General features: G+C 41.8%; 12 protein-coding genes and 1 long non-coding RNA gene across 18 annotated transcripts in view; 9 read left to right on the top strand and 4 right to left on the bottom strand.

Moving 5' to 3' along the window:
- Positions 1–10,094, bottom strand: part of LOC120481230 (uncharacterized) — a 17,880-nt gene extending 7,786 nt beyond the window's left edge. Inside the window, exon 1 of the long non-coding RNA XR_005623284.2 lies at positions 9,847–10,094. This is a non-coding gene — a long non-coding RNA (uncharacterized LOC120481230). The remainder of the gene's footprint in view (positions 1–9,846) is intronic.
- Positions 10,095–20,225: 10,131 nt separating this feature from the next.
- Positions 20,226–29,740, top strand: slc22a5 (solute carrier family 22 member 5). Its single transcript, XM_089123746.1, has 10 exons — positions 20,226–21,010; positions 23,547–23,650; positions 24,344–24,498; positions 24,579–24,750; positions 25,385–25,505; positions 25,581–25,678; positions 25,789–26,003; positions 28,194–28,376; positions 29,041–29,152; positions 29,225–29,740. The coding sequence occupies exons 1-10, from the start codon at positions 20,624–20,626 to the stop codon at positions 29,304–29,306; spliced, it is 1,629 nt and encodes a 542-aa protein (XP_088979872.1). The 5' UTR covers positions 20,226–20,623; the 3' UTR covers positions 29,307–29,740.
- A 27,988-nt stretch (positions 29,741–57,728) lies between these two features.
- LOC120481362 (uncharacterized) lies at positions 57,729–60,028 on the top strand. The gene is made up of 2 exons (XM_039674986.2): positions 57,729–58,058; positions 58,339–60,028. Exons 1-2 carry the CDS (start codon positions 57,729–57,731, stop codon positions 59,779–59,781), a joined length of 1,773 nt encoding a protein of 590 aa, XP_039530920.2. The 3' UTR covers positions 59,782–60,028.
- Positions 60,029–68,047: 8,019 nt separating this feature from the next.
- sar1b (secretion associated, Ras related GTPase 1B) lies at positions 68,048–96,315 on the bottom strand. Its single transcript, XM_039674532.2, has 7 exons — positions 96,155–96,315; positions 74,538–74,612; positions 72,324–72,443; positions 71,848–71,913; positions 71,655–71,758; positions 69,672–69,803; positions 68,048–69,031 (listed from the first exon to the last, which is right to left on the bottom strand). The coding sequence occupies exons 2-7, from the start codon at positions 74,593–74,595 to the stop codon at positions 68,915–68,917; spliced, it is 597 nt and encodes a 198-aa protein (XP_039530466.2). The 5' UTR covers positions 74,596–74,612; positions 96,155–96,315; the 3' UTR covers positions 68,048–68,914.
- On the bottom strand, positions 75,322–89,252 carry LOC120463193 (uncharacterized). Of its 2 annotated transcripts, XM_089124044.1 has the most exons (16): positions 88,791–89,252; positions 87,875–87,983; positions 87,488–87,650; positions 87,181–87,373; positions 86,888–86,995; positions 86,272–86,379; positions 85,656–85,763; positions 85,041–85,148; positions 84,424–84,531; positions 83,808–83,915; positions 83,191–83,298; positions 82,624–82,692; positions 79,111–81,100; positions 78,932–79,000; positions 77,794–77,922; positions 75,322–75,968 (listed from the first exon to the last, which is right to left on the bottom strand). In XM_089124044.1, the coding sequence occupies exons 2-16, from the start codon at positions 87,975–87,977 to the stop codon at positions 75,748–75,750; spliced, it is 3,693 nt and encodes a 1,230-aa protein (XP_088980170.1). In that variant the 5' UTR covers positions 87,978–87,983; positions 88,791–89,252; the 3' UTR covers positions 75,322–75,747. The 2 variants fall into 2 exon arrangements, with proteins under 2 accessions (XP_088980170.1, XP_088980169.1); XM_089124043.1 differs by having other exon boundaries at positions 87,875–89,252.
- A 494-nt stretch (positions 96,316–96,809) lies between the features above and the next one.
- Positions 96,810–120,781, top strand: sec24a (SEC24 homolog A, COPII coat complex component). The gene is made up of 21 exons (XM_039674533.2): positions 96,810–97,041; positions 98,490–99,392; positions 100,399–100,475; positions 100,612–100,799; positions 100,892–100,994; positions 101,363–101,489; positions 101,569–101,678; positions 102,320–102,432; positions 105,137–105,255; positions 105,335–105,390; positions 106,291–106,497; positions 108,354–108,477; positions 113,917–114,075; positions 114,269–114,442; positions 114,677–114,787; positions 114,999–115,174; positions 115,260–115,397; positions 116,519–116,623; positions 116,967–117,059; positions 118,188–118,291; positions 119,794–120,781. The coding sequence occupies exons 1-21, from the start codon at positions 96,987–96,989 to the stop codon at positions 119,906–119,908; spliced, it is 3,357 nt and encodes a 1,118-aa protein (XP_039530467.2). The 5' UTR covers positions 96,810–96,986; the 3' UTR covers positions 119,909–120,781.
- Positions 120,782–122,287: 1,506 nt separating this feature from the next.
- Positions 122,288–126,050, top strand: camlg (calcium modulating ligand). Of its 4 annotated transcripts, none has more exons than XM_039675010.2 (4): positions 122,288–122,572; positions 123,398–123,750; positions 125,043–125,135; positions 125,620–126,050. In XM_039675010.2, the coding sequence occupies exons 1-4, from the start codon at positions 122,425–122,427 to the stop codon at positions 125,809–125,811; spliced, it is 786 nt and encodes a 261-aa protein (XP_039530944.2). In that variant the 5' UTR covers positions 122,288–122,424; the 3' UTR covers positions 125,812–126,050. The 4 variants fall into 4 exon arrangements, with proteins under 4 accessions (XP_039530944.2, XP_039530943.2, XP_039530946.2 ...); XM_039675009.2 differs by having other exon boundaries at positions 122,290–122,572; positions 123,395–123,750; XM_039675012.2 differs by having other exon boundaries at positions 122,290–122,572; positions 125,043–125,108.
- Positions 126,051–128,822: 2,772 nt separating this feature from the next.
- ddx46 (DEAD-box helicase 46) lies at positions 128,823–147,362 on the top strand. 2 transcript variants are annotated; one of them, XM_039674640.2, is made up of 23 exons: positions 128,823–128,961; positions 130,445–130,624; positions 130,696–130,776; positions 131,038–131,119; positions 131,195–131,363; positions 132,482–132,681; positions 132,959–133,072; positions 133,944–134,109; positions 135,076–135,196; positions 135,360–135,535; positions 135,741–135,862; positions 135,941–136,019; positions 137,029–137,111; positions 138,451–138,615; positions 139,219–139,381; positions 142,516–142,709; positions 142,789–142,926; positions 143,086–143,235; positions 143,309–143,527; positions 144,133–144,351; positions 144,733–144,877; positions 144,953–145,026; positions 147,164–147,362. In XM_039674640.2, the coding sequence occupies exons 1-23, from the start codon at positions 128,945–128,947 to the stop codon at positions 147,209–147,211; spliced, it is 3,105 nt and encodes a 1,034-aa protein (XP_039530574.2). In that variant the 5' UTR covers positions 128,823–128,944; the 3' UTR covers positions 147,212–147,362. The 2 variants fall into 2 exon arrangements, with proteins under 2 accessions (XP_039530574.2, XP_039530575.2); XM_039674641.2 differs by having other exon boundaries at positions 132,962–133,072.
- A 788-nt stretch (positions 147,363–148,150) lies between these two features.
- Positions 148,151–151,081, top strand: c19h5orf24 (chromosome 19 C5orf24 homolog). Its single transcript, XM_039674642.2, has 3 exons — positions 148,151–148,381; positions 149,449–150,020; positions 150,726–151,081. Exons 2-3 carry the CDS (start codon positions 149,452–149,454, stop codon positions 150,877–150,879), a joined length of 723 nt encoding a protein of 240 aa, XP_039530576.1. The 5' UTR covers positions 148,151–148,381; positions 149,449–149,451; the 3' UTR covers positions 150,880–151,081.
- A 1,416-nt stretch (positions 151,082–152,497) lies between these two features.
- Positions 152,498–156,559, top strand: txndc15 (thioredoxin domain containing 15). Its single transcript, XM_039674560.2, has 5 exons — positions 152,498–152,657; positions 152,762–153,066; positions 154,772–154,935; positions 155,042–155,172; positions 156,294–156,559. The coding sequence occupies exons 1-5, from the start codon at positions 152,603–152,605 to the stop codon at positions 156,488–156,490; spliced, it is 852 nt and encodes a 283-aa protein (XP_039530494.2). The 5' UTR covers positions 152,498–152,602; the 3' UTR covers positions 156,491–156,559.
- A 1,102-nt stretch (positions 156,560–157,661) lies between these two features.
- Positions 157,662–169,870, top strand: LOC120481348 (pterin-4-alpha-carbinolamine dehydratase 2). Its single transcript, XM_039674969.2, has 4 exons — positions 157,662–157,851; positions 159,029–159,154; positions 168,371–168,451; positions 169,648–169,870. The coding sequence occupies exons 1-4, from the start codon at positions 157,747–157,749 to the stop codon at positions 169,741–169,743; spliced, it is 408 nt and encodes a 135-aa protein (XP_039530903.1). The 5' UTR covers positions 157,662–157,746; the 3' UTR covers positions 169,744–169,870.
- A 4,934-nt stretch (positions 169,871–174,804) lies between these two features.
- Positions 174,805–180,700, bottom strand: pitx1 (paired-like homeodomain 1). The gene is made up of 4 exons (XM_039674570.2): positions 180,557–180,700; positions 177,525–177,632; positions 176,605–176,807; positions 174,805–175,951 (listed from the first exon to the last, which is right to left on the bottom strand). Exons 2-4 carry the CDS (start codon positions 177,613–177,615, stop codon positions 175,415–175,417), a joined length of 831 nt encoding a protein of 276 aa, XP_039530504.1. The 5' UTR covers positions 177,616–177,632; positions 180,557–180,700; the 3' UTR covers positions 174,805–175,414.
- Positions 180,701–192,206: 11,506 nt separating this feature from the next.
- Positions 192,207–213,432, top strand: LOC148970695 (uncharacterized). The gene is made up of 4 exons (XM_089123783.1): positions 192,207–192,271; positions 196,410–196,504; positions 198,041–198,270; positions 213,212–213,432. Exons 2-4 carry the CDS (start codon positions 196,471–196,473, stop codon positions 213,365–213,367), a joined length of 420 nt encoding a protein of 139 aa, XP_088979909.1. The 5' UTR covers positions 192,207–192,271; positions 196,410–196,470; the 3' UTR covers positions 213,368–213,432.
- Positions 213,433–287,576: the final 74,144 nt, after the last annotated feature.

A 287,576-nucleotide genomic window follows, 5' to 3' on the forward strand; every position in this document is an offset into this window, starting at 1 on the left:
TTAATGGAAGGACGGAGACGTGGCGTGTCATCCAAGCATTAATGGCTGGGAAAGACACAGAGTTCCTGGTGTTTCTCCCTTATTTCTGCTTCGATGTCTTGATTGTGGCATTTCTTTGAGGTTTAGAGAGGCTATTCCTGTAATTGTTGTTTCTTTGTTTAAAAATGAATTTAATAAAGAACTCTATTTGGTATTATGTCCAAACGCTCGTTGCAAAACAAAAAATGAACGTTGTTGTATTTTTAAAACGCAAAGTTGAACACCAACATTTTAGTTTGACCACACCAATGCAGTGTTATATACATCTCAACGAAATTTTCAGATATTTGTTTGTGACTTTTTACCCCCTTTAAAACATTTAAAATATTCACAAATTAATATGGAAAAAAATATAGATTTTACTGGTGTTCTAAGGCCAAATTAGAACCTGTATATTTATGATATTTGCGCCGCAGTGCTTTAGGTGATTTATTATAAATGCGTCTGAAAAAATAACAAGCTAAAAACATAATCTCCGGATGCACCTTTAGAGAGAACTGCACCTTTCATACAGATTACATAATCAAAAGGTATTAGTTTACGATTCGAATTTGTTCTTTTTAAAGTGGACATTTAAAAGTGGTCTATATAAAGGCAATCAGTTTTCGTGCTTCAGTTCATCATAAAGCGCGCCTGATTGTTTTATGTTATTTTACAAAAGCACAACGTTTTCTTGTTATTGTGACGTTACGCAAATAAAAGTAGTTGCGAATAATGTATTATTATTTTCTGTCTAACCAGAAATGCTAGAGTTTTTTAAGTTGTTTCCACTGTTGATGGGAAAATGAAAGTGTTGACGGCGCGCCCGCGTCTGTCTGCCATCCAGTGCTCCGCAGATCAACACATCTCCTTTACAGTTGATCAGGTTGATTGTGGCCTGTGTGATGTTGGTCCGCTCCTCTTCAATGGTTGTGCGAAGTTATGCTGGATATTGGCCGGAGCTGGAACACGCTGTCGTATTCGCCGATCCCAAACGGGGACATGTCCGGTGAGTATGCTGGCCGTGCAAGAACTGGGATGTTTTCAGCTTCCGGGAGTCGTGTACTGATCCTCCAGCATGGGCCGTGTGTCGTATGTTTGCATAGAATTCATTTTGAACGCTATATTATATGCTTTTACAATCTGAGGTAAATTATCCATTATCTTGTGGCACAGTGAGCTGTTTTTAACTAAAAATAAATAATGTGTACTCATAACCAGTGTCATTTCTTCATTCTGTCAGCCGCGACATCGCAGAAATAGGAACTGTTTCTAAATTAGAAACTTCGTGTGTCGCCGTCACGTCTGGTTAGGACAAAAACTCTGATTAACATGGAAAAGATACCTTTTATCGCGTGTCGTGGCGTCGCGTGTAGTTAGGAGACGGTGTAAGGCACACCTGTGCAATAATCCTGCTGTCACGAGGTCACACTTACAGATACGTCACATAGAGTAAATGTGTGTTTGGTGTGCCGTCTGAGGAGAGGGCTCCAGGCTCGATCACTAGTGACTGATTTGGCAAATATTTACTTTCTGAATATTAAAATGTCGACATGATGTAGCGCACTAGCTGTGGATGAAGAGAAGTGCTCTCATTGAAAACAATTGTAAAATATGCGAGTCCAGGCAAAATGTTTTGGTGGACACAGGCTAAATTAGTTTGTTTTATTTAGTTTAAAAGCATTGGCGCTGTTCTTTCTATTGATATCTTGCATGTTCAGATATTCATACAAAATATTCTGAAAGTTTTGTGAAAATGATCATATATTCTGGCGATGGCTAGCAACTTTTTTATGCTGGAGGGGAAAGAGTTAAAATAGGTTTAGTTAATGTGTTTAAGAATCCTGAAACTGTCACATGTCGGTCCTGTCTTGTATTGCACATGGGTGTTGTTGTGCTTCTGTGATAGTTTGATCCCTCCCCCTCGTTACCTGATTAGTGTTGAGTTGTTCCACCTGTTCCACTCTTGATTTGTTCTCCTCATGTTTGCAGTCTTGGTCAGTTCGTCATTGTCAGATGTTTCTCTGTTCCTGGTTGGCGTTGCCTGTATTCTTGACCCAGTGTTTGTTTCATGTTCATTTATTCTGTTTTCCCCCTCGTGGGTTTTTGTTTTTGTAGCCATTTTTCATTGTAAATAAACCTTCCTTGTTTTGCACTTGAGTTCTCCTTTTCATAAGCGTGAACATGACAGAAACATCCAACATCTATCAAATAGACATGTTGATATATTAAAGAAAAACTGACGTTTAATTATTTCTGCAGTATTATTATTTCTACAGTATTATTTCTGCAGTATTATTATTTCTACAGTATTATTATTTCTACAGTATTATTATTTCTGCAGTATTATTATTTCTGCAGTATTATTATTTCTGCAGTATTATTATTTCTGCAGTATTATTATTTCTGCAGTATTATTATTTCTGCAGTATTATTATTTCTACAGTATTATTATTTCTGCAGTATTATTATTTCTACAGTATTATTATTTCTACAGTATTGTTATTTCTACAGTATTATTATTTCTGCAGTATTATTATTTCTACAGTATTATTATTTCTGCAGTATTATTATTTCTACAGTATTATTATTTCTACAGTATTATTTCTACAGTATTATTATTTCTACAGTATTATTATTTCTACAGTATTATTATTTCTACAGTATTATTATTTCTACAGTATTATTATTTCTACAGTATTGTTATTTCTGCAGTATTATTATTTCTGCAGTATTATTATTTCTACAGTATTATTATTTCTGCAGTATTATTATTTCTACAGTATTATTATTTCTGCAGTATTATTATTTCTACAGTATTATTATTTCTGCAGTATTATTATTTCTACAGTATTATTATTTCTACAGTATTATTATTTCTACAGTATTATTATTTCTGCAGTATTATTATTTCTGCTGTATTATTATTTCTACAGTATTATTATTTCTGCAGTATTATTATTTCTGCAGTATTATTATTTCTACAGTATTATTATTTCTGCAGTATTATTATTTCTACAGTATTATTATTTCTGCAGTATTATTATTTCTACAGTATTATTATTTCTACAGTATTGTTATTTCTACAGTATTATTATTTCTGCAGTATTATTATTTCTACAGTATTATTATTTCTGCAGTATTATTATTTCTACAGTATTATTATTTCTACAGTATTATTTCTACAGTATTATTATTTCTACAGTATTATTATTTCTACAGTATTATTATTTCTACAGTATTATTATTTCTACAGTATTGTTATTTCTGCAGTATTATTATTTCTGCAGTATTATTATTTCTACAGTATTATTATTTCTGCAGTATTATTATTTCTACAGTATTATTATTTCTACAGTATTATTATTTCTGCAGTATTATTATTTCTACAGTATTGTTATTTCTACAGTATTGTTATTTCTGCTGTATTATTATTTCTGCTGTATTATTATTTCTGCTGTATTATTATTTCTGCTGTATTATTATTTCTACAGTATAATTATTTCTACAGTATTATTATTTCTGCAGTATTATTATTTCTGCTGTATTATTATTTCTACAGTATTATTATTTCTACAGTATTATTATTTCTACAGTATTATTATTTCTGCAGTATTATTATTTCTGCAGTATTATTATTTCTGCAGTATTATTATTTCTACAGTATTATTATTTCTGCAGTATTATTATTTCTACAGTATTATTATTTCTACAGTATTATTATTTCTGCAGTATTATTATTTCTGCAGTATTATTATTTCTACAGTATTATTATTTCTGCAGTATTATTATTTCTGCAGTATTATTATTTCTGCAGTATTATTATTTCTACAGTATTATTATTTCTACAGTATTGTTATTTCTACAGTATTGTTATTTCTACAGTATTATTATTTCTACAGTATTATTATTTCTGCAGTATTATTATTTCTGCTGTATTATTATTTCTACAGTATTATTTCTACAGTATTGTTATTTCTACAGTATTATTATTTCTGCACCTCAGTGTGATTCTGAACGCATGCTTGTGGTCGATGGGTTGCTGATTTTCAAGATGACATTCGAGGCGTTTCAGGATTTAGTTTTCCTGTCATTTGCGTGTGTTTTAAGGAGTGGTGATCGGCTCAGGAATGTGTTTCCTGGTGTTTAGAGCTGTGGTTTAACATGTTCTCTTAATCGCTTATACAAAATTAACTGCAAACTCCACTCCTGCTGCCACAATCTGAGTTTATGAATAACTATACGAGTGCAGGTTACTCGACGCACATGTAAGGTTCTCTGTTTCTCCAGCGCTGGAACGAGTCCAAGACTGTCGACATCGTGTGTGTGTGCGTGTGTGTGTGTGTGTGTGTGTGTTTTGACCATGGACGGCCGAATCAAAAAACAGCAACTCAGTGTGAACAAGTGCCTGTTTAGAGGATATATTGTCGTCTACAGCCGACTGCATCAGGACAGAAGCTGCCGCTGTTGAGTGTGGGAAAGGCCTCGAGCGCGACAGGGACGTTGTGTTTCGCTCCACCACAGTAGGAAGTGTCAGTCTGCGAGCGAGAGAGAGTTATGTCTCGGTCTCGGCGGACTAGAGGAATGGCTCTTATCTCTGAACTCCTCCTGGTCGAGGACTTTGAATCGCGTGTGAATCTCTGAATCAGGTCAAGAGACTCGTACTGTACTCCTGACACGACTGCACTCGCTATCTCACATGACCTACACACTCGTGATGATTTATGAACTACTATTCTCTGCTGTAAGAAACGCTCAATCTTCTGCGTACGTGATCAGAACAACACTGAGGTTATTGACTCAAACACTGAACCCTGAACCCTAAACCCTAAACCCTGAACCCTGAACACTGAACCATGAACCCTAAACCCTAAACACTAAACACTGAACACTAAACCCTGAACCCTAAACCCTAAACCCTAAACACTGAACACTAAACACTGAACACTGAACACTAAACACTAAACACTGAACACTAAACCCTGAACCCTAAACCCTAAACCCTAAACACTGAACACTAAACACTGAACACTGAACACTAAACACTGAACACTAAACACTGAACCCTAAACCCTAAACACTAAACACTGAACACTAAACCCTGAACCCTAAACCCTAAACCCTAAACACTGAACCCTAAACACTGAACACTGAACCCTGAACCCTGAACCCTAAACCCTAAACACTGAACCCTAAACACTAAACCCTAAACCCTAAACCCTAAACACTGAACCCTAAACACTAAACACTGAACACTGAACCCTGAACCCTAAACCCTAAACCCTAAACCCTGAACACTGAACCCTGAACACTGAACACTGAACACTGAACCCTGAACCCTGAACCCTGAACCCTAAACCCTGAACACTAAACCCTAAACCCTAAACCCTGAACCCTAAACACTGAACCCTAAACACTAAACACTGAACCCTAAACCCTGAACACTGAACCCTAAACACTGAACACTGAACACTGAACCCTAAACACTGAACACTAAACACTGAACCCTAAACCCTAAACACTGAACCCTAAACACTAAACACTGAACCCTGAACCCTAAACCCTGAAACTGAAGCCCGGGTGAACACATGCACGGCTGCGACAGCAGGTCCAGATCAGGGTTATACTGCTCTGACAACATCTGTGAGACCTGAGAAGAAACCACAAACCTCAAACAGACTCTTGACATTTTAATAATACACTTCTCAGACCAAAATAAAGAAGACACTGTTTGGATTTAAATAGACACATACTTAAAGAGTTAATTGTTATACAGTATACAGTTATTTTCTATCATGTTATAACAGTCTTCTAACCCTAACTGATGGAGTGTGTGGATTTCATTTCAACACACACGTAGGAGAACACATCATGGCCATGTTCCAGCATGATAATGTGTAGAGTGTTGAACTCAGAGTGCATGTGCGTGTGTGTGTGTGTGTGTGTGTGTGTGTGTGTGTGTGTGTTTGGAGGCTTTACTGAGTGCATGCTCATGCTCACACACACTCCTCACACACTCAAATTCACTCAGCATCATCTCTACACACACTGATCTCTACACACACTGATCAGCATCAGCATCTCTACACACAATGACCCCAAAAATGACATTATCAAATGGTTATAATAAATTAACTGTGGGGTACTTTGAGCTGAAACTTCACAAATGTAAAAATCTTGTAAAAAGGGGCATAATAGGTGCCCTTTAAAATGAAAAATCTTCAAAATCAAATTGACTGACCCAGCACAGTCAAAAAAACAACCCAGCAAACGAGTTAATGTATAAAACCCAACAAGCTCGGTAAACATATCCCAGCATGTGTTGTGTCCAGTATTACCCAGTGTTGGGTTAAAGGAAAGGGTTGTTTTTAACCCAGCATGTTGAGCAGAGTTTAAACGAATGAATGAGGAACCCTGATCTAGCCTATGTGTATTTATTTAAAGAAAACTATGCTGTGTTATTTTGAATTTGATTAGGCCAATTTTAGATTTCTTAAATTTGAACAGTTGTATTTAGTTGTATTTTTGTATTGTATTTATTTCTTATGTATTCTTATTTTATTACCGACTGTTAACTTGTCTTTAACAATGTTTGAAATATATATTCAGTACAGTTGTTTTGCTGCTATTTTTGTTAAAGCAAGTTCCTCGTATAACTGTTCTGCTGATTTCTGTTCAGCGGTAACAACATATTTAGCAAAAAGACACAGTAGCCTATGTTTAAGATCTAAATGTTTGAATTTTTCAAGACTTTTGCTCCAGCTAAACCGAATGTGTGTGTTGACTGAAGCTAAGGGAGACACTAGGCCTGTGTTTATAAGCTGAAAGCTGAACTCTGGATATGTTTTAAAGTCAGATTAATCAGTGTTTATGTTCACTTAAAGAAAATGTTTACTTAAAAAATTAAACTTCTGTTATTAATTCCTCACTCTCGAGTGCTTCCAAACCTGATGAGTTTCTCTCTCTTGTGCTGAACACAGAAGAAGATGATCTGACGGATGTGTAAACACAGTTGATGAACCCAGTGACTTCCTTCCTAACTGGAAAACAAAATCTTCCTCTGTGTTCAGCAGAAGATATACAGGTTTGGAACAACTTCATTAAATAATAACATAATTTTCATTTTTCAAGCGAACTTTTCCTCAATATTACAGTTGTGCAATCAAATACAAAGGTGGGATGTTCACACCTGCAGCACTTCAGTTAACGCACGGAGAAAAAAATAAATATAGGCTATATATTTTAATGTTTTCTTTTGTTTTGTTAATCTGTATTTAATTTATATATATATATATATATATATATATATATATATATATATATATATATATATCCGCTGATAAGCAACTGACAGCACTAATATTAGACTAAACCTCATCTTGTTAAACAGATGCATTGATTATGGCAGTGTTTCCTCGTGAACACAGGCGCGGGCGAGCGCGGAGAGAGACTGATGATCATCGCTTCCTCGGTGCACGCGCCTCGGGACAGCGCAAGCGCCAGCAGGATCCAGCCCGGCTTCTTGTAAAGCACGTGACTTTATCTCACCAGTGACGCTGCGATCCTGCGCGTGACCAGCCGGCGGCGCCAGTGAGCGGAAACACGGGCATTTACCGGAAATCCCGGAGTTCGCTGGAATTCACCTCGATTACCTGATGACATAACCATCATAACCCTGTCTGTCATAAATCAATAACGACTCCGAGACCAACGTGTGTTGCTGTAGAAGTGTGTCACTGCTGTACGAAGCTCACACACATCTGAGCTGGGAAATAACACTGGTTTCCAAGAGGAAGCTTCGGACTGTGGATTCCACATCACATGCATTCTGCACACACACACACACACACACACACACACCACATGTGGAAGTGTGTATGCGGAAGTTTCGAGTGCTTTGACAAACATCATACCAGAGTTTGAGCAACTCAATGCTCTTTCATCCCATCAACCTCTTTATTACACAACATAATCTCTGTGTGTGCGTGTGTGTGTGCGTGTGTGTGTGAGTTTGTGGATGTTTTCCAAGAAACAAATATTTTATGTTTTGATTGATTCGGTGAAGCTGCTTTGATGCAATATATAGCCTATTGTGGAAATGCTATATAAATGTACTTGACTTGACTTTGTGTGTGTGTGTGTGTGTGTGTGTGTGTGTGTGTGTGTGTAGTGGAGCTGCCGGGACAGATCATCAGTCTGCGATAATGAGCACACACACACACACACACACACACTCCTGTCATAAAGACACACAGATATGAAGGTTTGATGTGACAGCATTAAAGACACTGATCTGGAGTCAGTGTGTGCGTGTGTGTGTGTGTGTGTGTGTGTGTGTGGGTGTGCGTGTGTGTGTGTGCGGCTTCTGGCCGTAAAGGTCATGCTTTGTAAAGGCTTTGTAATACAGGTATCATTCTGATCAAAATCACACACAAGATTGAAACAAACAACAGCTAGTTCCTATCATCATCAGTCGTGCTGAGATAAGACGACTGGTATGAACACACACACACACACACACACACAGAGTGTGTCATTCCAGATCCCGTACGGCCTGTGTGTGTGTGTGTGTGCTGTTACTGTTGTGGAGAAATGCCTTCTCTGTCTGGCAAATGGAGGTCAAAGGTCAGAGTTCCAGAAGACTTTATTGAGCAGAGCAACGAAGCGAGAATCTGCAGAACTCCTGCATCTGTCTTTGGCCAGGACACAATTATTACCTGTCCTTATCTCTCATTTACTTCACAATAACCAAGTAACAACGTAACGTCTGACCATTCACCCCTCAGTTTTCCATCCTCCAGCTCTCCATCCTCCCTCTTTCATAGCTAAATGTGTAATTCTCCACAGACGACCGCGGGACGCCTCCAGTAATCCTCAACACTGGCCTGGTGTTCACTGGCAGATCCCTGACTGGGCAACTGCTCATCTTCAGCTTTATTTACAGTCACAAAAACACATCTGGCTTTTATAGCATTCAAACTAATTCTACAATTATTTTCTATAGAATAGATCAAATATTTCCACATTACTGTAATACAGTTGTAAAGAACAGGTTTGCATTAGAAAACCCGCCCACTCACTCTCTGTTTACTAGTTTAGCAGCTGTTCTCGAGTTACTTGTAGATGTTTGAGCTCAGACTGCCCCCTTCTGGACACAGACACACACACACACACACACACACACACACACACACACACACACACACACACAGCGAGTCACTTCAAATGTGCTTATAGAGATTGACAACGCATTTGCATCTTTGCTGCTTACAAAGAAAATAGCACAAAAAGACCCATATATTTAAAAAAACAAAACAAAAAAAGACCGAATATAATACACAGTAAACATGATCCCAGAGCGGATGAGAAAACCCCAGCGGTGGCATCGGGAACTGCACCAGTGACGTCATCGCGACCGTTACACGCCTGTCATCTACTGTAAACTGTTCCAGAACTGTAACGCTAAAGTTGTTACAACGCAAACAACGACTAACGTGACGGTCCACATCTGTGCCGATCTGCGCCGATCCTCAAATACAAGAGAAAAAACGGTGTCGCAAAGTTGTTTTGTTTGGCCGAATCACTTTCTCTTTCACAATCGCCAACACACTGATCTGATCGGCATAAAACATGAAATTATCAATTCTACACTCATCAATTCTCATCCCAGCAAACGCAGTGCAAAAGAAGACATTTATAAACCATGACATTTAAAAAAGCAGAGGTTTTGATGCGAGGTATTAGTTTGTAATGTAAACACAACTGCGGCCATAAAGAACCATCATCCTCTAGTGTTGTTAATCTGACAGGTTAGAAACACACGCTTACCGGAGACTCGGTTATGTCGAAATATTCCCAGATGAAGGCGTTTGTCCGAGGTCGTGATGGACGAGAACAAAAGCACTGCGTTTAAATCCTCTGCGGTTTCACTTTCGCTTTACGGTGAGAAGTGCTGGAGGAGGGCTGATGCTGTAAATCTGTCCATCACACACACACACACACACACTGGAACCCGAGCTGTCAATAACAGGCATCTGTGTGTTTCACTGGGATCTTCTCGCATTCTTCATCACGAGCGCGCGCCATTCTCCATTATAGAGAATACTGCTCTAAAATATTCATTATTATCTCACAACTGGGAAAAATATATTTGAAATTATTCTTTCTGAATGTGATTTAGTCTAAATCCACGTCCAGAAAACAAACATGCCAATGATAAAATAACGCTTTACTCGAAATCAATTGTTAGACTATTTTATTATTATTATTATTATTATTATTATTTTGCCATATTCTAATAGCACTAAGTGCAATTAGCGATATATACTGTATTTACAGTGAAAACTTTCGAGTCGCAGCAGTTTTTCTTTGCACCACACAGATCAGAATCAGAAAGCACTTTCTTGCCAAGTGAACTTTTGTTGGTACTGAAGCTTCCAGTGCATACACACAAATACAACAAGATACACATTAGCTCTAATAAACAATTACATATTACAAACATACACTCAGCTAAAGGATTACAGGAACATCTGTTCAGTTTCTCATTAATGCAATTATCTAATCAACCAATCACATGGCAGTTCAGTGCATTTAGGGGTGTGGTCCTGGTCAAGACAATCTCCTGAACTCCAAACTGAATGTCAGAATGGGAAAGAAAGGAGATTTAAGCAGTTTTGAGCGTGGCATGGTTGTTGGTGTCTGAGTATTTCACAATCTGCTCAGTTACTGGGATTTTCACACACAACCGTTTCTAGGGTTTACAAAGAATGGAGTGACAAGGAAAACAACTTCCAGTATGGGTCAGTCCTGTGGGAGAAAATGCCTTGTTGATGCGAGAGGTCAGAGGTCGACTGATTCAAGCTGATAGAAGAGCAACTTTGACTGAAATAACCACTCGTTACAACCGAGGTATGCAGACAACACACACAACCTTGAACAGCAGAAGACCCCACCGGGTACCACTCATCTCCACTACAGATAGGAGAAAGAGGCCACAGTCTGCAAGAGCTCACCAAAACTGGACAGTTGAAGACTGGAGAAATGTTGCCTGGTCTGATGAGTCTCGATTTCTGTTGAGACATTCAGATGATTTGACGTAAACAGAACGAGAACATGGATCATCATGCCTTGTTCCCACTGTTGGGCTGGTGGTGGTGGTGTAATGGATGTGGGGATGTTTTCTTGGCACACTTTAGGCCCCTTAGTGCCAATTGGGCATCGTTTAAATGCCACGGCCTACCTGAGCATTGTTTCTGACCATGTCCATCCCTTTATGGCCACCATGTCCCCATCCTCTGATGGCTACTTCCAGCAGGATAATGCACCATGTCACAAAGCTGGAATCATTTCAGATTGGTTTCTTGAACAAGTCAATGAGTTGACTGTACTAAAATGGCCGATAGAGCATCTTTGGGATGTGGTGGAACGGGAGCTTCATCCCACAAATCTCCATCAACTGCAAGATGCTGTCCTATCAATATGGGCCAACATTTCTAAAGAATGCTTTCAGCACCTTGTTGAATCAATGCCACACAGAATTAAGGCAGTTCTGAAGGCAAACACAGTATTAGTGTGTGTTCCTAATAATCCTTTAGGTGAGTGTATATGTGTGTGTGTGTGTGTGTGTGTGTGTGTGTATAGTGGCAATAACTGATGTACGGTAGTCTAATTGCAGTTATTTAGGCCACACCACCTACAAGTTACTTTGTTTGGGGTACTCAAAGACAGTGTCATAAAAACATTGAAGCATGGGAGTGCAGACTTAAGGGGTAACTAAACCCCTGGTCAGAGCCGGACTCCACCCACTGGCAATATTAGAAAATACAGACCCCAGCGGAAGTAGAGGGGACGAAATAGATGCTAAAACACTCCTGATCGTTTCCAATACTCACAATTCCAACTCCTGAGTGACTCGCTACAGTGGTTTAACGACACAAGCTGGTTTTTATACTGCCAAGGGTGTAGCTCGCGTGGTGAGATGAAACCTGCGTACGTCACGAAGTGTGCAACATCCAATAGGAAAATTCAACTGCAGTAGCCACTGTTCAACCTGAAGAGGGCAGCACTAAGACGTTTTTACACCATATATTGTAGAAATAAAACATTTTATACACAAATGTCAAAAAAGTTACTCGAATCAATGACAATGACTGGTATTAATAAAGATCCATTCTTACAGATCATTAACTAAAAGTTGGTTTAGTGTTACTCTTTAAGTTTTGTCTCATTTTAAAGATGACAATTGGCAGATTATTTAAAAAGTGAACCAAAAAAAAAAACCTATATAGGTTTAAGTTTATGAGAATTATTTATGAGCACTATTGTATATAAATCATATATTTTATGAAACCCGTTGAACTCAAAAAGTGCAAGAAAATGCTATAAATCTAAATAAGTTAATAAGAATATTAAGTTGCATAATAAGAATAATAAGTTGAATAATAAGTTCCAAATTTGAGGTTGATATGTCAAATGCACGCACAGAAGTATTTATAAACTGTACATAAGGGATGTCGTTTTGTCGTAGCCTACAACACAATTTAGTTGTTTTATTTTGTGACCGCAATATTTTGTCTTGTTTGCATTAGTTGACAGAGCAACAGAAATAACATTTGTCTATCTGGCAGTCTTCATTGGTGACGTGGAGGCAAAATATAACACACACTTTGATTCTTTCTTTCTATGTGTTTTAGAGACTGAATTGAAATAAAATATTGACATTACTGCCCTAACTTTCTGAATAAGATGTGTACTTCATAAATATTTGGAATAATATGGAAATGCAAGGTTCAGATCACTAAAATCATATGTGGAACTCGAAGAGTCATCGGTGGAGTCTGGATGTCATCTAGTGCAAAAGTTTGAAAGAGTTGAAAATGTTTTGTAAATACATATACAATACAACAATATTACATTTCTCTATCTATTCATCCACGACCATCGCCTCATGTTGCAGCATGATAACACACGGCCCATGCTGGAGGATCAGTACACGACTCCCGGAAGCTGAAAACATCCCAGTTCTTGCACGGCCAGCATACTCACCGGACATGTCCCCGCTTGGGATCGGCGAATACGACAGCGTGTTCCAGCTCCGGCCAATATCCAGCATAACTTCGCACAGCCATTGAAGAGGGTGCGTGAGGCAAATGGTGGTCACAGCAGATACTGACTGGGTTTCGGACCCCCCCCCCGCCCTAAAACAGTAAAACTGCACATGTTAGAGTGGCCTTTTAGCCAGCCTAAGGCACACCTGTGCAATAATCCTGGTGGTGTCCGCATCTCGATACGCCACACCTGTGAGGAGGACGGATGATCTCGGCAAAGGAGAAGTGCTCACTAACACAGATTTGAGAACAATATTTGAGAGAAATAGGCCTTTTGTGGACATAGAAAAAAACTGAGATTTTTGAGTTCAGCTCGTGAAAAATGGGGGCAAAAACCAAAGTGTTGCGTTCATAATTTTGTTCAGTGTAATATGATATCACTTGCTTCTGTTGCTTCTCCTGTGTTTTGATCAGGAGATTCTGTACTCTTTCATAGATGTGTAACGGCGCCCCCTACCGTATAACTGTGGAAACATGGATAGATGGAAAATTCTGTCAGTGGCAGGGAAAGTGTTTACGTGTTTGTCCAAATCAATTGACCATTTGCAAAAGCCACGCCCCCTAGTTATTGTTACTACGCTCGTCACACAAATGGTCAAACACAACCACAGATCGGCCTGACGGGATGAGGTGTTCCCGTGCGCGTCAGTGACCTTTTTTGGAGCAATACCTCCGCGATATCCGCAGATATCGTTACAGTATGCGGAGGGATATATTCAAAATATGAAAATACGCAATGAAGGAGTAACGACTACTATTGAGGCGAATGCGTACCGGTCTCAAGTGAAATCTGAGAAACCCCATGACCTGAACCTCAGATGCAGCAGCACAGCGTTGAAGAGGATTTTATCAGCTGGTCCAGTGGCTGATTGGAGTTAGAAATGTATAACTCACGCTGCATAATTAGTAATTTTGCCTCTGATACAGGATTATACATTCGCTTTAACGAGCAGGATGTTCATTTTCACGGCAACCGTCTTGCTGAATGCGATTTTTTTTTTTGTTTAAAGAGATGGAAAGATGCAGATAACCATACACTAAGTAAGGTTATTTCTATTCGTTGCGATATTGATATGAACTGATGTTGTGAAGTCAGCTTCGTGTTTTCCCCGTTGCGAGCGCGCGCTCCTCTAAACTGTAGTCTACGGCGCTGCTAGTGATGATGCCCCGAGAATATCCTGCTAACAACCCTTTAGAGAAGCTCATTCCTCTGTGGATCCTCTAGATCTGCGTTCTCCATGTTTCTTTGACTAATCTCAGTGTCACGCTGCTCGCGAGTTGGCCATGTTGGACACCTGTATCTGGGAGTGGGCCGTCCACACTGTTTGACCCTGTCGGCGCCGCTCACGGTGTGTTTTCAGACGGACAGAACACAACTCCTGCAGGCCATCTCTCGCGGACCTAGTGTCCGCTTTACAGACGCCGCCGGCGCACCCATTGGAGTCCATGTTTGGCGGATCTGGCAAAGACAATGGCCGTTTTGGGGGAGGGGCCGGCGAATCTGAATTGACAAAATTGGAAAAAAAAAAAAAAAAACTTTTGGGAGTAAATAAAACTAAACTAAAAAGCCATGCAGAAAAGGAACAAACCATAACACGTTGAGATGTGATGTTTTTAAGTGCAGTAGACGCTAGATTATTCGTCAGATCATTTGCCCAATGGGAGATTATTACTCAAAGTTCAGTAGATTATGAGGCACCTTTTTATTTAAAATGTTTCTTTGTACTTTTTTGTGAAGTTAATGTATGAGTGAAAATGGTTTGAAATTAAATCCTACAGAAACTCTTCAGTGTATCCGTCAGTTTAGATTTGATTTGCACTTGAAAACTGCAGAAATAAATGTTGTGTTTTCCACACGCTTATAGAGTCCCGCGCTTTGCATTGTGTTTTCGTAATAACTAGAGAAATTTCCCCTTTACATAAGCTCCTTCATGTAAATAAATCTTTGCACTGGTTTGAGAAACACAGAGGTTTCACTCCATTCTTTGTAAACCCTAGAAATGGTTGTGTGTGAAAATCCCAGTAACTGAGCAGATTGGGAAATACTCAGACCCCAACATCCATGCCACGCTCAAAACTGCTTAAAGGAGTAGTTCACTTTAAAAAGAACTTTTGCTGATAATTTACTCACCCCCATGTCATCCAAGATGTTGTAACCGTCTACCTATTCACTCCTAGTGAGACAAGCTACAAGATACTTTTGAGGGGGGAACCCACAGGCCAAACTTTATGAGATATATAAAGAGTGAAGAAACAGTGAAAGATAAACCATAAACCTCAATACTCCAATGGAAATCCTTTCACTTTATATTCGATGACACACACAAAAGTATTTACTTGTAGATCACCCAGCCAACACTGAAAATACAATGACATACCCCATGGTTTCACACTAATGCAACACTGTTTGATGAGTAGCAGTACAAATAAACCTTAGATTTTCATTGCCCTGCAATCCATAGAGTCCATCCAATGTTTGGTATCATAGAGTCAATGGTTCCATTAACAGTGAGGCGAGCAGAGCAATAATCTCCAGTGATAGAGGTTACTAAGAGTAATCCACGATGATCTCAAAACCCATATGACCACAGTCAAGCTTTGAAAACACTATCCTTAGAGTATAGAATTCACATGTTCAAGTCGAATTGCAGCCTTGAGACTAATCGAACATGACAAACAGATGATATTCAAAAAGTCCTTCTACAAATAAAACAAATACATACTTGAATTAGATGTTGTTTTTAAACCAAACAATAGCCAGAACCCCTTCCCCCAAAACAAACAAAATACAGAAATAACCTCAGTTTACAGTTTTTCTCGATTGTTTACACACATTTTCTGGTACTTGAGACACAATGACCACAACATGTAACTCATTGACCAACCCCCTGAACCAATTCTGCTGAACTACAAGCACAATTCCTGCTTTACACTCGAATTGCAGTTCTAAAACACACGTTTTTCAAAACACTACACACAATTCTCTGCATTTGGCACAATTTTCATGCAGAAAATCTCTTGTTTTCACGAGGAACACACTGCCATTCAAATATTCACACTGACTCGTCACATGGGCAAACACCCGTCACACAGTTTTACAATTAGCAATCAGAGCTTTAGCATAAAATACCAAAACCAAAGAGAGAATGCAGCATAGATATTTTTTTATTTCTTTTTTTACTGTAACATAACATAAAAAATTCTGTTGTTTTGTATGTAGGCCACTGTATGTGCAACTTTGTGTTGGTTGGGGTGTACAAAATGTGGGATCTATCTCCCATTGATTTTGTGGGAAAAATAAAATATATTTGTTACCGTGTATTTGTATGTTCTGGGTATAAAAACAATATTCTCAAATATTTTACAACACACTTATGTATGTAATGTCTGTAGTAAGTGTAACACTGAACAAAAAAAGGCCCAAGTCATTATGATGAATGGAGAAGAAGTGTTTTCCATTGATCATAGTGTTTTACATTGAGCACATCAGTGTTCAACTGGTTCTTATAAATGTCTATTCATATGATGGTTTGTGTGTGTCATTTGAAAACAAAATACCATTTTGAGAAGAAATAACATTTTTTTGAATGTAAAGTTTCATTTTGCAGGAGAATTGAGGGGTTTTGCCAAGTGTGTGAGTGTTTTTAGATTTGTGTGTAGAGTTCTGAGAATATGAGGGATTCTTTCAGAAAATGTGTGTAAACAATCGAGAAAAACTGTAAATAACAAAATCATAGAAAGAAAAACACTTACTTGATTGAGCTTGAAACCCTAGTTTCTCAATCTGGACTCTAAACAAATTGTGTGAGAATAAAGAGAAGAACCATGCTTCTCTCTCCACACCCTTGTCCTAACTTCTTCTCCTACATAGCTATATACAACGGAGCATGACCTTAGAGCCCCCTCCTGCATAGTAGTGGAATTACAGACTAAGAAAGAAAACCAGGAACCAAACTCTGGGTGGTTACAACATTAGAATGTCATTCTCTCTTCAGTCGAAAACAAAGTGTGTTTTAAATAGCAGATCGCGCGTCGAGGAAGTGCGTTTTGATGCCAAAACTGGTGTGCGTTTTCCGTGAGCACAAAGCGCACTTTAAGAACGCGCGATTTACCATAAAAGCCTGTTTGCCTGTGGAAACGCACGCTTCTGACGTGTCAGTGTGCAATCAGACGCCTGACCAGGCGTTTATGAATACTTTGGCTTGCCATACTGTACGTTTACACGTTAGTTCACCGCTCAGTTTGCTTAGCGATCGCCAAAAAGTGTATTTTATCCGCGGATGCGGATCTGTGTGAGATTTGCACTGTCTCTCCAGTATTTGAATGTTCTTGAACAACGAGGGATAGAAACACAAATGATTTTACCCCTGAATCACTGAACCAAGTCATATTTGATTTTCTTTTACATTTTCCCCTCTTCTTCCTATTTTTTAACTTTGCTGCCAGCAGTTAGTCATTTTGTAACATAGTGATGATGTGTAATCCAAACGGTTTGCCATTATGAGAGCCGGTCCAGTCATGTGTCAAATCAAGTGTCCTGAGTTTGGTGAACAGCCACAAGGTGGCGCAGTAATAAGTCACCTTGTATTTTGCTAATAACTCTACGGGAATGCATAATATAATCCAAATTGTTTCCTTTGAATCCTTGCGGTAGCCTAAACATCAACAAGGTTATATTTCATTTTAGTGTTTATCAGTTATTGTTCTCCGTAAAGCCAAATCTTTATGAAGTCATCCTTTTCACACATAATTCACACATAATTTGGCATATATATATAATCCACAAAATAAATAAATAATAATAATAGCCCAATATTGTGAAGATTTGAATTGTCCAAATGATTTGTTCATTTTCTTATTTATCTTGTTTTTATTTGTCTGGTCTGGTCATTCTTTAACAAAATGCCTATCTGAGAACTAGTCAAACTTCTCATGATACACAAGCCACATTGTCACGTCACACGGTAAACGGTAAGATCCAATTGCAGTATTTTATTAGGGTAATAATACACTCACAAAACCAGTCCAGACTCCAGGCAAGGCCAACTCCAAACACCAAAAACAAGAAACCAGCAAACCAGAACTAGGACTCACACAGTCACCAACACTGAACAAACAGGGTATACACACACACACACACACACACACACACTCTCTAACACACTAACACACACACACACACACACACACACACACACACACACACACACACACACACACACAGACTTTGATCAATGCTTGAAGACATTACTTATGGTAATTCATTGATATCTTCAGCGATGTGTGTTCTTATCATGGGCTGAAAGATCATCAGTTAATTCATCAAGCTGACGGTCAGCAAAGCAGCATTACAGATGACATCATCATATCATCATCATCATCATCACTTTATCTCAGCTTTGCGCATATAGACCATTTCACAAGATGTAAACAACACTGGTCCAGAAGCACTTCCTGTTTCAGTTTTTTAACACTACATAAAAGCTGGGATAAAATACAACCAACAGAACATTTAAAACTGAATCAAAAACTTAAACAAACATCTTTACAGTTTTTTTCGATTGCTAAACCACAGTGGAGCACAACTGGAGCTACATGTGCAAAACTCCAACTCCAGTCTGCACAGCAGCAGTTCATGTGGACCAAACTCTAGATCGACTTTCAGTGCTTGAACACAGTTTTCAAAACTCTACACACTTATCCCATGACTTTAACCACAACCTGCACAACACTGTGGATTCACAGCACTTTGTTCAAATGCTGCTAACACACTGCTGTCAAAACTGTGGACCACTCGTTCAAAACAGGATAGATTTCAGCCTTGTGCCTTTCACACACTGCTGATGTTCAAACAACTTCAGCTGAAAGGATGAAAACTTGTGGCCTAATGCTTGAGAGACCCAGATAGCAAACTGACATTGAATCAACGTGGAAATATGACATCGAAACAACGTTGATCTGACATTGTTTTGCTCATCAAATTACAGTAACGTTGAACCAACGTCAGACGCATCATTCTTTCAAAACTAACAGAAAATCAACTTGAAATCAACGTTGTTTCAACGTTATGAAAGCAAACCAATTTTCGATTTTCATTTAGCTTTGAAGAATGCCGCGTCTGACGTTGGTTCAACGTTATTGTAATTCAATGAGCAAAATCAACGTTGTTTCGATGTCATGAGAGACGTCGTTCAATGTCAGTTTGCTGTCTGGGGAGGCAGGGTTACAGTATCACAGTATGTACTTTTAGTTTCTACCTTTTTTTCTCATTACCGTAATTCTGAAAATTACTACAGACTATTGAAGCAAACTGCTAATTTTCAATTGTTATGTTCTAAAAATGTAAATATATCAAATGAAAGAATGTCTCTCTTTTCTTTGATGAAAATATTACTTTGTATGAAGTGTGAAATTGTTGAAACTGTAAAGATGAAAAGTTTGTATTTTCTGCATTGGTGTTTGATGCTACTGTTTTTCCTCTCAGTGTGTTCTGAGTGACAGTGTGTGTTATCTCAGTGAGGGTTGTGCATTGCAATTCATATTTCGTTGCTATGACAACATGTCCAGTGTTTTATTGAGCTCAACATTTGATTGAGAAAATGTTTGATAGTTTTGTCTGTTGTTTGACTTCCAGCAGCTTTAGGAAACACAGTGTTCATGAATATCTTCCTGTAATATTGAGCTGCTCAGTGGAAAGGTTTATGAATCAGGTCGAACAGATTTAAGAGTGAAATTTTCCAACACTTTCAAGCTGTTCATAATATAAATGTATAATTATCATACATAAAAAAAGTTTTCAAAAAAACATTTTTTTGTAATTGGTCAGACGTTTAAAAGCTCAAATAAATGACGGGCTTTAGCTCATAATGCAGAGACATGGCTGTATTACAGCTCTCGACCATCATATTATGTTCAATTATATGTGTAAATGTCCTTCCTCAGTTTCCCCTTTTGTTCAGATGATGAAACTGAAGTCTAACACTGGTGTCGGTGTTTAATTACATCTAATTGCTTTGATAGTTTTAGATTCAGAATGTTTTTCAATCTGATATTGCTATAGAAATGTTGCAGATATCTTCATTTCTCAGTTCTGTTCTATATTTGGTTTTGAAAGTTTTGAAAAGAGTCTGTAAAAGTGTGAGTTGTCCAGTGGGTTGATAGTTTTGCTGGAGTGTGTGAGTGTGTGCATCAGTTCAGATCATGAAGTAGAGTTAGATAAGGGTCCTGGAGGAACTAAACTCACACACTTCAAAGCTTGAACACAGAAAGGTCAGTCCAGTCACTCGCCGCTCCGCTGGAGATTATCCCGCCCCAGTACAGCTAATCAGATTGTAATTCTTTTGGCCTCTTTTAGTGGAAAAATGTGCCTTGGATTAGTTGTCATGGACATTATGTCTGAAGTCAAGCCGCGGTGCCAAACTCTCGGTGTTCTCTGGTGTGTGCAGGCGCTGGTCCGCGATCTTCTCCTGCGCTAGCGTCCTCTGGTCTCCGGCAGAATGGGGAGCTATGATGAAGACACCGCGTTCCTGGGGCAGAAGGGGCCGTTCTTCACGCTCCTCTTCTTCCTCCTGAATGCCGTGTACATCTCCACCGGCCTCCACGGCCTGTACATCGTGTTCGTCGCGGCCTCGCCGTCTCATCGCTGCCGCGTGGCGGAGGGCGCTCTGAGCGAGGAGTGGATGAGAGCGGTTATCCCGGAGGAGACGGTGAACGGGAAACTGCAGGCGAGTCCGTGTTGGAGATACCGCCTGGAGACGCTGAGAAACCTGTCGGCACACGGAGTCTCCCCGCGGGACCTGAACCTCACCGACATCCCGCGGGAGAAGTGTGTGGACGGATGGAGCTACAGCACGGAGATCTTCAGCTCCACCATCGTCTCGGAGGTGAGAGAGCTCACACACACACACACACACTCACACACTCATTACAGTTTGTGCCCATTGCTTGAACACTATAGACCCATGCTTAGACTAAAGTAACACAACTTGAAGCTTTTGTTACCATGCCTCAAACACATGTACCCATACTTTAAACAAAAGCGTTGCTTTGCACTCTAGTTGCAACACACTTACTCCTTTATACTACACTCTATTTCATACATAAGACACTTTGTTCAAAAGTGAAATCTCAGGGTGTAATTTGGAAAACACTTGTATTCAAAATACAAAACACATTGGGTTATTGCAACCACTCAAATACACACCCGAAGGCACTTTATTGCAAAACTGAACACCAATCAGCCAGCTACAAAAAGCCCTCAGTTTAGCCATTTGAAGAACTTTGCAAGCATGGATAGAGGGAGGAAGAGCAAGAGGAAGAGGAGGAGGAGGAGGAGGTCAAGGTCGAAGAGGCCATGCACGGACTCTGGTGATATACTGTAAGATCAACTTTGGTGGACCATGTAATCAACCATGGCCTGACGATGAGTGTGTTAGCAGTGTGTTAGCAGCATTTGAACAAAGTGCTGTGAATCCACAGTGTTGTGCAGGTTGTGGTTAAAGTCATGGGATAAGTGTGTAGAGTTTTGAAAAGTGTGTTCAAACACTGAAGAACGAACGAGAGTTTGGTCCACATGAACGGCTGCTAGTCTCCGGGTGTGTCACTGTCATTTAGCAATCCAAAAAAACTGTCATAACTAATGATCTCTGCAACTGAAGTGAATCAATCTAAATCTGGACAATAACTTTATTCTAGACTGACTGTAATCTCCTGTTATCTCTGTAAAGCTGCTGTGAAACTCTATACAGTTAAAGCGCTGTCGAGATGAATGCATCTTCAGTGAAATGAGCCAGGAATCGGAGCGATGGCCTTCAGTGATATTCCTGGGTTTGCTGCTTGGGATCCTTCTCCAGTTGGTCAAGCATGATGTTCTCTCGCAGTCCTTCAGTGATCATCTCGGAGGAGCATCAGGAGCTCCACACGCTCAACTAAACACTGAGTTCTCATCAGCTGACACACCGCTGATCCTGAGGGACTGCGCCTAATTATGTATTCCTCGTTACGTACAGAAGAAGCCGGTGAAAGAGCGCCTCTATTTTGTGCTGAAGATTCTCCGCTTCTTAACCTTATGTGCAGTTGGGGATGTTTTCATCCACTATGGGGTATTTTTGAGTCTTAATTTGGTCAACTTTCAGCAAATCGAATGATTTTTGGTGACAAATTTTATTTTGACACATATTTTGGGAAATTTTTTACATTTTTCAAAAACTCAACAGTACACTCTGGGCAAATCCACTACCCTGAAAACAGACACTACTTTAAACTGCTGTAAAAATCTATCAAATAAATATTTTTTTCAAATATTTTTGCATAAATTTATTAATCAACCTCAGTCCTGATAAACTACTAAATGTTTAAAGGGACAATGTGTAGGAATTTCTCCCATCTAGTGTTGAAATTGTATTTTGCATTCAAACGAATTGAGCTCTCCAGCGCCTCGCTTCTTCACATGCGTGTTGCTTCTACGGTAGCGCTTATGGACCAAAAATCTCTGACAGGATATCTTCTAATAGCACTTCGTCGATTGTTCCCTCGGGTGAACAGGTTTGCTATTTCAAACAAACTGCAACAAACAGATATTTGATAGAATATCTATCCTATCTATCTTAGTTTCCTAAGGCAGAAAAGCGACTAGAAATAAAAAAAGCTTGTAATTTATAGCGTAACATTGATTTACCTGTTGGTAAGAAAGCAGTTCAGCGTCTCTTTTGAATGAAACTCTTTCCACCTGTAAAAAGTGACTTTTTAAAACCTTGTACAATAAACCTTGTTTTTTGCAAATTCCGGCCCTGTGGCTCCACATAAGTGCGGTCCTCCATAATAAACTTGCCGAGGCATTTACAAGTTATTATTATATAATTATAATAATTTTTTTAAAACTACAGAAGTCATTAAAAGTTGGATTTTCATTTAAATTTGTGGAAACCACTTGTTTTGCTGTGTTGAGCGATTTCAATTACTTTTGTTTGATTTGTTCATTGCAAAGAGCTGAAAGTCTGTACATTTTGCCAATAAACCTAATTTGCAATGGGGGTTGAATCATTTTGATTGCAACTGTATGTTTGTCATCAATAGATCCGATTGATTAGGCAATAGGAAATCTCATAACAAACTGAATTTAGCTTGTTCGGCAACTATCCACATTTAATCCGTGTTTTAAACTGAATAAATAGAAGAGTTTAAAAGTTGTATGGTGATTTTTTTGGAATTTGAGTTTAAATACATGCAAATCCTTAATAACAAACCATTCCGCCGTGATTTTAATTATTCGTTTGTAAACTCAAGACTTCAACGTTGCATTGAAATGGTCTGTCGCATTCTTCTCAATAGCTATATATGTCTTACATTGGACCAATAATATAATGATAATAACACAACCTTTGATGGTAAGCTGCCATGTTATTGTGTTTTCTCCCGCAGTGGGATTTGGTGTGTGACGGCGAGTGGAGAGTCCCGTTCGCAACCTCAACTTTATACATGGGCTACCTGCTGGGCTCTCTGGTTTCTGGACAACTTTCTGACAGGTAATGCGTTTCCACATTTCACAGCTAGAGCGGACAGACATTCAATCTCTCATTTGAAAGTCATGTGTCACACACACACATATTCACACACACACTCTCCAGATCTGATGAAGGACCTGCGTCTGGACACACACACACACACACTCTCCAGATCTGCCTGGCCGCGATGACAACACAGTCCGGAAGTGTCACTAGTCTATTTCCTGTGAAGGCCTCCTTCCCTTTACCTCTGTACAGATAATCGATGTCGGGATAATGCCGGTTCACGTGGCTACGCCGAAGCGATTAAAATTCTGTATTATATATTTTAATGCGACAAGTAGTTTGTTGAGGGTTGTTTTTTTCGGGAAGGACTTCATGCCTGCGCACATGTTCAAACGCACATCCCTATAGAATGAACTCTTAATGCGCATGTGCAGGACATCAGCATTCTCACAGGTTTGAGTTTTTAAAGCTTAAGAGTTTTTTGTGAAAACACTGTCGTGTTAGCGGCCCCTAAGTTAATAACTAATGATCGTTACCACGGAAGTGAATCAATTAAAACTAACTTTATTCTAGAGCTGTCATGAAGCCAAAACAATCTCTTTTACTTTAATTTCCTATTATCACTGTAAAGCAGCTTTGGAACAATCTACATAGTTAAAAGTCCCATATAAATGAAGATGACGTGACGTCTGCTGTCTCGTGTCTCAGGTTCGGCAGGAAGAAGGTTCTCTTCGCATCTCTGGCGGCTGAATCGCTGCTGATGTTCGCTCAGTCCTTCTCTCACTCCTGGCTGCTCTTCTGCCTGCTGTACTTCTTTGTTGGCACTTTCCAGATATCCCTGTACCTCACAGCATTTGTCCTTGGTAAGCATGTGATAAGATCAGATGTTATTGAAGGAAACAGAAGTGAATATAATCATGTTTTTGTGTATATATGTCCACAGGTAGTGAAGCCTTGAGTAAGTCCTTGCGAGTTCTGTTCACCACACTGGGAGCGTTTCTGCATTACTGCATCGGTTACATGGTTCTGCCGTGGATTGCGTTCGCGGTGCGCGACTGGAGGATTCTGCTCCGGGTTCTGTCGGGGGTGACGGTGCTGTACGTCCCGCTGTGGTGGTGAGTCTCCACAAACACCAGCAACTCACAGATGAAGAAACGCCAAGGAAATATATGTTTAAAAGGGGACCTTTTCTGCAAAATTCACTTTTATGAATTGACCAAGCCATACATAGCTATAGCAAGTTCGGTGAAATCATCTCATTCTGTTCAAGAGTTATAGCAAGTTTTAGTAAAAGTGGACACGGCCCCTCCGAACGTTTTGCCGTCCAGTCTCCAACACTTATTGAAAATTCCACTTCAATAATTATTGACAATCAGAGTCCAGAGAATCTTGCTGCACTGATTTGGTTCTGATTGAAAAACCTAAAAGAAGAAGTTCTCAAAAGTTTTGTAGGCTGGATGGGCAACACCAGTGCTCAAAGACTCAAGCCTCTACGACACACTCCTCCCGATCACTTTTAGGGAGGAATGATGATGCTCAGAAATTCTGACAAAGACTCGTACTTGAACCCCTAATAATTACTTGACTAAGAGTGAAAAAGTATTCAATGACAAAACTAGTCAAGTTACTAAGTTAATAGTTCTGAGTCAGAACAAGCAAGATGATGATGATGATGATGATGAAGCATGTCTTACAACAGGGATGTTTTTTCCCTTTATGTCCATGTGTGTCGAACCGTGCTGTGCCCAGGCTGATCCCGGAGTCTCCGCGCTGGCTTCTCTCTCAGGGACGAGTGCTGGAGTCGGAGGCCATCGTGAGGGAGGCGGCGAGGAAGAACAAGGTCTCTGCACCGGAGGTCATCTTCAACCAGGTAGCCCTAACCCTAACCCTTGACATTAGTGGGATGATGCCAAAGACAAATCTGTGTTTCTACATCCATCGCTAGGTTAAAGAGGCGGGATCCCAGAGCAACCAGTACAGCGTCCTCGACGTCCTGAGGACCAGCGAGATCCGCAAGACCACCTTCATGTGTTTACAGCTGTGGTGAGAGATCATGCATCTCATACACAACATACATGTAAACATTCCCAGAATACATTTTTGTCGGCTGGCTCCGTTCGTGTCATGTGACTGTGATTGTCCTTTTCTGATAGGATGGCCATCAACATTGGATATTTCGGCTTGTCCTTGAACACGGCTAACCTCAGCGGCGACCCGTTCCTCAACTGCTTCCTGTCCGCGGTGACGGAGGTGCCGGCGTATATCGTGTCCACGTTCCTCCTGAAGAGCTGTCCTCGCAGACCCGTGCTCTCCGCTTTCCTCATCACTGGAGGAGGATTCCTGCTCCTGCTGCAGATGATCCCCGACAGTAAGAGCTCACAACACAACTCAACATTAGGGTTGGGTATCGAGAATCGATTGGAACCGGGACTAAGTTTTCATTTTTCCCGGAATCGTTCAAAACTTAAAATTTCGATTCCTAGCTTCGATATTCACAGTCCGCCGAGCGGAAGCAGAAACGAAGAAGCGTCTACCGGAAGTGTTGGCATAACCGCGCGAGTCGAACATGAGTAGCTTACGTCGGCGGTCCAAAGTGTGGCTTCACTTTTCTAAAAATAACGAAATCTCGGCAAAATGCAAAATTTGTGACACAAGGAGTATTTCCTTCAGAAAGACCGTTGGTTAGCAAGGTTAGCTAAACTTTTTGACCCTGCCTCTTAAAAGAATCGGAATCGAGAATCGTTAGGAACCGGAATCGAAACAAGGAATCGGAATCAGAATCGTTCAAATTCAAACGATACCCAACCCTACTCAACACACACAACACAGCAGACCCGTGCTCTCCGCTTTCCTCCTTTCCTGCTCCAGCTGCAGATGATCCCCGACAGTAAGAGCTCACAATAGCACACAGATCACATCAAACTCACAGTAAAACCCAGCTCAAATAAAGGCCGACTTACCCCAGATCTCCACCAACTGCGGAAAGGCTCTGCATCCGCTCTGGAGTCAATATGTTTCCATTAAAGTCAATGTGTGTATTTACACTGACTGTGGAACGGATGCTTTCCGACTCCGTCCCGGCTCCGGTGATCCGCAGTCCTCCAGAGCACATACGCAGAGCTTCTATATTTACCGGATGTTGGAGATCTCCTGCCCTGTGCTGTTATATCGCAATCATACGTGAATTTGCGAGATCTCGTGGGTCCTCGTGACTTCAGCCGTCAGTCATGGCCGCAGCCGTTCCGCAACAGATCCGGACCTGGTGAGTTTTGAAGGACAGCGGAGCAAAGAGCCGATCCGCAGTTGGTGGAAATCCGGGGTAAGATTCAGGCTTCGAAAATGACCCTTCGAGCTGTGAACCCATACAGTATAAACAGTAAGAACTTGACCTTACAGAGAGGATAGTGTTGGAAACTTGGTGGTGTTATACGAGTCATTTACTCATTTAGCAGAGGATCTATCCAGAGCAACTTACAAATGAGGAATGTCACAAGGCCTTAAAGCCATTAAAGAGCAGTAAGCAAGAGTAGAAAAGCAGAATCTGAAGAGTTGAGTGCAGGTTTAGTGCACTTTGAAGAAAAAGCATTAGCTCTCGGTTTATAGACTCAATCCTATGAACACATGTGAGTTTACTACGGGTCGAGGATTAGCTTGTGCAAGTAAAACTGGGCTTGGACATTTCAAAGAAAAGAGGTTAATCCTATTAGTCACATATTTATCAGGAAAGCTGGACTGGACATTCGCAAGAAACATTCACGTTTTTGCAGATTCTTCTATAGGAACACACAAGTCTCGGGAGAGTGCGTGAAAAGTTATCAAACTTTACATAAAGCCTGAATGAGTCTGTTTACCACTTCTGAAATATTTCTGAAAGAACAGCATTTGATCAAAGTGCCGGTTGATTATGATTTCACTTTACTAACTCGAGTGAGTGTTTAATGTCTGCACAGTTACGACTCAAAGCTCAAAGCAAACGGAGAGATTTGCTTTTACAGAAATCACATTTTAAGGATTACAACAAACAGCTGATAGGAACTACACAAGCTTCTTCACAGGTTAGTGACATCACCAACCCCAGTATTTACATAAGCCCCGCCCCCGGAACACGATTTATAGATTATCATGACAGATGCTAATCAATGACTAGAAGATTACTCCACATCGGCTGCATAAACTCTTCAACTAACCGTTCAGAAATGTCCTGTTTCTTCTACATGTCGTCACTTCTTCTTCAGTCTCTCCGTCACTGTCCGACTCCGGTTTGAACTGTTCAGTGCGTACACACACACACACACACACACACACAGAGAAGCATTTGAAGCTCCGCCCCCTGTGCCGGGAGCAGCAGCTCATTTGCATTTAAAGGAACACGCACAAACGGCACATATTTGTTGACACTCCCTCTCAACAAGTGACAATTCTAACATGCTATATAAAAATATCCGTGGGGTGTTTTGAGCTAAAACTTCACACACACACACTCATGGGACATCAGAGACTTCTTTAACATCTTGTGAAAGGGCATTATAAGATGAGCGTAACGTGCGCTGATCCGCAGATCTTCCCTCTCTGGCTCTGGCTCTGGAGATGGCTGGGAAGTTCGGCTTCACCATGTCCTTCACGGTGGTGTACATCTACACGGCGGAGCTCTACCCCACCGTCCTGAGGAACCTGGGCCTCGGCATGTGCTCCTCCGCCGCTCGCATCGGCAGCATCACCGCGCCATACATCATATTCCTGGGTAAATACTGACTTCATTCCAGTTTCCAAAAGTTGATGAATTATTTAGGTCGCTTGATGTTTGTATAAAAGAAATGTTTAGCTTTAGCTTTTGCTGAATGCAACCGTACATGTGCCTGAAATAAGATAATCTGAATATAGATCTGTTCTCCTTTTGCCCATGCCAGGTTACGCTCATGCATATATTGGATAAGACAGGAGTAAAGCATGCATTATTCCGACCCTTCTCTCTGTACCTTTTAAAGTGGGCATGTTCATTGACTAAGTGCATAAAAGAATTCTTAGGCTATTTCAAGATCAGGAATTCAATAGATTTTTTCCATCTCAAAATTGTTGGAATCGTTGTTCAGGGAAATGTTGTTATGATGCATGGTTTGGTTTCAGGAAATCTTGTGTTTCTAACTGTGCGATGACACCGATGATTTTTCCAGACATTTTGAATTCAGTCTATATTAGATCTATTTCTGATTCCCTTCCTGAATTCACGTCTATTCTTTTGAAGTTTCCATCATTTAAGCAAACAAATCTCGGGAGGATTCATAAAAAGTGATCCAAACTGAGTACAATTCTGAAATATTTCTGAAAGAACATCAGCATTGTCCTGTGTAAATGAAGAGCAGATGTTCAGTGGGGGAACTGTTGTGTCCTCCTCTTGACTCCTGAAGGCACGTTCAGCAAGTGTCTGCCCTACCTCCTGATGGGAAGCCTGACCGTGGCGTCCGCAGTCACCAACCTGTTTCTGCCCGAGACCCTGGAGCAGATGCAGACGTGCAGGAGGTACGTCTTCATCACCGCAGACACACGGCTCTCGTCTGTCGCTCCTCATTAATGTGAGCTGTGTTTGATCAGTTTCATCAGAAGAGATAAACCCAGCCTGGAGGACGGGAGAGGAGCGGTCGTCACGAACCAGCACACACGAACCCACGAGTGATCCTACAGTCCAGGGAACTCGGTGGAGTCACATTATTTATCTGAATAAAATATTAATATTTACATTGTTCGACTTTATTTTGTATTATATTAACGCTGTATTTGTTTCTTTTTCTCTCACTGGAATTATTGTATTTTTATTTGAAAGGCAATAACGGTTGTTATGATAATAAAATCACATGGAGATCGAGCTCAGAAATGGTAGTTGATGTACATGTATATTGAAAGTGGATGTGAATGCATAAATAAAATCAGTGTTCAATGGATGGTTCCAGGCCTTGACAGTGATTGCCCGAGCTGCTTTTGAAGCCATTGTAAAATACTCTATAAACACACATCTGTCTGTCGCCTCACTACATTTCCCATCATCCTCCCTGGCCCTCACCTGCATGCACTGGCCAATCACAGAGATCGCTGTTGCCTGCACCTGCACCTCATCTCCCCGTCACAGGCAGCGTATAAGCACACACCTCACACGGTCACATTGTTCTGGTCTCGTTTTTAGTAGGACTCACTTACCCGTTTACACTTACCTTCAACAAGTGTGTGTTACGTGTCTTTGTCTTCAATCCTGTTCCCACCTCCTAGTCCTAGTCTTCGTCTCCCTCCTTGTGTTCCAACGGCTCAACACTCTGCTAACCATCCGGTCATCCACGACACCATAGATCATAATATTATTCTAAAAAATGACAGGAGTGTGTTGTTGGAGTCGAGGGCCATTTTCGCTTTGGCAAATTTGTTTACACGGCAAGTGTTTGTGGGTTAGAGTTAACCCTTCCTGAAAACAAACTTTTGTGCAAGTTGTACAAAATGCAACTCCTCAGCTCAATGGCAGACCACAAAACACACCATACAGAAACACTTTACATCCCAACAGAAAATTAAACACTAACAGATGTTGCAGAAATGTTTGCTTTAGTTGGGCTCTTGACCCCAGATTACTTTCTCTGGCTGCTTTAACTTTGTGTTTCTGATATAGTATTGATCATATATACAGTATCTGATATGTGTAGTAACTCTTTGTTATAGTAAGAATCCAAGAGAACCTCAGATCAGATGATGTTGGTCACTTTCAGTGATGATAGTCATCATGTAAAGGCCTAATTTATTGATACCACCTGAAGTCTAATATTTGGTTGAGTTGTTAAATATTAGTTGTTAATATTGCATGTCAATCCTGCAGTGCTGAAGCCATTTTACAGAAAATGTTTTGACAGGATCATATAGACTCACTCCGCATATCGCATATAGAATCAGCGTAAGAGTTGCAACCAGGGGCGGCTCGCCCATAGAGGGCGCTGGGGCGCCGCCCTCCCTCCGACCTGTCTGCCTGTTTTTTTAATATATATTATAATTTATCATTTTGAAAAATAATCAATGTTAATTATATGCTAATAATGGTTTTACTTTGAAAAGTGTTTTGAACTCACCAGAATGATATTTGCATTCACTTTCATTACTTTTATCATGTTCAGGGCGCCTGTTCGCTCAGCCCCACAGTGCTGGAATTTAAGCCAATAGTTCCCCGGTTGCTATGCAAAAAAGTTTATATTTCGCCAATCAGCGTCGTCAAATTTTAAGTGTTTGGGGGCGCTGAAAATATCGCCCACAGTATCAGACTAGGGGAGTGCACCGTGCACGCGCACCACGGGACATTTTTTTACCTCAGATGAGAGCAGAATGGCAGCGTCAGTGACGTCGAGTGGAAATAATAGGCTTGTTTGAGATGAGCAAATTCTGCGCAGAATCGATCACCGGTGATCAGCGCGAGATGCATGCCGGTTAGAAATGTGTCCGAGAACGGTCCGCCTGGCTCTGAAGTCATGCCGACGTATGTCAAAAAACTCTCGCGAGCGCAAGGCGGAAGGGTCGGATTCTGCAGTCGCGCGCAGTTGCTCTCCACCGACTGCGCTGATCAAAAGCATGATGGGAAACGACTTGCTGACGACACAGCTTAATGCTCATTGGTTTAAACAACAGTGATGAAGGTAAATTCCATATTCATTAAGCAAAATTCTCCAAATCAAGGCCATGTTTTATTTATTTATTTATTTTTTCAAATTGAAACTGATATATATTGTGAATCTCTTAAACGGGTTAAAAATAAGAAAGCTATAGTCAGTAACTCAAATATACTAGGCCTACTCTAAAATGTTCAAGTGAAAAATAGCTCTCATTTTATAGATGATGAAGTTTGTAAGTCTGTCTATTTAAGCTAAGCTTATTTTGATTTATTTATTTTTTTTATTATTAATTTTATTCTGATGTTTATTTATTTGTCGCTGTATAATAGGCCTATTTGTTTCACGAATTGTGGTGCTTGTAGGTAGGCTATGTTTGTAACTTGCATTCTAATAAAAAAGTAAAATAAATAAAAATAAAAATAAAAGAACAACAGATGAATTGTTCTCTTTTAAAATTTTGATTTTAAAACTGATATCATGTTTTATGTGTATACATATGGGTGAATAAACTCTCTGACAGTGCCATATGGGTTATATTTCATTTTTGTTAAAACAATAGGCTATATAAAAACACGTCTTAAAGAAAAAAAAAGATTGATAAACACATATTTGGAATGTAATTAAATAACAAGTACTTTGGGTGTCTTGTTCATTATATTTATTTTTATATAAAAGCAACAGAACTTAAATCACATCCAGTTTATTAGCAACACGTGCACGAGCGTGAATCCCGTTAATCCCGCGATATCCGCCTTTGATCTCACAGGTGTCTGATTCACTGCGAGAACCCTAGATCTGTCCGGCTTGATTGCGCTTTTTTCACTCCTCCCCTCACTGCAGCCGCCTACTCTCGACTACATTGCAGGCGAGGCGAGGCGCATCTCAAACAAGCCTATTGTAAAGTAAGTCGTGGGAATTGACCTGTCTGTCTCTGTCACTCACTCACTCACACACACATAAACACTGTTTCACACACATTTGATATTAAAATAGTTATAGGAATATTAATACCTGTGTGTTTGCTTTGTTTTTGATGTTTTTAAGTTCTGAGCTAGATTACTGTGTTTCATACTAGATAAAATCAACTTTCTTCTCATACTTGGGTGTTACCCGCAAGAATGTTGTCCCACCCTCTCTTTCAGAGCCTTTTCTCTCTCTCTTTCTCTAGTATCAACACATTGTTATCCATTATCCAATTGTCAATTTGTCAAAAATATGTACAGCTGGGGATTGATTAAACTAGATTGTTGTATTATCTATTATTTTTTGTATTACCTATATTATAATTTATCAATATTATGCGTTTGCACTTTTTTTGTCAGCACACAGAGCATAATAAACAACTTGTTCATTATCATTAACTGTCAAACTGTTATTATTATTATTGTATTATTTGACCATTGGTATTGACTGGTTTAAGTTATTTTATTGGTATAGGTAAGGGCATGGCCTAAGGCCTAAAATGCACCAGAATGCAGGAAATCACATCTACTAAATTCAAAATGTTGAACTCAACTCTCTATAAATATATATATTTTTATTTCAGAATATCAGATTGTTATAATACTGATGCCACAATATTACAAGGGTCATGTGAAAAAGTAGGACTTTAATCATACACTGTATAAAACTAAAGACTCTCTGTATTATGTAACCTCAGCTAAAATATTCAGAGATTTGACATGAGGTCATATCAGTGAAAATAAGATCATCAATGACCAACATCATCTGATAAGATTTCCTCCTGCATTTATTGCAATAACAAAAGTGTATCAAAAACACAGTTAAAGGGACCGTCAATCAGGTCAAACCATTCTTGTCTGTCAGTCATAATGCAGGTCTATGGTCACCACCTCAAAGAGAAGTCCAGATTAAACATGATTCAATGACTCGTAAATGTAAGTACACACTGATGGCCTAAAACACGAAACGAGCGGTTTGTGTGAGAAAACCAACAGTACTCATATCATTTTTACCTCTTGTAATCACAGCCACGTCCAACTGATCTGACAGCACGGGCGCTTTGGTCTGCGTAAGCACAGAAAGTGATCTCTCACACGTGTACGTCACAAAACGCACGTCACAAAACATGAAACAGCGTGATCACATGATTCACTGATAGTAAACGGATGTCTGTTGTTCTTCTGAAGCCTCGGCTGCACGGGGGACGCATCATTTGCACCTTTGCTTTGTCCAGTGTAGACAGACTCGCACGGGCTAGACACGATGTAAGAACTGACAAAATGATTTTGTCTTTTAAAGTACAATCGTGGTGACAAATAGCTAGCTGTAGTACATAACTGTTACGCAGCAGCAGGAAAGGAGGAAGCAGGATCCAAAAGCAAGTACAATTTAATTTAACAAAACAGGTAATACTCAGGAACTCAGGACAGGGACAAGGCTACAAGCAACATAACATGTACAACAACTCACAAAGACTGGACTAAAACACAGGGCTTAAATACAAGGACAAACGATCTAGATGGGATAACAAGGGGGCGTGGTTAATGGGAAACACCTGTGAAGACTAATAGACAGACAGGGAACCACTAAACATGACAAGACAAACCCACACCGTGACACATAACTATTATGTTGAATACCAAATATCAGCCCAAATGACCATCATTGAAGATGTAACAGCATGTAGACTACTGGGGTTTAGAGTGGATCATGAAAAAATACATTTTTGCATTCATTTTGGATGCTGTAAGTAACTTTTCCAATAAAATATTGATAACACTTTACAATACGGGATAATGTATGACTCATGAATAACCAGGAGCGGGCTGTGCATTTCACACCTAGGCCTTCTGTCCTACCTGAATTAATAACTTTTAATAGTGTATCAGCGCAAAGACTCTCTATAATTGTTGTTTTTATTTTGCACTGGCAGTTATTGGATTAAAGCGGTGAGTTCGGGAGGCTGGTAGAGAGAAACGAGCGCGTGAGTTCGGCTGGTGCGTTTGTACAGTGGTTCTTGCGTTACGAATCCGATTATAAATTCAGAAACGGAGCCTCCCTTATCTTGTCGTTCAAGGGTTACAGACACAGTCCCTTTTCAGACGTTACAATAGTATGAATGTTTGAAAAAAAATTAGTTTAGATCATAAATTTATAAGAAAAATGAAGAAGAAAATCATATTCAACACGGGGGAAAAAAGCATTATACTCACCAAAAATACAGATTATTTTTTACAGAAAATACATCCTTATTTCTTTCCTCAAGAAGACTTCAATTACTGTTGTACAGGTTCTAACTGCGTTTCAGTTCCAACAATGTCGTGTCGTGTCATCTCATGTCTCGTCATATTTCTAGCATAAGTTTTAATTCGCTTATGGCTGAGAGTGCCTGCTCGACAGAAGCACACAGTCACCGCAAAACGTGACGATGTGTACAGCTGTGCCCCATGCTCTCATACAGTTTTGAACGAAATCAATGAGATCAGCGGGACTTTTGCCTTCAAAATCATTCGTTTCTTAAATTATTCAGTTCTGTTGTTTCCCGGAGAGATCGAATAGAGTTCCGCTACTCTGCGTTTAGCTCAGGCTGAATAAGGGATTTATTTCTGCTGGGGGTCGAGGAGGGAAAGAAACATTAATTTGAATTAATTAATTAATTAAATTAATTTTAATCCTTCTGAAGAGGAGGGACCTTCTGTCCCCGGTGGACCGCACAATATTCCATCCCAGGCCTGACCTGTGGATCCTTCATGTTTGGCCCCTGATGAGTACCAACTGAGGGACACTGGGCTTTCGCCTGCCGTTAGTGGTGTGTGTGTTGTATAATGCAGATCCGGTCAACTGCCAGATTGCTTCAGTACTGGTTTTCCTGCAGGAGAAATTATTAACAGATACATGCCCCACCACTCTCAGGTTTCTGTGGCTGCTCTTTCGGCTTGCCACACCTTGGTTGACGGGGTGCCACTCGGGAGACATCTTCTGCTCGCTCGCTTTATTCGTGGGGCCAGACGACTGAGGCCTCCGTAAGAACCAAGATCCCTTCATGGGACTTAGCTATAGTCCTCGAGGGTCTGGTTGAACCCCATTTGAACCTCTAGAGTCAGCGTGTGACAAACTTCTGACCCTAAAGATGTTTTTTCTTATGGCTATAACCTCTCTAAAAAGATCTGGGGACATTCAGGCTCTGTCAATATTGCCATCCTGTTTAGACTTTGCCCCAGGAATGGTGAAAGTGATTTTGCATCCTCATCCTGATTGACAGTCTAAGGTACCTTTCTCGGCTGTACAGCTGGTCACTCTAGAGCAGTGTTTACCCAACCCTGTTCCTGGAGGCACACCAACACTACACATTTTCCAACTCTTCCTAATCGATCACACCTGAATCAACTGATCAGCTCGTTAGTAGAGACTCCAAGACCAGAAATATGGGTCAGAAAAGGGAGACATCCAAAATGTGCACCGTTGGGAAACACTGCTCTAGAGGACTTCTGCCCTCCACTGTTCACCATGCCGGAGCAGGAGAGATCTCACAGGCTGTGTCCAGTCTGTGCTCTTCAGACTGACATTCACCGCACCAGCCAGTGCCGTAAATCAGAGCAACTATTCGTTTGTAATGGGGGCAGAAACAGGGGTGCTGCCGCCACTAAACAGACCATGTCATATTGGGTCAGGGATGCTATTGCTCTTGCCTATGAGGCGCATGGCCAAGCTTCGCTAAGGGGTCTAAGGGCTCACTCCACCTCATCTGCTGCCTTGGCAAGAGTTGCCCCCTTGCAGTTTGTTTGTGATGCGGCAGGCTGGTCCTCTCCGCACACATTCATACGATTTTATAGTTTGGATGTTCATGCTACTCCGGGCTCTTACGTCCTTGAGTCGACATCACAAGCCGATGTCTAGGGCTTTCTTGCGTTCTTGTGAGCACACCTACACAACCATAAGGAGTCCAGACATCTTCAAGCATGGCGGCGTGGGCATTCTTGTTCCCAATGCACTAAGCAGTGCAGCATCGATTTTAGCTTTTTCCGGGTTACTTGACTGTAACCCTGTTCCCTGAAAAAGCGGAAAAAGATGCTGCACTACTTTGCCGTGCTGATGATGTCCCAGGACTGCTCTTAAGACAAAATATCCTGACGTCCCATCCTTTGGCTCATTTGGCTATATTACCTCCGGGTCGATTCTATCGACGTGTTTACACACTATATTCACAGCAGGTCACGATTAAAGAAGTTCCCAATGCGCAGCATCTCGTTCCGCTTTTTCAGGGAACAGGGTTACAGTCAAGTAACCCGGAACGTTATATGTATGTATGTGTTATGTATCTATGTTATTTATACTATATATACACTATATTTACGTTATTGTTACTTTCTGTCAGACCTACAATGATCCAAATAAAAAAAAAAATAGAAATAAATAAAATAGTAATAAATAAATAACAATTATATGAAAACTCAATTTTTATGTATGCTATTAGAAAATAAACACAAAGACTTAATCTTATAAAAGCCTTTAAACGCTGCATTTCCTTTATCAAGATCCTATAACTGGAGAGTGATGTAAGGATAAAAGCTGCTTTTCCACCGAAATTACCCAGAACTCCCCCCTAACCCCCCAAACTCCCTAGTTCCTGAGAAAAGCTCCTGCGGAGGAAGGTTTTTGCACTTCCAGCATTACCCAATGTTGCTTTTGGCTAATGTGATGTTCATTTTGTGAGTGGCTTCATTTATATGGTTTCACTGGTCATTCATTACATTTCCACCATCCTCTGAGCAGCTCTTGTGAGTGTACACAACATATTCATAAACCTCACAAAGACGCTGTTTAGTTTCACATTTCTAATTCACCTCTGTTCCTTGATAATGATCCTACATCAACAAACCCAGAGCTCTTTGCAGGAACCAGTTCTTGAATCAGGAGGGACGGTCAGACAGCTATTAATTTGAGTAGTATTACCATACACCTTATGTCAAGATGACAAGATTGACAGGTGGGCAGAGATAACCTTTGCCCTTCTGGGGGGTCCCTTTGATCTAGGGATTAACCTTTGACCTGTTGACCGGACATGATATATCAAGTTGACAGTTGGTTTTGCCCTGTTGACCTGGAAATAATCGGTCATTTAGACAGTTGGTTTTGATCCGGCGTATGATATATCAAGTTGACATTTTGTTTAGACCTGTTCACCAGGAAATGATATGTAATTTTGTCAGTTGTTTTGATCCAGGATTATATGTTATAGTTTTGTGTGAGGATGTGTGTCAAGGGTTATATAGGATGTGTGTGTCACGCGACCCCTCCCTCTCACCCTCACCCTCCGCATTTCTGAGCACAGTATATAAATGGGTAGTGTGTGTTCTACAAAAAGCAGACACCCCACAATGTCTAGGTTACATATGGTAACCCTCGTTCCCTGAGGGAGGGAACGGAGACAGAGAGAGAATGAAGGGCGGCAAGTGTCACTTTGAGTGATTTATTGCCCCCCATAAAAATAAGCCCCGCCCCTTTTTTACCCCTCCCGCTCACTTCCGGTCTGACCGCGTGACCGTGGGAAATTCCCACGGTCTCCCCTCCTCTTACCACCCACCAACACCCCTCACCACCACCTCCACTTCTGGACTGGTCATGTGATCGTGGGGAAATTTTCCCACGATACGGAACCCCATCCGACCCAGTACCGAACTGGACACCTGTTGTACACCTGTTACACCTGTCTTGTTCAATGTAATAATGTTCAAAATGATGGAAAAACAATACATTTTCAAACTTTAATGATGACAGAAAACAGATATAGGTTATGTTTTTTAGTTTTTATTAAACAATGGTCCTTTTACACACATTGTTTAAAACCATTTAGTCAATTTATATCATTAAAACGCAGTACAGGTCTTTCCCTTTACACATTATTTAGTAAATTACTCCATTTTTAAATAAAACATCTGTTTTAAAAAAGTTTTCATTCACAAAAATAACATTTTGGATCAAAAGTTGTACTTTTACACAATTACACACCGTTTAAAAGTATTAAATAATATTGATTATAATAATAATTATCGATATTCAAACACTAAAATGTTAAATTGTTTAGACGTAAAATAAATAATTAATAAACGTTATCAAAATGTGTATTAAAACAGTGTGTATTTACATTACATCAAACAATTATTAAAGGATATCAAAACTTAAAAACATAAAAACTGACTTACCTTCTGTTTTGTTGGTGAAAGAAGAACAAAATTATCCCGTTTAAAGATTAATCAGCTCCAAAGATTTATCCGACAGCAGCGGTTATCCAAAAGGTATATCCAACAGCAAGGATTATCCCAAAGGTATATATCCAAAACTTTAGAGATATTCCAAAAGTCCTCCGATTCAAACTTGTGTAAATGTAATTCCGGGGAGCCCAACGAAACACGTCCGAACACTCCTGAAGCAACCCAAGAATGACATCTCGAACCTCTGTACTGTGACCAGACTCAAGCTCCGCCTCTTTGATCCCTCCCACAACACGTGATGAAGATGGGCGTGGAAATAGAAAGTTCCCACGCCTCTTCACGCAGGATTAGAGGAGGAGCGTCCTTGTAGCTCCTCCCAATTCTACAACCATTAATACCAAAAAATGTACAAAATGGTGGAAAAACAATACATTTTCAATCTTTAAGGACGACATAAAACAAATAGGTTTAGTGATTTTTATTAAAAGAAAAATCTTTTACACAGACTTGAAGTTGTACAAACAATATTTAAAACTATAACAAATATTACAAGTTTCAAATACAATAACGTTGTAATATCTTTTAGTATTCTATTAAAAAAAGTTTTCTAAAATACATTTGTTATATTAGTAATATCTTTTAGTGTGTCATTAAAAATACACGGCTTCATATATATTTTATGTTAAAAACCTTTAAAACAGTTAAAAATGCATTAAAAAGTCAAAGATCGGACATTTTACAGAAAAAAGTCAAACAAGTGGGTTTTTCATTAAAGAAAACTGTTTTTCTAAACCATTTTTAAAAAGACTTACGTTTTACAAAACAATATTTAAAACTATAACAAATATTACAAGTTTCAAATACAATAACATTGTAATATCTTTTAGTGTTCTATTAAACAAAGTTTTCTAAAATACATTTGTTATATTAGTAATATCTTTTAGTGTTTCATTAAAATTCACTGCTTCGTATATATTTTATGTTAAAAACCTTTAAAACAGTTTAAAAATGCATTAAAAAGTCAAAGATCGGCCATTTTACAGAAAAAGTCAAACAAGCGGGTTTTTTCATTAAAGAAAACTGTTTTCCTAAACCATTATTTTTTAAAAGACTTACGTTTTACAAAACAGTGTTTAAAACTATAACAAATATTACAAGTTTCAAATACAATAACGTTGTAATATCTTTTAGTGTTCTATTAAAAAAGTTTTCTAAAATACATTTGTTATATTAGTAATATCTTTTACTGTTTCATTAAAAATACACGGCTTCATATATATTTTATGTTAAAAAACCTTTAAAACAGTTTAAAGATCGGACATTTTACAGAAAAAAGTCAAACAAATGGGTTTTTCATTAAAGAAAACTGTTTTTCTAAACCATTTTTTAAAAGACGTACGTTTTACAAAACAGTGTTTAAAACTATAACAAATATTACAAGTTTCAAATACAATAAGGTTGTAATATCTTTTAGTGTTCTATTAAAAAAGTTTTCTAAAATACATTTGTTATAATATCTTTCAGTGTTTCATTAAAAATACACTGTTTCATGTAAATGTTAAAACCTTTAAACAGTTTTTAAAAATGCATTCATATGTGAAAAAAGTCAAAGACCGGTCATTTTACAGAAAAAGTCAAACAAGACAGTTTTTCATTACAGACTTACGTTTACAAAAATTAGAGATATTCCAAAAGGCCTCATGAGGAGCCCCACGAAACACGTCCATTCATCTCGACCGGGAGAAGCCATAGTGACTGTTTGCATGTGTGCATGGAGCCACACGCAGACTCCTCCCACGACACTCCCACATCACGTGACCCCAGTGCATGCGGTATCCATACGTACAACACGTCCACCCCCAACGTCATACGGCGGACTGTTTTAAAAAACGTCCGTTCAGGACAGAGTATGAACTTAAATGAGAGAATTAATGCCTTGCAATGAGGCGCGCTAACCACGCCTCCTCACACGCCCCCGTAGAAGACGCACGCACGACGCATTGGTCCGCGCTCTATTCACGCCCCTGAACGTGCGACAGATTGGTCCACACACACACACACACACACACACACACACACGCGTAAACTCCTCCCATACCTCGGCAGCGGCCGTTCAAACCAGAGCCGTTCAAACTAACCACAAACGCGACGTGCCCTCACTTGGATTTTACGTTACCCAAAGACTCTCGAGAGATGTATTGATGAAGCTGATGGATTTAACTTTTTAGCTCCGAAAAATGACGAGGATCGTGATTAGTGTGTTTTCTCCACGAACCGGAACATATGGATTATATTTTTCATTTGATTGATCATTGTGGATATAAGATTTAACTGTTAAGTTACATGGAATACGACGGAGCACCCACGATTTGGTTTTCACAGAGCTTCTCTTTTCTTAAAGGAGACTTGGATTAACGAGTGGATTAACAAACGGGAAATATATTTTTCATTTGACTGATCGCAGTGGATATAAGATTTAACGTTACATGGAATATACGGCGGAGCACCCACGATTTACACACCAACCTATTTATTTAGTCACTCTAGTGATTTCAATGTTCTATCTACACTCTTGTAAAGCCATTGGATTAACTTTAAAACATAATCTTTATACAGAAATCACTAAGAAAAGCATTGTTTATAAGAAATACACGAAAGTTTGCAAACAGTCATCTTGCTCAGATAGCAGATGGCGCCGTTCACATCCTGTTTTCTCAGATTGTACGTGTTTTAGGTGAAGACTTACAACAACAATACAAATTGTTTAAGTTGACATAAACAAAACACCCCTCTGATCATCCCATAAGTTATAGTAAACATTTACAATGTGTATTTCTGTTTGAGAATCTTCTATGATGCTGAATCACACAAAGTATTAACACAAAAAGTAAGTGTTTTCATTACCACAGAATCACTCCTGACTATTGCACTGTGAGATGTACCCATTTAAAGCTTGAGTTAAAACTAAACGCATCTTCATACCTGTTGTGCAAACATAATCTCTGATTTTTATCCATATCCTTTACAAGGACAGATAAAATGCTTAAACCCATTTTAAACGAATTTCGGCACGGATATACGCATAATTCTAATCATCCCCGCAGGTCTCCTATTTATAATGGGGGATATCCCCACAATCGTAATGCACACAGATTACAAAATCAAATCATTAATTTAATAACTATCTGCCATACGCGATTTCACCACAGCATGAGTGTTCACCAACTCTTCTCTTAAATGGCGTTGTGTAAGGCAAGCATAAAGCACCGTGGCGATAATACACTCTCGCGTTCAGGAATAGGGACATGACGGAATATTCACTTGCACAATCGGGCCAGCATTGCATTGAATGAAGTTTACCATTTGTTGTACGTATTTTTAGTATTACCAGTTTAACATTCAAGCGATTTTAAACTAACCAGCGCTCGCGCGCTCTCTGGGATGCGCACATTCAAAATCGCCCCATAAACAGATGGCCAGTAACAAAAGTTATTTTTCACGGATTATATTGCTTTAACACACGAAACTATGTCAATTTCGGTCTTCGTGAGTATAATAATCTAAACATAGTCGGTTTTGTCTTTAATAACCATAAAATGCATGACAGTAGCCTATATAATGAACAGAGTATACCTGCACTGACTCTTAAAGTGACAGCAACCATATGTGTCGTTCATTAATTTTGTCGTCAAAACAACAAAAGAGACCTTTAAGTTAAAGGAATCAGTAATAGCCTACGTGTTTAATTTATTCAGGACTAATATACTATCCACTGTTAATTTCCATCTGATTACTTTATTCAGTTTCTGGAATAGACCTATTCAAAACGTTTCTCTTTATTTGTCTTTATTTGTATCTTTATTCTATTGTATTTATTTGCACAACTTTTTTCAATTTAATTGAACAATTTAAACCAAGCTTCGTGTTGTGTAAATTCTTAACAACATTACAATTGTAAAATGCAATGAGCGTAAACAGTCAGACAAGATAAGTATGAATTTTGTTTGACAAAAATTAAGGTGTTTTTTAAGTCACAGTAGTTAAATCTGTATCTGTATTGCGTGTTCAAACTTTAAAATCATTCATATTAACTGCTTAGTAGATTTTTTCTCTGAAAGTACGTTTGGAAATTTTAGAGAAATTATAAATTAATGCATTACAGCTTAACTAAACCCATTATATTTTAGCCATCTGAGTTGTTTTAGTTAACTATCAGCTATGGATGATAATAACAAAGTACATTTTTATTTTGGGACGGTTGACATTCACTTTAGGACAGTTCAAATTGTTTTTAAGGGCAGTTGCAGGACGGAGGTGAACAAGTTAGTCTGGTGCCCTGGATAAAACACAGCGCAGACTTGTACGATGATTTATCGTAAAATTACTTTTGTCACATTGTTTGAAGAATATTTGTTTGAAGAAGTTATAAAACAACACAGAATTCGGTAATGGTGTGTTTTATGCGATATTTATATCTTGTTTTACAGCATGATATTTGGTTAAAGTTAACTTATGCACAAAATTAAATATATCTACTTTCTTAATACTCGTTACAACCCACCCACATATGTTTTTTATCTTGTAATGTTTAATCAAATCTTGTAATTGATCACTAAGTCACTAAACATCAGTTACACCCACTGTTTATGACGTCATGACGGTTACACCCACCTATACACGCCCCTCCAACGGTCTTATATACCAGACCTCAAGATCTCACACAGAGACACAGAGCTGCTGACCTCCTGACAGAGCTGACCTAACAGGACAGTACGAGTTCCGGCGTAGGCGCCTACTACAACATCTCAGCGATCAAAGGTTGAAGGAACATTGTCTGATTGTTACATGGACAGCCAAAGAACACTTCAACATTCTTGTATATCTGAACATGACACTCATTGTGTTTCTTCGACTGACATCACTATGGAGGATCTGACCCATTACCCAAAACTTCAGAGTGTTAATGCACAAGACTTGGAGGAACGTGCAGCAAGGACTCAATCACATGACATTCCAGCTGAACATGACACGCATTGTGTTTCTTCGACTGACATCACTATGGAGGATCTGACCCATACCTCCAAACTTCAGAGTGTTAACGCACAAGACCTGGAGGATCATGCTGCAAGGACTCAATCACATGACATTCCAGGAACGATCAGAATCTTTCAGCATAGGATAGGGGGAAAAGTTTACAACATCCACGAAGTTTTGTTCTGAAAAACTTCTAACAAAAACTTTTAACTAAAAGCATGATGGAGCATGACTCCTGTTGAGTTCTGAAGATGCTACGCACAAACCTACGGTGTTCAACTGTGCCATGAGCAAAGAGTGCTGTTTAAGAGCTACCATAGACTCTATGTTTGAAGATTATTTTAGAGGTCAGATGGCTGTCTTGATGCATAAGATCATCGATGCTGTGTGTGATCCGAATAACGACTCGGGAGATACCAGACGTGTAACAAATCTCAAAAATTAAATGATTGTAAGAGACCTAACAAATTCATGGAGTGATGTTACGATCGTGTATCTTAATGCCAGCGAGCCGATCTGTGTAATCCTCAGAAAAGTTCTGGGGGTGGAGTTCTCTGTATGTGTACGTTTGTAACGGATCTATGTGCTTCACTGTTTTCAAAAATGAGAAATTCTGTGACGTAGGCTACGCATAATGATTTATACTCTCGTCAGTTACATCCTAGAGCAAAACAACGCAAGCTGCAAAATAATTATTTGCTGGTTAGACAACTTTAGTGTCATTACTATCGTTTTACTTTTACCTATTGTTTAACGCTCGCTTCAATGTACTGTATATCAATATATTGTTTAAATAAATTGTTTTTTAAAAATGTTGCAGTCATGTCTGAGATCATAAAACCTATACAACATGCAATCCTAATCCAGTCCATTAGGATGTATTAAATAATAATAATTAAATGATCGTCATTCTTTTGTTTCTTTTATTTAACATCAGAAAACAATAATCATCTTAAAACACATAATTATGATAGGCCTATAGATAAATTTACATTTGTAAAACAGATAAACAATCTCAATTATATCGATACAAACAATTGTTAAATAATGTAACGATTGATTTGTATCTCTCGGTGAATTAAATACGTCGTCTTCAGGAATGATAGCAAGGGGTGATGATGATGTGTTCTGATACTAGTGTTTCAGGGTTTTATGTTCTCATAGAGGGTGAGTCAAAACTATCCGAGTCTGTTTTTCTTGTAAGTGAATCAATTCATTTATCACTCTTTTAATTTTCCTTAGTGTTTTAAACATTTGTGAAATGTTAAAACGTTAAAAGAACGTTCAGTCATTTACAGAACTGTTACATTTACTTAATTAATTTTACTTTAATTAATTTTATAAACATATCGTAAACTTATCTCTCTATTTTATTTTCCTTACACCTATGGGATTTGCACATGGTTTACAGCTAAAATCTCCACCATTTTAACATTTAAAATTTAAAAAACTGCACAAGAAATTATTAATTAGAATGGAATAATGATTTATTTGGCATGGTTCGCTATAACTTTTACTGTCATGTTAACCATGTTTAACATATTTATAAATATTGTAGATTATATTCCATTATCTGTTTTATTTGGGGGTTAGAGAAGATTCTTAGCTCATGTTTCTTTAATTTGTGTAGGATGTTGAAGTGTTAGTTAAAAAATAAAATGTATTAGTTAAAAACAAACAGAAACTTTAAAGCTACATGGATCAATATGAATATATAATTGTATAGTTACGTGTCAAAGCATATACTCGTAGCTAGAAAATTACTTCCATAAAGTTTATTTTAGTAAATCTATGCCTGGGGTCATCCCTACACAGAGTTTAACGTTTGTGGGTGAGATTAGCTTACACCAACGTGAGCTTTGCTCGAACATTGCATATCTGAAACGTACTTTTTCATTTTCTCTTTATTTGAAAGGGGTAGTGTTACATTAATCAACATAAGTGTAAATGTACCACAAGTGTAAGTATAAGTGTAAGTTAGCTTAAAAGTGCTAATTTTCATCGCCAGTCCCTCAACCGAGTATAATAAAAAAGGCAACCTTAAGGTATAAAATCACAAAATTAAAAGAATGATAGCAAGGGGTGATGATGATGTGTTCTGATACTAGTGTTTCAAGGGTTTATGTTCTCATAGAGGGTGAGTCAAAACTATCCGAGTCTGTTTTTCTTTTAAGTGAATCAATTCATTTATCACTCTTTTAATTTTCCTTAGTGTTTTAAACATTTGTGAAATGTTAAAACGTTAAAAGAACAACGTTCAGTCATTTACAGAACTGTTACATTTACATAAAAACATCTTTTCTGTAAGATCGTGTTAAGTAAAATGAATAGTTTAGCCTATAGCTCTATATATCAGATTTGTAAGGCTTTAATTAATTTACTTTAATTAATTTTATAAATATATCGTAAACTTATCTCTCTATTTTATTTTCCCTACACCTATGGGATTTGCACATGGTTTACAGCTAAAATTTCCACCATTTTAATATTTAAAATTTAAAAAACTGCACAAGAAATTATTAATTAGAATGGAATAATGATTTATTTGGCATGGTTCGCTATAACTTTTACTGTCATGTTAACCATGTTTAACATATTTATAAATATTGTAGATTGCAAATATTCCATTATCTGTTTATTTGGGGGTTAGAGAAGATTCTTAGCTCATGTTTCTTTAATTGGTGTAGGATGTTGAAGTGTTAGTTAAAAATAAAATGTATTAGTTAAAAACAAACAAACAAACAGAAACTTTAAAGCTACATGGATCAATATGAATATATAATTGTATAGTTACGTGTCAAAGCATATACTCGTAGCTAGAAAATTACTTCCATAAAGTTTATTTTAGTAAATCTATGCCTGGGGTCATCCCTACACAGAGTTTAACGTTTGTGGGTGAGATTAGCTTACACCAACGTGAGCTTTGCTCGAACATTGCATATCTGAAACGTACTTTTTTCATTTTCTCTTTATTTGAAAGGGGTAGTGTTACATTAATCAACATAAGTGTAAATGTACCACAAGTGTAAGTAACATAAGTGTAAGTTAGCTTAAAAGTGCTAATTTTCATCGCTAGTCCTCAACCGGGTATAATAAAAAAGGCAACCTTAAGGTATAAAATCACAAAATTAATGAACGACACATATGGTTGCTGTCACTTTAAGAGTCAGTGCAGGTATACTCTGTTCATTATATAGGCTACTGTCATGCATTTTATGGTTATTAAAGACAAAACCGACTATGTTTAGATTATTATACTCACGAAGACCGAAATTGACATAGTTTCGTGTGTTAAAGCAATATAATCCGTGAAAAATAACTTTTGTTACTGGCCATCTGTTTATGGGGCGATTTTGAATGTGCGCATCCCAGAGAGCGCGCGAGCGCTGGTTAGTTTAAAATCGCTTGAATGTTAAACTGGTAATACTAAAAATACGTACAACAAATGGTAAACTTCATTCAATGCAATGCTGGCCCGATTGTGCAAGTGAATATTCCGTCATGTCCCTATTCCTGAACGCGAGAGTGTATTATCGCCACGGTGCTTTATGCTTGCCTTACACAACGCCATTTAAGAGAAGAGTTGGTGAACACTCATGCTGTGGTGAAATCGCGTATGGCAGATAGTTATTAAATTAATGATTTGATTTTGTAATCTGTGTGCATTACGATTGTGGGGATATCCCCCATTATAAATAGGAGACCTGCGGGGATGATTAGAATTATGCGTATATCCGTGCCGAAATTCGTTTAAAATGGGTTTAAGCATTTTATCTGTCCTTGTAAAGGATATGGATAAAAATCAGAGATTATGTTTGCACAACAGGTATGAAGATGCGTTTAGTTTTAACTCAAGCTTTAAATGGGTACATCTCACAGTGCAATAGTCAGGAGTGATTCTGTGGTAATGAAAACACTTACTTTTTGTGTTAATACTTTGTGTGATTCAGCATCATAGAAGATTCTCAAACAGAAATACACATTGTAAATGTTTACTATAACTTATGGGATGATCAGAGGGGTGTTTTGTTTATGTCAACTTAAACAATTTGTATTGTTGTTGTAAGTCTTCACCTAAAACACGTACAATCTGAGAAAACAGGATGTGAACGGCGCCATCTGCTATCTGAGCAAGATGACTGTTTGCAAACTTTCGTGTATTTCTTATAAACAATGCTTTTCTTAGTGATTTCTGTATAAAGATTATGTTTTAAAGTTAATCCAATGGCTTTACAAGAGTGTAGATAGAACATTGAAATCACTAGAGTGACTAAATAAATAGGTTGGTGTGTAAATCGTGGGTGCTCCGCCGTATATTCCATGTAACGTTAAATCTTATATCCACTGCGATCAGTCAAATGAAAAATATATTTCCCGTTTGTTAATCCACTCGTTAATCCAAGTCTCCTTTAAGAAAAGAGAAGCTCTGTGAAAACCAAATCGTGGGTGCTCCGTCGTATTCCATGTAACTTAACAGTTAAATCTTATATCCACAATGATCAATCAAATGAAAAATATAATCCATATGTTCCGGTTCGTGGAGAAAACACACTAATCACGATCCTCGTCATTTTTCGGAGCTAAAAAGTTAAATCCATCAGCTTCATCAATACATCTCTCGAGAGTCTTTGGGTAACGTAAAATCCAAGTGAGGGCACGTCGCGTTTGTGGTTAGTTTGAACGGCTCTGGTTTGAACGGCCGCTGCCGAGGTATGGGAGGAGTTTACGCGTGTGTGTGTGTGTGTGTGTGTGTGTGTGTGTGGACCAATCTGTCGCACGTTCAGGGGCGTGAATAGAGCGCGGACCAATGCGTCGTGCGTGCGTCTTCTACGGGGGCGTGTGAGGAGGCGTGGTTAGCGCGCCTCATTGCAAGGCATTAATTCTCTCATTTAAGTTCATACTCTGTCCTGAACGGACGTTTTTTAAAACAGTCCGCCGTATGACGTTGGGGGTGGACGTGTTGTACGTATGGATACCGCATGCACTGGGGTCACGTGATGTGGGAGTGTCGTGGGAGGAGTCTGCGTGTGGCTCCATGCACACATGCAAACAGTCACTATGGCTTCTCCCGGTCGAGATGAATGGACGTGTTTCGTGGGGCTCCTCATGAGGCCTTTTGGAATATCTCTAATTTTTGTAAACGTAAGTCTGTAATGAAAAACTGTCTTGTTTGACTTTTTCTGTAAAATGACCGGTCTTTGACTTTTTTCACATATGAATGCATTTTTAAAAACTGTTTAAAGGTTTTAACATTTACATGAAACAGTGTATTTTTAATGAAACACTGAAAGATATTATAACAAATGTATTTTAGAAAACTTTTTTAATAGAACACTAAAAGATATTACAACCTTATTGTATTTGAAACTTGTAATATTTGTTATAGTTTTAAACACTGTTTTGTAAAACGTACGTCTTTTAAAAAATGGTTTAGAAAAACAGTTTTCTTTAATGAAAAACCCATTTGTTTGACTTTTTTCTGTAAAATGTCCGATCTTTAAACTGTTTTAAAGGTTTTTTAACATAAAATATATATGAAGCCGTGTATTTTTAATGAAACAGTAAAAGATATTACTAATATAACAAATGTATTTTAGAAAACTTTTTTAATAGAACACTAAAAGATATTACAACGTTATTGTATTTGAAACTTGTAATATTTGTTATAGTTTTAAACACTGTTTTGTAAAACGTAAGTCTTTTAAAAAATAATGGTTTAGGAAAACAGTTTTCTTTAATGAAAAAACCCGCTTGTTTGACTTTTTCTGTAAAATGGCCGATCTTTGACTTTTTAATGCATTTTTAAACTGTTTTAAAGGTTTTTAACATAAAATATATACGAAGCAGTGAATTTTAATGAAACACTAAAAGATATTACTAATATAACAAATGTATTTTAGAAAACTTTGTTTAATAGAACACTAAAAGATATTACAATGTTATTGTATTTGAAACTTGTAATATTTGTTATAGTTTTAAATATTGTTTTGTAAAACGTAAGTCTTTTTAAAAATGGTTTAGAAAAACAGTTTTCTTTAATGAAAAACCCACTTGTTTGACTTTTTTCTGTAAAATGTCCGATCTTTGACTTTTTAATGCATTTTTAACTGTTTTAAAGGTTTTTAACATAAAATATATATGAAGCCGTGTATTTTTAATGACACACTAAAAGATATTACTAATATAACAAATGTATTTTAGAAAACTTTTTTTAATAGAATACTAAAAGATATTACAACGTTATTGTATTTGAAACTTGTAATATTTGTTATAGTTTTAAATATTGTTTGTACAACTTCAAGTCTGTGTAAAAGATTTTTCTTTTAATAAAAATCACTAAACCTATTTGTTTTATGTCGTCCTTAAAGATTGAAAATGTATTGTTTTTCCACCATTTTGTACATTTTTTGGTATTAATGGTTGTAGAATTGGGAGGAGCTACAAGGACGCTCCTCCTCTAATCCTGCGTGAAGAGGCGTGGGAACTTTCTATTTCCACGCCCATCTTCATCACGTGTTGTGGGAGGGATCAAAGAGGCGGAGCTTGAGTCTGGTCACAGTACAGAGGTTCGAGATGTCATTCTTGGGTTGCTTCAGGAGTGTTCGGACGTGTTTCGTTGGGCTCCCCGGAATTACATTTACACAAGTTTGAATCGGAGGACTTTTGGAATATCTCTAAAGTTTTGGATATATACCTTTGGGATAATCCTTGCTGTTGGATATACCTTTTGGATAACCGCTGCTGTCGGATAAATCTTTGGAGCTGATTAATCTTTAAACGGGATAATTTTGTTCTTCTTTCACCAACAAAACAGAAGGTAAGTCAGTTTTTATGTTTTTAAGTTTTGATATCCTTTAATAATTGTTTGATGTAATGTAAATACACACTGTTTTAATACACATTTTGATAACGTTTATTAATTATTTATTTTACGTCTAAACAATTTAACATTTTAGTGTTTGAATATCGATAATTATTATTATAATCAATATTATTTAATACTTTTAAACGGTGTGTAATTGTGTAAAAGTACAACTTTTGATCCAAAATGTTATTTTTGTGAATGAAAACTTTTTTAAAACAGATGTTTTATTTAAAAATGGAGTAATTTACTAAATAATGTGTAAAGGGAAAGACCTGTACTGCGTTTTAATGATATAAATTGACTAAATGGTTTTAAACAATGTGTGTAAAAGGACCATTGTTTAATAAAAACTAAAAAACATAACCTATATCTGTTTTCTGTCATCATTAAAGTTTGAAAATGTATTGTTTTTCCATCATTTTGAACATTATTACATTGAACAAGACAGGTGTAACAGGTGTACAACAGGTGTCCAGTTCGGTACTGGGTCGGATGGGGTTCCGTATCGTGGGAAAATTTCCCCACGATCACATGACCAGTCCAGAAGTGGAGGTGGTGGTGAGGGGTGTTGGTGGGTGGTAAGAGGAGGGGAGACCGTGGGAATTTCCCACGGTCACGCGGTCAGACCGGAAGTGAGCGGGAGGGGTAAAAAAGGGGCGGGGCTTATTTTTATGGGGGGCAATAAATCACTCAAAGTGACACTTGCCGCCCTTCATTCTCTCTGGAGACGTAGGTCATGACTGACCAATAGGAATCTCGCTAGAGAGCTAATTTACTTCGAGTGAAACTAAAAAAAGCCAATGCACATTGGCGTGCAATCATTTGCATCAGATTCACGGCCTCGCCAGCGTGGGTATATAAGCTGTTGTGATTGCACTTCAGGTTTTTGCTGAGGAGCCAAGCCTGAGAAGCTGGCCCCCCGGCGGGTGGCAGCAGATGTGGCGACGGGACCTACGTCTCCGTTCCCTCGCTCAGGGAACGAGGGTTACCGTATGTAACCGAGACGTTCCCTATCGGTCAGTCACTACAACGTAGGTCATGACTGACCAATAGGAATCCCTGCCAAAGCGCCACAGTCGCTGCACCCCATCCAGCGCCCAATGCAAGCCTCTGCACCTTCTTGCCTGGAAGGACGATAGGAGGAGGGTTACACAGGGAGTGTCTGACACTGTCATTCCTTGATAACCCATACAGTGAGACCTTGGATAACACTGGGAAAGTGTGCCCTTTTCTGAGGGAGGGGAACGCTGCGGAGCCTTCAAAGAGTTATGTGGAAATACATATGGACTAACCCGAAGGTTGTACTGCATATGCCATAATGGGTGACTTGGCCCAAGGGAAATACACAGGCTTCCGTCTTAGAAGCAGCCGTGGAATATACACATATGGGATCCACTTAGGGTCACACATGTGGAAGCCAGCCCAGATCCGGTTGTCAAGGATACAGAGGACAAGGACCTGGCACCGGACGCTCCGCCATGTCCGGGCTGAGGGGTTTTGGAGGACTCGACAGGTTTTTCACTCTGGAGCAGTAGGGTTGCACAGTAGGGTGCAGCAAGCCGACAGAGCCGGGCCTCTCAGTGCTTCTACCCGTTTAGGGTGAGAACACAGGAGGAGACCGGCTCTACATGTAGGCTATAGTATCTAGCAAACGTGTTGGGTGTCACCCAGCCCGCAGCTCTACAGATATCTGTTAGAGAGGCGCCAGAAGGATGCGACACTTCTCATCGAGTGTGCATGCAACCTGAACAGGCAGGGCACGCCTTGAGCTTGGTAAGCCAAGGCATCCACTATCCAGTGGGCCATCCTCTGCTTGGAGACAGCCTTTCCCTTCTGCTGGCCTCTGTAACAGACAAAGAGCTGGTCTGAGGTCCTAATGCTTTGAGTTCTGTCCACGTACATACGCAGAGCGCGAACGGGACAGAGCAAAGCCAGGGCTGGGTCTGCCTCCTCCAAGGGCAGCGCTTGCAGGTTCACTACCAGGTCTTTGAAGAGAGTGGTAGGAACCTTGGGCACATAGTCAGGCCGGGGTCTTAATACCACATGGTTGTCACCCGGCCCGAACTCTCGGCACGATTCGTCGACTGAAAATGCGTGCAGGTCTCCTACCCTTTTGACAGAGGCCAATGCAACCAGCAGCAAAGTCTTCATGGAGATAAGCTTTAAATCTACTGATTGCAGAGGCTCAAAGGGAACATCCTGAAGTGCTCGGAGCACCAGGGAAAGATCCCAATAGGGTATGGAGGGGGGTCGAGGAGGATTTAATCGTCTCGCCCCCCTAAGAAACCTGACGACCAGGTCGTGCTTTCCAACTGTTTTGCCATCTATGTTGTCGTGATAAGCTGAAATAGCGGCAGCATGAACTTTGAGGGTGAAAGGAGACCGTCTTCGCTCCAACACTTGCTGCAAGAAGGAAAACACAGACCCTATCGACATCTTCGGGACTCTAGGCGAGAAGAACACCACTTGACGAACAGGTTCCACTTCAGGGCGTATGCACACGTCTCATGGACGGCGCCCGTGCTGAAGTGATGGTGTTAAGTACCTCTGGGGGTAAGTCACCTAGAACCTCCACGTCCCGTCCAGGGACCTGACATGGAGTTTCCAGAGGTCTGGACGCGGGTGCCATAGGGTGCCCCGTCTCTGAGTCAAAAGATCCCTCCTCAGAGGAATGGGCCAGGGAGGGACTGTCAAAAGGAGCATGAGTTCTGGGAACCAAGTCCAGGTGGGCCAATAGAGACGAACATACATGGTTCGAAGCGGCCTCAGATGCTTCTGACTCCAGAGGAGGAGATGGCAGACGAGTTTCGACATGCGACGGGAGCGTAGACCACCTTGTTGGTTGATGTACGCAACGGTCGCAGTGTTGTCCGTGCGGACCAGTACGTTTCAAAGGGACTCCTGCCCGAAGGAACGAGGGATCTGGCCACGGGCTGAAGGTCTGACGGCAGGCCGGTGTGATTGCCACCCGGTGAGTGCCGTGATGCCACGCCCATCTCGGGACTTGGCCGTGAAGCCAGTGCCGATCGGGGTTACTGCTGCTGCCATATGCCCCAGGAGCCTCTGAGAAAATTTTAGTGGGACCGCCGTCCTGCCTTTGAACGTGTTCAAGCAGTTCAGCACCGACTGAGCGCGCTGCTCTGTGAGGCCGAATCCAACTCCATACCGAGAAAAGAGATCCTCTGCACGGGGCGAGCTTGCTCTTTTCCCACTTGACCTGAAGACCCAACTGGCTGAGGTGCCTGAGCACAAGGTCCCTGTAGTCACATAACTGATCTCGAGAGTGTGCTAGTATGAGCCAGTCGAGATAGTTGAGGATGCGAACGCCCTGTTCTCTCATGGTAACAAGGGCCCCCTCCGTGACTTTCGGAACCAAAATAAACTACCCGCTGAAAACATTGTTAGAGTACTGACATGTATCAAGATCTTTCAACAGTTGTTTTAAGATAGAGACATTCCAGGATGGTTGTAGCTAGGGCTATATACTCTGCCTCACAGGTGGACAGTGCGACAGTTGGCTGTTTTTTTTTGTTTTCCATGAAATCAAAGCACCACCTTTAGTTAAACTTACACAATAGCCAGTTGTACTACGTCTGTCATTACTAGCTGCCCAGTCTGCATCACTGTATGCTCTTATTCCCAGTGTCTCATTACATTTTCTGTAACACAGTTCTTTGTCAATTGTACCTTTAAGATACTTTAGTACCTGTTTAACTGTGGACCATTGCTCAACAGTTGGTTCTGTGAAATATTGTGACAGTTTGCTTACAACAAAACTTAGATCAGCTGTAGTACAGATGGTCAAATAGATGAGGCTTCCCACTATGACTCTATATTTTTTCACACCAATCATCTTTTCGGCATCATTATTATAGTCAAGTTTTTGTTCACAAGGAGTCGATCTAGGTTTGCAATCCTGCATGTTAAACCTTTGCAATATTTTTGTCACATATTTTGATTGTGACATTCTCACACAGTTGTCGCTCTGGTCAAAATCAACTCCTCAATTTGCCCAAGTCTTTCATTTGGAATCTTTCAGTAAGCATGTCTGTTAAAGTTTGTAATGTGTGCCCTCATACTGCTCACGTGTGTCACGTGTATGTGATCTGTTATCCATAAATGGGTATATGTTAATAAAGATGATTAGCCTGGATGCCAGCCCGAACTCCGCCCACAACATTTTTTGGTGGGGAAGTTCGGTCTGGACTCGATCCATTGAGGAGTAATCATGATCAGGTAAGAAATGAACGGGCCAATCAAATTGCCAGGGCGGGCTTTATACGATGATGGACAGGTGATCTGCAGGGACGTAATCATCACGTTATCAAAGAGCGCTTGTCAGAGACGACTGCAGCTGGAGAATTGAGATGTATAGATTCTGCTGTCGCGTCTGTTGTGAAATAAATCGACAGCGCATTCATTTTAATAGAAAAACAGAGAACTGCAATCAAGGCATTTGTCGATCGGAAAGATATTGCCGTCCTTTCTACATGATTCGGGAAAAGTGTAACTTACCAACTGGCTCTGACGGTCGTTAAGAAGATGGGACGTAATGAAAAGCCTGTGGTCGTTGTGGTTTCTCCTTTGGTGGCACTCATGGAGGAGTAAGTAAAAGAAGCAACACTCGTTATTTAACTTCTGAAATAAATAAAGTTAGGCTGCGTTCTGTATTTGAAAACTGCGCTATGCAAAGGATTTGACTTACTGCGTTGCTCTGATTGGTTGTAGGTCTACCGACTATCCAATTGAGCGCAGAGGGGTTTTTTTCCTGGTTCGGTTACGACACGCCTCATAATCAAAGCCTAATAGAGCGGTTTCAGACTCATTTTCTCTCTTGAATATGAGTATGACGAAGTCAGGCTAAAAGATGATTGTTCCGGTCTAACAGAAAGCCGAGTGATGTCCATGTGTTTTTTCCTCCGTATAATTTACTAAGATAACCGGTTATAATTTACGAAAATGGCTGCGCCAACAGGTTATGGGCCCAGAAGAGAAGCAGGTAACCGATGGAGATTGTATTTCGATGGAGATGAAAAAAGTTACGAACTTTGGGAGACAAAATTTCTAGGCCACCTGCGTTTGCTAGGCCTAAAGGACACCATTTTATCAGAGCCTCCCGCACGTGGTGAAGAAGAGGATGATGCCGATAAAAACGAGGAAGCATATGCTGAGCTTATTTAATACTTGGATGACAAAAGTTTGTCTCTTGTAATGAGAGATGCAGCGGACGACGGTAGGAAAGCTCTACAGATTTTGAGGGGTTATTATGCTGGCAAAGGAAAACCGTGAATAATCAGCTTGTACACACAGTTAACGTCGCTGCAGAAAATGGCAAATGAGAGCGTCACGGATTATATTATTCGAGCAGAAACCGCAATCACAGCTCTGACAAGTGCTGATGAGACTCTCAGTGATGGACTGCTAATTGCGATGATTTTGAAAGGTTTGCCAGACTCGTTTAAACCGTTCGCTATCCATATCACCCAAAGTGATGAAGACATAACGTTTGAAGAGTTCAAAACCAAGCTGAGAAGTTTTGAGAATACAGAAAAGTTTCACACCAGCGCGAGTGATGATAATGTGATGAGAGCGAGTGCCTCAGCTCCGCAACAGAGGGGACGAGAACGACTAACGTCAGCAGACTCGGACTTTACGTGCTATAACTGCGGTCAAAAGGGGCACAAAGCCTGTGCTTGCCCGAACCAAAATCACAAAAGACTGTGGTGCAGTTACTGTAAAAGCTCGACGCACAAAGATGAAAATTGCAGACGCAAAAAGAGAGACAATGTTAAACAAGCCGCTGATAAAGAGGACAATGACGAACACACATCTGTCTTCAGAGCGAGTGACAGCCAATTCTACAGTGTGCAACGAAAGGGACTAATGGTTGACACTGGTGCGACATCGCACATTATTACAGACATTGAAAAATTCAAAAAGTTTAATGACAAATTCCAGCCGGAGAAACACTACATCGAGTTGGCTGACGGGACCAGAGCGAGCGGAGTGGCGTTAAAAAGAGGAGCTGCGGAGGTGTGTCTGATTGACAACGAGGGACAACAGGTGAAGACGACGCTGAGGAGCACGTTGTATATCCCATCGTACCCGCAGGACATCTTCTCTGTTAAAGCTGCAATGACGAATGGAGCCTCAATCAACTTTCAACAAGGACAAAGATAGTTGTAGCGGATGTTATGACATTCCAACCTGGCATCAGATTCTCGGCCACTGCAATTGTGGCGAATTTTCCAAATTGCAAGATGTAGAGGGAATGAAAATCAAGGGGAAGAGTAAGATTGATAAATCTAACCTAAACTGTGAGGTTTGCACACAAGGTAAATTTGTTCAGGGTAGAAACAGGGAACCTGACACACGTGCTAAATCTGCACTTGAACTAATGCCAGAGGAAAAGTGTTCAAAAGCAATGCATCCACAACAAATAGCTCTATTTCTATTTATTGAATAAACATTTTTTTTGGTAACTTCTCAGTAATGATGTCATGTAGTTTAAGTGTTTAGCTCCATTAATGAGAAAGGTATATTTAATCTAAATGTTTATATCAGAAGTAAAACATAGTTTAAATCACTCATTTATGTATTTAAATTGTTATTGTGAACATGCACTGTATTTATGATGACTCATGATGAAGATTTACGGTTTTACTCCATCTGCCGTTAGATAGGCTGAGCGTCAGTTTCACTAAACGGCCTAACGCGTGTGCTGGCGCGGATATTTAAGAAGGGATGGATGTTTGCTTCAAGGTTTGTGAAATTATATTTGTATTATCTCTCTGTACATCATGTATAACTTTCTTTAGATTCTCTGTCTAATAGTGGCCAAAAAGACATTTAACTCGAACTCACCATCGGTGTCGTCAAACTGCTCCTTCTCCAAAACGTTTGTACGCATGGGTCAGAGTTTGCGTGCAGGTGCGCAAATTTTCCCGTCAAGTTTGTTTTTATAAATCACAACTTATGCGTCGGAAGTGGCGTACGCCTCTTTCAGGGCCTGTTTTGTGCGTACGCAACGGTTATAAATGAGGCCCCAGGTTTTTTTTTTTTGTGTGCGTAAGCAAGTCTTTGTGCATGAAGCCCCAGCTCCTCGCTCCAGATGCAGAGTGAAACAACATTATAAAACTGAAGTGGAAATCACAAGCACTGCACTTCTAATACTGAGCAGCATTTGTAAGTTCTCTGCTTTACAGTAAATCAGTGTTTCTGTTCATGCTCTAAAATTATTCCCATAAACATGATGACGTGAAGGTCTCGTCATGTTCCTCATTTCTTCTCATTTGTTCATTTCAGTCACACCCATAACCACATCTCTGAGTGTGTGTACTTAAGCAGCTTCTGTCGTCGGTACGGCATGAGACCAGCATTACACCATGTTTGCTCTGGATCTGCTCATCTGTGTTGTGCTACTGAGAGCATTCACTGCTCAGGCAGAAGTGGTCCAGGACTTTAATGAGTGTAGAGTGTTTTTCTACAAAGACACAGAACCACAAGGAATGGATCCGACTGCCAGTAAAATCTGTCAGATGTATGGAGAAGAACAACACAGGGAAAAAGACGTCATATATAAATACAATCCCTATTTTAAGTACGCTACGCTGTACTCAACACACCACAGGATCCCCCTCTACAGTGCCTACAGGTTTAATCCTGAATGCGGTAATGACAGCAGAAGGAAAGACGACTGGCACGTCGAGCCACAGGTGACTATGTGCTTCTGTTCTCTAAATACTTTTATTAGCAGTTTAAACTGTGCAACCCACAAGAAGCAGTTCTGGTAATTTAATTATTGATCTTCATTCTGTTTTGCCATTGCAAATAGAGTAATTGTACAGTAAACATTATAAATGTCCAATAAAAGAGACAAAGCACACAGAAAGAACAGAACTTTTTTCTACTATAGAAGTTTGAAAACAAAATTAGGAATTTTCTCAAAAGCGGTCAACATTAAACTAACCATCTAACATATTATTTATTCTGTAGCTTTCAGGTTACCCAACTAGATATATGGTCCGTGAGACAGACTTGAGAAACCTTGCGCTAGATGAAGACGTCATTAAAAGAAGTCAAGCCGTGAGCAGTGACTACAGTTTCTCCGGATATGATCGTGGACACCTGAACCCCAACAGCTTCAACTGCGGTGATGGCCGTAAGGCAACATTCACTCTGACCAACGCCGCACCGATGGACCCGGATTTCAACCGTGTCCACTGGGAACAGTGGGAGAGAAATTTGAAGAGTTTTTTACTAAACCAGCGTAAGAGTGATGAGGGTTTAGCAACAGCCTACATTGTGACAGGTACGGTACCTAACGCGAATCTACGGATACCACAGAAGGAAAACCCTGAAGAACTCTCTGGCTATGAAGAATTCTCTGGCTCTGAAGAACTCTCTGACAGCTATGAAAGGGTGTCGGTGCCCTCTCACGTCTGGACGGCTGTCTGTTATAAACACCACAGTGATGACAGTAAGTCTTTCTCCTTCGGTTATATGGGGGAAAACCAGCCAGAAGAGCCTGACATAAACCTGATGAGAGTCTCAGACCTGAATGATCAGCTCAGCAGACTCTACAGTGAGCTCTCAGGAACTCCACAGACAGTTAACATTTTTGTGGATGGTTGTTTTGAAGATGATGATGATGATGATGAAATAAACAAGGTTAAGAATGAGTTTAAAAAGTTAACAAATCTTCCAGGGAGACAGGGACTCCACATGAGCACAGATGTGCAGACCACGTTTAGTGCAGTGAAAAGGGCCATTTGCAGTGAGAGCCAATCCTCTGAAAAGAAAGTCAAGGTGAAAGAGATGACTGTAAAATTACTCTTTGACAGCATGAAGACTTACTATACTATGGCTGAGGATCTGAAGGTTTCTGCTGGAAGTGCTTGTCTTATAACTAACACCAAACCAGTAGTATTTGGTCAACTTGATCTCAGGAAGAGGGATGTATCCGAGTGGCCGGACGCTGTTGAGTGCCTGCTGGTCCCAGAGAAGCAGAAGACTGCAGCGGATGGATCGAAGTGCTCAAGCGTCTCAGAGTCTCCTGACAGCTGTTGGTGCTCCTCAGGAGGTCAAACCAAACCCTGCTGCTCCTCTCCCTGCCTGTACGTGCACCATCTCGAGGACTACAGGTGTAGCTCAGGCCAGACGCAGATAAAGTGCTCACCGCGGTACTCACTCGTCACAGCTAATAGAGAGAGGTGCAAGGATGATCACCCCTGCGGCACATACGGCTACGACTACTACTGGTGTTACAAGGCCTCTGGCAGCTGGGATTACTGCAGTCCTCCGGTGTGGAGCAGTAAAGCCAAAAACGGGAAGTTCTGCCGCAGTGATCATGCCTGTGCCAAATATGGCAAAAGTTACCTGTGGTGCTACACGGATAACAGAAATAACTGGGATTACTGTTGCAAAAATTGTGCCTAGATGGTTTACAATGTGTAGTATACTGTAAGAAATATATCCATAGAATAACAGAAAAGTCCTAGCATCTCAGTACCAGGACATTATCCATTAATTTACGTACATTTCTGTTTGTCACATTAATACAGTAAATTGTGCCCTATGATTATGACTAAACTAAGTTGATTATGATTGTACTTGGAGCTCTTACAAACCTACAAGCTTTCTAACATAAAAAATAAAGACTCTTATCTGTGCTTCTGAAATGAACAGCTGCTTAAAATTGTATACATTTTCATTTCATTTGTAGGCAAAAACAAAAAGCTCAATAAAAATATGCTTCAATCTATCATACAGTATATGTGCAAATTCTTACACACAGGAGTACACTTTGTTTTCAGTAACAACTAATCTGTGAGATTTGAGTGTAGACTCTCTCAAACACACACACACAGAACAGTGATGCGATCTTCATGAAGAGTAAGTCCAACTGTGTCCATGCTCACAGATATAAACACCCTGTGTCTGCTCACCCCACACACCTTCATCCCATCACACTCCTCAGCTGATGCCGTAGCCAAGCTGTCTGCTGAACATCTCTTGCTGTGAACTTTAAACGTCTCCGTGTTTGCCCACGAAACAAGAGATGAACACAAAATTGAAAAAACATCTTCCAAATTATATTCTGGTAAACAGAGAGTTGTAAACTAGAGCCTACATTTTTAAAAGCAGAAACTGCCTTCCCCTTCCATCCTAGGAAAAAAATATCGCTCCCCCGATGTAGATCTACATTTTGCTTCATTTCACTCGGACATTTAACGGCGTGCACACCTTTTACAGTCTATGGTACATACACGCATACACACAGATAGCTCAAAATGCGTCTAGATAACACAACACTTGACTTCAAAGTGGCGTGTATGTTTGAGCAAAAGTCATGATGTCATGTTACCCTTTGCAACAAAATAGCTGCACTTTTATGAAAATGAGCAAACAGGATAAGAACAATAATAATAATCATTCAGTCTGTATAAACAATTGGAAAATGAAAAAGCATGTCAAGTTGATGCATCTGTATATGAAAGGCAAGTTGGGCAGAGCATATATGATGGCGACACAACAGAGCTTCTAAGCAAGCTTCAGTTAAGCCAATAATTACACAGTTATTGAGGACTTACACGGCAAAGCACAACTCCACTTGACTGCAATTAAACAAAAGGTGATAAACTTAAAATCTGAAACTGATAAGAATGCTGAATGATGAAGTTTCTTCATGACCAAGAGAGACTCGTAGCACGGATGCTTTCTCTCCCTGTTCCATGGGAGATATTTAGATAAATACTAACACAAATTGTAAGACAGCCAGAAATGCTATTGTGACAATATCTTATTTCAGATTTTTCACTCCTTATGTTAATTACATGAATATACTTTGAAAATCTAAAACAATGTTTGCCATCAACTCAAAAACTTTTCCTATTCAAATATATTGAAATGAGAATCTGCAATCTGTGACATTTTAGCTAAAAAACTAAACATTTGTGTGGGCATTATCCACTCCCCTGCTGAAAAATCCAGCTAAAACCAGCCTAGGCTGGTTGGCTGGTCTTAGCTGGTTTAAGCTGGAAGTAGCTGGTTTTAGTTGGTCACCCAGCCTGGCTTAGCTGGTCAAGCTGGTCTCCCAGCCTGGCTACCAACTTGACCAGCTAAGACCAGCCTGACCAGCTGAAAAAGTGTTCAAAACCCCTCTAAAACCAGCCTGATAAACCAACTAACCAGGCTGGGAGACCAGCCAAAACCAGCCAACCAGCCTTGGCTGGTTTTAGCTGGATTTTTCAGCAGGGTCAGCACGCACTCAACAACAACAGTCCCTTTATTGGCGTTAAAGGACATCTATTATGCTGAATTCCCTTTGGCATGGTGTTTGTCTTTGAACATAAATGTGTGTTAGCAGTGGAAGTTTGTGCTTGACACTAAAACCCTACAGTCACACTATAGACGGATCGGACACAAGGAATACGGTTAACAGACTTCATTTACATTGATGATTTTGCCATAAGCCTACAGCTCATGAAAATCCAAAATTCCTATCTCAAAAAATTAGCATATCATGAAAAGGTTCTCTAAACGAGCGAACCATGTGGTGCCGAACAGGTATCGTTATGGCAGCTCGGGTGGAACCTTTCTTTTACTGTCTATGGGTGGAACGGGCCCTGGACATCCGTGTTTATTCTGTGGGGATAAAGTTTGTGTCGTCTTGTTATTCAACGTCGATTAGCTCCAGCTGACAGCTGCAACAACATTTGCTGTGTCCCAATGTGAAGGCTGCATCCTCCGAAGGCCGTATTTGAAGGCCGATTGCGTCACAGCCACGTGACGAAGGCTGTCCCAATTCAAAGGCTGCAACCCTTCGAAGGGCACATTTGAAGGCCGATTGCATCACCGCAGCGCGATGAAGGCTGTACCAATTCAGTTATGCATCCTCCGAAGGCCGTATTCGAAGGCTGGTTGCGTCATCGCGGTTCGACAAAGGATACCCTGATTCAAAAGCGACGGCCAAATGCACCCTTCATTTCGTCGAGAAAGAGAGGATACATAAATGCATCCTACCCGATCCTACGCGGCCTATCCTACCTAAGTCATTGCGCTGGTGACGACACGACAGCATATATTCAACTGGTTTTAAATATTTAAATATGGTTGACAAGCTGATATATTCACCATGGTCCATTTCTGTACGCAATAAAAAGCACTAGCCTATGAAATCACATCAAGGTAGCCTGTGAATTAGGCTACATTGTGCAAACCACAGTAATACTAGCCTACGGTATCCACCAGATGAAGAAGGGTTAGCTCTCAGTCTCCACAGTAAATAAAATATTTATTTTATTTTATTGTATTCGCATTGAGGAAAAAAAACAATGGACTTGAGAGCTCTGAAAGCGGCACTAAAAGATAGGCCTACTTAAAAACTTTCACACAGACATCAAACAGAAAGCTTTCAATAAATAAGAGGTAAATAGGCTATAGCTATAAATGAACGAAACTCAGCATAAAAGGTAAGCCTACTCACCTCACATGTGTCTGGTTTTAAAAAGAAAAATTCAAAACGAAAGAAATAAGACTCTGCTTATGTAATTTGTAATATATTATATATATTGCCCCAATATACAATTCTGGCTATAATAGGATATATATATATATATATATATATATATATATATATATATATATATATATATATATATATATATATATATACAGTCGTGCTCAGAATTAATGGGACCCCTGGTAAATATGATAAAAACTGGCTGTAAAAAATAATTCTGCATTGTTTATGCTTTTGATCTTCCATTCAAAAATTTGGCAAAATTCTAACCTTTCATTGAAGCAAAAGAATTGAAAGTGGGGGTAAATCACGCTATGAAATAAATGTTTTTCTCCAAAACACTCTGGCCATAATTGTTAGCACCCTGTTATTAAAAACTTTTTGCAACCTCAGATCTGTAAACTTTTACCAAGATAACAGATGGCAGAAGCTTCATTTTGTGCTCCGTAACTAATTTTTGTGTTGATTTTTGTTTTGGATCGTTGTCCTGGAAGATCCAACCACGGCCCATTATAAGATTTCTAGCAGAAGGCGTCGGGTTTTTATTTTTTATCTTTTTGTATTTGATAGAATCCATAATACCATGTATCTGAACAAGATGTCCAGGACCTCCAGCAAATAAATAGGCCCACAACATACAAGATCCAGCAGTATATTTAACCGTAGGCATGGGGTACTCTTCATCCCTGTTTGCACCAAACACATCTGCTGGGTTTGCTACCAAAAAGCCCCTTTTTTAGTTTCATCTGCCCACAGAAGCCTGTGCCGTTTGAAGATCCAGTCGTGTCTGACACCTGAATATTCTGGAGTTTGTTTTTGGAGGAGCGAGGAGCATTTTTCTTGAAACCCTCTCAAACAACATGTGGGGATGAAGGGGTTGTCTGATTTTTTTTTTTTTTAGGTTTTTTGACCCCAAGATTCAACTAATCTCTGCAATTCTCCATCTGTGATCCTTGAAGAGTCTTTGGACACTCAATCTTTCATCCTCACCGTCCATTAAGGCAAAATAGACACACGTCCTCTTCCTGGCAGAATCATAACATCTTTAGTTGATTATGACTTCTTAATTATTGTCCTGATGGTCAAAATGGGGATTTTCAATTCTTTAGCTATTTTCTTACATCCACTTTCTATTCTGTGAAGCTCAACAATCTTTTGCTGCACATCAGAACCATGTTCTTTGGTTTTATTCATTGTTATGGATGATTCAGGGAATTTGACCTTTGTGCTTCCTCATATTTAAACTCCTTGAAACAAGAAGTCATAGCTGGACAATTTCATGTTCCTAGTCACCCTGATGTGCTTAAAAAAAATAAATATTAATGGGAATGTACTTCAGAGATATTTTTCTCATAAAAAATTCTAGGGGTGCCAACAATTATGGCCAGAGTGTTTTGGAGAAAAACATTTATTTCATAGTGTGATTTACCCCCACTTTCAATTCTTTTGCTTCAATGAAAGGTTAGAATTTTGCCAATTTTTCGAATGGAAGATCAAAAGGATAAACAATGCAGAATTATTTTTTTACAGCCACTTTTCATCATATTTACCATATTAATTCTGAGCACGACTGTATATATATATATATTTTTTAACCATATTTGACAGAAAATAAGTCGCATGTAGCCTACCAGAGTGTAGTCAGACCGGGCCACGAGAGAGAAACACGCGCGCGCAGTTGTAAATAACGCCTTCTTTGAATGCATTATATTGGCCTAAGTCACTTAGGAATAAATCACAGCGTGTTTCATTAGCCTATAAAAAAACGTGACTTTAGTCCGGAAAATGCAGTAGCCTAGCCTAGATATGACTTATCAAATTATTTTGCGCACCCCCCTACACTTGAAAACTGCTGGTCTACACCAGTGGTCTCAACACAGAAGAAATTCCCTGTCTACTCATCCCCGGTGCGGATTGTGTCTGGTTGTTTGATGAGAAAAAGATGAAATGAAGTTGCAATAAACGTGCGAAGAACCGTACAAATGCAGCAGCGGATGACTTTTATTCTGCTGTGCGGAACTGATGAAGGAACAATTTAATCTTCGATAAATCAGAGTAAAGGATAGTGTCTAAATAGGTACTGGTATCTATTGAATAAGAACTAGTAGCTAAGCAATAGTTACTAGCATCTAATGAAAATTTACTAGTATCTAATGAGTAAGGACTAGTATCTAATGAGTAAGGACTAGTATCTAATGAATAAGTACTAGTATCTAATGAATAAGGACTAGTATCTAATGAGTAAGGACTAGTATCTAATGAGTAAGTACTAGTATCTAATGAGTAAGGACTAGTATCTAATGAGTAAGGACTAGTATCTAATGAGTAAGGACTAGTATCTAATGAGTAAGGACTAGTATCTAATGAATAAGGACTAGTATCTAATGAGTAAGGACTATCTAATGAATAAGTACTAGTATCTAATGAATAAGGACTAGTATCTAATGAATAAGGACTAGTATCTAATGAGTAAGTACTAGTATCTAATGAGTAAGTACTAGTATCTAATGATTAAGTACTAGTATCTAATGAATAAGGACTAGTATCTAATGATTAAGTACTAGTATCTAATGATTAAGTACTACTAGCTAATGAATAAGGACTAGTAGCATGAAAATAGAGACTAGTTGGTTAAAATGATTAAATGTTAAAACGGCTTGCCATACATAATTGTCATTTCAGATATCCACAAAGCCATTCTTCCTAGGACAAATGAAATCACTTTTTCCAGTTCATTTTTTATGGGGTTTATCATTACAGATAGGCTATCTACAATTCAGTTGGAGATATCCATTATGTGAATTACGGATATCTGCAACTCAATTGTAGATATCTGTATTTCCAGTTTGAGATATCTACAATTTGATTCTGGCTAGTCATAACTCTGGTTCAAGAAACCTTTAATTAACCTTATATCTGTTTCCTTCACCTCACAAAAGAATTAGTTATAAATCTGTGTTTATAGGGTGGGTTTCACTAACTATATGTTATTTGAGGTACACAAAAAAAGCTTTTTACCAATCTGTGACATGCAAAACAATAATAAAGATACTTCTCATTCTTTGCTCTTTTTTTTTCTTTTGTAACCTTCTTATGGACACACAAAACTTCTTACAGGTTTTTTTTTTACTCAATAACCAGTTACATATAAATGAAAGTAGCCTATTATCTGTTTTTGAATGATGGTAATGACAAAGGAGACGATGCCAAAGATAATGAAGCTGAAAGTTCATTGATCTATATCTCAAACTCAATGAAAATCTCAGAACAAAAAAAGACAAATTCCACATCTTCCCAGTGTCCATCTTATTGTTGATCCAAAATCACATAGATGATGTAATACTGCTTCATAATCCACAACTGTGCAGGTATAATCCAATTTCAGGATCAACAGAAGTAGGACACATGACTTTCCAAACTCACTTCATGTAGTTTCAAACACACTCAGTCAGGCATAAGCAACAGAAGGACAAAACCCCCAGAACTTGAAGTCCTTCCACAAAACAAAATCATTAAATTAGGCAAATAAATTCATATACATCCACCAGTCAACATAAGGAAAAGAAAACACTGCTTACTTCCAATTGAGCATAAAACACTTAGTTTCCCAAACAGGACCATTGATCATTTGAATTCATAAGACACGCTTACTCCTCCATTACCCATCTGCTTCTTCTACTCTCTCCACCTGTTTTATGCCTGATAGTATTAGCTCTTGGTGCCCCCTCAAGGTGTGTAGTACAATTACAACCCCAAAAAAAAAAAAAAAAAAAAAAAAAAACATGTACACAGATTTGACTGTTACAACCTCAATTCAAGAAATCTAGGCCTACATGTTCCATTTCAGATATCTTAAATTAAGTTTTGACGAGGCGAAATGACTTTGTAGAGATCTGTAACTGGAATTATGACTAGTCAAAATGGCGTTGTAGATATCTCAAACTGGAGTTAGGGATAGTCATAATTTAATTGTAGATACTGTATCTATTATCAAGTTAGAAATCTGGAAATGAATTTTGATTAGAGATGTCTGAAATTTGAGATCTCTGTAACTTTTATTCTGCCTAGTCAAAATGTAATTAGCCTACAGATATCTTGAATTACAGTTTTGACTTTGTCTGTATGCAAATTAGGCCCGCATCACTTTAGGCAGGAGCAGAGCATGTTTTTAATGCTGTTAGCTAGTTTTAACCTCAAATCAATACCAACAGGTTATCATGTATTTTTACTGTAAATAAAAAAAAAAAAAAACTAAAAAAAGAAAACTAATCTGAACTAGGAACTTTTTTTCTCATCTAAAGAAATTAATGTTATTGCACTGCCATGGCAAGAAAAGCATGCATAAGCATCTTTATTAAAGTGAATCTCTCTCATGCGTAAATCCTACATCAACAATAACCTAGGGTAATTTTAAGCATGATCATAAATACATGGCAAACATTGCATGTTACCAATATTTTTGAGAAACCTACAGGCAAATGCTAATGAATACACTTTGTTTAATGCTGGAAATATGGAAACATTTTCTGGTGGTTTTTTTTATTATTATTTCGATTATGACAGATCTTTCTTCTTCCATTCATAGAAATAAGGAAATTAAGCCACTTCTTCTTTGATTATGGAGGGGAAATTACAAAATGTCATGCACAATAATTTGCACTAGTTATAATGATGTTTGAGATATTTTTAACTTTCATTCTAGTCAAAACTGAATTACAGATATCAGCAATTGTCATATAAGATGTGTGACGAGTTAAATGTCGTTTTTAATGATGTCATTGCTGATATCTCTAATTGAGTTTTTCCTAGTCAAAACTCAATAACAGATATCTTTATCTGTAGTTTTGACTAATCACAATTACGTTACAGATATCTTGAATGACAATTCCAACGATCCAAAATGTAATTACGACTAGTCAGAAAGACGTTGTTGATATCTACAATATTAAATCCGGATAGTCAGACTTGGGGTTTAAATGCTAAAATGGCTTGCCATAGCACTGAGGTCATGTGCTCATCTCACAGCAGGAGGACGGGCTAATGTTCACTCGTGTTTGAGTTGTAGTGGTGTTGCTGCAGGTGAGCCCCTCTCTCTCTCTCTCTCTCTCTCTCTCTCTCTCTCTCTCTCTCTCTCTCTCTCTCTCTCTCTCTCCATGTGTGTGTGTAAAGACGACCAAAAACTGACATCCAAAATATTTATTTCATTCAGCAAAAGAAGTGAACTGAACATGGCTTGCTTTAATTGCAAACATTTATTACAGGTTCTGATGGACACAGCTGACCCGTCACAGATGGAGCGGGGAACGGCAGTGATGCATGCTGGGACAGCTCAGAGTGACGCATGTGCCGTTCCACCGCGACGCCACACACACACAGGCCGGGCATCTGGATGCTTTACACTACGTTATTTGTGTTTCCTTAAAAAAAAACACTAACAAAAATGATTAATAATAATCATGAACAAGGCATGCATAATGATGTCATCATCCCTCTCGCTCAAATGAAGAGCTACTCGAGGACAGCTTTAAAAAATCCATATACGCATTTACATAAATTACATTTGTCCATGTCACCGATTAATAGCTGTCCCGATGCTTCTGATCAAGGCAAGCTCTGTTAAACGTGTGTGTGTTACTCGACATTAGCATATAATCAGTGATGTCACTGCTTCACCGGCTCCAATTACGCCTCATTAAAACACGACATGGATTGGTCAGGACCGGCGGCAGCCAATGGGAATGAGCTTCAGGAAGTGGCAGTGTGAGTTTGGGCAAACCATAGACAGATATGAAGATGGACATCAGCAGCCAGCGCTTCATCTCAGAGCCTCGTCCCACAGGAAGTGACACGCAGCGGAGGTCAGAGCACTTCCTGTGTGCAGGAACGAGGCGGCGTGAGGAATCATTAACTGATGAACATCCAATTACAGAGTTTATAAACCTGACGTGTGCAGAATCACTGCGGGCTTCTGATCTGGGGGAGAAGTAATGTGAGAAAGCGGTTGAAGAGTGTGTGTGTGTGTGTGTGTGTGTGTGTGTGTGTGGTCCTCTAGTCGATGTACTGTGAGAGCCAGCGAAAGCCCTCTCCGTAACCCTGTCTCTTCAACACACTGCACATGAAGACCTCGAGCGGCCGCGTGTTCAGATCCTTCACTGCGATGGTGCCCTGCACACACACACACACACACACACACACACACACACACCAGGACCTTCATCAGCAAAACTCATCTTGCCATCGGGTCAATATCACCTGAAGCCTGAAAATTATACACTATTTTATTTTATTTTGCTAATATTTTATAATGAGATCTCCAGTGAGTTAGGGACCGCTAGCGGCGCTGTCGGACTGACGCGAGGCTAACACCCTCAGCGGAGATGGTCCTCACTGCAGAACATGAAGTCCACGGGGAGGAGTCAGATCCAAACCCTCCCACCTTACATGTACCTAAACCACCCAGCTCCACCCCCTGATCACTAACCCCACCCCTAAACCACCCAGCTCCACCCCCTGATCCCTAACCCCACCCCTAAACCACCCAACTCCGCCCCTCAGATCTGGATCCGACTCCGCCCCCTGGATCTCGTGTACTGCAGTGAGGTGCTACTGTGGGCTATTGCTTTTACAAAACGGTTACTCCCCAGAAATATTCTTTTGAATATTTATATCATTGATATTAATAATTGAATAATTATTAATATTAACACCAGAAACAAAAAATATGTTATGACATTTATTCTTCCGTCAAGCAATGTAGTAACACTAATGTGCTCACACAGGAGTGTGTGTGTGTGTGTGACTGTACCTTGCCTGTGGTCTGCCCGTAGAGGCCGAAGATCTCGCGCAGCTTCTCCTCGCTGATGGCCTCGGGCTTGTCGATCTTGTTGCCGAGGATCAGGATAGGCACGTTCCCGATGGTCTCGTCTGTCATGAGTGCCTGTTATTGAGGCGCACACACACACACAAACACACACACACACACACACACACACGGGTGCATTAGTGTTAGGGTTCGCCCTGCACTGAACACATCACAGCGCTCTCCTCAGCATATATACACTCATATATCACACTTGTCTTATATTCTTGTGTAAATGTTAGAAAGGAATATATTAGTTTTTCCATTTCACGGTCAGACTCATCCTGACAGGAAGTGAGTGTTAAACTCAGACTTCAGTGAACGAGCGCAGCACAGTTTACATTTAAAGCCTTATTTCTATATTTTGTGACGACCCCTGCTGTTGGTCTTGAGCATTGCAGTTGGTACCTGAGCCCACTGATTGCATTAAATTGCCTAATAATTGCCTCAATACTGGAAACACCTGTGACCTTAGACGCTTAAGAGGTCACCATCTGAGCCAAGGGAGAGGGCTTTTGGTTTTGGATTTTGCTTTAGTGGTATTTTGTTGCTTTTTGCGTTCCCATTTCAAACCTCAACATTGTCTTACACTTTCAACCATGCCCCGTGCTCTACACACTGATTTAGCTGATAACTACAGAAACACTTTTATTTCCTTTAACTGTTTTCATTTCATTATTTTGTTTTTGTCTTATCATTTATAGTTAAATAAACATTATTTTTGAGCCTACAGGGGTCCAGACTAACTTTTTTTACTAGGAGCGCTGTTGCCCCTGACTGAAAATTTTAGGAGCGCAAGCAGAAAATTTAGGGGCACAGCTTAAATCAGCTCGCAATGCAATTATTCAAATTTCCCCCAAAATAACTGTAATACTGACAAGTTCTTTAATAATAAATAGACTTAACATTATGATATGCTGTTTTATTTTAAGTTCACAGGGCTCCAGACTCAAATATGAGGGCAGCACCACCTCAAATCAGAACTCACACGAGTTATACAAAAACAAAACAAAACAAAAAACTGGTAGCACTGGGGCTGACAATAAATCACTCAGATTAATTTAGGCTGTAGATGAAGTTAACTTTAGTTATTATCACTTATAATGTCTTAATATTAATTAAAAACAAAAGGAGAGAAGACATGTATGTATAAGGACTTGGAGTGAAAATAGCCAATAAACATCCTACTGTTTACAATGTTTTTTGTTTTTAAATAGTAATAATTTTAATGTTTAAATAAGAGTTTTCCAACATCTTAAAATTTTTCGTTTTAGGACAATCTTTGAAGGATGAACAAAAAATGTGTTGATCATCACAAAAAAATACAAAAAAATAAAACATTTAACTTAATATGATATTATAGTTTTGAAGAGCAGGACAAAGATGTGTTGTAAGTGTTTGACTACCGTATTTCTGTCACATCATATTTATGGTTAGAGTTAACTTACTATTTGCCATGCTGATAAGTTTCTGATTTGTGGACTGAAAGCCTTCTGTAATAGAGTGTTTCTCACTGGATCTCGTAGTGATGATGTTATTAATTCTGAGGCGAAGTCAATGGATTTCTTCACTGGATCTGCTAGTAACAGTGTCGTGTGATCGAGATCGGCCCGCGACTGGCAAGTTCGGGGCTTTATTACTGTCGGTGGTTCGGGGGGCTCCACTATGCGCTGCTCTGTCTATTATTGGTCCAACCTAATAAAAACGCCAACGGTCCGTGAAGCATAGCCTATATGAGTTGCGTATTTTAGTTCCACTTTCAGTTTGTTTGTATTCGCTGCTAGGTCACGTGTCGATAGATTGTTTATTGCTCAGACGCACAGCAGGTTGTGATATTTGTGACACACTGTGTGTGTGTGTGAAAGGATAAAGCGGTGTTGGCGGCACACAGCGAGTGTGTGTGTGTGTGTGTGACAGGATGAAGCTCACGTCTAGCTCTGTCTTGGACTCCGCCAGTCTGTTGTGGTCTATACAGTCCACCAGGAACACGATGCCATTAATGGCGGGGAGGTAGTTCTTCCACACACGCCGAGCTGTAGAGAACACACACACACACACTTCTGAGCTCAGAGGGTCTGACACACACACACACACATCAGTGAGGCGTGGATCATCTACTCACCCTGAGCGTGGCCACCCAGGTCAAAGGTAGTGAAGGTCATGCCAGCGATCGTCAGCTCCTCTGAGGCTGAGGGACACGGACACACACACACACACACACACATCAGATCTGACTGAAATCACTTCAATAAACATTCATATTCATTTTGGCCTGCCTAAGAAAGTACACAGAAATATTTCAGTATACAGTCAGAGCAAATATGATTCAGACACCATATACATATATATATTTAATATATTTTTCCACTAGTGTGTGCAGGACACTACTCTACCCAGAAGGCCCAGCTACTGCCTACAGTTTTATTAGTTCATTAGTAGTTGTTCATTTAAGCCATTAGTCTAATCGCATATGTATATTACTTAAATGTATACTGGAGAGAGAATACTAAACCATAATGAGCATTTACGGAATATACAGGCCTGTAGGGTCGTGTGTGTGTGTGTGTGTGTGTGTGTGTGTGTGTGGTGTTCACTCACTGGGGTGTAGGGTTGGCACGTGCTGGCCCAGCCGGTCATCTTTGAGCATGTGCAGTAGTGTGGTCTTGCCAGCATTGTCCAGGCCGAGGAATACCAACTTCCCAGATTTCTTGTACAGCCCTGAAACACAGTCCTTCAGTTCAGCTGATCTGCACACACACACTGATCCACAGCGAGGACACACACACACACACACAGACACGCCCGCGCTGAAGCTAATCTCCGGCTCATACATTCAAACACTTCCTCCCGGCAATGAGTAGCAGTTGTGGGCTGCGGTGGGTCACGTCACCTGTGCGTCGTTGCTATGGGTTACCCTGCACTTCGTTGTTATGGGTTACTACGCAAGTTGTTGCTATGGGTTACGTCACCTCCACCTCGTTGCCATTGCCGTTCTACACATCAACGACAACTTCAATTGGGAAACTGACTGTAGTAGCCGTGTAAAACAGGCTCAGCAAAGGCTGTATTTTCTGAGGAGACTCAAACGAGCTGGTCTGGAACTACAGTACCCACATCCCTCCACAGGAGCGCGTTCTCACCTGCTGTATCAGTGTGGTTAGATACAGTCTCCCGGCAATCTGATGCGGGTCGGGGTTCCTCTCGTCATTAAGAAATCAGAAAAATCTGATCTGCCTGTTTACACGGGTCGCACTGGCACATATCGGATCATATCTGATTTATTTCCACATATGAACGAGGCCTGAAACTGATCTGGAAATATCCGCATGCATTTGTGTCCTGTTTACACTGTCATAGAACGCATCCGATCTGTGTCGCATATCAGTAAAAAAAATCAGAATTGGGTCACATTTCACTGACAGTGTAAACTGAGCCCGGATACACCGACCAATCGGCATCTGGCAGCACCAGAAGACACGGATCTGGCCCGGATCCACAACAGAACCGGACGGCAATACAATGCTGAAAAAGTCGTAGTTTTTGTTATTTTTGGACCAAAATGTATTTTCGATGTTTCAAAACATCCTAGCTAACCCACTGAGGCCACATGGACTACTTTGATGATGTCTTTATCTATACCGTACACACATGTTCAATGGAAGGACAGGAAGATCTCAGACTAAATCTGAAATATCTTAAACTGTCCCGTAGATGAGCAAAGGTCTGACGGTCTTGGAACGACACGAGGGAGAGTCATTAATGACATCAATTTCATTTTTGGGTGAACAAACCCTTTAAATAGAAAATCACTATTTTAAATCACGCTCGCAACGGGGAAAGCATGAGTCTGTCTTCACAACATCAGTTCATATCGATATCGTAACGAATAGAAATAACCTTACTTAGTGTATGGTTATCTGCATCTTTCCATCTCTTTAAACAAACAAACAAAAAAAAATCGCATTCAGCAAGACACGCAAACGGTTGCCGTGGAAATGAACATCCTGCTCGTTAAAGCGAATCCTGTATCGGAGGCAAAATTACTAATTACGCAGCGCGAGTTATACATTTCTAACTCCAATCAGCCACTGAACCAGCTGATAAAATCCTCTTCAAGGCTGTGCGGGTTAAATCTGTAACTAACAATATCTAGGGGGCGTGGCTTTTGCGAACGGTCAATTTGTTACAGTAACGTCAAAAAACATAATCATATTAGTTTGCATTTTGATAAAAGGGGAATACTTTCAGGATGACAATGGCTTCATTTAAAACTAAATAAATCTGCATTTTGGCATGATAACAGTATTAAGCGCTGCTTGATTATACAACAGTTCCTGGTTCTGTCGGCAGTCATGACTCGCGTGCGCTAATAGCAGCGTCTACAATCTCCTCAGGCACAGACCGGTTCAGTTAGATAACGGTTACTTACAGCTCTATCACATGCTCTTACATAGGCCATCTTCTGCAAATATTGTACACTGGACTAAATACTTAAATAAATAAAAAGTAAAAGTAAAAATAAATAAATAAAATTACATATGTTTTTCTTATTGTGTGACTATTTATATATTTGACTTTAAGGTAATCCAAAAGTAATCAGATTACATTTCTTTCATATTGTGGTAGTTGGATAATGTTAGTGAATACTTTTAAGTAATTTGTAACTGTAAAGGAATACATTTTTAAAGTAACCCTCCCAAGCCTGCGCACGCACGCACACACGCGCACACACACACGCACACACACACACACACACACACACACACACACACGAGCGCGCACGCACGCACACACACACAGAGATGAACTCACCGAGGAACTGCAGAACGCTACTGAAACCACTATAGATCCAGTCGAATATGAAGGACATGTCCGGGCCGGGGAGATCTGGAAGAGAGGAGCACACACACGGCATTAATCTCTCCAGCTGAAGAGCACGCACACACACACACACACACACACACACACACACACACACATACTGGTTTCCATGTTGGATGGGGACCAACTTTATGACCATCACCTGTGGGGACCACCCTTTCTAAAGGGTTTAGAAGTATAAAAAAAATTAGGGATACTTACCATAACTTTGACAACTTATACACGCCTTCAAATATCTGAATTGATGAAGTAATGATTTGATCATGCACAATGGGGACATTTGAAAAATCGAGTGGACATGTCTCATAGGGACCCACTTTGCATAATTCACACCTCCCTTTCGATTTGTGGGGACCCAATTTGCATAATTCACACAACCTCCCAGTTGATTTGTGGGGACCTAGATAGAAAAATAATAGGCATTTACACTAGCAAATCTTCAGATTTCATTTATCCAGTTGCCCTTAAAAATGGGTTTAATCTACAAGCAAGGAGAATTAAAATATGCAGTAGAACAACTTTGATTACTTAATGTGGAGATATAGTAAGGCCCGCATATGGTGCTAGTGACCCATTTCATACCCACAAATTATCCTTTCTATTATTGTAATTTTTCAGTCAACCTCCTCCAAGCATCAGCTGCTTCTCATTCACCTGACACTTATTTGAGACACATACTACTAATTGAGCTTCAATACATTAATTCACATTACGATTGCGGAATTCAACTTTTATTGAACTCAGCTTCACAAAACTCAAAATGAAGTCATACCTAAAAACAAGGTCCTGATATTAAAAGTATATAAAATAAAATAACTTTCACACATGCTTCCTTTCACATACATGTGAATTTAAACAAACTACGACTTTAAATTAACTTTGTCCAACCAATGCTTTCCGACTGGTGGTCATCACGGTCATCATAAACATACTGTACTGCAAACATGACACTCTATTTGAAATGTTGTTTGATCAATGTTTTCCGACTGGTGGCCATCACAGTCATCATAAAACATATGGCAAACAAAAGTATTCTATAGCCTACAAGTGTTTCTGTAGTTTTAAAGGGATAGTAAACCTTAAAACATCTTTAACCCTTTAAAATCTTTGAACAAAACCTGCCATGATGTTCACATTATTATTATTTGCACTGGAATTTCTTTTTGTAAGCTGTAATACGATTATAAATGTAAAATTTTACATTCTTCCAATCACGGTTCTTCAGTGCTCCTGGTTCAGCTTTCAAGCACTTTTCACAGTCGCTCTTTGCTGGTACAGTGAGCGATGTGATGAATCGCTGCATGTGCCTTTCCACCGCCTGCACCTCTGTCTGCTGCCAGGGTGTCTTCTGGGTACTTTTACCTAAGTGGACAGAAAAAAAACTATTGAAATGATAAAAGTGTGTGTGCTGCAATTACAATCTGTAGTTCTAAATCCTATAATCAGTATTTATTAGGTCTGCCCTCTAATAATCAACTACGATTTTATTAGTTAGTCGCAGGAAGAAAAAAAAAGCTTGCAGGTTATCACGCAGGCTTTGACAGACAAATCAATAACGGCAGTCTGAATGAAATCCAAACATTCGCCTATCAGTCAATGACCTTAAATATGGCTCATCACTTGAAACATGCAAGTAGTAGTAACTTTACAAGTCACTCACTCTAATAAGACATTTATCAGATTAACATTAGACTCATATCTGTGTGCGTGTGTGGAGACACTTTACTGCAGGACATACAGGCACCAGCACAATCATTTTACTTACAATACTCTTGTCATTTTATTCATACACATCCTGATTGTTTTCATTATGTCTCGGTACACAACAGAAATGAGCCGAAACTCAGCATATACTCAACTCACACACACGATAATTCACTATAGAAAGCTCGGGGGGGAGGAAAAAAAAAATATCGCTCTGGCCGTCAGGCCAGCGAGGCCGTGGAAAGATTCGTGGACACTCTGACATAAATCGAATGCTTGGTCTTTTTTTAAACCATTTAAAGGGGCCGCAAAAGCAAACAAGCATGTCAATTAGTTATTTTTGCAGAACATTGATCAAAGGAAATAACTTTATTATAGTGACATGTTTGCGAATGAAATAAACCAATTAAAAGCCATTTATGTGGTGTGGCTTTTGTGTTAATGGTTAAGTGCTATTCAACTTTACATTCCCACTGATAAACAAGTGTTCTAGCACGAAAATCAAGCCTATAGACAGTGTTGCGCGCCTTCTTATCAAATTCAAATGATCAATCTCTCCTATTGTGCTTGGGAAATAATGTGGACGGAACCAAAGTTACTTGACTGCATTCTCTGGAATCCTCTAAAGCAGAGCACTTCTACATTACAATTGGGTGCCGCAGAACCACGTCATAGCTCATTACCATAAAAGTTGACCTGATTTCAACTTCTCACCGCCCAAGACAACTAAACTACAGAAGGGTTCCTGAGCATTATGATATTGAAATTCATGTGCAAGGCAAGTTTTTTTATATAGCACCTTTCATACACAATGGTAACTCAAAGTGCTTTGCATAGAAGAAATACAAATAATCAAAATAAATCAGAATAATTAAAACAATTTAGAATAAAAAATAAAATACAGTAAATAATTAAAACAGTTTAGAATAAGAACATTAAATAAAATACAGTAACAGTCGTACGAACAGTGGCACAGTGCTTATTCAGTAAATGCACAGCTAAACAGATGTGTTTTGAGTCTGGATTTGAATGTGACAACTGTAGGAGCACACCTGATCTCCTCTGGAAGCTGGTTCCAGCATAATAGCTAAAGCAGACTCTCCATGCTTAGAGTGAACCCTTGGTATTTCTAGCTGATGTGATCCTAGTGATCTAAGTGATCTGTTGGGTTTATATTCAGTGAGCATATCTACAATATATTGAGGTCCTAACCCATTAAATGATTTATATAACAGTGATAATACTTTAAAATCAATCCTAAATGTAACTGGGAGCCAGTGTAAAGACCTAAGGACTGGTGTAGAGGAACAATTAAGTTGCAAGTTTTCAAATCACTAAAGATTTGGCGGAAACGTCTCAAAATGGCAGAAAACAGGAAATGGCAAAAAAACAAAATCAGCATTTAGTGATCTGGTCTGAAATCTGGGTATCAAAGTGCTCCTAAATTGTCTAATTTAGTTTTAGAAACGTGTAAAGATTTCACCTTTGGAAGAAGGCCTCACAGCACTGGCTTCTGTAGGCATCTCTTCATCTGCTGGTAGTCTGCGTCTCTTGGGTGGTGGCGGCATGTCACTCCTCTCGGTAGGAGGAAGTGCCACCTCTGAAGATGGTTCTATGGAAAATAATCAAAGTTCAATGTTTTCAGAAAGATATACATTTTAAAATTTACTATAAAATGCTGACAATTGAGTTTCCTCAAGAGTTTCCAGCCAAAGATTCCTGCCAGTCCTGTTTCTCTATTGTAGGTTAAACAAGTCAAATTACTCTTTAAATGGCTCTAGGAGCCCGTTCCAGTCGTTGAATAGTCAGGCTGAATGGATTATCACCCATGTATCTGAATGACACTGTTATGCTAATGAGATCAGGGATGGGGAATTTCTAGTAATGAACTGACTTCCGTACTTCGTTTACATGCTTTGTTTCAGAGTGTCTCCACCTCTATGTAAATCCCTCCCCCTTGAAAGGTATATAAACAGGACAGTGAGTTCTCAGTAAAGAATCCTGCTTGAAAGATATCCCAATGTCTGTTGGTTCGAAGGAAAATTTTCCAACAGACAATACACAATGTGTTTAGTCACACTTATGCACTGATTATTTTAAATCATTAAAGTACAATTAACTCTTAAACCTGTGTAATTTTTCATTATTGCAAGTATAATTGAACTGCATCTTTCCAGCAGACATTTAATCAAACATAAGCTCAAGCAAACTAAGACATGAAATAAAATGGTTAATTACTTGATAATCTGACATGGTTCATTTAGTGCCATAACACAACAAACACGAGAAGAGAACGGGTCAGCTAGCATTTTACGAAAAATGTGCACGTTTCTCTTATGAAACATAATTTTTATGGTAGTAAAGTCCACAAAAAATATTCACTCCAAAATAAATGTTTAGTGCAAGACATTTTGAAGAATAGCTTGGAGGCATTTGATTCATTACACAATGAGCAGTTTCGTTAATAAAAAAAGCTTTTGTTCAGCATACTGAAGAATCTTCTTTAATGTTGGCTTTGATGTTAGAACATTGTTTTTGCATGTCAGGTCTTCACAAGTAAAGTGACTGAAACCTATGAATAACTGCAAAATCTAGTAGTGTATTTTGAAAGTAATACAAACCGTCAACAGTAGATGAACAGAGTCCCTCTGTTATGCTCTCGTCTTCCTCATCAGAGTTAAGAACTTTTTCTGTGGAAGTTCAAAGTAAAGCTTAATGGCATATAATAGATCGTAAACATATGGTATTTGAATAGATGGTAAACAGAAAAATCAAACAAACGTCAAATAAAATACCACACCATCAGGATCTATCCCAATTTCATCCAAGTTCTTGCCATGGAACTCAGCTAATCTTCCTTGTTCAAGTGCCATTAGAACTTTGCTGATCTTGGCAAGTTGCAAGGTCTTCTCAGGGAGTCGATAGAACTCACGATGGATTCTTATGTCGTGTCCAAGGAAGTTTGCCAGCTGGTCCATCTCGGTGTCAGTCATATTCAGCACTGTTGAAAGCGTTGCGGCATGCTTTCGCAGTCTTGTAGATGTCAGTGACTTGGGACACTTTGCGCCACACACCTTAGCAAAGCCACGGAGGCAGTCTGACCCTCGAAAATGTGTCATGGCTTCTGGTCTTGCAAACATATAGGGATTGTCTTTCAGAACCCCACAAACCTCTCTCTGCTTAACAAGGAGTTCTAAGGCACATAGCATTTTTGGAGTCAGAAGAATTGGAACTGGTCGACCACGCTTTCCTCTTGTGATAACCCTTGTGAAGTGTCTGCAGAGTTTTTTTTCCACTTCAGAAAGTGCCCAGTCCACATCCTCATGTGGATGAGAAGTGTCTCTTGAAAGAAATGCAGACAAAGGCATACTCGAAACCTCTCCTTCCCTGCGGCGGTTAAAGAGAATCATCTGGGCTAGACACACCTTTGCCAGCTCCATCCAGGTTTTAGTAGAGGGACTTCCAGAGAGTGTTTTGAACCACTTCTCTTGCACTTCACTGAGATGTGTGTGCATTTTCTGGACGTCTTCAGTAAAGGGCATGATAGTGGGCACATTCCACTTTGCTTCACTGATGTTCCTCAATGCTGTAGCCGAGATCAACTCGTTCCACTTGTTCTGATGGACTTCTAGAAACTCACTGGCATTCTTAACAAGCTGTTTGTCATTTGAGATTAATCCCTGAGCTTTTAAGAGTTTGCTCACTTTAACCAGGGAATTCCCAAGCTTATTTGCAAGCGATGGAATCATGAACTTGTCTGTTTCACTGTCATACCCACACGTATACTTCACAGCTTTGACAGTCTCCATGTACTTCTTTGGATTTACACAATCTTCCATCGTTTTTAACGAGGTGACTCTCCTCGCCTTGTGAATCAACCGTCCCAATTCTCGCATCTTCTCCCGCACATACTGTTGATTTTTGGCTGATATCCCTCCTTTGTTCAACAAGTGCTGCCCAATTTCAGTAATTACTTTGTCATTTTTTATAATATCTGTGATTGGGTCAGGATTCATGGCACTGATTACTCCCCACAGTTGTTTGGTCATGTTTGAAGGCACAGGCCCCGTGTATGTACACATGGACTGAACACGGTTTTTTCCTGGTTTGGGGGGGACTGACTGAGGTTTAAGTCTGCAAGAACGCATATGTCGCCAAAGGACCTTTCTCGTAAAAAGTCCTTGACAGTATGCACAATGCATGAAATCCTCTCCCAGTGCTTTTTTAGGTGGTCGTTTAAATGGCACCAGTTCCCCCTTTCCTGATTCCATAACCGCAGCATTGTGGGCATAGTTCCCTTTGTTGCGAATATAATCCAACTGTTTTTTTCTCTCCTTTGAACATTTTGGAAAGCTTAGAGCTCTAGCCACATCAGATGTATTTGCATGTGAACTTTCTAGATGCCTTGCCATCTTAGCGTAAGGTTTGGAGCAATACAAGCAGTAATGTCTCTTGTTATACACTCTACCACCATCTCTTTTATGGTATGCATTAACAACTACGCAGTCTATTGTGTTCTGACTTGAACTGGGCTCTTCTACTGTTCCAGATGCTTTAGACGTAACGCTGTGCATATTGTCTGACGTTGTTGAGTCACAGTCAGGGGAGCTTACAGAGGCAGATTCATTCATATCCAGTTGATCAAGAAGCTGACGTTTTGTTGGGTTCAGTGTAAGGCTAACATCACTGTCACAGTCACTGTCGGAAGTGGTATCTGGAACATAATTATCTGAACTCTCTGGTGTAGAATCAAAGAGCTCACCAGAATCTTGAAGATCAATGTCTTTTATCTTAAAAAAGTAAACAAGAAACATCAAAAAGTTCATTAGAAATAGGTAGAACTGCTGCATTTAATTGATCATTAAAAGATATAAATTGGCAACTATTTAAAAAAAAAAAGTACTGTTCAAGTATTTTTAAATTTACAAGTTACATGTGATTTGCAGCTTCTTACTGCTTGTTACACTAAAGTTCTTAAGTGTAATAAAACATTTTGGGCAGTTGATCTGACAAATAAGGACATCTGATTTCAAATAAAGGGGATGCAATTTTTTTGATTCACTGATATTTTGCAGTCAAAATGATTTATCACATAATTTATTAATTACATAGCCTAAATTATATTTCACTGAGTGATTGATGAGAATAAAATGTTGATGGCAGCTCTAAGCAAAATAACTTATCAATAACAAATGACAATAGTTACGTTTACATGCAACCAAATAATCCATTAGAAATCAGACTGACGGCTTAAAGGAGAACTCCGGCGAACAATGAACCTTTGGTCTAATAAAACATCGGTACCTAGTCAATCGTTCTCTTTGATGAGATTTGAGATCATGAGATTTATTTTCATGATAATCGAATGTAAAGAGTTTTATCTCTAAAAACTGTTTAGCGTATAATGCTAGTAATGGGGGCATTGACCAAGTAAAAAGAAATCGCTAGTTTATACCACTAACAAGGCTCAAAATAGCCCCACTCTAACACAGTAACATAATGAGGCTCCATACATGCAAAACGAAGCATTGAGAACTTTGTAAGTGTACAGACCGTTTAATAAGAAGATACTTTATGAAGACGGTTCACTTTGTGTATACAGACAGGAGCCATCTTAAAAAAGTCTCGATAAGTCGATCCCCGAACGACGTTCATACAGTTCAGAAGTTCAAAGAACTTCATACAGTTCAGATCACTCAGCACGACGTTCGTGGTTTGACTTATCGAGACTTATTTTCTAAGATGGCTTCTGTCTGTATACATTAACAGTGAACTGTCTTCATAAAGTATCTTCTTATTAAACGGTCTGTACACTTACAAAGTTCTCAATGCTTCGTTTTGCATGTATGGAGCCTCATTATGTTACTGCGTTAGTGTGGGGCTATTTTGAGCCTTGTTAGTGGTATAAACTAGCAATTTCTTTTTACTTAGTCAATGCCCCCATTACTAGCATTATACGCTAAACAGTTTTTAGAGATAACTCTTTATATTCGATTATCATGAAAACAAATCTCAGAGAACGATTGACTATGTACCGATGTATTATTAGACCAAAGGTTCATTGTTCGCCAGAGTTCTCCTTTAATCAGACTGAAAAGCCTTCATATGCAAACACCTTTATCCTATGTAAAAAGCGAGCAGAGCAAGCTTCCATAAGAATGGACTCAAATTATGAATGCCCTTTACATTTAACTTTCGCTTTCAAATTATCGACGATTTTAAAATTTAAAAGAGAGGAGCAAAAGAGGGAAAAACTCCAACGTGTGCATGTAAACATAGCAATTGAGTCTCTTGTTGCAACTTGAGAACTTACCACAATACTTTTAGTCCGTCTCAGTCTTGGTACAAAAATGTCATTTTCATTTCGGTGCTGTATCACAATCTGTAAAAAGAAAAGAAAACAGTGTAAACAACATTTTAGTATTTGACATGTAAAAATAAAAAGCGCAAGAAAACAAAAATTATATATATATATATATATATATATATTCCTGTCCAGCAAAGCTTGATCATCTGGATTACATCTTGATCTACATCTGGTTTAAAACCAGCCTCATGGGGACTTTACACACACAACGTTATAGTTCCTTATGGGGACCAGTTTCATCAAATTCAAAACACGGGTGTGAACTCAAATACTGACCAAAAGTGTGTTGTGGGGACGTCGTGAGTGTCCATTTCAATGCAACAATTAACCCAGAAAAAAAATCCCAGTGAAGGATAAAAGTGGCCCTAAATACTGCACTACAATTGATCTACTGGGCACATGTCGTAAAACAGTTTAATGTACTAGTTTACACCAGATACTCATCAAAATATGCTTACAAATCACTAAACCGTGACAAAAAACCTAAATCTTTACTAATGAATGTGAACTCACCTGTTGAGGAGAGTTGATTTGAGCAGATTCTTCATCCATCTGAGTCACTGACTGGAGAGAAGGATCAGAGTCATTCACTGTGCTGGTTTTAACAGCAACTCTGGTCATCTGTAAGAGACAACATTCACAATGACAAGATTTTAGAAAATGGAAAAAGATGAGAGAAATCTGAAGCAGATACCACATGATTTGAGAATGTAAAACGAAATCAACTACATCTATAACATATTTCCTGTCCAGTCTAACTCTAGTGCGCGCTCACACACACAAATATCTAGATTAAAACCAGCCTCATGGGGACTTTACACACACAACGTTATAGTTCCTTATGGGGACCAGTTTCATCAAATTCAAAACACGGGTGTGAACTCAAATACTGACCAAAAGTGTGTTGTGGGGACGTCGTAAGTGTCCATTTCAATGCAACAATTAACCCAGAAAAAAATCCCAGTGAAGGATAAAAGTGGCCCTAAATACTGCACTACAATTGATCTACTGGGCACATGTCGTAAAACAGTTTAATGTACTAGTTTACACCAGATACTCATCAAAATATGCTTACAAATCACTAAACCGTGACAAAAAACCTAAATCTTTACTAATGAATGTGAACTCACCTGTTGAGGAGAGTTGATTTGAGCAGATTCTTCATCCATCTGAGTCACTGACTGGAGAGAAGGATCAGAGTCATTCACTGTGCTGGTATTAACAGCAACTCTGGTCATCTGTAAGACAACATTCACAATGACAAGATTTTAGAAAATGGAAAAGGACAAGAGAAATCTGAACCAGATACCACATGATTGGAGAATGTAAAACGAAATCAACTACATCTATAACATATTTCCTGTCCAGTCTAACTCTAGTGCGCGCTCACACACACACACATCTGGATTAAAACCAGCCTCATGGAGACTTTACACACACAACGTTATAGTTCCTTATGGGGACCAGTTTCATCAAATTCAAAACACGGGTGTGAACTCAAATACTGACCAAAAGTGTGTTGTGGGGACGTCGTAAGTGTCCATTTCAATGCAACAATTAACCCAGAAAAAAAATCCCAGTGAAGGATAAAAGTGGCCCTAAATACTGCACTACAACTGATCTACTGGGCACATGTCGTAAAACAGTTTAATGTACTAGTTTACACCAGATACTCATCAAAATATGCTTACAAATCACTAAACCGTGACAAAAAACCTAAATCTTTACTAATGAATGTGAACTCACCTGTTGAGGAGAGTTGATTTGAGCAGATTCTTCATCCATCTGAGTCACTGACTGGAGAGAAGGATCAGAGTCATTCACTGTGCTGGTATTAACAGCAACTCTGGTCATCTGTAAGAGACAACATTCACAATGACAAGATTTTAGAAAATGGAAAAAGATGAGAGAAATCTGAAGCAGATACCACATGATTTGAGAATGTAAAACGAAATCAACTACATCTATAACATATTTCCTGTCCAGTCTAACTCTAGTGCGCGCTCACACACACAAATATCTAGATTAAAACCAGCCTCATGGGGACTTTACACACACAACGTTATAGTTCCTTATGGGGACCAGTTTCATCAAATTCAAAACACGGGTGTGAACTCAAATACTGACCAAAAGTGTGTTGTGGGGACGTCGTAAGTGTCCATTTCAATGCAACAATTAACCCAGAAAAAAATCCCAGTGAAGGATAAAAGTGGCCCTAAATACTGCACTACAACTGATCTACTGGGCACATGTCGTAAAACAGTTTAATGTACTAGTTTACACCAGATACTCATCAAAATATGCTTACAAATCACTAAACCATGACAAAAAACCTAAATCTTTACTAATGAATGTGAACTCACCTGTTGAGGAGAGTTGATTTGAGCAGATTCTTCATCCATCTGAGTCACTGACTGGAGAGAAGGATCAGAGGCATTCACTGTGCTGGTATTAACAGCAACTCTGGTCATCTGTAAGACAACATTCACAATGACAAGATTTTAGAAAATGGAAAAAGATGAGAGAAATCTGAAGCAGATACCACATGATTTGAGAATGTAAAACGAAATCAACTACATCTATAACATATTTCCTGTCCAGTCTAACTCTAGTGCGCGCTCACACACACAAATATCTAGATTAAAACCAGCCTCATGGGGACTTTACACACACAACGTTATAGTTCCTTATGGGGACCAGTTTCATCAAATTCAAAACACGGGTGTGAACTCAAATACTGACCAAAAGTGTGTTGTGGGGACGTCGTAAGTGTCCATTTCAATGCAACAATTAACCCAGAAAAAAAATCCCGTGAAGGATAAAAGTGGCCCTAAATACTGCACTACAATTGATCTACTGGGCACATGTCGTAAAACAGTTTAATGTACTAGTTTACACCAGATACTCATCAAAATATGCTTACAAATCACTAAACCGTGACAAAAAACCTAAATCTTTACTAATGAATGTGAACTCACCTGTTGAGGAGAGTTGATTTGAGCAGATTCTTCATCCATCTGAGTCACTGACTGGAGAGAAGGATCAGAGTCATTCACTGTGCTGGTATTAACAGCAACTCTGGTCATCTGTAAGAGACAACATTCACAATGACAAGATTTTAGAAAATGGAAAAGGACAAGAGAAATCTGAAGCAGATACCACATGATTTGAGAATGTAAAACGAAATCAACTACATCTATAACATATTTCCTGTCCAGTCTAACTCTGTGCGCGCTCACACACACAAATATCTAGATTAAAACCAGCCTCATGGGGACTTTACACACACAACGTTATAGTTCCTTATGGGGACCAGTTTCATCAAATTCAAAACACGGGTGTGAACTCAAATACTGACCAAAAGTGTGTTGTGGGGACGTCGTAAGTGTCCATTTCAATGCAACAATTAACCCAGAAAAAAATCCCAGTGAAGGATAAAAGTGGCCCTAAATACTGCACTACAACTGATCTACTGGGCACATGTCGTAAAACAGTTTAATGTACTAGTTTACACCAGATACTCATCAAAATATGCTTACAAATCACTAAACCATGACAAAAAACCTAAATCTTTACTAATGAATGTGAACTCACCTGTTGAGGAGAGTTGATTTGAGCAGATTCTTCATCCATCTGAGTCACTGACTGGAGAGAAGGATCAGAGGCATTCACTGTGCTGGTATTAACAGCAACTCTGGTCATCTGTAAGACAACATTCACAATGACAAGATTTTAGAAAATGGAAAAAGATGAGAGAAATCTGAAGCAGATACCACATGATTTGAGAATGTAAAACGAAATCAACTACATCTATAACATATTTCCTGTCCAGTCTAACTCTAGTGCGCGCTCACACACACAAATATCTAGATTAAAACCAGCCTCATGGGGACTTTACACACACAACGTTATAGTTCCTTATGGGGACCAGTTTCATCAAATTCAAAACACGGGTGTGAACTCAAATACTGACCAAAAGTGTGTTGTGGGGACGTCGTAAGTGTCCATTTCAATGCAACAATTAACCCAGAAAAAAAATCCCAGTGAAGGATAAAAGTGGCCCTAAATACTGCACTACAACTGATCTACTGGGCACATGTCGTAAAACAGTTTAATGTACTAGTTTACACCAGATACTCATCAAAATATGCTTACAAATCACTAAACCATGACAAAAAACCTAAATCTTTACTAATGAATGTGAACTCACCTGTTGAGGAGAGTTGATTTGAGCAGATTCTTCATCCATCTGAGTCACTGACTGGAGAGAAGGATCAGAGGCATTCACTGTGCTGGTATTAACAGCAACTCTGGTCATCTGTAAGAGACAACATTCACAATGATTCACCTAAACTCACCTGTTGAGGAGAGTTGATTTGGGGATTTGGATATAATTTATTGGAACAGACAAATTTGATTCATAGATTTCTAATCAACCAACAAATTTGTTGACATGTTGCAAAAATATGACCTATTTTGTACACAGTGTGCTTAACAACATACTTGTGTTCTCCATGGGTAGTCTTCTCCCCCATAATCATAGGCAATTTCTTCTCCTTCTTTAATGTCATTCAGGGCAAACAGACAAAGGTGAGGCTTTCCATTGACGTCAATTTTTTTCATCTTACAATTTGGATGATTGTGGCAATCATTAGCGATACGCCCATACGATCCATCTTCCCTTGACGCGTCAATACTTAAATATGAAACCATGAGAAAAGGATGATTACAAGTAATACAATTAAACCACCACAAATCAATGTATTTTTACTATCTTTTTATATAGCTTTGGTACAACTTGACTTCTTACCACCATGTTTTCCCTCGCCACTTGAAATCAAACATAAATGCAGCACAGGATGCGTGGTAACGTTTTCTTCTCCTCTGAAGTTCTGCTTCATTTATCATATCTCCCCTGTACTCAACAACAAAATCACCTTTGCAAAAGGCAGCCTTTGCAAATAGACCACGTCCTGCAAAATACAGAAAAAAACATTTTAAATTAATAAAATCTTATAGATAAAGGATACCAAATACACTAAAAAAGTCATCAATAGTTGGCAGCTGATTTAAAATAAGCTGCAACCAGGGGTCTGATTAAATATACCCAGGAGTTTTGCATTACATGCTCATAAGATAATGGTTAGGAAATGCATATCTTGGTAAATATTTCATGATAAAAATCACACCACCTTACCTTTCACTGCATTGATATACTTCACATCTAATTTGAATGTTTTGTCAGTTTTTGAAACAACATGATGCATGGCATCCTTAAGGGGGCTGATTCGTGGTGGCATTTCAAACTGATGAAAAATAAAAACATGTGAAATTAATTACACTGAAAATGAAGACACGCAGAATTCAACTAATATGTTCAAGAAGTAGATAAAAATGGTATTGTAATGTTACAGCATTACAATGATATTGTATGCATCAGTGTAAGACAAGACATATGAACTCTATAAAATAATATTAGATTTATTGACTGGCACAACAATGCTAGCCTTGAGAGCATCAACTCACCATCTTCTATTTTATTTCAGGTAACATTAGCCTTGGCAATTATTTAACTATTCATTTGGTCCTTAACCTAACCAAGTTACTCTTTTGAACGAGCTCACCATACAAACCCCAGTTTATTTTAACTACCGTCATAATTAAAATTAAGTTTATTCTTAAAGCTACTTTCTATTTTAGTTTTTGTTTTATTTTAGCCAACCTAATTTCTCTGTTAAGCACTTTGGTCAAGATCTGTGGCTTGTATATGCTGCCTATGGAGTTAATTTAAATGTAAAAACAATTATTGATCAGTCAAACGTGTTAACGTTACATGTAAGATATCTTCAATTTAAAATATAAAATAAGCCACCGTCCAGCACTAGCGCAAACTAGACAAAAACAACCTTAAAAACCGAATCCATTAGCAATCAGTCAGACTACACAACACTTTTCAGTTAAAATTAAGTCCTTAACATTAAATTGCATGATTATGTGATCGCTAATTGGAAAAACAGAGAAACATGTAACTGCGTTAGCCTCAACAATTAGCACTAACTAGCTAGCCCGCAGACTAATCTAATTAACCTAATTGATTTATTATGTGTGCTTACCTTAAGCTTCACTTTTATCCTCGGCAGAAGTTCAGATCGTTGGCATCTTCAGTAAATAACGTTAATCTTCTTCTTTGTTCTCCGTGTGAAGTAACGTTGTCAATTTAATACTTGTATTTTCAAGTTGCTGTCGAACTCCTTCCTAACGAGGACCCGGAAGTGGGCGGTACCCACCCATAATTGGAAAATGTGTGTGTGGAGAAGTGAGTGCATTACCAGACAAAAATGTTTGGGGGCGCAGCAGAGCTCCCGCTACACACACGCACAATACCTGATAATCATGTGTTATGGGCCAATGCTAAAACTCCGCCCAGAACCTTCAGAATAGTTCCTCTATCCAATTAAATGGGTTAACCTTATGGGGACCTGATTTTTGGTCCCCACAACGCAAGAGGTCCCCATTACGTGACTGTGTAAACAGATTCTTGTCCCCACAAAGTGATGATTACCAGAACACACACACACACACTGCTTCGATGTGTGTGATCATGATCTCTGTCAGTCGTGAGGCGAGTCTTATTGTGAAATAATGTACATGTTCTGACTGTGTTTTTATTCGCCTGAACAGAGTTTTGGCTCATACACACACACACACACACACACACACACACACACACACACACACATCCTGCTGCTCTCCAAGAGCGGGTCATGGTTCACGTGTTTATGATCATATCTCTCACGTTGCCCCTCTTCTCCTCTGGAGTCTTCAGGTGAACACAACACGTCACCGTGTGTGTGTGTGTGTGAGAGTGTGTGTGAGAGTGTGTGTGTGTGTGTTTGATTCTTGTTAATTGCAGTTATTCTTTATTGAAATGTTTATTTGTTCTTGGTTGTATTGCATCTGTACTGATAAAGATATATATATTGCTTTAATATCTAATATGTGTGTGTCACTCACTCACCGACGCTCGTCACACACACACACACACACACACACACCTGTGACTGTATGATTTATGCTCGTATTTCATAAAGCATCATGACAGAAATGTGTGGAGATGACAGATGTTGTTGGAACGGTTAAAGAAAGACGTTAGGAGAGTAGATGCTCACACACACACTGAGGAAGATGAATCAGTGTGTGTGACGTGTGTGTGTTTGTGTGTGTAAACTAGAGTAAAGAACAGCAGCGGTAAAGGTGAAGGACACGCCTGATACACACGTCAGCAATCTCACACACACACACACAAGTACAGATTAGTGTTGTCAAAATGTTCGGTACTTCGGTACAAAGTCGGTACTAAAAACTGTTAAGCGTCACGATACCCGAGACATGGCGACCGGTGGCGCTGCTGATGTGTGTGTGTGTGTGTGTGTGTGTGTATTAAACTGTAAAAAGACTATTTAAATGTGAACCCTGCACTTTCTGCTTGTGTGAATGAACGGCGCAGATGAGCACTTCATTTAACGTAACCACACACACACACACACACACACACACACACACACACACACACACACACTGAAGCAGGAGTGACGCTCGTGCTGTTTCAGGCTCTGCTGCCTCATCATATGACGACATGATTCATGAGTCCATCTAGTGTTCGACCGATATATCGCCACGGTCACGATATTTGGCATTTTAAAAATATCGGCATCGGTCAATAAGTTTTTCTGATTGGCCGATGTGTTGGAAGCGGGACTTTTATTTTGACGGGCGGCGCAGAGACGAGAACGCAGCGCCTGATGATCACACACATCTCCATCACCTGAACTTGACCTACAGAACACCTGTACCTGACCTTTAACCCTGACCTACAGAACACCTGTACCTGACCCTTGACCCTGACCTACAGAACACCTGTACCTGACCCTTGACCCTGACCTACAGAACACCTGTACCTGACCCCAGACCCACAGAACCCCTGACCCTACCATCAGGTTCAGCTTTGTATATGTGATATAGCTTTGTAAATGTACATGTGACATAAAAAGGTTTTTCATTATTTTGGCCGGTGGATTTTCCATCTACCAGTCCCCGTGGCAGGCGAGTCAAAGTTCATTTCGGACCCTGTCCACAACGCATGATCACATAAGCCGCTTTCCGACCGGAGGGACTTCTGCAGTTCCTATAACCCTTTTTTTCTCGTGTTCCCACCATACTAAATTGGGTATTTTGTAGTTCCTCAGACTGTAGTTCCTATAACTCTTTCAGTACCTAGTCTACAGCGAGGACTTCTTTAGTTCCCTTTCCCGAGGTCTACGCTGATTGGTTCAACTTAAGTCATGCCCACTGTCAACACAGAGCTAGCGCGCTGTCGGCCATATGCTGTGTTCTTGCAAAACATTACAACGAGGATTAAGACAAACAAAACGCATTCAACCAGCTGATTGCTAATAATAGCTAAACTGTTTGCCTCCTGCGCTCGGCTCTTTTATCTTCTTCCATCATATTACTTCATATCATATACCGCTGGAGCCTTCGTCTGTGTTTCTCCGTACAGAACTCAAGCATAATCTTTAAACGCTGCCGTTCGTTCTCCGTTATTAAGGTCACGGCAAGGCAGGTTTGTTTTTGTTGTTGTATGTGGCCGCGCTACGTCTAGTGATTGCGCTATAAAGCCCGTCGCCGTGCTTGCGTTACCCCTCCTACCAGTTCATATGTACCATCAGACCAGGGCTGCCTATGTACGGGAAGCCAAAAGGTTAAAAGGATTGTATTTTCTTCCGAAATATAAGCGTTTTTTTATTTTTATTTTTATTAGAAGTGAGTTTTTTCCCATCTGTCAATTCAATACAGATTATTTCTTACCAATTTAAAAAATAAATAAATACTAATAATTAAAAAAACAATGAACAATAATATGAGGAACTCTTTTTCTCATGTGTATTTTGGTGGCATTTAAGTTGTGACTTGATAGGATACTGATTGGGACATTAATGTAGTGATTTTCATGTTTTTCTGTGTTAATATTAGTAGTAGTTAAGGTTGAGTACTGTATTTCAGTTTTTTACTTCTTTGTGTGCATATATTTAAATAAAGACCCTGTTGTTCTCAGTCCTTCATTTAGCCCATGAGTTTTTTTTTTTTTCGGGGGCTAAAAAATCCTGTGCACGTCCCTGCTTAATGTCATTTTTTTATCAATGTAAGCCAGTATCACTAATAATAGCTACTGATTTGAATGTGACCAAATATAAAAAAATATAAAAAAAACTTTAATTTAAGTGAACTTCTCACTTCTCAATTATACCCATAATAAATGTCATTTACCTGTACCGTACGGAAATTGCATAAGATTATAAAACAGTCCAGTAAAACAGTATAATAATAAATTATAAATGAAATATACATTAATCCTCATCAAAGCTAAAGGCGTTCTTTAGTCAAGTGCAGTTAGTACTGTTCTCTGTTCATTAGGTTAACCGCACTGACAGACTCCTGTCTCTTTAAGATCTGCCGCTGCTGACAGGATCTCATCCTCTCACGGCTATTCACTTCCATTTAAGATTTTATTGAACTCATTTAAGACTGTTCTTGAGAGGATGCTCGACAAAACTGAGTGCGTGTTATTGTTCGTTCACGCGTAGAAGAGAACTCGATACCGTAGCACGTCTTTTTGTGCGTGCGTGCGTGTGTGTTTTGTCTTGCCGTGCATGAGTGGTTAAAGCATTGGCGTGGTCATAACCCTAGCTCAAAGATGACAAAGAGAACAGATGCTGCGTTTGCATTTAATATTTTAACACGTTAAAGTTGGACAAAAAAGAATCGTGAAAATAATAATTTTTCCCTCACGGCAGCACGCCGGAGATCGGGCACGGAGCCAGAATACTTTAAGCCCCGTATCTATCTATAATTTTCAAAAGCACAACAAATGAGTGTAGAAACAGGCTCATCAATCAGAAGGCCTGAGGGACAACTGATCCTGGAACACACACACCCGAACGCACTATTACACAGTAACTAAAGGCTCTGACACATGTTAATTGCTGCAGTCTATTTTAATTGTTTAATTGATTTAATTTTATAACAATAAGTGTTATAATCAGTGTGAATGATTCAATGACTCACTCCGTCCGACAGTCTCGAGTCTCCCCCTGCTGGTGTAATGTGTAATACAACATCTTTATTAGAAGCGTAAAGTTACTGTACACACACACACACTCTCTGAGTGTTCACCGACACAGGGTCATACACAACACAACATGACGACACACACCGGCTCCACCTGAGCGTTCACCGTCACGTCACACACCCGAATGGCTGGCGTTCAGGACTGAGATCTCGAGACCGTCTCTTAACCACTCACTGCTTACCAACATCAACAACTTTTCTACGGCAAATTAGTCGTGTGGCGTAACATGCTGGACCAATCAGAGACCAGTCAGCTGACGATGATGTCACATCGAGCCTCAGACTGAAAGATAAAGGGTTAAAGAGTACACCACTAACACTAAACCCGATCACTGGGCGAGTTCAGGAACACACTGATCTATAGGAGCTAGATTAACCCGGGGTTAGGCCTTACTGAATCAGGACACTTATAGACAGCTCCTGGGGTCACTACACTCAGTGGCGTCATGCCCATTCAAAGTGAGGGGGCACGTGCCCCCTCAGATTTTTCCTCCCTGATAATTTTTTTTTAATTCTTTTAAAACTTCTTTTCATTTTTTCCCTGATTCCTTTATTCCTATTATGCTCCATAATTACCAGAGCCTATAACGACTCAAATATATTCTTTTTCTTGATGTGTAATAATAAATCGGTCAGCATTAGCCCGCCCGTTTTTCCTAATATGGTGTCTGTGTATCAAATCTACGCGCGTAGAATCTTTGCTGTGTATGTTCCGGCAGTACAAGCAGCTCGCACGTTGAACTGGCAATGTTTTACGAGTGGTAAGTTGGAAATGCAACAAATCGGCATTGAATTAGTAATCGGATGATATTAAAAGGTAGTGGGATTATTTATGGTTGACCTGGACATTTTAACTTGATCAAAAGTTATGCAATTGATATTAGCTGCGAATTCAGAGAATCAACAATGTTATGCAGTGTAACGTTATCAATAGCTAGCCTAGTCTAACCGTAAACTAGTTGGCTAACGTTACTGCCTGCCATACAAAACTCTTGCAAATTGCTCTCTCCCACCCTCGCACATATTAATCAAAATAAATCGACACGGTGGTAAAAGGTCGGAAGATGAAAGTTTAATGTGGAGCATTCTGTGTTTTTCCCCCTTATTTACCGCTGGGTGTGAATTGTGCTAAATAAGTTGCCTTATCTTCTCTGAGAAGCGTTCTGGACATTCAGCTGACATAAACATGACATCCATGTCCTTACAGCTATAATCACACAACGCGCATAACACGTCCAATTCGCGAACTAATGACTCCTTTGAACCGATTCATTTTAATGAATGGTTAAAACAACTGATCTTTCCAACAGTGAACTCGGGAGACGTCTGAATCGGTGTATAACTAATCAGTAACACTTTACAATAATGTTCTATTTATTACTTGAATTACATAAAAAGTACAGTTTGCTTAGGCTACTTAAGATTTAAAAAAAAAAAAAAAAGCACATGACTACATTTTTCCACACATTGCTATCAAGAATCAATAAGAGAATCGTTAAAGAATCTGATTCTGATTCTAAAGAATCGGATCGATAAACAGAACGTCATTGGCATTATTATTGTTAAAATCTTATCAATTCCATCCATATGGTAAGACAGTAAAATTATAATCTAATTTTAAAGAACATACATGTTTTTTAATAGTTTTTTTGAGAGTTAAAAGATTAAAACATTTTGCTGACATGAGGTCTTTGTGTCACTGTCAGTCTTTTTACATCAGTGCAAAACTAGGGTACGCAGATTAAGACCACTATTCATCAGCATGCACTGATTTATCCCATGGCATGTAGAAAAGAAAAAAAAAGGTGCGACAAAATCATATGCTCAAATAAACGGGGTAGTGTTAACCTTATTCAGCACTGAAATCTGTCAAACTTCTTTCAAAGTCCTTCCTCACATATTGATATTAAAATAACTTAATTTCAGAGAACCACAAAGTCAGACCTTAGCCCCTTTATATACCTTTAATGTAAGATCGTTCTTAGGTCACATACCTATTTAAAATCATAACATAAAAACTGCAATGGTACTGTTTTTTTAAAAACATGTGTAGAAGGCCTAAGTGTACAGTAAGTGTGTGTGTGTAAATATGCCTTAATGAAGTAGACTTCAAAAGCTTTTGAATTTGAGCTTACAGTTCTTTCATCAACCTGTCTTTTACATAAACTTACAAAAAAGATACTTTAACTTAGTCCTCAGATAGAGGAGGGTTGCTGCTAGCTCCGTTAAGGTATTTCTGTCCCTCCCAAACTGCATTGAAATGGTATGTTTAGCAGCCAGAATTTAAAAAATTTTCAGGGGGAGAAACCCCCTGACCCCCCCTTACATGATCACTCATCAGGAAACAATTGCAACATCTCAGATTGTGCCCCCCCAGAATTTTGGCTTGCATGACGCCCCTGACTACACTGGGGTCACCGCACTGGGGTCACTACACTGGGGTCATCACACTGGCTCAGGCTATCTCAGCTCAGTCTGCCATAGTGGAGGCCTGGCTGTTATAAACACACACGCTTTTATAAACACACACTGAAGCCCGGCCTACATCTCCAACATATATTCAAATGATATTAAAATGTGTTCAAGATTTTGCAATCACATTACACAGTTGTGTTTGTTTTATTCGTGATGATAACGCAATGAAACACGACAGATAGCGCCAACAGAAAAGAACATGCTAAAAACAAGAGAAACAATTAAATAATAATGACAGATTATGTTGAACAACTTGAAGTCAATTGCTTTTTCCTGTCAGCCGCTTTTGATAAACTAAATGCATACGGTTGAGGAAAATAACCATGTCCATATGTGTATTATGAATTAAGACTGTTTATGTGACGTTAAACCAAGCGCTGTTGCCCAAGACGTTCCTTTAAAACGGCATTAAAGGTTTAACACACACATTATTTCTGATGAAACGTGTTTTAATCTCCTGTTTGTTTTCTTCAGCCCAGCCGACAGCAGCGCGATGTGAGTGAGATATAATTATGAATATGATCTGGAGTCGCTATCGGAGTTTGATGTACGTGTCACTGTTGATGCTAACCGGGCTAACGCTGTCAACACCCGAACCGCGAAACCGTCTCCACGACACGGCAAACTGACCGAACAGAACTCAGGACCGACGCTGTGGTGATGGCACGATATGATTCGAGTTTAATAAGCGCAGTTCGGCGTTACACAACTACAGTCTGCCGTTAGCCTGAGCGCCAGCGCCCGGCAACACGGAACCCGCGCGGAAACACACCGATGAGCACACGGAGAAACACCTGGGCAGGTGAACACTCACCTCGAGTGTGTGTACAGGTGAGTGTGGCTCTTCCGAATGCAGATGAACGAGAGAATACAGGAGTCCAGTCGAGTGAACACACTCCGCTCACAGCTCACAGCCACGACACACAGCAATGGCGGCACTTCCGGCGTGTGTCACAACCGAAACCGCCCGGGGCGGAAACAACCACTTAAACATCAGGTAAACAACCGCGACGCGACGGGTTATTCACGAAACAATTCATTAAAGTACATATGCAGAGACCTTCAGACCAATATAGATTACATTTAAAGATTATACTTTATAGACTTATATAGATTATATTTTATATACACACGTATATGTTTATATATTTAGTATAAGTAGCTTTTGTTTTTTTATTTAGTTTTGAGGTGTGTTGACATCGATTATAAATTGTTCTTAAGGCTTAACCTTTCACGATCCACGAAAACATATTGATCAAGATACAACACTGTCTTTTGAAAACGTGTGTGTGCAGGAATTGAAAGATATATGGATTCTCCGCTTTAGCTTGATGATGTTAAATGTTTGGAATGTTTTTAATAATGCAGGAAAATGTCCCATTTAAACAAACCCTCTGCTTTGACTAATGGGACGTGTTTCTAGTACGGACGAAATCGGATTTCCACAGGAAATGCCACGTGTACCAAGTGCGCATGCGCGTGCTCAGAGCTAGCTTACGCTTGACTTCCGGTGAGAGGAAGGCGCTGGTTTATATCTTCAGGAGCGCAACGCTATCCAGCGCGTCGAGAGAATGGCCGGAGCCGCGGGCCTGTGATCGCACACTCACACACGCTTGTCAACTCGAGGAACGCGAGCGTCTGTCAGCATGTCCAGCGGCGGCTTCGCGGCACAGAACGGCGCCGGAGGCTCGTACACCAACGGTGAGTGAACTCGCTATTGCTCGCGCTGCTGTCGCGTCTGAACGCGTCGTAGTGAACGCTTGTGTTGTCGGGGTAGTGAACGCTTGTGTTGAACGCGTCAGGTGCTCGTAGGCCGCGGTCTTCAGAGTTTGGTCACTTCACTGACGCGACGAGCCGGAGCGTTCCAGTGCGTCGCGTCGCTCGATGAAGGCCAAAACCTGTTATCATCAACCGAGTAAAGTTCATAACTTCAGAACGACCCGTCAGAGCTGATCCGAACACACGGCTGAACCGACTCAGCAGAACGGCTCGGTCTTCAGTGCTGGTTCGGTCTGATCCACCGCTGTCAGAGTCACGAGAGATTCAGAGTTTCACTCCGGGCTTGACACTGATTTATCGATTCGTTTCTATTTCGATTCACAAGAGTGGGAGTCGGTTCAGTTCTGATCTTGTTTGGTTATAGTTCAGCTTTAAAGTACATGATATTTCCTTTCAAGTAAATAATCTTCATGAATTAATGATGTAAACTATACAGGGAACCTGTCAATCACTATATTTCTATAATATTACAGGTTAAAACCAACAACAACTGATCTCCATATATTCAGACAGTTAAATTGCACGTTAGGCAGCTTTTATTACAGTAATAACATTATATGTATTTAATGGAATAATTATGTTCCTTCTCCAATTTAATATTGAATTTTAGACATTTAAATGGTGGCTGTCATAATTGTTTTAATGACAAAATTATTGAAAAATGGATTGAATATTGTAGAACTGGTTCAACTGAGATGATACAGTGATCTGACACACAAATGAAAAAGCTCAAACTTTGTTTCATATGTAAGTATCAAATCGCAAAGATTAATGCGATTATTGGATGACAGGAGCTACGAATAATGTTCAGTGAAGTTTTGTTCACACATCAACTGAAAACAGGAATTGATGTCTCAATATCATTATGAAGATGACAATCGATTAATTTCAAGAAAGAACTCTAGTCTTTCTGGCCGTAGTGCTTTAGAGCAGATCAGGCCATGAGGTCTGATCTCCTGAAGAGGGGCGGGAACTCTAGAAGTGGGCAGAGTCTCCGTAAGAGGCGGAAACTCCAGAAGGGGGCAGAACCTCCGTAAGAGGCGGGGAACTCCAGAAGGGGGCAGAACCTCCGTAAGAGGGGCGGGAACTCCAGAAGTGGGCAGAACCTCCGTAAGAGGCGGGGAACTCCAGAAGGGGGCAGAACCTCCGTAAGAGGCGGGGAACTCCAGAAGGGGGCAGAACCTCCGTAAGAGGGGCGGGAACTCCAGAAGTGGGCAGAGCCTCCGTAAGAGGGGCGGGAACTCCAGAAGGGGGCAGAGCCTCCGTAAGAGGATCAGAGTTAAAGACTAGTAACTGATGACCTGTTAATTCCCTGAAATTATTTGCTGTTTTAATCATTCATCACCGTGTAATGTTTGTTTGTGCTGCAGGTCCGTCTCAGAATCCCGTGGGTGTTTACTCCTCTAACCAGGGCCTGATGGCTCCACCACTGACGGGCTTCATGAACAGCCTGACCACCAAAGCCCCGCCTCCAGCCGGCCCGAACACGTACAGCACTGGCCGGCACCAGCCCTCACCTGTGGCTCCGCCCCCCAGCAGTTGGAGTGGGGTGGCTCCGCCCCCAAACTCCTACTCCCTGCATCATCAACATCCCGGGGTCACGCCGCCCCCTGTGGCTCCGCCTCCAAGCAGCTACTCCCAGCATCCTCAGCAGCCTGGGGTCACGCCGCCCCCTGTGGCTCCGCCCCCAAGCAGATACTCCCAGCATCCTCAGCAGCCTGGGGTCACGCCACCCCCTGTGGGTCCGCCCCCAAGCAGCTACTCCCAGCATCCTCCGCAGCCTGGGGTCACGCCACCCCCTGTGGCTCCGCCTCCAAGCAGCTACTCCCAGCATCCTCTGCAGCCTGGGGTCACGCCGCCCCCTGTGGCTGCCCCTCCAAACAGATACTCCCAGCATCCTCAGCATCCCGGGGTCACGCCGCCCCCTGTGGGTCCGCCCCCAAGCAGCTACTCCCAGCATCCTCCGCAGCCTGGGGTCACGCCGCCCCCTGTGGCTCCGCCCCCAAGCAGCTACTCCCAGCATCCTCCGCAGCCTGGGGTCACGCCGCCCCCTGTGGCTCCGCCCCCAAGCACCTACTCCCAGCATCCTCAGCTGCCTGTGGTCACACCGACCCCTTTGGCTCCGCCCACCAGCAGCTGGAGTGGGGGCACCCCAGCCCCTGTAGCTCCGCCTCCTGTGGGGAACCACACTGGCCCAGGCCCGTCCAGCACTGGCACCAGAACACCTCCTGTCTTCCAGAACACCATGCAGCCTCCGACAGCCCTGCAGCACGGTACGGACTCACACACACACACACACACACACACACACACACACACACACACACACACACACACACTAGCCCCTGTTGAGCCAGTGCGAGCAGGCTTTAAATGGCGTGTGGGGCTAATAGACTCGGGTCGGGAACACGGGGGGTAATCGATACAGCATAGTATCGCGATATTTTCTGTGGAAATACTGTATCGATATACGGGCACCAAGTATCAATCCTTTTTTGCATATTTAATTATAAAATGATTTACTTTAATGATTAGAATGTTTTACTTTCCGGTTTTCTTCATTGGTTTCTCTATTTTTCTCTGCTTGAGAACATAGGTTGAATCCGAAATCGCCCCCTAAACCCTCATTCCCTAAGTTAGTCCACTAATACTGTTCACTTGAAGGAGTGAATGACAACGAGTGAGCGGATTGAGCATAAGCTGTATGCTACACGCTAATGCAGTGCAATGTGGGACAGAGACGCGATCTGACACGCGTCACATTTTCTCACAAATGTTCATTTAAAACTTCATTTAAATAATTTTAGACAGCTCTTATGAGGACATTTGACAAAACGGACATTTTGCCATAATTTGTGTGTAATGATTTGTTCAAGCCCGAACGAGAACGCGATACTGATGCACGTCTGTTCTGTGGGTTGTGTGTGTGTGTGTGTGCTGTAATCCGGCACTTCTACCGACACAGATAACATGAGAAGTGAAACCCAGTAAATAAGCCGATCAGATTTCCTCCTCTTCTGACTTATGAAGGTCTTATTATAAAGTTAATCTGCACATTTACAAGCGCCGACAGAGCCCAGTTCTAACGGATGGAGAAGATCCAGCTGAGCCTGAAACTGTTCTGTGGTCAGCACAGACGACACTGAACACTATTGAGCAGAACATGTGACCGCTGTCTTATAAACACTTGTGGAAGAGTTCAACATGATGATGAGATGATCAGTGTGACTCTACACAAACGTCTCCGCTAACATTCAGAAACGTGTGTTGCTCCCGCAGGACTCTATCAGGCTCAGCCCGCGCAGATGACCCGACCAGCGGCCTCCTCGTACCCGTCTCCGCAGCTCTACACACAGGTACCACACACACAACATTTTACTGTTATTGATCACTAAAGTATCTAATTATGTTACATAGGCGGAGAACTGGGAACACCAGAGATTTACATCTAATGAATCGGGGTGAGATCTGTCCTGTCCTGTTGTCCGTCAGGTCCAGCCGGCGGGCGGCGCGGCTCAGCTCAGTCCGTCTCTGGCAGCGATGAGTCTGCAGTCCCAGACGCCAGAAGCCCTTCGGGTGGTGAACCTCCTTCAGGAGCGCAACATCCTCCCCCCGGGAGCCGTGACTCCGCCCACTCCCTGCCTCCAACAGGACCTGCAGAAGATCAACTGCAGCCCAGAGTCAGTGTGTGTGTGTGTGTGTGTGTGTGTGTGTGTGTGTGTGTGTGTGTGTGTGTGTTCTGCCCTCCGCTCACTACATGTGTCGTCCTCAGGGTCTTCCGCTGTACTCTGACCAGCATCCCTCAGACACAGGCTCTGCTGAACAAAGCCAAGCTTCCCCTCGGCCTCCTGCTGCACCCCTTCAAGGATCTCTCCGTGAGTGACCTGACCTCTGACCCTGTCTAGACCAGACCTCTGACCCTGTCCACACCTAACCTCCAACCCTGAACTCCAGACCTGACCTTTGACCCCGCCCTGACCTCTCACCCTCCTGACCTGACCTCCGACCCTGTCAACACCTGACCTCTGTCCCTCCGACCCTGTCCAGAACTGACCTCTGACCCTCCACACGTGACCTCTGACCCCAATTATTAATTTATCTGATCATTCATGTCCCCTCATGTCGAATTCCAGACACTCTGTTTACATTCAGTGATGATGAACAGGAGTGTTTAGGGCTCCAGAAATACCGCAGCTGTTTTGTGTGTGTTGGGCTTCTCATGACACGTCTGTTCTGTCCGCAGCAACTCCCCGTGGTGACCTCCAGTAACATTGTGCGCTGTCGCTCCTGTCGGACGTACATCAACCCGTTCGTGACCTTCGTGGACGCCAGAAGATGGAAGTGTAATCTGTGTCACCGAGTCAACGATGGTGAGCGGCGTACACACTCTTCTTCAGTCACGAGTCGCTGTACACTGACGAGAGCGTTTCTGAATGTGTGTTTCATCAGTTCCAGAGGAGTTCATGTATAATCCGGTCAGCAGGTCGTACGGAGCGCCTCACAAGAGACCCGAGGTCCAGAACGCCACCATCGAGTTCATCGCCCCGTCAGAATACATGGTACGGCCCAATGACCTGATGCTGTGATGATGTCATGTCTGAATCAGAAACGTCCTATACGGCTAAACCCTGACCGTCAACAGCTGGAGCATTGCATTATAATACACAGATTGTCACTAACAGACAGAAGTTCTGCATCGATACAATTTTTGTTTTAAAAAGCAGTCCCTTCTGCTCACCAAGGCTAGTAAAGGCTAGTAATATCTAGTAAAGTTTAATTTATACCTGTGATCAAAGCTGAGTTTTCAGCATAATTACTCCAGTCTTCAGTGTCACATGACCCTTCTAATATGATGATTTAATGCTCAAACTCCAATTTCTCATTATGTTAAACAGTCATTTACATTATTTCAGGATTCTTTGATGAATAGAAAGTTCAAAAGAACAGCATTTATTTGAAATAGAACATTTTTTTAACATTTTTAACCCCCCCAAAAAAATCTTACTGATCTCAAAATTTTGAACAGTAGTGTTTAATGTTACAAAAGACTATATTTCAGATAAATGCTGAAGAGATGAGAAAGAAGATACTTGAAAGAACCTTGGAAGAAACTTTTGACTGGTAGTGTATATATATATATGCAGATGTCTCCCTGAACATGTATATGATGTGTGTGTGTGTGTGTGTGTTGTGTCCTCAGCTCAGGCCGCCTCAGCCCGCTGTCTACCTGTTCGTCCTCGACGTGTCCCACAATGCCGTGGAGACTGGGTATCTGGATGTCGTCTGTCAGTCGCTGCTAGAGAACCTTGACTCGTAAGTGAGCGTCATCGAGCCACTGTCCACTTGGGCTGTCAAAATGGCTGAAAAGTTCATGCAAATTTCTTCATTTAATATTAGCAAAATTCAAAATTATATTCAAATTCTAAAGGCGATCCTTAATGTTCTCCTATGCCCACAAGAGGGTGCAAGCGAGGGCAATGAGCAAAATTAAACCAACTCCCTAACCCTAACCCTACAGGCGTGTGTAACCCGCTGTCCGGTGCGTCACGCGTGTGTAACCCGCTGTTCGCCGCGTCAGGCGTGTGTAACCCGCTGTTCGGTGCATCACGCGCGTGTAACCCGCTGTTCGGTGCGTCAGGCGTGTGTAACCCGCTGTTAGGTGTGTCAGGCGTGTGTAACCCGCTGTTTGTTGCGTCAGGCGTGTGTAACCCGCTGTTAGGTGCGTCAGGCGTGTGTAACCCGCTGTTTGTTGCGTCAGGCGTGTGTAACCCGCTGTTCGGCGTGTGTAACCCGCTGTTCGGTGCGTCACGCGTGTGTAACCCGCTGTTCGGTGCGTCACGCGTGTGTAACCCGCTGTTCGGTGCGTCACGCGTGTGTAACCCGCTGTTCGGTGCGTCACGCGTGTGTAACCCGCTGTTCGGTGCGTCACGCGTGTGTAACCCGCTGTTCGGTGCGTCACGCGTGTGTAACCCGCTGTTCGGTGCGTCACGCGTGTGTAACCCGCTGTTCGGTGCGTCACGCGTGTGTAACCCGCTGTTCGGTGCGTCACGCGTGTGTAACCCGCTGTTCGGTGCGTCACGCGTGTGTAACCCGCTGTTCGGTGCGTCACGCGTGTGTAACCCGCTGTTCGGTGCGTCACGCGTGTGTAACCCGCTGTTCGGTGCGTCACGCGTGTGTAACCCGCTGTTCGGTGCGTCACGCGTGTGTAACCCGCTGTTCGGTGCGTCACGCGTGTGTAACCCGCTGTTCGGTGCGTCACGCGTGTGTAACCCGCTGTTCGGTGCGTCACGCGTGTGTAACCCGCTGTTCGGTGCGTCACGCGTGTGTAACCCGCTGTTCGGTGCGTCACGCGTGTGTAACCCGCTGTTCGGTGCGCCAGGCGTGTGTAACCCGCTGTTCGGCGCGTCAGGCGTGTGTAACCCGCTGTTCGGCGCGTCAGGCGTGTGTAACCCGCTGTTCGGCGCGTCAGGCGTGTGTAACCCGCTGTTCGGCGCGTCAGGCGTGTGTAACCCGCTGTTCGGCGCGTCAGGCGTGTGTAACCCGCTGTTCGGCGTGTCAGGCGTGTGTAACCCACTGTTCGGCGTGTCACGCGTGTGTAACCCGCTGTTCGGCGTGTCAGGCGTGTGTAACCCGCTGTTCGGCGTGTCAGGCGTGTGTAACCCGCTGTTCGGCGTGTCAGGCGTGTGTAACCCGCTGTTCGGCGTGTCAGGCGTGTGTAACCCGCTGTTCGGTGTGTCAGGCGTGTGTAACCCGCTGTTCGGCGTGTCAGGCGTGTGTAACCCGCTGTTCGGCGTGTCAGGCGTGTGTAACCCGCTGTTCGGCGTGTCAGGCGTGTGTAACCCACTGTTCGGCGTGTCACGCGTGTGTAACCCGCTGTTCGGCGTGTCACGCGTGTGTAACCCGCTGTTCGGCGTGTCAGGCGTGTGTAACCCGCTGTTCGGCGTGTCAGGCGTGTGTAACCCGCTGTTCGGCGTGTCAGGCGTGTGTAACCCGCTGTTCGGAGTGTCAGGCGTGTGTAACCCGCTGTTCGGTGTGTCAGGCGTGTGTAACCCGCTGTTCGGCGTGTCAGGCGTGTGTAACCCGCTGTTCGGCGTGTCAGGCGTGTGTAACCCGCTGTTCGGCGTGTCAGGCGTGTGTAACCCGCTGTTCGGCGTGTCAGGCGTGTGTAACCCGCTGTTCGGCGTGTCAGGCGTGTGTAACCCGCTGTTCGGCGTGTCAGGCGTGTGTAACCCGCTGTTCGGCGTGTCAGGCGTGTGTAACCCGCTGTTCGGCGTGTCAGGCGTGTGTAACCCGCTGTTCGGCGTGTCAGGCGTGTGTAACCCGCTGTTCGGCGTGTCAGGCGTGTGTAACCCGCTGTTCGGTGTGTCAGGCGTGTGTAACCCACTGTTCGGCGTGTCACGCGTGTGTAACCCGCTGTTCGGTGTGTCAGGCGTGTGTAACCCGCTGTTCGGCGTGTCAGGCGTGTGTAACCCGCTGTTCGGCGTGTCAGGCGTGTGTAACCCGCTGTTCGGCGTGTCACGCGTGTGTAACCCACTGTTCGGCGTGTCACGCGTGTGTAACCCACTGTTCGGCGTGTCACGCGTGTGTAACCCACTGTTCGGTGTGTCAGGCGTGTGTAACCCGCTGTTCGGTGTGTCAGGCGTGTGTAACCTGCTGTTCGGTGCTTCAGGCGTGTGTAACCCGCTGTTCGGTGCGTCACGCGTGTGTAACCCGCTGTTCGGTGCGTCACGCGTGTGTAACCCGCTGTTCGGTGCGTCACGCGTGTGTAACCCGCTGTTCGGTGCTTCAGGCGTGTGTAACCCACTGTTCGGTGCGTCACGCGTGTGTAACCCGCTGTTCGGTGCGTCACGCGTGTGTAACCCGCTGTTCGGTGCGTCACGCGTGTGTAACCCGCTGTTCGGTGCGCCAGGCGTGTGTAACCCGCTGTTCGGTGCGTCAGGCGTGTGTAACCCACTGTTCGGTGTGTCAGGCGTGTGTAACCCGCTGATGAGTGTCACGTGTTTGTTTCGTAATAAAGGCTCCCTGGAGATTCCCGCACGAAGATCGGCTTCATCACGTTTGACAGCACCATCCACTTCTACAATCTGCAGGAAGGGCTGTCGCAGCCGCAGATGCTCGTCGTGTCAGACATCGACGGTAAGATGCTGTTTCCCATCAATAAACGCAGATGATGTTCAGTGATGTTCAGAAGTGACACGGTTCTGTTCCTCCTCAGATGTGTTCCTGCCGACTCCAGACAGCCTGTTAGTGAACCTGAGCGAGTGCAAGGAGGTGAGCGAGTGCTCGAGTTCATCCTATTCAATTCACATTATTTCCCGTCCTTGATTCTGACTGGTCAATAACTGTTTTATTCACAATAAACCGCTTCACCTAATGGTTCTCTGTATCACGACACAACACCCCTAGCAACCACTCTTATAACCGCAAGCAAATGTTCTCATTGATGTTGTTCATTGAAGCTTTTTAAATGAGTGAGTGTTGTGAGAGATTGTGTGTACCTGCATTTGCAGTAGATATAGCATTTCCTTCAGGTCAGTCCTATATTCATAATAAAATATCCGTTAAAATATCCTCTGCGATATCTTGTTCTTTTTACAGTTAAGGGTTTTTTTCCCCGACACGCTAGTCATTTGTCAGTTGTGTCTTGCTTCTTGCTTCAGGAGCTATTTTTTTTCCTGTGAAAAAAAGCATTTTAGGGAGTTTACTTTATAAAAATCGCATTGATGTATAAATTTTTGCCTTTAATATTTGTATTGTGGGGTAACCGTGTTATAATATTAATATTACCGTTTTTTACGTATAGCGCTTTTCACAATACACATCGTTTCAAAGCAGCTTTATAGAAAATGCATGAGTCCGCATTACAGTTTAGAGTGATCTGTAATCAGAGGAGATTGAGATTTCTGGATTTCAGAAATGTACATATACAAATCACAAATCATACAAATCGAGTTACCTAAAAATGTATTAATTTAAACCGTAATAATTCAAGGCAGAATCAATGAGCTTATTGAAATAATGACTACATGTTTGTTAACAAACGACGTGTCCCAGCTATTGAATGGAGTGAAGCGTGTGTGTGTGTGTGTGTGTGTGTGTGTGTTGCAACTGGTCCAGGACCTACTGATGGGTTTGCTTCAGATGTTCAGTGTGTGTGTGTCTGTGTTGCAGCTGGTCCAGGACCTGCTGACGGGTCTGCCGCAGATGTTCAGCAGGACGATGGAGACTCAGTCTGGTTTGGGTCCGGCGCTCCAGGCCGGGTTTAAGCTTTTGTCTCCCACCGGCGGGCGCATTTCAGTCTTCCAGACACAACTGCCAACCGTGGGCATCGGTGCCCTCAAACCCCGAGAGGAGCCCGGCCAGAAGGCACACGCCAAGGTCACACACACACACACACACCCCTGTCAGACTTAGTCATTGATGGATTGGCTAAATTGGCTAAACTGTTTTAGCAACTCTTCAATTTTACAACACTTTATTACTGGTAGCACTTTATTTTACGGTCCTGTTCCCCCGCACTTATAGTATGGGGTAACTTTCATTTTTTGGGTGAACCATCCCTTTACATTTACATTTATTCACTTAACAGATGCATTTATCCAAAGCGACTTACAAATGATAACAATAGAAGCTGTTAAACTAACAGTAGGACAACAATACGTAAGTGCTATGACCCCTCTCAGTTTAATTTATTGCATTTTTTTTTTAAGAATAGAATAGACGAGAAAAGAGAAAGTGTTAGTGTTACTGGATCAAGTGCTGTCAAAAAAGATACATCTTCAGCAGTTTATTGAAAGTGGCGACTGACTCCGTAGCTCTGGTTGAGTTAGGCAGATCATTCCACCAGCAGGGAACAGCCATGGTGAAGGTCTGAGAAAGAGATTTCTGCCTCTTTTATGATGGTACCACAAGATGACATTCGCTAGCAGAGCACAAGTTTCTGTATGGCACATAAGTCTGAAGTAATGAGTTTAGGTAAGAGGGAGCAGCAATGGTTGTTCTGTAGGCAAAAGTCAGTGACTTGAATTTAATGCAAGCGGCAACTGGCAGCCAGTGCAATCCTGTGAGGAGAGGAGTGATGTGTGCTCTCTTCGGCTCATTAAAGACCACTCCGGCTGCAGCATCTGGATCAGTTGTAGAGGTTTGACAGAGCAAGCTGGAAGACCAGCCAGGAGAGCATTACAATAGTCCAGTCTCGATAAAACAAGCACTTGGACAAGGAGTTGTGTAGCATGCTCTGCTAGGAAGGGCCTGATCCTTCTAATGTTGTGCAAGGCAAATCTGCAGGACCAGGCAGTTCTAGCAATGTGGTCTGTGAAGTTCAATTGATCATTAATTATAACCCTAGCTGACCTTGAAGGAGTTATGGATTATGAGCCTAGCTGAATAAAGAAGTTGTGATGAAGTGTTGGGTTGGCCGGGATCACAAGTAGGTCTGTCTTCGCAAGGTTTAGTTGAAGGTGGTAGTCCTTCATGCAGCCAGAGATGTCCGTCAGACAGGCCGAGATATGAGCAGAGACTGTCGGATCATCAGGCTTGAATGAGAGGTAGAGTTGTGTCTCATCGGCGTAGCAATGATAGGAAAAGCCATGTTTCTGAATCACAGATCTTAGTGATGCCATGTAGGTGGAGAAGAGGAGTGGTCCAAGCACTGAGCCCTGAGGCACCCCCGTAGCTAGATGTTGGGTCTTAGATGCCACACCTCTCCACAACACCCTAAAGACCTACCTGAGAGGTAAGACTCGAACCATTGGAGTGCAGTTCCCGAGATGCCCTTCATCTTCAGGATTGACAGGAGGATCTAGTGGTTAACTGTGTCAAGGGCAGCAGATCCAGCAGGATGGGAACTGAGGATTCGGAAGCTGCTCTTGCCAGTCTCAGAGCCTCAATTACTGAGAGCAGGGCAGTCTCGGTTGAGTGTCCGCTTTTGAAACCAGACTGAATGTTGTCCAATAGGTTGTTCTGTGTAAGAAAGGAGGTCTGGTTGAAAACAACTCGTTCAAGTGTTTTTGCGACGAATGGAGCTTCTTTAACCCCAGTGTAGTCAGCTTATAGTACTTAGTATTTCTTAGGCAAGTACACTCTAAATGCACATGCTATATAAACTGCAACCATTACTTGTATAAAAGTTTTATCATGTCCAATACTATATGCTAATGTAACTCCGTTTTGGACACTGAACAAGAAGTTTGAGTCCTCGAAGGAAAAGTTAAAGCTGTTGTTGGTCACTGCAGGAGGTCCAGCATCTTAACCCGGCGACGGACTTCTACAAGAAGTTGGCTCTGGACTGCTCCGGCCATCATGTGGCGGTGGACCTGTTCCTGCTCAGCACGCAGTACTGTGACCTGTCCTCTCTAGGTCAGTCTCACCTCTGTGACCTGTCCTCTCTGGGTCGGTCTAGCCTCTGCGACCTGTCCTCTCTATGTCAGTCTAGCCTCTGTGACCTGTCTTCTCTAGGTCAGTTTAGCCTCTGCGACCTGTCCTCTCTAGGTCAGTCTAGCCTCTGTGACCTGTCCTCTCTAGGTCAGTCTAGCCTCTGTGACCTGTCCTCTCTAGGTCAGTCTAGTCTCTCCGACCTGTCCTCTCTAGTTCAGTCTAGTCTCTGCAATCTGTCCTCTCTAGGTCAGTCTAGCCTCTGTGACCTGTCTTCTCTAGGTCAGTTTAGCCTCTGCCACCTGTCGTCTCTAGGTCAGTCTAGCCTCTGTGACCTGTCGTCTCTAGGTCAGTTTAGCCTCTGTGACCTGTCCTCTCTAGGTCAGTCTAGTCTCTCCGACCTGTCCTCTCTAGTTCAGTCTAGCCTCTCCGACCTGTCTTCTCTGGGTCAGTTTAGCCTCTGCGACCTGTCCTCTCTAGGTCAGTCTAGCCTCCGTGACCTGTCCTCTCTATGTCAGTCTAGCCTCTGTGACCTGTCGTCTCTAGGTCAGTTTAGCCTCTGCAACCTGTCCTCTCTAGGTCAGTCTAGTTTCTGCGATCTGTCTTCTCTGGGTCAGTTTAGCCTCTGCGACCTGTCCTCTCTAGGTCAGTCTAGCCTCCGTGACCTGTCCTCTCTATGTCAGTCTAGCCTCTGTGACCTGTCGTCTCTAGGTCAGTTTAGCCTCTGCGACCTGTCCTCTCTAGGTCAGTCTAGCCTCTGTGACCTATCCTCTCTAGGTCAGTCTAGCCTCTGTGACCTGTCCTCTCTATGTCAGTCTAGCCTCTCTGACCTGTCCTCTCTAGGTCAGTCTAGCCTCTGTGACCTGTCCTCTCTATGTCAGTCTAGCCTCTGTGACCTGTCGTCTCTAGGTCAGTTTAGCCTCTGCGACCTGTCCTCTCTAGGTCAGTCTAGCCTCTGTGACCTGTCCTCTCTAGGTCAGTCTAGCCTCTGTGACCTGTCCTCTCTAGGTCAGTCTAGCCTCTGTGACCTGTCCTCTCTAGGTCAGTCTAGCCTCTGTGACCTGTCGTCTCTAGGTCAGTCTAGTCTCTGCAATCTGTCCTCTCTAGGTCAGTCTAGTCTCTGCAATCTGTCCTCTCTAGGTCAGTCTAGCCTCTGTGACCTGTCCTCTCTAGGTCAGTCTAGTCTCTGCAATCTGTCCTCTCTAGGTCAGTCTAGTCTCTGCAATCTGTCCTCTCTAGGTCAGTCTAGTCTCTGCAATCTGTCCTCTCTAGGTCAGTCTAGTCTCTGCAACCTGTCCTCTCTAGGTCAGTCTAGTCTCTGCAATCTGTCCTCTCTAGGTCAGTCTAGTCTCTGCAACCTGTCCTCTCTAGGTCAGTCTAGTCTCTGCGACCTGTCCTCTCTGGGTCAGTCTAGCCTCTATGACCTGTCCTCTCTATATCAGTCTAGTCTCTGCAATCTGTCCTCTCTAGGTCAGTCTAGTTTCTGCAACCTGTCCTCTCTGGGTCAGTCTAGCCTCTATGACCTGTCCTCTCTAGGTCAGTCTAGCCTCTGCGACCTGTCGTCTCTAGGTCAGTCTAGCCTCTGCGACCTGTCGTCTCTAGGTCAGTCTAGCCTCTGCGACCTGTCCTCTCTGGGTCAGTCTAGCCTCTGCGACCTGTCGTCTCTAGTTCAGTCTAGCCTCTGCGACCTGTTCTCTCTAGGTCAGTCTAGTTTCTGCGACCTGTCCTCTCTGGGTCAGTCTAGCCTCTATGACCTGTCCTCTCTATGTCAGTCTAGTCTCTGCAATCTGTCCTCTCTAGGTCGGTCTAGTCTCTGCAATCTGTCCTCTCTAGGTCAGTCTAGTCTCTGCGACCTGTCCTCTCTGGGTCAGTCTAGCCTCTGCGACCTGTCGTCTCTAGGTCAGTCTAGCCTCTGCGACCTGTCGTCTCTAGGTCAGTCTAGCCTCTGCGACCTGTCGTCTCTAGGTCAGTCTAGCCTCTGCGACCTGTCCTCTCTGGGTCAGTCTAGCCTCTGCGACCTGTCCTCTCTGGGTCAGTCTAGCCTCTGCGACCTGTCCTCTCTGGGTCAGTCTAGCCTCTGCGACCTGTCCTCTCTGGGTCAGTCTAGCCTCTGCGACCTGTCGTCTCTAGGTCAGTCTAGTTTCTGCGACCTGTCCTCTCTGGGTCAGTCTAGTCTCTATGACCTGTCCTCTCTATGTCAGTCTAGTCTCTGCAATCTGTCCTCTCTAGGTCAGTCTAGTCTCTGCAATCTGTCCTCTCTAGGTCGGTCTAGTCTCTGCAATCTGTCCTCTCTGGGTCAGTCTAGTCTCTGTGACCTGTCCTCTCTAGGTCAGTCTAGTCTCTGTGACCTGTCCTCTCTAGGTCAGTCTAGTCTCTGCGACCTGTCCTCTCTAGGTCAGTCTAGTCTCTGCGACCTGTCCTCTCTAGGTCAGTCTAGTCTCTGCGACCTGTCCTCTCTAGGTCAGTCTAGTCTCTGCAACCTGTCCTCTCTAGGTCAGACTAGTCTCTGCGACCTGTCCTCTCTAGGTCAGTCTAGTCTCTGCGACCTGTCCTCTCTAGGTCAGTCTAGTCTCTGCGACCTGTCCTCTCTAGGTCAGTCTAGTCTCTGCGACCTGTCCTCTCTAGGTCAGTCTAGTCTCTGCAACCTGTCCTCTCTAGGTCAGACTAGTCTCTGCGACCTGTCTTCTCTAGGTCAGACTAGTCTCTGCAATCTGTCCTCTCTGGGTCAGTCTAGTCTCTGCGACCTGTCCTCTCTAGGTCAGACTAGTCTCTGCAATCTGTCCTCTCTGGGTCAGTCTAGTCTCTGCGACCTGTCCTCTCTAGGTCAGTCTAGCCTCTGCGACCTGTCCTCTCTAGGTCAGTCTAGCCTCTGCGACCTGTCCTCTCTGGGTCAGTCTAGTCTCTGCGATCTGTCCTCTCTGGGTCAGTCTAGTCTCTGCGACCTGTCCTCTCTGGGTCAGTCTAGTCTCTGCAATCTGTCCTCTCTGGGTCAGTCTAGCCTCTGCGACCTGTCCTCTCTAGGTCAGTCTAGCCTCTGCGACCTGTCCTCTCTAGGTCAGTCTAGTCTCTGCGACCTGTCCTCTCTGGGTCAGTCTAGCCTCTGCGACCTGTCCTCTCTAGGTCAGTCTAGCCTCTGCGACCTGTCCTCTCTAGGTCAGTCTAGTCTCTGCGACCTGTCCTCTCTGGGTCAGTCTAGTCTCTGCGACCTGTCCTCTCTGGGTCAGTCTAGCCTCTGCGACCTGTCCTCTCTGGGTCAGTCTAGCCTCTGCGACCTGTCCTCTCTAGGCCAGTCTAGTCTCTGCGACCTGTCCTCTCTAGGTCAGTCTAGTCTCTGCGACCTGTCCTCTCTAGGTCAGTCTAGTCTCTGTGACCTGTCCTCTCTAGGTCAGTCTAGTCTCTGTGACCTGTCCTCTCTAGGCCAGTCTAGTCTCTGCGACCTGTCCTCTCTAGGTCAGTCTAGTCTCTGCGACCTGTCCTCTCTAGGTCAGTCTAGTCTCTGCGACCTGTCCTCTCTAGGTCAGTCTAGTCTCTGTGACCTGTCCTCTCTAGGTCAGTCTAGTCTCTGCGACCTGTCCTCTCTAGGTCAGTCTAGTCTCTGTGACCTGTCCTCTCTAGGTCAGACTAGTCTCTGCGACCTGTCCTCTCTAGGTCAGTCTAGTCTCTGCGACCTGTCCTCTCTAGGTCAGTCTAGTCTCTGCGACCTGTCCTCTCTAGGTCAGTCTAGTCTCTGCAACCTGTCCTCTCTAGGTCAGACTAGTCTCTGCGACCTGTCCTCTCTAGGTCAGTCTAGTCTCTGCGACCTGTCCTCTCTAGGTCAGTCTAGTCTCTGCGACCTGTCCTCTCTAGGTCAGTCTAGTCTCTGCGACCTGTCCTCTCTAGGTCAGTCTAGTCTCTGCAACCTGTCCTCTCTAGGTCAGACTAGTCTCTGCGACCTGTCTTCTCTAGGTCAGACTAGTCTCTGCAATCTGTCCTCTCTAGGTCAGTCTAGTCTCTGTGACCTGTCCTCTCTAGGTCAGTCTAGTCTCTGCGACCTGTCCTCTCTAGGTCAGTCTAGTCTCTGTGACCTGTCCTCTCTAGGTCAGACTAGTCTCTGCGACCTGTCCTCTCTAGGTCAGTCTAGTCTCTGCGACCTGTCCTCTCTAGGTCAGTCTAGTCTCTGCGACCTGTCCTCTCTAGGTCAGTCTAGTCTCTGCAACCTGTCCTCTCTAGGTCAGACTAGTCTCTGCGACCTGTCCTCTCTAGGTCAGTCTAGTCTCTGCGACCTGTCCTCTCTAGGTCAGTCTAGTCTCTGCGACCTGTCCTCTCTAGGTCAGTCTAGTCTCTGCGACCTGTCCTCTCTAGGTCAGTCTAGTCTCTGCAACCTGTCCTCTCTAGGTCAGACTAGTCTCTGCGACCTGTCTTCTCTAGGTCAGACTAGTCTCTGCAATCTGTCCTCTCTGGGTCAGTCTAGTCTCTGCGACCTGTCCTCTCTAGGTCAGACTAGTCTCTGCAATCTGTCCTCTCTGGGTCAGTCTAGTCTCTGCGACCTGTCCTCTCTAGGTCAGTCTAGCCTCTGCGACCTGTCCTCTCTAGGTCAGTCTAGCCTCTGCGACCTGTCCTCTCTGGGTCAGTCTAGTCTCTGCAATCTGTCCTCTCTGGGTCAGTCTAGTCTCTGCGACCTGTCCTCTCTGGGTCAGTCTAGTCTCTGCAATCTGTCCTCTCTGGGTCAGTCTAGCCTCTGCGACCTGTCCTCTCTAGGTCAGTCTAGCCTCTGCGACCTGTCCTCTCTAGGTCAGTCTAGTCTCTGCGACCTGTCCTCTCTGGGTCAGTCTAGCCTCTGCGACCTGTCCTCTCTAGGTCAGTCTAGCCTCTGCGACCTGTCCTCTCTAGGTCAGTCTAGTCTCTGCGACCTGTCCTCTCTGGGTCAGTCTAGTCTCTGCGACCTGTCCTCTCTGGGTCAGTCTAGCCTCTGCGACCTGTCCTCTCTGGGTCAGTCTAGCCTCTGCGACCTGTCCTCTCTAGGCCAGTCTAGTCTCTGCGACCTGTCCTCTCTAGGTCAGTCTAGTCTCTGCGACCTGTCCTCTCTAGGTCAGTCTAGTCTCTGCGACCTGTCCTCTCTGGGTCAGTCTAGTCTCTGCGACCTGTCCTCTCTGGGTCAGTCTAGCCTCTGCGACCTGTCGTCTCTAGGTCAGTCTAGTTTCTGCGACCTGTCCTTTCTGGGTCCAGCATTTTTGGGTCCACATCCAGCATTCCTGACTCGAGGAGCTGCTGTCACTGGGAGAGTGTAAGCGATCAGGGTTAGAGAGTGTGTAGGGTCAGGTGTGAGCCTGAGGGATCTATAGAGGTAAACTGTGCCGAGAGCAGACATCACACGGTCCGGTGAGATCTCTTATGATGTGTACAAGAGCTTTCCTGCAAGTGATGTTGATGTGTGTGTTCCTGCAGGCTGCATATCCAGGTACTCTGCAGGAAGTGTGTATTATTACCCGTCGTACCACCGTAAGCACAGCCCGGCCCAGACCGAGCGCTTTCAGCGCGACCTGAAGAGGTACCTGACCCGCAAGATCGGCTTCGAGGCTGTCATGAGGATACGCTGCACCAAAGGTGTGTGTGTGTGTGTGTGTGTATGTGTGAGAGAGAGAGTGTGTGCATGCGTGTGCAACTGTGAGAGTCCGTATGCGACTGTGTGTTTGTGTGCGCACGTCGCATCAAACCTGACGAAACACACCTTCCCCGTCTGTGCACACACACCTCCGCAGTGTCCTGGTTGCTGACGCTGTGTCATCTGTGTCCTCAGGCCTGTCCATACACACGTTCCATGGGAACTTCTTCGTGCGCTCCACGGACCTGCTGTCCCTGGCGAACGTGAACCCGGACGCGGGCTTCGCTGTGCAGATGAGCATCGAGGAGAACCTGCTGGACCTGCAGGCCGTGTCCTTCCAGGCCGCGCTGCTATACACCTCCAGCAAAGGTCAGGGCTCATGTGTCTGAGGTCATGTGATTACCCGTGGTCATGTGGTCTTGTTCAAGTGTCTGCTGTGGTCATGTGTCTAAAGTCATAAAATGATCACCTGTGGTCTGAGGTCATGTGATCACCCACAGTCATGTGTCTGAGGTCATGTGATCACTCGTGGTCTGAGGTTATGTGGTCTGCTGCCATGTGATCACCAGGTCATGTGACTTGTGTGTCTCTGTGCTCTTGCAGGCGAGCGCAGGATCCGAGTGCACACACTGTGTCTGCCGGTGGTCAACTCTCTGAGCGACATCTTCGCTGGAGCCGATGTTCAGGCCATCACTGCTCTCCTGGCTAGCATGGGTACACACTCACTCACTCACATACACACACTCACTCACTCACTCACTCACTCACTCACTCACTCACACACTCACACACACACACACACACTCACTCACTCACTCACTCACTCACTCACTCACACACACACTCACTCACTCACTTACTCACACACTCACACACACACACACACACAGTGTTCTGCAGTGATGTGTGTTCTGCTGTCGTCCAGCTGTGGACCGCTCTGTGACGGCTAGCCTGGGGGACGCGCGGGACGCCCTGATCAACGCAGCGATCGACTCGCTGTCCTCGTTCCGCTCCTCCGTGCTGAGCGTCCAGCAGCCGGGTCTGCTAGCTCCCGCGTGCCTGCGGCTGCTCCCGCTCTACATCCTGGCCCTGCTGAAGCATGTATGTCACACACACACACACACACCCCGGCCCCCGGCGCTCAGCTCCGTCACACACTCACTGACGCCCCTCTCTCCTCTTGCAGAGAGCGTTCCGCACCAGCGCTAGCACGCGGCTGGACGAGCGCGTTTTCTCCATGTTCCAGCTGAAGAGCCAGCCGCTGCCGTTCCTCATGCTCATGGTGCACCCGGGCCTGTACCGCGTGGACCAGCTCAGCGACGAGGTCAGTGGGTCACCAGCAGAGAACACACTCCCTCACACTCCCTTCACAGGAGAAACTGCAGGAACACCTGTAAAACAAACGATTATCAGTTTAAACTAAAGCTTGGACTTGATATAGTGATCCTTACAACTCACACAGATCCAGAGATCCAGTGGATACTGACATGCGGCAGGAATAGTGTTTCTTCACACTTATATGAGCCTGATTTCACCAATAGGCAATTAAAGCAAATTAGCCTGTGAACGCTTTATATAAATACAACATAGGTCTAACTCCATGTGATCACTCGTATCAGTGATGTATACAGTATATCGTCATATTATCCAGCCATAACACTTGTGTATTTTTTTGTCAGTGTTTATTTAAAAACATCCAATTATGTATAATATACAATGGTAAATATTTAATTGATGAGTTTTCAATACACTTTATAACATTACTTTTGAAACCTGTTGAACTTGAGTCAGTGTGTGGGACAGTGGCGAGTTCACAGACGCCGGTGAGACACGAGGAGTGATGTTACAGCTTCAATAGGCTCTATACACCATCGCTTCCGGGTTTGTCTCAGCACGCCCAGTTACATCCGGTGCTGCGTCAGAAGCCGGTTTTGCGTTAGGTGGAGATAGTGTCAAATTACACTTGCTGTTTACAAAAATTTTCAGCGGTTAGCGTGAGTGATGTTGACAACACTGAGGCCGTTAGCTGTCACACATTAGAGTAAAAGAGAGAAGGGCTTTAAATTATATATTTCGAGCTACATCAACAACTGAGGGGGAGTATTCTCTCATATCGTGTGAAATCCGACTAGCGAATCAGTTTCTAAAATCGTTGTCTTCGTTTCTGAGAAAATTAATTTTATTAAAGTTTTGCCGCTATACACTGTGCCTGCAGAACGTGCTCGCGGAAGTAAAGAAGCTGGCTGAGATTCTTTCGGACAGACGTCAGCAGGGTTCGTACATAGAGCGTATAAAGGTTCAGCACATAGCTTCTGTGTGTGTTCAGGTGTTTCTTGTATGATGATGATGGTGTGTGTGTTTGTTCAGATGTGTCCTGTATGATGATGGTGTGTGTGTGTTCATATGTGTCCTGAATGATGATGTGATGCGTGTTCTCACACACAGGGGGCGCTGAACATCAGTGAGCGCACAATCCCTCAGCCCAGAGCGCTCCAGCTGTCTGTGGAGAAGCTGAGCAGAGACGCTGCCTTCCTCATGGACTGTGGCACAGTGAGTACACACACACACACACACATACAGAAACACTGCCTTCCTACACTATCCACGATACATATTGTTGCATTTTTGTTTTGCAATATAGCAATTTTCATTATGATTAAGTGCTGTGAAGAAAGAGTTCCAGTGAGCGGCTGCTAGCCTCGATGTCCATCACATAAATAATGAAATCTTGATTTGAAAAGAGAGTGCTAAAAAATATATCCTGTTTAATTGTTTTATAATCCATTACAGTGTACAAAACAATCGTTCTACCAGCAAGACGAAGACTTAAACAATATGAGTCAGTTCAGCATCTGTTAATGCGGCTCTCACACTCTCCGCTTGTCTCTTTCAGGTCCTGTATCTCTGGATTGGAAGGAACTGTAACCCAGTTTTCCTCACGCAAGTGTTGGGAGTGGAGAGCTACGCTGCTGTTCCTCTCAACATGGTACAAGACACTCGCACCGCCTGACACTCACACCACCTGACGCTCGCACCACCTGACGCTCGCACCGCCTGACGTTCCCACCGCCTGACGTTCCCACCGCCTGACGTTCTCACCGCCTGACGCTCCCACCGCCTGACGCTCCCACCGCCTGACGCTCGCACCGCCTGACGCTCGCACCGCCTGACGCTCTCTCTGCGCTCGCACCGCCTGACGCTCGCACCGCCTGACGCTCGCACCGCCTGACGCTCGCACCGCCTGACGCTCGCACCGCCTGACGCTCCCACCGTCTGACGCTCGCACCGCCTGACGCTCGCACCGCCTGACGCTCTCTATACCTGACGCTCCCACCGTCTGACGCTCGCACCGCCTGACGCTCGCACCGTCTGACGCTCTCTCTGCCTGACGCTCGCACCGCCTGACGCTCGCACCACCTGACGCTCCCACCGTCTGACGCTCGCACCGCCTGACGCTCCCACCGCCTGACGCTCGCACCGCCTGACGCTCCTGACGCTCGCACCGCCTGACGCTCGCACCGCCTGACGCTCTCTCTACCTGACGCTCCCACCGTCTGACGCTCGCACCGCCTGACGCTCGCACCGTCTGACGCTCTCTCTGCCTGACGCTCGCACCGCCTGATGCTCGCACCGCCTGACGCTCGCACCACCTGACGCTCCCACCGTCTGACGCTCGCACCGCCTGACGCTCGCACCGTCTGACGCTCTCTCTGCCTGACGCTCGCACCGCCTGATGCTCGCACCGCCTGACGCTCGCACCGCCTGACGCTCCCACCGCCTGATGCTCCCTCCGCCTGAAGCTCGCACGGCCTGACGCTCCCACCGCCTGACGCTCGCACCGCCTGACGCTCGCACCGCCTGACGCTCCCACCGCCTGACGCTCGCACCGCCTGACGCTCCTGACGCTCGCACCGCCTGACGCTCCCACCGCCTGACGCTCCCACCGCCTGACGCTCGCACCGCCTGACGCTCGCACCGCCTGACGCTCCCACCGCCTGACGCTCGCACCGCCTGACACTCCTGACGCTCGCACCGCCTGACGCTCCCACCGCCTGACGCTCGCACCTGGCCTGTAACTCTGAGGTCATGTGACTGACACTGTTGTGTTTTTTAGGATCAGCTGCCAGAGTTGGACACTGCAGAATCGTCCCGACTCCGAGCTCTGATCGACTGGCTGAGAGAACGCCGGCCGTTCCACCCCGTCCTGCACATCATCAGGTCAGACACACACACACACACACACAAATGCATCATAAGTGTGTATATAATGTTACGTGGCATTTGCACAGTAATTTGCACACTGATTACCATTTGATGAGTCCCATTTCTAATGACTAAAGAGATTACTAGTATGAAACGAGTCAAGATTTGATGACCATAACATTCATAGCAGTAGGAACTGATGTTTGTTTATATTCTTGATTAAAGTGGTATCGCTCACTTTTATTGAGGTCTGTAAATACTGCAAGTCAAGGCTGCTGATGAATATTGATTGACAGACATTAGCCGCATTTCCACTGCCGGGCAGGGCTGGGCCAGAGCTAACGGAGCCGAGCCGAGCCAGTGGCCTTGTGCCTCAAGCCGGGCCAGTAGCCCCGCAACGCTGCCCTAAACCCCGCCCCTAACACGCCTTTCTAGATCAAACGTCATACAACCCAGCGGGTATTATGAATAATTTATTTTTTAAGTTAGGAAGATAACATGTATATTACCTCACCGGCCGTGGCTGCAATAGTGTCCTGATTGTCTCGCGAGTCGCCACTAACAGAGCACACCGTCCATCAAGTCGAACCATGGAAAAATCCGTCTCTGAACTCCGCTTTGTCCATTGTGCATTTTGTTACGGCCAGTTCGTTTCGGCCGTACATAAAGTAAACAAGTACACCAAAATGACCTCAAAAATCATCATAATCAACTGAAATAACAAAGTCTAGGGTTTCAAATCAAAAGGGGAAAATCATAATCCGGTTGGGGAGTAAAAGAAGGCTGGTATGGGCTGTAAATCAAAAGGTTCAAATGACTTCGCCAGAGGCTGTCAGTCCAATGGATGAAGTGAAGAGGAGATGTTTAATGTTTAGCTTAGAAAGTTCAGCATCGATGTATTTTGTAACATCCTCGTTTCTTCACACGCCGTGACGTCGTACCCATAGGTCGTAACCTTTCTTCTGCCCAAATGCTCAGAAGGGCTTTGGTATCCTCGACAGACCAGTACAAGCGATTCTCCATTTCAACCAGCGATTTATTTATTTATTTGTTTATTTTATTTTTTTCGCGATATTGCTTCAGATCATAATGTTCCATAACACAGATAAACTCCGCCTTTCACTTTGGGCACGCCTCTAGCACGAGCTGGCCCGCTCCGGCACAAGGTATTCGCCGGGCCAGAAATCAAGCCCGGATGAAGCCCCGGAAGTGACCGTGGAAACGCGACTAGCCCTGTCACGCACTAGCACGGCCCGGCAGTGGAACCGTGGCTACTGATTCTGCACTTGGCGATTAAATATATGAATGGAACGGCTTATAAAGTCAGAAGTAAAGGATGATATTTTGCTTCTGCATCTAAATTAGTGTCTTAAAGCCTTTGTGTTATAATGCGTCATAAAGCTGTTCATACTGTACATCATGCCAATCTTTGAGTAATCCGAGTTAAACTGCATGACCCGTCTCACACACACACACACACACACACCGCGACGCTGACCCGTGTGTTTCTCTTTCAGAGACGAGAGTCCGCGCAAGGCTGAGTTCCTACAGTACCTGATTGAAGACCTCAGCGAGTCTGCGCTGTCCTACTACGAGTTCCTCCTGCACCTGCAGCAGCAGATCAGCAAGTGACGTGTGTGTGTGTGTGTGTGTGACACTACAGCGGGTCCGGCGCGCGTGTGTGTGTGTGTGTGTCTGCTCACAGGCGTCCCAGCGCTCAGCCTTTTCTAATTCATTGCCTTTTACTACAAAAATAAGTGAAAATGTAGGAAAAAAAATTCTTATGACTTTCTTACAACCTTTATAATGAGTGCGATTCAGATGTAGAGCTTCATCACTCATCCTCACACACTCATCTGTCCAGGTCCAGGTGTGTGTGTGTCGTCCTCAGTCATGTTTTAATTTATGAAGGCAATAGTTGAGCGTGTGCTGTCAGCGGGGCCGGCGCAAGCGTGTGTTACACGGGCCACTCCATCTTCAAACATGTATATTGATACACCTATATTATAGTCAGAGATTGTTAATTTTAGTGAAAAACTTTATTCAGATGATGATGATGATGATGAAGGTGAGGAATAAACTGGGACTTTATTATTTTCCCCATGAAGAGATTTTTATGAATGTTTAAATCTGAACGCTTTGGGCAGAATGACAGGAATGTGATCTACAGCTTGACATATAATCCAGAGATTGATCATATCTCCACAGCGGATCAGTGTGTGTGTGTGTAATGACACAGCGGATCAGTGTGTGTGATGATGAGGAGACGAGGACGGACGGGTGGCTGCTCTTCATCATGTGTGCTTGTCATCATTCAGAGGGATATTTTTTTAATGGATAAAGAAATCCTCTGGTTTCCTCAGTCGTTCAGCTCACGTCAGCACTCATGACGATAACTGTGTGTGTGTGAGCGATGATTTGTAAATTCTCTGTAATTTTGTACATGTGATCTCTGAAGGAATGAGCCGATCATTAAAGACGAGGCCTCGCATGAGCTCTACTGAACACGGCTGGCTTTCTTTACGGGTTATGCTTCAACTCTTTTTTTTTTAGTCGTGTAAAGTCAACATAAAATTAACAATCCTTATTTTAATACATATATAGTATATTGTTGTTTATCATAAGTGGTTTATGGGTGCAGATCTGCAGTGATGTTGAATCAGGGGTTTGATCACACAGTTTGTGTCCAGTGGGCGGAGCAACCTGTCAATCACATCAAAGCAGCCAATAGCAAACCACGACCATCCAATCAAATCAAGTGATGCTCATAATCCTAATTATAAGTTTTGATAAGTTTTTATTTATTTCTTTTTTAAATGCATGTATTTTTCTGTCTGTAACACGAAAGTCCTTTGGTAAAACCCTTATGTACTCTTTTCTGTAAAGACCTGAAATATTATTTGGATCATTTGTATCTCCAGTCCATTATGCATTCGTGAAAACGTCACCTTCCTCAAATAATTGCCCAAATCATTTTCATTTTCAAATGACTTGCAATGATGGCAATTATTTTAGGGTGGTGAAGAAATGCAAATTTGAATCTATGTTGCAAAAAGAGACATGAGGATAATTCATAACAGCTGTAACTGAGAACATACACATACACTATTGTTAAAATCAAGGACATTAAAATTTACTGACCTGGTTCATGTTCAAACAGCATAAATAATGTATAAGGTAAAAAAAACAACTTACTTCCTGGCAATATTTAAAACCTGTTTTTGAATAGAGAAGGGAGGAATAATTTTAGGATTTATATATATATATATATATATATATATATATATTAGGGCTGTGCAAAAATTAATTGCGATTAATCGCATCCAAAATAAAAGTCTGTTTACATAATATATTTGTGTGTGCTGTATATAATTATTTTGTATATAAAAATACACACACATGCATGTATATATTTAAGAATTATTTGCGATTAAATTATATATATATTATTTTAGGAGTGAGCCTTGTGTCCGTACGACATTAAAACTTTTTTGTATTTCTATTTGTGGAGTGGAGTTGTGGACCAGGCTAAGTTCAGTGCTCAATGTCCAAGCATAACTTAAGTTCAAAAATATAGTTTTGACAAAGTATAATAATGATGAAGGTCGTTGAATATGTGATCTTGGTTAATTTATAAATATATATATATATATATATATATATATATATTGCATTATTTAATAATTATGTAGATACAAATATAGGTAAATATGTTTGTCATTTATGTATTCTCGGTGTGTATGGAGAAAAATAGATTAAGATGAAGTTGTGAGAAGGGAGGAAAGAAAGAAGATAATCTTCACAAATAAACACTACTTTGGTTTTGTGAAGTGTGAATAGAAATGTAAAGACCAGTATATTTGTAACATTAAATAATTACTTTCCACTACTAAACCATAATGTTTAGGTGAATTTTGTAGTTTTGAAGACAAAAAAAAACATGATTTGAGCAGAAGTTTAGTGAGCTCTGGCTTTTATTTTGAAACGGGTTCGTCATTCACCAGAGACGTGTTGTGCGTGACGTCATGATGCTGCGCGAGACTCCGCCCCGTCAGTAATAACACACTCACTCTCACACAGACAGAGAGAGGGTCTGCTGGCGGATTATTATCAGTAATAATTGCGGTAATATCGCCGATATCTGCGTGATGGAGATGTGTGAGGAGAGCGAGGGCGCGCGCACGGCCGCTCAGAGGCGCGCGGAGATCCGGAGGCGGAAGTTGATGCAGAACTCCGAGGATCGCATGAAGAAGATCGTGGGCTTCAGCCAGTCTGAGGACAGCAGTGCGGACAGACGTGGGTTCTGCTATAACACACACAACACGTCCCCATATGAGTCATTGTCCAGCAGGGGTTAACTTAACGAGCTGCACCTGATGATCGTCCACAGCATCACATGATCAATCCGACGTGAGGCGCAGAATAGGGCAGGATCTCAAACAGTTCTTCTGAATTTTACATTTAGCAATACTTCAAATATATAAATATCAGGTAAAGTTAATGGTCTCTCAAGTAAGAAATCTGAGAACTGAAAAACTAAACTATCACTTGGTGACTGACACAACAACTACACAAATGTTAACGCTAACATTCAGAAAGTGATGCTGCTGCTGGTGTTTTCTAAATCTCTGAAACTCCGCCCTCTTCTGAACTGCAGCTCATTTGCATTTAAAGGGACACACACAAAACTGTGTTTTTGCTCACACCCAAAAAGCAGCAAATTTGACAATCTATAATAAATGATCTGAGGGGATTTTGAGCTTAAATTTCACAGACACATTCTGAGGACACCAGAGATTTAAATTACATCTAATGAAAAGGAGGCATAATATGTCACCTTTAAAGTAGCCAGAGCCAGTGTTGTTGAGACACCGTCCTGAAGGAGTTAACTAGATCCGCTTTATGCTGTGCGACTTACAATTGCTATATATGTCAGAGGTCGCACACATCTCTGGAGCAGCTAGGGGTTAAGGGTCTTGACAGGGACACATTGGTGTCTCACAGTGGAGTCGAACTCGAGTCTCTCACACCAAAGGCATGTGTCTCATCCACTGCGCCATCACCACCCCATGATATGATGAAATGAATATAAATGAATCTGGTCTTGTGTTTGTAAAGCAGCCCGAAGCGTCCTGGAGCCGCGGTTCCACCTGGACCTGGAGCGGCACGAGCCCTGTTCCGGCTCCGCTAAGAGGCCGTCTCCGCACCCGACCGAGTCCGACAGGAGCGCCAGCGAGGCGGCGGGAGAAGAGGACTCGTCCCGAGAGCTGCCGTCCTCTCCTCGCAGGGGTCTGAGGAAGTACCTGTCCCGGCTCGACGACGCCATGAAGCTGCGCGGGCATCTGGCCGGAGAGAAGCCGGCTCCGGACCGCAGCGGCACCGAGCCTGAGGAGCTGGACCCGTTCGGCCTGTTCCGCCTCGCCGCCAGCGTCGCTCTCGCAGTGTTCGTGCGCATCTTCGTCTGCCAGTATCTGGTGAGTGTCGCGGAGCAAAGGCAAGTCGGCTGCTTTTGTCAATTTTAAGTTTTAATTTAAATTATTTGTGATTTTAATATAGTAAATATTTGACCACTTGCTTGAGCAACTTATAAGTAATACATGGATTAATAGCCCTAACTTACGTTGTTTAAATTGTGTTTAAACGTGCATAACATACACGGCGCGTGAACGGCAGAGAGGGAGAGAGCGAGAGACCTTGCGAGTGTGCTGCGCGAAAGCTAGGCTTTTGCATCTGAACTCTTCATATGTACTAATATTGTAAATGTATTTTTCATATACAGTATATATACTTGATGATGTCATTTTTCGATTTGATCAAGAATATATAGTATGTATATAGTAGCCAGTTAGTTCAGTGCTATTTTGTGTAAAACAAACATGTATAAAGTAAAAAAAAAAATGGTAGGCTGTAATCCAGCAAACTTCAGCACTGTTATCAGTGTACAGGATGGGTTTAACACAGCTGTCAGAAAGGCTACACCTAAATAAAACCACACACTGACTTTTGTGAATAGATGAACGGTTGTTCATTATATTGATAAAACAATAACATTTATTCAGTTATATTAAATGTTTAATCAGGAGAACACCATATATCAAAAGCTAACAAGCAGCAGTAGTATTTTCAAGTAACAATTGAAATTCTAATATAATAATAGAATAGAATAGAATAATAATAATTTAAAACAAAAATGTACCATTCAGAAGCATTTAGTAAGAGGCGTGTGTGGTGAGGTTCTGCTCGACTCGTTCTGGGTCTGATTCTGGCCACACCATTATGTACATCTGACTACCAGTAAAGGTAGTGGGCGTTAACTTTCTGTACAACTGAGCTACAGTTTAGCCAATCACAACACACCCGCCCAAACGAACCAATCGGAGCCCACTGCCTGTTTCTGAGGGAGTGGTTTCATAGACTCAGGAAGTGAACCGCTCGTTCGAGGACAGAGGAGAGCGCGGCTGACAATAAAGGTGAAGTTTATGAAAAATAAGACTTTTTAAAAACGAAAAACCACAAACACATGTTATATTGCACCCTATAAACACAATCATGCAAAGAAAAAAAGCAGCCAACCCCCCCTTTAATAACTAATGATCTTTGCAGTGGACGTGTATCAATCTAAACTAACTTTATCTGGACAGGAACTTTATTCTAGATCTGCTGTAAAGCCCAATCAGTCTCTGTGACTGTAATGTCCTGTTCTCACTGTGAAACTCTGTGCTGGTAAAAGTGAAGGAGACGTGACCTGTGTCTTCTGTCTCCACAGTCCATATTCGCTCCGTTCCTCACTCTGGAGCTGGGCTTCATGGGATTGCACAAATACTTCCCAAAGGTTTGTCTCTGCTTTGGAACTGATAATGTAAGTTGAATGATAAGTTGTGTGATGATAATAACATGTGGAATAAAATTAGGTTAATTATGCTATTAAACTACGATATATTAGACTGAACATTACGGATCGCAGTTGATGTACGGATCAGCAGCCCTACGGTTCGGCACACAAGTGATTCGCTGATTGATTGATTTTATTTGACCCTTTTGTTTAAATTATGACACATCTTTGCACCATACACTAAAAGAAACGAAACAAAGTCAGGATAACACAATAAAGCCCTAGGGTTTATTTCCATTGTGGTCCCGGATTAACTGCTAAACTGAACCCTCATAGAGTGAAAGATGATCATTTGGATAATTTGTTTTGTCTTGCCAATTCATACATTCAAATAATATTTAATAATAGTTGAGGTTTCCCCGGTCTGACCCCCAGGTGGGTTACTATAGTTGAGGTTAATCCCTAACCCTAACCCTAACTATAGTTGATGTTTCCCGGGTCTGACCCCCAGGTGGAGAAGAAGAGCCAGGCGACGGTGTTGACCGCTGCTCTCCTGCTGTCGGGGATTCCCTCGGAGCTCATCAGCCGCTCTATGGACACCTACAGGAAGATGAGCCTCGTGTTCTCGGACCTGTGTGTGTACTTCTTCAGCTTCGTCATGTGTCACGAGCTGCTGCTGCTGTGCGGCTCTGACGGCTCCTGAGACACACACACACACACACACTCCTCTTTCTCTCCTGTGGCCATCACAGCTGTGAAACACACATTTTCTGCAAGCCTGAGCTCCATCCGTCACGTGTCCTGCCCGTCCTCTTCATCTCCTGTAGTTTTCCTCAGTTCGTGGAGAGTTATGTTGACCGCTGCGAGACTAGTGAAGAGTTTAGAGCAGAGTTTAACAGATTCATCGTTAAAGGGTTAGTTCACCCCAAAAATGAAAATTCTGTCAGTATTTACTCACCCTCATGTTGTTAAACCCCGTAAGACCTTCGTTCATCTTCGGGACACAAATTAAGATATTTAAGATATTAAGATCGCTCCTGCATACTAGTCCATAGGCTTCTTGAGGGAATGACTCGAAAAGTCATTAAAGACATCGTTAAAATAGTCCAAGTGACTACAGGGGCTCAATCTTAACTTTATCAAACGACGAGAACACAAAACAACGACAAAAATAACGACTTTATTTCAACTATTGGTTTATTTCTCCCTCTGCTCGAGTCAGGTTACTAGTTTAATAGCGTAAGCTTCTGTTATTGTACGTCAATATAAGTATAGCTTTACGCAATCACACTACGTTAACTGACTACAGGCCCATGGAGAAGGAAGTGAATAGTTGAAATAAAGTCGTTATTTTTGTTGTTTTTTGCGCACAAAAGTGTTCTCGTCGTTTGATAAAGTTAAGATTGAGCCACTGTAGTCACTTGGACTATTTTAACGATGTCTTTAATGACTTTTTGATGCCAGCAAGAGCCAGTCCCTCAAGAAGCCTATGGAGCGATCTTAATATCTTAAATATCTTAATTTGTGTTGCGAAGATGAACGAAGGTCTTACGGGGTTGAACAACATCAGGGGGAGTAAATACTGACAGAATTTTCATTTTTGGGGGAACTAACCCTTTAACGCTAAAACCATGAGAACTTGAAGCCTGTTTTCTTAGCATCCTCTTATATCATCGCTGTTTCAGTTGAATGTGATGTTGAACCAGCAGGTTTATGTCAGATTTCTGTTTTCTAAGTGTTTCTGAAGAGAAGCACATTCTCTGATTTGCCGTTGTTCAGCGTTGCTGATGTGTTTTATGATTTCGAGAGACTTTAGTATTATTATGCTGCTCATAAACATGAGTTTACCATAGATCTGCATGATCTATTGATTAACTGTAAATAATGTTCTTTCATCATGGCACAGATGATCACCGTTATTGAGTTGTTTCTGTTCATGTTTACATAATCCTGCAAAACTGATATTCTAATGTAAATCTGTGTTTTTCACACTAAAATGAGGCAAGTTGTGAGCTGTAATAATGTCTTTGATTATACCAATAAACATAAATGTGTCCTTCTGACTGCTGTGTGTGTGATTGCTCAGTTCTCTTTCTAACAATCCTTCGGTATTTCACTGTGGGAACGCAGAAGCACCAACACTCAAAAAAATTATATGTTGGCTTTATTTAATTTTAAATTGTCAACAGGTTCCACATAACTGGATTACGTTAAACAAACATAATTTGTTCATGTAACTTCAACATAATAGAAGTATGTACTTTTAAATTACCCAGTTTAAGTAGTCTCAATGTGAACTTTTTAAAGGCTTCCTGACATGATTCAAAGACATTTTATTATATTTATTCATCTATTTATATTTCATTTGATTCAGTGACATTTAACACGTCAGGGCAAGTCTTCTGCTCCAAGTTTGCAGTTATTTTCCAAGTTTTTTTGGGAGGAAAGGGAGAGCTCTGTAATCACAGACAGCGACCCCAAACACAGCATCAGCGAGCAGCACCTCGGTTCCTGACCGACAGGAGGCCACTTGTGGGGTGACTTTAGTCTTTCGAGGCGAACCCCAGAAATGCAGGAGCTGTGTCCTGAACATGCACAGGCAGTGTCAAGCCCTCACAACTAAACACTAGTTCAGTGATCACAAGAAAACTCCATTGGTCCAACCATTGTTCAGTTCACAGTAGATAAATGCAGACACTGCTATTCATTTCAACAGCCTAATGTTCCCCTTTCTTCTCCTTACTATAAAGTAATAACATATTTAATACATTTTTCGTTATGGTTTGATTTTGAGTAGAATGTGCAGTGTGTTCCCAATGCATTTGTGTGTATTGAAATACAAGTTATTATAAGGATTTTGAGGTTTACTCACTGCTATTGTTTTGAACACAACTGTGTATCAGAGGAGAATGTCATTTTAAACTTTACATTCAGATGAAGTAATAATGGCATAGGGAACCTCTGAACGCTGTTTCCATCTTATTTTATTTTATCGGCATTGAGTATTTCTGCACAATGAATCGAATCACAAAACTGATTTTTACTTTTTTATTTTTTTAAAGAATTACTATGGTCAAGGAGGTACATTGAGTAAATAAAAAAGACACATATATGAAGAAACAGTGACAAACTTTAAAGTTAAAAAAGTGAAAATCTTTACAAACTGAAACACTTCTTATTTTTAGAGACAACATTGTGTTTAGGTATTGTTGAATTTCTAATCTTAAAATTAAAAACAAAGGCGTATTTCCTCCAAATTTACATTTATAAATAAACCAAAAAGAAGTAACAAATTAATATTCCTTATGAGAATATGTGATGGACGGAGGCACACCAACGCGTCTGAACACGTGACACCCTACGTCATCATGCGAGTGTTTGAGCGACGTGCAGCACTGGATTTTTACCAAATCACGAAAACAACATGACACACACACACACACACACACACACACACACACACACACACACACACACACACACACACACACACACACACACACACACACACACACACGCGTTTGAAGGAGATCCCGATCCTCGCAGCAGCATCTCACTAGAGTTCAGCAGAATGATATTTGGTAATGTACATCTGGAAGTTTTTGGTGACTTATTCCCAATAAATGTTTTTATTTACTTAAATATTTTATTATTGGTTTAATTTTGTATTTTTATTTGCGGTAAAAATTGTCTAATTCAAATGAATCCATTAAGGGAATGGTTTTGTTATCGTTTTTGGATCGACTGGAACCTGTCCCTTTAATAAAAGTAAAGAGCGGAAGTGGTCATCATGCAGCCGGAAGTGTTTGTGTGTTTGGATTCACTAAAGCGACACCATGGGACGAGAGTCACGGTAAATCTTTCTATGTTTATTCAATTTCGTTTCATTTTCAGGCTTAACTGTTTTAGTAATATTTCCAGTGTGATTTACACGCGTTTGTAATGCAGGTGTTGTTCATACCGCTGCGCTGCGAATCAAACTATTATAATCATAAGACGTGAACTCTACGTTTGAGCTGCTTACACGACTAACTCACTAACGTTAACTAACTCACAAACTAACTAACTTACTCACTAATGTTTGCAATAAATGGTTTCTCGAGTGCAGTAGAGGAGGTTAGCGTGTCTGTGTGAATATATCTGCTATAGTATATAGCGCCGTTATGTTGTTTACTTCGCAATTAAATATAGTTTAATTCATTACGTCATCACCACGCAGTCCACTTCCATAAAACACAACTGTATTTTTCTTTTATGTCTAATTTACAGATATATGCTTACCTCTGTGGTAAATAATAATTATAATTAATAATAGTTGTTATTATTTAGTAATAAATTATTTTAATATATTATTATTTTATTAATATTTCAATAGAGTTGTTTTTCAGTCTTTTTAACGTTGTGTATGTGTGGAGGCAGTATAATAAATCTGAAGTTCTACCGTTTTCAGTTGGAACATAAACAAATTTTTGAGTGGTTTCTTTAAAATGCTTTAAAGTCACCATGAAACATGAGACGTTTTATTTATTTTTGTAGAATTTGCCATGTTTGATTTATCTGGACATTGTCCATAATGTCACAATTTCACGATTCGGTTCGATTTCGATTCACAAGGTTGTGATTCAGTATTCAGTATTGATTCATTTGTGTATGAATACATGTATATGTGTGTATATAATATACTGTATATATGAAGAGTTCAGATGCAAAAGCCTCTAAATGCCACTTGAAATTTTCTTCTTTAATGATGATTTTTATCAAACTTGTATATTTAAGTTCAGTGATTTCACTTAAATGGCAATGATAATTACCTATTAATTGTTAATTAAGTGAAATTACTGAACTTAAATATACGAATTTGATAAAAATCATCAATAAAGAAGAAAATTTCAAATGGCATTTAGAGGCTTTTGCATCTGAACTCTTCATATGTATATATGAGGTACAGTAATAATGGTGCGTTTCTGCTGTAAACTGCCGGAAGTCTGTTTGTGTACATTATAATAGTGAAGGTTAACGTCAGCTGATTTCTATATGAGAACTCAAATTACACACAAGGAAATTTACATAATAATACTAAAATTTTATTACTAACTTTATAATTACATAATTATTTTAGTTTTTAATTATGCAGAAGTTTGAATGATTTATTCAAATGTACATTAATTGATCTTTTGAAGAACAGTAAATGCGTGATACAGTGCATACAGAAGCTCTGTGGAGTTATTAACCTGTGGAGTTCTCCTCTGTCTTGCCTGCGTCTCACCCGCATCTCACCCGTGTCTCGCCCGCGTCTCACCCGTATCTCACCCGTGTCTCACCCGCGTCTCTGTCAGGCACTACCGGAAGCGCTCCAGCTCGAGGGCGAGGTCCGCCAGCCGGTCCAAGAGCCGCTCGCCCGACTCCAAGCGCTCGAAGAAGGAGGATCCGGCCGGCTCACGGGCCCGCAGCAGGAGAGAGCGCACTCGCAGCAGAGAGAGGAGGAGGTCACGCTCCCGAGACCGCAAGAGGCTGAGGTCAGGACACACACACACTCACACACACACACACACTCTCTGTCATGTGCTCACGGCCCGTCTCTTCACAGGCGCTCCAGGAGTCGGGACAGGAGACGCACCAGCCGAGAGCGCAGGAGGAGCAGGAGCAAGAGCAGGAGCAGAGGGAGGAGGTCAGTCACACACACACACACACACACACACACACACACACACACACATGTTCTCCAAGTTGCAATATGTGAGTTCCTAGAAAGTCATTGAACTATGAAGAACATGTAATTATAAATGTTAATTATCATTATTTCATGACCTCTATAAGTATGTATTAATACAGGCAGTGTCGCTCCTAGTTTTGTAAATGCGCAGCGCTGTGATTAGCGTCCGAGACGTGTGTAACGCTAGCGCTAGCTGAAGTGTGCTGTGTGTTCCAGCAAGGAGAAGCCGGAGAACGGAGAGCCGAGCGCCGACAAGAAGAAGCTGAAGGAGGAGAAGGAGGAGGAGAGACTGGAGGACGTGAGTGTGTGTGTGTGTGTGTGTGTGTGTGTGTGTGTGTGTGCAGCGCTGAGCTCTAACACACTCTCTCCGCAGCAAGACTTTGACCAGAACACACTGGAGGAGGAGATGAGGAAGAGGAAAGAGCGTGTGGAGAAGTGGAGGGAGGAGCAGAGGAAGAAGGCCATGGAGAACATCGGGGAGATCAAGAAGGAGCTGGAGGAGATGAAGCAGGGCAAGAAGTGGAGCCTGGAGGATGATGACGGTCAGTACACACACACACACACACACACACACTAACTGTATAATCTATCCCGTTACCCTGCCCCTCACAGGAAACATTCTGCATTTTTACATTTTCATAAAAACATTACTTAGTCTGATTTATACACTGTTTTCCTCACGGGGACCGCTGGCTGGACCCCACAATGCAGCTGATGTTCAGGACTGCACAATGTAATATAAACATGAACACACACACACACACACGCTGTTTAGAGAGCGCAGGGAGAGTGATTCAGTGATGTCATCGGTTGTGCTTTATGAGAGTGTGTGATTTGCTCGACGTGGTTCTCTGATTGGTTAAGATTCCTCAGTGGCATCATGGGTAATGCAGTTTTCAACAGTGTTGAACGCGTTAAATGATGTGTGGCGGGGGCTGCAGCAGAGGCGGAGCCAGAGTCCGTCTAACGGAGAGCCTTGGCACTTCCTATTAGCCCCGTTGTGGATCATCCTGGTTGCAGTTCCATTAGATTTCCACTGGAGGTGATCACGGGCGAGAGCAGAATGAATGGGAGTCTATGGGGCTAAACGGCTAAATGCGTCTCTTTCACCTTGTCGTTAAATCAACATAGATTTTATTGTTGATTCCGCAAGTTCAATATAGATTATAGGCCAAAAGTCGAATGAACGAGTACTTATGTCCTTTTGATTTCTTACAGGTTAGGCCGTTGTTGGCCGGAGTACGCTAGCATTCTGCTATTGTGTGACGTCATCACAGTTTTGAACGGATTTTTAGAACAGATAAGTGAACTTAAAAATGCAGTTTTCAGCTGAGTGTATTATCTTAGCCCTCCCTTTTGAATGCAACTTTCAAATTACTTGACAAAAAATTACATTCTGAGAAAAGTGGATTTCTGGGGGTGAAACCCCATTGACTCCCATTCATTCTGCACTCGACCGCGAGCGCCCCCGCATGGACAGAGACGCGTTACTGCAGCCAGTCCACAACCTGGAAGTAACCAGACCGTGGCAATTCTCTTTAATTAGACATTCTCTGGCGGAGAGCAGCACTAAAGTCCTGCGCTGATGGAAATCCAGCTTTTAATGTTGTTTATGTGTGTGTGTGTGTGTGTGTGTGTGTGTGTGTGTGTGTGTGTGTAGATGACGAGGAGGAGACCCTCGCCCCGGTGGAGCCCGACCCGGACAGCGAGGAGCAGGAGAAGGAGCCGGCGGTGGAGCTGGAGGAGGTGCCGGAGGAGGAGGCCGGAGAGGAGCTCGACCCGCTCGACGCCTACATGGAGGAGGTCAAGGAGGAGGTCAAGAAGTTCAACATGGGCACCATGAAGGGCGGGAACGACAAGGTACTTCCTGTGGCCAACACTGCCTTCTGTGGCTCCGCAGGGTAGAGCCCCGTGGTCCTGTGTGTGTGTGTGTGTGTGTGTGTGAGCTCTGAGTAACGGCGCTGCTCTGTGTGTGTTTGTGCGTGAGTGTGTGTGTGTGTGTGAGCTCTGAGTAACGGCACTGCTCTGCGTGAGTGTGTGTGTGTGTGTGTGTGTGTGTGTGTGTGTGTGTGTGTGCGTGAGTGTGTGTGTGTGTGTGTGAGCTCTGAGTAACGGCACTGCTCTGTGTGTGTGTCAGCAGAAAGGAGGCATGTCCGTGACTAAAGTGATGACCGTGATGAAGACGAGGAAGATGCCGAACACCTCCAAGAAGAAGGGCGAGCTGATGGAGAACGACCAGGACGCCATGGAGGTACAGCACACCTGACACTAGGGTTGGGTATCGGTTTATCCGCTGCAGTACCTACTCTGTGTTTTTTAAACGGTTCTTGAAACGGTACTTTAGAAAACGAAACCGCACACACTTTGTCAAAAAATAATACCCCTTTATTTACAGGGCCAAACTGGACACAATATTAACTTACAATATAAATACATATGGTGATAATCAATAAACCAATATAAAATAAAAGTTAATATTTACATAATATCAAATAAAACAATATTATATCAAACAATGTAATTATACTGGAGATTAATAGAGATTACTAGCAGGGTAATCTAATATCGGCTACAGGTTCCCATGTTTTGTGTGCTTGAACTAGTCATGTAAGTTAGACAGATCAGACAGTGCTTCAATAAACTGTATAGTGCGCGCACGTCGGAGAGCGAGAGAGACTGCGTGTGTGTGTCTCATGCCACAGAGACTCAGGCATCGAAATCAGGCACCGAAAAGTTAATTCTAATTCGGTCTCGTTACTACCGTTTACGTCAGAACCGGTTCACTATTGGTACCGAGTTTCGGTACCCAACCCTACCTGACACACACCTGACACTCCACCTGCACGTCATCTCTCACACACACACACACACACACACACACCGCTACATGCCTCATTTCTCTCACACACTCATAACATGTACAGTCAAACCAAACACTAATCAGACACCAGATATAGTTGTTGCAAATAAGAAAATTACATCTAAAAAAAGAAAGCAGTTCTCAATTTCATGCGTCTCTCTCTCTCTCTCTCTCTCTCTCTCTCTCTCTCTCTCTCTGTGTCTCTCTCTCTCTCTCTGTGATCTCTCTCTCTGTGTCTCTCTCTCTCTCTCTCTCTCTCTAGTATTCGTCAGAGGAAGAGGTGGTGGACCTGCAGACGGCCCTCACGGGCTTCCAGACGAAACAGAGGAAGGTTCTGGAGCCGGTGGATCATCAGAAGATCGAGTATGAACCCTTCCGCAAGAACTTCTACGTGGAAGTGCCGGAGCTGGCCCGGATGAGCCCCGAAGGTCAGCGCCACACACACACACACACACACCACACTGACCTGACATCACTCTTCAGCTCCTGGCTCCTTCTGGGGGTCACGGGGTCATGACATGAGGAGGCAAATCTGACAAACGAGATATAGCTGTCCTATCCCAGAGCGTTTGTTTAATCCGGCTCGTTAACACGGCTCGTTTGACATTGTGGGATCTGTGACATCACACGGGGAAATACATGTGCAGTGTAAGACATCGGCCAATAGTTATAGAGCACACCATAGGCTCCACCCGCTGCACTGATAGGCTCCGCCCACCACACTAATTTACCCCACCCACTGCACTAATAGGCTCCACCTGCTGCACTAATAGGCTCCGCCCACCACACTAATAGACCCCACCCACTGCACTGATAGGCTCCACCCACTGCACTAATAGGCTCCGCCCACCACACTAATAGACCCCACCCACTGCACTAATAGGCTCCACCCGCTGCACTAATAGGCTCCGCCCACCACACTAATAGACCCCACCCACTGCACTGATAGGCTCCACCCACTGCACTAATAGGCTCCGCCCACTGGTTTTCAGTCTCTCAATGGCTGACATTTGCCGCCACTGAATGTGAGCGTCACGTCAAAAGCGAACAGAAGACAGTGAAAGAGCGTCGGTCCAGTTTAAGCAGCTGGTCAGGACATCCCAGCGCTAGACACTAGCGGGCGGTGTGTTAGCCTGGCGTCCGGCTCGCGTGGCACACCAACATGTCATGACCCTTTTGATGCGGAGAACACTTTCTGAATTGATGGTTTCTCTGATGATAGCGTAGGGAACGCTTGGATGCCAATGTCACTACATAATAATAATAATGATGATGATGATGATGATGATGATGATGTCGAGGACTCAAATGTTCAAGATCCATCAGAGCCGGTTCTACTGTGATGTGCTGTTACCCATGATGCTCAGCGAGCTGATGATGCGTTTCCTCCCCAGAGGTGAACGAGTACCGCCTGGAGCTGGAGGGCATCGTCGTGAAGGGCAAAGGCTGCCCGAAGCCCATCAAGTCCTGGGTGCAGTGTGGCATCTCCATGAAAGTGATGAACGCGCTGAAGAAGTGAGTCACACACACACACACACACACACACACACACACACACACACACACACATACACACACACACACACACACACACACACAATGACTGAGTTCCACGTAACACACGAGCGGGATGAAAAGCCACAGCATCATGTGACCTCCTGCCTCTTGTGACCCCCAGGCACAGCTACGAGAAGCCGACCCCGATCCAGGCGCAGGCCATCCCGGCCATCATGTCGGGCCGAGACCTCATCGGCATCGCCAAGACCGGCAGCGGCAAGACCATCGCCTTCCTCCTGCCCATGTTCAGGCACATCCTGGACCAGCGGGCACTGGGGGAGGGGGAGGGGCCTATCGGTGCGACACACACACACACACACACAGCTGTGCTCCTCGGGTTATCCTGTGAAATACTGCCATATAAATGTTTTCTCATCACTTTTAAATCAATCATCTGATCTGATGCACGTTTATGCTCTTACTCTGTACTGTTTCTAAACCTGTCCTAACCGTAAACCTCTCTCTCTCTCTCTCTCTCACACACACACACACACACACACAGCGGTCATCATGACCCCCACCCGAGAGCTGGCTCTCCAGATCACCAAAGAGTGCAAGAAGTTCTCCAAGTCTCTGGGTCTGCGTGTGGTGTGTGTGTACGGCGGCACGGGCATCAGCGAGCAGGTGTGTGTTCACCCTAAACCACACACACACACACACACCGGTCACGACACACACTCTAACTCAGCGCTGTGTCCTCAGATCGCAGAGCTGAAGCGAGGAGCAGAAATCATCGTCTGCACTCCCGGCCGGATGATCGACATGCTCGGAGCCAACAGCGGTGAGTGTCATGTGACCTGTGTGTGTGTGTGTGTGCTGCTCAAGGGCTTGTTCTGGGCTCAATCCCAGTTCAATATATGGCTGATAAATGTAAATCCACAGTTTTATATAGAGCCTGACAGAAGTCTCGCTGTTAAAGCTATAGCCGCTTTCCGACCAAGTAGACTCGCTCGTTTGGGACGAGGACAGGAACGGTTTCTCTGGTGGACAGTTTTCTGCTGCTCTCTCTAACTGACCCTGCCTCTAATATACAGACCAAACTGTCTTACTGAGCTGATGCCGATATGGTGCCCGATATAGCGTTGATCCCTAATAACTTTTTTGCATGCAAACTTGGGGAGGAATCACAGTAAGTGCCGTTCCCCGTTTCTGGTCACTGTTGGCAGATCATGCTACAATAATAGCTGAAGTCATCAGATTTACCCACTAAACCAATAAACCAGCGATCTGTGTAAAACTGAAGCCATGCTGCCATCTTTAGAAAGCCGTTTGGACCTCCTGTAATTTGGCTTCAAGTCTCAGGGCAGTATTGACCCTGTGCAGATCAGTGGATTACCCAGCATGCATCCCTGACAGATAATATTTGGCTTTCTTCTTCATGTGTGATCTAAAGCCTCACACTAGCGTCACACACGCGTACTGCTGAACGAGCCTCACACTGATAGAGAAGGGCCACAGGTAGGCAGATCTCCAAACCCCCAGAATGCAGTGCAGTCAGAGCTGTGTGTGTGTGTGTGTGTGTGTGTGTGTGTGTGTGTGTGTGTGTGTGTGTGTGTGTGTGTGTGTGTGGCTTCCACACATGCGAGGTAACCTGTAATATGCTTCTTCATAGGTGCGGCTCCTCATTAATGTATGATGTGGCTCTTGTGAGTTTTACAGGTCGCGTGTCCTGATCCGGTACGCCGCCGCCGCTCCTGCCCACCAGGGGTGCTGTGACTGTAGTGTCTGTACTCCTGCTAGTGTTAGCGTGCGCTGCTTGTGTTGATCTGCTGATGTGTGTTGTGCTGTAGGTCGCGTGACGAACCTGCGCAGAGCCACGTATGTGGTGATGGACGAGGCCGACCGCATGTTCGACATGGGCTTCGAGCCGCAGGTCAGTGTGTGTGTGTGTGTGTGTGTGTGTGTGTGTGTTAGAGCTGTCACTAACCTAATTTTGGTAATTGAAGCGTTTATTTTGTTTTGTGGTAATAAATAGAGACCCAAGTGAACAATTGCCTTTTAAAATGACTTAAACAGTAATAATTGGATCAAAGTATGGAAAGCAGGTAGTCATGTGGTTTACTGAACAACACTGCTAATACACTGAACCGGCAGCACACACATTTATCGACCGCAGCCTCAGGGATACACAACTATGCTATATTAGCTATATTTTATATGTTGTGCTGCCTCAGAATATGGTCTAATAATGCGGTTTATGGATTCATGTCTGTTTGCAGTGTTTTTCTGGTTAATTGAGGATGATTTAAATCGTCAGGGATGATGAAGTTAATTTAATCGAGGAATCGTGACAGCCCTTATATGCATATATTTTTTATGCAATGTACAGTTGTTTAAATTGTTTGTCATTTTTGTCACTTGTTACTACAGAGATGGGCATAAATACATGAAAATGTTATTAAAATAAAAAACAAAATTACCTCAGTTGAAATGGATCAAAGTAAAATACCAAATACTACGCAGAACATTTTTTAATACAAATACAGTATTTTTTATTTTAAAAATACACCAACCGCATGTGAAATTGGGCATTTAGTGAAGTATCAGGACAATCTATCAGACCGATTCTGAATGCTAAGATCATCAGGTCTACCAGCACCTTTCAGAAACACTGGCTGTAATGGGTCGTCTATGCGCTCGCTCTATACTGCTCTCTGAGTAGGTCTCACTGCGCTAAACACATCATGTCAAACTGCGGGACCTTCTGCTGATCGATGTGTAACCATGGATATCTTGGTATAGCTTTTTTATGGAAATATGGTTTTTACGATACCAAAATTTTAGATACCAATGAAATTTTCCTATTCTCAGTTTTGATGCCACAGAATGATACCTGAAGTCAAGCAACTATTGAACACAAGTAAAGTCAGTAAAAAATAAGAACAAAAGCAACCCAATAGAACAGAGATCCAAATTGTCAGGTTGCTCTAGAATTAAGAAATCCTACGGGAATTGAACAAGGGAATCAAATGTAAGATAAAACTGCGGTCCTCACTGATATATTTATGAAAGCTGCAGCAGTGATTGGTGTTTTAGTGACGTGTGTCTGAGACGCTCGTACGGTGTTCAGTGGATGCGTTTGGGTCTCCCCTGCAGATACCAGCCCTACTCGCCTCTGTGTCCTAAATCCCAGAGTGCTTTGCTCTGTGAGCACGAGTCTGCAGTCTCAGGCGTGCGCACTAGAGCCTGATCTGGGATCTGTGGTGTTTCAGGTGATGCGGATCGTGGATAACGTGAGGCCGGACCGCCAGACCGTGATGTTCTCCGCCACGTTCCCGCGCTCGATGGAGGCGTTGGCGCGCAGGATCCTGTCCAAGCCCATCGAGGTGCAGGTGGGCGGCAGGAGCGTGGTGTGCTCCGACGTCGAGCAGCACGTGGTGAGTCCTGGCTTACGCTAGCTTGGAGTTATGGGTAAGAGCACTCGAATGCTTCAAGCAAATGCGGATATTAAAAGTGGGATCAGGAGTTTTTGGAAAATTAAATCAACCCAAACAAACACACACTTGTCAACACACCCCTTCTTCATTGCTCCGCCCCCAATCCTACCAGCCGAGTCGGTCTCGAACCCGAGTCCAGTGCGCCAACACTGAGGCGAAACAGAATAATGCGTCTCCAAAAATACAGCACAGATGAGGAACGAATGACAAGCACAGAATAGACCGTACACTACACTAGAGTAACTACAAACAAGAGTTGATTATTAGTCGAATTATTATCAGTGTTACTAGTGTGTTACTAGCAGGTTACTCAGTGTTACTAGTGTGTTACTAATGTGTTACTCAGTGTTACTATTATGTTACTCAGTTACTCAGTTTTACTAGTGTGTTACTCAGTGTTACTCGTGTGTTACTCAGTGTTACTCGCGTGTTACTCAGTTTTACTAGTGTGTTACTAGTGTGTTACTGTCAATGTTACACTCAGTGTTCAGCATGTGTGTGTGTGTGTGTGTGTGTGTGTGTGTGTGTGTGTGTGTTTCACAGATTGTCATCGAGGAGGAGAAGAAGTTCCTGAAGCTTCTGGAGATTCTGGGTCACTATCAGGAGAAGGGATCGGTCATCATCTTCGTGGACAAGCAGGAGCACGCCGACGGTCTCCTGAAGGACCTGATGAAGGCCTCGTACCCCTGCATGTCCCTGCACGGAGGTCAGAGGTCATCACTCACATCTACCCGTACATGCAGCCAGATAATTATTTAGTCATCGTATTGCCGGATCAATCGTACTAAAGTCTTCATATAAACGCCTTAACCGAGCCGACTGAGCTTGAGCCCAATCAAACTTCGATTGAGGACGTCTGTCTACACTTATCGGATTGAAAACTGAAACTGAAAGAACCGCGTCTGCCTGAAGGAGCTGTTCTCCTGTTGAATAAAGTGTCGTATGAAAGACTGTCTCGTCATCCTATAATCCTCCTTTCTCTGTGTCTGTTCAAACGGGCATCCCTATAGGCTGGTCACGTGATGCGCATGTGCACGCTGTAGCGTATTCACGGATCTGTGTTTTTGAAGTTTGCACTGAGATAATGTTAAAAAGCAATTAAAATAAAGATTGTGCGGGTGAGCAGACATTGTGTTAGCGTTTAATAACTAATGATCTCTGCAACTGAAGTGAATCAATCTAAACTAACTATAGCTGGACAATAACTTTAATCTAGATCTGCTATAAAGCCTAAACTCTCCGTTACTGTAGTCTCCTGTTATAAACACTCTCCGTTACTGTAGTCTCCTGTTATAAACACTCTCTGTTACTGTAGTCTCCTGTTATAAACACTCTCCGTTACTGTAGTCTCCTGTTATAAACACTCTCCGTTACTGTAGTCTCCTGTTATAAACACTCTCCGTTACTGTAGTCTCCTGTTATAAACACTCTCTGTTACTGTAGTCTCCTGTTATAAACACTCTCCGTTACTGTAGTCTCCTGTTATAAACACTCTCTGTTACTGTAGTCTCCTGTTATAAACACACTCTGTTACTGTAGTCTCCTGTTATAAACACTCTCTGTTACTGTAGTCTCCTGTTATAAACACTCTCCGTTACTGTAGTCTCCTGTTATAAACACACTCTGTTACTGTAGTCTCCTGTTATAAACACTCTCCGTTACTGTAGTCTCCTGTTATAAACACTCTCTGTTACTGTAGTCTCCTGTTATAAACACTCTCCGTTACTGTAGTCTCCTGTTATAAACACACTCTGTTACTGTAGTCTCCTGTTATAAACACTCTCCGTTACTGTAGTCTCCTGTTATAAACACTCTCTGTTACTGTAGTCTCCTGTTATAAACACTCTCTGTTACTGTAGTCTCCTGTTATAAACACTCTCTGTTACTGTAGTCTCCTGTTATAAACACTCTCCGTTACTGTAATCTCCTGTTATAAACACTCTCCGTTACTGTAGTCTCCTGTTATAAACACTCTCCGTTACTGTAGTCTCCTGTTATAAACACTCTCTGTTACTGTAGTCTCCTGTTATAAACACTCTCCGTTACTGTAGTCTCCTGTTATAAACACTCTCTGTTACTGTAGTCTCCTGTTATAAACACTCTCTGTTACTGTAGTCTCCTGTTATAAACACTCTCCGTTACTGTAGTCTCCTGTTATAAACACTCTCTGTTACTGTAGTCTCCTGTTATAAACACTCTCCGTTACTGTAGTCTCCTGTTATAAACACTCTCCGTTACTGTAGTCTCCTGTTATAAACACTCTCTGTTACTGTAGTCTCCTGTTATAAACACTCTCTGTTACTGTAGTCTCCTGTTATAAACACTCTCTGTTACTGTAGTCTCCTGTTATAAACACTCTCCGTTACTGTAGTCTCCTGTTATAAACACACTCTGTTACTGTAGTCTCCTGTTATAAACACTCTCCGTTACTGTAGTCTCCTGTTATAAACACACTCTGTTACTGTAGTCTCCTGTTATAAACACTCTCTGTTACTGTAGTCTCCTGTTATAAACACTCTCTGTTACTGTAGTCTCCTGTTATAAACACTCTCCGTTACTGTAGTCTCCTGTTATAAACACTCTCCGTTACTGTAGTCTCCTGTTATAAACACACTCTGTTACTGTAGTCTCCTGTTATAAACACTCTCCGTTACTGTAGTCTCCTGTTATAAACACTCTCCGTTACTGTAGTCTCCTGTTATAAACACTCTCTGTTACTGTAGTCTCCTGTTATAAACACTCTCTGTTACTGTAGTCTCCTGTTATAAACACTCTCTGTTACTGTAGTCTCCTGTTATAAACACTCTCCGTTACTGTAGTCTCCTGTTATAAACACACTCTGTTACTGTAGTCTCCTGTTATAAACACTCTCCGTTACTGTAGTCTCCTGTTATAAACACTCTCTGTTACTGTAGTCTCCTGTTATAAACACTCTCTGTTACTGTAGTCTCCTGTTATAAACACTCTCCGTTACTGTAGTCTCCTGTTATAAACACTCTCTGTTACTGTAGTCTCCTGTTATAAACACTCTCTGTTACTGTAGTCTCCTGTTATAAACACTCTCTGTTACTGTAGTCTCCTGTTATAAACACTCTCCGTTACTGTAGTCTCCTGTTATAAACACACTCTGTTACTGTAGTCTCCTGTTATAAACACTCTCCGTTACTGTAGTCTCCTGTTATAAACACTCTCTGTTACTGTAGTCTCCTGTTATAAACACTCTCCGTTACTGTAGTCTCCTGTTATAAACACTCTCTGTTACTGTAGTCTCCTGTTATAAACACTCTCCGTTACTGTAGTCTCCTGTTATAAACACTCTCTGTTACTGTAGTCTCCTGTTATAAACACTCTCCGTTACTGTAGTCTCCTGTTATAAACACTCTCCGTTACTGTAGTCTCCTGTTATAAACACTCTCTGTTACTGTAGTCTCCTGTTATAAACACTCTCCGTTACTGTAGTCTCCTGTTATAAACACTCTCTGTTACTGTAGTCTCCTGTTATAAACACTCTCTGTTACTGTAGTCTCCTGTTATAAACACTCTCCGTTACTGTAATCTCCTGTTATAAACACTCTCTGTTACTGTAGTCTCCTGTTATAAACACTCTCTGTTACTGTAATCTCCTGTTATAAACACTCTCTGTTACTGTAGTCTCCTGTTATAAACACTCTCCGTTACTGTAGTCTCCTGTTATAAACACTCTCTGTTACTGTAGTCTCCTGTTATAAACACTCTCCGTTACTGTAATCTCCTGTCGTCACTGTAAAGCTGCTGTGAAACGGTGTGTGTTGTGAAAGCGCTGTATAGATGAAGCTGACTCGAGTGTGTGTGGTTACCCAGGCATTGACCAGTACGACAGGGACAGCATCATCAACGACTTCAAGAACGGGGCGTGCCGTCTGCTGGTGGCCACGTCTGTCGCCGCGCGGGGCCTCGACGTCAAGCATCTCATCCTGGTGGTCAACTACAACTGCCCCAACCACTACGAGGACTACGTGCACCGCGCCGGACGCACCGGGAGAGCCGGCAACAAGGTGAGCGCACGCGTCACCACAGGAGTGTGTGACCAGAGAGAGGCGTGTGTCTGACGTGTGTGTGTGTGTGTGTTTGCAGGGATACGCGTACACCTTCATCACTGCAGACCAGGTGCGCTACTCTGGGGATATCCTGAAAGCGCTGGAGCTGTCCTCCACACCCGTACCCCCCGAGCTGGAGCAGCTGTGGACCGGCTTCAAGGAGCAGCAGAAGGCCGTGAGACACACACACACACACACACACACACACACACACACACACACACACACACACACAGTAACACCAGACATTCACCATAATTTTCCCAAATGTCCCTACTCTTACGTTCTTGTCGTTCACGTGTGTGTGTGTGTGTGTGTGTGTGTGTTCCCGCAGGAGGGCAAGAGTATCAAGAGCAGCAGTGGGTTCTCCGGGAAGGGCTTCAAGTTCGACGAGACGGAGCACGCGCTGGCCAACGAGAGGAAGAAGCTGCAGAAGGCTGCGCTCGGCCTTCACGACTCTGACGACGACGACGCGGCTCTCGACGTGAGTCTCTCACACACACACACACACACACACTCAGTGTTCAGTGACTGAAGCCCCGTGTGTGTGTCCTCAGATCGACGAGCAGATCGAGAGCATGTTTAACTCTAAGAAGCGTGTGAAGGACTTCTCGGCCCCGGGCTCCTCCGGCGGCCCCGCTGTGGGAGTGAGCGGCTCGGTCAGCTCGGCCTCGGGCCCCAGCGCTCCCTCTGCTGGAAACATACAGAAGCTGGAGATGGCCAAGAAGCTGGCGCTCAGGATACAGGTGCAGAAGAACCTGGGCGCCGAGGCACAGGTGACACACACACACACACACACAGCAGAAAATACATCCCCTTACACAAAGTGTGTTTGCTGTAAAGGAAATGGCTTGTCATTTAGTTACACTAGGGTTGGGTATCGGTTGGGTTTTATCCGCTGCAGTACCTACTCTGTGTTTTTTAAACGGTTCTTGAAACGGTACTTTAGAAAACGAAACCGCACACACTTAGTCAAAAAAATAATACCCCTTTATTTACAGGGCCAAACTGGACACAATATTAACTTGCAATATAAATACAAGCAACATATGATAATAATACATAAACCAATATAAAATAAAAGTTAATATTTACATAATATCAAATAAAACCATATTATATCAAACAATGTAATTATACTGGAGATTAACAGAGATTACTATACCAGGGTAATCTAATATCGGCTACAGGTTCCCATGTTTTGTCTGCTTGAACTAGTCATGTAAGTTATCTGGTCATTTACTAGTTAAGCTCTTAGCTAGTTGGATATTTCGTTCCCTCAGATATTCGTATTACCTTTTGATATATCTGAATATCCTCAGATAAACCGCTGTGTTCGTGACGCTGAGCTGTGTGTGTGTGTGTGTGTGTGTGACCTCAGGACGTGATGCAGCAGGCCACGAACGCTATCCTGCGCGGCGGGACGATGATCGCGCCCTCGGTCTCCGCTAAGACCATCGCAGAGCAGCAGGCGGAGAAGATCAACGCTAAGCTGAACTACACGCCGGTGGAGAAGCTGGAGGAGGAGCGGCAGGCCAACGACAACAGCGAGACCGTCAAGAGATACGAGGAGGAGCTGGAGATCAACGACTTCCCTCAGGTGACGCACTGCAGGACACACACACACACACACACACACACCTGCAGGACACACACACACGCAGGACATGGAGTTTAGGACCCCATTGGGTCGCCTGATGGAGTTTTTCGGTACCTTGCCACTGTTGCCTTTGGCTTGCTCAGTTAAGGATATTCAAATGAATGAACCAATCAGTAATCCCCTTGATCAGCTCTACCAAACGTGGATGTTTTTCCACTGAGACGCATTATAAGACGTATTATATTAATATACTTGACTTGAAATCGCTGATGTTTCAAACAACCTTATAACCAATCAGATCAACGTGTGATCGTCCACCAGTGGATCTCTGAGCTGCTCTGTGTGTGTGTGTGTGTGTTAAACACTGATGTGTGTCCACAGACGGCCCGCTGGAAGGTCACGTCGAAGGAAGCGCTCCAGCGAATCGGAGAGTACTCGGAGGCCGCCATCACCATACGAGGGACGTACTTCCCCCCGGGCAAAGAGCCCAAAGAGGGCGAGCGCAAGATCTACCTGGCCATCGAGAGTACGTGCCGCTTCACACACACACCTGAGCGTTCTGCTGCCGCGTGACTAAACCTGTGTGTGTGTGTGTTTACAGGTGCGAACGAGCTGGCCGTGCAGAAGGCCAAAGCCGAGATCACACGCCTCATCAAGGAGGAGCTCATACGCCTGGTACATCCCCACATGCTGCACTACACACTCCTGCATCAGACACACACCGGCTACACACAGGTTACACACCAGTTACACACATGGGTTACACACGAGTTACACACATGGGTTACATATGAGCTACACACCAGTTACACACACGCAGGAGTTACACACACGGGTCCACAGAGGACACACACGGTGATAAAGGAGCACAGACTGAAGTTTGGTCTCGGTTTAATGAACACTCTTGGCACATTAATGCTAAAATAAATATTTAAAAAGTAAAAGAAAAAATGTAAATAGGTTCATGAAAATGATGTATATTTTATGAAACATGTTTAACTCTAAAACTGCGAGAAAGCCATAAATCTAAACAGGCTGTTCTCCAAAAGTGAGGCTCATCTCTCAGTAAATGAGTGGTGTGTGTGTGTGTGTGTGTGTGTGTGTGTGTGTGTGTGTGTGTGTGCACAGTGCTGGGATTGGGATGTACAGTATGTGTGTGTGTGCGTGTGGGATATACACAGGGGTTAAAGTGGGCCGCAACGGTCCAGAACTGCGCTCCGGCACCTCAGATAAATTAATAAATAAATAGATTAATTAATCTCAACGAATCTTGCTTCTCCTGATATGGACCAACTTCCCTTCCTCCCCGCTGAACACGAGCGATAAACACAAAGTATAAAGTATAAACGCATAAAGTATAAACTATATAAACTATAAACACCTTGTCCGTTTGTGTGCGTGGAGCCCCGCGCTCGTGCGGACGCGTCGAGTATACACACACAAGGCTTTACACATGCTTGAAATGCACTCGCGGAGGTTGAGCGCGGTAAGGTTAGTTTCAGGTCCGAAATATTTAACCTGACATTTGTTTTCGCTATAGCCGCTGTTCTAGAGTCTTACAGAGAGATCAATAGCAGGATTAGTTTTAACAAACCATTGTATATCGACATAAATATTAATTCAGTAATATTCAAAAATCACCTGTGTGCATTTAATGCTGCATATTTATACCTGAGAAAGCTTTGACGCGTTTGCACAGCGCATGATGAGGGAACGTCTGCCAATTACACCAAATAATTTATATTATTTAAAATTACTTCTTAAATTCCAAAGCTTGTAGAAGGTGGCAATACTGACCTGGTAACCTTGAGTAAATTAACTCGTTTAAGATAATGATTCATAAAACATATAATTATCAGTTAAGCCTATTTACTTCACTGACACAGACGAAAATGAAACACTATCAGTCAGAGTTCAGGGGTTTAGGAGTTTAGGAGGGGGGGAAATAGGGCAGGATAAGGAGACTGAGAAAAAGAAAGATGTAGATGAGAAGAGATCAGGATATTGACAAAATAATCCAATGCCCACTGACATGGTTTTAAAGCTATTTATTATCCTCTTTTTTGGCCTTAAAGTCTTAAATTGCACATAATTTGGTCAGAGAAATCTAAATTTTCTCGGGGGAGGCCCCGAACCCCACTTTTTGTCCCAGTGTTAAGCAATTTTAACATAGTATTGTCCTTAAATCAGTGTAGATGGGCCAAAATAAAACCATTAAAATATCAAGTAAATAAGTGACAGGCGACTGGTGTCACAGCGACACCCAAAGAGTATTGCTACACCACGATACTCAATATGTTGTCCCGCGGTGAGTCATTTTTCTCTGTTGCACAAAATTTAAGGGTTCCCCCACCTGACAAATCCCACTTTAACCACTGTATATACAGTATGTGTGTGTGAGTGTGGGATATACAGTATGTGTGTGTGAGTCTGAATGATATGAACGCCGATGAACAAAGAGTGCCTGATTTTACAGTGAAACGCCCCTGGGATTAAAACTGGCCGTTTAATGTGGATATTTGTGTGTTTAAGGGCCTGAGAGGAACTGTTGTGTGTTACGAGTGGAATATAGAGTTATTAAAGGAAATGGGTGTGAAATAATAAACATACACACACCTGTGCTAATATTTATACAATCGGAGTTATCACACAAACACGCACAAGTACACACACACGGGTCTCAGTTACAGCAGTCACACACCGTTACATCCCAGCATATAACATCTCTGCCTGAACACACACCACATCTGCTCTCATGCTCATGATCAATCTTACACCTCACTGTGTGTGTGTGTGTGTGTGTGTGTTTCAGCAAAACTCCTACCAGCCGACCAGCAAGGGCCGGTACAAGGTCCTGTAGAGCGCTGCGCTGGGCAGCCGGCCGAACGCCAGGTTTGGATCTCTGGAAGTTTGTACCTGTTGTTTGCCTCACTCATGTTGAATATTTTAGAAAACTCCCATGTAATTGTGAACTTAATTTGGAAATAAAATGTTTTTTTTTTTCTTGTGTATTTCCTTGTTCCATCTCCGTTTGTTCTATCAGGACTTCACTTTTCCATTGGTCATTTGCAGAAAGAGAGTTATCGTTTAGATGTTTAAGGATCACGGTTCTGTGGTTCACCTCATGCATCTCTCACAATAATAACTGAGCGTTAGGCGAGTAAGAAATCCATAAAAATGAACCGTTTCAGAGAAATTAGCTAGTTAGCCTGAATTCATGATTGCATCATGTGTATAATCTCCAAAAGAACATAGTAGAAAATAATTATCAGACCGTAATGATAGATGGGATTATCATGATACTTCTAAGTTAGCAAATTCATGTACCATGTCACTTATCAGGATGTTAGTGGTTTGCTATTGGCTGATCTCCTGTGAGTGACAGGTAAAGCCCCGCCCTCGTCATCAGAAGAGAAGACATGCTGCAGGAGGAACTGATCCTGATTCAACATTATTAACACACTAATGATGTGCACGGTTTGATTGGTTGTTGAAGGACTGACACCTGTCAATCAAATCTAATACTCTTGTGTATTAACACTAATACTCGATGCTCGGACCCGTGAGTCATCAGCGACTGTGATTGGTCTGTCCTGATCAGCGTTGAGGAAAGTAGCGTGTATCACGTGTCTCTGGTTCCTGTTTGAGCATCTGAATAACACACACTTATAAGCGCTGAAGTGAAAACACACTGAAGAGTTAAAGCAGATTCAGCTTTATTTATCTCCATCGAGCTGAAGAATAAACTCGACGCAGATCCATCCACTGCGCGCACACTCAGCGCGCATGCGCGGTCCCGTTTGATTTCTTAATATTTAATATCAATGGCTGACGCTCGTTTCTAAAGCATCTCTCAAAATTAGGAAGGAATCTTTGACACGTTTTCTGAACACCAAGGTGAACGTCAATCTCTTTGATTTTGTCCGCTGGGCTTCGATCCTAATCAGTCAAAATTCACCCAAATTCACTCAAAATGGGACAGAAATGTCACATTTAACCCTTTCCGTTCCGCTGTCGACATTAACGCGAGGTACAGTCATTCATCATCTCTTTACAAACAAATGGTGTTTCTGTAAGTTTGCATGAACTGAAATTTGTATTTCATCAAATCAAATGTATCTTTGACTTTGTCACTGTTATTAGTAATATAGAGGACAACAATAGAGGCTTTGTCCTGTGATGACAGCTGTGTGCATTTATAATGTAACATGTCACATTTAAAGCTATGCATGCTAATATAGCCCTGACTGATGCATGATCTGTCTTTATTAACTATTATAAAAGAGAAGCTATATGCATTCATTCACTCACACATTTATGAAGATGTTTGAGTTCTGTTGTTGTAAGAGTTTCAAGCAAACACTTGAAGACCCCATGAAATCAACATGAGAGTCAATCAATGTCTGTGAGCTCTGACCATTTAACCATTTACTTTAAGCAGATATGCATTTATATCAATGAGAAATAGATTGTAAAGGTCCGTTCACAGTTCAATGATAACGATAACAATTACCTTTTAATAATCGTCCACACCATAACTATAACGATAACGGCATAGAATAATAATATCTTTGGAGTCACATTCAGAATCATTGTTCCTGGATCAGTGAGATCGGCCTCGTTGTTATAAAGGCGCCGCCCTCTTCTGGACGGAGGCGGGGCTAAAGCTCATTTGCATTTAAAGGGACACACACAAACGGCGTGTTTTTGCTCACACCTATAAAGGGACAAATTTGACAAGCTATAATAAATGATCTGGTATTTTGAGCTGAAATCTCACAGACACATTCTGGAGACACCAGAGATTTATATTACATCTAATGAAAAGAGGCGTAATATGTCGCCTTTAAAGCGATAGACGGCAAATTTGAGAATCAACAGAACGATATCATCCGTTAACGTTAAAGATCTTGGTGTGAATGGGCCTTAAGAAACATTGACGACTCATCTCGCACTCTGTAAAGTTCTGACCAATCAAACGAGAGTCCATCCCACTCCTTCGATACGCCCGCTAGCTTCCTGTTTCCTGTCTTTTTAGCCACACAAAATAAGACTCAAAGCCTCTGTCACACACACATATGTCCCATCTGTCAACAGAAGATGATGCGTCAGGTGTCCAGCAGCAGCGAATACTGCGTGGACGGACGGCCCTCGTGTTTAGCGGAGGACGGGAGGCTCTCGCCGAGCCACTTTGATTTGTGCCCCACCAAGTTTTACCAGTCTTCCCCCCCGCAGCGCTCTCGGCAGATGTGCTTCGCGTACCTGCCGCCACCGCCGGTCCTCAAGTCCCCCTCGTGCCGCGAGGAGCCGCGTCTGCCGCAGGGGCCCGCCGGAAACCACAGAAGCGGGGACTCTAAAAAGAAGGGAGCGTCCGGGAGGTCTGGGAAACGCGGCCGGCCGGCGGGAACCACCAAATCCGCCGGTTACAGAACCAGCACGGGCAGACCGCTGGGCACCACTAAAGCCGCCGGGTTTAAGACCAGTCCGGGCCGGCCCCTGGGCACCACCAAGGCCGCGGGCTATAAGGTGAGTCCCGGCCGGCCGCCCGGCAGCATCAAGAGCCCGTCTCGGCTGGGTAAGCTAAGCTACGGTTCCTGCAGCGGAGCGGCGTTCCCCTACAGCGTCATGCACAGACCCGACGCTACGCTGAAGGAGGAGGCGGCTAAAGAGTAAAGTCAACCTTTCCTTCTGTACTGTAATGCATCCTCATCCCTCACGCAAACATTAATCGGTAATGAGTAATAAGCCTAAAGAGAGTTTCATCGCAGTATTCAGATCACAGGAGTCAGTCTGAGTTTCTGAGTTACAGATCCTAGTGATGACATGTAGATGGAGAAGAGAAGCGGTCCCAGTACTGAGCCCTGAGGCACTCCAGTAGCTAGATGATAACAGTGATGGATAAACCATTAATACTTAATCTCACGTTAAGGTGCAGTCATATTTACCCAGCACCTCTCTATTGGTCAGTGTGGCGAATTCACACGACCAACTTGAACATGAGCGATATCTGCGTTGATTGACACTGTTTTCACGTTGGTTTAACTCTGTAAAGCTGCTGCTTTAAAGCAATCTACTGTAGAAAGTGCTGTATTAATAATGTGACAAACATTTCCACATCACTGTGATCAGATGCTGTCTGAACTGGTGTTTTCTCATTTTTGTTGTGTTTATGTGATTGAAAGGAAAGCGCAGCAGCACATATTTACATATTCATCAAAACCCCGGCCTGAGCATGTTCACTCACAGTCTAATCACTGATCACGCATATTCAACTCCTTATGAAGAACAGAGCCGGGGGTTTATCAGGGACTGTTTGAAAACCTTTGAATGCTAAGCCTCTGATTGTGTTTTGTCTGTTTTGTCTTCTGGTGTAGAACACCAAAACTGTTGTTACAAGCTCCCCAGTTCCTCCTCGGCAGCTTCCCGGTGCGGCAGCAGAAGACCCCCCCGCCAGCGGCGCTCCTGCCGTCAGGGGACGCCCCCCCGGGCCCCGAGCAGCTCATCTCCGCCACACTCTGGTCACGCTGAACGCCACCGCATGTCATGTCGGGTTGTTAGTGAGCTTCTTTCATAAGCTTGAGTTAGATAGTTAGACCATAATGACGAGTGCAATATTTTCATCATTCCAGCACTCCACCAAAGACCTCCAACAGCATGATTCGAGAAGAAACACATGAAACATGCACTCTTTAATCACACCTGTCGTTCATTACACGTCTTGTAATAGTTACTTTTGTATTGTGTTTATGATTCCAGCTCTGATGGTTCGTGTGTTGGTGTGTGGGAATGCAGCAGTGATGTAAACATGTTCTTATTGGTTCAGTATCACATGACTCAGATGAGTGCACTCTTAGAAAAAAGGGTTCGATATATGAAGCATAGGGTTCTGTACTCAACTGCAAAGGACCTTTTATGCAAAAGAAAAAATGATGATAATGACAAGAAAGAACCCTTTCGGCACAAAGGTTCTTTATAGGCTATTATTCATTCATATATGACATTATTCTGCAACATTTTGTAGTTGTAATTCAATTATTATTTATTAAACTGTTGTAGTAACATCACTTTTTAGTCATGCTCATTTTTCGAGGATAAAAACTGAAACGGCACTCTTCGTGTAATATTGATTAATTGAATTTTTAACCCCCATAGCTTGAATTTTGTGATCATTCACATGCATTGCTTTTTAGGGGTTCCAAATACGTAGCACTTTAGAACCTTTTAAGGTTCTATATAGAACCTTTTCTTCTAAGAGTGATAGTGACTATAGTAGCAGTGAAGAGAAGAGCTTGTGTTTAATATTTACATTCACACAATCAGTGACGTGGGCTTTTCTTAATTTTTCTTTCATTTTCCACACTTTGTGATACAGTTAGAATACGAATGTTTGTGTACATGTTTTATTAAAATGTTCTACAATTGAGGAACTCTTGATTTTTATTTTGATTTAAAGTAGAATAATGGAATTTTATTTTATTGAAGTAGCCTATTTTTTTACAAAAAAAGTGCGAATGTAAAGAAAATATAAGCAAATTATAAAATAGGCTCATATTTATTTATTTATTTGTTTGTTTATTTCGAGCAATATGTAGTTATACATGACAAGGCAATACGAAGCATTTCGGTTAGTCTGTACAAGCCTTTAAATTCATCATATTTATATCAACTTTAACAAAACCTTAATCTGTTGCTCGAAACGGAGTGGATAGAAGTAACGTATAATAACGTTTAAGATAATAGACTAACTGACATCAGTATTTTGGGTAGTTGACATAAGAAAAATGGAAAAATATTAGTTGCCTCTAACATGTGTGTAAATAATACTGTTTATTATTATTGTTTGTCCGACGTAGTCACGTGTTTTATGTTACTTTCCCCCGCGCTTCTGAGGATGAACTAATCACAGTGCTCTTCGTTTACCGGATAATACATTTAATTTATAGATACGTTCCAACAACTGATGCGGATTTTCTTTTGTATGTCAGGAAGTAATTTAGAGAATTAAACAATTATACGTTTTTTTTTTTTATAGTTTCTACAATAACACAAAATCTACTCGAGTTCGGCTTTGGAATTAAACTGCTTGTTTATTTGTATTAAAAAAATAATATCAATCGACAGTATTTGCTTGTGATTGACGTATTGTTTTGCTATCACGAATAGTTAGAAGTGTCGTGAACCGGAAGTAGAATCTTTCCCGAGTTCACAGAACCACAACATCAACACTAGCGTCAGTCGCGGTGGACTCGAGATGCGGTTCGCGCTGTCGCTCTTCGTCTTCGGGCTCGTGCGGCTGTCCTGCGGAGGTATGAGCTCACTAATACGGTTTATACCGTGTCCGTGACGAGCTGCGGCCAGTTAGCCCGTGTGAGGTGAGGTGATGCGGTGATTGACGTGTGTTCTCCCGCAGATGTGGCGGAGGACCCCGAGCCGCCTCAGAGGCGCTTTAACACGGCCGAGATGGCGGACGCGATGATGGGAACGGACCCCTCTCCCGCTGGGATACAGCAGCTGATCCCCAGAGACCTGCAGGAGGCCGTGCTGGGAGAGCCGTGTGCGGAGGAGGACCAGACGGAGGAGGCCCGAGACAGCGGGGAAACACACAGCCAGAGCCAGAACTTCACCGAGGCCGCCAAGACCTTTAAGGTGACCTGCGACCTGAGGAACACCAGCGGGATCCAGCGCTTCGCGGTGCAGGTGCTCAACGCGTCTCAGGTGCGTCACACACACACACACACACACACACACACACACACACACACACACACACACACACACACACACACACACACACACACACACAAGTCATCTTTATTTATATAGCGCTTTTTACAATACAGATTGTATCAAAGTAGCTTCACAGTGATAACATGAAAGTGGTCATCGTCCACCTGAAGTAAGGTCTAATATATTGTTGAATAATTAAATGTCCCCAACTAAGGAAGCCAAAAGCCAAGGCAACAGTGGCAGGAACTGAAACTCCATCAGGGACAGAATGGAGAATAAACCCTTCAGAGAACCCAGACTCAGTCGCTCCGTTCGGCTCTGGTCAACAGTGAACAGAGTGTGATTATAATTGAAGAGCATTACAGGTCAGAGGTCAGATTGTATCTGATCATTCAATATTAAACAGTTCCCTCTGTTTGGAGGTCTGCTGTGGGACGTGTCCCCACCACTATTAGCCAGGGTCGAAGTCCCCAGCACTTTTGAAACATCTTGCGGCACAGATGCAACTAATACAAATAAATAAATCATCTCTAGTTATCTAGCAGAGCATTCATTTCGTTCGTTTGTTAAGTAAGAGGCGATCTTGCGCTGAAATGTGTTTTTGAAATCATGTGACCAAAGTGCTCATTGACTGCGATCAGTGGCGCTCAGGGCCACATTAAGAGCTCACTGGGCCCCGGGTCTATGAGTCACTGCAGGGGATACGATTTTTTATAATATCAAAATTTAATACCACTAAAATTTCATAATTCTTGTGACCAATTTCAATATCACAAAAATAATAGTAGCTTAAGAAAAGAATCTCAAGCTTATCTGGATACGGCCCAGATACGGCTGACTTCGGTAAACCTCGCAATAAATGGAAAGACTGTCATTAGCGTAGATGCCATTCTTCTTATGATGTAGCGAGTTCATCAGGTGTTCAATAAAACATGTAATCAACTAACTTCAATAATTGATTATGAATAAGATTAACATCTTTTTTATCATTAATAACTTATACAATTATGTTTGAAAAATAATTGAGTTCTATTAAATGTTTTTTATTCCAATCGTGTAATCGTTTAATAGAAATATATTATCAAAAACGGTGGTAATCAAATAAAAGTTTAGCAAACGTTTTAATCCTTTTATTTTTGTGCTGCAAAACAGATTTAGTCAATTAAACCATGGACAAACAATATATATTCCTTAAAGAATGTGTAAATACATTTTAGTATTATTGTTGGTGTTTAAACAGCACTTCCTCTTCAAAAAAGGGGAGGAGACCGCAAGAAACTCTGGGTTTACTGAAGAAAACCTGCTGCCAACCAGGTTAGGTTCACAGAGTTAGTTACCATGGTAACTGACTCTGAGTATAAGTTACCTCTCTTTCAGAAGCGGGCTTGACTTACTCTGCTTTCTCGGGGTTGATATACCCCCCTTTCTGAAACGGAAAACCCAGAGTTTCCCTCATTTCAGGGTTAACATACTCAGAGTTTTCACTTAACCTCCTTTCTGAAACAGGCCCCAGCTCAGTAAGGTGTGTTCTCACACACACACACACACACACACAGGTGATCAGCTCAGTAAGGTGTGTTCTCACACACACACACACACACACACAGGTGATCAGCTCAGTAAGGTGTGTTCTCACACACACACACACACACACACACAGGTGATCAGCTCAGTAAGGTGTGTTCTCCTACAGGACCTGATGGACTTCCTGAATGCCAACGGCTCCGAGTGTTCGCTGGTGCTGTTCTACACGCCGTGGTGCCAGTTCTCCGCCAGCCTCGCGCCACACTTCAACGCCCTGCCTCGAGTGTTTCCCAGCATGCACTTCCTCGCGCTTGACGCCTCCCAGCACAGCAGGTCTCAGTGATGCTCTCACAGTGTGTCGAGTCACGTGACCCATGAGTGATTGTGTCGAGTCACGTGACCCGCGAGTGTGTCCTCATCAGTGTGTCTCTCTCCTCAGCCTCTCCACACGCTTCGGCACCGTGGCCGTCCCCAATATCCTCCTGTTCCAGGGCGCCAAACCAATGGCCCGGTTCAACCAGACGGAGCGAACGCTGGAGACGCTCGCGTCCTTCATCGCCAACCAGACAGGTGTGTGTCGTTCACTCCGGGCTGCGGGTCGGACGCTGTTGATTCCTCTGTGAGCTTTTCAACATGACTATAAGCGTTTGAGCGAGAGACTGTGTGTTCTGTCCTCGTGTGTGTCGGTGTACTGGACCCGCTGTTCTTAAAGGGACAGCGCTCATATTCCTCCGTCTCCATAGTAACACTGAACACACAACAGAAGACTGAGAACACACACACTCCTTCACTGATTAACTTCTGTAACTAGATCTGTCATGTAGATTTTACTAGAGCCTGACTGATAAAGGATTTTGAAGGCCGACACCAGTACAAATATTTGTTGGTTTTAAAATTCAATATTCCGATATATCGGCCGTTTTTTTTTTCTTTTTCTTTTTCAGAAACGTGCCAGAAAACATTAACAGATTTCCCTGACATTACTTTTTTGTAGTTATTTATGAGTTTTAACTAAAATAATATCTTAAAAGAAACTTGTTTCTTTTATTGTCACAACAGAACAGACGGATGATAGTGGCATTAGCTAGCTTTGTGGTTAGCTAGTCTATGATGAGCCATAATTTAGCAATGGATAACGTCACACTGCAAATTGTAATACATCCATTTTCAATATAACAGGCCGAGGAGAGATGATGCGTCTCATTGCTGTAACTGTCACACGGTATTACAGAAATACTTCAGTCACGTTGTCAAAAGTTAAAGGAACAGTCAGTCGACTACTGTAACAACGTAATGCAACTATTACTAGCTAATTCCGCTTCACTCTCGGCTTTTTTAACAGCAGGACATGGACATGATAGTCACAAATGTTGTCATGCTTATTTGAGTTACGAGAACTGATGGGGATGTTCTTTTAATTGTTATTCAAGCGATGTATGTATCGTGACCAACTCAACGAGTGTTGCCAACAGCAACGGTGTAGAGTGCCCTCTGGTGGACAAACTATTCAACTCCAACACTCATGACATGGTTCAAGCGTGTTTCGTCCATTTTATTTTATTTTTGAAATATTCATTTATCGGCCATTATAACTGCCGATACCGATAGTTTGGAAAATGTATAATATATATATCCAGGCTGGTGATGTAGCTCCTGCTGAAGCGTGACTCATGATTGGCTGTGTTCCGCAGGTTTCGGGACGAGCCCGGATCAGGCGGTCGAGGAGGACGACCGTGTGGGTCCTCTCCCGGCGGCTCCCGTCAGGAGCATCGACTGGCTCTTCGTGTTCTCCGTGCTCTTCATCTCCGGCTTCACTCTCTACGCCATCCTGTGCAGCGACAGCATCCGCTGGCTCATCCCGGGGCAGGACCACGAGCACCAGGACTAGAGTGTGTGAGTGTGTGTGTGTGTGAGTGAGTGCCTGCTTTGCAGAATAAAGGAAGTGTGTGAAGGGAAAGACTGTGGCTTGTGTTATTGCGTGCCTGGGCTCTCCATCCGCTGGTTTCTGGGTGTTGTGGAAGAAGCGCTCCTGTTCTCCAGTCCACCGCCACCACGGAGCAGTATGTGTGTATATCATAATGTGTTCTCATAAATTATTTCTTCTCAAATGTGTGTTGAATGTAAACTCATTTTAGGACTGTGAATTTATCGGAGAATATTCTTAAATAAGGAAATAAAATAAATAACTTAAATAAGTTTATAAAACTTAAACTTTGTTATTTATTCATTAAATGAGCGATCGTTTCGCTTGATAAGACCCTTATTCATCGTCTGGAGTCGTTTAAAGCCCTTTGAACAGTTTGCACTGAAACTGTCATTTGGACCTTGAACCGTTTGGTCCCCATTGAAGTCCATTATATGGAGAAAATCCTGGAATGTTTCATCAAAAAGCTTAATTTTTTTTCGACTGAAGAAAGAAAGACATGGACATCTTGGATGACATGGGGGTGAGTAAATTATCAGCAAAAGTTTTTTTAAAAGTGAACAACTACTTTAACATCGCAAACCCCAAATTTGCCATAAACCAATAGCAAATCCACCAATACACTGTTATACCAGAGAAAACTGATCCTAGACCAGCAGTTCTGCGCAGATTCCCCCTCTAAAGCAGCAGTGGTTTGAGTGACGGCCATACTTTTTCCTACTATGAAATTAAGTCTGTTTGATTACAAACAGTATTAAAGTCAGCTCTTCTAGCTTCATTTATATAGCGCTTTTAACATTATAGATTGTTTCACAGCAGCTTTACAGTGATAACAGGAGACTACACAGAGATTGTTTAGGCTCTGCAGCAGCTCTAGATTGTGCAGATGAAATTAGTTTTGATTGATTTAATCATTTATTACTCCATAATATCTTTCTGTGTTCAGCGAAGAAGATTTAGAACAGCTTGAGGAGGAGTAAGGGTGACAGAATGTATTTTTTTGGGCGAACTGTCCCTTTAACTGACAGAGACCCGGCCAGGGAGGACCGCTGGAGCCGCAGAAACATGTTCACTTACTAGAGCGCATCCTCTAGTGTTGAACACTGAGGGAACCTACACGCCTCACGGCCACCATACTCATCGTCGGCGCTATTCTGCTCAGGCGGTGTCGGGGCAGCCCTCTCCGCTGTTTCCCGCGCTGCTGCTGTCACAGGGCGGCCATGAGCTGGTTAATGTTTACTCTGACCTCCAGCCGCCGATGGCCGAGTGTGTTCACTAAACTAGCCCGCTGTTCTCTGTCTGCGGAGAGCCGTACAGGGAGAATGGTAAGAAGTGTTCATTTTGACCAATAACTGGGAACGCGACGAGACGAGCGCTCTTTTACTACAGTGACGTCGGCAGCGCGTCGACCAATCAAATGCTGTAGACTAAAAATACAAACGAGCTTCCAGTGTGTGAGTCGCGTTCGTATTTTTTTTTAGTCTATGTGACGTAACTAGTCCTACTATTTGGCAGCTAATCAGATAAATGCTACATTCGGTTCCCCAAAGAAAGGGAGACACTTCTGTGTGAGTCAGATTTAACCCATTCTCGAAATAATCATTAACACGTCACCGACAGTCAAGCCAACAGCAAGTGTCGTTTGTTTTTGTGTTTTCATTACTCTGATTGTTTTGCACATCGCGGCCACCGTAACTAGCCACTGGAGTCGAGCGCCATCTAGCGGATCAAGAAGATCAGTCTCTCTCTCTGTCTCTCTCTCTCTCTCTCTCTCTCTCTCTCTCTCTCTCTCTCTGTCTCTGTCTCTCTCTCTCTCTCTCTCTCACTCACACACACACACACACACACACACACACACACACACGCGCGCGCGCATGATCTTGTTCTGCAGAGGATCTCGAGCGCCGTGGCTCTGTTATGACCGGTTATGACCGACAGGTGGCGCAAACACCCTTTACTGACGAACAAAATCCACAATATTGAAGCCTGGACGCGCGTTTATAGAATCACCAGTTATTAATGTTTGTGATGATATGTTTACAGATATGGTTATGTGATGATGCTCTTTGTTCACTCAATCAGTGCCTTTATGAACTCAATAGACTATGATTTCATTAACTTAAAAAATATACTGTGTAATAATTATTGTACTTTCTAAGAAATGGTATGGCTTCATTTTTCCACGTATAAATCAACTACTATTACACTCATGTTAAACCAAATATAACTAAAATGCTCAGAAAATAAAGGAAGTATGTTGAGCTCAATAGTTTGGTTTGATATCCAAGAAATATGTTCATAACTGTAACGATTGTGACGCTGATTAGAGAATAACTGGGAAGAGTTTAATGTATATAACCATATAAATGTAGAAACCAGTATCGATCTGTGCGAGAACCTCCGTTACTGCAGACTGTGTGTGTGTGTGTGTGTGAGAGAGAGAAAGAGAGTGAGTGACAGTGACTGTGTGTGTGTTTAATGAACAGTTGTGTGTTCCTGTAGGCCTCAGACTGGCTCTCCCCAGCCGAGCGTGAGCAGGTTCTGCTGGAGCTGAAGGCCACTGGATGGGTGGAGCTGGACGAGCGGGACGCGATTTACAAGGAGCTGCACTTCAAAACATTCAACCAGGTCTGACAACACTTGATCTCCCTCAGTTCCTCCGTTAGTTTCTTCCTCTCTTCCTCCCTCAGTTCCTCCATCAGTTCCTCCATCAGTTCCTCCTTCTGTTCCTCCATCAGTTCCTCCATCAGTTCCTCCATCAGTTCCTCCTTCTGTTCCTCCATCAGTTCCTGTGTTCCTCCTTCTGTTCCTATATAAACAGTGAAATATTATTTTAATGTAAAACAGCTGTTTTCTATGTGAAAATACTAAGGGTGTAAATCGGAGCCTTAATGACGATTCGATACAATAACGATTTCTTAAGCCAACGATTCGATTATTTTCCATACTTACGATACGATACGATTCGATTCAATACGATTCAATACTAGATATTTTTATATGATATCTATTAAGTTTCAAATAAATCAACAAAAAAAAAGAAAATAATTAGCCTTTTATTGAGAATACAGAAACAGCATTTGTGGCGAGCAGGAGAGAGCGGCGCGAGGCCGGTGGCGTGAGTGCTGAGACGCACAGTTTGAGACCTGTCAGACGTCTCTCGATCTTCAGCGTCTTCTCTCCTCTTTTTATGCTTCCGCTCTTCCGTGAGAGATGTGAGACGAGTGCCGGCCTTCCTTATATTGGCCAGACCTGGAACACGCTGTCGTATTCGTAGAGAAATGAACATTCAGTTCACCAAATTGAGGGAAAAAAAAAACAAAAGTGTAATTTAATCCTGAGATCAAAGCGGTGTTTTCCGCATCCTCACTGCAGTCATCAGTGTCGCATGATCCTCTCACAGAAATCACTCTAATATGATGATCATCAAGAAACATTTATGATTATTATCTGTGTTGAAAACAGATTTGTGATCATTTATTTATACAAGTTCAGTATGTATCTGAAATGGATTTGTTTGCGTCCTTGATGAGTAAAAGCATCAGTTTCGTCCAGTAACTCGCTCTTCTGGCATATAAACAGGCGTGTGTGTTGAACCCCTCCCTCTCTCTCTCCCTTCCCCCTGTGAATGCCGTGTCTCTCGCCCGTGTCAGTCCTCATTAGCCTGAGAGAGAGCAGAGCCGCTCTGTGCTGAAACTCAACTTCTGATCAAAATCATTTCTTTCACAAACAATCAGATTGGCTAAAATGTTTCATGTGCCTCAGAAAACCACTAACTATCCCATCGGTCTCTGTTTCCTCTTCACGTTGTTTGCCTCTCCTTGTAATAGTGACCTCACATTTTTCCATTTTTCCATCTCACTGCTTCTCTGTTTTGCACGTAGCTGGTTGTCCCTGGAGTTAGTCCAGAGCAGGTGATGGAGACTGTGGATTGAGTTCTGTGACTGAATGAGTAACGCCACATATTGTCAGATATCGGGATCAGGAAGAAATGTCCAGCTGGTTAACTATTACTCTATTAATCTGATTCATCTGCTGGCAGTATTACTGGTACCAGTCTGTGGATGATGATGTTTTGATGGGATTCAGAATAATGGTTGCTGAAGCGATCAGACTCTCTTGGCTAGAAAGGGTTAAAGTAATCCCAGAGTAAAACACATGCTTGAGCTGAAAGCAACTCGCACTGCAGATCTTAAAATAAGTCAGAGTCTCCCGATGCACATCAGTAATGTGTGTTTCTAAGTCACACTTATAGAACTGAACTGAGGTCTAATCCAAGAGTTATTCACCCAAAAAATGTGAATTAGTCCATGATTTACTCTCACTCAAGCCTTCCTAGGCGTAAATGAGTTTCAACTTTCAGACGAATACAATCAGAGTTATATTAGAACATATCTTGCTCTTCCCAGATGTATAATGGCAGTGAATGGAGGATGGGATTCTGAAGCCCAAAGAAAGCTCATCCATCATAACAGTAAATTCATACGGGTCACCATGAGGTTAAAGATGCAGTCCGCAGCGTTTCCTCTTTGTCGCCATCTCTGTTCAAAATCTGCAATTGCAGTTATTCGCGGAATTTACGTAGGTTGTAAATCGGCATGAAACAGCGCGGATGAACTCAGTGTTTTGAGGCGAGTGCCGCTGTGTGGATACTGTCATACACAATCACAGATTCACTTTCAGAAAGTTTGACCAACATAAGAATTTTCACTGGAAAATGTCTTCTGAACAAGTAACATCCACTTTTGTTCTGATCAACTAAGGGGGCAAAGCATTCGACATAATAAGCTTCGTTAGATTTAATCAACGCGATTTACAGCAACCGTGCAAATTATGTGTGTGTGTGTGTGTGTGTGTGTGTGTGTGTCCGGGGTCACAGTAAAGTCCTGTTCCTCAAACAAGAGTGATGGCTGTGGAATAGAGGAGATGGTGTGTGTGTGTGTGTGTGTGTGTGTGTGTGTGTGTGTGTGTGTGATCGGTGTTGGTCAGTGGTGTATGAGTGTTTTCCTCAGAGTAAGAGCGGCGGCTGTGGAATAGAGGAGATGGTGTGTGTGTGTGTGTGTGTGTGTGTGATCGGTGTTGGTCAGTGGTGTATGAGTGTATTCCTCAGTGTAAGAGCGGCAGCTGTCGTGTATCGAGGCGCTCCTCCATCAGGAGAGTCTGTAATCTCACTCATGATGACCATCAGGTATGAAACATGTGTTTGCACCACACACACACTCTCCTCCAGCGTTAGATGACAATCACGGTGTAATAACACTAAAGTGGTGTGTGTGTGTGTGTGACGCGTCTGATTATCTGAGGCCTGTAACATGTCAAATCTGATTACCGGCAGAGGAGGTGTGAGCACACAATACACACTGACAAAAGACCCGACCTTGACCTCCAACCTCTTGCCTTGTGTGTGTGTGTGTGTGTGAGACGCTCCACAACACAGCGCTCTGTGTGTGTGTGATTCGGTTCAGATGTGGAGATCTGCATCAGATTCAGAAAGATTATTGTGTTGTCATATTATATATATATTGACTAGTATTTTGTCTGACAGAATGAATGTCAGAGCGGAAATGTTGCGGAGATCATTATCATTATCATGCTGTTGAATAATTGCCAATATTGCTGATGAAAGTTGAGCAAAAGCAGACGGCGCGATTAAACTGCTGACGGAGTCGAGTTGCAGGATTTGTCAATCACTTTAAATGGATAACAGGACGCTAAAACAGCAGTGTGACATCACAGGTTGGAGGACCGTCTCTCTCTCTCTCTCTCACACACACACACACACTCCTGTTTGATTACGAGAGGTTTGGCCGCACAATGGCGGTTCAGTTGGCTTAATTAGCTAAAGGAAGTATTTAAAGGCTTAATTGAGATTGCATTGGGAAATTGCTCTGAAATAGCCAGTGTGTTTTTTCCATAGGGGTTTATCTTGCTTCTGATTGGAGGAGGCAGAAACGTTGTCATCCTCCAATCACAGGTCGGCTCAACTCCGAGATCTGAGATCGTTTGGACTTCCTTAACTTTACACTGGAGAGAACTCTCTTTTCCCAAACCAGAGTCCATTCCTCTGTTAAATATGTTCAGGATTACACTCAGTGAACCACGTGTGCCTTATAAACAAGTTATTGAAAACACACACTACCAGTCAAAAGTTGCATAAATGTTTCTTGAGCATCAAATCATCATATTGGAGTGATTTCTGAAGGATCTCAGGATCACAGGAATAAATCACACTTTACTATATATTCACATAGAAAACAGCTGATTTACACTGGAATAATATTTGTTCTGTTTTTACTGTATTCTTGATAAATGCAGCTTTGATGAGCAGAAGAAACTTCTTATAAAAAATTTCAAACTTTAGACTGTTAGCGAGTGGCAGCAGAAATAGAGTTCTGATCATCATTATTATTATTATATCCAGCGTTATGTGTTATTGATCATTGAGAGGAAGATCACTGTTTCTACTCCTCTGATCTTCATAACTCTCCTCCTCTGATCTTCATAACTCTACTCCTCCTCTGATCTTCATAACTCTACTCCTCCTCTGATCTTCATAACTCTCCTCCTCTGATCTTCATAACTCTCCTCCTCCTCTGATCTTCATAACTCTCCTCCTCCTCTGATCTTCATAACTCTCCTCCTCCTCTGATCTTCATAACTCTCCTCCTCCTCTGATCTTCATAACTCTCCTCCTCCTCTGATCTTCATAACTCTACTCCTCCTCTGATCTTCATAACTCTATTCGTCCTCTGATCTTCATAACTCTCCTCCTCCTCTGATCTTCATAACTCTCCTCCTCTGATCTTCATAACTCTCCTCCTCCTCTGATCTTCATAACTCTCCTCCTCCTCTGATCTTCATAACTCTCCTCCTCCTCTGATCTTCATAACTCTCCTCCTCTGATCTTCATAACTCTCCTCCTCTGATCTTCATAACTCTCCTCCTCTGATCTTCATAACTCTCCTCCTCCTCTGATCTTCATAACTCTCCTCCTCCTCTGATCTTCATAACTCTCCTCCTCTGATCTTCATAACTCTCCTCCTCTGATCTTCATAACTCTCCTCCTCCTCTGATCTTCATAACTCTCCTCCTCTGATCTTCATAACTCTCCTCCTCCTCTGATCTTCATAACTCTCCTCCTCCTCTGATCTTCATAACTCTCCTCCTCCTCTGATCTTCATAACTCTCCTCCTCCTCTGATCTTCATAACTCTACTCCTCTGATCTTCATAACTCTCCTCCTCCTCTGATCTTCATAACTCTCCTCCTCTGATCTTCATAACTCTACTCCTCTGATTTTCATAACTCTACTCCTCTGATCTTCATAACTCTCCTCCTCTGATCTTCATAACTCTACTCCTCCTCTGATCTTCATAACTCTCCTCCTCTGATCTTCATAACTCTCCTCCTCTGATCTTCATAACTCTCCTCCTCCTCTGATCTTCATAACTCTCCTCCTCCTCTGATCTTCATAACTCTTCTCCTCTGATCTTCATAACTCTCCTCCTCTGATCTTCATAAATCTCCTCCTCCTCTGATCTTCATAACTCTACTCCTCTGATCTTCATAACTCTTCTCCTCTGATCTTCATAACTCTACTCCTCTGATCTTCATAACTCTCCTCCTCCTCTGATCTTCATAACTCTCCTCCTCTGATCTTCATAACTCTCCTCCTCTGATCTTCATAACTCTCCTCCTCCTCTGATCTTCATAACTCTATTCGTCCTATGATCTTCATAACTCTCCTCCTCTGATCTTCATAACTCTACTCCTCTGATCTTCATAACTCTCCTCCTCCTCTGATCTTCATAACTCTCCTCCTCTGATCTTCATAACTCTCCTCCTCCTCTGATCTTCATAACTCTACTCCTCCTCTGATCTTCATAACTCTCCTCCTCCTCTGATCTTCATAACTCTACTCCTCCTCTGATCTTCATAACTCTCCTCCTCCTCTGATCTTCATAACTCTCCTCCTCTGATTTTCATAACTCTACTCCTCCTCTGATCTTCATAACTCTCCTCCTCTGATCTTCATAAATCTCCTCCTCCTCTGATCTTCATAACTCTCCTCCTCTGATCTTCATAACTCTCCTCCTCCTCTGATCTTCATAACTCTACTCCTCCTCTGATCTTCATAACTCTATTCGTCCTCTGATCTTCATAACTCTCCTCCTCTGATCTTCATAACTCTCCTCCTCTGATCTTCATAACTCTTCTCCTCTGATCTTCATAACTCTTCTCCTCTGTTCTTCATAACTCTTCTCCTCTGATCTTCATAACTCTTCTCCTCTGTTCTTCATAACTCTTCTCCTCTGATCTTCATAACTCTCCTCCTCCTCTGATCTTCATAACTCTGCTCCTCCTCTGATCTTCATAACTCTCCTCCTCCTCTGATCTTCATAACTCTCCTCATCTGATCTTCATAACTCTCCTCCTCTGATCTTCATAACTCTGCTCCTCCTCTGATCTTCATAACTCTTCTCCTCCTCTGATCTTCATAACTCTGCTCCTCCTCTGATCTTCATAACTCTCCTCCTCTGATCTTCATAACTCTCCTCCTCTGATCTTCATAACTCTCCTCCTCTGATCTTCATAACTCTGCTCCTCCTCTGATCTTCATAACTCTCCTCCTCCTCTGATCTTCATAACTCTGCTCCTCCTCTGATCTCCATAACTCTCCTCCTCCTCTGATCTTCATAACTCTACTCCTCCTCTGATCTTCATAACTCTACTCCTCCTCTGATCTTCATAACTCTACTCCTCCTCTGATCTTCATAACTCTGCTCCTCCTCTGATCTTCATAACTCTACTCCTCCTCTGATCTTCATAACTCTGCTCCTCCTCTGATCTTCATAACTATACTCCTCCTCTGATCTTCATAACTCTACTCCTCCTCTGATCTTCATAACTCTGCTCCTCCTCTGATCTTCATAACTCTCCTCCTCCTCTGATCTTCATAACTCTACTCCTCTGATCTTCATAACTCTCCTCCTCCTCTGATCTTCATAACTCTACTCCTCCTCTGATTTTCATAACTCTACTCCTCCTCTGATCTTCATAACTCTCCTCTTCTGATCTTCATAACTCTGCTCCTCCTCTGATCTTCATAACTCTCCTCCTCCTCTGATCTTCATAACTCTCCTCCTCCTCTGATCTTCATAACTCTACTCCTCCTCTGATTTTCATAACTCTACTCCTCCTCTGATTTTCATAACTCTCCTCCTCCTCTGATCTTCATAACTCTCCTCCTCTGATCTTCATAACTCTCCTCCTCCTCTGATCTTCATAACTCTACTCCTCTGATCTTCATAACTCTCCTCCTCCTCTGATCTTCATAACTCTACTCCTCTGATTTTCATAACTCTCCTCCTCCTCTGATCTTCATAACTCTCCTCCTCTGATCTTCATAACTCTCCTCCTCCTCTGATCTTCATAACTCTACTCCTCTGATCTTCATAACTCTCCTCCTCCTCTGATCTTCATAACTCTACTCCTCCTCTGATCTTCATAACTCTACTCCTCTGATCTTCATAACTCTCCTCCTCCTCTGATCTTCATAACTCTACTCCTCCTCTGATTTTCATAACTCTACTCCTCCTCTGATTTTCATAACTCTACTCCTCTGATTTTCATAACTCTCCTCCTCCTCTGATCTTCATAACTCTACTCCTCTGATTTTCATAACTCTCCTCCTCCTCTGATCTTCATAACTCTCCTCCTCTGATCTTCATAACTCTCCTCCTCCTCTGATCTTCATAACTCTACTCCTCTGATCTTCATAACTCTCCTCCTCCTCTGATCTTCATAACTCTCCTCCTCTGATCTTCATAACTCTCCTCCTCCTCTGATCTTCATAACTCTCCTCCTCCTCTGATCTTCATAACTCTCCTCCTCTGATCTTCATAACTCTCCTCCTCCTCTGATCTTCATAACTCTACTCCTCCTCTGATCTTCATAACTCTCCTCCTCCTCTGATCTTCATAACTCTCCTCCTCCTCTGATCTTCATAACTCTCCTCCTCCTCTGATCTTCATAACTCTACTCCTCCTCTGATCTTCATAACTCTACTCCTCCTCTGATCTTCATAACTCTACTCCTCCTCTGATCTTCATAACTCTCCTCCTCCTCTGATCTTCATAACTCTCCTCCTCTGATCTTCATAACTCTCCTCCTCCTCTGATCTTCATAACTCTACTCCTCTTCTGATCTTCATAACTCTCCTCCTCTGATCTTCATAACTCTCCTACTCCTCTGATCTTCATAACTCTACTCCTCTTCTGATCTTCATAACTCTCCTCCTCTGATCTTCATAACTCTACTCCTCTTCTGATCTTCATAACTCTCCTCTGATCTTCATAACTCTCCTACTCCTCTGATCTTCATAACTCTACTCCTCTGATCTTCATAACTCTCCTCCTCCTCTGATCTTCATAACTCTCCTCCTCCTCTGATTTTCATAACTCTCCTCCTCTGATCTTCATAACTCTACTCCTCTGATCTTCATAACTCTCCTCCTCCTCTGATTTTCATAACTCTCCTCCTCTGATCTTCATAACTCTTCTCCTCTGATCTTCATAACTCTACTCCTCTGATTTTCATAACTCTCCTCCTCCTCTGATCTTCATAACTCTACTCCTCTGATTTTCATAACTCTCCTCCTCCTCTGATCTTCATAACTCTCCTCCTCTGATCTTCATAACTCTCCTCCTCCTCTGATCTTCATAACTCTCCTCCTCCTCTGATCTTCATAACTCTCCTCCTCCTCTGATCTTCATAACTCTCCTCCTCTGATCTTCATAACTCTCCTACTCCTCTGATCTTCATAACTCTACTCCTCTGATCTTCATAACTCTCCTCCTCCTCTGATCTTCATAACTCTCCTCCTCCTCTGATCTTCATAACTCTCCTCCTCTGATCTTCATAACTCTCCTCCTCCTCTGATCTTCATAACTCTCCTCCTCTGATCTTCATAACTCTACTCCTCTGATTTTCATAACTCTCCTCCTCCTCTGATCTTCATAACTCTACTCCTCTGATTTTCATAACTCTCCTCCTCCTCTGATCTTCATAACTCTCCTCCTCTGATCTTCATAACTCTCCTCCTCCTCTGATCTTCATAACTCTACTCCTCTGATCTTCATAACTCTCCTCCTCCTCTGATCTTCATAACTCTCCTCCTCTGATCTTCATAACTCTCCTACTCCTCTGATCTTCATAACTCTACTCCTCTGATTTTCATAACTCTCCTCCTCCTCTGATCTTCATAACTCTACTCCTCTGATCTTCATAACTCTCCTCCTCCTCTGATCTTCATAACTCTACTCCTCTGATCTTCATAACTCTCCTCCTCCTCTGATCTTCATAACTCTCCTCCTCTGATCTTCATAACTCTTCTCCTCTGATCTTCATAACTCTACTCCTCTGATTTTCATAACTCTCCTCCTCCTCTGATCTTCATAACTCTACTCCTCTGATTTTCATAACTCTCCTCCTCCTCTGATCTTCATAACTCTCCTCCTCTGATCTTCATAACTCTCCTCCTCCTCTGATCTTCATAACTCTACTCCTCTGATCTTCATAACTCTCCTCCTCCTCTGATCTTCATAACTCTCCTCCTCTGATCTTCATAACTCTCCTACTCCTCTGATCTTCATAACTCTACTCCTCTGATCTTCATAACTCTCCTCCTCCTCTGATCTTCATAACTCTACTCCTCTGATCTTCATAACTCTCCTCCTCCTCTGATCTTCATAACTCTCCTCCTCTGATCTTCATAACTCTCCTCCTCTTCTGATCTTCATAACTCTTCTCCTCTGATCTTCATAACTCTTCTCCTCTTCCTCAGGCCTTCGGGTTCATGAGTCGCGTGGCTCTTCAGGCTGAGAAGATGAGCCATCACCCCGAGTGGTTCAACGTTTATAATAAGGTACTGCTGAGCGTCCAGCGGCGGCTCATAGTGTTTTCTTCCGTGTTTGCCATGAATACTCTGTGTTTGAAGGACAGGGGAGGCCACACACACACACACCCATAGACATAATGGTTTTTATACTGTACAAACTGTATATTTTATCCCCTTACACTAACCCTACCCCTAAACCTGCCCATCACAGGAAACATTCTGCATTTTTACATTTTCAAAAAAAAAAAAAATCATTCCGTATGATTTATAAGTGTGTTTAGCCATGGGGACTCAATTTAGGCCCACACTGACACGAGTCCCCATGAGTCTGTGTGCATTCAGGTTTAAGTCCCCACCGGGATAGAAAAAATATGTACACAGACACAGAAATACAAATACACACACATACAGATACACACAGACCTGAAAATGAAATGTCCAACTTAAACTGTGGTGAATCTAGAACGCTTTAGAAGCAACAGACTGAAGTTTGATCTCTTCTCAAAGACGATGCTCGGCAGATTATTGCTGACGTGAAAAAAGTTACAGAATATAAGTTTATTGTTATGAAAAATGCAGAAAAATAATATTTTCAAAATCATGTTTTACTCTTAAACTGCAAGAAAATCCGAGTAATGAATCTAAAGTTGTGTTCCTCATGTGAGCTGACCTCAGCGAGTGTGTGTTCGGCTGCAGTTCCACACTCCTCCACTAGAGGAAACTCTCATAGACGCCAGGAGCACAAGCGAGACCGTTGTTTTCAGGACCATTTAACCTGTTCCAATCATGACCATGATGTTTTTGTCAAATTTTTAAAATTCTAAAAAATCAAAAGGTAAAATGTTTCAAAAATGACAGAAAAGCACCAGAGGGTTAAAAATACTGGAGAAATATAAAACTACTCATATTTGAAGTTTAGTGCAAATACGTATATATACACACAAACATTTTTGTATTTTAAGTGTGTCGGGATATAAGCCTCATGGGAGTGGGCGGAGCTAACGAGATCTTTTTTCTTGTTTCGACTCTGATTGGTGGAAGGTTTGCCACGGCATCGTGGGTAATGTAGTTGTTCAGGAAGTCATTGTTAAACGGTTATTTTAAAAATAAAGAAGTCTGACGGCTTCAACAGAAGCTAATACTGTGGCTGAACAAGCTCGTAGCTCACGGTAGGGCTGTTTATAAGCGGTGTAGTGATGTAGTGATGGGATACTGTCTTGCAGGTCCAGATCACGTTATCCACACACGACTGCGGAGGACTGTCGAAGAAGGACATCCGGCTGGCCAAATTCATCGATAAGGTGGCTCTGTCCCTGTAGACGCTTATCTACAACATATTACACATGCTTTATGTATTCCCAAAAGAGGAGAGCTTAATTCACACCGTTGTGCTTTAACATCATGAATCTGCTAAATGCATATTAAAAAGAGTGTCGATTAATTTCATACTCGTTTAATATCTGGCCATTTGTTTAGGTGCATTTTTACATATGAAAAATGTGCATTTCTTTTCTTTATAAAGTAGGATAAACAGGAGAGTGATGATTAATTCTCTACAGTAGTGTCATCATTATCCACTTCTCTTCATTATCTGTGTGACATCATCAATCATGAGATCAGTTCATCTCTACAGAAGACAAGAGTGTTTATTCAGACCCAGAGTCAGTGCAGTCGATCAATAATCTGCTGAATATTGTTATTAATAAAACACTGGTTCCCTATCAGAGCTCTACACACACGTCTGTAGTTCACACACACATTAGGGGGTTCACAGAATTATGCTTTTTACATATACTCACATTCGTGTGTGTTTATATAAAATAGGTTATTAGAATAATTATATATTATACATGCAAAAATAAGTATTAGTAATAAATGTCTGATGAACACGCACACAATCCCCGTGATATACATATTCATCAATCCTGTGATCATGTGGTTCACATCTTCACATCACTCTTGTGACCGCATTTGGAATTAATAAATATATAGTTTAAAAGATTTCAAGATATTTTTCTCGTTAGACATTTTGGCAAATGTACTGAGCATTATGGATAATCAAGTTCATGATTAAATATGTTAATTAAGTGCAATTTAACAGTTTACTTCTCAATTAAAGTGTAATTATAAAATGTTATGCTGTTTGTGTGATTTATCAGTTTCAGAGATTAGCTACATTATTTAAACAAGACTACACTTTAAAATCATAAAATGTCCTTTAACCATTATTCAGCATTTATTTTGTTTGCTCTGATACATAACGAATTTCATAAATTTGCTTTGATCATTAAATACAGCACGGACGCAACACAAATAATCATAAAGTTATTTTAAATGTGCATATCCTCAGCGTCCGAGACTTGAAATGATATATTTAAATGTTTTTGCATTCCCCCATAAACTTTGTGTTCATTCTCAAAGCTTTCGAGTTTATGAAATGAATGGCGTTTTTGGGGAAAATACGAAATGTGTGCGAGAACGCAAAAGCATTAAAATATAAAATTTCTCTCCCATCTCATATTTTGTCCATCACCATGTGCCTTACGATTGTTTACAGGGAACTGCATACAGAAGGGTGTGTGTGTGTGTGTGTGTGTGTGTGGTTCTCACTGTGACATGATCGCTTCACCTCTGTATAACTGTCTCTGGATGTAAGATGATGAATGCCCTGATCCTGGAGACCAGAACCTGATATTCAAATCGTGCCAGCGAGTTTAACCTGGTCCCTACTGGACTGATGTGTGTTCCTGCGTGCTTCTCTGATTCTGGTCCAGGTATGCCTCAGGTGACCTTTGACCCTTGGCTGTGAGGAAATTTAAGAGTTGATTTTATGACCACTTTTCATATATTTGACTTGAAAATCAATTAAAGTTTCTAGCTGGCACAAACAACAATATAGCCTACAAAAACAAGACTTTACAGTGATCATTTCCACATTGGTGTTAGAGATCTGCGCTGATAAACCCGAATCCTGAATGTGTCAAACTGTTCGTGACGGACGCAACTACATCGCAATTTAGTTTATTACGATAGTTTATTGAATTAACACTGAACTCAGCCCTTCAGTGTGTCTATCCTCACTGACTCCGCATCCAATCCGGATCGAGCTCATTAGTGACGCCGGTTTAACGAACCCGCAGTTCCCGCGCTTCGCCTCGTCATTGCCGCCTGCTATTTGGGTTTATTGTTTATCCTCCAATTGCCTATTTGACTTTTCCATAAATGTTCTCTTTTAATCGATTGGTCCAAATCTCCTGAATTATGGGTTTTTAATTCCACTGCCCGATCTCATGAAAGTTCGTAGGCTAGTGTTTGAGTCGTATAGCGCAAGTGATGCTATCTTATATAAGTCCTGTCAGTAGTGTGTATTATGTCCGGACAGGCCCATAGCATCTCAATGTTCTCCATTTTACAAATTTCCTCATCGCACTAAAATACAACTTCAGAAATGCATGTTCTGCATTTGGAATGTAATCAATTCTCCAATCTTTACAGTTTTCTCAGCAGAACAGAAGATATTATCCTTTCTCTGTCATTATTGTGGACTGATGAAACTCACTCAGAGTCAGTAACTCTTTCTCCTTCGGCTCGGTTAATCATTCCCTCAAGACATGATAATAGCGGGTTTGTGAGTCTATAAAACGCCTTCATGGCGAGACTGCTTTTCTGCAGCGTTACTTACATATGTCTGTATTTTAAATTGTGTGTCTTTAAGTTGTGTAAATCATTATGCGTTGCCTACATTTCTTCTTTGTGGTTTATATATATTTTTATATTTATGTTTTTTTAATAATCTTTCTGCTCAGCTGTATGTTTGAATTGATTTGTGCTAGTTTTTTAATGTCTTTAGCAAATATAGCCTATATGTTATATTTGTCTCTCACACGGGGTTATTACGGATAATATCTCATGCTGTTATCTAAAAGGTTGAATCTAAATATTGTTTTAAAAAGAACATTGCGGATATTGTCGAGTTCGGGTATTCACTTATTGCTTCTTGTACATTTCGTGTGATTTCGGTTTTCCGCATTGCAATTTTTAATGTGTGTTTTTTTACTACATGCCTTTTAAATTAATGTTATTTTTTCTGTTTTATCGACGTTTCTATCTTCAAACCTTTATGTTTGTTGTGACAGAATTATTGCATAATATCTCGCATTACAAAGTACAGATTGTACTTCATAACAATCTTCTGATGTTTACAGCGATGGATTATGATTAGGCCTAAACATACACGTCGTTTAAATATTAAATGCAATATTTCAAGCAAAATATTGTGTTTCATTGCCATAAATGTGTTGTAGGTTTTCTATAGCTCAATGATGCACGAACTGGGTAAAGGAAACGGGGAAAAACGTTTTTTAAAAGGTCGAGAATCTTTCTATTTTCCAAAACAGAAATGATTAATTAATTTCGTGTAAAGAGTAGGACATATGCATCAAAGAAAATATCACATTATTGTTATTATATTGTAAAAGAAAAAACATTTGCGGAGCTGTTTCTCCCGATCTGACACCCACTTTAGAGCCCGTGTTGCAGTCAGGTCGATTCAATAAATAAAAAACAGGTAATTTAGATTTTACATTTTAGATTAGTCGATTAAATATTTTTTACAGTGACTAATAGTTTTGTTATTGTTGTTTTAATATTTTAATCTATTTTTTAAATAGGTAACATTAATGTTAAAATCGGATGTTCCACGAATCCACGTCATGTAAAATATATTTAAGAGAAGACATTTTCACATCAATATAGTGTCGTTTTTGTTGTTATACTTCTAAGTATTTTCAATAGTTCTGTGAAGGCAATAAATGAGCATAATACCACTAAATATAACCATTATGCACTCGGTTATTATAACCCTTAGGACATAGCTTATAGAAGGTGTATTACTTAAGAGCTGATGAGGATGGATTTTGAATAATTAAATAAACATGTTGGAGTGACATGCATTGTCTCCTTATCATAAGCGATTGGAATAGCAGTCTGTGCTTGACTTCATATCAGTGATTGATTAATCAGCTATTGAGATAAATTAACTAAATAAACTAATACGGCACACATCATTTTATAATTAAAGCGGCAGCCTTTTATGCTTAAAATTAATTAAAATGGCAATAAACCTCGAAACAATTACGGGAAATACTTCATTTTGTTCGATTCGCGATTTTTAATCACTTTGCATTCGTTATGATATTTAAATTTACAGGACAATTCGAAGGGAGAAAATGAATAACTTGAATTTACTTTCGTCAGAATATGTTCAAACACATCTTGCCGTGTTATTTTATTGTTCCTCGAGTTTAAAGTAAATAATTCTCCTACTTTCAGGAATTATTGTAATATGTGAGTTATTATAGGCCTAATAACTCGTTTTTGCTCGTTACATTTGCACGCGATTACACGAGTTTCGCTGTGTGTGTTCGCCAGATTCTCGGTTCTGTCTTTGTCCTCCTCGGCTGGTTTGTTCACTTTCTTCCAGACAGGCTCTTGTTTGGATTGGGGAATGAATGAGTTTAGCGCGTCCTTGAGAGGCATGTCGGCATTGTGAACTCATTCTGTTAGTCTAAACCTGAGGAAGTGACCATTAACACGGGCCTCGACCTTTGGGGGAATTAAAGGCGTTATTATCAGTGGAAAGGGATCAGCAGAATTAGGGAAAACATCAGTTACGACAGACCTTCTCCTTCATATCATCTAAATGCACCTAAACACACACATGCCGATAAAAACAGTCACTTAAGTGGCAAACTGTGATAAGGAATTGATTTTCAAGTTTGCCTTTCTCTCTTTCATCCTAAAAGTAGATTTGGATATAGCCTAATTGGAAATCATCTAGTGTAATCAAGCAATGTGATGGAGAAGAAAAAAAAAAGGAAAATGGAAGATATTGTCAAAATATTTCAGTTCCGCATCCTTGCGCGGAACTGAAACCTGCAAGTAAAACAGGGGAAAATACACTGCTAAAAAATGCTGGGTTGTTTCAACCCAAATTTGGGTCAAATAGACAAACCCAAATGCTGAGTTAAAAGTGCGATTAAAAAAAATTAAGTTGAAGTTGGGTTAATATTTGAAATTACATTTTAACCCATTTGGGTTTGTCCATATTTTACCCGAATGTGGGTTAATACAACCCAGCATTGTTTAGAGTGTAGCTTTGTGAATATAAAACAAAAATAGTTTAGATACACGGGGATATTTATCTCGGCTTATTTCGTTAGATGAATGATATCAATTCTATAAACAATATTATTCAATTATAAGTGTACATTAAACGCTAATGAAGGCCAGTTTTGCCTTAATGTAAACGCTGCCAAGTTTGTTACCTTTAATCAAGCTATTGCCCACATTGATCATTATAATTATTTTAGAAATTCTTTGTTTTGAGGTTTATTCAAACATTACCATGAACATAAGCACAATTTTCCATCAACATGAGTACAACATAAAGTTATAGCTTTGTTTTTTGTCTACACATTCATATAATTTTTTACATTTTATTCCCACTCGGAGAAAGCATGCGGTAAATCTATCGACACAACGAAACAACGAGGACAGAATCCAGACTGTCGATGAGAAGCACGAGGACAACAAAACCTCTGCAAGACAATTAATACAATTAAGAGAACGGGACTCAAACACAACTGAAGACTATAATCTACTGCGGCCTTTCCCGCGCTAATGTGTTCACTGTTCCCGCTCGGAGATACCATCATTTTCAGGTTTGTTCCACGTTTTATATATATATATGTACAATGTATGAGTTTTACTTGTCTTCAAAACGTTGCAATCCAAATAATGGATTTAAATTGTTGTGCAAGTTTACGTAAACACAGACAATCCGCATATTCCACTGCAAAATGCCAAACGCATCTAATCCAGCATGGTTGTCAATTCTCCAGGTATCCGTTCATTGCAGTTTAACTGGTCAACTGTCCGGATTAGGTCAGTTTAACTGGTCAACTGCTAGGGTTAGGCCAGTTTAACTGGTCAACTGTTGTACTGGCACGCGTTCAGACTCGAGCCGGGACTCTGAAGACCGCTGTATCCAAACGACGGGTGTTGCTTAGATTTGAGTCTTAACGTCGCCAGGCTGGAGTTGCACGTGTCCCTGTACACGCTGTACGGAGAGCCCGGAGGTCCATACGGGCATGTGGACGAGCTCATCGCGGGACTGATCGCGGAGTTATTCAGGCCGATGTTGTTGAGGCCGGTCGTCGGCATGCCAGGCACGGCGGAGTGTCCCATCCCGGACGCCATACTCATGGTCGAGATCGAGGTCGGGGCGGAGAACATGGACTGGGACGTGAGGGGACTCATGGAATTAAAGAAGGTAAAGTTCTTCGTGGACAGTGGGTTTGGGGCCAGTCCTTTGTTGGTCCAGTTGTTGTAGGTGTAGGCCGGATACACGTCATCATAGGGTTGCATTAATCCGCTGAACTGCGGCAGGTAAGTGTTCTTACACAGGTCCATCTGCTGGTTCCGTTCCCTCTTTCTCCATTTCGCCCTTCGATTCTTGAACCAAACCTAGAGGAGGAACGCATTACATTTACTCAAGCGCAACCAATGATATTAAACAGATCTAACGATGCACTGGAAGCAGATAGCCTAGCCCAACAATAACTCTTCTTGCTTGATGTATTGTGAGTAATTCGCATTTGTTATGTGAATATAGCCCTACTTAATTGATCATTTTAAATATCAACGAAATTATATTTTCATAAGAATTAAAATAATGGCATGCAAAAATTCAAATAATGTAGGTCTAATAAAACATTAATGACGATAAATTAATCCAGCCGTGAAATGTCTGTCATATGATGAACGTTTTAATTCTAAATCCCCTTATCAAAACTGTAAATGTGGAAATATTTCTAAATATCGCTGAACAAAACTCAGGAAGAATTTATGTTTTAAGAGAAATTTAGAGATTTTAATCCTTTAGCCTAAATATTCGCCTGCGTTATTGTATTCAACCCCTAATATTCAACCCTTAGCATGCGTTTGTTAAAAAATGTAAATGTAGCCTATACCTATTAATATATGTATGACTGAGAATACAATTGACAAAAAATATACATTTTTTAAAACTATTAAGACTTGATTAACGATTTATTTATTCAGTGATTTTACGTGTAATGTTTTGTGATTGTGTGTGTGGTGTGTGTGTGTTCTCGTACCCGGACCCGCGCCTCGGTGAGGTTGGTCCACACCGCGATCTCCTCCCGGGTGCTCATGTCCGGGTAGCGGTTCCTCTGGAAAGTGGCCTCGAGCTCCTGGAGCTGCTGGCTGGTGAAGTGAGTCCTCTGCCGTCTCTGCTTCTTTTTCTTGGACTCATCCGAGTTTCCATCGTCGCTTTTCTGCTCGACGGACCTCTCCTTTTCTGGGGAGAATAATTTTGAAATCTGGTGAAATCTAGTGCTCAGTCAGCAGCGCGTGGAAGGAGTCGGACAAAAGGGAATAATGTAATGATTCTGTTGAACAGTGCTCGTCAATCCACAAATATGCAAACAAGCCTTATTAAAATGCGTCTATGGAACTGAAACTATTTACATACCAACGTACAGCTAAGTTTAAATTGTAAGTTTATTTTATTTTTTTGTATTTGAAATATTCAAATAGAAGTTATAGGCCTATCCAGTGGAAATGTTTTAAAATCAGGCCTAGGTCATGTTGTTTACAGCACTACATTTATGCTTGCATTTATACAACACTGTCATAAAAACGCATTTAATGGTAAAATTTACAACAGTGGGAATTTAAACCGCGTTTTTTATATGATCAAAACGGATAGGCCTAGCTAGTTTTAAGGACGCCATATCTTTAAGCTAATTCTAAACGTGAATTTCTATTTCGTTTTTAAAGTTTGCAAACTAGCAAAAGGTCAATGTGCATCAAGCACTGCCCGTTTTCTGCTAATTTGGGCTGGAAAAACAGCTAAACTGTTTAACAAATGACGTGTACTGAAACAAAACATTTTGCACGTGTTAGGTAAGGAAGGCAAACATATTTTAAATGTATGCTTTTGGTCCAAAAGGCTTCTCGCGAGTGTGTGTGTTCGCTGTGTGGTGGTTATAGATGCAGATGTGTGTGTGTTTACCTGCGGTTTCATTATCTGAAGACTCGCTGCTCGTGTTCTCGAGGGTTTCTCTGGTGCTGTTGCTTCTCGGCAAATGGAAAGATGAGGCCATATCCACATTCAGTCCTCCTTTAAAACAATCATGTGTTATTAAACCTCTTCGGCGGTGTGAAGCGTCAGCGGACTCGCTACGCGATGTTATAACGAATAAGCCCGTGAACAGCCGCGATCTCCTGCGATATTGTCCTCCAAACTCCCGCAGATCGGCTATATTCCTGAAGAGTAGATGATCGGAGTGAACGAGTGAGTGTCCAACAGCAGGACCCACCCATCCTCTGCTCACTTCAGTCCCACCCACAGAGGAAAAGCATTTTTCATACAAGTTGATTTTTTCCTTCAAAACTTCTCCGCCGAGCTTCTGGCATTATCGTGTATCAGAACCCGTGTTTTGGACGCAGTCTGCAGCGCCATGAACAGCAAGAGGCTGTTACTTCAACAAACAGCTGATATAGCTACCAATGTCCAGACATTTCAAACAAACAAAAAACATATTATCCATAAAATCCATCAGTTCTACCGCGCTTTTTAGCAGTTAGACTGCAGCCCTCAGAACAACCCACATTCGCCTATTATTTTTACATAAAGGATATTCTTGAAGCTTAACTGTGCACGAGGAAATTACCAGTTACTTTTATTGACGTGCAGTTTAATATCAGTAATTGGAGCAATTTTTATTTTTTTTCATTAAAAAAATGTGTAGTTGGACTTTAGTTATTTTGAACCAGCAAACCTCTTCAGAAGAAAAAGACTCTGATGTTCATGAACACGCTGTTATTAAATTATTTTTTAGGATTTATGCATTCATATTATTATTTTCTACAAAAAAAAAAAAAAATGATTAGCCTCACTTTCGCCCAAACCATGACGTAGCTTAACACAACCTAAAATTACCAAATAATATGCAATATAATACGGGCTTATTGTGACAGTTTGGCGTCAGTCGCGGAGCATCTCGCTGCCGGTGGGATTGTTCTGTAAAGGGTTATTGAAGTTAGTGGCGCCGGCTGTTGGTGAGAATATAAAGATGATCCATAACCTGCGGGAAATAGGAAAAGCGCCTTTTCTAAATGTTCACGGTACAACTTTCTCTAAGTAATGAATTAGAAAATTCCACAATTCATAGGCTACACTGCAGGAAATTATTCTTATTTAAAAAAACAAGCCTACTCATCAGGAGTGCTTTATTATAATCATTATTAGCCTATTATTGCATTATTATTACCATTATAACCTAATTTACGGAGAAAGCCTTTAGTCAGGTCTATCAGGCTACCTTTTCTTCCACAGACATTTAACAAATAATAGCAGTTTATCTGACAGCAGAAAGCGCGTTTCTATTAACCCATGATTGTTCGCGCTATACTCTAGTAGGAATTACCCTGGATACATTAAGTGTTGCACAAGCACTTCATTCCAACGCATTCACGTGTATTCAAATAATCTATCAATGAAAATACCAAAAACACCATCGTCGACGAAGACCTAAATATTCCAGCCGCTGGCTTGCAGGAGAATTATAGAATCTGTAATTCTATGACAATGCGTTTGTAGGCCTACTGGATAACAGAAAATAATAGTAATATTGGTGCCCTCGGTATAGATATTCATTTCACGAAATTGGCTTATTTTAATTTAACTAAAGCAAATAAATGCCAAATAAATAAATAGTTTTATGTTAACGAGCACTGAAGATAGTCGCGTGGAATAGTTATGCATTTAAAAGTGTGGATCAACCACACAACCACATGTCTGATCACACTATCAATCAGAGATGTTATGAGCAGATTAGAATATATTTGCATATTTTAGCTGTAAGATTCTTCTGTTTGTTTGCGCTCAGAGCATTAACATCTGTGTCAGACCTGCAAAACAAAGATGTCTAAAGATGCGTGCAAATTAAAGACAAAACAAGCATTTACATGTTCTCTAAATTAAAGTTAAAACGAATATCGCATTTACGGTTCAGCCTCGCAGGTTTGGGCCTTTCTTGTGAATTCAGGGAACAAACTGCAGTTTAGGCTACTAACCGATGGACTAAATAACCCGAATATTATTCGACAAAGAAATAAATTATAGGCTAATTAATATTTTTATATGAAACTATATATAATTTAATATTTTAAGGAGGCCAGTGCATTTGGAAAACTTTAAGGAACCCTGTAATAAACGCTGATATTATTATAATATTTTTAACTACAATGTATTACAAACAAATGTATGCAGCTGGAAAGCTGTTATTATTATTATTATTATTAGCCTATTATCATCATCATCATTATTATAATTATTATTAATAAAGAAGAATAAGAAAAAGAAGAACGGTCGCGAAGAATTAATGCGCCACAATTGATTTTAATGTTTTAATGACACTGAATAATAAGCATTTATTTATTGCAATGCGCAAATACGTCAGATGGTTAAGTGAAGCCTAATTCACTTCAGAACTATAGGCTACTCCAATAATGCTAAGATGTTATTTTTGAAAACACTCGAGCTCGCGCACTCATGCAAACACACACATTCTCCATGCTTTTGAAAACGTGACAGTGCCCAAAATAAAACTCTAAAACATACTAAAATCAAAACGCTTTTGTAAAATGATGATCACCTCACTCGGGAAATATGTAGGCCTAAAGAAACAGAATCCTGTCTTTCTCTCGTTCAAGCAGCAACATGCACCCGCAGGACAGTGCACGAGCCGCAGTGCACGAGCTGCAGACTCCCGCGGTTTAACCTGCGCACTGTAGACTATGCAAAGCACGCGCCTTATACTGCTACATTCGTGTCATAGTTTGTTTATTCATTTATTTATGAATTGCTTTGCATAACCACATGTTGACCAACATTTATATTTATCGCGTTATAACAACCTATTATACAAAGCGAAAACAGCACAAACTATTACATAGGCTAAGATCATTTATAAATGATATCACAGCACTACGTAGCCTATATTTCCAACCATTGTTAAAAAGCGAGGAATATTGACTCACGTGTCAGTTCTCCGAGAGCCTGTTTGATTCCTCTTCTGGTGTGTTAAATCGTCTCCATGCATTTATAATATGTAGTTCCTCAAATGTGTGGTTGTTAGCGACGTTGAAGTTTATGCGCCGGAGCCTCTATCCGGTACGTGGAGCGATCGTGACGTCACACTCCAGTCCGCATGATGTCACTCGCGCGTGCCTGACGGAGGATGAGTGACATCTCAGACCACTGTCAGTGTGTGGTCACTTATGAGTTCTGCTATAGCTTTATCTCGCCCTGAGCTATATGTTATTTGCTTCTTATGTATTTGAATAGCCGTTTTAAAGTGGGATAGGCTATTTTATTACTAGTAGCCTAAAGGTTTTTTTGAAGACAAGGAATGCTTGTAAGCTATTTAATTTTAGTTCAGAAGAGATGACATTTTTAGGAATTTAGCCTACTTTTAACTAGGCTACATACATTTAAAATATATATATATTAAATCCAGGCTACGGTCTTAAACGGAATGTATTAATGAGTAAAACGCAATCGCTAAAATCAAGATGCTTCGAATCTAAAAACAAAAACAAAAAAACAAAAAAAAAAGGCTACATGAATGTGATGATGAATTATACCGTGTTATAATTATGCGTCTATGATTAATTGCACATCGTTGTCATGTTCAGTTCGTAGGCTATATTTTTTATTGTTCCGAAATTATAAATATCAAAATACAGATGAATTAATCACACAAACATTTACCCACGATATAACACACTGATGGAATAATTTTAGAAAACTTTAATGAGTAAAACAGCTTGACCCGAACCCTTGCATTCAGTCCTTGATTTAGCGTTATTTTATTTGTATAATTTAGCCTCTGCCTCCAAAAAATTGACGTTCACCATTAAATTGTATTTTAATTCATTTTGATTTGCAATTAGTCAATAAAACCATAAGCGAACAGAGCCTTAACATTTCTGACAGTTTCATGAAGCTCATTGATTATAAGCGGTTATATGCGCTATAACACGAACTCTTATGCGGTTCAATTTATAGGATACATTTTTAAATATGTTTGTAATTTTTGCATCAGGAGAGCAGGCCCCAGCACACTTGCTGATATGAGATAAATGCACAAATGCAAAGAGATGATTGCATGTTTTAATCATCTCCGTAATTTCCCTCTGGATTTACAAACGCGAATATTAAAAGTCGACTCGTTTGAAATTTTGTTCACCAGAATTATCACAGCACAGGTTTGCGTCGACAGAGGTCATGTGTCATTGAAACCAATTTAATAGAAGTGTTTGACAGAAGTGGAGTGATGTTTTCCACCAGAGTCATGTATTGAGTGTGTGTTATTATAATTCCGCAGTTTGAGAGTCTCAGCGAGTGTGTTTATTTGCTGAGATTACAGTGTCTGACCTCCATATAGCTCTCCTGACACACTCACACACACACACACACATGCTTCTGTGTGAGATCACGGCACTCTCGACATCTCGCGATTGCACTGGAATATTCTCTGATCTCTAATTATAATTATTAATGATATTTGTTAATGCGTTTGAAACATCTGCACTTGAGAAACCGCGTGCAAAGCAGTGATTCACGACGGGCCGCCGGATTATTGGAAATAAAATAGTGCGTTATTTAAATTAATATTCTGCGTATGGTTTCCATTTACCAAGACATAGGCCTATTTCCCCACGTTATTTCACGATAGAGAGAGAAGAGAGCGAGTGAGTGAGAAAAGAGAGAGCCTGGAGGTAACACAGGTATTACAATGAGTTCTTCAACCATAGGCCTGCTACAGCTGATCTTATTATAACATTGTAATTAAATATATTCTATGTTGTTCATTAATTTATAATGCTTAAATTCAACAACAACACTTTAAGCGTTGAAATATTAAGAGACGAAGAGAAATATTAAATATTCGGCTGCCGTGTGTCTGTTTCAAAAACAGCCGCTCCGATATTTACAAATGAAACTGAACAACAAGTGTGTGTGTGTGTGTGTGTGTGTGTGTGTGTGTGTGTGTGTGTGTGTGTGTGTGTGTATGTGAGAGAGAGAGAGGGAGAGAGAGAGAGTAATTGCTCCGGGTTATTTTAGCAGCAAAGATAATAAAACACTGGACAATGAAATAAAGTGACCTATAATTCTGGACTGATAAAGAACTTTGTGGATAAAGAAATATTTGTTGCCGGTATAATGTTCAATAATGTAAGAAATTATCACAGTTTTTCCACTAGGTACACAAATTACATCATATGTATAATTCACACAAAAATTTGGCTCCAAAAACAGTGTAACGGCTGATTTAAATTGTCCCTATTGTGCTATTTAGTCTCTGTGCTCAGTCTGTTGTGATTGGTCTACTCTGCTCTGATTGGTCAGGCTCGGTCTGTTGTGATTGGTCTACTCTGCTCTGATTGGTCAGGCTCGGTCTGTTGTGATTGGTCTACTCTGCTCTGATTGGTCAGATGGCTCAGTCTGTTGTGATTGGTCTACTCTGCTCTGATTGGCCAGGCTCAGTCTGTTGTGATTGGTCTACTCTGCTCTGATTGGCCAGGCTCAGTCTGTTGTGATTGGTCTACTCTGCTCTGATTGGCCAGGCTCAGTCTGTTGTGATTGGTCTACTCTGCTCTGATTGGCCAGGCTCAGTCTGTTGTGATTGGTCTACTCTGCTCTGATTGGCCAGGCTCAGTCTGCTGTGATTGGTCTACTCTGCTCTGATTGGCCAGGCTCAGTCTGCTGTGATTGGTCTACTCTGCTCTGATTGGCCAGGCTCAGTCTGTTGTGATTGGTCTACTCTGCTCTGATTGGTCAGATGGCTCAGTCTGTTGTGATTGGTCTACTCTGCTCTGATTGGCCAGGCTCAGTCTGCTGTGCTTGGTCTACTCTGGTCTGATTGGCCAGGCTCAGTCTGTTGTGCTTGGTCTACTCTGCTCTGATTGGCCAGGCTCAGTCTGTTGTGATTGGTCTACTCTGCTCTGATTGGCCAGGCTCAGTCTGTTGTGATTGGTCTACTCTGCTCTGATTGGCCAGGCTCAGTCTGTTGTGATTGGTCTACTCTGCTCTGATTGGCCAGGCTCAGTCTGTTGTGATTGGTCTACTCTGCTCTGATTGGCCAGGCTCAGTCTGTTGTGATTGGTCTACTCTGCTCTGATTGGCCAGGCTCAGTCTGTTGTGATTGGTCTACTCTGCTCTGATTGGCCAGGCTTAGTCTATTGTAATTGGTCTACTCTGCTCTGATTGGCTGGGTTGTGATTCTGAGAAGCAAGTTGGTCCAAATAAACTGAGTACTGAGCCGTCTTTCTAGAGCAAGAAGTTTGAGAATCCCACGTTGAACTGCAAATGTATCTTCTATTGATGTAGAACTGTAAAGCATTGGGATTCGGAACACAAATGAGTCATAAAGGCGGTTCACTTTCCACTTTACAATTTTGCAGAACGTTTACATCCACAAATAGCTATATTACAGTGCATAATATAAGGAAAATTCTGTGAACCAAAACAGGCCACTTTAAACAATCATTCATGCAACAATATGGGGATCCTTATTTTTTGTTTGGACGGCCGACCTGTGTTTTGACCTATTGCCGTGTCTGGATTGCCCCTCAGTTAAAGCTGCATTGATCTCAACCTTCGTGTCTCGGAGCAGTTCGCGACAGTAGGCTAACTTTTAACAAACGTTCTATTAACGTTACGGTTTCATTCATGCAATCAAAATATTTAGTTCCCAAAGATATGAATTAATTTAGCAGTTATGACATTGTAAAGCAGATTGCAGTAAGCTAACTACGTTGCATTTAATTGCATTTAAAATTTACATATGTTGGATAAAAGAAACTTTTTTTCAAAACTCCCTTGTATGTTTTGGACTAATTTATTATTCTAAAGGTGGTGAAAACATTTATTTTTGAGTTCTGAATATTTGCTTGAGTTCTGAACTCAAGCTTCTTCCATATTTCTTTTCCTGATTCTTTACATTTGTGTTTTTCAGATATTAATGTCTATAACTGAATGTAGTTGTGTCTTTAGTTCCAGTGTGTTGTGATGGAGGAAACACTGACTCGTGGGAGCTGAGCATTTCTACGCCAGTATTCTGGGCTCTTTATGTGTCCTGACAATAAGATTTATCGAGCAAACATTACCGTTGTGAAAAATACATATTTAAACAATTTTTTCTCAGACAAACAAAGAGACAAAGTAAAGGGCGATGTTGGGGTTGGTGAATGTCCCGTGGAGGAGTAGTAGTCTCGCTCCAGCGCTCCTGAATGAGGGGAGAAGGTGAGGTCTCGCTCAGGCCTCGGGAGAAAAGCTGGCTGTCGGCGGAGACAAAACACTGGAAAGATGATTAAAAAGCTGTCAGGGTGTGTGTCGAAGACTCTTCCACTGAACAAATACACAACACACAATATGGCCGGCGCTAGAGAGGTAAAGCCACACTCTCGCATTGCCACTTGTGTTAGGAATCAATGATCTAAATAAAGAAAGAAAGAAATGAGCTGTTGAGCACTTTGCAGATTCAGCCCTCGAAGGGAGAGACTAGACTTGCTACGCTAGTCGGTGTTAGCAGCGTTAGCGGTGTTCAGAAGAAACAGCGGTTACATGCAGCGGTTACAGGGTGGTGATGGCGCAGTGGGTGAGACACATGCCTTTGGTGTGAGAGACCCGGGTTCGAGTCCACTGTGAGACACCAATGTGTCCCTGAGCAAGACACTTAACCCCTCGTTCTCCAGAGGCGTGCGACCTCTGACATATATAGCAATTGTAAGTCGCTTTGGATAAAAGCGTCAGCTAAATGAAGAAATGTAAATGTTGCCTTTCGTCTGTCGCCATTGGCTTTCAGCTTGCTTAGTCGGGGACATTTAGTGTAATATGAAACTCTCTGTGCTGTATGAGTAAAACGGACTTGACTAAAGGAAGTCAATGTGGACTCTTGCTACAAAACCTCAAACCTTGACTAAAGTTTATAGCTAAGGTTATTTACACAGCTGCTCTGGAGAAAACCGTGATGTCATCAGTTCTGGTATAATGCTGTCAGTGCAGGAGATCAATAATATTGATGAATATTAAATGCCCTCAACTGAGCAGCGAAAGCCAATGGCGACACAGGTGTGGTTGAGATGAGACTACAGTTTGTGATCGAGCATGTTTGACGTTTCGGACACAAGAACGCGCAATTCTCAACATTAGTTGAGATTTTATCTATATGTTAGTCAGTGTTTTAGGCAAAGTTCTCACATTTTTATATAGGTTTGTATTAAATGTACATTTATTTCCCAGTTACACTTAACTCTCCTGGTTAAACATTACATAAAAAAGAGTACAATTCTATTTTGTATTTTTACTCTATGTAAAGTTTAAATTTCATCAACTTAATGTTTTATGCATTTTATTCCAAAAGTCAGTAAGATTTTAAGCAGACTGTATTATTTGTGAGCTGATGTAGTGTGTTTAGCAGTGATGACTGATGACTGTCTGATGAACCTTTCATTTCCCCAAGCCGATCTCTCACTAAACCCCACAGTCCTCAAACAGCATTAAGAGGATCTCCGAGAGGCTGTCTGTGTTCCTCGTTAGCTGGCTTGATGCCTGTTAATAACCTGTTAATAACCACATCTGCAAAAGAAGAACACAGGATATATTTATAAAGCCTTGTGATTAAGCACAACTCAAACCCCTTTGCTCTGTGTATCTCGTGTTGTGTTGTGGAGCGTCCGCTGAGAGCTGATCATGTGGTGTGAGAGTCAGTGTAATCAGTTTGAGGAATGAAACATTAACCTGGCGATCGCCATGAGAGACTCGGCATTCCTCTTTCTGTCCAGAAATGCACATCTGTCTGGAAGAATATTTACTGCCGGGTCTGGGAATCCAACAAGCTCCAGATCTGGGAAACCCTCTCAAGTGCCACAGGAGGAACGAGCCGGCCTCTTTATCTCGATCTGCAGATAAAGCGCTATCTGCCCTCATAAAGCTGGTGGTGTCCTCAGTGTTCAGCAGGAGCGCTTCATGTCCCTGCGCTGCAGATAAAGCTCAGGCTCGTTTAGAGGCCAATAAAAGACGGGTACCTGGGAACGATCGAAGTCTCCCTGTGCGAGATGCTCTGAACTCTGGATATCCTCACAGGGAATGGGAACTGATGGGTCTGAGCAGAGCAAGACACGCATGTGAAGAAGAGCTCTGATATACGGTTCGCGTCAGATCCTCAAACACACGTGCTTTATTTTAGCAGAGCATTTCTGGGTAAGTTTCCACTCTTGAACTGAGTGGCAGATCTGACATGGATCACAGTGTTGGCTGCTCATTTCCTTCCCATCGACGCTGTTTTCTTAGGAGAGAAGCCCAAACACGATGGGCCTGTTTATTCGGGAGAATACGCCTTTGTCTGGGCGTCCCAGGTAAGATAAAGAAGACAGAGAGAGAGAGAGAGAGAGGGAGTTAAGAGCGCTGCTTACAGGACCACCAGTGTTGTGTGTGTGTGGCCGCGTTCCCTGTGTGTTTGTTGCTGGGTGTGTTTGTGTACACATGCAAACATGTGTGACTAATTCAGGCAACAGGACTTTGTATGGGATCGTTCAGTGAGTTTGGAGGTGTAGTAACTCGATCACTGTCACCCTAAACTGCACATTTACTCTGGATAAACCAGTGGAAGAACGAGTGTGACGTCACGGGTCCAGAGGAGAAGAAAAATCAACAACAACAGGCTTTTGTTTGCCTAGACTCACTCCAAAAAATCATGGGTTATTTGTTTCTACCCTAATCTTGGGTTGAGCCTTTTGGGTTATTTTTCCAGTGTTTGGGTAGTTTTTGTGTTACCCAGATCCTGGGTCAGACATAACAACCCAGTGTTTGGGTAGTTTATGCATTATCCTGATCCTGGGTCAGACGTAACAACCCAGTGTTTGAGTAGTTTTGGGGTTATACAGATCCTGGGTCAGACGTAATAAGACAGAACAACCCAGTGTTTGGGTAGTTTTTGCATTATCCAGATCCTGGGTCAGACGTAACAACCCAGTGTTTGAGTAGTTTTGGGGTTATACAGATCCTGGGTCAGACGTAACAACCCAGTGTTTGGGTAATTTTTGTGTTACCCAGATCCTGGGTCAGACGTAATAACCCAGTGTTTGGGTAGATTTTGTTTTATCCAGATCCTGGGTCACACGTAATAACCCAGTGTTTGGGTAGATTTTGTTTTACCCAGATTTCCGGTCAGATGTAACAACCCAGTGTTTGGGTAGTTTTTGTGTTGCCCAGATCCTGGGTCACACGTAATAAGACATAACAACCCAGTGTTTGGGTAGTTTTGCATTATCCAGATCCTGGGTCAGACGTAATAACCCAGTGTTTGGGTAGTTTTTGCATTATCCAGATCCTGGGTCAGACGTAACAACCCAGTGTTTGGGTAATTTTTGTGTTACCCAGATCCTGGGTCAGACGTAATAACCCAGTGTTTGGGTAGATTTTGTTTTACCCAGATTTCCGGTCAGATGTAACAACCCAGTGTTTGGGTAGTTTTTGTGTTACCCAGATCCTGGGTCACACGTAATAAGACATAACAACCCAGTGTTTGGGTAGTTTTTGCATTATCCAGATCCTGGGTCAGACGTAATAACCCAGTGTTTGGGTAGTTTTTGTGTTACCCAGATCATGGGTCAGACGTAACAACCCAGTGTTTGGGTAGTTTTGGGGTTGTCCAGATCCTGAGTCAGACGTAACAACCCAGTGTTTGGGTAGTTTTTGTGTTACCCAGATCCTGGGTCAGACGTAATAACCCAGTGTTTGGGTAGATTTTGTTTTACCCAGATTTTGGGTCAGATGTAACAACCCAGTGTTTGGGTAGTTTTTGTGTTACCCAGATCCTGGGTCACACGTAATAAGACATAACAACCCAGTGTTTGGGTAGTTTTTGCATTATCCAGATCCTGGGTCAGACGTAACAACCCAGTGTTTGGGTAGTTTTTGTGTTACCCAGATCCTGGGTCACACGTAATAAGACATAACAACCCAGTGTTTGGGTAGTTTTTGCATTATCCAGATCCTGGGTCAGACGTAATAACCCAGTGTTTGGGTAGATTTTGTTTTACCCAGATTTTGGGTCAGATGTAACAACCCAGTGTTTGGGTAGTTTTTGTGTTACCCAGATCCTGGGTCACACGTAATAAGACATAACAACCCAGTGTTTGGGTAGTTTTTGCATTATCCAGATCCTGGGTCAGACGTAATAACCCAGTGTTTGGGTAGATTTTGTTTTACCCAGATTTTGGGTCAGATGTAACAACCCAGTGTTTGGGTAGTTTTTGTGTTACCCAGATCCTGGGTCACACGTAATAAGACATAACAACCCAGTGTTTGGGTAGTTTTTGCATTATCCAGATCCTGGGTCAGACGTAACAACCCAGTGTTTGGGTAGTTTTTGTGTTACCCAGATCCTGGGTCACACGTAATAAGACATAACAACCCAGTGTTTGGGTAGTTTTTGCATTATCCAGATCCTGGGTCAGACGTAATAACCCAGTGTTTGGGTAGATTTTGTTTTACCCAGATTTTGGGTCAGATGTAACAACCCAGTGTTTGGGTAGTTTTTGTGTTACCCAGATCCTGGGTCACACGTAATAAGACATAACAACCCAGTGTTTGGGTAGTTTTTGCATTATCCAGATCCTGGGTCAGACGTAATAACCCAGTGTTTGGGTAGTTTTTGTGTAACCCAGATCCTGAGTCAGACGTAACAACCCAGTGTTTGGGTAGTTTTTGTGTTACCCAGATCCTGGGTCAGACGTAACAACTCAGTGCAGTTTAATTACTTCTAAATGTTTAAATTTAACTTTTATTGTTAAGCTTATTAAAGGCAATATGTATTAAAAACAATATAAAATACGCTTTACTGTAAAACATGATTATGAAAATAAAGGTATTATCATGCAAACCAGTGTGGTTGTGTGGAGTATTTAAAAAAAATTAATTTAGAGGATTTAAGTTCATACATGAATCAAGTACAAAAAATAAGCTAACCCTAACCCTAACCCTAGTATTGTAAAAATGGATCAACCCATTATGCTGGGTTAAATACACAGCTCAATTTACTGGGTAAAATGAACCCAACATGTGTTCTGTCGTATATTTACCCAGCCCTTGGGTTGTTTTTAACCCAGTGTTTGAGTGTAGATGGAGACTCGTGGCTCTTTCTCTCGAGTCTCAATAAGAATATTTCTATAATGTTTCTAAGTGATCAGAGCTATCCATGCACGTTCATTTCATCGCTGGACTCATGACTCGCTCGTTTCTGCAGAACACTTAAAGGGTTAACCTCTTAACTGTGTGCCCCTAAAGCACCTCAACGGTACATATAACTATTCTGAGGTATTAATTGTATATCCCTGTGTGGGACTCTCTGCTGGGTGACGGATGCTGGTGTGAATGAAGCACACGGTCAGGTTTGATGTTAGAGTACACTTACTAAAGAGCAGCGTGACACTGGCCAGTATATCAGCGTCATAAAACACTAAAAACAATAGCTTTGTGATGTGAGGATATGAAGCTGGCACGGCTCAGGCCTCACACTTAAGTTCAGTTCACTGCAGTGTTCAGCGGAAATCAACACTAGAGCCCGTCGTTTTCACGTATGATTAAAGTATGATTACTGGGTCAGATTATGGATTCCTTGCACATTATATGTTATGACTTAACACACTTACACACCATAATAAATGTAGAAGTTTGCATAGCCAGCTCCATGTAAGGATTCGCTGGCGTAGTAAAGCTGTCCTCCTCTGAGTCACGAAACAAGAGGCAAAGACTTGTAGAAACAAGATAAAGCGGCATTAATAGTTCTCATCTTTGCCTTTGTTAACACTAGGTTAGGTTTGGTGTAGTGCTACTGCTACTTTCATACAGCAGGTTAGCGTTAGCATTAACTTCTAGCATTAGCTTCCACACCAGACATCTGATCCCCGAGCTGCTGCGATATTACACAACCAAACCATTTATTATCACTGCCAGTCAGATTATACTGAAAGAAAGGAGAATTTGTTACTATTTTCAAGCCACTTTGAAACAATCTATGTTGTATGAAGCACTATAGAAATAAAGGTGATGACTCACAGTGGAAGTATATTCAGTATACTATATTTACAAAATTAACAGAAATGCAAGGATGAAAAAGATATTTGTTTCTCAAAAAATGTAGTTTTGATTCATAAGGGATGAGTTTAGATAAGTGTTTTCACACATGATCATTGGCTGTGGGTGATCGGGGAATTATTGTGGCATTTCAATGGCAGTGTTTCCAAAAATGAAACAAAAGAGCTGTTAGTTTTGAATAATGTGTAACGTAGAGAACTGTGTTGAGAGTTTTGCAAAAATTTTGTTTAAAGTGTAAAGCGTATATTGTACCTGCAGACTGAGCCGGTGCTCGAGTGAATGATGAAACTGAGTGAGCCTGACGTTCCACTTATAGTGTGCAAGACATTTGAAAACACTGTAATACACACCTCAACTAGAAATAGAACGACACCGAGGGACGACATGTGACTTTCAGAGATTTTTGATCAAAATAAATAATTTTCTGTCCTCATGCCGGTCCAATGCTCTTCTGCTCAAATGTGCATCGGTCTCTCTTTGGTCACTAACTGAGGTCAGCTCTCTCGGCTCCAGAACCCAGGACACGTGCGGGTCAGCGGAGGGCTGTGGACCGCTGAACTGAAGGGCCATATTTCAGGGCCGGAGTAGCGGACAGGCTTTGATCCGAGCAGACGGCGCTGGGATGGTGATGGGGTCAGCACACACACACACACACACACACACACTGAGCGCTGAGCGATTACTGCACTCTACTGCAAAACTTCACTCGCTTTTACACATTCTGTGGCTGAATTGCTTGACCCTGAGTATCAATAGTAACATCTCGCTCTGTGTGTGTGTGTGTGTGTGAGTAAGGTTCTTGAGGCTCATTCTCGTGTTACGCAGCACGTTAGAGCTTCTGCAAGAACCAATCAGGTTCATTCTCGCGTTCTAAGAACCAATCAGGTTCATTCTCGCGTTACGCATCACATTTGAGCTTCAGCAAGAACCAATCAGGTTCATTCTCGCGTTACGCATCACGTTTGAGCTTCAGCAAGAACCAATCAGGTTCATTCTCGCGTTCTAAGAACCAATCAGGTTCATTCTAGCGTTACGCATCACGTTTGAGCTTCAGCAAGAACCAATCAGGTTCATTCTTGCGTTCTAAGAACCAATCAGGTTCATTCTCGCGTTACGCATCACGTTTGAGCTTCAGCAAGAACCAATCAGGTTCATTCTCGCGTTCTAAGAACCAATCAGGTTCATTCTCGCGTTACGCATCACGTTTGAGCTTCAGCACGAACCAATGAGGTTCATTCTGGTGTTATAAGAACCAATCAGGTTCATTCTCGTGTAATGCAGCACGTTAGAGCTTTAAGCAGAATGTCAAGCAGGTTCGGTTGAGCTTCTGTATCTGTTCACTGATCAACGTTTATATGTGAATAAAAGCCTAAATTTAGTAAAAGCTCCATCATTTAAAGGAATCGAGTCTCTTTATAAAATGTGGACTAGACCTTGCATTAGTTTTACGATCTCTTTATTAACTTTTTGAAGTGTCAAAGTGTCAGTTGCGTAGCTGCAAAACACAAATCTCACAGATTTCATCAGAAAGATCTTTGTTTGTGTTTCAGAGATGAATGAAAGTCTTACGGGTTTGGAAAGACATGAAGGTGAGTAATTAATGACAGAATTTTAATTTTGGGGTGAACTAATCCTTTAAGCGGACAGTCTACTAATACTTTAATGACTGCTAGTTGACATGCAGTTACTTATAGTTTGCAGAAGCTCTGAAGAGGACTAAATAAATAAAGTGTAACCTACGCCTCGTCTATGATCAACGTGCTTTAAAAAGTTTGTTATAAATTCTAATTTAAAATGATTTATTGTGATATTTGTGGGGTTTAAAGTAAATGTGTGTTATAATAAGGCATCCTTAGATGAAAAATCTGACATTAAAAGCCTGGAATTCTTGAAAAAAAAAAAAAAAGATTAACTTTATTTAAATTCTATGTCTGCCATATTAAAGGCAAAAAATTGTTAGCCATATATGCCATTAAAGTTAGTCATGTGACAATGATATCGGAGAATCTGGACTGTGTGTCTCTTACAAACATCACAGCATGTCTATGGCATGACAGGTTTAGTGGAGGCAGTCACTCGTGTGTTATTGTTGACCAATGGTTGCACCGCTTAACTAAATACATTTTATAACTGCATTTTTAAAACCAAGAAAGATATAGAGATGTCTAAAAAGGTAGCACAAGCATTTTAAAGTTGATTCTCACAGACATGTCTTATTTGTCATTGACCCGCATTCATCGTGTCTATTAGCGGATTATAAGTCGGAAGATGACTTCCAAACATCAGACTAATACGTGGATCCATACGTCTTCCGTTTTCAGCCGCTTTTAATGGCGCATGTGTGAAGTAGCGTATAGTGCATGTGTTAATCATGATGAAAGAGGTTCCCTGCCTCCGTCCAGGGGTCACGTAAACACAGCTGTGTCTGGGGCCGCGCACACACGTCCATACGCCCGACTGTGTTTTCAATAAATCAGTGCATCTGAACTCACAGCCGGGCTTATCTGGGCTCAGATCGAGCTCTTTCGGGGTCTGTGATGTGTTTCAGTCTTAATCCCTGCTCTTCAGTGGATCCTTTATGTGCACGAATGCTGTTTGAGCTTCTCCTTATCATCTGAACTATACGTCTGCATTATCAGCATCTGGTCAAAGCACTTTGGTTGGACAGTAACACGTATTTGAGCATTCTTACATCAAAATCATCATTTCTGCATAAGAAAAGCAGTCATCAGTCATGGTTACAGTTTGTTTGGATGGTGCACTACAGACTAAGTAACATGTCAACTAGCAGTCATTATAGTATTAGTCGACTCTTTTCAGACAAAACTTAAAATCTACAGCATGTGATTCATGACTGAGGTAACTCTTTATTAAATGTAAATATCGCAGCTTCAGGAAATGAAGTCGGCAGTAGCATGTGGGACTCACGTTTCGCTGAAAACTGATGGCGGTGTGTCTTTTCACGGCCTCTTTGCATTGTTTCCGATACGCGTCTCGTGTTTCTCTCGCCGGCGGTGGGAACGGCGGGAGAAGCTAATTGCATTGTCGTATGCAGATGTCATTTTTGTTCAGATGCACTTGCAGAATAATTCATTTTTCTCCACTAGTGCCACAGCTTATTCTCACCGCGACCTGTTTAATACGAACTCCCACTGGCGCACTCGCATCGCATGTAAAGACGTGATCCGCTCCTGACAGGGCCGAACAGCTGCGGACTGGAAGACAGCTTCATTATTGTCTTCGTGTTACAGATGGATGACGCCGCTGACAGACACACTAAATAAATTGGCAGGGTTATGCAAAAGAAACGAGCTTACGTTTCGGCTTTCCAGGAGTCTCAAGGTGTATTTTTAGTCAAATGAGATGTTGCACAGCGGTGTGTGGCATATGATTTCAAATGTTAAAGCATCCGTTGTGGTTTGACTCCTGGAGAGTCCTGTTGAACAGAGAGAGGCCTGCTGTTGTTCAGAGGCTGTTCTTCAACAACACTTCTGATGTTGAGAAACTGTTTTGTTTAGTACAGAAGAGTTTGGCCAATATCTCTCTCGGTCGCAAGATGAATCTTCCGTGCCCTGATCCGGCTTTCAGGAATACATCATGCTCTGACATTCCCGAAGAGAATTTAAAAGGCCATTTGTCATGAAACTCAAGCTTCATCACAGATATACAGCTGACGAACCCATCGATTAGGAGTTTACCCGAGTTAAGCTGCTTCATGTTAACATTTTAGCTTCACAATTCAGCAAGTGTTAGACCAACACTGTTGCTTATACACTCACCTAAAGGATTATTAGGAACACACACTAATACTGTGTTTGTCCCCCTTTCGCCTTAATTCTGTGTGGCATTGATTCAACAAGGTGCTGAAAGCATTCTTTAGAAATGTTGGCCCATATTGATAGGATAGCATCTTGCAGTTGATGGAGATTTGTGGGATGAAGCTCCCGTTCCACCACATCCCAAAGATGCTCTATTGGGTTGAGATCTGGTGACTGTGGCGGCCATTTTAGTACAGTCAACTCATTGACATGTTCAAGAAACACCAAATTCTGACTCTACCAACAGAAATCGAGACTCATCAGACCAGGCAACATTTCTCCAGTCTTCAACTGTCCAGTTTTGGTGAGCTCTTGCAGACTGTGGCCTCTTTCTCCTGTGTGTAGTGGAGATGAGTGGTACCCGGTGGGGTCTTCTGCTGTTCAAGGTTGTGTGTGTTGTGTCTTTGCTGCATACCTCGGTTGTAACGAGTGGTTATTTCAAAGTTGCTCTTCTATCAGCTTGAATCAGTCGGCCCATTCTCCTCTGACCTCTCGCATCAACAAGGTATTATGGCCCACAGGACTGACCCATACTGGATGTTTTTCCCTTTTCACTCCATTCTTTGTAAACCCTAGAAATGGTTGTGTGTGAAAATCCCAGTAACTGAGCAGATTGTGAAATACTCAGACACCAACAACCATGCCACGCTCAAAACTGCTTAAATCTCCTTTCTTTCCCATTCTGACATTTCACACCCCTAAATGCACTGAACTGCCATGTGATTGGTTGATTAGATAATTGCATTAATGAGAAATTGAACAGGTGTTCCTAATAATCCTGTAGCTGAGTGTATTTGTTGCATCAATGATCATAATTTACACACTCGTCTTGAATTATTCCCACTGTTGTTAGATTGTAAGTGAAGTGAGTGTGAAACAGTGAGAGTTAAAGTGCTGTCCTTCATCAGATCGAGAGTGTGTGTCTGTCAAACACTGCCGGATCTCTTCATTAGCGTCAGCGTTCTTCATCAGGAGACGTACGCGCTCATTCGGCCGCTGTAGAGGATCACATCATACACTGACCAACACACACAATGGCTTTCGTCAGCTTTTGTTTGATCATTTTGTTTTTCGTCAAATGTTTTGCTTGAAACTCATTCTTGTGCTGTCAGTCTTTTGTACATATTTAACTAGATTTGATAAATGTGTATATGTGGCGGTGTTGATGGACAGGCCTCCGTCTTCATTGAGTGCCTGAAGGCTGAACACACCTCTGCATTGTTCCTGAGTGATTAGACGGGCTTGTTTGCCCTTTTGCCTTCAGTTGCAACAATGACATCCCAAACAGTTTAGTGCTAGTTGAGTTGCTCCTAATGGAGGGTGTGACAGAACGCTAACCTCCTTCACGTGCGCTGCGCCCCGGATGAGCCGATCCCCAGAGATTCCCTGCGTTATACAGGAGAAGGAGCGGAAAGACTGGAGCACGGGAAACATGAAGCGTCCTCCTTTAAGCTTCCGCAAATGTGAGGAAAATAATCCAAAAATGACTCGTAGCAACACACGAAAAAGATGCTTTTGTCTTATTCACAGTATAGTTTGGTGGATTTAAACAATAACACTTATTTCACATACAATATTGACACATGGTTTTCCATGATACACAATTATTAGCGCTGTGTCCTGTTTCCCCCGTTTGCACGAGTAACCATGGTTTTACATTGTTTGATTAATCCAGTCCACCTGTGTCTCGTTTCCTCCGGTTGTTAATGTTTGTATATATAGGGCTTGTTTTCAGTTATTCATTTGTTCTAATCTCGGGTATATATTCCCGAAACCTGAAAGTGTTTGATATTTTGAGTTGGTGTTTAAAGGGCCCCTGTTATGGATTTCTGAATATGACCTTTCATGTAGTGTGTAACAGTTTTAAATCTGAAAGTGCACCGCATATATAAAGTTATTGTCTTTCCAGACACCTGGGAAAACTTGAACCTCAGACCGGCAGCAGACTCCCGTGGACGCTGGACAGCATCATGTCCAGAAGACGCTGTGCTCTGCTATCTGAAGGTAAAGCCAGTTTATTTCACTGCATGGACGGGCATTTCAAGACTCAGTCCTCAATCATGATTTCTCAACGTCACTTTGAAATAAAGGTCACACTTATATTTCTAAAATGGCAATGATGAGTATATACAGTTACTGATTGTCTTTGGCATAAAAAACAGTTTGTGAAACCTTTAAATGTTGGAACAGTTAGGCATCGCATTATTCTCCTGTTATCACTGTACAGCGGCTCTCAAACAGTCTGTGTTGTAAGAGTGCTATACAAATGCTCTACTAATACTCTACTAATAGTCTACTATACTCTACTAATACTCGACTGTACTCTACTGGTACTCTTCTACTTCTCTATCAATACTCTACTAATACTCTAGCAATACTCTACTATATTTTACTGGTACTCTTCTACTGTACTCTACTAATACTTTACTATACTCTACTAATACTCTACCAGTGCGCTAGTAATGCTCTACTAATACTCTACCAGTGCGCTAGTAATGCTCTACTAATACTCTACCGGTGCACTACTAATACTCTACCAATATTGTACTGTGCTCTACTAATACTCTACTATACTCTACTAACATGCTACCAATACTCTACTATACTTATTAATAGTCTTCTAATACTCAACTAATACTCTACTATACTTTACTAATACTCTACCAGTGCGCTAGTAATACTCTACTAATAGTCTACCAATATTTTACCGTACTCTACTAATACTCTACTCTACTAACATACTACCAATACTCTACTATACTTAATAATACTCAACTATACTCTAATAATACTCTACTAATACTCTACTATACTCTAATAATACTCGACTGTACTCTACTAATCCTCTAATATACTCAACTAATACTCAACTATACTCTAATAATACGCTACTAATACTCTACTATACTCTAATAATACTCTACTAATACTCTACTATACTCTACTAATACTCTACTAATACTCTACTATACTCTACTAATACTCTACTAATACTCTACTATACTCTACTAATACTCTACTATGCTCTACTAATACTCTACCAGTGCACTAGTAATACTCTACTAATACTCTACTAATACTCTACTATGCTCTGCTTATACTCTAATGAGAGTGAGTTGACATGTAGTGACTTGTAGTTTTTTGTCGTGACATATTGTTGTGATGTGGGAGAATGCAGATGTGTTGGTTATAAACACACTCTAGTCTGTAGTTGAGCTCCTCGGTAAAGTCAGATAGCGCTGACACATGACAGATATACTGGATCTGTCTGACTGAAGCCCTTGATATGAAGCATTCAGAGCTTCACACGACCTAACATCTGTTTGTTCAGTCCCTTGTTCAAGCACTTCAGCGTGCAGAAGATATTACGAAGATCTGAAGTCAATGATTCAGTAGTGCAAGGCAAATGTTTATATGCGTATAAGTGGGCAGTTGAGTAGCGTGTGTATGACTGAGGAGACGCTCGCTTACAGTCAGGACAGTTAAAGCTGGACAGGCCTGAGAAAACAACTTCAACTCTTGAACTAATCTGTTTTTCAGCCGAGAGGAGACTCTCCCTTCTGTCTCCTGTTCTCAGACGAGTGCGACGCCCACTGCGGTCATTCATTGTTCTCTCTGTGACGAGCAAACACTTGTCCACACACACACACACACACACCTGGCTCAGACATGTCGGCGGAGAGAAGCTGAATGGAGAGATCCTCGGAAGTGGCGCTCCGGAGCGCAGACAAAACAAGAGCAGGCCTGAGGCGAACCTGACTTCAGGACAGGTCAGACCTGCAGAACAGCTGACACACACACACACACACACACACACACACACACACCTGCCCTTCATCAGGCTGACAGGAGGATGATCTCCCTCTCCGGTGGCTTTTCCCTTCACATCACCGTTCCTCCAGTCACAGCAACACATGATGCTTCTGAACCGCAGTGTGTGTGTGTGTGTGTGTGTGTGTGTGTGTGTGTGTGTGTGTGTTTACAGGTGGTTATTACATTGACCAAATATCCCTAAGCAGTGTCAAACCTGAGATCTCCTATATTGAGGAGCAGCCAGTGGATCCCCACGAGGGAAATCAGTTAATAAACATACTAAATTACATTCATATAGTTTTATTAAATAGTGTGTGTATGTGTGTGTGATGGGCAAGTAGGGTAGGGTTAGTGTAATGGGACATAATATACAGTTTGTACAGTACAAAAGCCATTATGTTTATGGAGAGTCATCACAAAGATAGTGAACCAGACGTGTGTGTGTGTGTGTGTGTGTGTGTGTGTGGCAGGATATTTCCTCCTCATTAACACCACTCTTCCTCATGGTGTCTGAATCAGCAGGTTTTCAGTGCATGTGTTCATCATCCACACACACACACACACACACACACACACACACACACACACACACACACACTCAATGCGCTGCTGTAACCAGGTCACACACACACTTCATCAGGGAATGAACTTGAAAAGTGAGCTTACAGTAAAGGCCTGATGAATGCGCTTTTAAGCCGTGGAAAAGAAAACAGTGGTGTGTGTGTGTGTGTGTGTGTGTGTGTGTGCCGCACCCAGTGCAGTGAAGACCTCCCGTGGAGCCGGTGCAGCTCGACTCAAGCCCATAATCCCCGCGTTTGCACTTCAACTAAATTATGAGCTGACTTGCCAAACTGAACACAGCAAACTCCTCGATCCGCTGCATGTGTCGACGTCTCGGCTTATATAGTCATGCATGCGCGATCGTGTCAAGCGGCCGGCCGTCCGGATATCAGATACACACCTGCGCTAAAGCAACATGTTTGTATTCCACACTCGTTTGACATGTTCATCTCAATCAGCTCTGGAAGCGGCAGAATAGCAAGTGTCTTTCTCTTGATTGACAGCAATAAAAGAGGAGTAAAAACAAGCCAAATGTTATATCAAATTGCATTTGTTATCCGGAGCGGAGCCCGCGGGGATCTGGGATAAATATACATGAGAGGTGCAGCTCCAGCTTTCCATCTAATTTGCGAGTGAAGGTGTGGAGGCGTGGGTAAGATGAGCCGCCGCTCTGTAATGGGGCCGTCGTTCTAACAAGCTGTTTCTGAAGCAATCCCACCGGCTCCTCTTTACCTGTTCCTCTCATTTGTGTCCTACATGCTTTACTCGCCCTCGAGATGCTGTCAGTCGTCGTCCAAATCTCTGACACCCGCACGTACGCTCAGGCCAAACTAAAGCCTGCGGTGTGTGTCGCTGTAAATTGGGCGAGCATGTCACGGTTTGGGGTTGTGTCGGCACTAAAGTAAACTCGCCCTGTTCTGGGGTTCAGGAGGATCTGAGATCGTTAAGATGATCATTAATCTCCACACGAGTGACTGGAGTTGTTTGATGAGCTCCGATTCAAACGGTTCTCGTTACAAAGGTGAGATTAAGTTTTGCATAAACCGTTAAATCCGGTGAACCCTCGCTGAAGCACACACACTTCTGCTCACACTGTTGCGCTATTCTATCCAGACACATCCAGATGGAAACATTTGTATTATTGCAAAATACAATCGCAAGGACACATTTCTCAATGCACTCTAAATATTACTCGGTTGTTTTAACACAATTTTGGGTCAAATATGGACAAACCCAGCCATTGGGTTAAATTTTGTATTACATTTTTAACCCAACATTTGGGTGTGTCCATATTTGACCCAAAGTTGGGTTAAAACAACCCAGCATTTTTAGAGTGGGATAAGCCGAAACTCGGCTTATCCCACACAGATGCGGAAACTGGTCCCAGAGCTGTAATCTCTCAGGTATAACATGCAAACGAGCAGCAGAACGCCAGCCTCAGTCTGTTACGCATGAATGTCAAGCAGCGAACGCCAGGTTTAGATATACATGAGGCTAAAAACAAACACATTGTTTCATGGCAACAGTGTTTCCCATGTCTCCAGTCGAGTGCACATGCATGTGCTGGTGTTTGTTCGTCTGAATGGACAGGACAAACAGAAAGATACAGAGGCACGCATATACAGACGCAGTCACATTTATTTACACTCAGACATAAAACACACATTTGTCAGCGCGAGGTTTGCTAGCATGAGAAAGTAAATGAGAGGGGAAGGGCGTTTGTTGAATGGGTGGGCATGTTCACACACAGCACTAGCGCTCGGAGATCTTCTGTTACTCGACACGTCTGAACACTGGCAGATCTTCATCTTCATGACAGCCCAACACTAACACACACACACACACACACACACACAACTACAGTCAATACCGTCAAACACATTCACAGTATGAATCTCTGAACATGCAAAATCAAAAGAAAGAACAAACGGACAAAGACTTTTTATTCTAGCTTCATGCTTTCTTTTTTATCACCATTTCACACATAAAGCTGGAAAATAGAGTTTCGCAGTGTTGTAGTCGAGACCACCGCACTCGAGTCCGAGTCAACACCGAGACCAGAGACGGTCGAGTCCGAGTCAAGACCGAGTCCATAGAGAGTCGAGTCCGAGTCGAGTCCGAGACCAGAGACGGTCGAGTCCGAGTCGAGACCGAGACCAGTGAGGGTTGATTACCTAATTTACTTTTATTTACTTAGAGAAATCCTTTTTTTTTTTTTTTTTACTGAATTTACTTAGAGTTTAAAAAATATGATCAGTTTAGGGTAAAAAGGCCACATAGTAGGTGGTGTTAAAAGTAATTTTATTACAATTTGTCATGCGCAGTTGCGCACTAGAAAATCACCAATCACTGGGCGTGTCAATCAATTTAAAGAAATATTTTATTAACATACATTAATAATCATGAAAAATATTTTGAATTGAACTCGAGTGGACTCCGAGTCCTAAAAAAAAAAATGTTCGAGTACGAGTCAATTCCGAGTCCAAATGGACACGAGTCCATGACAAGACCAAGACCATTAAAATATGGTCTCGAGACCGAGTCCGAGTCTCGAGTACTACAACACTGGAGTTTCGATCCCAGAACGATGACGAAACACAGATCGAGAGGAGTCGATCAACACCTCACAGTCCTGAACTCATCCTGGGTCCACATTTCATTCAGGAACTGTTGGCCGTTTGATTTATATCCTGATTACTGTTGGTGTTCGTGTTATTTTACATGTGCGTCAGCCACGCTTCCATCACTCGTTTCTGCTTCTTCTTCATCCTCTTCTGCTGCGTTCACCTCCACCTCCAGACACACACTCGTGGACTCCTCACCCACACTGAAGTGTGTTCACCTCCTGCAAGTAAGCGAGGGGAGATTTTTTGGACTCTCACGACTGTGAGCGAGTGAATGAGTCGACTCGCCGTGAACACTTCAGATCCATAGACCACAATGCAACACGGCTATACCAGCGCGCGTTATTCGTCAGCGTTTTTCAACGTGTTTTTTTGCGTTCACACCCAAGTGACTTTCAGTGACGATGAGCCGAGTGAACATGCAAATTTATTTCTAGACATTAGATGGCGCCCATTTGCTCTGCAATACCACTCCATATCAGTTCTCTTGATCAAGATCCTAGATCCAAGATCAAGATATCTGTGTAGACCATAGATATGTATATAAAGGCTAGATGTGTTACGGCGGAGTTTCCATCGTCATCACCGGCGGCCATCTTGTCACAGACAAGCTGATGTAAGATGAGTGGTCAGCACGAACACAAATACTCTTATCTCGTTGAAATCTTGACGGATTTACAAATGGTTTGGTTTCTTACAAGCGTTATTAACGTGGCTATAATTATCTGGATGATTATTTATTTATACACTTTTTATTCATAAGTGTACAGTGTCATAACTACATCTCTGACATTTATAACAAAACAAACCGTTTGAAAATCGGTAGAAAATTGAGCAAGTTATGGTCATTTAAATAGTACATGTACCATTAACACAATGTTACGAGTGAGCGAGCTGTCTGTGACAAGATGGCCGCCAGGTGCAGACGACGACCTCCATTGGCCAGCAGCGCTGACGACACATCTAGCCTTTATATAAATATCTATGGTGTAGACGGCGACGCTACTTGGCATATATCTTCTTCGCCGTTAAGTATGTGTGCTCAGCAAGACCGTTTTGTGTTTGAGCGCCCCCAAGTTGTGTTTTACTGTAATTTCAGAAGCTCCAAACGCGTGAGCAAAAGCGGCAATCTCATTGGTCGGATAGTTTTTGACACGGTGCTTCAAACTAAAAAACGAACCGGAGACGTTTTTTAAAAAAAATCACGCTTTTATGCGTGGCGTTTTACGCATCGGTGTGAACACTCACATTGGCGCCCTTTGTTTAGTCACGAGGAGTTAAACGTCGGCTGGTGTGAACAGGCTTTTACACGACTACGCAACTTACACGACTCTCCTCATAACGATGCATTTAAAAGTTAATGGCCAAACGGATCTTTATAAAAGTCCACATTGTTATTGCAGATGAAATATAACATGGATAACATTAAATAATAAAAACGGATCAATAGGGTCCTCACACTATCGGTGCTTGAGCCCTAAATGTGTTTTTTTAAATCAGTTTAAACTTTGATTATTCACTAAAACCTTCATCTAAACCTCTCACCACCAGTCGCGTAGATCCGCCATGTTTGTAGTTTTTTAACACCTTGTAGTTCCTCCTCCAAAGCGCGATGGGTAATCTCAGCCGTTATAAGAATAGTAGATGATCCGAGGACTTCTGGCACACTCTGTTTAACACATACTATACTTTGACACACGCCGTTAATCTCACACACCGTTTAGGATAGATTTAGGATAGGACATTGAGACGCAGCCCTGCTTTAGCAGATCTTCTTCTTCTCCTGTATTTTGATCAGGAGATTGGGTAATCTCTCAGTAGATGAGTAACAGCGCCCCATAAACACTGATTGACATTCTGTCAATGGCGGTAATGAGTTCATTCATTCATTCATGGATGTTTAATAGTTTGGCCATCTTCAGATGATTTCCAAGAAACCTGCAAACACAGAGTTGCTATCGAAACGTTGTGTGTGTATGAGCGTTCTGACAGCAGGGACTCGACCTTCTCTTTCTGATTTAGTTTTTATTTGATTAATTCCCGGATAAAGAGCGTGATGCATTGCATGCCGTCCCTGCCGCACTCATTCAGCTGCGGATGAGATCTCACACTGCGTTCACTAGACCGTGAAGTTTCCAAGCCCACACCTTAACCCAACACACAAAAAACAACATCCTACATCTTTGCAAATGTCATCAGCCTGAGAATTCAGCTTCAACAAAGTGTGATGAATGTGCTGTTTTTGTAGTCGTGAAGGGCACATGTTGAGTCAGGCTGTGATGCGCCGAGGACCTGTCCGTCACGTGTTCACTACTGAGTTAATATGAAAGATATCTGACAGATAATGAGGCATGGCCGCTTTCAGGACCAGCGCTTGTCAACAGCTATTGTAAGTCACAAGCATTTAAAACATGAGTCTTCTGCCAGCGATCATTGCTTAATTTCATAAACGGTAAATGGCTACAAATTACAACGGGAAAAAAACTGCCGGAACGCCATTTTTGACAGGTTGAACAAACCACACGGAAGAAACCTGTAGACCTCGGAGATATGTCGAATGTTTGTCCGTCTGCTAACATAAGCTCCAATTATCTCACAGACATAGCAGTGAAAATAATGCCGACGGTACAGTATATCTCCAGTTTACCTCTAATCGTCGTTATAAAAGTCAATTATTGCACTGTGGTTACGTTTAAGAACTTTAAGGAAAAGAATTAGACTTTCGCACGCCACATGGCTGATTTAAAAACTCAAGGATATGCTTTCCTGCTATACTATATTAGGCAAAAAACTAACGTGGAAAGATCGGTATGTCTGTGGACTGAGATTCTGAAGTGCACATACGAAGGACACTTTATTTATTTAAACTTTATTTACACCATCCCATGAGGCCGCTGGTAGGTCACGCGACCATGACATCACGACAGATTATACACACATGACGTTTTGAAGTGCTTGTTGCTCCTGATCAGACAGTATGCCGAGTGTTTTCGGGGTTAAGGGTATTTTTTATCAGATTTGACCTGGCTGTGTTTTAGGAGGCCATTTGTCCTGCCTGGATGTCAGCTTTTCTGTTTCTGAAGAGATCTGGTTTGATGTTGGCCTGATCAATGTTCTCATTACGGTCATGTATAGCTGTCTACCACATAAACCGAGTCTCCGTCCTCCGGTCCGTTCTGGAAACGCTTGTTTTCGTCTCAGGCTGAAGCGAATGAGGCCGATGGTGTTTGAGACGGCGGGAGGGATGATGTGTGGCAGCTTTATGGAGATGAAGACACATATCTGAGTTTGTGTGGAGATAACAGTAGCGCTTCCATGAGGTCCACAGAAGACGGGTGTGATAAAGTGTGTTTGCATAACACTTGTGAACCGTACATCAATTTTTCAAACGCATGCTGTGATATTTCATGCTTGCAGTTTCCCATATTACGGTTGCCAGGTCAGTTATACATCTTTTATCCCCTTTAAACAATTCAGAAAGCAGCAAGATTTGATCTTGAACTCATTCATCTTGACACTCCTATTTATGTCATTCAAAATCAAAACTAATTGCAACTGCAATTGGATCCTAGACACACCCAAAGGCACGCCCACGGACACGCCCATATACACACACTCAGACATGCACACATACACACCCTCAAGGGGGTCGCACACCGGGCGTGCCGCGTCGCAATACAATTCACAGGTATCGCACACCGGACGCGCACATTCTATTCGCACGAGCTCAGTTTTGAATCAACTCCTGGTAGAAGTCAAGAGCTGCAAGATGGGTGAGTTTAAACTGGATGTATTATATATATTTTTTATGTTAAGTGAATAAAATAGCTGATGTTTGATCGTTATTAACCAAGTAAAAGTGTCTATCACCTTGTTAAGTCTGTTATTTTGTTGTAACGTTATCCGTTGTCTTGGCAACTATGTTAGTTACAATAGTATTTATTTAGCTAGCGTTTAGCCAACCCGAGTTTAAATATATATATGGAGCACCCCGATGATATATATATATATATGTACATATGCTTTCCCAATATGACTATTCAAGCTGTTAGGAATTAGGAAAATTAGGAATGTTAAATAGGCTTAAATGTATATTGCAGCACAGGGTGAAGTCAGTATGTACATTAACGACGATTTGAGACAAATAAATGCAAATTTAATATAAAACTATGCAAATGGCGCTCTGTGGCGTGGCAGGGTTTTGAACACGGTCCTGAGCCGTAGCTGGGCGGCGCGGACAGACGCCGAATGGCGCCGCCGGTGTGTGTACACACATAGAGAATAATGTGTTCGAATTTTGAAGACATGGCGCTGCGCTGCGCGCCCGGTGTGCGACCCCCTTCAGACACACCCTCAGACACAGACACGCCCACATATACCCACAGACACACCCTCAGACACACCTACAGACACGCCCACATGCTCGCCCATGGACACACCCCTCACTCACATGAGCACATATATCTTAATCCCAGGTGTGAGCGGGACACCATTGATAATTAACCCCTCGAGACCCCTCGCTATCGCATCTTTAGATTGCAAAGCCATGATGGTCTTCGGATCGTACGGCTCGTTCAGCTGTTAGTTCTGATCTCCGTTTGCACTCTTGCATGTGAAAACCATCTTGCTTTCCTTGACAAACCTGTGACGGCTTGCAGTGCTGAGATGCTCAGAGTATAACCGGTGAAACCTCAAACAGAAGCGAAGAACCACACACACATGAGTCACGTTCAGTTCTGTCATTCACACACAAACCTGCTGAACCTGCTGTAAACCCCAGCGCCATTACTGCAGCACACTCAAGGCCAAGTGTACTTATGTAGACCTATACTTATATCAATGTAGTAGTCTCAATCGACCTACCTTTGAGTGTATAAAAGTACACTTTTAAGTGTAAGTATTAAACTTTGAGTACACAGTTTACAACTAAGTTATTCAGTTGTACTGCCACTATACTACAAGTGAACTTACTGATAGTTTACCAGTCAAATACTTGTAGCACATTTATTAGATTATTAAAGTACACTTTGAAGTATACTCTCAGTAAACAACAAGTTTAGTAGTTTATGCTGCAAGTATACTTGTACGTTTTCTTTAAATAAACAGAACATCATACTTGTTGTTTACTATTTATATAATTTTTTGCCTTTTTACGAATACTTCTATGTTCCTATTTAGGTATTATTTTTTATACTTTAAATATACCTTTAACTGTTACTCTTTCCCCGCAAGTGTTTTTAGTTTTTAAAGTTGTCAACGCATTTGATCATTTCATTTAGCTTTATGAATTTAGTTTCATTAAAACTTGATAAAAAAGCAACATTTTGAACAAAAGGTTGAGAAAATGGCATTGTGTTTACATGTGTTTTACTACAGCACTTTGATCAGCGCAAGCTGTTTTAAATGTCCTATAGAAATAAACCCTTACTTAATAATAGTTGGAAGCAAAATAAAGAACAAATAATATTAATCACACAGCCCTGGGGATTAAATCATCTTTGAAAGAAAGACGGCTAAACACTCGTTATAACATCGTCGCGTCATATTTTGACATGTTTTCAGCAATAAGCATTAAATAAAAGTCCTTAACTTTTTTCTGTTCAAAATTTATATACTGAGCGAGTTCGTCATGAATCCATTTTTCAATCCATGTTTTTTTCTTATCCTGAACCGCTATGGTACACCTAATAAGTGTTTCCATTGGGACTATTTTAGACTGGTTCGGATTGCTGCCCAGTGCCTGCGTGACTCGTCGTACATAGTAGTTCCGGCGACAATGTTCTTCCGAAAAACGTATTATTCTGTAAATAAATGCAATATTATTATTGCTTTCTATTGTGCCAAAAGAGTAAAAAAAATAAATCCTCATGAATAACTTGCAAGTATTGAGGCCCCTGACAGCAGTCATATAGTAATAGCCTATATTCTTCTTTTTTACCTACACACCACTGTGAATATTTTTGTTTTTGCATTTTAAATAGGGCTAATATAAAGGCTTCTCCTAGGCTTACGTTTTTAAATTACAAAGGGCCTACTGATGTTTTTGTCATTGTTTCTTCAATATTATAGGCTATTATTTCTGCATAAATATATCTGGTTATAGTAAACATGCCGTTTGTTTGAAAACAATATATTTTTTCATTCTTGCTGCAAGCTTACAAGAGCGATAATCATGATCATGATCAATTATTAAATGTGAAGAGGGGCCTTAAATATTATTTTTTGGGGGGGAAAGGGGGGTCTCAGACACAAAAAGGTTGGGAACCACTGAGTTAAACACACTTCTAGTTAGCGGATCAATGTGTGTGTTTGCTTGGATCATGAAAGGGTCCGGCAGAAGATTTTAAAATCCAGACATCCAAAACAGAACGATTCTCAAAGCTTTCTGAGAAAACAGTGGCTGATATTTCAGCACACACACACACACACACACACATACTTACACAAACTAACGTGTGCTTCTCAAGAGTGTAAAATCAAAGCTCGAGGGCACTGGAGTATGGAGGACCAACCCTGCAGACATGAAATATACTGTAGATATCATCATATAACCCAGTCCTAAAACACGAGGCATTACAGACATAACAGAATAACTCTGTAAAGCTGCTGTTTCTGTACGCTGGAAATGATGTGAATCGTGAAGCGCTAATAAATCTGACTGAACTTTAAGATTGTCGAAAACATCAGTGGATATTCTGGTTGTTTCAATATAAGTTATCGGTCAGCTGTTTCCATCAGAGTTTATTTAAGATCTCATTTGTTCTCCTATTTATTTATCTATCTAAACTTGCGGTGCAAGGACAACTGGTTTGCCTAACATTATCCAGACATCTCCATTTACATTTATTCATTTAGCAGACGCTTTTATCCAAAGGAAGCAGTGAAACTAACAGTAGGACAGCAATGCGTAAGTGCTACACATCTCTTTGTACAAAGGCTCATCATTATGAATGTTTTTTTTTTTAATTAATGGATACAGTTACACAGAACATATAGTCAATATAATATATGATAGGGTATGATTTTTCCCCAAAATTCAACATGTCTGACACAAAACGGTAACTGCGAATCCACGTTCGAGTTGTGTCTGAATTGTAGATCCATTCGCTCCTCTGCTCTGTTCAGCCGTCTGTGAAACACACTTCCACTTCTTGATGAATCTATTTCTATAGTTTTACATGTGTTGTGTGTGACTCCGCCCCCTGTGATGTCACACACATCAGACAATCAATTCCCCACGGACACAATCAAGCCCCGCCCCCACATTTGTTCTTGTTCTCGAAGCGTTTTACACTCGGATAGAAGAGGAAAGACCAGCATAACATCAGTTTCATGGTGACTTTAAATATAACAAGTTCAGTTGATCATTCAGAAACTGTAAAACCCAATACTGCACATTTACAGCTGTTTTCAATAATCGTGTGTGTCTTTGAACATTCAGATGTGCCTGAATGATGTTTGTCACTACAGTAATGGTCTGAGTGTTTCATACACACGCGTCCTGTTTAAAACGAGCCATAAAACGGTCCTGATTGAATAATTAGAGGAGCGGTCTAATCCGCAGAGCTTGACCACGAATTGAACCGAGCCGGTTTTACACCTCCAGGTTACACATAACGGATCTGCTGCTTTGTCTAATTGACATTCAGGCATTAGTGAAACGAGTGTTTGCGGAGGTAGATTGAACACAGTAGGTGTTAAGCCCAGAGCCGTAGTGAACACAGTTAGCGTGTGATTACAGCGAATAAACAAGATGAAGTGTAATCAGTGAAGAGTCCGCCACTGGAAGACACGTGGATCGATCGCTGATCTGAATCCTGGAGATGATTTGCGCTGTTAATGGCGGATAGAGGCTTTAGTAACTTACATCCGGGCCTGGGTCTCATTCAGTCTGTTGTGTGTTACGTGTTCCCTTCGGTGTCGCTCATAACAAGGCGTTTTCAATACACACACACACACACACCAAACACAAGTCTTTACAAATGTTATTCTATTTCTGAGCCTGATTTATGGCACAACCATCCGAAACCAGCTTCTCTCATTCTTCTGATGAACACAATTATGATCAGATGGCAACTTATGTTTTTGTACATTAACTCATCAACATAATTGAACCCTCATGTTGTGTTCGTGTCATTTCCACCGGAGAGGATTCCCCGAGTTAATGTTGTTGCACTGGACTAAGATTTACTGACTTTACTCACTGTCTTACAGCTTCTCTAAATATTTGGAATATTTTGTGTTTTTTCCCCACACTTTAACACTTGTGATGTTCCCGGCCTACAAAAAGAGCGTATAAATCTCTGATTATGCTACATCATTACTAAATATAAGATTACATTTTTTGTCATCTTGTTTTCTTCCATTAGGAACGGTTTTATATTTCTTTTTGGATCTGATGCATGGATCGTAGGCCTTATTTATCCAAGCATATATAGCTCACGTTTTTGAGTGAAAAAAACGTTATTTGTGGATAATTTGGTCAATTTTACATCAAATATGGAAATGAATTGCAGTGTTTATTAGTGTGCTTGTTTAACCAGGAAATTTGTCTTGAAATGCTTTTATTTTGTAGAAAATAACACAGTCACACTTATGATGTTCACAATCAAAAATTACCGGCCTATAAAAAAATACCTTATAAATATCTTATGCTATTTTATAAACAAACACAGGATTCAATATTTTTGTCAACTTGTTTTCTTTCAATTAGGACAGGTTTTGTATTTAATTTTGAAACTGATTGATCGTTGGTGTATAATTTTGTAGAAAGTAAAGCCATTTCAACACAAATGTCCTGGTTAGAAAATAAAGCACACTAGTGGGATCAACACTGCATTTTTTGTATAAATATTTTATGTAAAATTGACAAAATTATCCACAAATAAAACATTTTTTGTTGTTTTTTTTTTCACTCAAAAAGCTGAGATACGTAAGCTCGGATAAATAAGGCCTCGATCGATCCCTTCCCAAATTAAATACAAAACTGAAAGAAAACAAGATGACAAAAAGATTGAATGAAAGATATTAATATATTTTGAATATGTACAAAAGAATAATTCTCTATATGAACTTTATTTATTTTGTTTAATTACACTACATTTGTGTTTGAACACAACTAATGGAACTAACAATAAGAGTGTTTCAGTGAGAGAAGGCAATAAATATCACAGTAACCCTTTTAAACGATTACAGTGATACTACACGCCGTACACACACACACACACACACACACACACACACACACACACACACACACACACACACACACACACACACACACACACACACACACACACACACACACACACACACACACACACACACACTGCTGTTGTGAAGCATTAATGTTACTAGAGCAGTTTACAGACAGATATAAACTCTCCTCTACATTTATTACTGAATATTGAAATAAACAATAAAGTGTTGCATACACACTTGTGTAGTTGATCTGTTGTACACAGTCATCCACAATAGACTCTCACTAAACTCTCCGTTGTGCTTTTCTCCGTTTCTTTCGCTCGTCTGGATCTCATTACAGGGCAAACGTCTGTGCCGGAAGAACAAAACTGCCTTGTTGTGCCCTGAAATCTCTAATATTCATTCTAATGACCGTGTGTGTGTGTATACATGTAGGCCTACTATTATTGTATAAAAACATGACCAACTTCTTCTTCTACTCTTGCATTGACAGCGGTGAGCTGAACTACTGAAGCCATACACACACAACACAACACAACACAACACACTCACAACAAACCACAACTTGAGTAATGCAGTAAGCTGCATTTTGTCAGAAACCACACTTAAACCCCAGTCCTGTTCTCTTCATCATCATCACTCTTCATCCTCGGAGGATCAGATCGAGTCGCTCGACATCGGCTCTTTCGGTCTGAACTCGATGAACTGCGTAAATCTGCTGATGTTATGACGGATCAATCAAACTCAGAGACTATTAATAATAATAATAACTACAGTTAGTAGTACAAGAAAAGCTACATGTTACAAAGGTCAGTAATCATCATAATCCATTAGTTAACGTGTTAGTGAACATTTAATACATTTATTATCTTTGTTCATGTCAGTTTAATCGAAATGTTCATTGTTTGTTCATATTTATGCATTTACTAATGTTAACAGATACAACTTTTGATGTTAATAGTGTATTTTCTAATGCTAAGAAACAGTTTTTTTTTACTGTTTTATTGATAAGCGGTGTAAAGAAAGTCATATTTTGGTTACACTTGTAAGGTTACAGTAATTATATGCTGAAGTGAGTAACATTAATTAAACACATGTACTTACAGGGTCAGTTACTCTAAAACAGTCATTCATACACTAATTTAAATACACTGTTGATGATAGTTAGTAGTTAATGTACTAATTACTCTATTTAAAAAAAATGGATTATGTATTAGTAATTACTTTCTCAATCCCACATCAGCCTTGAGTTGAACAGCTCAACAAAACGCTCTTTTAATTCTTGCAAATAAATAATATACAATTGCATAAATTATTCTTGAACTGACTAAAGTATTGAAAGGGAGACGGTTACATTAAAAACATACATTTTAACAATGTTAATGTTAAATCCATTATTGTTTTATATAGAATTATAAAAAAATGTAATATCTGAATTAAATTCAAATAAAAATCAGAAGTAACTGTAATTAAATCACACAAAAATAAGAGTAATGCCTTACTTTACTTTGTCAAAGGGAAACATAATGAAATGACATGAATTAGATAACTCAGTGATGAATTCTAGTGTATTAGTTGCATGTAATTATGGTAATGTAACAATGACACTATAAAAGTTTTTAAAATAAATATTGTGTTAACAAAAGCAGATTGTTGATAGTGTAAGATAAAGAGTTTTGCATTAACATGGAAATGTAACATTGGGCTAAAAACTGAAGATCTGAGGAGAAGAAGATGATGATGATGAAGAGGTTGATTATGATGATGATGATGTTGAAGATGAAGGACTAGATGGGAAAATGACTGACAGAACAACACATCCATCTCTCCTCTACAATACTTCTACACTTCCCTCAGATGAATAATAGTTTAAAGAGGAGAAGTGCCGTGGGTCGTGTTGTTGTGATCACGTGCTCCTGACTGAAGGGAACTGGTTCCTGTCGGCCCCTGAGCCCCGCGGTTCCTCGAAGCTCTCGCCGTTCTGCGATTATAATAAGACTCTAAATCCCCGAGTGGATCTGACCTCTGACCTCTGCTTGAGCGCTGTTATAAACGGGCCTGGATTAGCTGTGTTCAGTGCTGGAAAACCAATCGCATCTGGCCCAAACACACTGCTCTATCACTCACGTTCCGGCTCTGCACATACACACTCTGAACTTACTAACCCAAGGAGGAAACGCCTTGGTTAATGTAAAGTTATTTTGTAAATGAACTTAATGCTTAATTAAAAAAAGTAGCCTAAGTTACGTGAACTTGACAACTCCACATTACTTATTGTTTTTGATTAAGATGATGTTTGTTTACTTCATAATTTTATTTCCTCAATTTTTGTTAAGTTAAGTCAGCTGATCACTTCCCACAGTATAGGAACACTGTAAGAGCAGATCCTGGAATATAAAGGGCAACCGTAGTATCTTCCCGTTGTTGTGTGGTTTATTATACGAAGCTTGCTTTGCGTGAACGATGTGGTGCACACACACTGATCCCGCTCATGCATTTATTCATGATTCAGGCCCTTTATGAACATGACCTGCTGAGAGTTTCTGAGGAAGGAAGACGCTGTCGCCCCCTGTTGGCCATCACAATCACCGGCAGCACAACTGCAGAAACCAGACGCCAGAGGAAAGCGCTGATGCCATTAACAGCAGTCTGCCTAACGAACATATAAAACTGAATATTTCCAAAACTATAACAGCAGAGCATCCTGATAGAGCAGGCCGTCTCTCTCTCTCTCTCTCTCTCTCTCTCTGAGGTAAACATGCAGATGTAAGGCTCAGATGTTGATTTACAGATGTTGATTTACAGGCCCCAGGGTCGAGGTCGATGCATTAGGGCCCAAACACACCCGCGCTACAGAGGAGACGCGTCGGCCCTCGTAACACACACACTCCATCTCAGCGCTGACCTCTGGCTCCCGACACACACACTTCATACTCTACATATGCAGGTCAAATATATCAGCATTCGTATGGACATGCGTCTGGATGTTTTCTCGGGGTGATCCTGATATCATAATGAGTCTCATCAAGAGCAAAAACACATTAAATATAGCACTGTGACAGGCTTTTATTATTACACTCAGAGAAACGCTTCAGTGGGTCTTGCCTCAACTCCAAATAACTCTAAAATGTTCTCTAAATGACTCACATTTACTTTCATGTTTTCTTTATTTCATAGAGATAATGTATGTTTACAAACTGCTTAATTTATATAATTTAATTAAAATGAAATATGAATTACAACTAAACATTAACCCTTAAGGTTCTATTTAGTCCCTTTTCATCTATGAATGTACTTTTAATAGAAATGTTAAAAACACGGCCTCACTGATCATTCATTTGAAATCATATCTAATATGTGTCTGCCAAACCGTGTGCATAACCAGGTAAAGATGCGACAGAATCATCATGATCGCGACCAGATCAAGAGTCTATTATTCGAGGCATTTTTACTTCGTTGTACTGTAATTAAGTGCATTTCTCAAGTATCTGTAGCATACTTTATTAGGGTATTTTTATTTTGGGAAGCTTTTACTCCATTACATTCCAAAACATAAAATTGTACTCGCTCCACTACTCTTCTTAAGTGTTTAAGAACGGAGGAGATCGCCACAGCTCTGAGAACGAGCTGATCTCTTCAGTGATCCTTCAGTCGCTTCACTCCTGAGTCCCTAACCCCATCGACTCTCTGTTCTGATCCGGTCACATCGGGTCTCCAGCTCACACCAGGAAAAGACTCACACTGACGCAAGAGCGGAAGATCCTCAGAGCGACTACTGGCACGAGAAGTAATGCAGAGTTTTAGGTTTTATTAAATGAAAATCATATTTTGGTCAGTTGTTTGTGAATTAAATTTGCTTTAAAAGTGCGAGCTGGTTAAACCAATTGATATGTTCAAACTTGTGTATCACCCTGTGAATGAGGTCGAAAACTAATTATAACACTAAAATAACGCAAATTAATGTCGCAGCAGTTTCAAATTATGTAAAACTAGCATTATTATCTTTTCGTATCTTATCACATTTTACCCCATGTATGTTAGCTACACATTTAGCCTACAAACATTTTGTCTTTCATAATTTTTATACAATAGCTTGTTTTCACGTGACATCACGCCACATGACGTTGTCATGGCGCGAACAGCAGATGGAGGGCAGGAAATGATTTTCTACATTAGGAAGCACTATAACACATTCAAAATGCCTATGTTTTTCGTCGTTTATGGTTGCTCAAATCGATCAAACCATGAGGAGTTTTTATTGTGTGCCCAAAGTTGTTGTTCATAAGGGGGGAAAATACAAGAAATTGACAGAAAAACACCGGGAAAAATGCCTTGCAAACCTCCGTCTGCGGTCGGGAGGAGTCGAATGGGAATATGCCTGTGTGTGTGTGTGCAGTGATCACTTCGTCAAATGTGAGTTAATACATTATTTATGTGGCTTATAATTCCATTATTCAGGTGTTTAAATACAATTATGTGGCTGTTTCTGTAACGTACCAGTTTCCGAACTTTGTAAAGTCAAAGTATGTTCGTAAGACGAGTTAGTTGCTGATATCTACAGCCTCGATGGCAGGCAAATCTCTCAATTCAGTTGAAAATCGGTCCTCTTCATAACGTAAGGATCACGTCCAACATATGTTTCGATTTTCTGTTGATATATTTCTCTTGTAATAGCGTCTAAAGTAGTACAGTACGGATTTTCTTCCATCTCGTCCATTGCACTCTTCACTCCTTGCCCTCCATCTGCATTCAACACAATCACGTGACTGCAAACCACCTATAGCCTATATGGTGTATTTTGTTGATAATCTCCATTATCAATAGTATTATCAAGTTATTGTAATAAAATTAACGGTTTCTTGCTTGCAGATCTGCATGACTTTGTGTCTGCATAATTTTCCTAATAATGCTGGTTATTTGACAATTCATAATAATTCATAATGATGTCAGATCTGTTTCAGCTCTGTGTGTCTAACCTGTAGGGTGGAGTATATGAAGAGTTCAGATGCAAAAGCCTCTAAGTGCCATTTTAAATTTTCTTCTAAAATGATCATTTTTATCAAGCTTGTATATTTAAGTTCACTAATTTCACTTAAATGGCAATGAAGATTACCTATTAATTGTCATTTAAGTGAAATTACTGAACTTAAATATACAAGCTTGATAAAAATGACCATTCTAGAAGAAAATTTCAAATGGCATTTAGAGGCTTTTGCATTTGAACTCTTCATATAGAATTATACATAAATAAACATTCATCAATCAGTACTTTTTTCTTTTAATACTTAAGGACATTAAAAATAAAGTACTTAATAGTTTTATTCAATTCTACTCATCTAGCCTAGTAGAAAAAGTAAGATTTAAAAGTAACTTTAACAATGCCATGTCTGCATAATAATTCAATGGAATGTTCTCTTAATATTTGCATAACCATCAAAAATGTTTTTAAAAACTGGACATTTTGAACATCCAGGAATAACATTTTCACAATTTAATAAGAACATTGCCACAACATTCTCACAACATGACAATTCAAGGTGTACGGGAAATATATTGCACTCTTAACTCAGTGTTACAGAACACACGCCATTAAAGACAAACTTTCCTTATATAAAACTTTTCAAAACCATGTGTTTTATTCTTTATTGAACACACTCTTTTTTATCATTGACCCTTTAATCAGCATTTGTTAAATATAAATCAGCATTTGTTTGTTAAAAGCTGAAAGTGGAGTTAAGAAGCTTTTAGTGAGCGTAATGACGTGTGGCTCGACGCTGTTTATACGAGCGTCACGACTCTGGACATCGTCTGACATCCCAGAACATCTACATCTCAGACCAGATGAGGTGACATCAAAGAGCCGACACTTCTCTCTCTCTTTCTCTCTCTCTCACACACACACACACACACACACGCAAACAAACACACACACACACACACACACACCACAGTCAGTGTGTGAATCTCAACAAAACCATATCCTGGTCACAATTCACCCCAAAATATAAAGCAGGAAATATAAAGACTTAGTCCTGAGTGCAAAAATGGAGGCTCTAGACCCTTCCAGAGCTGAGATATTGAGATCCCATGTAGCATTTATGCCATTATAAATATCTCAATATCTCAGCTCTGGAAGGGTCTAGAGCCTCCATTTTCGCACTCAAGTCTAAGTCCCATGGCCCTCTATCAGAATCCAGAGTTTTGAGAAGATTGGAGAACCTTAATTTTTCACCCGAAAAAACAAAACAATAGAAAAAAAACTGTCGTTTTTTTTTTCGGGTCGAAATTTTGAGTTTCGATATCTCAGCTCTGGAAGGGTCTAGAGCCTCCATTTTTGCACTCAGGTCTAAGTCTCATGACCCTCTATCAGAATCCAGCGTTTTGAGAAAATTGGAGAAAATTAATTTTTCACCCGAAAAAACAAAACAAAAGGGGTACCACTGTCGGTTTTTTTTTTCGGGTTGAATTTTTGAGTTTCGATATCTCAGCTCTGGAAGGGTCTAGAGCCTCCATTTTTGCACTCAGGTTTAAGTCTCATTGCCATCTACCAGAATCAAGAGTTTTGAGAAGATTGGTGAAACTTAATTTTTCTCCCCGAAAAAAACAAAAACGAAAGGGGTACTACTGTCGTTTTTTTCTTTTGGTCGAACTTTTGAGTTTCTCTGATCTTCTTGAAACTCTGGATTCTGATAGAGGGCCATGAGACTTAGACCTTAGTGCAAATATTGAGGCTCTAGACCCTTTCAGAGCTGAGATATTGAGATATTTATTAATGGCATAAATGCTACGCGGGATCTCAATATCTCCGCTCTGGAAATGTCTAGAGCCTCCATTTTTGCACTCAGGTCTAAGTCTCATTGCCCTCTATCAGAATCAAGAGTTTTGAGAAGATTGGTGAAACTTAATTTTTCTCCCCGAAAAAAAAAAAAAAACGAAAGGGGAACTACTGTCGTTTTTTTCTTTTGGTCGAACTTTTGAGTTTCTCTGATCTTCTTGAAACTCTGGATTCTGATAGAGGGCCATGAGACTTAGACCTTAGTGCAAATATTGAGGCTCTAGACCCTTTCAGAGCTGAGATATTGAGATATTTATTAATGGCATAAATGCTACGCGGGATCTCAATATCTCAGCTCTGGAAGGGTCTAGAGCCTCCATTTTTGCACTCAGATCTAAGTCTCATTGCCCTCTATCAGAATCCAGAGTCATTTTTGCACTCAGGTCTAAGTCTCATGGCCCTCTATCAGAATCCAGAGTTTTGAGAGGATTGGCGAAACTTAATTTTTCGCCTGAAAAAAAAAACGTAAGGGGTACCACTGTCGTTTTTTTTTTCGGGTCGAATTTTTGAGTTTCGATATCTCAGCTCTGGAAGGGTCTAGAGACTCCATTTTTGCACTCAGGTGTAAGTCTCATGGCCCTCTATCAGAATTCAGAGTTTTGAGAAGATTGGAGAAAATTTATTTTTCGCCCGAAAAAAAAAAAAAAACGAAAGGGGTACCACTGTTGGTTTTTTTTTTGGTCGAATTTTTGAGTTTCGATATCTCAGCTCTGGAAGGGTCTAGAGCATCCATTTTTGCACTCAGGTCAAAGTCTCATGGCCCTCTATGAGAATCCAAAGTTTTGAGAAGATTGGAGAACCTTAATTTTTTTCTCCGAAAAAAAACGAAAGGGGTACCACTGTTGTTGTTTTTTTGGTCGAATTTTTGAGTTTCGATATCTCAGCTCTGGAAGGGTCTAGAGCATCCATTTTTGCACTCAGGTGTACGTCTCATGGCCCTCTATCAGAATTCAGAGTTTTGAGAAGATTGGAGAAACTTAATTTTTCACCCGAAAAAAAAAACGAAAGGGGTACCACTGTCGTTTTTTTTTCCGGGCCGAATTTTTGAGTTTCGATATCTCAGCTCTGGAAGGGGCTAGAGCCTCCATTTTTGCACTCAGGTCTAAGTCTCATGGCACTCTATCAGAATACAGAGTTTTGAGAAGATTGGAGAAACTTAATTTTTCACCCGAAAAAAAAAACGAAAGGGGTACCACTGTCGTTTTTTTTTCGGGCCGAATTTTGGAGTTTCGATATCTCAGCTCTGGAAGGGGCTAGAGCCTCCATTTTTGCACTCAGGTCTAAGTCTCATGGCCCTCTATCAGAATCCAGAGTTTTGGGAAGATTGGAGAAACTTAATTTTTTGCCCCCCCCAAAAAAATACGTAAGGGGTACCACTGTCGTTTTTTTTCGGGCCGAATTTTTGAGTTTCGATATCTCAGCTCTGGAAGGGGCTAGAGCCTCCATTTTTGCACTCAGGTCTAAGTCTCATTTCCCTCTATCAGAATCCAGAGTTTTCAGAAGATTGGAGAAACTTAATTTTTCGCCTGAAAAAAAAAACGTAAGGGGTACCACTGTCGTTTTTTTTTCGGGCCGAATTTTTGAGTTTTGATATCTCAGCTCTGGAAGGGGCTAGAGCCTCCATTTTTGCGCTCAGGTCTAAGTCTCATGGCCCTCTATCAGAATTTGGGAAGATTGGAGAAACTTAATTTTTCGCCCAAAAAAAAAACGTAAGGGGTACCACTGTCGTTTTTTTTCGGGCCGAATTTTTGAGTTTCGATATCTCAGCTCTGGAAGGGGCTAGAGCCTCCATTTTTGCACTCAGGTCTAAGTCTCATGGCCCTCTATCAGAATTTGGGAAGATTGGAGAAACTTAATTTTTCGCCCCAAAAAAAAACGTAAGGGGTACCACTGTCGTTTTTTTTTTTCGGGCCGAATTTTTGAGTTTCGATATCTCAGCTCTGGAAGGGGCTAGAGCCTCCATTTTTGCAATCAGGTCTAAGTCTCATGGCCCTCTATCAGAATCCAGAGTTTTGGGAAGATTGGAGAAACTTAATTTTTCGCCTGAAAAAAAAAACGTAAGGGGTACCACTGTCGTTTTTTTTTCGGGCCGAATTTTTGAGTTTTGATATCTCAGCTCTGGAAGGGGCTAGAGCCTCCATTTTTGCACTCAGGTCTAAGTCTCATGGCCCTCTATCAGAATTTGGGAAGATTGGAGAAACTTAATTTTTCGCCCAAAAAAAAAACGTAAGGGGTACCACTGTCGTTTTTTTTTCGGGCCGAATTTTTGAGTTTCGATATCTCAGCTCTGGAAGGGGCTAGAGCCTCCATTTTTGCACTCAGGTCTAAGTCTCATGGCCCTCTATCAGAATTTGGGAAGATTGGAGAAACATAATTTTTCGCCCAAAAAAAAAACGTAAGGGGTACCACTGTCGTTTTTTTTTTCGGGCCGAATTTTTGAGTTTCGATATCTCAGCTCTGGAAGGGGCTAGAGCCTCCATTTTTGCACTCAGGTCTAAGTCTCATGGCCCTCTATCAGAATCCAGAGTTTTGAGAAGATTGGAGAAACTTAATTTTTCGCCCGAAAAAAAAAACGTAAGGGGTACCACTGTCGTTTTTTTTTTCGGGCCGAATTTTTGAGTTTCGATATCTCAGCTCTGGAAGGGGCTAGAGCCTCCATTTTTGCACTCAGGTCTAAGTCTCATGGCCCTCTATCAGAATTTGGGAAGATTGGAGAAACTTAATTTTTCGCCCAAAAAAAAAAACGTAAGGGGTACCACTGTCGTTTTTTTTTTTCGGGCCGAATTTTTGAGTTTCGATATCTCAGCTCTGGAAGGGACTAGAGCCTCCATTTTTGCACTCAGGTCTAAGTCTCATGGCCCTCTATCAGAATCCAGAGTTTTGGGAAGGTTGGAGAAACTTAATTTTTTGCCCCAAAAAAAAAAAAACGTAAGGGGTACCACTGTCGTTTTTTTTTTCGGGCCGAATTTTTGAGTTTCGATATCTCAGCTCTGGAAGGGGCTAGAGCCTCCATTTTTGCACTCAGGTCTAAGTCTCATGACCCTCTACCAGAATCCAGAGTTTTGAGAAGATTGGAGAAACTTAATTTTTCGCCCGAAAAAAAAAAACGTAAGGGGTACCACTGTCGTTTTTTTTCGTGCCGAATTTTTGAGTTTCGATATCTCAGCTCTGGAAGGGGCTAGAGCCTCCATTTTTGCACTCAGGTCTAAGTCTCATGGCCCTCTATCAGAATCCAGAGTTTTGAGAAGATTGGAGAAACTAAATTTTTCGCCCGAAAAAAAAAAACGTAAGGGGTACCACTGTCGTTTTTTTTTCGGGCCGAATTTTTGAGTTTCGATATCTCAGCTCTGGAAGGGGCTAGAGCCTCCATTTTTGCACTCAGGTCTAAGTCTCATGGCTCTCTATCAGAATTTGGGAAGATTGGAGAAACTTAATTTTTCGCCCAAAAAAAAAACTTAAGGGGTACCACCGTCGTTTTTTTTTTCGGGCCGAATTTTTGAGTTTCGATATCTCAGCTCTGGAAGGGGCTAGAGCCTCCATTTTTGCACTCAGGTCTAAGTCTCATGGCCCTCTATCAGAATCCAGAGTTTTGGGAAGATTGGAGAAACTTAATTTTTTGCCCCCAAAAAAAAAAACGTAAGGGGTACCACTGTCGTTTTTTTTCGGGCCGAATTTTTGAGTTTCGATATCTCAGCTCTGGAAGGGGCTAGAGCCTCCATTTTTGCACTCAGGTCAGAGTCTCATGGCCCTCTATCAGAATCCAGAGTTTTCAGAAGATTGGAGAAACTTAATTTTTCGCCTGAAAAAAAAACCGTAAGGGGTACCACTGTCGTTTTTTTTTTCGGGCCGAATTTTTGAGTTTTGATATCTCAGCTCTGGAAGGGGCTAGAGCCTCCATTTTTGCACTCAGGTCTAAGTCTCATGGCCCTCTATCAGAATTTGGGAAGATTGGAGAAACTTAATTTTTCGCCCAAAAAAAAAACGTAAGGGGTACCACTGTCGTTTTTTTTTCGGGCCGAATTTTTGAGTTTCAATATCTCAGCTCTGGAAGGGGCTAGAGCCTCCATTTTTGCACTCAGGTCTAAGTCTCATGGCCCTCTATCAGAATTTGGGAAGATTGGAGAAACTTAATTTTTCGCCCAAAAATAAAACGTAAGGGGTACCACTGTCGTTTTTTTTTTCGGGCCGAATTTTTGAGTTTCGATATCTCAGCTCTGTAAGGGGCTAGAGCCTCCATTTTTGCAATCAGGTCTAAGTCTCATGGCCCTCTATCAGAATTTGGGAAGATTGGAGAAACTTAATTTTTTGCCCCCCCAAAAAAAACGTAAGGGGTACCACTGTCGTTTTTTTTTTCGGGCCGAATTTTTGAGTTTCGATATCTCAGCTCTGGAAGGGGCTAGAGCCTCCATTTTTGCACTCAGGTCTAAGTCTCATGGCCCTCTACCAGAATTTGGGAAGATTGGAGAAACTTAATTTTTCGCCCAAAAAAAAAAAACGTAAGGGGTACCACTGTCGTTTTTTTTTCGGGCCGAAATTTTGAGTTTCGATATCTCAGCTCTGGAAGGGGCTAGAGCCTCCATTTTTGCACTCAGGTCTAAGTCTCATGGCCCTCTATCAGAATTTGGGAAGATTGGAGAAACTTAATTTTTCGCCCAAAAAAAAAACGTAAGGGGTACCACTGTCTTTTTTTTTTTCGGGCCGAATTTTTGAGTTTCGATATCTCAGCTCTGGAAGGGACTAGAGCCTCCATTTTTGCACTCAGGTCTAAGTCTCATGGCCCTCTATCAGAATTTGGGAAGATTGGAGAAACTTAATTTTTCGCCCAAAAAAAAAACGTAAGGGGTACCACTGTCGTTTTTTTTTTCGGGCCGAATTTTTGAGTTTCGATATCTCAGCTCTGGAAGGGGCTAGAGCCTCCATTTTTGCACTCAGGTCTAAGTCTCATGGCCCTCTATCAGAATTTGGGAAGATTGGAGAAACTTAATTTTTCGCCCAAAAAAAAAAACGTAAGGGGTACCACTGTCGTTTTTTTTTTCGGGCCGAATTTTTGAGTTTCGATATCTCAGCTCTGGAAGGGACTAGAGCCTCCATTTTTGCACTCAGGTCTAAGTCTCATGGCCCTCTATCAGAATCCAGAGTTTTGGGAAGATTGGAGAAAGTTAATTTTTTGCCCCAAAAAAAAAAAAACGTAAGGGGTACCACTGTCGTTTTTTTTTCGGGCCGAATTTTTGAGTTTCGATATCTCAGCTCTGGAAGGGGCTAGAGCCTCCATTTTTGCACTCAGGTCTAAGTCTCATGACCCTCTATCAGAATCCAGAGTTTTGAGAAGATTGGAGAAACTTAATTTTTCGCCCGAAAAAAAAAACGTAAGGGTTACCACTGTCGTTTTTTTTTCGGGCCGAATTTTTGAGTTTCGATATCTCAGCTCTGGAAGGGGCTAGAGCCTCCATTTTTGCACTCAGGTCAGAGTCTCATGGCCCTCTATCAGAATCCAGAATTTTTAGAAGATTGGAGAAACTTAATTTTTCGCCTGAAAAAAAAAAACGTAAGGGGTACCACTGTCGTTTTTTTTTTCGGGCCGAATTTTTGAGTTTTGATATCTCAGCTCTGGAAGGGGCTAGAGCCTCCATTTTTGCACTCAGGTCTAAGTCTCATGGCCCTCTATCAGAATTTGGGAAGATTGGAGAAACTTAATTTTTCGCCCAAAAAAAAACGTAAGGGGTACCACTGTCGTTTTTTTTCGGGCCGAATTTTTGAGTTTCGATATCTCAGCTCTGGAAGGGGCTAGAGCCTCTATTTTTGCACTCAGGTCTAAGTCTCATGGCCCTCTATCAGAATCCAGAGTTTTGAGAAGATTGGAGAAACTTAATTTTTCGCCCGAAAAAAAAAACGTAAGGGGTACCACTGTCGTTTTTTTTTCGGGCCGAATTTTTGAGTTTCGATATCTCAGCTCTGGAAGGGGCTAGAGCCTCCATTATTGCACTCAGGTCTAAGTCTCATGGCCCTCTATCAGAATTTGGGAAGATTGGAGAAACTTAATTTTTCGCCCAAAAAAAAAAACGTAAGGGGTACCACTGTCGTTTTTTTTTTTCGGGCCGAATTTTTGAGTTTGGATATCTCAGCTCTGGAAGGGGCTAGAGCCTCCATTTTTGCACTCAGGTCTAAGTCTCATGGCCCTCTATCAGAATCCAGAGTTTTGGGAAGATTGGAGAAACTTAATTTTTTGCCCCAAAAAAAAAAAACGTAAGGGGTACCACTGTCGTTTTTTTTTTCGGGCCGAATTTTTGAGTTTCGATATCTCAGCTCTGGAAGGGGCTAGAGCCTCCATTTTTGCACTCAGGTCTAAGTCTCATGGCCCTCTATCAGAATTTGGGAAGATTGGAGAAACTTAATTTTTCGCCCAAAAAAAAAAACGTAAGGGGTACCACTGTCGTTTTTTTTTTTCGGGCCGAATTTTTGAGTTTCGATATCTCAGCTCTGGAAGGGACTAGAGCCTCCATTTTTGCACTCAGGTCTAAGTCTCATGGCCCTCTATCAGAATCCAGAGTTTTGGGAAGGTTGGAGAAACTTAATTTTTTGCCCCAAAAAAAAAAAACGTAAGGGGTACCACTGTCGTTTTTTTTTTCGGGCCGAATTTTTGAGTTTCGATATCTCAGCTCTGGAAGGGGCTAGAGCCTCCATTTTTGCACTCAGGTCTAAGTCTCATGACCCTCTACCAGAATCCAGAGTTTTGAGAAGATTGGAGAAACTTAATTTTTCGCCCGAAAAAAAAAACGTAAGGGGTACCACTGTCGTTTTTTTTCGTGCCGAATTTTTGAGTTTCGATATCTCAGCTCTGGAAGGGGCTAGAGCCTCCATTTTTGCACTCAGGTCTAAGTCTCATGGCCCTCTATCAGAATCCAGAGTTTTGGGAAGATTGGAGAAACTTAATTTTTTGCCCCCAAAAAAAAAAACGTAAGGGGTACCACTGTCGTTTTTTTTCGGGCCGAATTTTTGAGTTTCGATATCTCAGCTCTGGAAGGGGCTAGAGCCTCCATTTTTGCACTCAGGTCAGAGTCTCATGGCCCTCTATCAGAATCCAGAGTTTTCAGAAGATTGGAGAAACTTAATTTTTCGCCTGAAAAAAAAACCGTAAGGGGTACCACTGTCGTTTTTTTTTTCGGGCCGAATTTTTGAGTTTTGATATCTCAGCTCTGGAAGGGGCTAGAGCCTCCATTTTTGCACTCAGGTCTAAGTCTCATGGCCCTCTATCAGAATTTGGGAAGATTGGAGAAACTTAATTTTTCGCCCAAAAAAAAAACGTAAGGGGTACCACTGTCGTTTTTTTTTCGGGCCGAATTTTTGAGTTTCAATATCTCAGCTCTGGAAGGGGCTAGAGCCTCCATTTTTGCACTCAGGTCTAAGTCTCATGGCCCTCTATCAGAATTTGGGAAGATTGGAGAAACTTAATTTTTCGCCCAAAAATAAAACGTAAGGGGTACCACTGTCGTTTTTTTTTTTCGGGCCGAATTTTTGAGTTTCGATATCTCAGCTCTGTAAGGGGCTAGAGCCTCCATTTTTGCAATCAGGTCTAAGTCTCATGGCCCTCTATCAGAATTTGGGAAGATTGGAGAAACTTAATTTTTTGCCCCCCCAAAAAAAACGTAAGGGGTACCACTGTCGTTTTTTTTTTCGGGCCGAATTTTTGAGTTTCGATATCTCAGCTCTGGAAGGGGCTAGAGCCTCCATTTTTGCACTCAGGTCTAAGTCTCATGGCCCTCTACCAGAATTTGGGAAGATTGGAGAAACTTAATTTTTCGCCCAAAAAAAAAAAACGTAAGGGGTACCACTGTCGTTTTTTTTTCGGGCCGAAATTTTGAGTTTCGATATCTCAGCTCTGGAAGGGGCTAGAGCCTCCATTTTTGCACTCAGGTCTAAGTCTCATGGCCCTCTATCAGAATTTGGGAAGATTGGAGAAACTTAATTTTTCGCCCAAAAAAAAAACGTAAGGGGTACCACTGTCTTTTTTTTTTTCGGGCCGAATTTTTGAGTTTCGATATCTCAGCTCTGGAAGGGACTAGAGCCTCCATTTTTGCACTCAGGTCTAAGTCTCATGGCCCTCTATCAGAATTTGGGAAGATTGGAGAAACTTAATTTTTCGCCCAAAAAAAAAACGTAAGGGGTACCACTGTCGTTTTTTTTTTCGGGCCGAATTTTTGAGTTTCGATATCTCAGCTCTGGAAGGGGCTAGAGCCTCCATTTTTGCACTCAGGTCTAAGTCTCATGGCCCTCTATCAGAATTTGGGAAGATTGGAGAAACTTAATTTTTCGCCCAAAAAAAAAAACGTAAGGGGTACCACTGTCGTTTTTTTTTTCGGGCCGAATTTTTGAGTTTCGATATCTCAGCTCTGGAAGGGACTAGAGCCTCCATTTTTGCACTCAGGTCTAAGTCTCATGGCCCTCTATCAGAATCCAGAGTTTTGGGAAGATTGGAGAAAGTTAATTTTTTGCCCCAAAAAAAAAAAACGTAAGGGGTACCACTGTCGTTTTTTTTTCGGGCCGAATTTTTGAGTTTCGATATCTCAGCTCTGGAAGGGGCTAGAGCCTCCATTTTTGCACTCAGGTCTAAGTCTCATGACCCTCTATCAGAATCCAGAGTTTTGAGAAGATTGGAGAAACTTAATTTTTCGCCCGAAAAAAAAAACGTAAGGCGTACCACTGTCGTTTTTTTTCGGGCCGAATTTTTGAGTTTCGATATCTCAGCTCTGGAAGGGGCTAGAGCCTCCATTTTTGCACTCAGGTCAGAGTCTCATGGCCCTCTATCAGAATCCAGAATTTTTAGAAGATTGGAGAAACTTAATTTTTCGCCTGAAAAAAAAAAACGTAAGGGGTACCACTGTCGTTTTTTTTTTCGGGCCGAATTTTTGAGTTTTGATATCTCAGCTCTGGAAGGGGCTAGAGCCTCCATTTTTGCACTCAGGTCTAAGTCTCATGGCCCTCTATCAGAATTTGGGAAGATTGGAGAAACTTAATTTTTCGCCCAAAAAAAAACGTAAGGGGTACCACTGTCGTTTTTTTTCGGGCCGAATTTTTGAGTTTCGATATCTCAGCTCTGGAAGGGGCTAGAGCCTCTATTTTTGCACTCAGGTCTAAGTCTCATGGCCCTCTATCAGAATCCAGAGTTTTGAGAAGATTGGAGAAACTTAATTTTTCGCCCGAAAAAAAAAACGTAAGGGGTACCACTGTCGTTTTTTTTTCGGGCCGAATTTTTGAGTTTCGATATCTCAGCTCTGGAAGGGGCTAGAGCCTCCATTATTGCACTCAGGTCTAAGTCTCATGGCCCTCTATCAGAATTTGGGAAGATTGGAGAAACTTAATTTTTCGCCCAAAAAAAAAAACGTAAGGGGTACCACTGTCGTTTTTTTTTTTCGGGCCGAATTTTTGAGTTTGGATATCTCAGCTCTGGAAGGGGCTAGAGCCTCCATTTTTGCACTCAGGTCTAAGTCTCATGGCCCTCTATCAGAATCCAGAGTTTTGGGAAGATTGGAGAAACTTAATTTTTTGCCCCAAAAAAAAAAAACGTAAGGGGTACCACTGTCGTTTTTTTTTTCGGGCCGAATTTTTGAGTTTCGATATCTCAGCTCTGGAAGGGGCTAGAGCCTCCATTTTTGCACTCAGGTCTAAGTCTCATGGCCCTCTATCAGAATTTGGGAAGATTGGAGAAACTTAATTTTTCGCCCCAAAAAAAAAACGTAAGGGGTACCACTGTCGTTTTTTTTTTTCGGGCCGAATTTTTGAGTTTCGATATCTCAGCTCTGGAAGGGACTAGAGCCTCCATTTTTGCACTCAGGTCTAAGTCTCATGGCCCTCTATCAGAATCCAGAGTTTTGGGAAGGTTGGAGAAACTTAATTTTTTGCCCCAAAAAAAAAAAACGTAAGGGGTACCACTGTCGTTTTTTTTTTCGGGCCGAATTTTTGAGTTTCGATATCTCAGCTCTGGAAGGGGCTAGAGCCTCCATTTTTGCACTCAGGTCTAAGTCTCATGACCCTCTACCAGAATCCAGAGTTTTGAGAAGATTGGAGAAACTTAATTTTTCGCCCGAAAAAAAAAACGTAAGGGGTACCACTGTCGTTTTTTTTTGTGCCGAATTTTTGAGTTTCGATATCTCAGCTCTGGAAGGGGCTAGAGCCTCCATTTTTGCACTCAGGTCTAAGTCTCATGGCCCTCTATCAGAATCCAGAGTTTTGAGAAGATTGGAGAAACTTAATTTTTCGCCCGAAAAAAAAAAACGTAAGGGGTACCACTGTCGTTTTTTTTTCGGGCCGAATTTTTGAGTTTCGATATCTCAGCTCTGGAAGGGGCTAGAGCCTCCATTTTTGCACTCAGGTCTAAGTCTCATGGCTCTCTATCAGAATTTGGGAAGATTGGAGAAACTTAATTTTTCGCCCAAAAAAAAAACTTAAGGGGTACCACCGTCGTTTTTTTTTTCGGGCCGAATTTTTGAGTTTCGATATCTCAGCTCTGGAAGGGGCTAGAGCCTCCATTTTTGCACTCAGGTCTAAGTCTCATGGCCCTCTATCAGAATCCAGAGTTTTGAGAAGATTGGAGAAACTTAATTTTTCGCCCGAAAAAAAAAAACGTAAGGGGTACCACTGTCGTTTTTTTTTCGGGCCGAATTTTTGAGTTTCAATATCTCAGCTCTGGAAGGGGCTAGAGCCTCCATTTTTGCACTCAGGTCTAAGTCTCATGGCCCTCTATCAGAATTTGGGAAGATTGGAGAAACTTAATTTTTCGCCCAAAAATAAAACGTAAGGGGTACCACTGTCGTTTTTTTTTTTCGGGCCGAATTTTTGAGTTTCGATATCTCAGCTCTGTAAGGGGCTAGAGCCTCCATTTTTGCAATCAGGTCTAAGTCTCATGGCCCTCTATCAGAATTTGGGAAGATTGGAGAAACTTAATTTTTTGCCCCCCCAAAAAAAACGTAAGGGGTACCACTGTCGTTTTTTTTTTCGGGCCGAATTTTTGAGTTTCGATATCTCAGCTCTGGAAGGGGCTAGAGCCTCCATTTTTGCACTCAGGTCTAAGTCTCATGGCTCTCTACCAGAATTTGGGAAGATTGGAGAAACTTAATTTTTCGCCCAAAAAAAAAAAACGTAAGGGGTACCACTGTCGTTTTTTTTTCGGGCCGAAATTTTGAGTTTCGATATCTCAGCTCTGGAAGGGGCTAGAGCCTCCATTTTTGCACTCAGGTCTAAGTCTCATGGCCCTCTATCAGAATTTGGGAAGATTGGAGAAACTTAATTTTTCGCCCAAAAAAAAAACGTAAGGGGTACCACTGTCTTTTTTTTTTTCGGGCCGAATTTTTGAGTTTCGATATCTCAGCTCTGGAAGGGACTAGAGCCTCCATTTTTGCACTCAGGTCTAAGTCTCATGGCCCTCTATCAGAATTTGGGAAGATTGGAGAAACTTAATTTTTCGCCCAAAAAAAAAACGTAAGGGGTACCACTGTCGTTTTTTTTTTCGGGCCGAATTTTTGAGTTTCGATATCTCAGCTCTGGAAGGGGCTAGAGCCTCCATTTTTGCACTCAGGTCTAAGTCTCATGGCCCTCTATCAGAATTTGGGAAGATTGGAGAAACGTAATTTTTCGCCCAAAAAAAAAAACGTAAGGGGTACCACTGTCGTTTTTTTTTCGGGCCGAAGTTTTGAGTTTCGATATCTCAGCTCTGGAAGGGACTAGAGCCTCCATTTTTGCACTCAGGTCTAAGTCTCATGGCCCTCTATCAGAATCCAGAGTTTTGGGAAGATTGGAGAAAGTTAATTTTTTGCCCCAAAAAAAAAAAACGTAAGGGGTACCACTGTCGTTTTTTTTTCGGGCCGAATTTTTGAGTTTCGATATCTCAGCTCTGGAAGGGGCTAGAGCCTCCATTTTTGCACTCAGGTCTAAGTCTCATGACCCTCTATCAGAATCCAGAGTTTTGAGAAGATTGGAGAAACTTAATTTTTCGCCCGAAAAAAAAAACGTAAGGCGTACCACTGTCGTTTTTTTTCGGGCCGAATTTTTGAGTTTCGATATCTCAGCTCTGGAAGGGGCTAGAGCCTCCATTTTTGCACTCAGGTCAGAGTCTCATGGCCCTCTATCAGAATCCAGAATTTTTAGAAGATTGGAGAAACTTAATTTTTCGCCTGAAAAAAAAAAACGTAAGGGGTACCACTGTCGTTTTTTTTTTCGGGCCGAATTTTTGAGTTTTGATATCTCAGCTCTGGAAGGGGCTAGAGCCTCCATTTTTGCACTCAGGTCTAAGTCTCATGGCCCTCTATCAGAATTTGGGAAGATTGGAGAAACTTAATTTTTCGCCCAAAAAAAAACGTAAGGGGTACCACTGTCGTTTTTTTTCGGGCCGAATTTTTGAGTTTCGATATCTCAGCTCTGGAAGGGGCTAGAGCCTCTATTTTTGCACTCAGGTCTAAGTCTCATGGCCCTCTATCAGAATCCAGAGTTTTGAGAAGATTGGAGAAACTTAATTTTTCGCCCGAAAAAAAAAACGTAAGGGGTACCACTGTCGTTTTTTTTTCGGGCCGAATTTTTGAGTTTCGATATCTCAGCTCTGGAAGGGGCTAGAGCCTCCATTATTGCACTCAGGTCTAAGTCTCATGGCCCTCTATCAGAATTTGGGAAGATTGGAGAAACTTAATTTTTCGCCCAAAAAAAAAACGTAAGGGGTACCACTGTCGTTTTTTTTTTTCGGGCCGAATTTTTGAGTTTGGATATCTCAGCTCTGGAAGGGGCTAGAGCCTCCATTTTTGCACTCAGGTCTAAGTCTCATGGCCCTCTATCAGAATCCAGAGTTTTGGGAAGATTGGAGAAACTTAATTTTTTGCCCCAAAAAAAAAAAACGTAAGGGGTACCACTGTCGTTTTTTTTTTCGGGCCGAATTTTTGAGTTTCGATATCTCAGCTCTGGAAGGGGCTAGAGCCTCCATTTTTGCACTCAGGTCTAAGTCTCATGGCCCTCTATCAGAATTTGGGAATATTGGAGAAACTTAATTTTTCGCCCAAAAAAAAAAACGTAAGGGGTACCACTGTCGTTTTTTTTTTTCGGGCCGAATTTTTGAGTTTCGATATCTCAGCTCTGGAAGGGACTAGAGCCTCCATTTTTGCACTCAGGTCTAAGTCTCATGGCCCTCTATCAGAATCCAGAGTTTTGGGAAGGTTGGAGAAACTTAATTTTTTGCCCCAAAAAAAAAAAACGTAAGGGGTACCACTGTCGTTTTTTTTTTCGGGCCGAATTTTTGAGTTTCGATATCTCAGCTCTGGAAGGGGCTAGAGCCTCCATTTTTGCACTCAGGTCTAAGTCTCATGGCCCTCTATCAGAATTTGGGAAGATTGGAGAAACTTAATTTTTCGCCCAAAAAAAAAAAACGTAAGCGGTACCACTGTCGTTTTTTTTCGTGCCGAATTTTTGAGTTTCGATATCTCAGCTCTGGAAGGGGCTAGAGCCTCCATTTTTGCACTCAGGTCTAAGTCTCATGGCCCTCTACCAGAATCCAGAGTTTTGAGAAGATTGGAGAAACTTAATTTTTCGCCCGAAAAAAAAAAACGTAAGGGGTACCACTGTCGTTTTTTTTCGTGCCGAATTTTTGAGTTTCGATATCTCAGCTCTGGAAGGGGCTAGAGCCTCCATTTTTGCACTCAGGTCTAAGTCTCATGGCCCTCTATCAGAATCCAGAGTTTTGAGAAGATTGGAGAAACTTAATTTTTCGCCCGAAAAAAAAAAACGTAAGGGGTACCACTGTCGTTTTTTTTTCGGGCCGAATTTTTGAGTTTCGATATCTCAGCTCTGGAAGGGGCTAGAGCCTCCATTTTTGCACTCAGGTCTAAGTCTCATGGCTCTCTATCAGAATTTGGGAAGATTGGAGAAACTTAATTTTTCGCCCAAAAAAAAAACTTAAGGGGTACCACCGTCGGTTTTTTTTTCGGGCCGAATTTTTGAGTTTCGATATCTCAGCTCTGGAAGGGGCTAGAGCCTCCATTTTTGCACTCAGGTCTAAGTCTCATGGCCCTCTATCAGAATCCAGAGTTTTGGGAAGATTGGAGAAACTTAATTTTTTGCCCCCAAAAAAAAAAACGTAAGGGGTACCACTGTCGTTTTTTTTCGGGCCGAATTTTTGAGTTTCGATATCTCAGCTCTGGAAGGGGCTAGAGCCTCCATTTTTGCACTCAGGTCAGAGTCTCATGGCCCTCTATCAGAATCCAGAGTTTTCAGAAGATTGGAGAAACTTAATTTTTCGCCTGAAAAAAAAACCGTAAGGGGTACCACTGTCGTTTTTTTTTTCGGGCCGAATTTTTGAGTTTTGATATCTCAGCTCTGGAAGGGGCTAGAGCCTCCATTTTTGCACTCAGGTCTAAGTCTCATGGCCCTCTATCAGAATTTGGGAAGATTGGAGAAACTTAATTTTTCGCCCAAAAAAAAAACGTAAGGGGTACCACTGTCGTTTTTTTTTCGGGCCGAATTTTTGAGTTTCAATATCTCAGCTCTGGAAGGGGCTAGAGCCTCCATTTTTGCACTCAGGTCTAAGTCTCATGGCCCTCTATCAGAATTTGGGAAGATTGGAGAAACTTAATTTTTCGCCCAAAAATAAAACGTAAGGGGTACCACTGTCGTTTTTTTTTTTCGGGCCGAATTTTTGAGTTTCGATATCTCAGCTCTGTAAGGGGCTAGAGCCTCCATTTTTGCAATCAGGTCTAAGTCTCATGGCCCTCTATCAGAATTTGGGAAGATTGGAGAAACTTAATTTTTTGCCCCCCCCAAAAAAACGTAAGGGGTACCACTGTCGTTTTTTTTTTCGGGCCGAATTTTTGAGTTTCGATATCTCAGCTCTGGAAGGGGCTAGAGCCTCCATTTTTGCACTCAGGTCTAAGTCTCATGGCCCTCTACCAGAATTTGGGAAGATTGGAGAAACTTAATTTTTCGCCCAAAAAAAAAAACGTAAGGGGTACCACTGTCGTTTTTTTTTCGGGCCGAAATTTTGAGTTTCGATATCTCAGCTCTGGAAGGGGCTAGAGCCTCCATTTTTGCACTCAGGTCTAAGTCTCATGGCCCTCTATCAGAATTTGGGAAGATTGGAGAAACTTAATTTTTCGCCCAAAAAAAAAACGTAAGGGGTACCACTGTCTTTTTTTTTTTTTCGGGCCGAATTTTTGAGTTTCGATATCTCAGCTCTGGAAGGGACTAGAGCCTCCATTTTTGCACTCAGGTCTAAGTCTCATGGCCCTCTATCAGAATTTGGGAAGATTGGAGAAACTTAATTTTTCGCCCAAAAAAAAAACGTAAGGGGTACCACTGTCGTTTTTTTTTTCGGGCCGAATTTTTGAGTTTCGATATCTCAGCTCTGGAAGGGGCTAGAGCCTCCATTTTTGCACTCAGGTCTAAGTCTCATGGCCCTCTATCAGAATTTGGGAAGATTGGAGAAACTTAATTTTTCGCCCAAAAAAAAAAACGTAAGGGGTACCACTGTGGGTTTTTTTTTCGGGCCGAATTTTTGAGTTTCGATATCTCAGCTCTGGAAGGGACTAGAGCCTCCATTTTTGCACTCAGGTCTAAGTCTCATGGCCCTCTATCAGAATTCAGAGTTTTGGGAAGATTGGAGAAAGTTAATTTTTTGCCCCAAAAAAAAAAAACGTAAGGGGTACCACTGTCGTTTTTTTTTCGGGCCGAATTTTTGAGTTTCGATATCTCAGCTCTGGAAGGGGCTAGAGCCTCCATTTTTGCACTCAGGTCTAAGTCTCATGACCCTCTATCAGAATCCAGAGTTTTGAGAAGATTGGAGAAACTTAATTTTTCGCCCGAAAAAAAAAACGTAAGGCGTACCACTGTCGTTTTTTTTCGGGCCGAATTTTTGAGTTTCGATATCTCAGCTCTGGAAGGGGCTAGAGCCTCCATTTTTGCACTCAGGTCAGAGTCTCATGGCCCTCTATCAGAATCCAGAATTTTTAGAAGATTGGAGAAACTTAATTTTTCGCCTGAAAAAAAAAACGTAAGGGGTACCACTGTCGTTTTTTTTTTCGGGCCGAATTTTTGAGTTTTGATATCTCAGCTCTGGAAGGGGCTAGAGCCTCCATTTTTGCACTCAGGTCTAAGTCTCATGGCCCTCTATCAGAATTTGGGAAGATTGGAGAAACTTAATTTTTCGCCCAAAAAAAAACGTAAGGGGTACCACTGTCGTTTTTTTTCGGGCCGAATTTTTGAGTTTCGATATCTCAGCTCTGGAAGGGGCTAGAGCCTCTATTTTTGCACTCAGGTCTAAGTCTCATGGCCCTCTATCAGAATCCAGAGTTTTGAGAAGATTGGAGAAACTTAATTTTTCGCCCGAAAAAAAAAACGTAAGGGGTACCACTGTCGTTTTTTTTTCGGGCCGAATTTTTGAGTTTCGATATCTCAGCTCTGGAAGGGGCTAGAGCCTCCATTATTGCACTCAGGTCTAAGTCTCAAGGCCCTCTATCAGAATTTGGGAAGATTGGAGAAACTTAATTTTTCGCCCAAAAAAAAAACGTAAGGGGTACCACTGTCGTTTTTTTTTTCGGGCCGAATTTTTGAGTTTGGATATCTCAGCTCTGGAAGGGGCTAGAGCCTCCATTTTTGCACTCAGGTTTAAGTCTCATGGCCCTCTATCAGAATCCAGAGTTTTGGGAAGATTGGAGAAACTTAATTTTTTGCCCCAAAAAAAAAAAAACGTAAGGGGTACCACTGTCGTTTTTTTTTTCGGGCCGAATTTTTGAGTTTCGATATCTCAGCTCTGGAAGGGGCTAGAGCCTCCATTTTTGCACTCAGGTCTAAGTCTCATGGCCCTCTATCAGAATCCAGAGTTTTGAGAAGATTGGAGAAACTTAATTTTTCGGCCGAAAAAAAAAACGTAAGGGGTACCACTGTCGTTTTTTTTCGGGCCGAATTTTTGAGTTTCGATATCTCAGCTCTGGAAGGGGCTAGAGCCTCCATTTTTGCACTCAGGTCAGAGTCTCATGGCCCTCTATCAGAATCCAGAGTTTTCAGAAGATTGGAGAAACTTAATTTTTCGCCTGAAAAAAAAAACGTAAGGGGTACCACTGTCGTTTTTTTTTTCGGGCCGAATTTTTGAGTTTTGATATCTCAGCTCTGGAAGGGGCTAGAGCCTCCATTTTTGCACTCAGGTCTAAGTCTCATGGCCCTCTATCAGAATTTAGGAAGATTGGAGAAACTTAATTTTTCGCCCAAAAAAAAAACGTAAGGGGTACCACTGTCGTTTTTTTTCGGGCCGAATTTTTGAGTTTCGATATCTCAACTCTGGAAGGGGCTAGAGCCTCCATTTTTGCACTCAGGTCTAAGTCTCATGGCCCTCTATCAGAATTTGGGAAGATTGGAGAAACTTAATTTTTCGCCCAAAAAAAAAAAACGTAAGGGGTACCACTGTCGTTTTTTTTTCGGGCCGAATTTTTGAGTTTCGATATCTCAGCTCTGGAAGGGGCTAGAGCCTCAATTTTTGCACTCAGGTCTAAGTCTCATGGCCCTCTATCAGAATTTGGGAAGATTGGAGAAACTTAATTTTTCGCCCAAAAAAAAAACGTAAGGGGTACCACTGTCGTTTTTTTTTCGGGCCGAATTTTTGAGTTTCGATATCTCAGCTCTGGAAGGGGCTAGAGCCTCTATTTTTGCACTCAGGTCTAAGTCTCATGGCCCTCTATCAGAATCCAGAGTTTTGAGAAGATTGGAGAAACTTAATTTTTCGCCCGAAAAAAAAAACGTAAGGGGTACCACTGTCGTTTTTTTTTCGGGCCGAATTTTTGAGTTTCGATATCTCAGCTCTGGAAGGGGCTAGAGCCTCCATTATTGCACTCAGGTCTAAGTCTCATGGCCCTCTATCAGAATTTGGGAAGATTGGAGAAACTTAATTTTTCGCCCAAAAAAAAAACGTAAGGGGTACCACTGTCGTTTTTTTTTTCGGGCCGAATTTTTGAGTTTGGATATCTCAGCTCTGGAAGGGGCTAGAGCCTCCATTTTTGCACTCAGGTCTAAGTCTCATGGCCCTCTATCAGAATCCAGAGTTTTGGGAAGATTGGAGAAACTTAATTTTTTGCCCCAAAAAAAAAAACCGTAAGGGGTACCACTGTCGTTTTTTTTTCGGGCCGAATTTTTGAGTTTCGATATCTCAGCTCTGGAAGGGGCTAGAGCCTCCATTTTTGCAATCAGGTCTAAGTCTCATGGCCCTCTATCAGAATTTGGGAAGATTGGAGAAACTTAATTTTTTGCCCCCCAAAAAAAAACGTAAGGGGTACCACTGTCGTTTTTTTTTTCTGGCCGAATTTTTGAGTTTCGATATCTCAGCTCTGGAAGGGGCTAGAGCCTCCATTTTTGCACTCAGGTCTAAGTCTCATGGCCCTCTATCAGAATTTGGGAAGATTGGAGAAACTTAATTTTTCGCCCAAAAAAAAAAACGTAAGGGGTACCACTGTCGTTTTTTTTTCGGGCCGAATTTTTGAGTTTCGATATCTCAGCTCTGGAAGGGGCTAGAGCCTCCATTTTTGCACTCAGGTCTAAGTCTCATGGCCCTCTATCAGAATTTGGGAAGATTGGAGAAACTTAATTTTTCGCCCAAAAAAAAAAAACGTAAGGGGTACCACTGTCTTTTTTTTTTTTCGGGCCGAATTTTTGAGTTTCGATATCTCAGCTCTGGAAGGGGCTAGAGCCTCCATTTTTGCACTCAGGTCTAAGTCTCATGGCCCTCTATCAGAATTTGGGAAGATTGGAGAAACTTAATTTTTCGCCCAAAAAAAAAAACGTAAGGGGTACCACTGTCGTTTTTTTTTTCGGGCCGAATTTTTGAGTTTCGATATCTCAGCTCTGGAAGGGACTAGAGCCTCCATTTTTGCACTCAGGTCTAAGTCTCATGGCCCTCTATCAGAATCCAGAGTTTTGGGAAGATTGGAGAAACTTAATTTTTTGCCCCAAAAAAAAAAAAACGTAAGGGGTACCACTGTCGTTTTTTTTTCGGGCCGAATTTTTGAGTTTCGATATCTCAGCTCTGGAAGGGGCTAGAGCCTCCATTTTTGCACTCAGGTCAGAGTCTCATGGCCCTCTATCAGAATCCAGAGTTTTCAGAAGATTGGAGAAACTTAATTTTTCGCCTGAAAAAAAAAACGTAAGGGGTACCACTGTCGTTTTTTTTTTCGGGCCGAATTTTTGAGTTTTGATATCTCAGCTCTGGAAGGGGCTAGAGCCTCCATTTTTGCACTCAGGTCTAAGTCTCATGGCCCTCTATCAGAATTTAGGAAGATTGGAGAAACTTAATTTTTCGCCCAAAAAAAAAACGTAAGGGGTACCACTGTCGTTTTTTTTCGGGCCGAATTTTTGAGTTTCGATATCTCAGCTCTGGAAGGGGCTAGAGCCTCCATTTTTGCACTCAGGTCTAAGTCTCATGGCCCTCTATCAGAATTTGGGAAGATTGGAGAAACTTAATTTTTCGCCCAAAAAAAAACGTAAGGGGTACCACTGTCGTTTTTTTTTTTCGGGCCGAATTTTTGAGTTTCCATATCTCAGCTCTGTAAGGGGCTAGAGCCTCCATTTTTGCAATCAGGTCTAAGTCTCATGGCCCTCTATCAGAATTTGGGAATATTGGAGAAACTTAATTTTTTGCCCCCCCAAAAAAAACGTAAGGGGTACCACTGTCGTTTTTTTTTTCGGGCCGAATTTTTGAGTTTCGATATCTCAGCTCTGGAAGGGGCTAGAGCCTCCATTTTTGCACTCAGGTCTAAGTCTCATGGCCCTCTACCAGAATTTGGGAAGATTGGAGAAACTTAATTTTTCGCCCAAAAAAAAAAAACGTAAGGGGTACCACTGTCGTTTTTTTTCGGGCCGAATTTTTGAGTTTCGATATCTCAGCTCTGGAAGGGACTAGAGCCTCCATTTTTGCACTCAGGTCTAAGTCTCATGGCCCTCTATCAGAATCCAGAGTTTTGGGAAGATTGGAGAAAGTTAATTTTTTGCCCCAAAAAAAAAAAAACGTAAGGGGTACCACTGTCGTTTTTTTTTCGGGCCGAATTTTTGAGTTTCGATATCTCAGCTCTGGAAGGGGCTAGAGCCTCCATTTTTGCACTCAGGTCTAAGTCTCATGACCCTCTATCAGAATCCAGAGTTTTGAGAAGATTGGAGAAACTTAATTTTTCGCCCGAAAAAAAAAACGTAAGGCGTACCACTGTCGTTTTTTTTCGGGCCGAATTTTTGAGTTTCGATATCTCAGCTCTGGAAGGGGCTAGAGCCTCCATTTTTGCACTCAGGTCAGAGTCTCATGGCCCTCTATCAGAATCCAGAATTTTTAGAAGATTGGAGAAACTTAATTTTTCGCCTGAAAAAAAAACGTAAGGGGTACCACTGTCGTTTTTTTTTTCGGGCCGAATTTTTGAGTTTTGATATCTCAGCTCTGGAAGGGGCTAGAGCCTCCATTTTTGCACTCAGGTCTAAGTCTCATGGCCCTCTATCAGAATTTGGGAAGATTGGAGAAACTTAATTTTTCGCCCAAAAAAAAAACGTAAGGGGTACCACTGTCGTTTTTTTTTTTCGGGCCGAATTTTTGAGTTTGGATATCTCAGCTCTGGAAGGGGCTAGAGCCTCCATTTTTGCACTCAGGTCTAAGTCTCATGGCCCTCTATCAGAATCCAGAGTTTTGGGAAGATTGGAGAAACTTAATTTTTTGCCCCAAAAAAAAAAAACGTAAGGGGTACCACTGTCGTTTTTTTTTTCGGGCCGAATTTTTGAGTTTCGATATCTCAGCTCTGGAAGGGGCTAGAGCCTCCATTTTTGCACTCAGGTCTAAGTCTCATGGCCCTCTATCAGAATCCAGAGTTTTGAGAAGATTGGAGAAACTTAATTTTTCGGCCGAAAAAAAAAACGTAAGGGGTACCACTGTCGTTTTTTTTCGGGCCGAATTTTTGAGTTTCGATATCTCAGCTCTGGAAGGGGCTAGAGCCTCCATTTTTGCACTCAGGTCAGAGTCTCATGGCCCTCTATCAGAATCCAGAGTTTTCAGAAGATTGGAGAAACTTAATTTTTCGCCTGAAAAAAAAAACGTAAGGGGTACCACTGTCGTTTTTTTTTTCGGGCCGAATTTTTGAGTTTTGATATCTCAGCTCTGGAAGGGGCTAGAGCCTCCATTTTTGCACTCAGGTCTAAGTCTCATGGCCCTCTATCAGAATTTAGGAAGATTGGAGAAACTTAATTTTTCGCCCAAAAAAAAAACGTAAGGGGTACCACTGTCGTTTTTTTTCGGGCCGAATTTTTGAGTTTCGATATCTCAACTCTGGAAGGGGCTAGAGCCTCCATTTTTGCACTCAGGTCTAAGTCTCATGGCCCTCTATCAGAATTTGGGAAGATTGGAGAAACTTAATTTTTCGCCCAAAAAAAAAAAACGTAAGGGGTACCACTGTCGTTTTTTTTTCGGGCCGAATTTTTGAGTTTCGATATCTCAGCTCTGGAAGGGGCTAGAGCCTCAATTTTTGCACTCAGGTCTAAGTCTCATGGCCCTCTATCAGAATTTGGGAAGATTGGAGAAACTTAATTTTTCGCCCAAAAAAAAAACGTAAGGGGTACCACTGTCGTTTTTTTTCGGGCCGAATTTTTGAGTTTCGATATCTCAGCTCTGGAAGGGGCTAGAGCCTCTATTTTTGCACTCAGGTCTAAGTCTCATGGCCCTCTATCAGAATCCAGAGTTTTGAGAAGATTGGAGAAACTTAATTTTTCGCCCGAAAAAAAAAAACGTAAGGGGTACCACTGTCGTTTTTTTTTCGGGCCGAATTTTTGAGTTTCGATATCTCAGCTCTGGAAGGGGCTAGAGCCTCCATTATTGCACTCAGGTCTAAGTCTCATGGCCCTCTATCAGAATTTGGGAAGATTGGAGAAACTTAATTTTTCGCCCAAAAAAAAAACGTAAGGGGTACCACTGTCGTTTTTTTTTTCGGGCCGAATTTTTGAGTTTGGATATCTCAGCTCTGGAAGGGGCTAGAGCCTCCATTTTTGCACTCAGGTCTAAGTCTCATGGCCCTCTATCAGAATCCAGAGTTTTGGGAAGATTGGAGAAACTTAATTTTTTGCCCCAAAAAAAAAAACCGTAAGGGGTACCACTGTCGTTTTTTTTTCGGGCCGAATTTTTGAGTTTCGATATCTCAGCTCTGGAAGGGGCTAGAGCCTCCATTTTTGCAATCAGGTCTAAGTCTCATGGCCCTCTATCAGAATTTGGGAAGATTGGAGAAACTTAATTTTTTGCCCCCCCAAAAAAAACGTAAGGGGTACCACTGTCGTTTTTTTTTTCTGGCCGAATTTTTGAGTTTCGATATCTCAGCTCTGGAAGGGGCTAGAGCCTCCATTTTTGCACTCAGGTCTAAGTCTCATGGCCCTCTATCAGAATTTGGGAAGATTGGAGAAACTTAATTTTTCGCCCAAAAAAAAAAACGTAAGGGGTACCACTGTCGTTTTTTTTTCGGGCCGAATTTTTGAGTTTCGATATCTCAGCTCTGGAAGGGGCTAGAGCCTCCATTTTTGCACTCAGGTCTAAGTCTCATGGCCCTCTATCAGAATTTGGGAAGATTGGAGAAACTTAATTTTTCGCCCAAAAAAAAAAAACGTAAGGGGTACCACTGTCTTTTTTTTTTTTCGGGCCGAATTTTTGAGTTTCGATATCTCAGCTCTGGAAGGGGCTAGAGCCTCCATTTTTGCACTCAGGTCTAAGTCTCATGGCCCTCTATCAGAATTTGGGAAGATTGGAGAAACTTAATTTTTCGCCCAAAAAAAAAAACGTAAGGGGTACCACTGTCGTTTTTTTTTTCGGGCCGAATTTTTGAGTTTCGATATCTCAGCTCTGGAAGGGACTAGAGCCTCCATTTTTGCACTCAGGTCTAAGTCTCATGGCCCTCTATCAGAATCCAGAGTTTTGGGAAGATTGGAGAAACTTAATTTTTTGCCCCAAAAAAAAAAAACGTAAGGGGTACCACTGTCGTTTTTTTTTCGGGCCGAATTTTTGAGTTTCGATATCTCAGCTCTGGAAGGGGCTAGAGCCTCCATTTTTGCACTCAGGTCAGAGTCTCATGGCCCTCTATCAGAATCCAGAGTTTTCAGAAGATTGGAGAAACTTAATTTTTCGCCTGAAAAAAAAAACGTAAGGGGTACCACTGTCGTTTTTTTTTTCGGGCCGAATTTTTGAGTTTTGATATCTCAGCTCTGGAAGGGGCTAGAGCCTCCATTTTTGCACTCAGGTCTAAGTCTCATGGCCCTCTATCAGAATTTAGGAAGATTGGAGAAACTTAATTTTTCGCCCAAAAAAAAAACGTAAGGGGTACCACTGTCGTTTTTTTTCGGGCCGAATTTTTGAGTTTCGATATCTCAGCTCTGGAAGGGGCTAGAGCCTCCATTTTTGCACTCAGGTCTAAGTCTCATGGCCCTCTATCAGAATTTGGGAAGATTGGAGAAACTTAATTTTTCGCCCAAAAAAAAACGTAAGGGGTACCACTGTCGTTTTTTTTTTTCGGGCCGAATTTTTGAGTTTCCATATCTCAGCTCTGTAAGGGGCTAGAGCCTCCATTTTTGCAATCAGGTCTAAGTCTCATGGCCCTCTATCAGAATTTGGGAATATTGGAGAAACTTAATTTTTTGCCCCCCCAAAAAAAACGTAAGGGGTACCACTGTCGTTTTTTTTTCGGGCCGAATTTTTGAGTTTCGATATCTCAGCTCTGGAAGGGGCTAGAGCCTCCATTTTTGCACTCAGGTCTAAGTCTCATGGCCCTCTACCAGAATTTGGGAAGATTGGAGAAACTTAATTTTTCGCCCAAAAAAAAAAAAAAAGTAAGGGGTACCACTGTCGTTTTTTTTTCGGGCCGAAATTTTGAGTTTCGATGTCTCAGCTCTGGAAGGGGCTAGAGCCTCCATTTTTGCACTCAGGTCTAAGTCTCATGGCCCTCTATCAGAATTTGGGAAGATTGGAGAAACTTAATTTTTCGCCCAAAAAAAAAACGTAAGGGGTACCACTGTCTTTTTTTTTTTTCGGGCCGAATTTTTGAGTTTCGATATCTCAGCTCTGGAAGGGGCTAGAGCCTCCATTTTTGCACTCAGGTCTAAGTCTCATGGCCCTCTATCAGAATTTGGGAAGATTGGAGAAACTTAATTTTTCGCCCAAAAAAAAAACGTAAGGGGTACCACTGTCGTTTTTTTTTTCGGGCCGAATTTTTGAGTTTCGATATCTCAGCTCTGGAAGGGGCTAGAGCCTCCATTTTTGCACTCAGGTCTAAGTCTCATGGCCCTCTATCAGAATTTGGGAAGATTGGAGAAACTTAATTTTTCGCCCAAAAAAAAAACGTAAGGGGTACCACTGTCGTTTTTTTTTCGGGCCGAATTTTTGAGTTTCGATATCTCAGCTCTGGAAGGGGCTAGAGCCTCCATTTTTGCACTCAGGTCTAAGCATCATGGCCCTCTATCAGAATTTGGGAAGATTGGAGAAACTTAATTTTTCGCCCAAAAAAAAACCGTAAGGGGTACCACTGTCGTTTTTTTTTTTCGGGCCGAATTTTTGAGTTTCGATATCTCAGCTCTGGAAGGGGCTAGAGCCTCCATTTTTGCACTCAGGTCTAAGTCTCATGGCCCTCTATAAGAATTTGGGAAGATTGGAGAAACTTAATTTCTCGCCCAAAAAAAAAACGTAAGGGGTACCACTGTCGTTTTTTTTCCGGGCCGAATTTTTGAGTTTCGATATCTCAGCTCTGGAAGGGGCTAGAGCCTCCATTTTTGCACTCAGGTCTAAGTCTCATGGCCCTCTATCAGAATTTGGGAAGATTGGAGAAACTAAATTTTTCGCCCAAAAAAAAAACGTAAGGGGTACCACTGTCGTTTTTTTTTCGGGCCGAATTTTTGAGTTTCGATATCTCAGCTCTGGAAGGGGCTAGAGCCTCCATTTTTGCACTCAGGTCTAAGTCTCATGGCCCTCTATCAGAATTTGGGAAGATTGGAGAAACTTAATTTTTCGCCCAAAAAAAAAAACGTAAGGGGTACCACTGTCGTTTTTTTTTTTCGGGCCGAATTTTTGAGTTTCGATATCTCAGCTCTGGAAGGGGCTAGAGCCTCCATTTTTGCACTCAGGTCTAAGTCTCATGGCCCTCTATCAGAATTTGGGAAGATTGGAGAAACTTAATTTTTCGCCCGGAAAAAAAAACGTAAGGGGTACCACTGTTGGTTTTTTTTCGGGCCGAATTTTTGAGTTTCGATATCTCAGCTCTGGAAGGGGCTAGAGCCTCCATTTTTGCACTCAGGTCTAAGTCTCATGGCCCTCTATCAGAATTTGGGAAGATTGGAGAAACTTAATTTTTCGCCCCAAAAAAAAAACGTAAGGGGTACCACTGTCGTTTTTTTTTCGGGCCGAATTTTTGAGTTTCGATATCTCAGCTCTGGAAGGGGCTAGAGCCTCCATTTTTGCACTCAGGTCTAAGTCTCATGGCCCTCTATCAGAATTTGGGAAGATTGGAGAAACTTATTTTTTCGCCCAAAAAAAAAACGTAAGGGGTACCACTGTCGTTTTTTTTTCGGGCCGAATTTTTGAGTTTCGATATCTCAGCTCTGGAAGGGACTAGAGCCTCCATTTTTGCACTCAGGTCTAAGTCTCATGGCCCTCTATCAGAATCCAGAGTTTTGGGAAGATTGGAGAAACTTAATTTTTTGCCCCAAAAAAAAACAAAACGTAAGGGGTACCACTGTCGTTTTTTTTTCGGGCCGAATTTTTGAGTTTCGATATCTCAGCTCTGGAAGGGGCTAGAGCCTCCATTTTTGCACTCAGGTCAGAGTCTCATGGCCCTCTATCAGAATCCAGAGTTTTCAGAAGATTGGAGAAACTTAATTTTTCGCCTGAAAAAAAAAACGTAAGGGGTACCACTGTCGTTTTTTTTTTCGGGCCGAATTTTTGAGTTTTGATATCTCAGCTCTGGAAGGGGCTAGAGCCTCCATTTTTGCACTCAGGTCTAAGTCTCATGGCCCTCTATCAGAATTTAAGAAGATTGGAGAAACTTAATTTTTCGCCCAAAAAAAAACGTAAGGGGTACCACTGTCGTTTTTTTTCGGGCCGAATTTTTGAGTTTCGATATCTCAGCTCTGGAAGGGGCTAGAGCCTCCATTTTTGCACTCAGGTCTAAGTCTCATGGCCCTCTATCAGAATTTGGGAAGATTGGAGAAACTTAATTTTTCGCCCAAAAAAAAACGTAAGGGGTACCACTGTCGTTTTTTTTTTTCGGGCCGAATTTTTGAGTTTCCATATCTCAGCTCTGTAAGGGGCTAGAGCCTCCATTTTTGCAATCAGGTCTAAGTCTCATGGCCCTCTATCAGAATTTGGGAATATTGGAGAAACTTAATTTTTTGCCCCCCCAAAAAAAACGTAAGGGGTACCACTGTCGTTTTTTTTTTCGGGCCGAATTTTTGAGTTTCGATATCTCAGCTCTGGAAGGGGCTAGAGCCTCCATTTTTGCACTCAGGTCTAAGTCTCATGGCCCTCTACCAGAATTTGGGAAGATTGGAGAAACTTAATTTTTCGCCCAAAAAAAAAAAAAAAGTAAGGGGTACCACTGTCGTTTTTTTTTCGGGCCGAAATTTTGAGTTTCGATATCTCAGCTCTGGAAGGGGCTAGAGCCTCCATTTTTGCACTCAGGTCTAAGTCTCATGGCCCTCTATCAGAATTTGGGAAGATTGGAGAAACTTAATTTTTCGCCCAAAAAAAAAACGTAAGGGGTACCACTGTCTTTTTTTTTTTTCGGGCCGAATTTTTGAGTTTCGATATCTCAGCTCTGGAAGGGGCTAGAGCCTCCATTTTTGCACTCAGGTCTAAGTCTCATGGCCCTCTATCAGAATTTGGGAAGATTGGAGAAACTTAATTTTTCGCCCAAAAAAAAAACGTAAGGGGTACCACTGTCGTTTTTTTTTTCGGGCCGAATTTTTGAGTTTCGATATCTCAGCTCTGGAAGGGGCTAGAGCCTCCATTTTTGCACTCAGGTCTAAGTCTCATGGCCCTCTATCAGAATTTGGGAAGATTGGAGAAACTTAATTTTTCGCCCAAAAAAAAAACGTAAGGGGTACCACTGTCGTTTTTTTTTCGGGCCGAATTTTTGAGTTTCGATATCTCAGCTCTGGAAGGGGCTAGAGCCTCCATTTTTGCACTCAGGTCTAAGCATCATGGCCCTCTATCAGAATTTGGGAAGATTGGAGAAACTTAATTTTTCGCCCAAAAAAAAACCGTAAGGGGTACCACTGTCGTTTTTTTTTTTCGGGCCGAATTTTTGAGTTTCGATATCTCAGCTCTGGAAGGGGCTAGAGCCTCCATTTTTGCACTCAGGTCTAAGTCTCATGGCCCTCTATAAGAATTTGGGAAGATTGGAGAAACTTAATTTCTCGCCCAAAAAAAAAACGTAAGGGGTACCACTGTCGTTTTTTTTCCGGGCCGAATTTTTGAGTTTCGATATCTCAGCTCTGGAAGGGGCTAGAGCCTCCATTTTTGCACTCAGGTCTAAGTCTCATGGCCCTCTATCAGAATTTGGGAAGATTGGAGAAACTAAATTTTTCGCCCAAAAAAAAAACGTAAGGGGTACCACTGTCGTTTTTTTTTCGGGCCGAATTTTTGAGTTTCGATATCTCAGCTCTGGAAGGGGCTAGAGCCTCCATTTTTGCACTCAGGTCTAAGTCTCATGGCCCTCTATCAGAATTTGGGAAGATTGGAGAAACTTAATTTTTCGCCCAAAAAAAAAAACGTAAGGGGTACCACTGTCGTTTTTTTTTTCGGGCCGAATTTTTGAGTTTCGATATCTCAGCTCTGGAAGGGGCTAGAGCCTCCATTTTTGCACTCAGGTCTAAGTCTCATGGCCCTCTATCAGAATTTGGGAAGATTGGAGAAACTTAATTTTTCGCCCGGAAAAAAAAACGTAAGGGGTACCACTGTTGGTTTTTTTTCGGGCCGAATTTTTGAGTTTCGATATCTCAGCTCTGGAAGGGGCTAGAGCCTCCATTTTTGCACTCAGGTCTAAGTCTCATGGCCCTCTATCAGAATTTGGGAAGATTGGAGAAACTTAATTTTTCGCCCCAAAAAAAAAACGTAAGGGGTACCACTGTCGTTTTTTTTTCGGGCCGAATTTTTGAGTTTCGATATCTCAGCTCTGGAAGGGGCTAGAGCCTCCATTTTTGCACTCAGGTCTAAGTCTCATGGCCCTCTATCAGAATTTGGGAAGATTGGAGAAACTTATTTTTTCGCCCAAAAAAAAAAACGTAAGGGGTACCACTGTCGTTTTTTTTTCGGGCCGAATTTTTGAGTTTCGATATCTCGGCTCTGGAAGGGGCTAGAGCCTCCATTTTTGCACTCAGGTCTAAGTCTCATGGCCCTCTATCAGAATTTGGGAAGATTGGAGAAACTTAATTTTTCGCCCAAAAAAAAAACGTAAGGGGTACCACTGTCGTTTTTTTTTCGGGCCGAATTTTTGAGTTTCGATATCTCAGCTCTGGAAGGGGCTAGAGCCTCCATTTTTGCACTCAGGTCTAAGCATCATGGCCCTCTATCAGAATTTGGGAAGATTGGAGAAACTTAATTTTTCGCCCAAAAAAAAACCGTAAGGGGTACCACTGTCGTTTTTTTTTTCGGGCCGAATTTTTGAGTTTCGATATCTCAGCTCTGGAAGGGGCTAGAGCCTCCATTTTTGCACTCAGGTCTAAGTCTCATGGCCCTCTATAAGAATTTGGGAAGATTGGAGAAACTTAATTTCTCGCCCAAAAAAAAAACGTAAGGGGTACCACTGTCGTTTTTTTTTCGGGACGAATTTTTGAGTTTCGATATCTCAGCTCTGGAAGGGGCTAGAGCCTCCATTTTTGCACTCAGGTCTAAGTCTCATGGCCCTCTATCAGAATTTGGGAATATTGGAGAAACTTAATTTTTCGCCCAAAAAAAAAACGTAAGGGGTACCACTGTCGTTTTTTTTTCGGGCCGAATTTTTGAGTTTCGATATCTCAGCTCTGGAAGGGGCTACAGCCTCCATTTTTGCACTCAGGTCTAAGTCTCATGGCCCTCTATCAGAATTTGGGAAGATTGGAGAAACTTAATTTTTCGCCCAAAAAAAAAACTTAAGGGGTACCACTGTCGTTTTTTTTTTCGGGCCGAATTTTTGAGTTTCGATATCTCAGCTCTGGAAGGGGCTAGAGCCTCCATTTTTGCACTCAGGTCTAAGTCTCATGGCCCTCTATCAGAATTTGGGAAGATTGGAGAAACTTAATTTTTCGCCCAAAAAAAAAAACGTAAGGGGTACCACTGTCGTTTTTTTTTCCGGGCCGAATTTTTGAGTTTCGATATCTCAGCTCTGGAAGGGGCTAGAGCCTCCATTTTTGCACTCAGGTCTAAGTCTCATGGCCCTCTATCAGAATTTGGGAAGATTGGAGAAACTAAATTTTTCGCCCAAAAAAAAAACGTAAGGGGTACCACTGTCGTTTTTTTTTCGGGCCGAATTTTTGAGTTTCGATATCTCAGCTCTGGAAGGGGCTAGAGCCTCCATTTTTGCACTCAGGTCTAAGTCTCATGGCCCTCTATCAGAATTTGGGAAGATTGGAGAAACTTAATTTTTCGCCCAAAAAAAAAAACGTAAGGGGTACCACTGTCGTTTTTTTTTTTCGGGCCGAATTTTTGAGTTTCGATATCTCAGCTCTGGAAGGGGCTAGAGCCTCCATTTTTGCACTCAGGTCTAAGTCTCATGGCCCTCTATCAGAATTTGGGAAGATTGGAGAAACTTAATTTTTCGCCCGAAAAAAAAACGTAAGGGGTACCACTGTTGGTTTTTTTTCGGGCCGAATTTTTGAGTTTCGATATCTCAGCTCTAGAAGGGGCTAGATTCTCCATTTTTGCACTCAGGTCTAAGTCTCATGGCCCTCTATCAGAATTTGGGAAGATTGGAGAAACTTAATTTTTCGCCCCCAAAAAAAAACGTAAGGGGTACCACTGTCGTTTTTTTTTCGGGCCGAATTTTTGAGTTTCGATATCTCAGCTCTGGAAGGGGCTAGAGCCTCCATTTTTGCACTCAGGTCTAAGTCTCATGGCCCTCTATCAGAATTTGGGAATATTGGAGAAACTTAATTTTTCGCCCAAAAAAAAAAACGTAAGGGGTACCACTGTCGTTTTTTTTTCGGGCCGAATTTTTGAGTTTCGATATCTCAGCTCTGGAAGGGGCTAGAGCCTCCATTTTTGCACTCAGGTCTAAGTCTCATGGCCCTCTATCAGAATTTGGGAAGATTGGAGAAACTTAATTTTTCGCCCCAAAAAAAAAAACGTAAGGGGTACCACTGTCGTTTTTTTTTTCGGGCCGAATTTTTGAGTTTCGATATCTCAGCTCTGGAAGGGGCTAGAGCCTCCATTTTTGCACTCAGGTCTAAGTCTCATGGCCCTCTATCAGAATTTGGGAAGATTGGAGAAATTTAATTTTTCGCCCAAAAAAAAAAACGTAAGGGGTACCACTGTCGTTTTTTTTTCGGGCCGAATTTTTGAGTTTCGATATCTCAGCTCTGGAAGGGGCTAGAGCCTCCATTTTTGCACTCAGGTCTAAGTCTCATGGCCCTCTATCAGAATTTGGGAAGATTGGAGAAACTTATTTTTTCGCCCAAAAAAAAAAACGTAAGGGGTACCACTGTCGTTTTTTTTTCGGGCCGAATTTTTGAGTTTCGATATCTCAGCTCTGGAAGGGGCTAGAGCCTCCATTTTTGCACTCAGGTCTAAGTCTCATGGCCCTCTATCAGAATTTGGGAAGATTTGAGAAACTTAATTTTTCGCCCAAAAAAAAAAACGTAAGGGGTACCACTGTCGTTTTTTTTTTCGGGCCGAATTTTTGAGTTTCGATATCTCAGCTCTGGAAGGGGCTAGAGCCTCCATTTTTGCACTCAGGTCTAAGTCTCATGGCCCTCTATCAGAATTTGGGAAGATTGGAGAAACTTATTTTTTCGCCCAAAAAAAAAACGTAAGGGGTACCACTGTCGTTTTTTTTTCGGGCCGAATTTTTGAGTTTCGATATCTCAGCTCTGGAAGGGGCTAGAGACTCCATTTTTGCACTCAGGTCTAAGTCTCATGGCCCTCTATCAGAATTTGGGAAGATTGGAGAAACTTAATTTTTCGCCCAAAAAAAAAAACTCAAGGGGTACCACTGTCGTTTTTTTTTTCGGGCCGAATTTTTGAGTTTCGATATCTCAGCTCTGGAAGGGGCTAGAGCCTCCATTTTTGCACTCAGGTCTAAGTCTCATGGCCCTCTATCAGAATTTGGGAAGATTGGAGAAACGTAATTTTTCGCCCCAAAAAAAAAACGTAAGGGGTACCACTGTCGTTTTTTTTTCGGGCCGAATTTTTGAGTTTCGATATCTCAGCTCTGGAAGGGGCTAGAGCCTCCATTTTTGCACTCAGGTCTAAGTCTCATGGCCCTCTATCAGAATTTGGGAAGATTGGAGAAATTTAATTTTTCGCCCAAAAAAAAAAAATGTAAGGGGTACCACTGTCGTTTTTTTTCGAGCCGAATTTTTGAGTTTCGATATCTCAGCTCTGGAAGGGGCTAGAGCCTCCATTTTTGCACTCAGGTCTAAGTCTCATGGCCCTCTATCAGAATTTGGGAAGATTGGAGAAACTTAATTTTTCGCCCGAAAAAAAAACGTAAGGGGTACCACTGTCGTTTTTTTTTTCGGGCCGAATTTTTGAGTTTCGATATCTCAGCTCTGGAAGGGGCTAGAGCCTCCATTTTTGCACTCAGGTCTAAGTCTCATGGCCCTCTATCAGAATTTGGGAAGATTGGAGAAACTTAATTTTTCGCCCCAAAAAAAAAAACGTAAGGGGTACCACTGTCGTTTTTTTTTTCGGGCCGAATTTTTGAGTTTCGATATCTCAGCTCTGGAAGGGGCTAGAGCCTCCATTTTTGCACTCAGGTCTAAGTCTCATGGCCCTCTATCAGAATTTGGGAAGATTGGAGAAATTTAATTTTTCGCCCAAAAAAAAAAACGTAAGGGGTACCACTGTCGTTTTTTTTTCGGGCCGAATTTTTGAGTTTCGATATCTCAGCTCTGGAAGGGGCTAGAGCCTCCATTTTTGCACTCAGGTCTAAGTCTCATGGCCCTCTATCAGAATTTGTGAAGATTGGAGAAACTTATTTTTTCGCCCAAAAAAAAAAACGTAAGGGGTACCACTGTCGTTTTTTTTTCGGGCCGAATTTTTGAGTTTCGATATCTCAGCTCTGGAAGGGGCTAGAGACTCCATTTTTGCACTCAGGTCTAAGTCTCATGGCCCTCTATCAGAATTTGGGAAGATTGGAGAAACTTAATTTTTCGCCCAAAAAAAAAACGTAAGGGGTACCACTGTCGTTTTTTTTTTCGGGCCGAATTTTTGAGTTTCGATATCTCAGCTCTGGAAGGGGCTAGAGCCTCCATTTTTGCACTCAGGTCTAAGTCTCATGGCCCTCTATCAGAATTTGGGAAGATTGGAGAAACGTAATTTTTCTCCCCAAAAAAAAAACGTAAGGGGTAGAACTGTCGTTTTTTTTTCGGGCCGAATTTTTGAGTTTCGATATCTCAGCTCTGGAAGGGGCTAGAGCCTCCATTTTTGCACTCAGGTCTAAGTCTCATGGCCCTCTATCAGAATTTGGGAAGATTGGAGAAATTTAATTTTTCGCCCAAAAAAAAAAAATGTAAGGGGTACCACTGTCGGTTTTTTTTCGGGCCGAATTTTTGAGTTTCGATATCTCAGCTCTGGAAGGGGCTAGAGCCTCCATTTTTGCACTTAGGTCTAAGTCTCATGGCCCTCTATCAGAATTTGGGAAGATTGGAGAAATTTAATTTTTCGCCCAAAAAAAAAACGTAAGGGGTACCACTGTCGTTTTTTTTTCGGGCCGAATTTTTGAGTTTCGATATCTCAGCTCTGGAAGGGGCTAGAGCCTCCATTTTTGCACTCAGGTCTAAGTCTCATGGCCCTCTATCAGAATCCAGATTTTTGGGAAGATTGGAGAAACTTAATTTTTCGCCCAAAAAAAAAAACGTAAGGGGTACCACTGTCGTTTTTTTTTCGGGCCGAATTTTTGAGTTTTGATATCTCAGCTCTGGAAGGGGCTAGAGCCTCCATTTTTGCACTCAGGTCTAAGTCTCATGGCCCTCTATCAGAATTTGGGAAGATTGGAGAAATTTAATTTTTCGCCCAAAAAAAAAAAATGTAAGGGGTACCACTGTCGTTTTTTTTCGAGCCGAATTTTTGAGTTTCGATATCTCAGCTCTGGAAGGGGCTAGAGCCTCCATTTTTGCACTCAGGTCTAAGTCTCATGGCCCTCTATCAGAATTTGGGAAGATTGGAGAAACTTAATTTTTCGCCCGAAAAAAAAACGTAAGGGGTACCACTGTCGTTTTTTTTTTCGGGCCGAATTTTTGAGTTTCGATATCTCAGCTCTGGAAGGGGCTAGAGCCTCCATTTTTGCACTCAGGTCTAAGTCTCATGGCCCTCTATCAGAATTTGGGAAGATTGGAGAAACTTAATTTTTCGCCCCAAAAAAAAAAACGTAAGGGGTACCACTGTCGTTTTTTTTTTCGGGCCGAATTTTTGAGTTTCGATATCTCAGCTCTGGAAGGGGCTAGAGCCTCCATTTTTGCACTCAGGTCTAAGTCTCATGGCCCTCTATCAGAATTTGGGAAGATTGGAGAAATTTAATTTTTCGCCCAAAAAAAAAAACGTAAGGGGTACCACTGTCGTTTTTTTTTCGGGCCGAATTTTTGAGTTTCGATATCTCAGCTCTGGAAGGGGCTAGAGCCTCCATTTTTGCACTCAGGTCTAAGTCTCATGGCCCTCTATCAGAATTTGTGAAGATTGGAGAAACTTATTTTTTCGCCCAAAAAAAAAAACGTAAGGGGTACCACTGTCGTTTTTTTTTCGGGCCGAATTTTTGAGTTTCGATATCTCAGCTCTGGAAGGGGCTAGAGACTCCATTTTTGCACTCAGGTCTAAGTCTCATGGCCCTCTATCAGAATTTGGGAAGATTGGAGAAACTTAATTTTTCGCCCAAAAAAAAAACGTAAGGGGTACCACTGTCGTTTTTTTTTTCGGGCCGAATTTTTGAGTTTCGATATCTCAGCTCTGGAAGGGGCTAGAGCCTCCATTTTTGCACTCAGGTCTAAGTCTCATGGCCCTCTATCAGAATTTGGGAAGATTGGAGAAACGTAATTTTTCTCCCCAAAAAAAAAACGTAAGGGGTAGAACTGTCGTTTTTTTTTCGGGCCGAATTTTTGAGTTTCGATATCTCAGCTCTGGAAGGGGCTAGAGCCTCCATTTTTGCACTCAGGTCTAAGTCTCATGGCCCTCTATCAGAATTTGGGAAGATTGGAGAAATTTAATTTTTCGCCCAAAAAAAAAAAATGTAAGGGGTACCACTGTCGGTTTTTTTTCGGGCCGAATTTTTGAGTTTCGATATCTCAGCTCTGGAAGGGGCTAGAGCCTCCATTTTTGCACTTAGGTCTAAGTCTCATGGCCCTCTATCAGAATTTGGGAAGATTGGAGAAATTTAATTTTTCGCCCAAAAAAAAAACGTAAGGGGTACCACTGTCGTTTTTTTTTCGGGCCGAATTTTTGAGTTTCGATATCTCAGCTCTGGAAGGGGCTAGAGCCTCCATTTTTGCACTCAGGTCTAAGTCTCATGGCCCTCTATCAGAATCCAGATTTTTGGGAAGATTGGAGAAACTTAATTTTTCGCCCAAAAAAAAAAACGTAAGGGGTACCACTGTCGTTTTTTTTTCGGGCCGAATTTTTGAGTTTTGATATCTCAGCTCTGGAAGGGGCTAGAGCCTCCATTTTTGCACTCAGGTCTAAGTCTCATGGCCCTCTATCAGAATCCAGAGTTTTGGGAAGATTGGAGAAACTTATTTTTTCGCCCAAAAAAAAAAACGTAAGGGGTACCACTGTCGTTTTTTTTTCGGGCCGAATTTTTGAGTTTCGATATCTCAGCTCTGGAAGGGGCTAGAGACTCAATTTTTGCACTCAGGTCTAAGTCTCATGGCCCTCTATCAGAATTTGGGAAGATTGGAGAAACTTAATTTTTCGCCCAAAAAAAAAAACGTAAGGGGTACCACTGTCGTTTTTTTTTCGGGCCGAATTTTTGAGTTTCGATATCTCATCTCTGGAAGGGGCTAGAGCCTCCATTTTTGCAATCAGGTCTAAGTCTCATGGCCCTCTATCAGAATTTGGGAATATTGGAGAAACTTAATTTTTTGCCCCCCCAAAAAAAACGTAAGGGGTACCACTGTCGTTTTTTTTTTCGGGCCGAATTTTTGAGTTTCGATATCTCAGCTCTGGAAGGGGCTAGAGCCTCCATTTTTGCACTCAGGTCTAAGTCTCATGGCCCTCTACCAGAATTTGGGAAGATTGGAGAAACTTAATTTTTCGCCCAAAAAAAAAAAAAAAAGTAAGGGGTACCACTGTCGTTTTTTTTTCGGGCCGAAATTTTGAGTTTCGATATCTCAGCTCTGGAAGGGGCTAGAGCCTCCATTTTTGCACTCAGGTCTAAGTCTCATGGCCCTCTATCAGAATTTGGGAAGATTGGAGAAACTTAATTTTTCGCCCAAAAAAAAAACGTAAGGGGTACCACTGTCTTTTTTTTTTTCGGGCCGAATTTTTGAGTTTCGATATCTCAGCTCTGGAAGGGGCTAGAGCCTCCATTTTTGCACTCAGGTCTAAGTCTCATGGCCCTCTATCAGAATTTGGGAAGATTGGAGAAACTTAATTTTTCGCCCAAAAAAAAAACGTAAGGGGTACCACTGTCGTTTTTTTTTTCGGGCCGAATTTTTGAGTTTCGATATCTCAGCTCTGGAAGGGGCTAGAGCCTCCATTTTTGCACTCAGGTCTAAGTCTCATGGCCCTCTATCAGAATTTGGGAAGATTGGAGAAACTTAATTTTTCGCCCAAAAAAAAAACGTAAGGGGTACCACTGTCGTTTTTTTTTCGGGCCGAATTTTTGAGTTTCGATATCTCAGCTCTGGAAGGGGCTAGAGCCTCCATTTTTGCACTCAGGTCTAAGCATCATGGCCCTCTATCAGAATTTGGGAAGATTGGAGAAACTTAATTTTTCGCCCAAAAAAAAACCGTAAGGGGTACCACTGTCGTTTTTTTTTTCGGGCCGAATTTTTGAGTTTCGATATCTCAGCTCTGGAAGGGGCTAGAGCCTCCATTTTTGCACTCAGGTCTAAGTCTCATGGCCCTCTATAAGAATTTGGGAAGATTGGAGAAACTTAATTTCTCGCCCAAAAAAAAAACGTAAGGGGTACCACTGTCGTTTTTTTTCCGGGCCGAATTTTTGAGTTTCGATATCTCAGCTCTGGAAGGGGCTAGAGCCTCCATTTTTGCACTCAGGTCTAAGTCTCATGGCCCTCTATCAGAATTTGGGAAGATTGGAGAAACTAAATTTTTCGCCCAAAAAAAAAACGTAAGGGGTACCACTGTCGTTTTTTTTTCGGGCCGAATTTTTGAGTTTCGATATCTCAGCTCTGGAAGGGGCTAGAGCCTCCATTTTTGCACTCAGGTCTAAGTCTCATGGCCCTCTATCAGAATTTGGGAAGATTGGAGAAACTTAATTTTTCGCCCAAAAAAAAAAACGTAAGGGGTACCACTGTCGTTTTTTTTTTCGGGCCGAATTTTTGAGTTTCGATATCTCAGCTCTGGAAGGGGCTAGAGCCTCCATTTTTGCACTCAGGTCTAAGTCTCATGGCCCTCTATCAGAATTTGGGAAGATTGGAGAAACTTAATTTTTCGCCCGGAAAAAAAAACGTAAGGGGTACCACTGTTGGTTTTTTTTCGGGCCGAATTTTTGAGTTTCGATATCTCAGCTCTGGAAGGGGCTAGAGCCTCCATTTTTGCACTCAGGTCTAAGTCTCATGGCCCTCTATCAGAATTTGGGAAGATTGGAGAAACTTAATTTTTCGCCCCAAAAAAAAAACGTAAGGGGTACCACTGTCGTTTTTTTTTCGGGCCGAATTTTTGAGTTTCGATATCTCAGCTCTGGAAGGGGCTAGAGCCTCCATTTTTGCACTCAGGTCTAAGTCTCATGGCCCTCTATCAGAATTTGGGAAGATTGGAGAAACTTATTTTTTCGCCCAAAAAAAAAAACGTAAGGGGTACCACTGTCGTTTTTTTTTCGGGCCGAATTTTTGAGTTTCGATATCTCGGCTCTGGAAGGGGCTAGAGCCTCCATTTTTGCACTCAGGTCTAAGTCTCATGGCCCTCTATCAGAATTTGGGAAGATTGGAGAAACTTAATTTTTCGCCCAAAAAAAAAACGTAAGGGGTACCACTGTCGTTTTTTTTTCGGGCCGAATTTTTGAGTTTCGATATCTCAGCTCTGGAAGGGGCTAGAGCCTCCATTTTTGCACTCAGGTCTAAGCATCATGGCCCTCTATCAGAATTTGGGAAGATTGGAGAAACTTAATTTTTCGCCCAAAAAAAAACCGTAAGGGGTACCACTGTCGTTTTTTTTTTCGGGCCGAATTTTTGAGTTTCGATATCTCAGCTCTGGAAGGGGCTAGAGCCTCCATTTTTGCACTCAGGTCTAAGTCTCATGGCCCTCTATAAGAATTTGGGAAGATTGGAGAAACTTAATTTCTCGCCCAAAAAAAAAACGTAAGGGGTACCACTGTCGTTTTTTTTTCGGGACGAATTTTTGAGTTTCGATATCTCAGCTCTGGAAGGGGCTAGAGCCTCCATTTTTGCACTCAGGTCTAAGTCTCATGGCCCTCTATCAGAATTTGGGAATATTGGAGAAACTTAATTTTTCGCCCAAAAAAAAAACGTAAGGGGTACCACTGTCGTTTTTTTTTCGGGCCGAATTTTTGAGTTTCGATATCTCAGCTCTGGAAGGGGCTACAGCCTCCATTTTTGCACTCAGGTCTAAGTCTCATGGCCCTCTATCAGAATTTGGGAAGATTGGAGAAACTTAATTTTTCGCCCAAAAAAAAAACTTAAGGGGTACCACTGTCGTTTTTTTTTTCGGGCCGAATTTTTGAGTTTCGATATCTCAGCTCTGGAAGGGGCTAGAGCCTCCATTTTTGCACTCAGGTCTAAGTCTCATGGCCCTCTATCAGAATTTGGGAAGATTGGAGAAACTTAATTTTTCGCCCAAAAAAAAAAACGTAAGGGGTACCACTGTCGTTTTTTTTTCCGGGCCGAATTTTTGAGTTTCGATATCTCAGCTCTGGAAGGGGCTAGAGCCTCCATTTTTGCACTCAGGTCTAAGTCTCATGGCCCTCTATCAGAATTTGGGAAGATTGGAGAAACTAAATTTTTCGCCCAAAAAAAAAACGTAAGGGGTACCACTGTCGTTTTTTTTTCGGGCCGAATTTTTGAGTTTCGATATCTCAGCTCTGGAAGGGGCTAGAGCCTCCATTTTTGCACTCAGGTCTAAGTCTCATGGCCCTCTATCAGAATTTGGGAAGATTGGAGAAACTTAATTTTTCGCCCAAAAAAAAAAACGTAAGGGGTACCACTGTCGTTTTTTTTTTTCGGGCCGAATTTTTGAGTTTCGATATCTCAGCTCTGGAAGGGGCTAGAGCCTCCATTTTTGCACTCAGGTCTAAGTCTCATGGCCCTCTATCAGAATTTGGGAAGATTGGAGAAACTTAATTTTTCGCCCGAAAAAAAAACGTAAGGGGTACCACTGTTGGTTTTTTTTCGGGCCGAATTTTTGAGTTTCGATATCTCAGCTCTAGAAGGGGCTAGATTCTCCATTTTTGCACTCAGGTCTAAGTCTCATGGCCCTCTATCAGAATTTGGGAAGATTGGAGAAACTTAATTTTTCGCCCCCAAAAAAAAACGTAAGGGGTACCACTGTCGTTTTTTTTTCGGGCCGAATTTTTGAGTTTCGATATCTCAGCTCTGGAAGGGGCTAGAGCCTCCATTTTTGCACTCAGGTCTAAGTCTCATGGCCCTCTATCAGAATTTGGGAATATTGGAGAAACTTAATTTTTCGCCCAAAAAAAAAAACGTAAGGGGTACCACTGTCGTTTTTTTTTCGGGCCGAATTTTTGAGTTTCGATATCTCAGCTCTGGAAGGGGCTAGAGCCTCCATTTTTGCACTCAGGTCTAAGTCTCATGGCCCTCTATCAGAATTTGGGAAGATTGGAGAAACTTAATTTTTCGCCCCAAAAAAAAAAACGTAAGGGGTACCACTGTCGTTTTTTTTTTCGGGCCGAATTTTTGAGTTTCGATATCTCAGCTCTGGAAGGGGCTAGAGCCTCCATTTTTGCACTCAGGTCTAAGTCTCATGGCCCTCTATCAGAATTTGGGAAGATTGGAGAAATTTAATTTTTCGCCCAAAAAAAAAAACGTAAGGGGTACCACTGTCGTTTTTTTTTCGGGCCGAATTTTTGAGTTTCGATATCTCAGCTCTGGAAGGGGCTAGAGCCTCCATTTTTGCACTCAGGTCTAAGTCTCATGGCCCTCTATCAGAATTTGGGAAGATTGGAGAAACTTATTTTTTCGCCCAAAAAAAAAAACGTAAGGGGTACCACTGTCGTTTTTTTTTCGGGCCGAATTTTTGAGTTTCGATATCTCAGCTCTGGAAGGGGCTAGAGCCTCCATTTTTGCACTCAGGTCTAAGTCTCATGGCCCTCTATCAGAATTTGGGAAGATTTGAGAAACTTAATTTTTCGCCCAAAAAAAAAAACGTAAGGGGTACCACTGTCGTTTTTTTTTTCGGGCCGAATTTTTGAGTTTCGATATCTCAGCTCTGGAAGGGGCTAGAGCCTCCATTTTTGCACTCAGGTCTAAGTCTCATGGCCCTCTATCAGAATTTGGGAAGATTGGAGAAACTTATTTTTTCGCCCAAAAAAAAAACGTAAGGGGTACCACTGTCGTTTTTTTTTCGGGCCGAATTTTTGAGTTTCGATATCTCAGCTCTGGAAGGGGCTAGAGACTCCATTTTTGCACTCAGGTCTAAGTCTCATGGCCCTCTATCAGAATTTGGGAAGATTGGAGAAACTTAATTTTTCGCCCAAAAAAAAAAACTCAAGGGGTACCACTGTCGTTTTTTTTTTCGGGCCGAATTTTTGAGTTTCGATATCTCAGCTCTGGAAGGGGCTAGAGCCTCCATTTTTGCACTCAGGTCTAAGTCTCATGGCCCTCTATCAGAATTTGGGAAGATTGGAGAAACGTAATTTTTCGCCCCAAAAAAAAAACGTAAGGGGTACCACTGTCGTTTTTTTTTCGGGCCGAATTTTTGAGTTTCGATATCTCAGCTCTGGAAGGGGCTAGAGCCTCCATTTTTGCACTCAGGTCTAAGTCTCATGGCCCTCTATCAGAATTTGGGAAGATTGGAGAAATTTAATTTTTCGCCCAAAAAAAAAAAATGTAAGGGGTACCACTGTCGTTTTTTTTCGAGCCGAATTTTTGAGTTTCGATATCTCAGCTCTGGAAGGGGCTAGAGCCTCCATTTTTGCACTCAGGTCTAAGTCTCATGGCCCTCTATCAGAATTTGGGAAGATTGGAGAAACTTAATTTTTCGCCCGAAAAAAAAACGTAAGGGGTACCACTGTCGTTTTTTTTTTCGGGCCGAATTTTTGAGTTTCGATATCTCAGCTCTGGAAGGGGCTAGAGCCTCCATTTTTGCACTCAGGTCTAAGTCTCATGGCCCTCTATCAGAATTTGGGAAGATTGGAGAAACTTAATTTTTCGCCCCAAAAAAAAAAACGTAAGGGGTACCACTGTCGTTTTTTTTTTCGGGCCGAATTTTTGAGTTTCGATATCTCAGCTCTGGAAGGGGCTAGAGCCTCCATTTTTGCACTCAGGTCTAAGTCTCATGGCCCTCTATCAGAATTTGGGAAGATTGGAGAAATTTAATTTTTCGCCCAAAAAAAAAAACGTAAGGGGTACCACTGTCGTTTTTTTTTCGGGCCGAATTTTTGAGTTTCGATATCTCAGCTCTGGAAGGGGCTAGAGCCTCCATTTTTGCACTCAGGTCTAAGTCTCATGGCCCTCTATCAGAATTTGTGAAGATTGGAGAAACTTATTTTTTCGCCCAAAAAAAAAAACGTAAGGGGTACCACTGTCGTTTTTTTTTCGGGCCGAATTTTTGAGTTTCGATATCTCAGCTCTGGAAGGGGCTAGAGACTCCATTTTTGCACTCAGGTCTAAGTCTCATGGCCCTCTATCAGAATTTGGGAAGATTGGAGAAACTTAATTTTTCGCCCAAAAAAAAAACGTAAGGGGTACCACTGTCGTTTTTTTTTTCGGGCCGAATTTTTGAGTTTCGATATCTCAGCTCTGGAAGGGGCTAGAGCCTCCATTTTTGCACTCAGGTCTAAGTCTCATGGCCCTCTATCAGAATTTGGGAAGATTGGAGAAACGTAATTTTTCTCCCCAAAAAAAAAACGTAAGGGGTAGAACTGTCGTTTTTTTTTCGGGCCGAATTTTTGAGTTTCGATATCTCAGCTCTGGAAGGGGCTAGAGCCTCCATTTTTGCACTCAGGTCTAAGTCTCATGGCCCTCTATCAGAATTTGGGAAGATTGGAGAAATTTAATTTTTCGCCCAAAAAAAAAAAATGTAAGGGGTACCACTGTCGGTTTTTTTTCGGGCCGAATTTTTGAGTTTCGATATCTCAGCTCTGGAAGGGGCTAGAGCCTCCATTTTTGCACTTAGGTCTAAGTCTCATGGCCCTCTATCAGAATTTGGGAAGATTGGAGAAATTTAATTTTTCGCCCAAAAAAAAAACGTAAGGGGTACCACTGTCGTTTTTTTTTCGGGCCGAATTTTTGAGTTTCGATATCTCAGCTCTGGAAGGGGCTAGAGCCTCCATTTTTGCACTCAGGTCTAAGTCTCATGGCCCTCTATCAGAATCCAGATTTTTGGGAAGATTGGAGAAACTTAATTTTTCGCCCAAAAAAAAAAACGTAAGGGGTACCACTGTCGTTTTTTTTTCGGGCCGAATTTTTGAGTTTTGATATCTCAGCTCTGGAAGGGGCTAGAGCCTCCATTTTTGCACTCAGGTCTAAGTCTCATGGCCCTCTATCAGAATTTGGGAAGATTGGAGAAATTTAATTTTTCGCCCAAAAAAAAAAAATGTAAGGGGTACCACTGTCGTTTTTTTTCGAGCCGAATTTTTGAGTTTCGATATCTCAGCTCTGGAAGGGGCTAGAGCCTCCATTTTTGCACTCAGGTCTAAGTCTCATGGCCCTCTATCAGAATTTGGGAAGATTGGAGAAACTTAATTTTTCGCCCGAAAAAAAAACGTAAGGGGTACCACTGTCGTTTTTTTTTTCGGGCCGAATTTTTGAGTTTCGATATCTCAGCTCTGGAAGGGGCTAGAGCCTCCATTTTTGCACTCAGGTCTAAGTCTCATGGCCCTCTATCAGAATTTGGGAAGATTGGAGAAACTTAATTTTTCGCCCCAAAAAAAAAAACGTAAGGGGTACCACTGTCGTTTTTTTTTTCGGGCCGAATTTTTGAGTTTCGATATCTCAGCTCTGGAAGGGGCTAGAGCCTCCATTTTTGCACTCAGGTCTAAGTCTCATGGCCCTCTATCAGAATTTGGGAAGATTGGAGAAATTTAATTTTTCGCCCAAAAAAAAAAACGTAAGGGGTACCACTGTCGTTTTTTTTTCGGGCCGAATTTTTGAGTTTCGATATCTCAGCTCTGGAAGGGGCTAGAGCCTCCATTTTTGCACTCAGGTCTAAGTCTCATGGCCCTCTATCAGAATTTGTGAAGATTGGAGAAACTTATTTTTTCGCCCAAAAAAAAAAACGTAAGGGGTACCACTGTCGTTTTTTTTTCGGGCCGAATTTTTGAGTTTCGATATCTCAGCTCTGGAAGGGGCTAGAGACTCCATTTTTGCACTCAGGTCTAAGTCTCATGGCCCTCTATCAGAATTTGGGAAGATTGGAGAAACTTAATTTTTCGCCCAAAAAAAAAACGTAAGGGGTACCACTGTCGTTTTTTTTTTCGGGCCGAATTTTTGAGTTTCGATATCTCAGCTCTGGAAGGGGCTAGAGCCTCCATTTTTGCACTCAGGTCTAAGTCTCATGGCCCTCTATCAGAATTTGGGAAGATTGGAGAAACGTAATTTTTCTCCCCAAAAAAAAAACGTAAGGGGTAGAACTGTCGTTTTTTTTTCGGGCCGAATTTTTGAGTTTCGATATCTCAGCTCTGGAAGGGGCTAGAGCCTCCATTTTTGCACTCAGGTCTAAGTCTCATGGCCCTCTATCAGAATTTGGGAAGATTGGAGAAATTTAATTTTTCGCCCAAAAAAAAAAAATGTAAGGGGTACCACTGTCGGTTTTTTTTCGGGCCGAATTTTTGAGTTTCGATATCTCAGCTCTGGAAGGGGCTAGAGCCTCCATTTTTGCACTTAGGTCTAAGTCTCATGGCCCTCTATCAGAATTTGGGAAGATTGGAGAAATTTAATTTTTCGCCCAAAAAAAAAACGTAAGGGGTACCACTGTCGTTTTTTTTTCGGGCCGAATTTTTGAGTTTCGATATCTCAGCTCTGGAAGGGGCTAGAGCCTCCATTTTTGCACTCAGGTCTAAGTCTCATGGCCCTCTATCAGAATCCAGATTTTTGGGAAGATTGGAGAAACTTAATTTTTCGCCCAAAAAAAAAAACGTAAGGGGTACCACTGTCGTTTTTTTTTCGGGCCGAATTTTTGAGTTTTGATATCTCAGCTCTGGAAGGGGCTAGAGCCTCCATTTTTGCACTCAGGTCTAAGTCTCATGGCCCTCTATCAGAATCCAGAGTTTTGGGAAGATTGGAGAAACTTATTTTTTCGCCCAAAAAAAAAAACGTAAGGGGTACCACTGTCGTTTTTTTTTCGGGCCGAATTTTTGAGTTTCGATATCTCAGCTCTGGAAGGGGCTAGAGACTCAATTTTTGCACTCAGGTCTAAGTCTCATGGCCCTCTATCAGAATTTGGGAAGATTGGAGAAACTTAATTTTTCGCCCAAAAAAAAAAACGTAAGGGGTACCACTGTCGTTTTTTTTTCGGGCCGAATTTTTGAGTTTCGATATCTCATCTCTGGAAGGGGCTAGAGCCTCCATTTTTGCACTCAGGTCTAAGTCTCATGGCCCTCTATCAGAATTTGGGAAGATTGGAGAAACTTAATTTTTCGCCCAAAAAAAAAAACGTAAGGGGTACCACTGTCGTTTTTTTTTCGGGCCGAATTTTTGAGTTTCGATATCTCAGCTCTGGAAGGGGCTAGAGCCTCCATTTTTGCACTCAGGTCTAAGTCTCATGGCCCTCTATCAGAATTTGGGAAGATTGGAGAAACTTAATTTTTCGCCCAAAAAAAAAACGTAAGGGGTACCACTGTCGTTTTTTTTTCGGGCCGAATTTTTGAGTTTCGATATCTCAGCTCTGGAAGGGGCTAGAGCCTCCATTTTTGCACTCAGGTCTAAGTCTCATGGCCCTCTATCAGAATTTGGGAAGATTGGAGAAATTTAATTTTTCGCCCAAAAAAAAAAAAACGTAAGGGGTACCACTGTCGTTTTTTTTTCGGGCCGAATTTTTGAGTTTCGATATCTCAGCTCTGGAAGGGGCTAGAGCCTCCATTTTTGCACTCAGGTCTAAGTCTCATGGCCCTCTATCAGAATTTGGGAAGATTGGAGAAACTTAATTTTTCGCCCAAAAAAAAAACCGTAAGGGGTACCACTGTCGTTTTTTTTTCGGGCCGAATTTTTGAGTTTCGATATCTCAGCTCTGGAAGGGGCTAGAGCCTCCATTTTTGCACTCAGGTCTAAGTCTCATGGCCCTCTATCAGAATTTGGGAAGATTGGAGAAACTTATTTTTTCGCCCAAAAAAAAAAACGTAAGGGGTACCACTGTCGTTTTTTTTTCGGGCCGAATTTTTGAGTTTCGATATCTCAGCTCTGGAAGGGGCTAGAGCCTCCATTTTTGCACTCAGGTCTAAGTCTCATGGCCCTCTATCAGAATTTGGGAAGATTGGAGAAACTTATTTTTTCGCCCAAAAAAAAAAACGTAAGGGGTACCACTGTCGTTTTTTTTTCGGGCCGAATTTTTGAGTTTCGATATCTCAGCTCTGGAAGGGGCTAGAGACTCCATTTTTGCACTCAGGTCTAAGTCTCATGGCCCTCTATCAGAATTTGGGAAGATTGGAGAAACTTAATTTTTCGCCCAAAAAAAAAAACGTAAGGGGTACCACTGTCGTTTTTTTTTTTCGGGCCGAATTTTTGAGTTTCGATATCTCAGCTCTGGAAGGGGCTAGAGCCTCCATTTTTGCACTCAGGTCTAAGTCTCATGGCCCTCTATCAGAATTTGGGAAGATTGGAGAAATTTAATTTTTCGCCCAAAAAAAAAAAATGTAAGGGGTACCACTGTCGTTTTTTTTTCGAGCCGAATTTTTGAGTTTCGATATCTCAGCTCTGGAAGGGGCTAGAGCCTCCATTTTTGCACTCAGGTCTAAGTCTCATGGCCCTCTATCAGAATTTGGGAAGATTGGAGAAACTTATTTTTTCGCCCAAAAAAAAAAACGTAAGGGGTACTACTGTCGTTTTTTTTTCGGGCCGAATTTTTGAGTTTCGATATCTCAGCTCTGGAAGGGGCTAGAGACTCAATTTTTGCACTCAGGTCTAAGTCTCATGGCCCTCTATCAGAATTTGGGAAGATTGGAGAAACTTAATTTTTCGCCCAAAAAAAAAACGTAAGGGGTACCACTGTCGTTTTTTTTTCGGGCCGAATTTTTGAGTTTCGATATCTCAGCTCGGGAAGGGGCTAGAGCCTCCATTTTTGCACTCAGGTCTAAGTCTCATGGCCCTCTATCAGAATTTGGGAAGATTGGAGAAACTTAATTTTTCGCCCAAAAAAAAAACGTAAGGGGTACCACTGTCGTTTTTTTTTCGGGCCGAATTTTTGAGTTTCGATATCTCATCTCTGGAAGGGGCTAGAGCCTCCATTTTTGCACTCAGGTCTAAGTCTCATGGCCCTCTATCAGAATTTGGGAAGATTGGAGAAACTTAATTTTTCGCCCAAAAAAAAAAACGTAAGGGGTACCACTGTCGTTTTTTTTTCGGGACGAATTTTTGAGTTTCGATATCTCAGCTCTGGAAGGGGCTAGAGCCTCCATTTTTGCACTCAGGTCTAAGTCTCATGGCCCTCTATCAGAATTTGGGAAGATTGGAGAAACTTAATTTTTCGCCCAAAAAAAAAACGTAAGGGGTACCACTGTCGTTTTTTTTTTCGGGCCGAATTTTTGAGTTTCGATATCTCAGCTCTGGAAGGGGCTAGAGCCTCCATTTTTGCACTCAGGTCTAAGTCTCATGGCCCTCTATCAGAATTTGGGAAGATTGGAGAAACTTAATTTTTCGCCCCCAAAAAAAACGTAAGGGGTACCACTGTCGTTTTTTTTTCGGGCCGAATTTTTGAGTTTTGATATCTCAGCTCTGGAAGGGGCTAGAGCCTCCATTTTTGCACTCAGGTCTAAGTCTCATGGCCCTCTATCAGAATCCAGAGTTTTGGGAAGATTGGAGAAACTTATTTTTTCGCCCAAAAAAAAAAACGTAAGGGGTACCACTGTCGTTTTTTTTTCGGGCCGAATTTTTGAGTTTCGATATCTCAGCTCTGGAAGGGGCTAGAGCCTCCATTTTTGCACTCAGGTCTAAGTCTCATGGCCCTCTATCAGAATTTGGGAAGATTGGAGAAACTTAATTTTTCGCCCAAAAAAAAACGTAAGGGGTACCACTGTCGTTTTTTTTTCGGGCCGAATTTTTGAGTTTCGATATCTCAGCTCTGGAAGGGGCTAGAGCCTCCATTTTTGCACTCAGGTCTAAGTCTCATGGCCCTCTATCAGAATTTGGGAAGATTGGAGAAACTTAATTTTTCGCCCAAAAAAAAAACGTAAGGGGTACCACTGTCGTTTTTTTTTTCGGGCCGAATTTTTGAGTTTCGATATCTCAGCTCTGGAAGGGGCTAGAGCCTCCATTTTTGCACTCAGGTCTAAGTCTCATGGCCCTCTATCAGAATTTGGGAAGATTGGAGAAACGTAATTTTTCGCCCCAAAAAAAAAACGTAAGGGGTACCACTGTCGTTTTTTTTTCGGGCCGAATTTTTGAGTTTCGATATCTCAGCTCTGGAAGGGGCTAGAGCCTCCATTTTTGCACTCAGGTCTAAGTCTCATGGCCCTCTATCAGAATTTGGGAAGATTGGAGAAATTTAATTTTTCGCCAAAAAAAAAAAAATGTAAGGGGTACCACTGTCGTTTTTTTTTCGAGCCGAATTTTTGAGTTTCGATATCTCAGCTCTGGAAGGGGCTAGAGCCTCCATTTTTGCACTCAGGTCTAAGTCTCATGGCCCTCTATCAGAATTTGGGAAGATTGGAGAAACTTAATTTTTCGCCCGAAAAAAAAACGTAAGGGGTACCACTGTCGTTTTTTTTTTCGGGCCGAATTTTTGAGTTTCGATATCTCAGCTCTGGAAGGGGCTAGAGCCTCCATTTTTGCACTCAGGTCTAAGTCTCATGGCCCTCTATCAGAATTTGGGAAGATTGGAGAAACTTAATTTTTCGCCCCAAAAAAAAAAACGTAAGGGGTACCACTGTCGTTTTTTTTTTCGGGCCGAATTTTTGAGTTTCGATATCTCAGCTCTGGAAGGGGCTAGAGCCTCCATTTTTGCAATCAGGTCTAAGTCTCATGGCCCTCTATCAGAATTTGGGAAGATTGGAGAAATTTAATTTTTCGCCCAAAAAAAAAAACGTAAGGGGTACCACTGTCGTTTTTTTTTCGGGCCGAATTTTTGAGTTTCGATATCTCAGCTCTGGAAGGGGCTAGAGCCTCCATTTTTGCACTCAGGTCTAAGTCTCATGGCCCTCTATCAGAATTTGGGAAGATTGGAGAAACTTATTTTTTCGCCCAAAAAAAAAAACGTAAGGGGTACCACTGTCGTTTTTTTTTCGGGCCGAATTTTTGAGTTTCGATATCTCAGCTCTGGAAGGGGCTAGAGCCTCCATTTTTGCACTCAGGTCTAAGTCTCATGGCCCTCTATCAGAATTTGGGAAGATTGGAGAAACTTATTTTTTCGCCCGAAAAAAAAACGTAAGGGGTACCACTGTCGTTTTTTTTTCGGGCCGAATTTTTGAGTTTCGATATCTCAGCTCTGGAAGGGGCTAGAGCCTCCATTTTTGCACTCAGGTCTAAGTCTCATGGCCCTCTATCAGAATTTGGGAAGATTGGAGAAACTTAATTTTTCGCCCGAAAAAAAAACGTAAGGGGTACCACTGTCGTTTTTTTTTTCGGGCCGAATTTTTGAGTTTCGATATCTCAGCTCTGGAAGGGGCTAGAGCCTCCATTTTTGCACTCAGGTCTAAGTCTCATGGCCCTCTATCAGAATTTGGGAAGATTGGAGAAACTTAATTTTTCGCCCCAAAAAAAAAAACGTAAGGGGTACCACTGTCGTTTTTTTTTTCGGGCCGAATTTTTGAGTTTCGATATCTCAGCTCTGGAAGGGGCTAGAGCCTCCATTTTTGCACTCAGGTCTAAGTCTCATGGCCCTCTATCAGAATTTGGGAAGATTGGAGAAATTTAATTTTTCGCCCAAAAAAAAAAACGTAAGGGGTACCACTGTCGTTTTTTTTTCGGGCCGAATTTTTGAGTTTCGATATCTCAGCTCTGGAAGGGGCTAGAGCCTCCATTTTTGCACTCAGGTCTAAGTCTCATGGCCCTCTATCAGAATTTGTGAAGATTGGAGAAACTTATTTTTTCGCCCAAAAAAAAAAACGTAAGGGGTACCACTGTCGTTTTTTTTTCGGGCCGAATTTTTGAGTTTCGATATCTCAGCTCTGGAAGGGGCTAGAGACTCCATTTTTGCACTCAGGTCTAAGTCTCATGGCCCTCTATCAGAATTTGGGAAGATTGGAGAAACTTAATTTTTCGCCCAAAAAAAAAAACGTAAGGGGTACCACTGTCGTTTTTTTTTTCGGGCCGAATTTTTGAGTTTCGATATCTCAGCTCTGGAAGGGGCTAGAGCCTCCATTTTTGCACTCAGGTCTAAGTCTCATGGCCCTCTATCAGAATTTGGGAAGATTGGAGAAACGTAATTTTTCTCCCCAAAAAAAAAACGTAAGGGGTAGAACTGTCGTTTTTTTTTCGGGCCGAATTTTTGAGTTTCGATATCTCAGCTCTGGAAGGGGCTAGAGCCTCCATTTTTGCACTCAGGTCTAAGTCTCATGGCCCTCTATCAGAATTTGGGAAGATTGGAGAAATTTAATTTTTCGCCCAAAAAAAAAAAATGTATGGGGTACCACTGTCGGTTTTTTTTCGGGCCGAATTTTTGAGTTTCGATATCTCAGCTCTGGAAGGGGCTAGAGCCTCCATTTTTGCACTTAGGTCTAAGTCTCATGGCCCTCTATCAGAATTTGGGAAGATTGGAGAAATTTAATTTTTCGCCCAAAAAAAAAACGTAAGGGGTACCACTGTCGTTTTTTTTTCGGGCCGAATTTTTGAGTTTCGATATCTCAGCTCTGGAAGGGGCTAGAGCCTCCATTTTTGCACTCAGGTCTAAGTCTCATGGCCCTCTATCAGAATCCAGATTTTTGGGAAGATTGGAGAAACTTAATTTTTCGCCCAAAAAAAAAAACGTAAGGGGTACCACTGTCGTTTTTTTTTCGGGCCGAATTTTTGAGTTTTGATATCTCAGCTCTGGAAGGGGCTAGAGCCTCCATTTTTGCACTCAGGTCTAAGTCTCATGGCCCTCTATCAGAATCCAGAGTTTTGGGAAGATTGGAGAAACTTATTTTTTCGCCCAAAAAAAAAAACGTAAGGGGTACCACTGTCGTTTTTTTTTCGGGCCGAATTTTTGAGTTTCGATATCTCAGCTCTGGAAGGGGCTAGAGACTCAATTTTTGCACTCAGGTCTAAGTCTCATGGCCCTCTATCAGAATTTGGGAAGATTGGAGAAACTTAATTTTTCGCCCAAAAAAAAAAACGTAAGGGGTACCACTGTCGTTTTTTTTTCGGGCCGAATTTTTGAGTTTCGATATCTCATCTCTGGAAGGGGCTAGAGCCTCCATTTTTGCACTCAGGTCTAAGTCTCATGGCCCTCTATCAGAATTTGGGAAGATTGGAGAAACTTAATTTTTCGCCCAAAAAAAAAAACGTAAGGGGTACCACTGTCGTTTTTTTTTCGGGCCGAATTTTTGAGTTTCGATATCTCAGCTCTGGAAGGGGCTAGAGCCTCCATTTTTGCACTCAGGTCTAAGTCTCATGGCCCTCTATCAGAATTTGGGAAGATTGGAGAAACTTAATTTTTCGCCCGAAAAAAAAACGTAAGGGGTACCACTGTTGGTTTTTTTTCGGGCCGAATTTTTGAGTTTCGATATCTCAGCTCTGGAAGGGGCTAGAGCCTCCATTTTTGCACTCAGGTCTAAGTCTCATGGCCCTCTATCAGAATTTGGGAAGATTGGAGAAACTTAATTTTTCGCCCAAAAAAAAAACGTAAGGGGTACCACTGTCGTTTTTTTTTCGGGCCGAATTTTTGAGTTTCGATATCTCAGCTCTGGAAGGGGCTAGAGCCTCCATTTTTGCACTCAGGTCTAAGTCTCATGGCCCTCTATCAGAATTTGGGAAGATTGGAGAAATTTAATTTTTCGCCCAAAAAAAAAAAACGTAAGGGGTACCACTGTCGTTTTTTTTTCGGGCCGAATTTTTGAGTTTCGATATCTCAGCTCTGGAAGGGGCTAGAGCCTCCATTTTTGCACTCAGGTCTAAGTCTCATGGCCCTCTATCAGAATTTGGGAAGATTGGAGAAACTTAATTTTTCGCCCAAAAAAAAAACCGTAAGGGGTACCACTGTCGTTTTTTTTTCGGGCCGAATTTTTGAGTTTCGATATCTCAGCTCTGGAAGGGGCTAGAGCCTCCATTTTTGCACTCAGGTCTAAGTCTCATGGCCCTCTATCAGAATTTGGGAAGATTGGAGAAACTTATTTTTTCGCCCAAAAAAAAAAACGTAAGGGGTACCACTGTCGTTTTTTTTTCGGGCCGAATTTTTGAGTTTCGATATCTCAGCTCTGGAAGGGGCTAGAGCCTCCATTTTTGCACTCAGGTCTAAGTCTCATGGCCCTCTATCAGAATTTGGGAAGATTGGAGAAACTTATTTTTTCGCCCAAAAAAAAAAACGTAAGGGGTACCACTGTCGTTTTTTTTTCGGGCCGAATTTTTGAGTTTCGATATCTCAGCTCTGGAAGGGGCTAGAGACTCCATTTTTGCACTCAGGTCTAAGTCTCATGGCCCTCTATCAGAATTTGGGAAGATTGGAGAAACTTAATTTTTCGCCCAAAAAAAAAAACGTAAGGGGTACCACTGTCGTTTTTTTTTTTCGGGCCGAATTTTTGAGTTTCGATATCTCAGCTCTGGAAGGGGCTAGAGCCTCCATTTTTGCACTCAGGTCTAAGTCTCATGGCCCTCTATCAGAATTTGGGAAGATTGGAGAAATTTAATTTTTCGCCCAAAAAAAAAAAATGTAAGGGGTACCACTGTCGTTTTTTTTTCGAGCCGAATTTTTGAGTTTCGATATCTCAGCTCTGGAAGGGGCTAGAGCCTCCATTTTTGCACTCAGGTCTAAGTCTCATGGCCCTCTATCAGAATTTGGGAAGATTGGAGAAACTTATTTTTTCGCCCAAAAAAAAAAACGTAAGGGGTACTACTGTCGTTTTTTTTTCGGGCCGAATTTTTGAGTTTCGATATCTCAGCTCTGGAAGGGGCTAGAGACTCAATTTTTGCACTCAGGTCTAAGTCTCATGGCCCTCTATCAGAATTTGGGAAGATTGGAGAAACTTAATTTTTCGCCCAAAAAAAAAACGTAAGGGGTACCACTGTCGTTTTTTTTTCGGGCCGAATTTTTGAGTTTCGATATCTCAGCTCGGGAAGGGGCTAGAGCCTCCATTTTTGCACTCAGGTCTAAGTCTCATGGCCCTCTATCAGAATTTGGGAAGATTGGAGAAACTTAATTTTTCGCCCAAAAAAAAAACGTAAGGGGTACCACTGTCGTTTTTTTTTCGGGCCGAATTTTTGAGTTTCGATATCTCATCTCTGGAAGGGGCTAGAGCCTCCATTTTTGCACTCAGGTCTAAGTCTCATGGCCCTCTATCAGAATTTGGGAAGATTGGAGAAACTTAATTTTTCGCCCAAAAAAAAAAACGTAAGGGGTACCACTGTCGTTTTTTTTTCGGGACGAATTTTTGAGTTTCGATATCTCAGCTCTGGAAGGGGCTAGAGCCTCCATTTTTGCACTCAGGTCTAAGTCTCATGGCCCTCTATCAGAATTTGGGAAGATTGGAGAAACTTAATTTTTCGCCCAAAAAAAAAACGTAAGGGGTACCACTGTCGTTTTTTTTTTCGGGCCGAATTTTTGAGTTTCGATATCTCAGCTCTGGAAGGGGCTAGAGCCTCCATTTTTGCACTCAGGTCTAAGTCTCATGGCCCTCTATCAGAATTTGGGAAGATTGGAGAAACTTAATTTTTCGCCCCCAAAAAAAACGTAAGGGGTACCACTGTCGTTTTTTTTTCGGGCCGAATTTTTGAGTTTTGATATCTCAGCTCTGGAAGGGGCTAGAGCCTCCATTTTTGCACTCAGGTCTAAGTCTCATGGCCCTCTATCAGAATCCAGAGTTTTGGGAAGATTGGAGAAACTTATTTTTTCGCCCAAAAAAAAAAACGTAAGGGGTACCACTGTCGTTTTTTTTTCGGGCCGAATTTTTGAGTTTCGATATCTCAGCTCTGGAAGGGGCTAGAGCCTCCATTTTTGCACTCAGGTCTAAGTCTCATGGCCCTCTATCAGAATTTGGGAAGATTGGAGAAACTTAATTTTTCGCCCAAAAAAAAACGTAAGGGGTACCACTGTCGTTTTTTTTTCGGGCCGAATTTTTGAGTTTCGATATCTCAGCTCTGGAAGGGGCTAGAGCCTCCATTTTTGCACTCAGGTCTAAGTCTCATGGCCCTCTATCAGAATTTGGGAAGATTGGAGAAACTTAATTTTTCGCCCAAAAAAAAAACGTAAGGGGTACCACTGTCGTTTTTTTTTTCGGGCCGAATTTTTGAGTTTCGATATCTCAGCTCTGGAAGGGGCTAGAGCCTCCATTTTTGCACTCAGGTCTAAGTCTCATGGCCCTCTATCAGAATTTGGGAAGATTGGAGAAACGTAATTTTTCGCCCCAAAAAAAAAACGTAAGGGGTACCACTGTCGTTTTTTTTTCGGGCCGAATTTTTGAGTTTCGATATCTCAGCTCTGGAAGGGGCTAGAGCCTCCATTTTTGCACTCAGGTCTAAGTCTCATGGCCCTCTATCAGAATTTGGGAAGATTGGAGAAATTTAATTTTTCGCCAAAAAAAAAAAAATGTAAGGGGTACCACTGTCGTTTTTTTTTCGAGCCGAATTTTTGAGTTTCGATATCTCAGCTCTGGAAGGGGCTAGAGCCTCCATTTTTGCACTCAGGTCTAAGTCTCATGGCCCTCTATCAGAATTTGGGAAGATTGGAGAAACTTAATTTTTCGCCCAAAAAAAAAACGTAAGGGGTACCACTGTCGTTTTTTTTTCGGGCCGAATTTTTGAGTTTCGATATCTCAGCTCGGGAAGGGGCTAGAGCCTCCATTTTTGCACTCAGGTCTAAGTCTCATGGCCCTCTATCAGAATTTGGGAAGATTGGAGAAACTTAATTTTTCGCCCAAAAAAAAAACGTAAGGGGTACCACTGTCGTTTTTTTTTCGGGCCGAATTTTTGAGTTTCGATATCTCATCTCTGGAAGGGGCTAGAGCCTCCATTTTTGCACTCAGGTCTAAGTCTCATGGCCCTCTATCAGAATTTGGGAAGATTGGAGAAACTTAATTTTTCGCCCAAAAAAAAAAACGTAAGGGGTACCACTGTCGTTTTTTTTTCGGGACGAATTTTTGAGTTTCGATATCTCAGCTCTGGAAGGGGCTAGAGCCTCCATTTTTGCACTCAGGTCTAAGTCTCATGGCCCTCTATCAGAATTTGGGAAGATTGGAGAAACTTAATTTTTCGCCCAAAAAAAAAACGTAAGGGGTACCACTGTCGTTTTTTTTTTCGGGCCGAATTTTTGAGTTTCGATATCTCAGCTCTGGAAGGGGCTAGAGCCTCCATTTTTGCACTCAGGTCTAAGTCTCATGGCCCTCTATCAGAATTTGGGAAGATTGGAGAAACTTAATTTTTCGCCCCCAAAAAAAACGTAAGGGGTACCACTGTCGTTTTTTTTTCGGGCCGAATTTTTGAGTTTTGATATCTCAGCTCTGGAAGGGGCTAGAGCCTCCATTTTTGCACTCAGGTCTAAGTCTCATGGCCCTCTATCAGAATCCAGAGTTTTGGGAAGATTGGAGAAACTTATTTTTTCGCCCAAAAAAAAAAACGTAAGGGGTACCACTGTCGTTTTTTTTTCGGGCCGAATTTTTGAGTTTCGATATCTCAGCTCTGGAAGGGGCTAGAGCCTCCATTTTTGCACTCAGGTCTAAGTCTCATGGCCCTCTATCAGAATTTGGGAAGATTGGAGAAACTTAATTTTTCGCCCAAAAAAAAACGTAAGGGGTACCACTGTCGTTTTTTTTTCGGGCCGAATTTTTGAGTTTCGATATCTCAGCTCTGGAAGGGGCTAGAGCCTCCATTTTTGCACTCAGGCCTAAGTCTCATGGCCCTCTATCAGAATTTGGGAAGATTGGAGAAACTTAATTTTTCGCCCAAAAAAAAAACGTAAGGGGTACCACTGTCGTTTTTTTTTTCGGGCCGAATTTTTGAGTTTCGATATCTCAGCTCTGGAAGGGGCTAGAGCCTCCATTTTTGCACTCAGGTCTAAGTCTCATGGCCCTCTATCAGAATTTGGGAAGATTGGAGAAACGTAATTTTTCGCCCCAAAAAAAAAACGTAAGGGGTACCACTGTCGTTTTTTTTTCGGGCCGAATTTTTGAGTTTCGATATCTCAGCTCTGGAAGGGGCTAGAGCCTCCATTTTTGCACTCAGGTCTAAGTCTCATGGCCCTCTATCAGAATTTGGGAAGATTGGAGAAATTTAATTTTTCGCCAAAAAAAAAAAAATGTAAGGGGTACCACTGTCGTTTTTTTTTCGAGCCGAATTTTTGAGTTTCGATATCTCAGCTCTGGAAGGGGCTAGAGCCTCCATTTTTGCACTCAGGTCTAAGTCTCATGGCCCTCTATCAGAATTTGGGAAGATTGGAGAAACTTAATTTTTCGCCCGAAAAAAAAACGTAAGGGGTACCACTGTCGTTTTTTTTTTCGGGCCGAATTTTTGAGTTTCGATATCTCAGCTCTGGAAGGGGCTAGAGCCTCCATTTTTGCACTCAGGTCTAAGTCTCATGGCCCTCTATCAGAATTTGGGAAGATTGGAGAAACTTAATTTTTCGCCCCAAAAAAAAAAACGTAAGGGGTACCACTGTCGTTTTTTTTTTCGGGCCGAATTTTTGAGTTTCGATATCTCAGCTCTGGAAGGGGCTAGAGCCTCCATTTTTGCAATCAGGTCTAAGTCTCATGGCCCTCTATCAGAATTTGGGAAGATTGGAGAAATTTAATTTTTCGCCCAAAAAAAAAAACGTAAGGGGTACCACTGTCGTTTTTTTTTCGGGCCGAATTTTTGAGTTTCGATATCTCAGCTCTGGAAGGGGCTAGAGCCTCCATTTTTGCACTCAGGTCTAAGTCTCATGGCCCTCTATCAGAATTTGGGAAGATTGGAGAAACTTATTTTTTCGCCCAAAAAAAAAAACGTAAGGGGTACCACTGTCGTTTTTTTTTCGGGCCGAATTTTTGAGTTTCGATATCTCAGCTCTGGAAGGGGCTAGAGCCTCCATTTTTGCACTCAGGTCTAAGTCTCATGGCCCTCTATCAGAATTTGGGAAGATTTGAGAAACTTAATTTTTCGCCCAAAAAAAAAAACGTAAGGGGTACCACTGTCGTTTTTTTTTTCGGGCCGAATTTTTGAGTTTCGATATCTCAGCTCTGGAAGGGGCTAGAGCCTCCATTTTTGCACTCAGGTCTAAGTCTCATGGCCCTCTATCAGAATTTGGGAAGATTGGAGAAACTTATTTTTTCGCCCAAAAAAAAAAACGTAAGGGGTACCACTGTCGTTTTTTTTTCGGGCCGAATTTTTGAGTTTCGATATCTCAGCTCTGGAAGGGGCTAGAGCCTCCATTTTTGCACTCAGGTCTAAGTCTCATGGCCCTCTATCAGAATTTGTGAAGATTGGAGAAACTTATTTTTTCGCCCAAAAAAAAAAACGTAAGGGGTACCACTGTCGTTTTTTTTTCGGGCCGAATTTTTGAGTTTCGATATCTCAGCTCTGGAAGGGGCTAGAGACTCCATTTTTGCACTCAGGTCTAAGTCTCATGGCCCTCTATCAGAATTTGGGAAGATTGGAGAAACTTAATTTTTCGCCCAAAAAAAAAAACGTAAGGGGTACCACTGTCGTTTTTTTTTTCGGGCCGAATTTTTGAGTTTCGATATCTCAGCTCTGGAAGGGGCTAGAGCCTCCATTTTTGCACTCAGGTCTAAGTCTCATGGCCCTCTATCAGAATTTGGGAAGATTGGAGAAACGTAATTTTTCTCCCCAAAAAAAAAACGTAAGGGGTACCACTGTCGTTTTTTTTTCGGGCCGAATTTTTGAGTTTCGATATCTCAGCTCTGGAAGGGGCTAGAGCCTCCATTTTTGCACTCAGGTCTAAGTCTCATGGCCCTCTATCAGAATTTGGGAAGATTGGAGAAATTTAATTTTTCGCCCAAAAAAAAAAAATGTAAGGGGTACCACTGTCGTTTTTTTTTCGAGCCGAATTTTTGAGTTTCGATATCTCAGCTCTGGAAGGGGCTAGAGCCTCCATTTTTGCACTTAGGTCTAAGTCTCATGGCCCTCTATCAGAATTTGGGAAGATTGGAGAAACTTAATTTTTTGCCCAAAAAAAAAACGTAAGGGGTACCACTGTCGTTTTTTTTTCGGGCCGAATTTTTGAGTTTTGATATCTCAGCTCTGGAAGGGGCTAGAGCCTCCATTTTTGCACTCAGGTCTAAGTCTCATGGCCCTCTATCAGAATCCAGAGTTTTGGGAAGATTGGAGAAACTTAATTTTTCGCCCAAAAAAAAAAACGTAAGGGGTACCACTGTCGTTTTTTTTTCGGGCCGAATTTTTGAGTTTTGATATCTCAGCTCTGGAAGGGGCTAGAGCCTCCATTTTTGCACTCAGGTCTAAGTCTCATGGCCCTCTATCAGAATCCAGAGTTTTGGGAAGATTGGAGAAACTTATTTTTTCGCCCAAAAAAAAAAACGTAAGGGGTACCACTGTCGTTTTTTTTTCGGGCCGAATTTTTGAGTTTCGATATCTCAGCTCTGGAAGGGGCTAGAGACTCAATTTTTGCACTCAGGTCTAAGTCTCATGGCCCTCTATCAGAATTTGGGAAGATTGGAGAAACTTAATTTTTCGCCCAAAAAAAAAACGTAAGGGGTACCACTGTCGTTTTTTTTTCGGGCCGAATTTTTGAGTTTCGATATCTCATCTCTGGAAGGGGCTAGAGCCTCCATTTTTGCACTCAGGTCTAAGTCTCATGGCCCTCTATCAGAATTTGGGAAGATTGGAGAAACTTAATTTTTCGCCCAAAAAAAAAAACGTAAGGGGTACCACTGTCGTTTTTTTTTCGGGCCGAATTTTTGAGTTTCGATATCTCAGCTCTGGAAGGGGCTAGAGCCTCCATTTTTGCACTCAGGTCTAAGTCTCATGGCCCTCTATCAGAATTTGGGAAGATTGGAGAAACTTAATTTTTCGCCCGAAAAAAAAACGTAAGGGGTACCACTGTTGGTTTTTTTTCGGGCCGAATTTTTGAGTTTCGATATCTCAGCTCTGGAAGGGGCTAGAGCCTCCATTTTTGCACTCAGGTCTAAGTCTCATGGCCCTCTATCAGAATTTGGGAAGATTGGAGAAACTTAATTTTTCGCCCAAAAAAAAAACGTAAGGGGTACCACTGTCGTTTTTTTTTCGGGCCGAATTTTTGAGTTTCGATATCTCAGCTCTGGAAGGGGCTAGAGCCTCCATTTTTGTACTCAGGTCTAAGTCTCATGGCCCTCTATCAGAATTTGGGAAGATTGGAGAAATTTAATTTTTCGCCCAAAAAAAAAAAACGTAAGGGGTACCACTGTCGTTTTTTTTTCGGGCCGAATTTTTGAGTTTCGATATCTCAGCTCTGGAAGGGGCTAGAGCCTCCATTTTTGCACTCAGGTCTAAGTCTCATGGCCCTCTATCAGAATTTGGGAAGATTGGAGAAACTTATTTTTTCGCCCAAAAAAAAAAACGTAAGGGGTACCACTGTCGTTTTTTTTTCGGGCCGAATTTTTGAGTTTCGATATCTCAGCTCTGGAAGGGGCTAGAGCCTCCATTTTTGCACTCAGGTCTAAGTCTCATGGCCCTCTATCAGAATTTGGGAAGATTGGAGAAACTTAATTTTTCGCCCAAAAAAAAAACCGTAAGGGGTACCACTGTCGTTTTTTTTTCGGGCCGAATTTTTGAGTTTCGATATCTCAGCTCTGGAAGGGGCTAGAGCCTCCATTTTTGCACTCAGGTCTAAGTCTCATGGCCCTCTATCAGAATTTGGGAAGATTGGAGAAACTTATTTTTTCGCCCAAAAAAAAAAACGTAAGGGGTACCACTGTCGTTTTTTTTTCGGGCCGAATTTTTGAGTTTCGATATCTCAGCTCTGGAAGGGGCTAGAGCCTCCATTTTTGCACTCAGGTCTAAGTCTCATGGCCCTCTATCAGAATTTGGGAAGATTGGAGAAACTTATTTTTTCGCCCAAAAAAAAAAACGTAAGGGGTACCACTGTCGTTTTTTTTTCGGGCCGAATTTTTGAGTTTCGATATCTCAGCTCTGGAAGGGGCTAGAGACTCCATTTTTGCACTCAGGTCTAAGTCTCATGGCCCTCTATCAGAATTTGGGAAGATTGGAGAAACTTAATTTTTCGCCCAAAAAAAAAAACGTAAGGGGTACCACTGTCGTTTTTTTTTTCGGGCCGAATTTTTGAGTTTCGATATCTCAGCTCTGGAAGGGGCTAGAGCCTCCATTTTTGCACTCAGGTCTAAGTCTCATGGCCCTCTATCAGAATTTGGGAAGATTGGAGAAACTTAATTTTTCGCCCCAAAAAAAAACGTAAGGGGTACCACTGTCGTTTTTTTTTCGGGCCGAATTTTTGAGTTTCGATATCTCAGCTCTGGAAGGGGCTAGAGCCTCCATTTTTGCACTCAGGTCTAAGTCTCATGGCCCTCTATCAGAATTTGGGAAGATTGGAGAAATTTAATTTTTCGCCCAAAAAAAAAAAATGTAAGGGGTACCACTGTCGTTTTTTTTTCGAGCCGAATTTTTGAGTTTCGATATCTCAGCTCTGGAAGGGGCTAGAGCCTCCATTTTTGCACTCAGGTCTAAGTCTCATGGCCCTCTATCAGAATTTGGGAAGATTGGAGAAACTTATTTTTTCGCCCAAAAAAAAAAACGTAAGGGGTACTACTGTCGTTTTTTTTTCGGGCCGAATTTTTGAGTTTCGATATCTCAGCTCTGGAAGGGGCTAGAGACTCAATTTTTGCACTCAGGTCTAAGTCTCATGGCCCTCTATCAGAATTTGGGAAGATTGGAGAAACTTATTTTTTCGCCCAAAAAAAAAAACGTAAGGGGTACCACTGTCGTTTTTTTTTCGGGCCGAATTTTTGAGTTTCGATATCTCAGCTCTGGAAGGGGCTAGAGCCTCCATTTTTGCACTCAGGTCTAAGTCTCATGGCCCTCTATCAGAATTTGGGAAGATTTGAGAAACTTAATTTTTCGCCCAAAAAAAAAAACGTAAGGGGTACCACTGTCGTTTTTTTTTCGGGCCGAATTTTTGAGTTTCGATATCTCAGCTCTGGAAGGGGCTAGAGCCTCCATTTTTGCACTCAGGTCTAAGTCTCATGGCCCTCTATCAGAATTTGGGAAGATTGGAGAAACTTAATTTTTCGCCCAAAAAAAAAAACGTAAGGGGTACCACTGTCGTTTTTTTTTCGGGCCGAATTTTTGAGTTTCGATATCTCAGCTCTGGAAGGGGCTAGAGCCTCCATTTTTGCACTCAGGTCTAAGTCTCATGGCCCTCTATCAGAATTTGGGAAGATTGGAGAAACTTAATTTTTCGCCCAAAAAAAAAAAACGTAAGGGGTACCACTGTCTTTTTTTTTTTTCGGGCCGAATTTTTGAGTTTCGATATCTCAGCTCTGGAAGGGGCTAGAGCCTCCATTTTTGCACTCAGGTCTAAGTCTCATGGCCCTCTATCAGAATTTGGGAAGATTGGAGAAACTTAATTTTTCGCCCAAAAAAAAAAACGTAAGGGGTACCACTGTCGTTTTTTTTTTCGGGCCGAATTTTTGAGTTTCGATATCTCAGCTCTGGAAGGGACTAGAGCCTCCATTTTTGCACTCAGGTCTAAGTCTCATGGCCCTCTATCAGAATCCAGAGTTTTGGGAAGATTGGAGAAACTTAATTTTTTGCCCCAAAAAAAAAAAACGTAAGGGGTACCACTGTCGTTTTTTTTTCGGGCCGAATTTTTGAGTTTCGATATCTCAGCTCTGGAAGGGGCTAGAGCCTCCATTTTTGCACTCAGGTCAGAGTCTCATGGCCCTCTATCAGAATCCAGAGTTTTCAGAAGATTGGAGAAACTTAATTTTTCGCCTGAAAAAAAAAACGTAAGGGGTACCACTGTCGTTTTTTTTTTCGGGCCGAATTTTTGAGTTTTGATATCTCAGCTCTGGAAGGGGCTAGAGCCTCCATTTTTGCACTCAGGTCTAAGTCTCATGGCCCTCTATCAGAATTTAGGAAGATTGGAGAAACTTAATTTTTCGCCCAAAAAAAAAACGTAAGGGGTACCACTGTCGTTTTTTTTCGGGCCGAATTTTTGAGTTTCGATATCTCAGCTCTGGAAGGGGCTAGAGCCTCCATTTTTGCACTCAGGTCTAAGTCTCATGGCCCTCTATCAGAATTTGGGAAGATTGGAGAAACTTAATTTTTCGCCCAAAAAAAAACGTAAGGGGTACCACTGTCGTTTTTTTTTTTCGGGCCGAATTTTTGAGTTTCCATATCTCAGCTCTGTAAGGGGCTAGAGCCTCCATTTTTGCAATCAGGTCTAAGTGTCATGGCCCTCTATCAGAATTTGGGAATATTGGAGAAACTTAATTTTTTGCCCCCCCAAAAAAAACGTAAGGGGTACCACTGTCGTTTTTTTTTTCGGGCCGAATTTTTGAGTTTCGATATCTCAGCTCTGGAAGGGGCTAGAGCCTCCATTTTTGCACTCAGGTCTAAGTCTCATGGCCCTCTACCAGAATTTGGGAAGATTGGAGAAACTTAATTTTTCGCCCAAAAAAAAAAAAAAAGTAAGGGGTACCACTGTCGTTTTTTTTTCGGGCCGAAATTTTGAGTTTCGATATCTCAGCTCTGGAAGGGGCTAGAGCCTCCATTTTTGCACTCAGGTCTAAGTCTCATGGCCCTCTATCAGAATTTGGGAAGATTGGAGAAACTTAATTTTTCGCCCAAAAAAAAAACGTAAGGGGTACCACTGTCTTTTTTTTTTTCGGGCCGAATTTTTGAGTTTCGATATCTCAGCTCTGGAAGGGGCTAGAGCCTCCATTTTTGCACTCAGGTCTAAGTCTCATGGCCCTCTATCAGAATTTGGGAAGATTGGAGAAACTTAATTTTTCGCCCAAAAAAAAAACGTAAGGGGTACCACTGTCGTTTTTTTTTTCGGGCCGAATTTTTGAGTTTCGATATCTCAGCTCTGGAAGGGGCTAGAGCCTCCATTTTTGCACTCAGGTCTAAGTCTCATGGCCCTCTATCAGAATTTGGGAAGATTGGAGAAACTTAATTTTTCGCCCAAAAAAAAAACGTAAGGGGTACCACTGTCGTTTTTTTTTCGGGCCGAATTTTTGAGTTTCGATATCTCAGCTCTGGAAGGGGCTAGAGCCTCCATTTTTGCACTCAGGTCTAAGCATCATGGCCCTCTATCAGAATTTGGGAAGATTGGAGAAACTTAATTTTTCGCCCAAAAAAAAACCGTAAGGGGTACCACTGTCGTTTTTTTTTTCGGGCCGAATTTTTGAGTTTCGATATCTCAGCTCTGGAAGGGGCTAGAGCCTCCATTTTTGCACTCAGGTCTAAGTCTCATGGCCCTCTATAAGAATTTGGGAAGATTGGAGAAACTTAATTTCTCGCCCAAAAAAAAAACGTAAGGGGTACCACTGTCGTTTTTTTTCCGGGCCGAATTTTTGAGTTTCGATATCTCAGCTCTGGAAGGGGCTAGAGCCTCCATTTTTGCACTCAGGTCTAAGTCTCATGGCCCTCTATCAGAATTTGGGAAGATTGGAGAAACTAAATTTTTCGCCCAAAAAAAAAACGTAAGGGGTACCACTGTCGTTTTTTTTTCGGGCCGAATTTTTGAGTTTCGATATCTCAGCTCTGGAAGGGGCTAGAGCCTCCATTTTTGCACTCAGGTCTAAGTCTCATGGCCCTCTATCAGAATTTGGGAAGATTGGAGAAACTTAATTTTTCGCCCAAAAAAAAAAACGTAAGGGGTACCACTGTCGTTTTTTTTTTTCGGGCCGAATTTTTGAGTTTCGATATCTCAGCTCTGGAAGGGGCTAGAGCCTCCATTTTTGCACTCAGGTCTAAGTCTCATGGCCCTCTATCAGAATTTGGGAAGATTGGAGAAACTTAATTTTTCGCCCGGAAAAAAAAACGTAAGGGGTACCACTGTTGGTTTTTTTTCGGGCCGAATTTTTGAGTTTCGATATCTCAGCTCTGGAAGGGGCTAGAGCCTCCATTTTTGCACTCAGGTCTAAGTCTCATGGCCCTCTATCAGAATTTGGGAAGATTGGAGAAACTTAATTTTTCGCCCCAAAAAAAAAACGTAAGGGGTACCACTGTCGTTTTTTTTTCGGGCCGAATTTTTGAGTTTCGATATCTCAGCTCTGGAAGGGGCTAGAGCCTCCATTTTTGCACTCAGGTCTAAGTCTCATGGCCCTCTATCAGAATTTGGGAAGATTGGAGAAACTTATTTTTTCGCCCAAAAAAAAAACGTAAGGGGTACCACTGTCGTTTTTTTTTCGGGCCGAATTTTTGAGTTTCGATATCTCAGCTCTGGAAGGGACTAGAGCCTCCATTTTTGCACTCAGGTCTAAGTCTCATGGCCCTCTATCAGAATCCAGAGTTTTGGGAAGATTGGAGAAACTTAATTTTTTGCCCCAAAAAAAAAAAAACGTAAGGGGTACCACTGTCGTTTTTTTTTCGGGCCGAATTTTTGAGTTTCGATATCTCAGCTCTGGAAGGGGCTAGAGCCTCCATTTTTGCACTCAGGTCAGAGTCTCATGGCCCTCTATCAGAATCCAGAGTTTTCAGAAGATTGGAGAAACTTAATTTTTCGCCTGAAAAAAAAAACGTAAGGGGTACCACTGTCGTTTTTTTTTTCGGGCCGAATTTTTGAGTTTTGATATCTCAGCTCTGGAAGGGGCTAGAGCCTCCATTTTTGCACTCAGGTCTAAGTCTCATGGCCCTCTATCAGAATTTAAGAAGATTGGAGAAACTTAATTTTTCGCCCAAAAAAAAACGTAAGGGGTACCACTGTCGTTTTTTTTCGGGCCGAATTTTTGAGTTTCGATATCTCAGCTCTGGAAGGGGCTAGAGCCTCCATTTTTGCACTCAGGTCTAAGTCTCATGGCCCTCTATCAGAATTTGGGAAGATTGGAGAAACTTAATTTTTCGCCCAAAAAAAAACGTAAGGGGTACCACTGTCGTTTTTTTTTTTCGGGCCGAATTTTTGAGTTTCCATATCTCAGCTCTGTAAGGGGCTAGAGCCTCCATTTTTGCAATCAGGTCTAAGTCTCATGGCCCTCTATCAGAATTTGGGAATATTGGAGAAACTTAATTTTTTGCCCCCCCAAAAAAAACGTAAGGGGTACCACTGTCGTTTTTTTTTTCGGGCCGAATTTTTGAGTTTCGATATCTCAGCTCTGGAAGGGGCTAGAGCCTCCATTTTTGCACTCAGGTCTAAGTCTCATGGCCCTCTACCAGAATTTGGGAAGATTGGAGAAACTTAATTTTTCGCCCAAAAAAAAAAAAAAAGTAAGGGGTACCACTGTCGTTTTTTTTTCGGGCCGAAATTTTGAGTTTCGATATCTCAGCTCTGGAAGGGGCTAGAGCCTCCATTTTTGCACTCAGGTCTAAGTCTCATGGCCCTCTATCAGAATTTGGGAAGATTGGAGAAACTTAATTTTTCGCCCAAAAAAAAAACGTAAGGGGTACCACTGTCTTTTTTTTTTTTCGGGCCGAATTTTTGAGTTTCGATATCTCAGCTCTGGAAGGGGCTAGAGCCTCCATTTTTGCACTCAGGTCTAAGTCTCATGGCCCTCTATCAGAATTTGGGAAGATTGGAGAAACTTAATTTTTCGCCCAAAAAAAAAACGTAAGGGGTACCACTGTCGTTTTTTTTTTCGGGCCGAATTTTTGAGTTTCGATATCTCAGCTCTGGAAGGGGCTAGAGCCTCCATTTTTGCACTCAGGTCTAAGTCTCATGGCCCTCTATCAGAATTTGGGAAGATTGGAGAAACTTAATTTTTCGCCCAAAAAAAAAACGTAAGGGGTACCACTGTCGTTTTTTTTTCGGGCCGAATTTTTGAGTTTCGATATCTCAGCTCTGGAAGGGGCTAGAGCCTCCATTTTTGCACTCAGGTCTAAGCATCATGGCCCTCTATCAGAATTTGGGAAGATTGGAGAAACTTAATTTTTCGCCCAAAAAAAAACCGTAAGGGGTACCACTGTCGTTTTTTTTTTTCGGGCCGAATTTTTGAGTTTCGATATCTCAGCTCTGGAAGGGGCTAGAGCCTCCATTTTTGCACTCAGGTCTAAGTCTCATGGCCCTCTATAAGAATTTGGGAAGATTGGAGAAACTTAATTTCTCGCCCAAAAAAAAAACGTAAGGGGTACCACTGTCGTTTTTTTTCCGGGCCGAATTTTTGAGTTTCGATATCTCAGCTCTGGAAGGGGCTAGAGCCTCCATTTTTGCACTCAGGTCTAAGTCTCATGGCCCTCTATCAGAATTTGGGAAGATTGGAGAAACTAAATTTTTCGCCCAAAAAAAAAACGTAAGGGGTACCACTGTCGTTTTTTTTTCGGGCCGAATTTTTGAGTTTCGATATCTCAGCTCTGGAAGGGGCTAGAGCCTCCATTTTTGCACTCAGGTCTAAGTCTCATGGCCCTCTATCAGAATTTGGGAAGATTGGAGAAACTTAATTTTTCGCCCAAAAAAAAAAACGTAAGGGGTACCACTGTCGTTTTTTTTTTCGGGCCGAATTTTTGAGTTTCGATATCTCAGCTCTGGAAGGGGCTAGAGCCTCCATTTTTGCACTCAGGTCTAAGTCTCATGGCCCTCTATCAGAATTTGGGAAGATTGGAGAAACTTAATTTTTCGCCCGGAAAAAAAAACGTAAGGGGTACCACTGTTGGTTTTTTTTCGGGCCGAATTTTTGAGTTTCGATATCTCAGCTCTGGAAGGGGCTAGAGCCTCCATTTTTGCACTCAGGTCTAAGTCTCATGGCCCTCTATCAGAATTTGGGAAGATTGGAGAAACTTAATTTTTCGCCCCAAAAAAAAAACGTAAGGGGTACCACTGTCGTTTTTTTTTCGGGCCGAATTTTTGAGTTTCGATATCTCAGCTCTGGAAGGGGCTAGAGCCTCCATTTTTGCACTCAGGTCTAAGTCTCATGGCCCTCTATCAGAATTTGGGAAGATTGGAGAAACTTATTTTTTCGCCCAAAAAAAAAAACGTAAGGGGTACCACTGTCGTTTTTTTTTCGGGCCGAATTTTTGAGTTTCGATATCTCGGCTCTGGAAGGGGCTAGAGCCTCCATTTTTGCACTCAGGTCTAAGTCTCATGGCCCTCTATCAGAATTTGGGAAGATTGGAGAAACTTAATTTTTCGCCCAAAAAAAAAACGTAAGGGGTACCACTGTCGTTTTTTTTTCGGGCCGAATTTTTGAGTTTCGATATCTCAGCTCTGGAAGGGGCTAGAGCCTCCATTTTTGCACTCAGGTCTAAGCATCATGGCCCTCTATCAGAATTTGGGAAGATTGGAGAAACTTAATTTTTCGCCCAAAAAAAAACCGTAAGGGGTACCACTGTCGTTTTTTTTTTCGGGCCGAATTTTTGAGTTTCGATATCTCAGCTCTGGAAGGGGCTAGAGCCTCCATTTTTGCACTCAGGTCTAAGTCTCATGGCCCTCTATAAGAATTTGGGAAGATTGGAGAAACTTAATTTCTCGCCCAAAAAAAAAACGTAAGGGGTACCACTGTCGTTTTTTTTTCGGGACGAATTTTTGAGTTTCGATATCTCAGCTCTGGAAGGGGCTAGAGCCTCCATTTTTGCACTCAGGTCTAAGTCTCATGGCCCTCTATCAGAATTTGGGAATATTGGAGAAACTTAATTTTTCGCCCAAAAAAAAAACGTAAGGGGTACCACTGTCGTTTTTTTTTCGGGCCGAATTTTTGAGTTTCGATATCTCAGCTCTGGAAGGGGCTACAGCCTCCATTTTTGCACTCAGGTCTAAGTCTCATGGCCCTCTATCAGAATTTGGGAAGATTGGAGAAACTTAATTTTTCGCCCAAAAAAAAAACTTAAGGGGTACCACTGTCGTTTTTTTTTTCGGGCCGAATTTTTGAGTTTCGATATCTCAGCTCTGGAAGGGGCTAGAGCCTCCATTTTTGCACTCAGGTCTAAGTCTCATGGCCCTCTATCAGAATTTGGGAAGATTGGAGAAACTTAATTTTTCGCCCAAAAAAAAAAACGTAAGGGGTACCACTGTCGTTTTTTTTTCCGGGCCGAATTTTTGAGTTTCGATATCTCAGCTCTGGAAGGGGCTAGAGCCTCCATTTTTGCACTCAGGTCTAAGTCTCATGGCCCTCTATCAGAATTTGGGAAGATTGGAGAAACTAAATTTTTCGCCCAAAAAAAAAACGTAAGGGGTACCACTGTCGTTTTTTTTTCGGGCCGAATTTTTGAGTTTCGATATCTCAGCTCTGGAAGGGGCTAGAGCCTCCATTTTTGCACTCAGGTCTAAGTCTCATGGCCCTCTATCAGAATTTGGGAAGATTGGAGAAACTTAATTTTTCGCCCAAAAAAAAAAACGTAAGGGGTACCACTGTCGTTTTTTTTTTTCGGGCCGAATTTTTGAGTTTCGATATCTCAGCTCTGGAAGGGGCTAGAGCCTCCATTTTTGCACTCAGGTCTAAGTCTCATGGCCCTCTATCAGAATTTGGGAAGATTGGAGAAACTTAATTTTTCGCCCGAAAAAAAAACGTAAGGGGTACCACTGTTGGTTTTTTTTCGGGCCGAATTTTTGAGTTTCGATATCTCAGCTCTGGAAGGGGCTAGAGCCTCCATTTTTGCACTCAGGTCTAAGTCTCATGGCCCTCTATCAGAATTTGGGAAGATTGGAGAAACTTAATTTTTCGCCCCCCAAAAAAAACGTAAGGGGTACCACTGTCGTTTTTTTTTCGGGCCGAATTTTTGAGTTTCGATATCTCAGCTCTGGAAGGGGCTAGAGCCTCCATTTTTGCACTCAGGTCTAAGTCTCATGGCCCTCTATCAGAATTTGGGAATATTGGAGAAACTTAATTTTTCGCCCAAAAAAAAAACGTAAGGGGTACCACTGTCGTTTTTTTTTCGGGCCGAATTTTTGAGTTTCGATATCTCAGCTCTGGAAGGGGCTAGAGCCTCCATTTTTGCACTCAGGTCTAAGTCTCATGGCCCTCTATCAGAATTTGGGAAGATTGGAGAAACTTAATTTTTCGCCCCAAAAAAAAAAACGTAAGGGGTACCACTGTCGTTTTTTTTTTCGGGCCGAATTTTTGAGTTTCGATATCTCAGCTCTGGAAGGGGCTAGAGCCTCCATTTTTGCACTCAGGTCTAAGTCTCATGGCCCTCTATCAGAATTTGGGAAGATTGGAGAAATTTAATTTTTCGCCCAAAAAAAAAAACGTAAGGGGTACCACTGTCGTTTTTTTTTCGGGCCGAATTTTTGAGTTTCGATATCTCAGCTCTGGAAGGGGCTAGAGCCTCCATTTTTGCACTCAGGTCTAAGTCTCATGGCCCTCTATCAGAATTTGGGAAGATTGGAGAAACTTATTTTTTCGCCCAAAAAAAAAAACGTAAGGGGTACCACTGTCGTTTTTTTTTCGGGCCGAATTTTTGAGTTTCGATATCTCAGCTCTGGAAGGGGCTAGAGCCTCCATTTTTGCACTCAGGTCTAAGTCTCATGGCCCTCTATCAGAATTTGGGAAGATTTGAGAAACTTAATTTTTCGCCCAAAAAAAAAAACGTAAGGGGTACCACTGTCGTTTTTTTTTTCGGGCCGAATTTTTGAGTTTCGATATCTCAGCTCTGGAAGGGGCTAGAGCCTCCATTTTTGCACTCAGGTCTAAGTCTCATGGCCCTCTATCAGAATTTGGGAAGATTGGAGAAACTTATTTTTTCGCCCAAAAAAAAAACGTAAGGGGTACCACTGTCGTTTTTTTTTCGGGCCGAATTTTTGAGTTTCGATATCTCAGCTCTGGAAGGGGCTAGAGACTCCATTTTTGCACTCAGGTCTAAGTCTCATGGCCCTCTATCAGAATTTGGGAAGATTGGAGAAACTTAATTTTTCGCCCAAAAAAAAAAACGTAAGGGGTACCACTGTCGTTTTTTTTTTCGGGCCGAATTTTTGAGTTTCGATATCTCAGCTCTGGAAGGGGCTAGAGCCTCCATTTTTGCACTCAGGTCTAAGTCTCATGGCCCTCTATCAGAATTTGGGAAGATTGGAGAAACGTAATTTTTCGCCCCCAAAAAAAAACGTAAGGGGTACCACTGTCGTTTTTTTTTCGGGCCGAATTTTTGAGTTTCGATATCTCAGCTCTGGAAGGGGCTAGAGCCTCCATTTTTGCACTCAGGTCTAAGTCTCATGGCCCTCTATCAGAATTTGGGAAGATTGGAGAAATTTAATTTTTCGCCCAAAAAAAAAAAATGTAAGGGGTACCACTGTCGTTTTTTTTCGAGCCGAATTTTTGAGTTTCGATATCTCAGCTCTGGAAGGGGCTAGAGCCTCCATTTTTGCACTCAGGTCTAAGTCTCATGGCCCTCTATCAGAATTTGGGAAGATTGGAGAAACTTAATTTTTCGCCCGAAAAAAAAACGTAAGGGGTACCACTGTCGTTTTTTTTTTCGGGCCGAATTTTTGAGTTTCGATATCTCAGCTCTGGAAGGGGCTAGAGCCTCCATTTTTGCACTCAGGTCTAAGTCTCATGGCCCTCTATCAGAATTTGGGAAGATTGGAGAAACTTAATTTTTCGCCCCAAAAAAAAAAACGTAAGGGGTACCACTGTCGTTTTTTTTTTCGGGCCGAATTTTTGAGTTTCGATATCTCAGCTCTGGAAGGGGCTAGAGCCTCCATTTTTGCACTCAGGTCTAAGTCTCATGGCCCTCTATCAGAATTTGGGAAGATTGGAGAAATTTAATTTTTCGCCCAAAAAAAAAAACGTAAGGGGTACCACTGTCGTTTTTTTTTCGGGCCGAATTTTTGAGTTTCGATATCTCAGCTCTGGAAGGGGCTAGAGCCTCCATTTTTGCACTCAGGTCTAAGTCTCATGGCCCTCTATCAGAATTTGTGAAGATTGGAGAAACTTATTTTTTCGCCCAAAAAAAAAAACGTAAGGGGTACCACTGTCGTTTTTTTTTCGGGCCGAATTTTTGAGTTTCGATATCTCAGCTCTGGAAGGGGCTAGAGACTCCATTTTTGCACTCAGGTCTAAGTCTCATGGCCCTCTATCAGAATTTGGGAAGATTGGAGAAACTTAATTTTTCGCCCAAAAAAAAAAACGTAAGGGGTACCACTGTCGTTTTTTTTTTCGGGCCGAATTTTTGAGTTTCGATATCTCAGCTCTGGAAGGGGCTAGAGCCTCCATTTTTGCACTCAGGTCTAAGTCTCATGGCC

Source organism: Pimephales promelas, chromosome 19 (genome assembly GCF_988280905.1).
Source record: "Pimephales promelas chromosome 19, fPimPro1.hap1.1, whole genome shotgun sequence".
Lineage (NCBI taxonomy): Eukaryota > Metazoa > Chordata > Actinopteri > Cypriniformes > Leuciscidae > Pimephales > Pimephales promelas.

Coding starts and splice junctions, on each gene's coding strand:
- slc22a5 (XM_089123746.1), top strand. CDS start 20,624: ATGGGGAGCTATGATGAAGACACCGCGTTCCTGGGGCAGAAGGGGCCG. Junction 21,011..23,546: donor GCTCCACCATCGTCTCGGAG/GTGAGAGAGCTC, acceptor TTTCTCCCGCAG/TGGGATTTGGTGTGTGACGG. Junction 24,751..25,384: donor CTGTACGTCCCGCTGTGGTG/GTGAGTCTCCAC, acceptor TGCTGTGCCCAG/GCTGATCCCGGAGTCTCCGC.
- LOC120481362 (XM_039674986.2), top strand. CDS start 57,729: ATGTTTGCTCTGGATCTGCTCATCTGTGTTGTGCTACTGAGAGCATTC. Junction 58,059..58,338: donor ACTGGCACGTCGAGCCACAG/GTGACTATGTGC, acceptor TTTATTCTGTAG/CTTTCAGGTTACCCAACTAG.
- sar1b (XM_039674532.2), bottom strand. CDS start 74,595: ATGTCCTTCATATTCGACTGGATCTATAGTGGTTTCAGTAGCGTTCTG. Junction 72,444..74,537: donor TAGCGTTCTGCAGTTCCTCG/GTGAGTTCATCT, acceptor ACTGTGTTTCAG/GGCTGTACAAGAAATCTGGG. Junction 71,759..71,847: donor CCTGGGTGGCCACGCTCAGG/GTGAGTAGATGA, acceptor TGTTCTCTACAG/CTCGGCGTGTGTGGAAGAAC.
- LOC120463193 (XM_089124044.1), bottom strand. CDS start 87,977: ATGCCACCACGAATCAGCCCCCTTAAGGATGCCATGCATCATGTTGTT. Junction 87,374..87,487: donor TGGCGAGGGAAAACATGGTG/GTAAGAAGTCAA, acceptor TTCATATTTAAG/TATTGACGCGTCAAGGGAAG. Junction 79,001..79,110: donor AATTGGGATAGATCCTGATG/GTGTGGTATTTT, acceptor GAACTTCCACAG/AAAAAGTTCTTAACTCTGAT.
- sec24a (XM_039674533.2), top strand. CDS start 96,987: ATGTCCAGCGGCGGCTTCGCGGCACAGAACGGCGCCGGAGGCTCGTAC. Junction 106,498..108,353: donor GCCAGAAGGCACACGCCAAG/GTCACACACACA, acceptor TGGTCACTGCAG/GAGGTCCAGCATCTTAACCC. Junction 114,788..114,998: donor TGCTCTCCTGGCTAGCATGG/GTACACACTCAC, acceptor GCTGTCGTCCAG/CTGTGGACCGCTCTGTGACG.
- camlg (XM_039675009.2), top strand. CDS start 122,425: ATGGAGATGTGTGAGGAGAGCGAGGGCGCGCGCACGGCCGCTCAGAGG. Junction 122,573..123,394: donor GGACAGCAGTGCGGACAGAC/GTGGGTTCTGCT, acceptor GTGTTTGTAAAG/CAGCCCGAAGCGTCCTGGAG. Junction 125,136..125,619: donor TCTGCTTTGGAACTGATAAT/GTAAGTTGAATG, acceptor TCTGACCCCCAG/GTGGAGAAGAAGAGCCAGGC.
- ddx46 (XM_039674640.2), top strand. Junction 131,120..131,194: donor AGGAGGAGAGACTGGAGGAC/GTGAGTGTGTGT, acceptor CTCTCTCCGCAG/CAAGACTTTGACCAGAACAC. Junction 135,197..135,359: donor GTGATGAACGCGCTGAAGAA/GTGAGTCACACA, acceptor TGTGACCCCCAG/GCACAGCTACGAGAAGCCGA.
- c19h5orf24 (XM_039674642.2), top strand. CDS start 149,452: ATGATGCGTCAGGTGTCCAGCAGCAGCGAATACTGCGTGGACGGACGG. Junction 150,021..150,725: donor AAGGAGGAGGCGGCTAAAGA/GTAAAGTCAACC, acceptor CTTCTGGTGTAG/AACACCAAAACTGTTGTTAC.
- txndc15 (XM_039674560.2), top strand. CDS start 152,603: ATGCGGTTCGCGCTGTCGCTCTTCGTCTTCGGGCTCGTGCGGCTGTCC. Junction 152,658..152,761: donor CGTGCGGCTGTCCTGCGGAG/GTATGAGCTCAC, acceptor GTTCTCCCGCAG/ATGTGGCGGAGGACCCCGAG. Junction 154,936..155,041: donor GACGCCTCCCAGCACAGCAG/GTCTCAGTGATG, acceptor CTCTCTCCTCAG/CCTCTCCACACGCTTCGGCA.
- LOC120481348 (XM_039674969.2), top strand. CDS start 157,747: ATGAGCTGGTTAATGTTTACTCTGACCTCCAGCCGCCGATGGCCGAGT. Junction 157,852..159,028: donor AGAGCCGTACAGGGAGAATG/GTAAGAAGTGTT, acceptor GTGTTCCTGTAG/GCCTCAGACTGGCTCTCCCC. Junction 159,155..168,370: donor ACTTCAAAACATTCAACCAG/GTCTGACAACAC, acceptor CCTCTTCCTCAG/GCCTTCGGGTTCATGAGTCG.
- pitx1 (XM_039674570.2), bottom strand. CDS start 177,615: ATGGCCTCATCTTTCCATTTGCCGAGAAGCAACAGCACCAGAGAAACC. Junction 176,808..177,524: donor TTCAGATAATGAAACCGCAG/GTAAACACACAC, acceptor TATTCTCCCCAG/AAAAGGAGAGGTCCGTCGAG. Junction 175,952..176,604: donor TCACCGAGGCGCGGGTCCGG/GTACGAGAACAC, acceptor TTCCTCCTCTAG/GTTTGGTTCAAGAATCGAAG.
- LOC148970695 (XM_089123783.1), top strand. CDS start 196,471: ATGTCCAGAAGACGCTGTGCTCTGCTATCTGAAG. Junction 196,505..198,040: donor CTGTGCTCTGCTATCTGAAG/GTAAAGCCAGTT, acceptor TCTGTTTTTCAG/CCGAGAGGAGACTCTCCCTT. Junction 198,271..213,211: donor CGAACCTGACTTCAGGACAG/GTCAGACCTGCA, acceptor TTCATGATTCAG/GCCCTTTATGAACATGACCT.